Source organism: Hemiscyllium ocellatum, chromosome 28 (assembly GCF_020745735.1).
Source record: "Hemiscyllium ocellatum isolate sHemOce1 chromosome 28, sHemOce1.pat.X.cur, whole genome shotgun sequence".
NCBI classification, from domain to species: domain Eukaryota; kingdom Metazoa; phylum Chordata; class Chondrichthyes; order Orectolobiformes; family Hemiscylliidae; genus Hemiscyllium; species Hemiscyllium ocellatum.
Genome location: NC_083428.1, coordinates 12324444 through 12612801, shown reverse-complemented (window position 1 = coordinate 12612801; position 288358 = coordinate 12324444). Strand labels below are relative to the sequence as shown.

General features: G+C 40.6%; 4 protein-coding genes across 4 annotated transcripts; 2 read left to right on the top strand and 2 right to left on the bottom strand.

The window, feature by feature from the left end:
• Positions 1-27330: 27330 nt before the first annotated feature.
• Positions 27331-73417, bottom strand: LOC132829208 (proprotein convertase subtilisin/kexin type 4-like). Its single transcript, XM_060846577.1, has 15 exons — positions 73250-73417; positions 71618-71722; positions 70052-70144; positions 65646-65774; positions 62490-62566; positions 55420-55505; positions 53015-53187; positions 51629-51841; positions 49912-50012; positions 47870-47973; positions 46014-46131; positions 43165-43344; positions 37075-37199; positions 33953-34072; positions 27331-27875 (listed from the first exon to the last, which is right to left on the bottom strand). Exons 1-15 carry the CDS (start codon positions 73415-73417, stop codon positions 27331-27333), a joined length of 2337 nt encoding a protein of 778 aa, XP_060702560.1.
• A 7258-nt stretch (positions 73418-80675) lies between these two features.
• On the top strand, positions 80676-103145 carry reep6 (receptor accessory protein 6). Its single transcript, XM_060846101.1, has 5 exons — positions 80676-80905; positions 87853-87946; positions 90785-90923; positions 91150-91318; positions 101685-103145. The coding sequence occupies exons 1-5, from the start codon at positions 80791-80793 to the stop codon at positions 101720-101722; spliced, it is 555 nt and encodes a 184-aa protein (XP_060702084.1). The 5' UTR covers positions 80676-80790; the 3' UTR covers positions 101723-103145.
• A 32144-nt stretch (positions 103146-135289) lies between these two features.
• c28h19orf25 (chromosome 28 C19orf25 homolog) lies at positions 135290-150412 on the top strand. Its single transcript, XM_060846424.1, has 3 exons — positions 135290-135379; positions 138092-138243; positions 149589-150412. Exons 2-3 carry the CDS (start codon positions 138108-138110, stop codon positions 149807-149809), a joined length of 357 nt encoding a protein of 118 aa, XP_060702407.1. The 5' UTR covers positions 135290-135379; positions 138092-138107; the 3' UTR covers positions 149810-150412.
• Positions 150413-171004: 20592 nt separating this feature from the next.
• On the bottom strand, positions 171005-287687 carry apc2 (APC regulator of WNT signaling pathway 2). The gene is made up of 15 exons (XM_060846576.1): positions 287547-287687; positions 268226-268316; positions 259967-260162; positions 258722-258830; positions 253819-253932; positions 235414-235491; positions 196409-196489; positions 194584-194962; positions 193042-193137; positions 189340-189479; positions 185633-185710; positions 182198-182314; positions 179341-179555; positions 172834-176753; positions 171005-172803 (listed from the first exon to the last, which is right to left on the bottom strand). The coding sequence occupies exons 1-15, from the start codon at positions 287685-287687 to the stop codon at positions 171005-171007; spliced, it is 7554 nt and encodes a 2517-aa protein (XP_060702559.1).
• Between the last annotated feature and the right edge of the window lie 671 nt (positions 287688-288358).

The window sequence follows — 288358 nt, the reverse complement described above, 5'->3', positions numbered from 1 at the left end:
TCAAATTCTGCCCTTATGCAATGAGTTCTATTGAAACATGTGCTAACAAATAAGCACCTGTCAGTGCTCCTCTCCCTAGCTTCACTGATTTAGCACAGACTCTAGTTTAAATCTTCATGATCCATCAGGCTCAATTTTCCCTTGAAAATTGTATTCACCAAGCCTATAACCCACTGACATTAAAAAGTGTCTCTTTATATTAGATTACCTACAGTATGTAAACAGGCCATTCGGCCCAACAATTCCACAGCGATTCTCCAGAGAGTAACCCATCCAAACTCATTCCCCTATCCTATATTTACCCGACGTAAGGGGCCTAGCACTATGGGCAATTTAGCATGGCCAATTCTCCTGACCTGCACATCTTTGGATTATAGGAGGTAATCAGAGCACCTGGAGGAAACCCACAGAGTATGTGCAAACTCCACCCAGAGACAGACACCCACCCAAGACTGGGATCAAACCTGGGTCCCTGGCGCTGTGAGGCAGCAGTACTAACCACTATGCCACCCCAGTATTAATCAGTATCAAATGAATGCTGCTCACCCTTTCGCTCATGTACATTTAAACCGGAGTTTATACAGTGATATTTAAACACACACAAGCCCCTAAAGAATAATTAGTTGGCTAAAATCACTGAAATGAACAAAGGTTTCAGGTTTTTTTCCCATTTGATAGAACATACAAAATCCAACTTATTGGGATGATGGAATGGAACGGGATGGGGGAGGTCTAACATCAACCAGCTGTTGCCCTGGATGTCTACAAATGTGTTCTAACTCTAGGTTAGAAATTGGCCCCACCTTTGCCAACTGACACTGTCTAATGACTTTCGGGGGGGGGGGGGGGGGGGGGGGGGGGAGGAAAGAGAGAAAAGAGGAGAACTATCATTTTCAGTATATTTTTCTCTACTTTTACTCAACTAAGTCAGCTGACCTTCATTCAGCCTGTGGCTGCTTGCTGTACATAAAGCAGTCCACTTAGTATAAAGCCTTTGACTGTAACAGTTTGTCCGACAAGTAGCCATGAGATGTCACTTAAGTCTGACTCACTATAACTACTTCTGATTTTTGAACTGTTTACAGAGTTAAAATTGTGCCAATCATTTTCAGCCACTGTTGGTTTTATTTCAGGAGTCCCAGAATCTAAAGAATTTTGAGTGTCTACCTCTTTACTTATTGAATACCAAAAAGTCCAATGAGACAATGCTTGTTTTAAGCAACATAACAATGTGCACACCAGAACGTAGAAAATGAAAAATAAAAGAATGCATTTGTAAGAATGATTTATTTTAAAACTGCAAACAGCATTCATTTGCTCAGGTTTCAATTAGTCCAGCTCAAGTTGTGTACTGGATGTGAGAGAGAGAGAGATTTACAGTTGGAATATCTTTCAAGCAAGCTACTGCTAAGATCTTTCCCTAAGTTATGAAGGCAATCTTACATGGGGAGAAAAAGATTAACCAACTTTATTAGTTATGGTTCACACTATTATTTTAAGATGGAATCTGTTGCAATGTGATCGTTTCCCAGGAGACTCGCTGGAGAGGGTCCAATTTTCAGTGCAGTCTGTTTGTAGTTTCCTGTCGGAAAGCTTTACACAGGCGATGATATCCATCTACAAGTATTAAATGGGGGCGAGAGCGCCAGCGAGTCCAATCGCTGCGGTTTTCAAATGCTTTTCTAAAAAAAAAATGGAGCAGTGTCAGGTACAGGAGCCAAGGTGCAATGTTTAACACTAAACTAGAAAGTGAGTAGTGTCATGTTAGCAGCTGAATCCTCTACCTCAAGTGAAATACTATTAAATAATAAATTGTATTTGCAGAGTGTACATTTAACCTAAATAAATACTTCACAAGAGCAATTAAAATTTAAAATGTAAAAAAAAGGGAGGGAAACGAGGTAGGTTTGGGCCTTAAAAGAGAGAGTGGGAGTGTAAGTGCTCCACAATTCAAGACCCAGTGGGCCTGTTTAGTCCATAATCCTACCTGTTCCAGATAACCATTCACTCCCTACTCATCAAGAATATTTAAAACAATGTGGATTCAAGATTTTACTTTTGGGAGGAAGAAAATTCCAAAAAGAACAAAACAAACATTTTTCCTCATCTGTCTTAAATGGGCAATCCCTTATTTTGAAAGGGAGAACTCCAGTTCTATATTCTCCCACAAGAAATAGCATCCTTTCTACATTCACCATTGTAAGATTCTGAGAGATGTTGACATTTTTTGACCAAGTCGCATCTTCTAAACTCCAGCAGACAAAGTCTACTATTTCCAACCTTGCTTCAAAGGGCAACTCATTCATTCTAGGTACTCATCTAGTAAATCTTCTCGGAACTGTTTCCAACAGGTTTAGGTCCTTCTGTAAAATATGGAGACCAAAACAGCACACCATACTCTAGCTGTGGTCTCACCAATGCCCCATAACTGGATCATAACCTCCAGACTTCTGAACATTTTAAGATTCAGAGTTTTGGGCCTAGATGGTTTAACAAGCAGGTTAATTCCTATACTGAAAGTAGTTGGAAAAATAATTCTGCACTAATAAAGTATTGGGTGGGGTCAACCTTCTGGTCTTCACTAGAGTAGCTATAGCAACCTTTTTATTACCCCCCACCCCATGGATTTCTGTAACTCTTCCTGCAAAATTAAAGCAGCAACACAGTAGCTGCAAGATCCAAAAAAACTCTAACAAGCCAGCACAATACCACATGACCAACAGCCAAGAAAGAGTTCAAGTAGCAACATTCTTGACGAGGGATATGTACAAAAGTTTCTTTAATTGCTTGTTTTCGGTTTGTCTGTTAAATTAACCTGCCTGAGCTAAAAGTTGAACCTACTCTAATTACTAGTCCATTAAGAACATAGTAACTCATAATTGAAGCCACCACAAAAATATGACAATGACCCAAGAATTAAAAACAAAGCTTAAAGAAATTCTCCATCTAACTGATTGACGCTACTACTATAGCAAGGTGTAATGTTTTGGCTGTTAATTATATCTTTACGAGGTGGTGTGTACAATGTGGAAGGAATGGAGTTTGAGCACAAGGGATAGTAATTCAGGCTTCGCAGTTGTGTGTTCTAATTTTGTCAATGAAATGACTAAGAGGTTGTTGCTTAGTTTCTGAATTACTGTGCTGAGGTACCTCTAGATGCAACTATTTTGCGTCTGACCCAGATTTGACAGCAGATCTGTTATTCTCCATAGTTAATGTCTACTTCCTCTTGCATTTACTGTTGTTCAGTGAAACTGGAGTCTGATCCTAATTTCTATTATACTCTTGGGGCCAAATAGTTTTCTCCAAAAGGAAATAAAACTTTTGCACACTTCTATTATCAGCATTCAGGTGGAAGGTGATCCGTATGGGTCTTCTGCAAAATTTCTAACAGTTCAGATTTAAATCATCTCTTCACAGATTCGGACCACAATATTTCTTACCAATTGTCCATTTTTGGTTGCTTCCGTTAGTCTGTACTTTATCCAGTGCCCATTGTGATTAAACTAAAAGTTTTGTTTTATGTCTAATTAAGATTGATTTTTTTTTTTAAGTAGTACTTTTTAAAAGATGAGTAAAGTCAGAATTACTAAATCTGTGAAAGGTTCCCTTTTCTTCATTTCAAGGAGCTGACAGACATTTTAAAATGCCATTGTTCATTTACACTTAGTGAAAGTTGGCTAGCTTCCTCACTTTTTACTGATGGTAAAATTGAATACTTGCTGTTTATTGGCCAGTCACTAAAATGTTAACCATGTTTTTATGTAGAAAGTGGCAAGCTGCCAACCATTGAACTAAAGACCCCCAGTAATTTAAATCTGGCAATATATTGGAGTTGAAAATAGTCTGTTAACAGATAAAATAACTTCATTTTTACTACCCAAAATTAGCTTAGTTTCAAAAATTGACATACATCCATAATGTGAAGTTTCATAATATATTATTAGAGAACTTTGATTCTAAAGTGGAGATCGTAATGCACCTGGATTAGTGATTCAGAACGCCAGGCTAACATTGTGGCCCTGTTGACATTGTAAAATCCTCCTTACCACATCCTGGAGATTGTGTCAAAATTGGGAGAGCTGTCCCAATAATCAAGCAACAGTGTGACGTGGTCTATAAAGAATGATTCCACATATGACTATGCTCTGTACACTACAACTGCCACTGGAAGTGTCCTATCCCTAAAGCAGGACAGACCAATTAGAGGTGTTGAACATTGGTATGGTCAGGAAGAGTTACCCTGAGAGTCTTCAACACCAACTTCAAACCCTCTGAAAACCCAGCTTCAATTAGTGTGAAAAAGAAAATCTCTTTACTACCAACCAAAAAGATCCGTCGCAGGTGAGAAATCAGTACTTCCCTATGTTGAACGCCATTGGAGGAGGGACTGATAGTTGCAACGACAGAACATGCTGAGTGGACGACTTCAAATGCAAAGAGTACCATGTCTGCCCAAACACAAAATAAGGATGTAGCTGATAGACCAGGTGGATAGTGAGGGAGCTTTATAAGAGGAAAGAATCCACTTGACTTTGCTGTCACCAATCTACCTGTCACAGATTCATCCATCCATGAAATACTGGGGGGGGGGGGGGGCGTGAGACCTCTGCACAGAATTTTTGTGGAGACAAAATTTCATCTCCACATTCAGGATATTATGTTGTGTAGCAATGTCACATTGCTAAATGGGACAAACTTCAAACAGATCCAGCAACTCAACCGACATCCAAGAGATTCTGGTGGGTTGACAGCAGAACTGTACTTAACCACAAGTTATAACTAAAAATGACCCAACATATCTACTCTCGCATTATCATGAAGCCAGGAATCAACTCCAATTCAAATAAATAGTGCAGGACGCATGCCTGGAGAAGAAGGAAAGTAGTGTCAACTTGAAGCTGCTACAAAAGGAATGGTTGTATGCCCAAGAGTGGAATAAGCAAGAGAGAGAAAGGAGTTAGCAATCCTGCAATCAAGAGATCAGAACTAAGCTCTGCAGTCCTGCCACATAGTCATGAATGGCAATGCACAATTAAACTACTAGGACAGAGGCTCCACAAATGTCCCCATCCTCAAGCTGGGGAGCCTTACACACCACAGCAAACAACAAGACTGAAATATTTGCATCAATCTTCAGCCAGAAGTGCTACACAGATAATCCAACTCAGGGGTTCCCAATACAAATGTCAGTCTTCAACGAATTTATTGCAGTACACCTAATAAAAAAATGGCTAAAGACACTGGATATTTCAAATGTGATGGGCCCTCACATTCCAGTAATAGTCATGAAGGTTTATGCTCCAGAATATGCAGTGTCCCTAACCATATTATTCCAGTATGGCTATTACATTGGCATCTACTTGATAAATGTGAGAAAATGTCCAGGTACGTCTGGAGCACAAAAATAAAAAGCAGGAAAATTTCAACCCAGCCAACCACCCTGCAGTCTACTCTAGATAAATGCAACAGAATGGGTTATTAATAGCGTTGTTATAAAGCAGCACTTGCAAAGGAATAAAATGCGAACAGGCCGTTTGGGCACCATCCAGACTATACAGGGCCTGACCTCATTACAGGCTAAGCTCCACATCAGAGCCAAGAAATTGCACAAGTAATTGCCCTTGACACTAGGCAGTATTAGACATTTTTTTAAAAAGTGTGGGATGGGAATGTCACTGGCTGGCCAACACATTAGGGCAACTAGGGATGGGCAGAGAAGGTGAGTGGTTAACTGTCTTCTTCAGCTACTGCAGTCCACCTGCTGCGGGTTGACCCACTATGCCATTAGGGAAGGAATTCCTGGATTTTGATTTGGTTACAGCAAAGAAAGACCAATGTTAAGTAGACTAGAGAACGTGAAAGTGGTGATGGTCACGAGCATCTGTTCTTGTCCTTCCAGATCAAAGTGGTCATAGATTTGGAAGATGCTGTCTGAGGATCTTTAATAAATTGAATGGTGGCAAGGAGTCGTCATCTGGAATCAACAGGAATTGGGGGAAAATTCTTTGCTGGTTGGAGTCATACCTAGCATGCAAAAGAAAGATGGTTGTGGATATTGGCGATCAAACATCTCAATCCCAGGTCATGAATGTAGGAGTTCCTCAGAGGTATCCTCAGCCCAAACATCATCAGCAGCTTCATCAATGCCTTACCCTCCATCAAAAAAGATCAGAAGTGGAGACGTTTTCTGTTGCTCAACCACCAGTCAGCATCATCTGTACTCCTCAGATACCTAAGCCATCCACAAACATATGCTGCAAGACTTTGACAACAGGATTGGCCACAATCAGTAATAGGTAACATTCATGCCACATAAGTATTAGGTAATGACCATTTCCAGAAGCAAATAATCTAACCATAGTCTCTTGACATTCAATGGCATTACTGGTGAACTTCTACTATCAAATTCCTGGCAGTTAACACTGACCAGTCTTCGTGGCTACAATAGAACATAGAAGAATATAGCACACAACAGGCCCTTCAGCCCTCAATGTTGCGCTGACCTGTGAACTATTCTAAGCTCATCTCCCTACACTATCCCATCATCCATGTGCTCATCCAAGGATGGTTTAAATCTCCCTAATATGGCTGTGTTAACTACACTGGCACTTAGGGCATTCTACACCCTTACCGCTCCGAGTAACAAAAACCTGCCTTTGACATCTGTCAGAAATCTATCACCTCTCAATTTGTAGCTATGCCCCCTCGTACAAACTGACGTCATCATCCTAGGAAAAAGACTTTCACTGTCTATCCTATCTAATCCTTGGATCATCTTGTATGTTTTTATCAAATCCCCTCTTCGCCTACTTCTTTCCAATGAGAACAGACCCAAGTCTCTCAGCCTTTCCTCATAAGACCTTCCCTCCAGACCAGGCAACTTCCTGGTAAATCTCCTCTGCACCTTTTTCAATGCTTCCACATCCTTCCTGAAATATGGCAACCAGAACTGTACACAATATTCAAAGCATGGCTGCACTAGTGTTTTGTATAGTTGCAACATGACATTGCAGCTCTGGAACTCAATCCCTCTACAAATGAGACCTAAAGTACGAATGAGTATTTTCCATCAACCATCACTCTCTGCCTTCTTTCAGAAAGCCAGTTTCTAATCCAAACTGCTAAATCAATTCCATGCCTCTGCATTTTCTCCAACAGCCTACCACGTGGAACCTTATCAAGGGCTTCACTGAAGTCCATGTATACCATGTCAACTGCCCTACCCTCATCTACATGCCTCGTCAGCTTCTCAAAAAACTCAATGGAGATTTGAGACACACGACCTGCCCTTGACAAAATCATGTTGACTATCTGAAATCAAATTGTTGCTTGCTAGATGATTATAAATCTTATCTCTTATAATCCTTTCCAAAACCTTTCCTACAACAGAAATAAGGCTCACTGATCTATAATTACCTGGGATATCTCTACTGCCCTTCTTGAACAAGGACACAACATTTGTAATCCTCCAGTTCTCTAGGACTGAACCTGTACACAATGATGACTTAAATATTAAAGCCAAAGGCTCTGCTATCTCCTCCCTAGCTTCCCAGAGAATCTGCTGATAAATCCCATCCGGTCCAGGGACTGGTCTTTCACTCCTAGAATTGATAACACCTCATTGTAGCTAACCTTGATCCTTTCTAGTCTAATAGGTCCTATCTCATTCTTCTCCTCTACAATACCCTCCTTTTCCCAAGTAAAAACCAACGAGAAACATTTGTTTAGCACCTCTCCAATCTCCACAGGGTCCACATTCAACTTCCCACTTTTGTCTTTGACTGGCTCTATTCCTACCCTAGTCAACCTTTTATTCCTCACATACCTACAGAAAGCTTTAGGATTCTCCTTTATTCTATTTGCTAAAGACTGCTCATGTCCTCTCTTTGCTCTTTACTCTCTCTAAAATCCTTCCTAGCTGATTTGTAACTCTCCATCACCTCATCTGAACAGTCTTCTCATCAACGCAAGCTTCCTTCTTCCACTTAACAGGAGATGCAATTTCTGTTGTAAACCACGGTTCCCTTACCTTATCACTTCCTCCCTGCCTGACAGGGACATACCTATCAAGGACACGCAATATCTGTTCCTTAAACCAGCTCCACATTTCTATTGTCTGCATCCCCTGCATTTTGCTACCAGATTCTATGCATCCTAATTGCATTATAATTGCCCTTGCCCCATCAATAACTCTTGACCTGTGGCATGTACCTGTCCCTTTCCATCACTTAAACTAAATGTAACTGAATATGGTCACTCTCTCCAAAGTGCTCACCTACAACTAAAATTAAACACCTGGCCTGGTTCATTACCAAGCACCAGATCCAGTGTGGTCTCCCCCCTTGTCGGCCCTTTGATATACTGTGTCAGGAAACCCTCCTGTACACATCGGACAAAAAAAAACTGATCCATCCAACGTACTGGAGTTATAGCATTTCCAGTCAGTCAATGTTGGGGAAGTTAAAGTCCCCCATAATGACCACCCAATCTTCTCCTCCTTGGAACTCTGCAGAGGCCTATATAAAAAAAAACTTGACACAGTGTGACCTCTCCTCTCCGGTTTCTAACCTCAGCAGATGCACCCTAGTCAAAAGTTCTTTCAGCCACCGGTATACTATCTTTGACTAACAAGGCCACACCTCCATCTCTTTTACCACCTTGCCTGCTATTAAGGAAAGATCTAAACCCTGGAACTTGCAAAGTCTATTCCTTACCCTGCTCTATCCATGTCTCCAAAATTACCACAACATCGAAGTCCCAGGTACCTATCCATGCTGCAAGCTCACCTACCTTATTTCGGATACTTCTGGTGTTGAGGTAGACACCAGCTTGCTGTCTGCCAGCACATTCCTGTGACCATGAAATCCTGTCCATGTCCTCCCTACTCTGATCCTCCTGTGCACTGGAGTTACAGCACAGGTTCCCATCCCCTGTTGAGCTAGTTTAAACCCACTCGAATAGCACCAGGAAGTTTCCCACCAGGACATTAGTACTCCTCTGGTTCAAGTGAAGATTGTCCTGTTTGTATTGGTCCCACCTTCCCCAGAATGAGCCCCAATTATTCAAGTACCTGAAACCCTCCCTCCTGCACCATCCTTGCAGCCATGTGTTCAGCTGATATCTCTCCTTATTCCTTGCCTCACTATCACATGGCATGGGTAACAAACCAGAGATAACAACTCTTTTAGCTCTCAGCTTCCACCCTAGTTCCCTGAAATCCCTATCTCTTTCTACCTATGTTGCTGGTACCTACGTGGACCACGACCTGGGGCTGGTCACCCTCTCCCTTCAGGACCCCAAAGATACGATCCCAGACATCACAGACCCTGGCAACTGGGAGTCAACACCAACAGAGTCTCATTTGCTCCCAACAAACCTTCTATTGAACCATGTAACTATCGAGTCCCCAAATGACTAACACTCCTCTTTTCCCTCCTTCCCTTCTGTGCAACAGGGACAGGCTCTGTGCCAGAGACTTGGGCTCACTGCATAACCTTGGTAAGTCGTCTCCCCCCCACCCCCCAAACAGTATCCAAAACTATATACATGTTTTTCAGGGGAACGACCACAGGGGATCCTTCCACTGACCTTTTTCCTCCTTCGAACCAAGCTCTCTACGTGCTTAGGAGGCATTGCTTCCCTGTAACTCATCTATCACAGCCTCTGCCTCCAAATTGATTTGAAGTTCATCCAGCTCCTGCTCCAGTTCCCTAACACTATCTTGGAGGAGAGAGACTAGGGTGTACTTTCTGCAGATGTACTTGGATGGGACACTAATGGCATCCCTCACCTCAAACATCATGCAGGAGCAGCATTCCTCTCCCTGCACTGCCATCCCAGTTAGTCCCCTTATTAGATAAGCTTCACTTTTTAAAGTTTCTGATTTGTCCCTGCTCTTCAAGGTTAAGGAGGTTTTTGGGTGGGAGGCTCTACAAAAGGTAGGGTCTCAGATTTAGAAAACACTCACTTATATAGTTGGACGGGAAAAAAAAAATCCCTCCTTTCCCAGAAACCCCTGCTCTGATGTCAAATATAAAAACTCAAATCAGTGACTCACTGCTCCCAACAGGCTCCTGGTCTATGCTCCTGTACTTACAGCTGCTGCTGAAAAACAAAAATTAGCTAGGAGTTCTACAGAGTAATTCACCAACTGTCTCCCAAATGTCCATCCATCATCTACAAAGATACAAATCAGGAGTATCCCATCACACTCCCCACTTGCATGCATAAGTGCAGCTCCAACACTACTCAAGAAGCTTGACACCAAGGCAAAAGCAACTTGTTTGATCTTCAACCTTCACTCTTCACTGTTGAAACAATGGTGGTGTGGGTACCATCTACAAGATACATTACAGTAGCTCATCAAGGCTTCCAATAGCAGAATCCGAATCTGGGACTTCTACGATTTAGAAGGGTGGATGTAGCAGAACACCAGTACCTGCAAATTCTGTCCAAGCCACATACCATTCTGTTTTGAAACTATGTTGCTGTTCCTTCACTGTTGCTTGGTCAGTATCCTGGAATTCCCTTCCTAACAGCACAACAGGTAAATCCACATCAATTTTACAGCAGTTCAAAAAGACAGCTGACTGACTGGATTTCAGTTTTAGTTCTTTGCAGCTGTAACATTGCTTTAAGAAAAAGAAACAAACAATAAAGTGAGTTCAACACAGCATTTTAGAAGAAGGAGTTGCTTCTCCTAGCTAAAAATGGCCAGCAAGACATTTTGGAGAATAATTGCTTAGGAGTTTTTAAGACCGAGCACAAAACGAAGTTCATGCAGACAGAGGGAAGGCCATAACGGTAGAGATGTGGTTAGTAGCAGTGTCAAAGCTGTCAGAATGATGGGAAAAGTCCCGAGGTGCTTTGAGGTTTGTGGGAAGAGTTGTCCAGGAGTGAGCTGTAGAGATCCAAGACGATGACATCCTACAAAAAAATCTGTCGAAGACTCGTATCTATCAATATAGCATTTACCACCCTTTCAAATTCGTCCGAAGAAAGTGCTGGATACCTCAAGATCACAGCCTTGTGGGCGGCACGGTGGCACAGTGGTTAGCACTGCTGCCTCACAGCGCCTGTAGACCCGGGTTCAATTCCCGACTCAGGCGACTGACTGTGTGGAGTTTGCACGTTCTCCCCGTGTCTGCGTGGGTTTCCTCCGGGTGCTCCGGTTTCCTCCCACAGTCCAAAGATGTGCAGGTCAGGTGAATTGGCCATGCTAAATTGCCCGTAGTGTTAGGTAAGGGGTAAATGTAGGGGTATGGGTGGGTTGCGCTTCGGCGGGTCGGTGTGGACTTGTTGGGCCGAAGGGCCTGTTTCCACACTAAGTCTAAAAAAAAATCCCACTAATGACACACATGCATGTGCAGATTTCATTTCACAGAAAATGCAGTATGATTAAACAAAGCTACTTTTGCAGTCTGAACACAATTGAGAAAACAAATCCGTACCTATAGTAGAGACAAAACAACATATTTTTTAAATGACAGCTGGAGAGGAGTACAGCCAAAGATGCATCACACAGAAATTCTAGTACATCAATATCTCCTCCCAGTGGAGGAGATCAATTCTCCAAAAATTGCATAATTTTTAAACATATTACAAACACTTATGTGCCACTATAGAGACAAAAGTGCCAAATTATAACAACCCACAGGGCAAAATGGGGTTGGTCAGAGTTCAAAGGTAGAGTAAAAATTGACTGAGGCACAACTTGGACGTCCAATTAAAACCTCTCTTTTACTGAACTGCTCAGATTGCTACTGGGGATAAAGGTTGCTGTCAGTTGGAGCGTATAGCTTTCTTTGTTTTGTTCTGTAAAAATCAGCAGATTCTACCTATAAAATAGAAATCTTCATCATAAAGCTACTATAGACTTCAAACACGTGCAATATTCAGCTGCCCTTGGGCAATAGGGCCTCATTTGAAAAAAAATGCTTGCATTTATATAGTAACTTTCATTAACACAGGACATAAAGAGGAACTTTGCAACCAAATGATTACTTTAAAAATAGAAGGCAGGATTGACTTTATAATGGCATACCCTACAGCCAGCTAAATGCTCAGAGGGATTTAATAGGTTCAGGGCTAGACCTTTGCCTCTGATGGGGGAGTGGAAGTCCCAGCTCTGAAAGTTGCAAGATGATCAACTAGCAAACAGTTCTGCTCCCAGGAGCACCACAGGTAATAGTGACCACTGTTGAGACTGCACGTAGTTCTCAACAATGGGAAGTCAAGTTAGCCTCAACAATCGAGAAGAAATTTTTAAAAAAGGGCAGTGAGGGCTAAGGGTCTGCAGAGAGCAGTAAATTAAAAAAAGGGAAACCTAGAGGCATTGGTGGGGGGGGGAGCGGGGAGGGTGGAGAAAGGAGGGGATGTCATATTTTTGATGGGTGCCCTCAGAAATTCCTCCATTCCACCTATAGAATTGCAGAGAGCTTTGGACAGCTTGGTGGGTCCATAGCATTACACCCAAATCTACACCTCCATCCACCAAACTCCATCTGGGTGGAACACAAAATTCTGCCAGTTGTTTCTTTTGTCATGTAGAAAAGATGGTCAAAAATTTGCAGACAGCAAGCTCCCACATACAGCAATGTGGCAGTGACTAGATACTCTTGCGATGAAAACAAGATACTGCAAATGCAGGAATTTACATGGAGAAAGTAATGAAGACTTCATTAGGGATCATATCTTGGGGACAGTCCATATCACTGTAGAGGTGGACATATGAGAATGTATGAAGGTGGATAAATCTCCAGGTCCTGACCAGATATATCCAAGAGCACTAAGAGGCTAGAGAGAAAATTGCAGGGTCCTGGCTGATATGTTTACATCATTAGCCACAGGTGAGGTCCCAGAAGATTAATGTCATGCTCTTATTCAAGGAGGGCCACAAAAAAAAAATCTGGAATTATAGACCAATAAGCCTAACATCTGCGGTAGGTAGGTTACTTGAGAAAATTCTGAGAGATAAGACATACATTCATTTGTAAAGACAGGGTTTGATTATGAATAGTCAGCATAGCTTTGAGAGAGATCATAACTCACAAATTTGTTAAGAGTTCTTTGATGAAGTGACCAGGAAGGTTGATGAGGGCAGGGAGGTAGACCTAGTCTACATAGATTTCATTAAGGACTTTGATAAGGTTCCACATAGTAAGATGCTCTGGAAGGTTAGATCGCATGGCATCCAGGGGGAGCTGCCAAATTGGATACACAATTGGCTTGATAGCAGGAAGCAGAGGGTAATAGTGGAAGGATGCTTATCGGACTGAGGCCTGTGACTAGTGGTGTGCCTCAGGGGTCCATGCTGAGCCCATTGCTGTTTGTTATCTATATCAATGATTTGGTTGAGAATGTACGAGGTACGATTACGAAGTTTGCAAATGACACTAAAATAGGCAATATTGTGGACAGTGAGCCAGAAAGTACACCATACCTTGATCAGCTGAGGAAGTGGGCTGAGAAGTGACAAATGGAGTTTAATATATATTAAAAAAAGTGTGAGGTCTTGCATTTTGCAAAGTCAAATCAAGGCAGGAGTTTCATGAAGAATGGTAGGGTCTTTTAAAAAAAAAAAGAGTATTAGAACAGAGGGACCTTGGAGTTAAGGTACACAGTTCTCTGAAAGTGGAGTCACAGGTAGACAGTGCAGTGAAGGCAGCTTTGGGCACACTGGCCTTCGTCAGGGCATTGAGTATAGAAGTCTAGAAGTTATATTGCAATTGTGCAGGATGTAGGTAAGGCCACACTTAGAGTATTGTGTTCAGTTGTGATCACTTTGCTATGGGAATGATACTAAATTGGAACAAGTGCATAGAGAAATTTACAAGGACATTGCCAGGACTCAACAGTCTGAGTTATGACAGGTTGGACAAGTTAGGATGTTTTTCTTTAGACAGAGGGATCTTAGATGTGTAGAAGATCATGAGAGGCATGGATAGGGTAAATGCACTCATTCTTTTCTCCCCCACCCCTCTCCCCCAAGAATTGGGGAATAAAAAGACAACAGATTAAGGTTAGAGGGGAAGGAATAAAAGGGAACCTGAAGAGTAACTTTTGTTGTTTTTATTTTTACACAGTGGTATGCATATGGAATGAGCTGCCAGCGGGCGTGGTTGAGTCGAGTACATCAAACAACATTTGGACAAATACATGGATAGAAAAAAAAGGTTTAGAAGAATATGGGCCAAGTGCAGGGAAATGGGGTTAGTGTGGATGGATTGGCATGGACCAGTTTGGGCCAAAGGGCCTGTCTCTATGCTGTAGGACTCAGTCTTGGGACATTACTAGCTAGTAAATTACTGCCAGTCTCTACTCATCCTTGAGAAGGTGAGCTGCTTTCTTGAACAACTGCAGTCCTTTAACAGTAGGTAGACCCATAATACTGTTAGGGAGGCAATTACAAGATTTTTTCCAGCAACACTGAAGGAACAGTGATGTATTTCCCAGTCAGGATGGAGAATTGCTTGTAGGGGAAATTGCAGGTGCTGGCATTCCCATGTATCTGCTACTCTTGTCCTTCTAGATGGAATTGTTGTAGGTTGGAAAAAAGGTGCTGTCTGAGAATCTTTGAATTTCTGCAGTATATCTTGCAGACAACACACTGCATGGACTGGTAGGACAGAAGGGTCTATTTCTATGCTGTACAACTGTGATGCTACTGGTGGTGGAAGGAGTGAATATTTTTGTGCATGTGGTGCCAGTCAAGCAGGCTACTTTATACTGGATGGTGTCAAGCTACTCTAGTGTTGGTGGAGGTACACACCGCATCTAAACAAGGAGGTAGCAGTCAATCATACTCCTGACTGGTGCTTTGTAGATGGTGGACAGGGTTTGGGGAGTCATGTGGTGAGTTATTCACTGCAGTCTAGTCTCTGACCTGCTCTTATAGCCAGTCCAGTTATTGATAATGGGGATTCAGCGACAGTTATACCAATTAATGTCAAGCAGCAATGGTTAGATCATCCTATTGTAGACGGTCATTGGAACCACACAAAATGCCAGGCAATTTTACTTGCCATTTTTCAATCCAAGTCTGGATACTGTCCAAGTCTTGTTCTAGCGGAATCAAAAAAAGAGTAATCCAGAGCAACTCACCATGTCTAGCAGTATCTGCAGAGAGAAAAACAAAGTTTAGAATCTAGTATAAGTCTTCAGAATGTTGTTTGATGAATAAACATTGACTAAACAAACAGGAATAAACTGCCACTTCTTACAAGTAGTGCTGTGGGTCCTTTGCAACCCAAGAGGGCAAATAGGTATTTGGCTTACTGCTTCATTTGAAAGATAGCACCTCAGACCATGCAGCACTTCCTCAGTTCTACAATGAAGTGGTAGCCTAGATTTTTATGCTCAAATCTCAGGAGCAGAATTTGAATCCATTAATCTTCACTACCAAATTGAGGCACAGGTGTTACTATAAATTTGAGCAATGAACTTAAAACTGCAATAACATGAATTCTCCTAAAAGAATAAATAATGCAGTATAGAATTATACTATGTACCAAAGTGCACTAAAGCAAATTAATGACAATAAATGAAAGTCGAAGGAAAACATTGGAGATTAAGAGCTTATGAGGGATGACAAGACAAGGAAAGATAGAGGTGTGAATCCAAACTGAGAAACAATGTCACAGAACAAAGCTTTAGGAATGTATAGTTATTTTTTAAACCTAATCACCAAATTGGATTTATGGGACACCATTGGACCTGAGAGTATAACTTACAGGCAGCCGTTCGAACAATTTAGTAGCTTCATTCTCCATTCATTGACTCACTGCTGAGACTACAGAATAAGGAATTTGTTGCCAACTAAATTAAAAAGATGTTTTTATAGCATAGTGATAGATGTTATAGAATCCACTGAGACCTAAATCTGCTGCACATTCTAATGTTCTCCTCATCCCCAGTTATATCAACCACTGAATCTCACCTTGGAGACCTTCCAACTGCTGAGCAGGGAGTAGAAGCACATGAAAAACTAATTAGACCAGAATTCTAAAAGCACAGCCTAAAATGATTTCAATTCCCTTTCTTAATCTTTTATAATAGCTATGCTACAATCATCCCTCAGTTGTATAGAAAGATGATAATCTTAAATTACGTAGCTGCCCTCAATTGTTTTAATCATGTAATAGGGCAAGGATTAATCTCACACTCTTCCTTTCTTAAATAAATGGCGAGCTGAAAAACAGAGCACTGAGCAGATTGGACACGATCATCCAGTCAACAGCTGGTGCACAGGCCTGAGATTCACCTTACAGCACCAAATGAATCGTCTGAAAATGCATTTACCAGCCATGATGAATAACCTAACCTCACTGGCCCGAAACCACAGATTGTGTATTAAAGCAAGCCTGAAAGGCCAATTTTACTGAAGAGTGCAACATCATACAGCGTGCTTAAATTGAGATTCAGTCTGAAATTTCAATGTGCTGCTTCTGTATCAAAATATGGAAGATAAAATTTGCTCATTACACTAAGCAAGCTTCCTAACGAGAAATGTTTATTAAAAATAGATGCAATGTGAAGAAAATGAGGTGCTAGGTAAAAGCCAAGAGAATATCATGTGCTCGGTGTTAGTACAATCAGTCCATGATCCTTCAGTGGAGACAAGTCATAGGATGCTCATTAATTGCTGATAATTTTAATTGCCCTATATGAACTCTGCAGGGACCAAAATCAGATTTCAAACTTGGGCAAAAGACTCATTGGAACGTAAGCATTGCACATGACTTGAAATATCTTAAAAGCGGAGATAGATTAGATTACTTAGTGTGGAACAGACCTTACAGCCCAACAAGTCCACACCGACCCGCCGAAGTGCAACTCACCCAGACCCATTCCCCTACATTTACCCCTTCACCTAACACGATGGGCAATTTAGTGTGGCCAATTCACCTAATCTGCACATATTTGGACTTTGGGAGGAAACCCACGCAGACACAGGGAGAATGTGCAAACTCCACACAAACAGTTGCTGGAGGCAGGAAGTGAACCCGGGTCTCTGGCGCTGAGAGGCAGCAGTGCTGGCCACTGTGCCATCCAAAATAGAAGAGAAGTTGGGCGATGAGGTGCAGATATGCACCAGGGAAAGTGACCTTAGTGATGGTGCAAATGCCTCAAAAATTCATCCCTAGATCAAAGTGCGAATAATAAAAAAAAGTTGCAAGCAGACATTTTAATCTCAAGTTGTTGACCAAGTCAGAGATGGAGCCAGTATGGAGTTGAGGAGTAGAGTTTGGAGAGGGTTTTAGTCTTCCTGATATTTAAGAGGAGAAAATTTCAGCTCATCTAATACTGGATGCCATGTACTTAGTCAGAGGCTTAACAAACAGAAGAGTTTAGAAAGGTGGTAGTGTGAGAAAGAGGTGAGTGCCAAATTCATACATTGTTTCTTGTCAAAATATTGCAATGTAGCCAAACACCAGTTAAAACTTAATCTCAGCTGATAGAATGGCTTCCATGCCATTGCCTTAAATAACTTGATTAAAAGTAGCTGTCCCAACGCAATGAAAATGGTTACCAGATAACAACACAACTCAACAATTTCATAATGAAGAGCTGTCATAACAGAAGTGTTCCTTTAATTTTGAACATGCACACTCGAGGCAAGGTGATGCTGGGGAGCAGGACATGTTTTCTGCTTTAGGTTTTGGTCATAAAACATATTTAAGTCCAGGTATAGCACAGCAAAACAATGCAGTTTCACTTCGTTCAAAATCTTTGGAATCTTGGTCCTCCCCACATTTCTCTTCAGTGAAGCTTGAATAAATACTCCTTTAAAATAAAAACTCCTTGGACAATAATACCAACAATAGCTGGCTTAGTGGGAGGGCAAGTATCCTCAATTAGGAGGACAAAAGAACAATGAGTATCTAAGACATGCATATGCTAAATATGTCACGATCGTTTCACAACACCTGAGAACGTTGAGACTTCTTCAGAATGCCCAAAACAGGTGCTCCAAGACACATGCAGACTATTGACAACATTTGATAACCTCAACGCATCCAATGTCATTATTAAATGTCAACACATGGAAAGCAGATGCCCAATTGTGACCAAAATAGCAATCCATCAAAAAAAAAAGTGGTTCAACACCCTGCAGTGAACAAAAGCAGCTACTGAGAGGAAGCGACAAGAGAGGAGGCAGCTGCTCATGTCAAATTATTTGACATGACCTCAATCAGCTAAAAACTGACATCTTCACTGTGGGAGAATTTGCAAGGCTAAGACGAAGCTCAAAAGCCACCTGTGAATGCTCAGTCAAATACAGACCTCTCAGCTGCATCAACTAAGCACAAAAAATTCTCAATGACTGTATTCTGTCTTATTGGAAATCTGTGAGAATGAGAGAATAAAAGTCAGCTTTCATTCAAAGAAAAAAAAAAGACCCTTGTCCCATCAGTTTGGGTAATCTCAAACTGTTGTTATCTACTGACTGAACCCATTGTATCCAAACTGGTCATCAGAAGCTAGGAATTGGAAAAAGCATTATTATTATTAGATTCTGGAGGTGAATTGGATAAAGGAATAGACCATTCCATCCCCTGAGGATTGCTCCATGATTCAATAATATTGGACTCGGTACTTAATTCCACTTCCCTGCTGGTCTCCTGCCCCCTATAATTCTGGACTCCATTGATGATCAGAAACCCAACTAAGTCTTAAAAATAATAGTGATCCAGCCTTCATAGTTCTGTGGAAGGATAACAAATCTTCAGAACACACTTTGCATTCATTTTAGATGGAGGGATATTTCCAAACTGTCCCTGTAGTCTGGATTCCCCCAAGTTATTATAATAGGCAACAGCCAAACTATTATTAAACTGCATGATTTAGTGGGCATTTATACACTCCAAAAATTAGTGACTTTAAAATTATAAAACTACACTTGTGATGTTTCATCAAACATCTCATTCATGACATAATTCTTATTCCCAATTAAAATCAATCATGAACAAATAAAAAAGGAATAAAAAGGAAAATAATTTTTTTTGTTTAAACCCCCACGAGAGGGGGCATCCCTGTAGATCTAGTCTATGAGGCCCCTCAGGATCTTTGGTTTCTAAAAAAAAAAGTCACTTCTCAATCTTCTGAACTGCAAAAGAGAATAGCCTCAACCCTTCCTAAAACACACAGTCAACTCAGCAAATCCTTAGAAGGCCAAGCTGCACATGCTTTCAAAAGTCAGTGTTGCTATTCAACTTTGGGCTTCCATACATTTCCCCTGGCAGTATAATCCTGAGAATTATTTGTTTTCACTGCCATCACCAGTGCAAAAACCAAGCATCCCCATATAATACTTTGCATCTGATTAATGTAATGTTTTAAATAAACTTCCTGTGCACTAATTCCTCAAAACATAGAATGTGCACGCTGTGATGTTATTCCTCCCACTGATTCTTGATATCAATATTCTCTACCCAGGCACAGAACATCTCCCTTTATCCCTTGCAAAGTCAGATTGACAGCCAGATGCATGTCTGCATTAGAAAATTATTGGTGTCATTGAGGAAGACTATATATAGTCCAATGGTGGAAGATGGAATCAAATCAAGATCCCCAGAGGTGAAGAGACAATACAACCTGCATTATTCAGCCCTAAAGCATTTGTTACACTTCCTTTTGCTCATTTAGAGCTCATGGAGGATTTTCATTGGGAGTATGAATTGTCACAAATGAGATGAGAGGAGATGTGATGTTTCATTAAACAGAAACATTTTTAGAAATAAAAACAATGTCACTGATAAACTGCATTATTTAATTGGCATTTAATAACAGTGTATAAATCTAAAAACCATAAAAATGAGTAACAGCCAATGTATTTTGTGATAGTTTGTCATATAAAAGCCAATATTTAAAACTAGCATATTTTGATTATACAGTACAATAAATTAATTTCATTCAGACTATTGAATCTGCACTTGATCACACTCGATGTTTCTCAAACTCATTCTGTTTTCTACCTGTAACCTTCCATCCCCTTACTAATAAAGAACCTGTTAAATATACTCAATGACAGCCTTCGCTGCCTTCGGGTGACAGCAAGCTCTACAGATTCCTCATTTCATTATAAAGAATCATCCTTTCATTCTGAGGCCACGCTGTAGCATCCTAATCTCTCAGGCTAATGAGAAAATTTTCATGTCCACGCTAGCCAGGCCTCTCAGCATTCTGCAAGTTTGAGGTTCACTCTCGTTCTTCTAAACTGCATAGAGTACAGACGTAGTGTTCAACCACTCCTTGTAATGACAAGAATTTCATTTCTGGGAGCATCCTTGTAAATCTCCTCTGGACCCCTTCCAAGGCCAGAACATCCTCAGATGTAGGACCCAAAACTGCCCACAATGTCCCAAATGCAGTCTGATCACAGCCTTATACAACCTCAGCAAAGAGCCCTGCTTTGGTATTCTAGTCCTTTCTAAATTAATGCTAAAATTGCATTTGGGTTCCTGACTGCCAACTCAACCTGCATGTTAACCTTAACAGAATCCTAAACCTAGGACCCCTAAGTTCCTTTGTGCTTCAGATTTCTAAAGCCTTTCCCTATTTAGGGGATATCTACACTTCTATACTACTTCCCAAAGTGCATGACCTCACTTCTAACATTGTATTCTACTTAGGATTAGGCTTTATTGTCATATGATTCAAGTATAGGGATACAGGCGGAGTGAAAAGTGAACAAAGTCATCATAAGTACCAAAAAAAAAGTGTAGGTACAAAATTTTAGGTATAATTAGAAAAATAAAAGAAACAAAGTTAGAAGTTCGGCATTATAGTCCTTCTACGACAGAGAAAGGAGGGGAGAAAAGCAAACAAGTCCACACTGGGTTTCAACTCAGGCCCGCATGGGAGTCACTACTTTGAAGACCACTGAGTCACCCTGCTGGCTTAACTCACCACCAATGGAAGGAAAGGAGAAGGGGAAAAAAAAGGAGGGAAATAAAAAGGGGGAAGAGAAGGAACAGAGCAGGGAAGTAACAGCTCAGAAGTTCATGCACCATCTTAAAAGATCTGCCACTTCTTTGCCCACTCAGCCTGTCCAAGTCTCTCTGCAGATACCTCACTTCAATAACTGTCTCTTCCTACCAACCACCACCCTCCCCAATCTTTGCATCATCTACAAACAAAGCAACAATGCCCACACCATTATTTCATCCACGTTGTCTGTGTGTAGTGGTTACCATCCTGAAAAAAAAAAGATCCCTTTATCCCCATTCTGCTTTCTGCCAGTCAGCCAATCCTTCTACCCACACCAGTAAGTTAACCCCACCCCCTCCAACATTTTGGGTTCCTATTTAGCAACCTTCTGTATGTCACCTCACCAAAGGCCTTCTGAAAAGTATAAAAATCAATCATGATCACTGGCTGTGTATAACTTGCTCATGATCTTCTCAAAAGAATTCTAACTGATTTGTCAAGCAGGACCTTCCCTAGACAAAGTGGTGCTCGATCAACTATGCACTTCCAAGTACTCCCCCCAATCTCTTCCTTAAGGAGCTCAAATCTTACCAAATGACAGAGCTCAGGCTAACCTGCCTGTAGCTTCCAGTCTTCTCCCTGCCTCCCTTCTTAAACAAGGGTGTTAGATTAGCAATTTCTCTGAATTAGTGAAAGGTCACCAGCAATGCCTCCACTACCTCCTCAGCTATCTCCATCAGAACTCTGGGGTGTAGTCCTCCTTCAGACCTCGCAGCTTTATTAGCACTTTCTTAGGTGATAGCCACTACGCTCACCCATGTCCCCGACTCTCGAAATTCTAGTATGCTGACAGTGTCTTCCACTGTGAAGAATAATTCCATTCCTTCACCACTTTTGTTCCCATTATCAGCATTGTTCTCCAAAGGTCCAATGTCCATTCTTGCCTCAATTTTTATACATCTTAAAAACTCTTGTAATCCTTTATATTACTGGAGAGCTTATCCTCATTTTACCATTTTCAGTTTTATTACTTCGGTTATCCTCTATCGGTGTTGAAAGGCCTCTGGTTTCCCACTCATTTTTAATTTTTCCTTTTATGTTGTCCCTGACTTCTCCTGTTAGTCATGATGCCTTGTCCTCCCTTCAGTATATTTCTTCCTCCTCAGGATGAACTTCTGTTTCAAGTCTCTCAAATCACCCTCAAAATCCTGCCTTTGCTACTCCACTGTCTTCACTGCTCTGTTCCCCTTCTGGGCAGCTCCTTCTTTTACTCAAATTGTAATTCCATTACATCAGACTCCAGTTTCTTCTGCTCAAACTGAAGAGAGAATTCTATCATATTGAGATCACTGCTCCTTCATCTCAAGTTCCCTAATCAAATCAGCCTCCTAACATCTCCAAATCCAGAATTGTCCATCCCATTATGGGCTCTACCAGAAGCTGCTCCAAAAAAACAAAAAAAATTGACATTCTACAACTTCCTTTTCTGGAGACCTGTTACCAATATAATTTTCCCAGTCCAGCTGCATTTGAAGTCCCCATGATTTTAAGAGTGCCTTTCTATCTCCTGATTTATTTTCTGACCCATATCCTAACTGTTGTTGGGAGAACACAGTGCGCAATTCCCATCAGGGGTTTTCCCCTTTCACATTTCCTCAACTCTCCACCTTCCAACTATATCTCATTGCTTGCTGGCAATTTCATTTCATTTAAGAAAGCAACCCTGCCCTCTGTCATTTTGATAGAACATGTAACGTTGGATATTTCATTCTCAGCACTGATCCTATTGCTGCAATGCCCATATATTATCATAGCCACCAATTTCAACCTGCACTATAAAAACTCATAAATGCACACATTATATGAAACAAGTACAAAAGCCTCAATCCTTTAGTGGCTAAAACCATCCCACCCCCCCATGAATTTAAAATCATGCTCCCCTAGTCTTGAAATTCCCCCTTGAAAGACACTAATTATTAACCCTATCTATACCCCTCATGATTTTTGTAAACTTCTAGAAGATCACACCTCCATTTCCTATGCTCCAGTGAAAAAAAGTCCCAGCCTTTCTTTATAACTCAAACCTTCCATACCTGGTAACATCCTGGTAAATCACTCAACTCTTCAACTTAAAAAAATAGGATATTAAGTGGGTGACCAGAACTGAACACCGTACTCCTTGCTCTCCTGAAAAACCTTAACATAACTTCCCTACTTTTATACTCAATGCATTGAGCAATTAAGGCCAGCATGTCAGATCCCTTTTTAAACCACCCCGTGTGATGCAAATTTCAAAGAATTATCTACCTGAACCCATAGATCCTTCTGTTCTACAACATTGCTATAACAGGTGTAGGACTTGGACAATTAATGGAGGACCTTGGGCAAAATGCAATAACTCTCATTCATCTAGATTGGACTCCATCTGCTATTTTTCAGCCCATTGACCCATTTGATCAAGATCCCTTTGTAATCTTAGAAAATCTTCCCCACTGTCTACACCAGTTTTGGTGTCACCTGCAAAAATCACTAACCATGCCCTCGTTCAAATCATCTATATAAAATGACAAGCAAAAGAGGACCCAGAACCGATCCCTGTGGAACATGGTTTTTCAGACTGAAGGCTCGCCACCAACTATCAGCACAGGATGCATCTTATGATTCCCAGCTAGCTTTTACACTCACTCTGCCTATTACCAGAATTGTTTTTGGGTGCAGAATGAAAAGCACGCACAGTTGGGAACACTTAATAGTCAAAGGGTAGATATATCACTGTCCAGCACAGTGCTGTCTCAACATTGATTGCAACTATAGCATATACTGTGCCTGCTGGTATATTCACTTCAGGCAAATGCAAGTGCATGAAAATCAAAAGAGAAGCAGTGTTTATGTGGATCAAGGGATACTATGAACACATAGAAGTGCTGACACAGTCCATATGATTCCAGGTCAGAGAGTCAGATATGTAGCCCTTTCAGAATCCAGGAATTTGGCCACAGTCCATCCTGCAGGTTAAGCGCCACCAATCCAGGAATTTATTAGTAGGTTGATTGGATGCTGGGCTGGACTCTGCTTTGCTTCATCAGGACTGTCCTGCCACAGGGTCAGGTCAGTCAGACTTAAGGGATAGCTGACTAATGGTTAAAGGCGTTATCAAGAGAGTTATGTAAAGCTTCATTAATTCAGAGCAATTTTAGTTGTAAAACATCAAAAGCAAACAGAAGACAAAGTTCGAGGAACAGGGGTTCACACAGATCATAGTTACTTTGATCTCTGCAAGGGAAAGATATAGGCCATTTGAAGACACCTGAATTTATGAAGTTTTGCGCTCGGAGATTGGGGGAGGGGGGGCGCGGAAGATTAGAGATGAGCACATTTATTGCGCTATGAAAAGACTAACCAGAAGGCAGGTAGTTTTAGGTGATAGGGGTTGGTGCAACAGTAACACAAAGGTAACATGCAGGATTTGGACAGGAGGGAGGACAAAAAAAAGTTGGAACCTTACCATTTTTGGGTTAGAACTCAATCATGCAATAGCTGCACAAAAACAACTGATACTGAGCAAGCTGAGTGGAGTAGTAACTTATTCTCCTCATGGGCAAAAAAAAAACACTTAGAATTGGAAGGCCTGCTAGGGCCAGTTACTTATTATGCCACTATTTAAGGAATGCCACCTATGGCTTCAATCTCTAATCAGAAGAACATTCATGATACAAGTATGCCTACACATACACCCAAAGGACAACTGGATAACATTACAAACCTCAGAGCTCCTTGTTTTGACAATAACGATGACATCCTTAGGAGGTTTTCATGCCATGCAGCAAGGGCACGACATGAAGTTTCATTGCGATAGACATGAGGGCTAAGGAGTTCCTTCAATAACTAAACTTTTGACATTCCCCACAGGGGGGAAAAAAAAAAATCACTGAAACCTCATGTTCAGAGGAGATGTCCAAATACCTGATGTCAGGAATCTGCAGTCAGACAGTAGCTTGAGAGAGAAACTTCTGTCAGCCTTGGCATCTAAGGGGACAGCCAACTTCTCACATGTGATTTAACCAGGAGTTTGCAGAGGAGCTAAGGTGGGGGGAAAGAGGGGTGATCTTCCTCCCCATTAGGTAGCAGCTGGCATCACCCTGCCTCAGTCCCTGACCATCTACAATATTTGTAGCTGGACCAGTGAGGTACAGCATAAATCCAGCAGAGAGTGCCCTGGACATGCATCTCCATGGCAGTAACCAATTTATCCATGGAGCCAAACAGGAACACCAGGACCAAACATACAGTATTGGTAGTAATGGAGGAATCATTCAATCCAGTTTACCAAGTGTCTCTAACAAATTCATCTGCAGATCCTATGGCCGTTTACGCATTTTAACAAAGTTATTAATGGAATCATCTTCTACCTGAACTGGAGCAGATAGGAGTCCAGATGTCAGGATATTCTGAGTGCCAGTGATCTGCAGCATTTCTTTCTCAATCAACAATGATGTGTCAGCGATATGACGACCAGATTATGTTCCTGTGTCTATGTCTGGAAAGAGAAGCTTTTGAGAGGAATCTGAACTGGTGGAAGGTGCAGATGAAAGCCTTAGTAGTTCTTCCTGAAGGTTCAGTTACTTCTTCCTCATTAGGATATGGTGTACCAGGCCCTTGTACTAGACTCTTTAGAGGTAGACTAGGTGCTATTAATGACTGCATAAAAAGAGATATCGTGCATTAAGTTAGCATTGACAATAATTTACAAAAAATTAAATGTAGCATAGTTCAAATGAGATTTACCTGGTTAGTTGATCTTTGAAGCTCCCCATTTCTCAATAGGTGTGCGCCTCACCAGCTAATTACAGAATTTCTCCACATGGAGTCAAGAGCTCTCCTCAACCAATGCCCTAGTTTTGGTCCAACTGAGGGCCGGTTTGTCCTGCAATGAGACAGAAGTGAGGAACTGAGCATGGTGAAAGTGGATGGAAGAACAATTAGGGGAGAATAAATGAGCAGGACAGAGTGTGGTGGTCCAGGGAATATAGGAAGTTCAGAAGACAGAGGGTTTAGTTTGGAGGATGACAGTGAAAATCGTAGCTCATGAGCCTTGGCAAGAGGCATCGGTATTCGTGAAGTTAGATTGAGGTGGGTTTCCTAGAGGGAGCATTAGCAGAGAAAAGATGGTGACACCTACCTTTCTGGAACTCAAAAGATCTTTTTCTCTGCAATGCGGTGCATCCTATTTCAACCAGGATGCAGCACTGCTCACTGGGTCCAGGCAGGCAGTCAGCTGAAAAGGGATGGATGTTCTTACCACCTCATCCATCAAATCAACGTCCTGAAAAAAGGGGGCTGCAAGCTTTCCTTTCTGAATCACAAATGACTTCATCAACAGTATCTGAAGTGGTGTGCTTTAAAACATAGCAATGGCCTGAACACCAGAAGGTCCTAGCAAAAGCAAGCACTTCCACTGCTCCTGCTATGTGATTGCACAAAGAAGCTGAAAAGCCAGTTACATTGCTTCATTAACTAAGAGTGGAAGACTGCACAGGAGTGTCAGTCCAAGCACCGAAAATTTCATTTGACAAAACAAAATCAATCGGCTGAAAATAGGGGGAAAAAAAATCAAATCTTCTCCAAGAAGTATTTTAAAAAAAAAGGAAAGACAGAAACAGTTAAGAAAATTCTGCCGAGACTGATTTGACTCATAGTCAATGGTGGTTTTCTTCCAAAATGGTATTGGACAGGAGATACCTTTGATAGTGACAACAGGAAACATTTGGGCAGAGGATTTATCACCAGCTGTCTTTTGCTCAGTTAGATTACAAACCAAACAAACCTCAAGTGGAGAGATTTGAAGTTCCACCGATTTTCTCCCACCCCAAAGTCAAAGGCATTTATTTAAATTGTTTGCTTATCAGAATATTATAAGTTAATCTATTAGATAAATCTTCAATAGAGATTTATAATTATTCCAGACTAAAGTATTTAGGAATAATTGTGAAGGTAGTTAAATGTGTCATGAAGTTCAGTTTTGTCTTTTTAACTGAATTATAAAAGTTTTACCAAACTATGAACAGGAACAACAGATTTTGAATAGTCTGTCGGATTAAAACCTCAAAACACCTATTAGATAATAAAATCCATGAACATTTGAACAAGTTTGAATTGTCTACATCAAAATGTGCTCCTTTAATTACTGCAGAATTAGGTTTAAGTATGCAGAAGTCAGACAGCAAACAAGTTGCTTTTCCAAGTGTATTCCTAGATTTATTGACACCTTTGACAAGTGACACTTGATTAAATTTAGCACTTGAGGAATTTTGGAAATTACATTCAACTAGGCCAATGACAAAATGAATCAAGTGGTTTTCTTCAGACTGCTGAAATAAAGACTGCTGGATTTTCATTTTAATGATCCTGTCGTTGATCAAATCGTGTGATAAAGTATGTGGACTCTGTCTCACTGCTTCCAGTTCCCTCATCTGAAGTATCACGCTGTACATGCAGTTGGGTTGTTTCAGAGGCTCCAGCGACAGAGGTGGTTACCATTACTGTCTGCCTTCTACTTAAGCGGAGTATCAACCATGACAACGATGTTACAACACAGATCAGAGCAATAGGTGCACCAATAAGGATTGCAACCACAACAATTTTGTGAAGCCCATCCATTTGATCATTCCTTTCACTCATACCAAAATGTCTTGGATAAATAGGAAGTGAACAAGACTGTTGCTTTTCATCATAATTAGAAAATGGAGGGCATGTCAGACAGTTATTTACAGAATAGCCATCACAGGAATAGCAAGATGGATGGCAAGGAGCACAGGTAGCCACTGTGAAATTTCTGCGACCACCACTCATTGTTTTATTTAAAATTCTTGAAACATTGTAATAGTGTGGAGGACAGGTGATGAGGCAAAGACGTCCGAAGATGACAAAGTTACCTTGGCATTCTGTAGGGGAGAAGAATCCATGAGAAATTAAGTTGAAGCTTTTCAAAAGTTAACATTTAAAATATACTTCAAATAAACATGTTTGAGTTAGAAGTTTAATAAACTCCCATTTTCAAATTATGCAGGACAGCATTTGATAGTTTACTGAACAACTACTGTGAATGTGCAAGTATTTCTATGATCAAATATGGTTTTGCATAATTTGATTTAGAATATATTTCAAGTAATATTTGTTAACAGCAAGTCAGTAATCATAAATCTGATGTTTTCAGCTGTTACAATTCCCCTTCTTTACTCTTAAACTCCTAAAGATAAATGCCTACATACTTGGCAAAAATTAAACAGAAGCTTGTTATTTAATTTTTAAAAAATTACTTTTTTTAAAATTTGAATGTCACATTACTCAACCATGGACAACCTTTATTGTATGAACATGACAAAAATAAATCAGTAACAAAACAGAACTGTAGATACTGGAAATTTGCTATAAACAAATGGGAGAAACTCAGCAGGTCAGCAGCATCTGTGAAGAGGAAAACCGTGAACATGGAGTCCCTGAAAAATAAATTATTGGACTTTGTTAATTCTGTTCTCTCTCCACTGATGTTGCTAGACCAACTGAGTTTCTCCAGCTATTTCTGTTCATGTTAGTATCTTGACTATATTCACATATGCATTTTAAGCAAGAGGCTGTGGATTAAAAACATTAGCAGGAACTATGACAATTTCCTTCCTAGCATTAGGTCAGTCACATTTGTCATGTTGCACACTGCCTCATAATGGAGACCCTTAATATTAAACTACCTAGTTGCATTTGGCTTAAAAGTGATTAAACCCACAAACTGAAGGATGTGGCATATATTAAATGAAGTAACTGGAGCTTATTACAATTTCCATCTCAAGTGCAAGACATTTCTGTAAACTTCATCCAGATTAATTGCAATTCTATCATCCAGGATAGAAGCTAAAAGAGGGTGGGGAAATTCAAGTCTGCCCTTCTATGCAAGAAGAAAAAAAATTGTTTATGACTACGTGAAAAATAAGCCAGTAAAACCAAGTGCTGATTTTGTTCAGAACCAATTGAATCGGAGTTCAAGAAGAATACATCTAAATTGATTAACGTGACATTTTTTAAAAATGTCAATTATAGGAGCAGTTCACCATAAGAACATTCGTTAATTTACTTATTGCTAACTGAATATAAATCATGAGCTTATTTCTGTATCGCTGATTAAAGTGATCCTTCTGAAAGGATGAGAAAAGCATAGAATCATTTGCTAGCCTCCAAGTATCGGTTTATAAAACTGGTCACATGACATCCAACAATAGTTCATTACAATGATACACAGGATAGTGAGATCATCTTGAAGAGACAGTCTCAAATGGTTTGAAAGAATGAAGTGATGTCATCGAAAAAATTTTCAAAATTCTTATACGGGCCCAATAGGATAGATGCAGGAAAGTTTCCCCTGGCTTTGGGGATAGGAGGGGTCTAAAATCAGAAATAATTCTTAGTCAGAGTTGGCCCACCCATATTCTAAGACAATGAGGAAGTTTTTCAGAAGGTTGAGTGTCTTTGGCATTCTTTACCCCAGAAGACTGGATTCAGTCATTGAGTATATCAAGAACTCTGTCTGATTTGAATGAAGAACTTGAGGAATATTGGATAGTGTGGGAAAATTGTGTTAAAAGTAGAAAACCAGTCTTCAGAGTTGAATGACAGATAGAAGGGTTTAAAAAGTGTGCTCCCAATTTCTATGGGCCATGCTTCCTATGTATTAGGCAGTAAATGTAAACTCAAATCATTTTAAAAAATAGAAGCTAATTAAATGTAAAAGCAATTGGCCACAAAATATTTAATGCACACCTGAAATTACTAACAGGTACCAATGCTAACTGTACAATTCTGTTATTAATCCTAGGTGACTCCTCTGCAATATAAATACTGCTAAATGTAGTACTGCAATTAACACTGAGCTAGTGGTTCAAGGCAGACACTTCATATCAATTTATCAACTAATGGCATTAAAAAATCTGTAATGTTATATCATGAGATCTCTGCAAATTAGCTCATTGTAAGTGTTGATTGCTGTATCCTCCACGGATTAAGAAAAATCAGGACCAAATGTTCCATTCTAAAATGGAGGTCAACTGGAAAAATCTTGACTAACATTTTAAATAGCAGTAGCAATCTTGAACCAGCAAAATCAAAGTATTAGAGTGAAGAACAGAGGCAACCAGAAATGACAAAATCTCATTTTTCAAAAAAAGAGAGAATGACTGAAACATTGTTAAGTTATTAATAGATTTAACTGAAGTCATCAGTCCTTAAATGTTTTAATAACAGTACAGAGAAAGTCTTATGAAAACCTTTTAATTTAAGCCAGTGCTTAAAAATCAAAAAGGTGTGCACTGAGCAACATTTTAACTACTCATTCTCCATTTTGCCACTTACTGCTGCAACCATGTAGGAAACTACAACATGGAAACAATTATCCATACTGGGAGAAACCAGATCATTATATGCATTGGATGAACAAAGTAAGAGGCTTACAAAAATGTTATTTCAAATTGGCCAGGTGGATGCATGCAGTGAACAGGAAGTTCCTTCAATTTCACAGCAACACAAGATTTGCTAGCTCATTGTACGCAAATCATCCTGGCCATCAATAGTTTAAATGCACAATAAACCAAATGTCTTTCAACGTCTTTCCAACATGTTTTATTCCTGTTATAAATATTTGAAGATTAATGACTATTCTATAATGTGCAAAGGGTAGGGTGCGTTAACAATGAAGAGAAAAGCAAAAAACAAAAATCAGCTAGTTATAACTGTCTGCATGGTTTCTTCCAATAGAAAAATATTTATCATTTCTCATCCTTTGCCATACTAATCAACTCAAATGGCCTGAGTGGTGCAGTGAGAAGAATTCCTTCTAGCCATGTATTTTTCTTTCTAGGAAAAGATATGTATGTCCATTTTGAAAATCCATGTGGTGATATCATAGTGGGTTCATATTTACACTTGGATGAGATTTCAATATCCCATTTCACAGATGAGGCAAAGTTCATTCTAAGGGATGTATTACTTCATATGACAGAAGATTAGTCTCACATAATGCCTATTTATTGGATTTTTCTTTGCTGTGCACTAGATTCACTTGGTTAAAGTTATATACACCATTAGTTTTCTGCAACTTTTAAGATCAACTATATTTGGATGACATGCACACCAGAGGAGAAAACCTGAATGGGTGTAGATTCATTGCTTCAGTAGAAGGAGGCTCATCTCTCCAAATCATTCAAAAATATTCTAAAATTGAACAAAGTCAAGCATTTATTTTTAAATTCATGGAGACTGACATTCTGGGATTTTTTTCCCAGAAATTGCAGATGTAGCTATCAAGCCTGTTGGAGCAGAATCGGCTTTGAAAAAACAAAAAGGTAAAAACAATGACTGCAGATGCTGGAAACCAGATTCTGGATTAGTGGTGCTGGAAGAGCACAGCAGTTCAGGCAGCATCCGAGGAGCAGTAAAATTGACGTTTCGGGCAAAAGCCCTTCATCAGGAATAAATGCAGAGAGCCTGAAGGGTGGAGAGATAAGCTAGAGGAGTGTGGGGTGGAGAGAAACTAGCATAGAGTACAATCGGTGAGTGGGGGAGGATGGAGTGGATAGGTGGAAAAAATAGGCAGGTAGTTCAAGTCATGGGGACAGTGCTGAGCTGGAATTTTGGAACTAGGGTGAGTTGGGGGAGCACCAGGGGTGTTCTGTCCTTGTTATGGTTGGAGGGGTGGGGTCTGAGGGTGGAGGTGCAGGATGTGGACAAGATGCATTGGAGGGCATCTTTAACTACGTGGGAAGGGAAATTGCGGTCTCTAAAGAAGGTCATCTAGTGTGTTCTGTGGTGGAACTGGTTCTCCTGGGAGCAGATACGGCAGAGGTGGAGTTGGGAATATGGGATGGCATTTTTGCCAGAGGTAGGGTGGGAAGAGGTGTAATCCAGGTAGCTGTGGGAGTCGGTGGGTTTGTAAAAAAAAGTCAATGTCATAGTCGGTCATCATTAATGAAGATGGAGGGGTCCAGGTAGGGAGGGAGGTGTCAGAGATGGTCCAGGTAAATTTAAAAGGTCAGGGTGGAATGTGTTGGTGAAGTTAGTGAATTGCTCAACCTCCTCGCGGGAGCACGAGGTGGCGCCAATGCAGTCGAGGAAGAGATGGGGAGTGGTGCCGGTGTAATTACGGAAGATCAACTGTTCTACGTAGCCAACCAAGAGACAGGCATAGCTGGGGCCCATGTGTGTGCCCATGGCTTCCCCTTTGGTCTGAAGGAAGTGGGAGAATTTGAAGGAGAAATTGTTAAGGGTGAGGACCAGTTCGGCCAAATGAATGAGTGTCAGTGGAAGGGTACTGTTGGGGACATCGGGAGAGGAAAAAACGGAGGGCTTGGAGGCCATGGTCATGGTGGATGGAGATGTAGAGGGATTGGATATCCATGGTGAAGATGAGGCTTTGGGGGCTAGGGAAACAGAAGTCTTGGAGGAGGTGGAGGGCGTGGGTGGTGTCTCGAACGTATATGAGGAGTTCCTGGAATGGGGGGGTGGAAGAGATAGGACAGTGTCGAGGTAGGTAGAAATGAGTTCAGTGGGGCAGGAGCATGCTGAGACAAATGGGTCAGCCAGGGTGGTCAGGCTTGTGGATCTTGGGAAGGAGGTAGAACCAGGCAGTGCGGGGTTCCCGAACTATGAGGTTTGAAGCGGTGGGTGGGAGATCTCTGGAGGATGATTGTTTGGTGATTGGGGGGGGGGGGGGGGGGTCGTCATAGTCGAGGGGGTGGTAGGAAGAGGTGTCCTCGAGTTGGCGTTTGGCTTCAGCAGTGTTGAGGTCAGTGCGCCAGATTACACTACGCCCCCTTTATCTGCCGGCATGATAGTGAGGTTGGGATTGGAGGACTGCACGTTGTGAGGGTGAGAGGTTGGAGTGGGGGAGGGGGTAGACAGGTTGAGGTGGTTAATGTCCCAGCGGCAGTTGGAAAAGAAGAGGTCAAGGGCAGATAATAGGCCGGTGCGGGGTGTCTAGGTGAAGATGCAGAGTGTTGAAGGTGGGCAAAGGGGTCCTCGGAAGGCGGAGGGGAGTCCCGATTGTGAAAGCAAGCTCAGAGGCAGAGGCAGCGGAAGAAGTGTTCGACGTCACGGCGTGTACTCCACCCTCCTCCCTGACCTATCTTCTTCAACCCCTCCCCCACTCACCCATTGTACCCTATGTTACCTTCTCCCCACCCCCACCCTCTTATCTCTCCACCTTTATTCCAGATGAAGGGCTTTTGCCCAAAACGTCAATTTTACTGCTCCTCAGATGCTGCCTGAACTGCTGTGCTCTTCCAGCACCACCAATCCAGAATTTGAGAAAACAAAGCCAGAATGATTTGCCTTTTGACAGGTCTAGTTAGTAGTTACTTGTTTTAGGCATTTAAATATCGCTACACAAATCAGGACTGATCAAGAATGCTTCACTATAGCATATTAGGAAAAGCTGTGACTTTCTGATTAAGCTTTTTATCTTCACTCAAGAATAGCCAAAACAAATTGTAAATATAATTTGTACTGGTTTATATTAGTTTAATAAATTGCTGTATTGATAACCAAATTCAATATTCTTCTTCCACTTCTGAATGAGAACAAGTGTTCCAGTTAGCTAGAATACAGTAAATAAGAATCTCTCTCTAACCTTGTATTGTATTGACTAAGTCATAGAATAAGTGGACAGTGAATCGAAAGGGAAGTAGTGGTGGGCAAAACTCAGTTTAATTTTTAAGAATCAAAAAATTTAAACTCATTTTGATTTAAATCAACCAGAAGAATGATTAACAGCAGGAAAAATAAAATCAAGATTTTTTTTTGGGTTAGTCTACGTGCAATTAAAAAATGGTCCAAATAATGACAAAAAAAAACGATGACCTTGTACAGTATTACCTTTGTTTTTCTCTCCTGGGGTAATGTTTCAATACATGGTGATGAATTCATCAAATACTGCTTTACCCAAGAATCACAAGACTCAACTTTGAATTACATATTTTACCTTCACAGACCCCATCTTCATTCCAGTTGATGCAGTGGCTTATCACGGTATCCTTGATGTGTCTTGTCATCATGTTTTCGTCAGTACCATACAAGAGCAACTTAAAATAGGACAGAACACCTATGGAAGATCAATTGAAAGGAATATGCTGAGTTTTCTTAGCCAGAGACAGACACAGAAAATGATTTGAATACACCACCAAGATAACTAAAATACAATGTTTTCAATTTTGGCTATAATTCAATACAGAATAAAAACATGGCCCAAAAGTATCAAAAACTTTCAATACAACAGATGGGTACAGCTACAAAATCACTTTTTATAGTCTGTTGTTATATAGGCAGATTTGAAGTGGAGTTTGTTTTGGCACAAAAAAAATAAATTGAGAGATACAGGTTACAGGTAACATGGACACCTTTTTATTCAGTGTCAGATGAAAATGTTGATTTTTAAACTATTTTATTTACTATTCCACTATCTTAAAAGGAAATTTTTAACTAATTATTCAATGTATTTGCATAGCAAGACTTATGAGAATATTAGCAGAAAAGCACTATTGCATCATTAGAAGTCTTAATTGAAAAGATGTCATTTCTTAAATCACCACAAAAAGTACGTACTGAGAAATAGATATATACATTTTCAAAAAAGAAAGATCAGATAAGAAAGGATCAGCAAAAAAAAAAATCCAGTCATTTTAAGCACTCAAACACTACTGCCTCTTAAATTATAGAAAGTCTGGTATTCCAGCATGCTACAAAGCAGTGCAGCACTGACTTTTTAGGCAAGACTATAAATGGAGATTCCATTTACCTGTCTAGGTTTTTCTTTCATTTTAGGTTAAAGTGCAGGGTGCTACAAGAAATTAAATGTTATGATTCAAAATCTTGGTCCAAAAAGACAAATTGCAATGTAAATGAAAACATTTTTGAAGGATGGAGGATGTCACAAAGCTAGTCATTTTTTTTAAACCCTAAAAGCTGTTCCGTGGCTCAAGGATACTCTGTTCTTGATTTTCAGGAGAGGGGTAATAAATAAGGCCAAGTTCGGATCAGACTGGTTTGACATGTAAAGGATTTGAGGAGGCCTTATGTTTATATGTAAAAAGATGAGACTTCAGGCCAAAGTGGTCATGTTTCCAAAGTGACTTGTAGAATGAAAGGAGTGGTCAGCTCTCTAGCTGAGCAGTTTAGATTAGATTTGATTCCCTACAGTGTGGAAACAGCCTTTCGGCCCAAGTTCACACCAACCTTCTGAAGAGTAACCTACCCAGACCCATTCCCCTTTGACTAACGAAACTAACACTATGGGCAATTTAGCATGGTCAATTCACCTGATCTGCACATCTTCGGATTGTGGGAGGAAACCAGAACAGACGTGGGGAGAATGTGCAAACTCCACACGTACAAATGCCAGAGGCTGGAATCAGACCCAGGTCTGTGCTGCGATGAGGCAACAGTGCTAACCACGGAGCCACTGTGCCATTACTTCAGTCTAAAACTAGTTGGGAGTTCAACAGTAAGCTGTGTGGAAACTCTCTCTTCTGCCCTAACTTCAAATCTGTAAACATTGGACTCTTTTTTGTATTGTTTTAAGGACTTTGCTTATTGGGGCTGTTGCGTTTATTTGAAACAGCATACTTAAGCCTAGTTTGGATAGTCCGAGTTCTGTAGGGGGATCTTTATTCTGTTCTTAGTGTTTCATTGTGTAAATTTTATGAATAAGGTTTTTGTCGGTTTTAAACCTGGTAGTCAACCTCGCTAACTTAAACAGGGTTATTTTCACTGTACACTTACCAGAACAACTTGCAAAAAAGTTATGGTCTGGGCTGCCTGCTTAAGAATGTTTTGAATAGTTCATAAAAAGGAACAGTTTGTTTTTTTAGAATTACTTACCCAAGAGCAGGAAGTATATAGTAGTGTAACACAAGGGACCATGTGGACTCTTCCAGTGCCACTGTGGTCAGTGTGTTCGAGATCAGGTCTTTTACTTATAGGCTTGGCACTGTGTCAAAGCAATAAGTGGGAAGAGTCCATAAGAATAATTCAGATTAATGTGGAGACTAGAGTGGGGAACCAGTAAGTTTTCAAAGTGCCAACCTGCTTCCTTCAAGCAAATTGGAATAACGAAACCACATTTTCAAAAGTTGGTGACTCGTGAAAATTCAAAAGAAAAATCAAGAACGTTAGTGCTTCATGAGCAAACAAAAAAAACTTCAAAAAAATCTTTATGACAATTTGGAGGAGCTTGAAGGATCGTGCAAAGTGGATTTTTCACTGAAAACCCTGAAATTATTTACTTAAAAGATAATTGAAAGCTCACAGTGGCATAAGTTTTTTTTTAAAAAAAGAAAGCTTTCTAGAATCCTGGCAATAACCATTTCTTTTGGTTGCAGATTCCTGCTGAGGCTGTTTTGAATAGTGTCTAGCTTGGGAAAAAAGAAAAGTTATTTTTTCCTGACTTAGTTGAAGGAAAACCCAAGAGTAAGTCGTATAGCTGATCTCTATTGCGGAGAAGAAAACCCTCCAGTTCAGGGTGAAACTTGTTCTTCTGAAAGATGATTATGGAGCATCTCAAAATTGTCTGACACAGCTTGTTCAGAAACAGAGACAACTACCTATGATTAATGGCTTGGTCAAACACACCAGAGCAACATCCTTCAGATATTCTATGCTTTATCCATTTGCCTTCAAAAAAAAAAAGCCATTGGCCAAAATGTTCCTTTGTTCCCTCAGAAAGCCAAAGCTTTTCAGAATTATTTTTAAACCCCCCCCCCCGCCCACCCAAGAATTGCTTTGGGGAATATTTAGAAGGAGTAATGCTTTATGCTTTTACATTACTGACAATGTATGTTAACCAATTCCTGCATTTTCATTGAAGTTTTGGTAATAAACTCAACAGTATAGTATTTTAAAAACTTTACTAGATTTTGTATTTTTAAAACTCAACATAGACATAGACAAGGTATAAAATTGATCATCTCTGTAGCCAGAAGCAATGTTTTTATTTTACATGGTGACGTGTGCAGTTGTGGGACTGGAGGGAATGTAATCTTCCACCCTTAAATCTTAATTGTAAATTTAGTTGTAAAGAATTCCAACACACCTCGTTTCTAAACATACCAGTGTTTGTGGAACTTCCTTTATTCTCAATCTGAAGTGTCCAAATTCCTTTTGGGTCTTCATCCCAGCAGTGTACGCTCATGAAGGTCCAGTCTCTATACCCATGGCTTGATGTGTCATATGGTCTTTTTAAAAAAAAGTGTTCAAGTTAGATTGGTGAAAATATTTTCACCAATTAAATATTTGTACCATACAAAATGCTGAAACCATTTTTTTTTCACTGGCCTAATAAGTCGAGGTCCGAGATAACACAAAAGGACATTGGTTCAAATCCTATTGGCAATTAATAGGATTTAAATTCAAATAATGAATTTGAAATCAAAAGCTAGTTTTAATGGTCACTATGACAGACTATCAATTATTGTAATAAAGGGTTCACCAATAAACTTACAGGCAGGAATTCTGCCATCATGTCTAGCCTACATACAGCTTGTGACAATGCTCTAACTTAAGACTATTTTGTCTGGAATTTTCTTTTTTGCAGAGGCTGTAAAGGCAGAGGTACTGAACTGGCTACTGGACATGGCCTAAGTAAACAACTCGGATCTTTAGATATTTTTTAAATAAAAAAAAAGTTGGAAAACGTAAACTAGATTGAATGGGAGTAGCCAGTTCTCACAGACCAGATGGTCTAGTTTTTGTTAGCTTTAGCAGTCAGAAGCTGCTTGGAGTTAAAGGAGAGTTGGAAGTTGCAGTGACTGATTGAGCTGCTACTTTCTCTGAAAATCTCTCCAATGTTGTTTCCTCCTAAAATTGGAGAATTGCATGCCAGTACCCATGTCAGAATTTACCTTTCTGCCCAGAGGTGTGTTTATGGGATGTTACTATAATGAACAGTTAATTAGTAATAGGTACTGTATCTAATCATTCACTTACGTTTTCCAAAAGTTATTCTAAATTCCTCTTTTATTTGGATGTTAACTAGTGTTTAAATAAATTGTGCTTTATTTAATGTCAAGTAGCTTGATGAGTTGCATCATATCTGGAACATGCATTTCACATCTACTTTTAAAATAAAAAAGGTATGGGTGTAGTATATATCTTAATATTTTGAGGGGGATCTGGTCTGGCCCAGAACAGACTTCAGACCACAGCAATGGGTTAATTCTAACTGCCCTCTGGAAAAGGTCAAGAAAACCTAAGAACAGGCAACAATTCTGGCCTTGGCAAAGACACCTAAACCTAATTAAATAAAAAACAAAAACCTATCTTGTTCTGAACAAAGATATACTAGGACTGTATGAATCCAAAATAGCCACAGAAGAGTGGATAAAAACAATTTTACAGATTACTTTCCAAACTAAATTTTGCTTTTAACAAAGCAGAAATAAAGTTATTCCAGGATTAATATTATTCATTTCTGAAGGCCTCCCAGTTAGGATCAGATTCTACTGAATTGAACTCAGAATAAGTCTTACATTTATAACTACATAAACTGTAGTAACAGCTTGATATATGCAGTTGAAAAATATTTAATTGTAGTTTTACAAAAAGAATTCCAATCACCAGTCGATTTCCAGTAACACAACCAAAAGAAAAAAAAGGGAGGGATTTGGGTCAAATGTATTTGTAGCACGTAGATTGTTTAGGAGTAAAATCTTCACAATTTCCATTGTTCTTTATAAATGGAAGGTGATAAAAAAAATAAAGATGCAAATAAATTGTGAAGGAAATGAGAATTAACATTTTAAAAATTTAGTTATAAAAATCATCCAGAACATTTGACATTTTAGTTCTCACTCCCTACCAGTTAAATTTCATTCGATACTTGTGTAAAATGCAAGGTACAGCCGTTAATCAAAACAATAGAAAAGAATGTCCACCCTGACAAACAATATCGGCAATTCTATAATAGCAGGGAAAAATCATTGGGGAATGACCTCCCCTATCCTGTAAAAAAAATTGGAATGGCATTGTGAAACAATTTTCTTTGGCTATGGGAGCAGTATGGCAGAACATTTCTCCAGCAATGGTGAAATATGGTAAAAAGAACAGGAAACTTACACACTTCACGTGTTTTGCAAGGACAAAAATTATACAGAAAAAAAAACTTCACATTCATAGGCAAGATATCCTACTTACACTATTGTTATCAAAATGAAAAAAATATTTATCTACTCTACTCTCCGATGTAGATAATCTGAACTTCAATTTAGAACCAAGCACAAAAACGACACGTCTGCACCATTATTGAACCTGAGAGAAAGGTTTGGTGAAGTGAGTGCCTTACTTTGTAATCTCGAATACATGTCTGTTAAAATTTGTACATGGAATGAGCTAGGCATTTTGATGCCCATTCCTAATTTCTTCAAGGTGGTGGTGGTGGTGGCGGCAGCGATCTGCCATTTTGAACTGCTACAGATCTTGGGGATAAATATATTCAGGTACTGTTGTTAGGAGGGGTAAGGCAGGATCATGAGCCCTCAGTCATGCATTGAATGGACTAGCCAAATTCCAAACATTTAGTCCTTCAGGTTTCCTCAATTAAAATAATCTTTGTGCATACTCTAGTATTTAGCTGCTACTAAAGTAGCAATGAGCTTGAGGATTGGGAGAAACCTTTGAAACCAAAAAAGGTTGACAAAAAAAAGTAAACTAAGAATTATAACTAATAAAAGTCCTTATCGGTTTTTAAGTACAAAGAATAGCAAAGGTAAACATTGACCTCATAAGAGGCCAAGCCAGGGAATATGGAAATGACAGATTATAGTCAGAGTCAGATGTACAGCACAGAAACAGACCCTTCGGCCCAACTCTTCCATGCTGACCAAATATCCCAACCCAATCGGATCCCATCTGCCAGCTCCTGGCCCCATTTCCTTCGAAACCCTTCCTATTCATAACCATCCAAATGCCTTTTAAATGTTGCAATAGCACAAGTCTCCATCACTTCCTCTTGCAGCCCATTCCCCACACCCAGCACCCTTTGTGTGAAAAAGTTGCCCCTTAGGTCTCATATCTTTCCCCTCTCACCCTAAACCTATGCCCTCTAGTCTGGATTCCGATCTCAGGGAGAAGACCTGTCTATTTACACTATCCATGCTCCTCATGATTTTATAAACCTTTAAAGGTCAGCCTCTGATGCTCCAGGGAAAACAACCTGTTCAGCCTCTCCCTATAGCTCAAATCCTCCAACCCTGGCAACATCCTTGTAAATCTTTTCTGAACTGAAAACGTGTTGCTGGAAAAGCACAGCAGGTCAGGCAGCATCCAAGGAACAGGAAATTCGACAGGAATCTGATGAAGGGCTTTTGCCCGAAACGTCGAATTTCCTGCTCCTTGGATGCTGCCTGACCTGCTGCACTTTTCCAGCAACACATTTTCAGCTCCGATCTCCAGACCTCACTTTCTCCTCGGAAATCTTTTCTCAACCCTTTCAAGTTTCAGAACATCTTTCTGATAGGAAGGAGACCAGAACTACACACAATACTCCAAGAGTGGTCTAATCAATGTCCTGTACAGCAGCAACATTACCTCCCAACTCCTGTACTCCATACTCTTACCAATAAAGGAAAGCATACTAAATGCCTTCTTCATTATCTTATCAACCTGTGACTCCACTTTCAAGGAGCTATGAACCTGCACTCCAAAGTCCCTTTGTTCAACCCTAACCCTCCCCAGGCTCTTACCATTAAGTGTATAAGTCCTGCTAAGATTTGCTTTCCCAAAATGCAGCACCTCACATTTATCTGAATTAAACTTCATCTGCCACTTCAGCCCATTAGCTCATCTGATCAAGATCCTGTTGTAATCAGAGGTAACCTTCTTTGCTGTCCACTACACCTCCAATGTTGGTGTCATCTGCAAACATACTAACTACACCTCTTAAGCTCACATCCAAATCATTTCTATAAAATGACGAAAAGTAGTGGTCCCAGCATCAACCCTTGTAGCACTCTACTGGTCATAGGCCTCCAGTCTGAAAAACAATCCTCCACCACCACCCGGTCTTCTACATTTGAGCCAGTTCTGTATCCAAGTGGCTAGTTCTCCCAGTGTTCCAGGAGATCTAACCTTGCTAACCAGTCTCCCATGGAGGAGCCTTGTCAAACGCTTTACTGAAGTCCATATAGGTTATGTCTACTGCTGTGCCCTCAATCCTCTTTGTAGTAACAAAAAACTCAATCAAGTTTGAGACACATGATTTCCCACACACAAACCAATGTTAATATCCCTATTCAGTCCTTGCCTTTCCAAATACATGTACATCCAGGATGCCCTCCAACCACTTGCCCACCACTGATGTCAGGCTCACTGGTCTATAGTTCCCTGGCTTGTCCTTACCACCTTAAATAGTCATACCACAGTAGCCAACCTCCAGTCTTCCGGCACCTCACTTGTGTTTCATTGATAATACCAATATCTCAGCAAGAGACCCAGTAAACCACTTTCCTAGGTTCCCACAAGAATTCTTGGGTAACCCGATCAGGTCATGGGGATTTATCCACTTTTGTGCATTCCAAGACATCCAGCACTTCCTCCTCTGTATTATGAACATTTTTCAAGACGTCATCATCTATTTCCCACATTCTATATCTTCCATGTCCTTTTCCACAGTAAACACTGATGCAAAATACTCACGTAGTATCACCCCCCATCTCCTGCAGCTCCACATAAAGGCCGCCTTACTGATCTTTGAGGGGCCCTATACTCTCCCTAGTTACCTTTTTGCCCTTAAATATATCTAAAAACTCTAGATTCTCCTTACCCCTATTTGCCAAAAGCTACCTGATGCCCCTTTTTGTCCTCCTGATTCCCCTCAAGTATACTGCTCCTGCCTTTATACACTAAGGATTTACTTGATCTATCTTGTCTATACCCGACATAAGCTTCCTTCTTTTTCTTAACCAAACCCTCAATTTCTATACCTACCAGCCTTTCCTTTCACCCTAACAGGAATACATCGTCTCTGCACTCTCCGTATCTAATTTCTGAAGGCTTCCCATTTTCCAGCTGTCCTTTACCTGCAAACATCTGCCCGCAAATCAGCTTTTGAATGTTCTTGCCTAATAGCATCAAAATTGGTCTTTATTTTTAAGTCTTCACTTTAGAAGTGAAGTAGCAGCACAAAAGAGAAACCAAAGAGCTAATGAGGGCAATGAACTTAATAATAGAATTAAAGAATTAATTCTATGTTGACAAATCCCCTGGACCCTAAGATGTACACTATAGGATTCTAAAAAGGAGGGAAGCTGCAAAGGTGCATTCATCGCGATCATCCAAAATTCCCTAGATCCTAAAATAGCTAGAGGGAAAAAAAAAATGTATTAGATGACAGAAAATTAACAGTTTTTCAAGAAAAGATAGCAAGAGAAGGCAGGAAACTGCAGGTCAGTTCACATGACAGTCATCTGGAAAATAGAATAATAAAAGAGATCGAACAAGGCACTTAAAACCATAAAGTCATCAGGTAGAGTCAGCAGTGCGACAAATTTAACAGCACAACTGACAAGATAGATGTAAAAGGGGAAATTACAGTATATACTGGATATAGCATAATGGAATTCCAAAGGCATTGAAAAAAAGGTCCACAAAAAAAAAGTTACAGAAGGATTGTCTTAGGGGAAGACATTGGAATGGACAAAAGATTGGCTAACAGACAGGACAAAGACTAGGTATAAAAACAGGCATTTTCAGTGGCAGACTAACTAATGAGCTTCAGCAAGAATCAACATTGGCTGCTCAGCTAATTGCTGCCCACACTGATGAAAGCTCCAAAAAGTAAAAGCATCCAAGTTTGCTTCCAATACAGTGCTAGCTGGGATAATAAAAAAGGTGAAAGAGACTCTAGGGAAAAATGGAGATTACAAAGGTTAGGTAAGAACATACATTTGGGGTCTTAGATTGGCTATAACCATATTGAACAGGAAAACAGACTTCTTGTGAGATATCACCTGCTCTCTTTCTTAGTAAAACTGTCATGTGTCAGATATGGTGTACCATTAAGCTGTGTTACAGGTTGGAGGTGGGGGAATGCCAGGGATGAGGTTCAAAGTTAACCAATAGTTCACTAAGAGACTAGCGGCTATTCTGGATCACTTTTTCCTTATCTCTACATTAGTAGACAAATATCCACAATGGTTTTCATACCTTACATCAACCAACTTGGAATATGTCCCACTGGGACTAGTAAGTGCAATTCTCAGATCACCTCTTCGAGTGTAGCTTAGTGACAATCTAACCACCACGTGTTCAAGAGATCGGATGTATTTTTTAGTTTGAGAACAAGGATCAACATATTTCTTGATGACAAGCTTGTCAGAAATAACTCTGAAAGAACAATTTTAAAATCATATGCTCTAAAATATTTGAACTTAAGGAATACAAGACTTTAAAATTCACAATGATTATGGCTTACAGTTAACATGGCTTTAAGTGAAGTATTATTCTAACATTATAAATGGGTGAGGACAATAGAGTCTCCCTTACAAAGGAAGGCATAATATGGACAAACAAATTTCAGCCAGAAACTCTTGGCAACTTCAACTAAAGAATTGTTTTCTGAAGCTTGGAGGACAAACCTCTATCAGTCCCATTTTCTCTTTAGAGATTACATGTGAAGAAAATCGCTTTAAATGAAGCAAATCTGGTTATCATTGCAAATCAATTTGGAAAAGAAACTACACAAGATTAGAATCTCTTTTGGCATAGGTGCCTAGTTCTTTGAAATTTGCATCACAGATAGACAGGATGGTTAAGGTGTCATTTAGCATGATTGCTCAGACCTTTGAGTATAGGAGTTGAGATGTCATGTTGAGGTTGTACAGGAGGCCTCTTCCAGAGTACTGTGTACAATTCTGGTCACCCTATTAGAGGAAGGATATTATTAAACTGGAGAGGATTCAGAAAAGATATACCAGAATGTTGTTGAAAGTGGAGGGTTTGAGATACATTAAAGATTAGAAAGGCTGCAACCTTTATCATTGGAGTGTTGGGAGGTTGAGAGGTGACCTTTGAGGTCTATAAAATCATGAGGAACATAGATAAGGTTAAATGGTAGGTGTCTTTTCCCTAGGTGACATGTTTTAAAAAAAAGGGAGAGGAGAAAGATTTACGGTTCAGGTGTGAAATGAGCTGCCAAAGAAAATAGGGAATGCAGATACAGTTACAAGTGTTTAAAAGACATTTGGATAACTACATAAATAGGAAAGGTTTAGAGGTATTATAGGCTACGTGTAGACAAATGGGGCTAGTTTAATTTGGAAATATACTCAGCGTTAATTAGCTAGACCGAGGGGTCTGTTTCCATGCTGTATTACTGATTCTATAATATCCATTAGAATTTGGCAATGGTCATAGTGTCAGTTTTTTTCCCCCCAGGAAGTGAAATATATTTCAAGAGGATCAGAGCAAATATGACAAACATACATGGTCATGGGGCATGGTGCCTGGAAATTGTTTCTAACAAGCCAATTTCAAAATGTTGGAGGCAAAACAAAAAATCTCACTCTATGCAACTTAGAGGAATTAAATTTAACCTTACGAGCATCAGAAGCCAGTTTAAAAGCTACTCCAGATTGCTGCACATGTGGATTGTTTAATGTTTCACAGAAAAATTTCAAATGGAGTTGTGCATACATTATATAAAAAACACAGATGACCAAGAATGTGTTACATATAGCACTAAGGCTAGTGAGAATACTACAAGGCTGCAGTAATGGTTAAAAGCTTAAAAAGAGAAAAAAGTACTAAAATCAGTTTAAAAAGATCAACCAGATTGTATTGCAGCATTGTACCATGCTCTAGCCAAAGATGGTTATATTACATTTGAATATAATAGCTAACTCATTGAATTTTGAGGGACTGTCGCTTCAGCAACGCCAAACGATCTGGAATATCAATAACATAAAAGGACATAGCAAAGATACAAAGCTTTCCACAGCATTACTAGGTTTGATCTGTACACAGGTTTAAGAGATCAAAATTTGCAAGACTGTTAGGGCTTTAAACACACTCCCAGCCAGCTCCATTTTCATATAATATGCACAATCTTCAACCTTTTGCCTGATAGCAGATTAACCAGTCATTTGGCCAATGGTTGTCTGAGAAACGATGATACAGAATGACTGTGAACCTATATAACTGCATAAATTGCAGCTGAAATTATTCATTGAAATGTTTCAAAAGACTAAATGCTACATTGATGAAAGTTATTTTTCTGTGAAGACATCATTCCAGCCTTCTTGTACACTTTCCTAATTTTTGGATCCAATTGGCACCATTAGACAATTTTTGTTATCAATATTAAATGTAGATTCCAAAGCTACAAATAAGAGAAATTATCCCAAATGCAAGATAACAACATGTCACCTGCAATTACTCAAATGGTGAAAATGCAGAAGTGTTTAAAAAGGACAAGAAAGACTTCCAGTTCAATGCAAGTTGTTTTTCGGTGAAATCATCATTCAAGCTGCCTTGTTCACTACTTTTAAATTTTGGGAGCCAATTGCTGCTATTAGACAATACACATTCAATATTAGTAACAAAGGAAATTGCCTAATACACCAATTGGCTCCCAGAATTAGGGGGAAAAAAAAAAGTGCATAAAGCAGCTTGAATGAGGCCTTCAAAAGAAAAAAAAACTTACATTGAATTGATAGTGTAACCTTGAATCAGTATAACTGACTAAATTAGAAGCAGAAATTGGAAGCCAACTAGAGCAGAGTATAAACATTAAATTTCAGTCCATTTCTGCCTTCTATGTATAACAAAGGGATGGTCGATGTTCAGTCTAATCTTATGTTTAATATCATCCTCGGCATGCAAAGTAACAATTGGAGTTAGTCATAAATTATTTCAAGGTGAAAATAGTATAACAGATTTCTGAGTCGTGAATGAATTCCTAATAAAAAGGAACTACACAGAATTGTAAGACATTCAAAGCCATCTGTAATTTCAATATAGTATACAAAAATTCCAATCTGTATTCACATGCTTACTGTGGGGATTTACTAATGTCTATGGAGCATTCTCTCTGTGGGTTCACTGTTAACCACTTTGTTGCCAAATCCACCAACAATCCAGCATCCAATAGTCCGTACCCATAGTGATGGCTCACTGAAAATAATTAATGACAATTTACAATATCAGTTAGAGAGAGAGAGAGTGTCAAATTGCGATTTTGGAAAGTTTGATAACAGTGCAAAAAAAAAACAAAAACAAAGTTTTATCCAATCCATTTATCGATATAAATCAAAATCAATAGCTTTAATGTTAAAGCCATTACTTTCCAAAAGCACTTTAGTTAGGTCATGGGCTAAGTTAGATCAAAGTTGTGTAATCTGTCACTTTACATCTAAAGCAAAGAGCCAAATCCAATCTTCGAATTAATTTTCAAACATTGTCAGTTGCAAGGTTTCAGAGTCTCATTCTTCTTATCCATATTGAAGATCTGATCATGGATGCTCAACACAAAATGATTACATGTTGAATACTGTACCACAATAAATAAAGCTAAGGTTCAATTAGACTATACCATGCCACTGGTAAGGTAATTAGGTTTGAGGAAGATCATTTATGATCAACTTAAGAGTCAAATTTAAGGTTTATAGATTGCCCTATGAACCTTTGTGCAACCAGGGTCTCAAACTTCAATTAAATGAAGGATGGCAACTCATTTCAAATTTTATGGAAGAGTCATTTGGTATTCTGATGGGCTTAGTTTTACAAACAAAATTGCCAAGAAATTAGCTTCGTTCCATTGTTTTAGTATGGAGATCCAAACAAGATGCTTTACCTGAAATTTAAGCCTCCACCCAAAATGCAAAACAATTGTAGTCAGTATGCTGAAGTACTAAACAGCCTATTGAGACAGTTAGATGGAATCTATCAAAACATTGACTAAATGCAGATTAAACCATAATCTTAATTAATGAGTGCAAGGCAGTTAGAAGCAGGCACCTGGAGGATTATTCGAGTTGATGATCCCTGTTTAGTAGGTATGGTCAAGCTCACTAAGAACATTGGATGATATCTTCGTGGGTAGTACTCATTCTGATGTCCTCAAACAGTGACCAGCATGGCAAAACCAAACATGGCATTAATGTGGATTTCAAGCATTACTTAAAACAGATACACAAATTCTTACTAGTTTGCTGCTGGACCTCTATATATTAAAAAAAAGAGCTTCTGGATAGATTGGGAATCATTCAGGACAATTTTATCAATGCAGGGTAACATTTATTCGTGAAATTCAGGAACTGCAACCAATAGGCGTAAATGCTGTGCTTTCTACTGAGGACAAAATAAAAAAGGTTGGTCATTATCTCCTTGGTTTGGGTAAGTGTTCAGATAGCACACCACCAACTGCTTCAGGAGAGCAAACTCTGGGATAGCATCCTTCTCTACCATTCCCCCCATGCAAGTAGATGACATCCCTCCTGCACCTGGACTTCACTTATTATTGCCTAGTGCTTGGAGCCATTCTAACTGGCACACTGCACACAAGAGGTTATACCTCAGTGAGGATGAGGGGGAATACACATTTACTGTGTCAAACAAAACTCCAAAATCAAAATTGGAGGGCTAAGCTTGGTTTAGTTTTTCCAGACAAAATGAGAGTTATGGTCATCAGCATCAAGGGCTAAAACAGTGCTGAAGCCAGACTCTCAAATGGACATATTCGAATAGTACTGCTTTAGATAAGTTTCTTTAAGGCCTTTGAAGAGTACATGCTTCAAAAGAAAAAACCTGTCGGTGCTAAAATCTTTAAAAGCCATTGTTTTGTTTAAATTAAGGTATGACTTATCAAAGACCGTCAGTTTTGTAAAACATGCCATTTAAACAAGTTCCTTACCTTTGCGGCCCACACCATTCTTCGTCCAGTCGCCTGCTTTCAAATGCAAAGGTTTAGATGCTCTCACCACAAGGTGCTGCATATCACGCCAGGTCAGTGTAGGACTACAAACACAAACCATATATTGTTCTTTTGTTGGAAGTATTGAAACACATTAATAACATGAATCATTATGGAGTTCTTTTAACATAGAAAAAAAAGTGTGCCAGTGCTTTTGAGACAAAGATGAAAACCAAATTATGATATTGGGATAACTAAAAACATGTCAAAATGTAAATGTAAAGGCAAGTGGGATTGAAAGCAGAGATATATACAGAATGAATTCTAAAACATGGGGCTTAGGTGCTTGAAGATACAGCCATAAAGGGAGACAATAAGGAACACTGTTGAACTATAAGCCAGAGTTGGAAAAAAAGTTCAGAGATATTGGCTGCACAAAAGTATGTTTGGACAAGAGGTATTATGGAATTTTTAAGCACAAAAATAAAAAGTGAAATTGAAAATGGTTATGGAAAGAACATAATGTTGTCAGCAAGGCTGGCAATAGGCACTTCTATGCAGTAGGACAGTGGTAAGAGAAGATTTATATGGGCTGAAGTGAAGAGCATGGAGGATCAGAGACCAGCCAGGAATTCACTGGAATAGTCAAGGGTGGTAGTAATTTTTAAAAACAAACTGGAAGATTTTAACAGGTGGGCTGAAATAGGCAATGCTAGATATCGAAATAAGCTGCACATATGATGCAGAAGACTTGTTTTGGAGTTCAGCTTATAGATGAATGACCTTGTTCAACTCAAGGTAGGACCTGGAGTAGGAAAGTAGTGGGTTCAGTGCATGAGTTGAGGCAAGAGTCTTGAGTGTAGTGCTGGAAAAGCACAGCAGGTCAGGCAGCATCAGAGGAGGAGTGTCGACAATTGGGGCATAAACCCCTTTATCAGGGAGACGTGGCTGAAGAGCTTCAGGTCAGAGGAGGAGAAGATGACCTGGGGGTACAGAGACATGAGAACTTCAAGGTAGGCATCCTTAGAAACAGCTTTGCAGTAGAATTGAAATCAACTAGGAGAGAAAAAAGTAGTGAGGACTGAGACAAGGACAGTGGTTTTAAAATTTTTCATAAATTCTTAACTGCAGGTCACTTTCTATACCCATATGTCAGAGTTGCTGGTGTAACACTATGGTTATGGAAAGTGACCTCCAGTTAAGCATTTATGAAAATTAAAAAAATCGGTCCTTGCCTCAGTCCTCACTTTCTCCTAGTGGATTTCAATTACTCATACTTGGCAGCATTGGTGGAGGAGAAGGAGATGGAAATTGACTGGGAAAGATTGTAGAGCTGTGGGAGAGACCCAAATTTTGCCACTGAAATGTATTGTTTTCAAAGAGAAAACGTGGTTGAAAATGGAGATTAAGCCTGCACGGAAGAGGAATCAAGCGATTTTGATAATAGTAGAAATTAAGTATCTCGGTGACTATGGAGGCTAGAAAGGAAAGGAAACAAAAAAAAAAAGAAGTGGGTAAAAATCAGCAGTGTAGTGAGATCAAGGAAGAAAGAGTTGGTAAAGAATGGTAGATAGCATGAAAACAGAAACTAGAGAATATTGTGGAATCAGATTGGAGTTGGTGGGATGGGGACAAATCAGAGAACAGCAATCTTAAATAGAGACAGAACTAGAGCTTTTCACACCTTGGAAGAGTCAGAGGTTATAATAAATTGTTGATAATTGGTCATCTTTGTGCATGCCTAAAATTCAGTTATGAATCAGATGCTCAGGTAAGAAAAATAGAACTGCAAACAAGTTAAAATTGGATCATTTTCCTACACATGCATCAAGAAGTCAGCTACTCAAAACTGAAGAGTTAAAAAATGTTTAATATCTGAACTGAATTTCTGTATATATCAAGTGTGTTGCTAATATTTCAGCAATAATTGCTATGTTGCTTGGAAATAGTATCTTAAATACAAAAATCCATTCCAATGAAATATACCCTCATTCAATATGCTTACCCACCAAGAACATTTTACTGCACTTAAACAGAATTACTTTGCTTCCAGAGCAAGGGCTATGATCCCAGCAGCAAGTGGTGCAGATGCTGATGTTCCAGTGTGTTTCTCTGTACATCGTAAGCGAAGATCAGTTGTTACCTGAGAAGGGGTTGAAGCAAAAGAGATTACGAACACTTGACTAATTTTTCTCCAAACCACGAAAGCTGACTTTTTTTTTTAAAAAGGGTCTCTCGTACATCAGCTATTGCTGAAATGACCCATTTGTACAAATTAAAACCCTACATTTGACTACATATGGTTATGAATCCTACTGTATGATTTTCATATGCCTTCTTTAGGCAGAACTGAAAACTCAAAATGCAAATACTTGAGATTTTCCATCCTGCCCATTAGTCAGCAGGCATAAGCTAAATCTTCTGCTGAAGTCTAATCACTACTACAGCCACTGGCACATAAGATTGATCTGCACTTTCCTTCCATTCCTCCTCCCTTCTCACCTTCTTAACCCCTGCCCCACCCCACTAGTTTAAAATCCCAGCTCCTCAGAATAAAATCACCTCCCCACTTAAAGGAAGCGGTTCAGAAGATTTACTTTTGAAAAGGGTGGTTGCTTAGTATTAGCTTCAATGAGGAAATATTACACCAGCTAGGCTTATACCTAGAGAAGTTAAGAGCAAGAATCAATTTGATTGAAATAAACCTCAAAAGCATCTTAAGTTGTGATGTAGACAGAATGTTTCCTTTTAAATCAAGAGAATCAGAAACCAGGGGGTCGCTATTTAAAAACAAGGAATCGCCTAATAAGACAAGGATAATTTTTTGCGTCGTCAAGTCTTTAGAACGCTCTGCTTCTATCCACTTTGAGGGCAGAGTCTTTGAATATTTTTAAAAGGAAGTATCAGGTGGAAAGATTATTGGGGTAGGTGGGAATGTGGAGTGAGGTTACAAATGGATCAGCCATGACCGTATTAAAATAAGAGCAGGTGCAAGGTGCCAAATGGTCTACTCACTCATTCTCCTAACCTACAAGCTTACATGTCCAATATTTCAGAGCATTTCCAATTACTGATACAAAAGTGACGCATAAAAAAAATCAAAACTACCTAAATAGTGAGACAGAGCCAAAAGATAAAAATTACTTCAAAAAATACCATGACTAATGGCCAAACATCATAATAGCTTGTGAAGAAAGGAGGCTAAGATTGCTATCACCTCACCAAACAGTGGGCAAAAAGTTAGGGTAGAGTATATTAAACAAGAAACAGAAACCAGATATCAAGCCACCTTAAAACACATCCACTTAATTTGAAAAAAAATGCAAAAGATGCAAAAGACTAACCTACTCATGAGATGACTGTCAATTATTTAACCACATTAAAAAGTATGCTGCACACCTGGACTTTTACCTGCCATATAGAACTAATTGCAGCAGTTTGCCTTTCAAATGGCTTGAGAAACCTGGCAGTTGAAGGAAAGCATGAGAGCAGATCATCAGCTAAGTGCCTTGAGGAAGTCCCAGCATCTCAGCCTGTCCAGCAACATTCCCTATTCAGTCTGCTCTTAGCATCAATATCAGTTTCCCAGGCTGACTGTTGGGCGAGAAGGAATGGAGACAGTAAAGTTCAAAGTATGACTGCTAATTTAACAGTAGCAACGTCTGGTATCCCCATTACTTAGTTACTATAAACCCCATACCCTTCCACCAACAAATGAGCGCCAGCAATTTTGTCTTTCAACACAAAAAAAATTCTTACAATCTGTTTTTCCAATCTGGTTCCACTGCTGTAAGTGGTGGTTAGCGTTGAAGAGCAGGCCTCGCTGTACCATGGAACATTCCCTAGTTGAGTTGTGCTGCCTACAGACAGTGTGTAGATGCTGTTGGTATAGCCATCGCAGTTACAATCATCATATTGGAAGCCTCCATTACCAGATGCCCAAACGAAAATGGAACCAAGACCACCTCGACCCTAAGAAAGAACAGATTAGTTGGCTAAAATGTATTGGAGGGGCTTCAAACTTTAAACCTTGAATCCATTATAAAAAGAAAAACTAGATAATTATAAAATAGAAAAATCCAGATAAAAAAGGATAGACAAGTGAAACAATTCATAAAATGATCAACAGGGTACAGCAAATGATGGAGGAGCTGTAGTCACCGGTTGGAGATTATAACTAGAAAGAGAGCTCAATAGATTCCACAGACATTTAAAAAGACCAGCTGGGCCACAATTCTGAGATTCCTATCACCCAAAAATTTTCACTAATGCAGGATAAGAAAGTTGGAGGGTGGGGGTGGGGGTGGGGAAAGAAAGAGGGAGGGAAGGAAGGAAGAGAAGTCTTCACTATAGTCTGTTCAAGGATCTAAGGAAAAAGCTGTCCACCAATATTTTCCCTTAGGGTTGGTTATCTTTAGCCTAATGGAGTCAGAGCTTTCATTTAAGGATGTTGGATGTACACTACAGATTCTGAGGTAGGCAGGCCAAAACAGAAAGTGGAGCATCACCCAACTGTAGGCTCAGGTTAAAAAGGGTTATAACTATTTTAGGGCTGTGAATGGGAGAAGTTTTTTCAAAGGCTGATGAGTGTTCAGAATTCTATCCAAGAATAGAGATGTTGAGGCCTGATGCAGATAGGAAAGAAAAGTGGATACAAGTTCAAGCGTGACCATATGCCTTACCCTTGCTTTTTTTTTCACATGGAAGCATTATGCTATCCTTGTATCTTACACAACAGTTGACTGAAGGCAACTAGAGTGCTCAGAGTCAGCAGCATAACAACATTTACTTTATTCGACGTAGCAAATAAACAGAACCCTATATTACATGGGTTTCATTCCTAGGTGACCTGGCAATTCTAAAGTCACTAAAACAAGCATTTACAGTAAAAAAAAATCAATACATTGCTGAGTGAGATGTTCTAAAGTGTTAAAAATTTTGTAAAAAGGAGAGGTTTTGTTACATTAAAGAGGAGTAGTATTAAAAAGGTAATTGAAATGACACTTTTGTATAAAAACATTTCTCAATTGTTGGCATTGCTTTAGGTTTAGAACATACATTGTATTGTACACACAATTTCATGTTCTATAGACTAGCACGAACATTGCAAAATAAAAATGGCTCGAACAATTTTCATGTTCTTACTTTTGTAATACCCCTGAGGAATGCCTGACTTGCCAATACTGCTGGTCCTTCCACAGTCTGCCCATTGTCCTCTGGGCCCCAGCTAGCACTATAGATGTGAATGTGTTGAGGGTTGAGGCTGAGCGAGCGGGCTTCCACTACATCAGTAATCTCACCATCAAGCATTCTTACTCCTGCAGACAAAAAAAACAAGTTATAGAACAGATCCTACAAAACACCACAGAACCATAATTTGTAAAAGTACGAACGTAAAATAGTTCTAAAGTCCGAATCTTAATGACCAAAAAAGGTTAGATAGCTGTCTAAATATTAAGAACGAAGTCATATACATGTTAGATATCATGCAAATGTGGACAAGATTGTTAATATTCTCCATGTTTAAGCTCAGAATCACAAATGTATGGCACAGAGATGATCATTCATCCCATTAGGTCTGCACCAACTCTGAATGAGCATTATTCAGTACTATTCTTATGCACAATCCCTATAACAGAATATTGTTCCCATTTAAAAATCATCTACTTCCCTCTTGAATGGCTACTCTCCAATATCTTTACAACTAAAGTTTCTCATTCATTAATCTGTTGTCAAACTATTTCTGCACTTTAATATGTTTACATACTTCATAAAGTATCGTGTGCACAACTATGCACAATATTCCAACATGGTCAAATAAGTGTACTGTATAAATTCAGCATATCTGCCTTGTTCTTGTACTCTATGCCGCTATTAATAAAACCTATGATACCATACAAATTTAACTGCTTGTTTTTCGCTTTGCTGTTAGTGACTTATGCACAAACATACATAGGACTAGAGGAACCTGGGTACTTTAAACATTTGATTTTAGACTGGCTCTCCATGTTCTTTCTTCCAAAAAGGAAGACTTCTCTGCATTGAATTTCACCTATCATCTATTTGGCCACCACAGCAACTTGTCTTTGTTCTTGTCATGTTAAGCTGAACATGTAGGCCAATATAAACATATTTGTCAAGAACAGGTATAGAAATAGTGCACCACTCTCCTTGGGATTGCAAAAAGAAAAATTACGTGCCCAAGGCATTTCTAGGTCGAAAAGAAGGGAAACAAATCCTATTCTGATTTTGTACAAATCAGTAACATTAAGGGTAAAGAGGAAAATTCAGTAGCTGTTCAGTACAAAAAGGTTTTTAAAAAATTTATTATTTTCTACACAGGCTACATCTTTCACAAGTTTGTCCTTATTAAAGATGGGTAGTTTATTGTATTCAAATGTAGAACTTAACATGAGCTTACTGGCCTGCATGATAGCAAACAATGTGAATAGAACACTTAACTGATCACCTAGCAACATACTGCTAATATATTCCTTTCATGCCCCATTGACTCCTGCAGGGTCTTTGCATTGCAATGAAGTCAACACAGATGAGGGAATGAAAAGGCAGTCTTTTCCCATTTTTCAGCTGAAGGTTGGGAAAGCAACAGCATGATGATGAGACAAACACTGCCTACTGTTTAGGATCTGTTTCACAAAATCTATCACAAACCCAGTTTTACAAGAGACCATAAATATAAAAAAGTTAATTCATACAAAGGTCACAGTTCTTTTAAAAAAAAAACCATGGCATGGATTTTGCATTAGTGGCAAAGCAACAGAGTGTACTGCTGATCTTGAAGAAAACTACTCAAAAATCCAGTGTTAGCCATTGGGAATCTCTAGTATCAGTAATACTCATACAGCATCATTAAGTTTGTCAAGTAGTTAACCACACTAAAAGAATTCAGACAGCAAAACAGATTGTATAGTTTATTTTAATAAAAACAAAAAAATTAGACATGCAAAGTTGAAATATAAAAATGGAATGGTTTCTTAAATCTATGAGATTTCATAGAATGAGAAATTTGACATTTTTACAAATCAGTTTTTCTGGACAAGAAAGGGTATTCAACTTTAGTGACAAATAATAAAAACACATTTGACAAGGGTAATTTGATTTCAAGAACAGAATTACAAACCTGAAAATTCAGTGATTGACTGCCTAGCAGACTTAATGATATTACTGTCATCAATTCATTAAATAAACGGATTTTCTCATGAGCACCATGGCAGTGCATTCAGAGGACCAGGAAATCACTGACAGCCAACTTCTAAATTTTCACTTTTAATTGCATGTGTGAATGACAGATGCACTGTTGGGCTTTGCAGCATAACAGTGAATGTTGATAATTTGCCATCAAACCACAAAATCCAGACTGTTCAAATATTAAAGCTATTGCTATTCAAGAACTACCTTTTTTTAAAATTAAGAAACATAATTGTTCATCCTCAGATCTATTTGTTCCTCAACCTATTGATCCAAAGTTAGTATAAAAAATATCCTCACAGGAAAACTTGCCATTCTTAATATGAACAATTATACTTTACCACCAATTTTGGCATTGTATGCTACACCAACACCACATAGATCATTGGCCACAGCAGCCACTTCACCTGCACACCGTGTTCCGTGCCTGTTAAATACAAGACAGTTTATTGGGGAAAAAAAACAGAACTCGGGAGCATAACAAACCTAAACAGAATCGAGAACTTACTGAGTGAAGCATCCACCAAGCAATTAGCCTAATATTTTAGCAGAAGTTTAAATTTATCTACTTAAAATAAATCAGTTTATAACAGCTCAAAATAGCTTCACAGGAACAGCAGGAAGAGACATGCACATTTGCTTGTGAAGATCACAATTTTTCATTTTAGAAGTTAAGTGGCACTCTAGTGAAACCAGAAACAATTTAAAAAGTGTGCACAAGTTCAGAAATTTCCAAACAATAACAGAAGAAAAAGTTGCATAGAACTATGGCATACTCCAAACAAGTCAATATTTTTAGTTTAAAATGGCAAAGAGCAGCAACAAAATCATTACAGGTCTCATACCTTGAGAGAGTTCCAGCAGCAAAAATACATCCCGCTAGAGTGTCATGTTTAAGCATGGCTTGAATTTTCAGATTTTTAATATAAACTGAACATTAAAAAACTGCAAAGACAAGCCCCCAAGAGTTACCAGACTTCTGTAGATTGAAATCGAAGAGTGGTTTCAAGACGGAATAAAAAACTTCCAGACTGGTCCAAACCACAAGAAAAAAAGGTCAAAGTTGAAAGGGCCACTAAAAAGGAAGTCTCCCGACTGTCTCAAACTGAAGGTGCAAAATGACAACACATGATTGGAATCAACATACACCATTCTTGATGTATATAACAACACAACCGATGGAATAGGACTAGGAAGCCATATTTCTTTCTAAACATCAAGTATTTGCTGCTGGGATCTTCATCTTCTGAAATCAATCTGCCCTCAAACGTGCTACAACACTGAGGGAGGGAGGGAGGACTAGAACCCAGTCCTCGTAGCTCAGCCATTAGTACTGCACCACTAGAAACGGTTCTGCAAAGTTCTATCCAAAGCTAAGTCATCCAGCTTGTCAAGATAATAAATCAATAACACCTAGAAAGGGAGACATCCGAACAGAAGATCCAAACAGCAGACTCTCTCCCACTAAGTTCACCTGGGTTCCAACCTGGGAATTTGACAAAGAATCTTGCAACTTATGGAGAATATTTTGCTTTAGTTAAAATGAAGGTCTTGTAAAACATGAACTCCCTCTCAGAGGTTACAGGCATACCACAAGAGAGACACATTATTAGAGCCGTAAGAGTATTTTATCTTAACCCATATCTAACCTTGAGGTAGAGCATGCACAAAACATTACTGGGGTACAGGGGAGGGAATAACTAACCTTCATTGTTAAACATGCAATTGCTTGCCATTGAAATTATTCAATTGGAAGGTTCCTTCATTTAAAAGAATACACACCTTTTACATAAATAATACTGCACAAGTAGTAATGGGGGTACATCCAATATCTGCAGCAAGGATGACAAAACCATAGACTAGGATCCATGTGGAATTACAAAAAAGTTCTCTGCATCTGAACAGAAGATTATTCAAACATTTTAAAAGATCTGGTATCTAAAACACAAGTACTCTGACCTTCATGAACAGAGGACAAAAAAAAATCCACATAGTAGGAATACAGGCCATGTACCATAGCACAACAGATTATTTTGCCATTTATTTAGAAATCTTCTGTATCTTTTGGACATTTTAGAAATACAACTTGAGGTTTTATAGTCTCCTTATGCCATCTGGTGGATGTACTTTGCAGAGCAGCATTGAAAATACACCATTAAAAACATCAAATCTCGTGCTCTACAATGTATTAGTACCATATATCGCCCCCTTGACCACGACCCCACCTCCCACCACCAAACCATCATCTCCCAGACCATCCATAACCTCATCACCTCAGGGGATCTCCCATCCACCGCCTCCAACCTCAGTCCCACAACCCCGCACCGCCCGTTTCTAACTCCTGCCCAAAATCCACAAACCTGACTGCCCCGGCCGACCCATTGTCTCAGCCTGCTCCTGCCCCACCGAACTCATCTCCGTGTACCTCGACACGGTTCTGTCCCCTTTAGTCCAAGAACTCTCCTCCTACGTTCGGGACACCACCCACGCCCTCCACCTCCTCCAGGATTTTCGCTTCCCCGGTCCCCAACGCCTTATTTTCACGATGGACATCCAGTCCCTGTACACCTCCATCCCCCATCATGAAGGACTCAAAGCCCTCTGCTTCTTCCTTTCCCGCCGCACCAACCAGTACCTTTCCACTGACACCCTCCTTCGACTGACTGAACTGGTCCTCACCCTGAATAACTTCTCTTTTCAATCCTCCCACTTCCTCCAAACTAAAGGAGTTGCCATGGGCACCCACATGGGCCCCAGCTATGCCTGTCTCTTCGTAGGATATGTGGAACAGTCCATCTTCCGCAACTACACTGGCACCACCCACCACCTTTTCCTCCGCTACATCGATGACTGTTTCGGCGCTGCCTCGTGCTCCCACGAGGAGGTTGAACAGTTCATCCACTTTACTAACACCTTCCATCCTGACCTCAAATTCACCTGGACTGTCTCAGACTCCTCCCTCCCCTTCCTAGACCTTTCCATCTCTATCTCGGGCGACCGACTCAACACAGACATCTACTATAAACCGAATGACTCCCACAGCTACCTGGACTACACCTCCTCCCACCCTGCCCCCTGTAAAAGCTCCATCCCATATTCCCAATTCCTTCGTCTCCGCCGCATCTGCTCCCAGGAGGACCAGTTCCAACACCGCACAGCCCAGATGCCCTCCTTCTTCAAGGACCGCAGATTCCCCCCAGATGTGATCGACGATGCCCTCCACCGCATCTCCTCCACTTCCCGCTCCTCCGCCCTTGAGCCCCGCTCCTCCAACCGCCACCAAGACAGAACCCCACTGGTTCTCACCTACCACCCCACCAACCTCCGTATACAACATATCATCTGCCGTCATTTCCACCACCTCCAAACGGACCCCACCACCAGGGATATATTTCCCTCCCCTCCCCTATCAGCGTTCCCTCGTCAGGTCCACACCCCCCACCAACCCAACCTCCACTCCCGGCACCTTCCCCTGCAACCGCAGGAAATGTAAAACTTGCGCCCACACCTCCTCCCTCACTTCCCTCCAAGGGATCCTTCCATATCCGCCACAAGTTCACCTGTACCTCCACATACATCTATTGCATCCGCTGCACCCGATGTGGCCTCCTCTATATTGGGGAGACGGGCCGCTTACTTGCAGAACGCTTCAGAGAACACCTCTGGGACGCCCGGACCAAACAACTCTCCCTCCCACTCCACCGAGGACATGCAGGTCCTTGGACTCCTCCACCGGCAGGACATAACACGACGGCTGGAGGAGGAGCGCCTCATCTTCTGCCTGGGAACCCTCCAACCACAAGGGATGAACTCAGATTTCTCCAGTTTCCTCATTTCCCTTTCCCCAACCTTGTCTCAGTCGGTTCCCTCAACTCAGCACCGCCCTCCTAACCTGCAATCTTCTTCCTGACCTCTCCGCCCCCACCCCACTCCGGCCTATCACCCTCACCTTGACCTCCTTCCACCTATCACATCTCCATCGCCCCTCCCCCCCCACCTTTTATCTTAGCCTGCCTGGCACACTCTCCTCATTCCTGATGAAGGGCTTATGCCCGAAACGTTGAATTTCCTGTTCCTTGGATGCTGCCTAACCTGCTGTGCTTTAACCAGCAACACATTTTCAGCATTAGTACCATATACACTAGTGTGGCTTGCCATTGCTCCTCAGTGTATCCTCTACAACTATTTTGCAGCAGACATTCTAAATATGAAAGTTAACCTTAATATTTGGCTTCTGCCCCTTCAGTTGTTTTTGATTTTTAAAATCAAAATTAAATCAGACACCATAAACTTGCATCCTCTAGTCCAATACCTGTGCAATGTGGAGGCTGCACTGCATCGCTGGAAATGTTATATTTAAAGACATTGAGAAAATGACTGCTATTCAGGGGGACACAAAAACAGCATCACTTGAGCAGCCTCTTCAGTTATCCCCAAAAACTCAATACTCATTCACCTTGACTGGTGTTCATGGGGAGACATTACTCAACTGGTCACATTTTCTGTGATGAGTTTTTCCAAAGTTAAACTAAAATGGTTTATTTTCCAGATATCTCAAGTGTAATTAAGGTTTTTCTCCTTTTCAACTGTTTATCTAATAAGTGGAACATACCACAGTTAGATGTTGCATTTAAATACACAGATTAGTGTTATGCCCTGTTAGGGTTGTCCATGACTAAGCAGAACAAAATGACCAATAGCTACTGATGGCATTAACAGCAGAACATGGCTGACCATAGTTAGACAGCCTGGGAAAATATTTGATTAATGTAGCCTTCAGTATAAGAACAATGGTAGCTCTGTAGACCCAAGGTAACAGAAGAGAGAATATGCAGCTGTAGTTATTTAAGACATATAGAAGAACATTTCACACCAATTTAATTAGCAAGCCTCTCAAATTATTTAATCAAATCTGTTACAATACTAATAGTAGGTTTAGTTAAAATCCTTCAAATAAATCAGATATATAGATTCTGATGTAGTAGATTTACCTATATGTAAAAATGTAAAAGTCACTAACTGTATTACGGGAAAAGATTCAAATAAAATAAGTTTGTCAGTATAAAGCAGCCCCCATATCATTAGAGAGAAACAAATCATAGGTGTAGGAGCTAGCAGACATAACGTGTTCATTCAACTCATCCCAATAAGACATCCTGAGATAAAGATAGGGTTCCCAGTAAATATGGTAAGAAAGTGCTCATAACTTTAAGCTAAAAAGAATTCTAACTTTAGGTGTGACAGGAAAACTTTGGGCAGCACGGTGGCTCAGTGGCTAGCCCTGCTGCCTCACAGCACCAGGGACCTGTGTTTGATTCCAGCCTCAGGCAGCTGTGGAGTTTGCACATTTTCCTTGTGTCTGCATGGGTTTCCTTCAGGTAATCCAGTTTCCTCCCATAATTCAAAGAAGAGCAGGTTAGGTGAATTGGCTATGCTAAATTGTCCAGAGTGTTCAGGGATGTGTAGGCTAGGTGCGTTAGTCAGGGGGAAACAGTAGTAGGGTAGGGGGAATGAGTCTGGGTGGGATAATCTTCAGGGGGTCAGTGTGGACTGTTGGGCCAAAATGGGCCATTTCCACACCATAGAGATTCTATGATAAACTTTGTTGGAATGGATATACTCTTTTGTATTCCCTGTATGGAGGAATTTTAAAAAAAAAGGTCCTTACGTAATAGGCAATTAGCAGTTAACATGATGCAGGTGGCAAATGTCTAGGCAGGAATATACTTGAATACACAGTATCCATTATGAAAAACCCCAAGAAAAAGGAGATAAAAAAAAAAGAGTCTGGTAAACATCATGAAACCATGAGGACCAGGGAGTTGACCACAAGTCTGTCATCTCTCGCCATTTAATGAAAATGACTGGTTTAATTGAAAGAGTATGTAATTAATAGGTTGGTTCGTAAAGGTTAAAAAGGAGGGATGAAACAAAATGTATGTTTTCTGTTGTTCGGTGAAGACCTCTTCAGATTTTCAAAGGGGTTTTTCCCCCACTGAATTTCAAACTCTGATGCTGGAAGTGAACTCCTGGGTGTCAAGTGAATCATTTGGTCATTCCATTGCAACATGCCCAATTAACTACTCCTATTTTAAAACCAAACAGAAAGTTTATTAAAATGGACGCAATGTATCTTCAGCATGAGCTTCACATAGACCCAAGTAAGGATGAGCATTCAGTCATCCAGGGATCTTCACATCCCTTTAAAAATGAATTAACAAAACTTCAAAAACAGCTTGTCTGATGAAGCCTGAATTTCTCCAAAATGTGTACCACCAATTTTCCACTCTATTATTATTGTCCCTATGGATTGGAATAAGGTCAGCTAGAATGTGAACTCCCTCTTTGGAGCTATTGGCCTGGTCAAAATCAAGAAACCCGTACACAGGAGTGTCAGAGGTTCTGTATACTCTAGGAGTCAGCTGCGAAATGGCCAGATCAGTGTCATGTACTATGCATATAATCAATACTGGCCTTCATGAAGTTATTTCAGATTCTCTCAGCCAAACCAGACTGGATCAACCTACAGCCATAAACACAACCATAGAAAGTGGAAATCAATCTACACCACTCACTTGTTTAGAGAAAAGGACTCTGAACTTATGGAGTTAAAAAGGAAAAAGTGAGGACTGCAGATGCTGGCGATCAGAGCTGAAAATGTGTTGCTGGAAAAGCGCAGCAGGTCAGGCAGCATCCAAGGAGAAATCAACGTTTCGGACATGAGCCCTTCTTCAGGAATCCTTCTCCTTCTCCTTGGATGCTGCCTGCCGAGTTAAAAAGGAAGCCAGTGTTGCTCACTTTAAGTGAACAAAAAAAAACAGGAAGTGGCTTTGCAGACAGTTCTACCAGAAAAACATCAAGTTGTGTAGGTTATGCTAGCAGCTAAGACACTAACAGCAATAACTTGAAAATGGATGATCCTAACAGAGGGGTTCTTTCAACCTGCTCCAACTTTAGGTTCACCCAAGAGCCAAGCTTCTAGGAATTAAACTACAGAAAACAGTTAGGATTTTGTAAAGGAACAACTTCATTTAAAATTAGAGGCCTACCACCAAAGAGAATAAAAGAGAGACAGCCAATCCATCGTAATAGTTGAAAAGGTGTTTGCGCATGGGTAAATATAGACATACGCAAATTCAGGGTCGGGGATAGAGGATAGGGATAAGTAATCTGTACCATACACGGGCGCATATAGTCCACTACAATAACAAGCATAAAATATCAGAACTTTAACATTGAAAGCTTTACAACTGCAACAGGCCTGCCTAACTGGTGATTTAAATTCACTTTGAATTGCTGTATATCTGTATTTGATAGCTCTCTAAAAAGGTAATCATTTTATATAATGCAGTCTATTAGATAGTGTGTATTTAGTGCTAATTCAGCTAGAAACCTAGTGTAAAGAACTCACCGATTTTCATCGTTAAAGTTATATCTGGGTTGGGGGTCAGGATCATCATCATTTATATCAAAGCTTGCATTAGGGTCCTACAAAAAAAAAAGAAGAAAATTTCTAATCTTAAAGATTGCAGAAAATCTGCAGAGTTTTGTTTAATGTTTTGCGAAACTAACATCATAGTAACTATGAACTGAACACTGACCCCTCAATATCACAATTGAAATCAGTTACATATTTAGCAAACACATGAACTTCCATCAGGAGTAGACCGTAGGAGATTTTCTCCCCCTAATATTTAATAACCAAGGACTCAAATGATAATTGCAGTGCTCCTATAAAAAAAAAGAGTAAACAAGGAGCCTGCTTGGTCTTCAGATAACTTGCAACAGATTGTCTAGGATCCACCACAGCTATAAAAACCTGAAGAAACAACCGCACCGAAGAGATACTTAACCATCTGCCTTTGATATTAATTTAAAATATTCTGCCAAGATATGCATATGTACAGTATGAAAGCTGTTGACAGCCAAAAGATTTCAGTGAGTAGTGAGAACCTCAAAAACACTGTTGCTGAGGCATTCACAGAGGCTTTCAAAAGGTAATTTGGATAATTGCCTGAAAGATAGAATAATTGAAGGACTACAGAGAAGACAAGATAATGGGACTACTAGAGTGCTCTTACAAAAACACCCAGCAAATACTGGATGGGCCAAACAGACTCCTCTGTATGGTTCATTCCTTCCAGCAGTATTCTAACTAAAACTCAAGATGATATCCATACTGATCTCCAACATTTGTTTCTTACATAAAGAAAAGTTACACTATATTAGAAGGTTAGGGGAAGTGAGGATCACAGATTCTGGAGATCAGAGTTGAGAGCGTGTAGTGCAGGAAAAGCACAGCCAGGCAGCATCTGAGGACTAGGAGAGTTGACATTTTGGACATTAACCCTTCATCAGGGATCACAATTACACAACTCAATAGAAATACCTACTTGAAATATACATGCTGAACGGGTGCTCTAAAATAATTTCTCAGACTTAAGCCTTGTATTTTTTACTGCCCCTACCAAGCCAGCACTCTCCCATCCTTTCCTCCTTCAGGTACTTATCCAGTTTCACCATTATTAATGTCAACCACACCTTCACCTTGTAGACGATTAATATTATAACTAGGATTATAAACTCAGGCATGTTGTTTGTTCATGGGATATGGAGCATCAGTGATGAGACCAACATTTATTCCCCAGAAAGTATTAAGAGCCACCCAGATTGTTGTAGGTCTGGAGTCACAGTAGACTAGATCAGGGATGAACTCAACAATCGACAATGTTTACCTAGAGTCAAAGTTGTACAGCCTGGAAACAGACCTTCGGTCCAACTCGTCTATGCTGACCAAATATCCTAACCTAATCTAGTGCCATTTGGCAGTACTTGGCCCATATCCCTCTATTAGTCCTGCTCTTGAATTTTAAAAAAAATTTAGAATAAAATTTCACCACAGATTCACAGAATTGTGCTGGTGAAGAAGGAGGCCATTCAGCCTATCACTACACCATTTTGGTTACCCTTCCCTTTTCCCCATCTCCCTGCACACTATTTCTATCCAAATAATCATCCAGTGTCCATCTTGAATGCCTTAGTTGAACCTGCTCCTACCACTTTTCCAGGCAGTGTATTCCGTTAGCGAGTTGAGAAGATTTGTAGCTCAGGTTGAAATTTTTAGATGTAGGTTTGCTCGCTGACATTTTGTCACCATACTAGGTGGCACCAAACTGGACGGCACGGTGGCTCAGTGATTAGCACTGCAGACTCAGCACCAGGGTCCCAGGTTTGATCCCAGCCTCGGGTGACTGTCTGTGCGGAGTTTGCACATTCTCCCCGTGTCTGCATGGGTTTCCTCTGGTGCTCTGGTTTCCTCCCACAGTCCAAAGATGTGCAGGTCAGGTAAATTGGCCATGCTAAATTGCCCATAGTGTTAGGTGCATTAGTCAAGGGGAAATGGGTCTGAGTGGGTTGCTCTTCGGAGGGTCGATGTGGACTGGTTGGGCCGAACGGCCTATTTCCACACTGTAGGTAAGCTAAATATTGAAGTATTACACTTATTTTCTAATGAATCCTCCAAAAACCATTTTCAGGCCATGGTCAAATGCAGGGTTTTTTTTTTGCATGTGTTTGAAGCATTAATACTGCATGTACTGTAAAAGTTCCAGAAGGAGATGGAAGGATATTAAAACTATTTCATATAGTTTTCTAGTTAATGGAAAGCTTTAGAACTTTACTTCTACTGATTTAGAAGGCTTATATGTAATTATATTCAATTATTTTTCATAGAAGTTAATCAGCTTTCAACATGACAACTGCAAACTTGAGTCACAAAATTGTATGTTTAAGTCGGACCTTAAAAAATCGGGCACATATTGCAAGCAGGCATTTCAGCACAGGACAACAACGCTGATGGATCAAGAATCTTTCAGGTATGGTATTTAATATGTTTGCCCATCTACCTGCTTAAAATTAAGCATTTAACTTTGTGAACATAAATTACCTCATAGCATTATTCAATTTAAAAAAAAGACAAAAGGGGTTCTCTTTACACCTAAGCCAATATTTTAGATTTGATTACTTTGTGTGGAAATAGGCGCTTCAGCCTAACAAGTCCACACCGACCCTCCCAGACCCATTTCCCTACACTTAGCCCCCTCACTTAACACTACGGACAACTTAGCATGGCCAATTCACCTAACCTGCACATCTTTGGACTGGGAGGAAACCAGAGCACCACGCAGACACTGAGAATGTGCAAACTCCACACAGACAGTTGCCCGAGGCGGTAATTGAACCTGGGTCTCTGGAGCTGTGAGGCAGCAGTGCTAACCACTGCGCCATCACGCTGCCCCTTTATCAGTTTATTTTTCTCATTCGTTTCTGTCTGAGCACTTCCCTGGATATTTATCTACGAACATTTAAGTTCACTGCCTACGAAGCACCTGGGCCATCCTAAGTATAGAGCACCTAGTAAAATGTATAGCAAAGATTTTCTTGTGTGTAAACCTAAGACAAGTGCATTTCATGAAACAGTTGGTCATTTCCCCTTACTTTATTGTTGCTGTTCATAAATGGCATAAAGACCGAAACGGTTTTACATGGCACTTCAATTAGAACTTACATAATTTTTGGCCAAGTCTGGATGGTTCTTCTCTATTCCATCATCCAGGATGGATACCACAATCCCTTCACCGGTGTAACCCCGCTTCCAGGCGGACAGAACGTTTAGGTCATTAGGGATCGCATTGTTCTAAATAAACATAAGTTTGAGATGCAAGCTTGAAAATAAGTAACTAATATTACTGTGATTCCCTGGAACAAGTACATATACTTTACAACAAGTTCCCAAAAAAGTATGAACATTTTAACCAAAAGGCACAAAAGAAACAATTCACCACAATAGTAGAAGTTATCTGCCAGAAGTCAAAAATGAGAGACATTGGATTTATTTAAACTCAAGTATTAAATTTTTGAAGCATTGATCACTCATTCTACAAATTGCAAAACAAAATTACTGTCAGGATTGACTATTTTCACAAAAAGTGGAGCAGAGGGGAGCAAGGTTCATATTTACATTTGTTATGCAAGTCAGATGACGGTGTCACCAAATCAGGGTGACCACATAATAACGAAGGAGCCTGATTGGAGAGGACTGCTATATATTTCAGATGAAATATCAAAGAGAGGCTCCAACTGCCTGTTGGCATCAATTCAAGAGCAGGGGAGTTGACCCAGTGTGAAAACAATGAATGCTGGAGATCACAGCAGGTCAGGCAGCCTCGATGGAGACAGCAAGCTAATGTTTCAATTCTAGAGGACTCTTCATCACATCAGTAATTTGCTCCTACAGTCATCCCAGTGAATTGGCCAATATTTATCCATAGGAAAGAAAAACCTGATTATCTGGCTATTATCACTGCAGTTTGTTGGAACTTGGTGTTCACAAATGGACTGCTACTTTTCCTCAAAAATAAAAGCACCTCATGAGCTGCTTTTGAGATATTTGTACAACTGACACTCATGGAAAGCCCATATACTATAAATACAAACTGTTCTTCCAAATTTCATGCTCATTAGAATGCTGCTTTAACCATGCCACACAATTTTCTGCCTTCTTCAACCAAGTGTGTATTGTATTATTTTAGGTCTCTTCAGGTCAAAGAAAAACAAGCATACATTTAAATACAAGTAAATGTGACTGAACAAAAATGTATTTTGAACCTAATTACAAAAAGGTTACTCAGATTAAAAGAAACCATAGTGTTTAATTCCAAATGCATTCCAGCAGATGATCTAATTTTCAGTAATTTTACAAATCTAGTATTTTAATACCATATACTACCAAATTCACATTGAGTCAACATAGTTCCATAAAGCCCTGCAGCCAAGGCAGGCAGGCAGGCTTAAACAAAAGGCAGCCACTTTATAACTGATTGAACCGAGTTGATAAACCTGCACAGGCACCGATGGTGTTGGTTTAAAATGAAATTAAAGATTAGATTTTAAAATGACTTTTGACATTGTCGAGAAGTCAGAGTGTGACCCTGGAAAAGCACAGCCAGTTAGGCAGCATCCGAGGAGCAGGAGAATCAACATTTCAAGCACAAGACCTTCGTGATGAAGGGCTTATGCTCAATGTTGATTCTCCTGCTCCTCGGATGCTTCCTGACTGGTTGTGTTTTTCCAGAGTCACACTCTCGACTGATCTCCAGCATCTGCAGTCCTCACCGTCTCCAACATTGTAGGAAAGTCCATTATTTACATCTTTGGAGTTACCATCGACCAAAAACCTCAACTGGAATCACCACAAACAGTGGCAACAAGAGAAGCTCAAAGAGGCTACGAATATTACAGAAAGTAAATCATTCCTGACTCTCCAAAACCTGTCCACCTATATCTACAAGACACAAGTGAGGAAGATGATGGAATACTCCCTGCTTGCAGTGGATGGGAGCAGTTCCAACAACAGTTTGGGGCAGCACAGTGGCTCAGTATTAGCCCTGCTGCCTCACAGCACCAGGGACCTGGGTTAGATTCCTGCCTCAGTTAGTGTGTGTGGAGTTTGCACATGTTCCCCATGTCTGCATGGGTTTCCTCTGGGTGCTCTGGTTTCCTCCCACAATCCAAAGATGTGAAGGTCAGGTAAATTAACCATGCTAAATTGCCAAGTCAGGATAAATATAAGGTAGGGGAATAGATCTGGGTGTGTTACTCTTCAGAGGTTCGATGTGGACTTGTTGGGCTGAAGGGCTTGTTTCCAAATTGCCGGGAATCTAACCTAAATCAAGGCAGCATCCAGGTTGACAGACACTATATCCACAAGCATCCACTCCTCCAACACCTACACTCAAGAGCAGAGTATATGATCTACAAAATGCACTGTGGAAATTCATGGAGGATCTTCAGCAAGCCTCTACCAAACTCAAGGACAAGGGCAGCAGATAGATGGGAACAGCACCAGTAAATCTCTGCCCAGGCCACACCAGTTCCTGACTTGGAAATATATCCCTGTTCCTTCAGTGTTGCTGGGTCAAAGTCCTGGAACACCCTTCCTAAAAAGGGAAGGGTGGGTGAACCTGCAGCCCATGGACTACATTGGCTAAAGGAGGCACTTCATTCAAGGGCAACTAGAAAGCAGTAATAAATATTGGCCAGCCAGTGATGTCTGCACCCTATAAGTGAATAAAGAAACTAAATTTCTTGCAACTTATATTTTGCAGTTCACAGGACCCAAAAATGAAAAACTGAATTTGTAAGCACTTGGTCAACATTTTCAAAGCTAGACAAGTTATATAGACAGAAAATGAGGTATGCAGCATAGAAACAGACCCTTCAGTCCAACTTGTCCATGCCAACTAATATCCTCAATAAATCTCATTTGCCAGCATTTGGCCCATTTCCCTCTAAACTCTTCCTATTCATATACCTATCCAGATGCCTTTTAGGTATTGTAATTATATCAGCTTCCACTACTTCTTGGCAGTTCATTCCATATACTTATTACCCACTGCGTGAAAAAGTTGCCCCTTAGCTCCCTTCAAATCTTCCCCCTCTCACCCGAAATCCATGCCCTCTAGTTTTAGATTCCCCTGCCCCAAGATCTTTACCTTATCCATACCCCTCATGATTTTATAAACCGGAGGTCACCCGTCAGCCTGACTCCAGGGGAAAAAGGCCCCCCATCTATTCAGCTTCTCCCTATAGCTCAAACCCTCCAATCCTGGCATCATCCTTGTAAGTCTTTTCTGCATCCTTTCAAGTTTTACAACATATTTGCTATAGAAGGGAGAACAGAATTGCACACAATATTCTAATGGTGGTCTAGCCAATGCAGTGTATAGCCACAGCATGACCTCCCAACTCCTATACTCAAACCAATAAAAAAAGGAAAGCATACCAAACACCTTCACTATCCTATCTATCGGTGACTCCACTTTCAAGAAAACTATAAACTTGCACTCAGAAGTCTCGGTTCAGCCACACTCCCCAGGACCTTACCTCTAAGTCACACCCAGATATGCTTTCCAAAATGCAACACTCACATTTATCAGAAATAGACTCCATCTGCCATTCCTCAGCCCAATCATCCATTCAATCAAGATCCCATTGTACTCCAGTAACCTTCTCACTGTTAACTACATCATCAATTTTGGTATCATTTGCAAACTTACTAACCATAACCCCTATGTTTACATCCAAGTAATTTTGTATATAAAAAAAGTGACAAAAAGCAATGGACCCAGCACGGATCCTTGTGACACATCACTAGTCACAGGCCTCCAGTTTGAAAGGCACCCCTCCATCACCACCTTCGAGCCAGTTCTGTATTGCCACAATAATTTAATCCGTCAACACAGGTATATGGCATAGCAATGCAGTGTGTACTATTAGACAGGATTCCTGTAAAGAACTGTCAGTACTTCATTTCCAATTTAAAACTAACCAAGACAGAATTAATGCGAACTGTTAGGAGCTGTGGTGTTGCAGAGCAAGAATCAATTATTGCTTTAATGATTGGTCTTTTCTGCATGAGAAAATCCCTAAACTACTTAAATTGATACACTAGCTCAGACTTTAGAACTACCAAGAGTAAACTTCGATGTTTATTGTGGCCTTGTGAAAGATAAAGTCTGAGAGCATGAAAGAAAGCCAAGGCTAAAAGAATTCATTGTAATAAAGAGACCTGGGACAGGTATTAGTACAGGTACAGCAAAGACTGGTAACAGTTGTAAAAAATTGTGTCTTGCTAACTTTGTAGCAGTTACATATGTTGACTTGAGCACTCAAAAACAGAGAAAGTCAGACTCCCACAATGCACAACAGTAAAGGATAAAATTGGATTTTTGAAAGTGCCTGTACTAAAAAATAATAACTGCTAACATAATTCAAAATTTGTTTTTCCTAAAACCCTGGGGAAAAAAAATTTCACATTACTTTACAAATCTTTTTCAAAATGGAGTATTGTCAAAGCTCACTACATCACTTTCCACCAGTCTGCCTCTACCCCTGCAAAGTACTCAAACTTACCAAATACCACTGCTTATGGTATAGAGGATCTGAAGGAACAGAAAATGCTCGCTTCTGTCGACTTTTCACTACTTGCTGTTCCAGCCACTTCACCTTAAATAATAAGATAGCCATGTTACTCTTCACATCAGACACTGAGGTCAAATTCAGAAATCAGAACTAAAAATATTAACAAATACCTCAATAATCATTGTTAGCAAAGTGAGGCATGACTTCATCCTGCCAAACTTCAAAGTTTAGACATACAAATGTCATAAATCATACTTCAAAATTGCAAATCTCATTTTACTCAAATCCACATCCATCTTCCAAGAACTTCGTTTCAATTTCACAAATTAAGATTTTTACTTTGCCACACTACCAATAAGTCATTATCACAAATGACACAGATGCAACAGAAATAAACTCTAATTCACAGGACATTGGCAATAAATGCTGATCTATGGTGGTGTTGGGCTGCATTCTTGAAATGCTGTAATCGATGCAGTGTAGTTACCAAGGGAAATTCAGGTTTTGACCCAACCTCAGTAAAGGAATGGTGATATAGTCCTAAGTAAGGATAATACATTGCCTGGAGAGAAACTTGCCTGTGGTTGTGTTAACAAAAGGGAGCCTGGACAAGTCGCTGCAGTGCATCTTGAGACAATATACACTGCCAGGTAAGGAGGAAGTGTATGATGAAGATGACAGATGGAGTGCCTGTTTTGTCCTGGAAGGTATCAAGCTTGATAGGGTATTATTTTAGCTGCACTCACCCCAGAAAGTGGAAATATATTGAATTATACTCCTAACTTTTGCCTTCCAGATGGTGGACACCCTTTAAGGAGTACTCAAATTAGCTATACCTCCAAGATAAGTTGTTCAGCACGGATATCATATGTTGATATGCGCACCATTTCCAAAAACAAGCCAGGACAAAATCAAACCTAGCCAATCACTGCTCCAGTCTACTCCAAATAATCAGCAAAGTGGATGGACAGTGCAATCAAGAAGCAATAAGAATAACTGGCTCACTAATATTTGGGTTCAACCAGGGCAAATTTGACTCTTAATCTCATTACAGCTTGGTCCAAAATGGGGAGCAAAAACAAAAAAATCCAAACTCCAAAAAAGAAAAGCAGATGTGAAATTGAGTGGCCTTGATCAAATGTTCCTTCTAAGCTATGTGGCCACTCAAAGTACACAGGCCAGCTTACCAATGCAATTCCTGGCATGGACTTGCAGTTATAGCATCTACAAAACCACACTGCAGAAATTTACCAAGGTTCCTTTAAAAGCACCTTCCATACACACAACTATACCACAAGAATAAAAGCAACAGATACAGGAGGAATACCATCACCACCTGCAAGTCCCCATCCAGACTTGGAAATATATCACCACTCTTTCATTCATTGGGTCAAAATACTTGACTTCCTTTCTTAACAGCACCAACACCCTTACACCCAAAAGGACTGCAGCAGCTCAAGTTGGTGGTTCACCACCATTTCCCCCAGGGTAATAATCTCCTCATCCAATGAGGAAATAATAAAAACTAGTTTGAAAAGGCAACTTAGTGAAATTTACCTTGGGTTCCTTTTCCAGTCGCCTATGTCGCATCTGGTGTGGATTGATGGATCGTTTTGACACTCGCTTGTGTTTAAAATAGTAATAGCGCCCATCGTCAAAAACCTTTATTAAAAAAAAACCAACAAGTCAAATAGCTAAATCCAGCATTTACTGTTGTAGTGAAACTATTTTTCAGAAATCTCCCTACTCTGAAAAAGGAAGGGATTGGGGGGGGGGGGGGGGGGGGGGGGAGTGGAAAGAGACAGAAGGCAAGCAGAAATTGAGAGACTTAAGAGGCATCATTAGTTATTCTGCAAGTCATTAACATGGTCCAAAACAGTTTGGGAGAACTTAACATTAACATTGGATTTTAAATTTTAAAAACAAAAAAAGTGAAGGATTAATACATGTAGCAAGTATATAATCTGCATAATGTACACTTAATAGCCGCATTAAATAAATTCTCAGACTTTGGTCAATATAATGGCAAGGTCCAAATACTTTTCATATATATTTTAAATAGCTCCAAAATCAACCCAAGTTTTTTTTTGAAAGCTATGCAGCTAATGTCATTGTATAACAGACAACACTTAATTTTGCAACAACATTCTACAGAACAAGCAGTTAATACATTTGGCAGCAGAAAATGGAGTGTGGGTCAGACCCATTATCTTCATAATGAGGTCTGCTCCATTAAATCTAAGCCACTAAAAAAAATTACAAAACCTCCTATTAACATCTTACACTAAAACACCAGCCTCAGTTATATTCCATATTTTGACTCACATTTAACTCAGTTGAGTGCTACTGTAAAAGCAGGCTTATACATTTTTTATTAGCACTTCTAGTACAAGCATGGACTGGGTTTTAAAAAATGTTCCTAACGGTGATACTAACATTAAATACCAACCTACGCAGAGGCAAAGCAATTGATGCAGTTGCAAAATTTCAAACTATTACTTCAAGCTCCACATATCTTCCCACAAAACAACATGGCATTTATTCTACGTATTGGGACAAAGACATTAAAAGAAAAAATTGCAAATACAGCATAGTGAATTATCACAAGTCTCTCAGTCATTTCCATTTGCTCTCATCAGCAACAATACCTCCTCTTGTTAGAGCTCCCCTAAGACTCAAAATGATTAAATGGATCGCCACATTTCTTGACGTACTCCTGTTCTAAAACAAATTTTGCAGCTGCTTTAACTTTGGAATTGAAGCACTAGTTTTCAAAAGTTAGGTATTGGCATGTTTGCCTTTCTATCAGGTATCAATCCCCTCTCACGCTGGTGTTACACCACTTCAATCCGAACCCAAGTATGCAAAGGGATGGAACAAAAAAAAAATCAGTGTGCATTTTGTTTGGGCACAGTACAAAAAATACTAGAGGAATAGACACTCTTCTAAAAAGCCTAATATCCTGATCAGCGTTTAATCTTGCCCTGAACGTATTGAGAGAGAGAAAAAAAAGGAAATCCCAGAGGATCTGGTGATCACATTGTCTACAGGAGCTTGCTGCGAGTAAATTGGTTGCATAGTTCGGCATTATAACAACATAAGGAAAGCGGTTTTTGGACATCCTGCGGCAGTAGAAACTACTGTACACAAACGCCAGCCTTTCAGTGGCATAACCAGCATGAGCCATACCCGTCCTAAGTTGATGAATCCGTGCTTGCGAGCTATCCTTCTGGCTTCCCCTGCCCCACCAGAGATGTAGACAGCCCAGGTGTTGGTGTACCACTGCTTACTGCTATTAAACTCACTAACAATACTTGTAAAGAGAACAGCCAGCAAGAGCCGGCGGATACAGCTCATAACGATGCGATAGATCTTCAAGCAGCCTCAAACTAAGTCATTTTATAGGCAAGTCAGTTCCAACGTTGCAAGACCAAGAAGAGACTTGGTGCAAGTCATTAAGGAATTTTGTTTTAAAGCTCCAGTACAATGCCGTGGGAGGGACAGGGGGCAATAATTGGCTACGGTTTCCAAAATGTCACACGCACGCCATTAAATCACGGATGTCAAGTTGCGGTAATTGTTATTGTTCAAGTCGGTGAGCGGCGCTCACGGAAACAGCCGAATGTTTCCGACCGTGGCCGAAGCGACTCCGGCCTCCCCACCCCCACCTCGCTCGAGGTGTTTTCAGCGGGTGGAGGGAGGAGGAGCAGGGGACGTCAGCTCATGATTGGCCCACTCCGGCGCGACGGTTGGTGTTGGGTGATGTCGCCACCAGATGCGCTCGCGCTCTAACGGCCGTTGGTTGGTGGCTGACGCAGTCGACAGGTGCGCTCGAGCCTAACGGCTGGCTGAACACCTGAGGGGTTGGAATACTAACAAGTTGGAGAATGGAGGACTTGTATTTGTTTGTATGATCTTGCTCCTCTTCAAATAGATATAAAATCCATATGACCTTCTAAAGTAGGCTGCTTCCCTGCCCACCATCCACAGCAGACGTTAATGTGTGCCACCTTCAAGGAGTATTGCAGTAACTTGCCGAGAAACCCATTAACAGCCAAGTTCCACATCCCACACCTCTACCACCTAGAAGGACAATGGCAATATGTGTAAAAGCAACATACTGCAAATGCTGGCAATCTGAAGCAAACACGTCGAAAACTGGAGAAATTCAGCAGGTCTGGCAGCATCTGTGTAGAAAGGAAGAGTTAATGTTTTCAAGTTTGATATGACTTCTTAAACTTAGAAAGTTCTGCAGTGAATGTGTAGGAGCACCACAACCAACTACAAATTCCTCTCCAAGCCACACACTGTCCTGATGGCAAATTATATTGCTGCCACTGGATCAGAATCCTGAAACTTCCAGCAATACAGCATCGTGGGTGTACCTGCAGGATTTGGTGCAAGGTGGGAACTCACCACCACCTTCTCAAGGGCATTAAGGGAAGGTAAATTAAATTCTGGCTTTGTCAATGACACTCATGCTATGAAGCATTTTTTTAGAAAGGGCTTAAAAGGCTTTTCTTACTCTTGAAATTCTGTTACTCTCTGGCTTGAAGTTACATTTGTATGGTAAACTGCATAAAGAAACAATGGCTTTTGCTACAAAAAGCTTGCCCTACCTCAGAGTCATAGAGGTGTAGAGCAGGGAAAAAGACCCTTTGATCCAACTCGACCAGATATCCTAACCTAATCTAATCCCACTTGCTAGCACTTGGCCATTATCCCTCTAAACCCTTCCAAATCATATACCCATCAGATGCCTTTTAAATGCTGTAATTGTACCAGCCTCACCACTTCCTGTGACAGTTCATTTGATACACGCACCACCCTCTGTATGAAAACGTTGCCTGTTAGGTCCTTTTTATATCCTTCACCGTAAACCTATCCCCTCTAATTCTGGACTCCCCACCCCAGGGAAAAGACCTTGTCTTTTTATCCTATCCATGCCCCTCATGATTTTATAAACCTCTATAAGGTCACCCCTCAGGCTCCAACGCTCTAGGGAAATCAAGCACAGCTGATTCAGCCTCTCCATAAAGCTCAAATCCTCCAACCCTGGCAATGTCCTTGTAAATCTTTTCTGAACCCTTTCAAATTTCACAACATCCCTCCAACAGGAAGAAGACCAGAATTGTACCCAAAATTCCAAAAGTGTTCAATGTTCTGTATAGCCACAACATGACCTCCCAACTCCTATGCTCAATGCTCTGACTAATTTTGATAAGGGATAGCATTACTGCTGTACTTAGGGAGGATAATTCCTGGGAATATATCCAGGGAAGTTATTTGTGTGGAACTGAGAAATAAGAAAAGGATGATCACCTGATTGGGCTTGTATTATAGACCCCCTAATAGTCAGCAGGAAATTGAGAAACAATTTTGTAAGGAGATTTCAGTTATCTGTTCGAATAATAGAGTGGTTATGATAGGGGATTTTAACTTTCCAAACACAGACAGGGACTGGCATAGTGTTAAGGGTTGAGTTGGAGAAGAATTTGGTAAGTGTGTACAAGAAACTTTTCTGATTCTCGTCTTGCATGTGAAAACATATTTCATGGGCTTCATTCCAAATTTTGCCTGTGATGTCACAATTTTATGTTATCAACGAAATTAGAAAATTCAGAGAAAGCACCCAATGACTTACAACAATTGACAAACTGTGTGGGCAGAATAAGAGTTGATAAACCTATAGTCATCAAACTGTGATGTAGATCTGCTGAAAACGCAAGGGATGAAATTGAAAGAAATATTAATTATTTAGTAGATTTGACTCTAAAGTCATCAAGTCATACAGCATGGAAACAGACCATTACAAAATAACAATTTACAAAATTAACAGGTTTAAAAACAGAAAGTGCTGAACCTATTCAGCAAGTCAGGCAGTATCTGAGGACAGAGAAATAGCTAATATTTTAGGTTGATAATTTTCCATCAAAGGGAATAAGAATGTTACATTTCTCTTAAACATGAGAAGACATAGTGATTAAACTTTGGAATTCTCTAATTAGACCACACCTTGCATCTTGTGTCTAATAAAGAAAAGTCAAAGATACAGGGAAATAAAATGAAAGAAGTGTTGTGTCTGTCAGATCGGAAAATAAGTTACAATTCAATTTTAAAACAAGAGAAGGATGTAGAACATAGAAAATTACAGCACAGTGCAGGCCCTTCAGCCCTCAATCTTACACCTACCTGAGAAACCAATCTGAAGCCCATCAAACCTATATAATTCCATTTTCATCTGTATGATTATCCAACGTTGATTTAAATGCCCTTAAAGTCAGTGAGTCTATTACTGTTGTAGGCAGTGCATTCCATGCCCCTACTACTCTCTGAGTAAAGAAATTACCTCTGACATTGGTCCTATATCTATAACTCTTCAATTTAAAGCTATGCCCCCTTGTTCTAGCAATCTCCATCCAAGGAAAAAGAGTCTCACTGTTCACCCTGTCTAACACTCTGATTATCTTACATGTCTCAATTAAGTCACCTCTCAACTTTCTTCTCTCCAATGAAAACAGCCTCAGGTCCCTCAGCCTTTCCTCATAAGACCTTTCCTCCATACCAAGCAACATCCTAGTAAATCTCCTCTGAACCCTGTCCACAGCTTCCACATCCTTCCTATAATGTGGTGACCAGAACTGTACGCAATAGTCTACGTGCGGCTGCACCTGAGTTTTGTACAGCTGCAGCATGACCTCATGGCTCCGAAATTCAGTCCCTTTACTAATAAAAGCTAACACACCGAATGCCTTCTTAACAAACCTATCAACCTGGGTGGCAGCTTTCAGGAATCTACGAACGTGGACACTGAGATCTCTCTGCTCATCAACACTGGCAAAAATCTTACCATTAGCCCAGTACTCTGCATTTCTGTTGCTCCCTCCAAAATGAATCACCTCACTTCCGTACTAAACTCCATTTGTCACCTGTTAGCCTAGCTCTGCAGCTTATCTGTGTCCCTCTGTAACCTACAACACCTTCTGCACTATCCAGAACTCTACCGACTTTAGTGTCATCCGCAAATTTACTAACCCATCCTTCTGTGCCCTCATCCAGGTTGTTTATAAAAATGACAAACAGCAATGGAACCAAAACAGATCCTTGCAGTACACCACTCGTAACTGAACTCCAGGATGAATATTTCCCATCAACCACCACCTTCTGTCTTCTTTCATCCAGCTAATGTTTGATCCAAACCACAAAATCATCCTCAATCCTATGACTCTGTATTTTGTGAAAAGCAGTACTTTTCCAACAACACACTCTTGAATCCGATTTCCAGCATCTGCAGTCCTCATTTTCTCCACCTTTCTCAAAAAACTCAATAACATTTGTGAGGCACAACCTACCCTTCACAAAACCATGATGACTATTCCTAATCAACTTATTCCTGTCTGGATGATTATAAATCCTAAGCCTTATAACCTTTTCCAATGCTTTACCCACAACCAAAGGAAGACTCATTGGTCTATAATTACCAGGGTTGTCTCTCCTCCCCTTCTTGAACAAGGAACAATATTTGCTAGCCTCCGGTCTTCTATTCCTGTAGACAATGACGACATAAAGATCAAAGCCAAAGGCTCAGCAATCTCCACCCTGGCTTCTCTTAGAATCTCCGGATAAATCCCATCCAGCCCAGGGGACATCTATTTTTACACTTTCCAGAATTGCTAACACCTTCTCGTTGTGAACCTCAATCCTATCTAGTCTAAAAGCCTCTATCTCAGTATTCTCCTGAACAACATTGCCTTTTACTCGTGCGAATATGACTGAAAAATATTCATTTAGTGCTTGCCCTCCCTCCTCTGACTCCACGCACAACTTCCAACTACTACCCTTGATTGGTCCTAATCTTAGGCTCGTCATTCCTTTATACCTGATATACCTATAGAAAGCCTTAGGGTTTTCCTTGATCCTATCCAAAGAAGGGACTCATTAGAATGCAAACAGTCACCACACTGCATTAATGTTGTCACACAGCACTTCTTTGAGGTATTGCCTTGCCTTATTGATACTTTATAACTAAATAACTGAGAAAGAATAATTATTAAGAAATTGCATATCACTAGAGAGGCTTTAGGCCAGCCTATGTCAATCAATCAGTTCTGAAAACTGCTCATATTTTAAAGCTATGACAAATTCTAATGCAGTATTCTAAAACAGTAATATTTTAAATCAAACAATCCTCAACAAGGACAATTAAAATAGACTGAGGTAAATGTAACTTTTCCTAATAAATTACCAAGAATTAAATGTTGGTTTCTGTTACTATACCACATATAAGGAAATCGCCAAATATTTAATTGTTAAGTACAAATTAGATTCATGCTTTATTGAAATTGCAGCAGTTTAAATTTTACAGATTTTACCTTGCTTGAATTTGTATTGTTTTCTTATTAAATTTTTACTTCAAATTGTAACCATGTGCTCGTTTTATATCCTGGTTGTGGCTCTCACTTTAGTTATTTCTGCACAGAAGTCATTGTAAACGATGGTGAAAAGAGAAAAGTGCATCGAATAACAACGTTGACATGTTCAATTGGTTTTTGCCCAAATCCGTTTTAGATTTTGCAGATATTTTAGTCATAAATATTTTGGTCATATTAAGACAAACCAAGAAATGTATTATTTATTTTGAAACAGCAATTTAGTGTTCTATGTTTTGTACTCTATTTTTCTAAACCCAACTTGTTTCCATTAAATGCAGGAAATACATAAATGTACTGACATATTATTTCTTTTTAGATGTTAAATGTCTTTCTGGCATTTGCTGATTCTATCTATTTGCATTTTTGTCAGCAGTAATGAATGAGGGAAATATTTAATTATAATTATGATCAGAAAAGAACAGTAATTTGGATAATTGCTTTCAAAGATCTTAGACAATCTTCTCTTTATAAATTATTCAACTCATTTCAACTCTTAAGAATAAGCTACAACGCTCAGAAAATTTCTTGAATATTTGAAAATTACACAATAAAAAGAGAAAAAGCAAATATTTTAATTCTAAACCAAAAACAGGAAATATTGGAAACACAAGCAAGACATAGAGCCATAGAGATGTAAGCACAGAAACAGACTCTTTGGTCCAACTCGTCCATGCTGACCAGATATCCTAAATTAATCTAGTCCCATTTGCCAGCACTTGACACATGTCCCTTTATACCAATTCTATTCATATACCCATCCAAATGCCTTTTAAATGTTATAATTGTACCAGTGTCCACCACTTCCTCCGGTAGCTCATTCCATACATGCACCACCCTTGGTGTGAAAAAGTTGTCTGTTACGTTTTCCCCTCACCCTAAACCTATGCCTCCTAGTTGTGGACTCCCCCCCCCCCCAACCCCGCCAGGGACAAGACCTTGTCCATTTATCTTATCCATACCCCTCATGATTTTATAAACCTTTCGAAAAGGTCATCCCTCAGCCTCCGATGCTCCAAGAGAAACAACCACAGAGTATTCAGCCTCTTTCTATAGCTCAACACTCCCTCCCCAAAGCTAGCAACAGCCTTGTAAATGTTTTCTGAACCCTTTCGAGTTTCACAACATTCCTTCCTATGGTAGGGAGACCAGAATTGCACACAATATTCCAAAAGTGGCCAAACAAATGTTCTGTACAACCACAACATGATCTTCTAACTGCGATATTCAATGCTCTGACCAATGAAGGAAAACAAACACCTTCTTCACTATCCTACATACCTGAGATCCACTTTCAAGGAACTGTGAACCTGCACTCCAAGGTTACTTTCAGCAACACTCCCCAGGACCTTATCCATAAGTGTACAAGTTCTGCCCTGATTTGTCTTTCCAAAAATGCAGCACCTCACATTCATCTAAATTAAACTCTATCTGCCACTCTTTGTCCCATTGGCCCATCTGATCAAGATGCTGTTATACTGTGAGGTAACCTTCTTCGCTGTCCACTACATCTCCAATTTTGGTGTTATCTTTTGTGGAGAGATATATGGGTAGTGGATCAGTTTTGGCTTTCTGTCATAAAGAACTCAATACTTTTACCAAAATAGCTACCTACTACGTTGCCTACAAACACTGGTAATCCTGATTTTCTAATCATTTGCATTTCTAAATAAACGATTATATTTACTACACACAATTATACCATTTGGCCCAACTTGTCCATTCCAGATTTTACACTCTACACAAACCACCTCTACTGTTCTTCATAAAATTCCATATGCCCGGATACCTTATTCTCTCATGTGCTCAACTTGAGTCTCCATAAATTTTACACAGTGCAGAATTGCAAATGTTACTTCCTTGTTTAAGAATGCGCATAAGAATAAGATAGCAACTATTGATCATTCGGTTTAAGGTTACTGGTGAGAGAAAAAAAATCAATAATGCAGAATCCAATTAACAGTGTCCCAGAGAAATGCAAGTTGATTAAGGAAATCCAGCATGGAATTATGAAGGGCAAATTATGTCCAACTAATTAGACTAAGTGTTTTGATGAAGTAACAGAGAGAGTTGAAGAAGACGTGGAATATCAACAGTAGTTTCAATTGGGCAACTGGTGTGTCAATCACAGAATTATGCCGGAAACGTAGTTCTAACAAACGCATCACGTAGTCATTAAGCGGATTGGAAGAAAGGTTTGAGAGTCAGCAGATTGCAAGATTAGTAGGAGATCTACAATAAACGGAACGTGTTGGTGCTCAGTAGTTGTGTTCTGTTATTTTTGTTAATATTCGTTACAAAATGCCGTCTTTGCGAGAACGTTTTGAGAATTTCCTGAACGAAAAGAATTTCATCACCAACATATTGGGGAAAATTGAGGAGAAGACTGGAGTGCGTAAATACAATCTAGCCACAGGTAAAATGTACAAGCTTGCTAGCAGCCATTGCATTGCATTGTTGAATGTCAAGATGTGTTGGCTTGTATCGCAATTTAGCTTTTTTTAAAAAAAAAGCTTGGACGCTGGTTATCCAGAAATAAAAACAAATTGCTGGAAAAACTCTGTGGAGAGAAATCCGGTTTAACGTTTCGGGTCCAGTGACCCCTCGCGTCACCCATCTGTTGCATGTTGATAAAAGTTGTAGTTGCTTTTTGGCAAAGTTAGAAGATATTGGATACAACTCGGTGAAACCGACAGAGTGGAAATTGCAGGGGTCACTTAAATACGTGTTTTCCCCTATAGGTGTTTGTCAAGCAGTTTTGTTTGCAAAACTGAGCTGTAATGACTTAAATTGCATTGTTTGTGCGTGGTCTTGGAGCTGAACGGCATGTGATTTGTGTCAAAGGACAACTTCAAATTGAAAGACTTAAAGGTTATTCTATGCGTATACTGACTGAATTGATTTTTTTTTTTAAAACCTGTTTAAAATTGGTTGGAAACTTTACTTTAGTAAGTGGGAACCACAATTGAAACAACTTTTGCTTAATTGTGGCACATATAGGAAATTTCAGAACTTCGTTATCTGAAAGATTATTTTGAAGTAGTAGGGCATGTATTATGCAGACTAGAATGCTGGGGGATATGTGATGTACTGGGAATGTTCCTGGACTATTAATCCAAATTCAGGCTAATCCTCTGGTGCAACACAGGTTCAATTCAAATTCAATTAGTAAAAGCTGGAATTGAAAACTAGTCTTAATAATGCTGCCATCGATTGTTGACTGTTCTCTTTTTTAAAAAAAAAGTGGCTTCATTCATTGACCACATTTGTGCATGTGTAACTCATGTGACAGGAAAGTGGTTGACTTTGGAATAACCCAAAAAGCCATTCAGTTCAAAGGCACTTGGGGATAGGCAACAGACTTTGACTTTTGCCAGTAAAGCACATGTAAAACAATAAATTAAAACACTAATGACACTTCCTTTTTTGAAAAGGTAAAGCAACAATGCCAGAATACAGAATTCAGTGTATCTGGGAAAGATTGAATGCGAGGGGCTTCTTTTTCCTCTAGAAAGGAGAAAGCTGAGAGGTGACCTAGTAAAGGTTTTGATGCAAAGAATCATCATAAGTTTATTTTAGAATTCTTTTATAGACAGTGTTCAGAAATTGGAATGTAATAGTGCAGGAAATTTTGAGGTAAACAATAACTGATGCATTTGAAAAAGAAACTAGATGGACCTACATGCTAAAGAGCTTATGCTATTAGAACTAAATTTAAAAAAAACTGAAGGAGGCGGCAGATATGTACAAGCACTGTGAACCAGATGGGTCAATGACCTGTTCCTTTTCTGTACTGCATTATTATGCATAATATAATGTTTTGAGGCCACATTTAGTTCTGATCCAACATCCAAGTTTCCCTGCTATATGCAAAAGATTTTAAAGACAAGATGTTTCCTAAGTATTTCGTTGCTTCCAAAATTCTGTTCAGATCCCATGCCTTTCTAGATCTATCTGCACCTTCAAGATGCTCCTTTTTAAAACTTATTTCCTGATTTATATTGTTTTCTTGTCAATCTGAAAAATTTCAATTTGAGTTCTGAAGTATGAGCTTTATATCTCTGATACCAAAAGACATTTGTTGAAAGTAAGAATCCTCTTTTATACTTGCAAAACAGTGTATTCACATGTTTTAGACATCAACAAATGTGCTTTTTTTTTTGTTTGACACTACGTTTTCAGTATGTGTACAGGAACTTTATTAATTTGTTTGTTTGTGAAATTGTTTATTTGCACATGGTGGAAATATCTTTGCATTTCCAAATATCTTTAGACTTGGGCAGGAAAAAGCAGGCAAGGGTTTTTCACCAACCATGAAGAATGTAACAACCTGAGGAATTGCTGAGGACCAGAGGACTTTGATGTGGGTGTTCACCAGTCCCTTCAGGTTGCAGTGCAAGTACATAAAGTGGTTAAGAAGGCATATGGATATTTGGCTCTAACTGTATTTTAAAAAGTTGATTAGACCACAGCTAGAGTATAGTGTGTAGTTCTGGAATCCACATTATAGGTGAAATATGATATCATTAGGGAAGGTGTAGAAGAGATTTACCAGAATATTGAACAAAAAAGATGAAAGAACTGTGAATGCTTGTAAGCAGAAACAGGGACAGAGTGCTGGAAAAGCTCAAGCCTGGTAGCACCTGTGGAGAGCAGTCAGTCAACATTTCAGGTGCGGCAACGGTTCAGATCCGATTTTCCACATGAAAGAAAATCTTACCTTGGTGACAAAAGCATTAATGTGGTAATTCCCTTACACATCATATACAACTTTGTACAATTTAACTCTGGAAAGAACCACAATCCATTACTGGATCCTCCCAGTTTGGATAATGGTTCAGCTACTTGCTGTCATTGAACTGAACAGCTGACAAAAACACAATTATTGAAGATGCTGGAAATCTGAAACAGGAACTATGTGCTGGCAAAATACAACACAAGGCCTGGTAACAGAGAAGAGTTAGTGTTTTAAGTTCAGTGACCATTCATCAAAACAAATGAACAGAATAGCAACTGTGCTGAAAACATTCCTTTGAGCATTTTAACTTATCACATGTACATAGCATGTAACTAAGAAGAGCAAAATGTAATGCAAGTTCATAAATTGTAACTTGTATTGCCAGTCGACCTCGATACTAAATTCCTGTCTTTTTAACTTAATCTTTGTAAGAGTTACCAATAAAAATATTGTAGTGTGCTTGTGTTGTATTGCTGAAGGTCTTACCAAACCAACTACTTCTGTTTAAAACTTGCATTATAACAAACCTTGTGCTATTTGATTTCTAGTGCCCAAAGGCAATTGCATTTGGCAAATAACAAGGAAAAGAAATTCAAATAAGCAATATTTCCATAATGTTTCCAAGGTGTAGCTCCATTGCAACTGTTAATTCTGTACTAACTTCATTTTATCCATTTTTATAGCAAAATTAATGCTTCACAAGGAACAATTGCCTTTTGTTTGCCCATCTGGATAAATTGTCTGTGATTATATCACTGAGGTCAATTGAAAACAGCCTGTAGCCAGGGCAGTTTAAACTTTGATCTCAGTGTCTGCAAGGTATTGATCCTGCATATATTAAAGCAGCTCTTCATATGGCCATTTTGGTGCCAGCAATTTCTTGCATTTTATATCAATATTTAATCCATACATAGGTTTCCATATCTTGATGTGTTCCAGGGTAGGAGAAGGAATTTGGAGGTAAGTTTGCAGATGACACCAAAATTGGAGGTATAGTGAACAGTGAAGAAGATTACCTCAGCACTACATGATCTTTAATCAAATGGGTCAAGGAGTGGCAGATGGAGTTCAATTTAGATATGGCATTTTGGAAAGGCAAATCGGGGCAGGACTTGTACACTTAACGGCCTGGGGAGTGCTGTTGAATAGAGACCTTGGAGTGCCTTGAAAGTGGAGTCACAGGCTAGTGAAGAAGGTGTATTAGTCAGTGCATTGAGTATAGTTGGGAGGTTATGTTGTGGTTATAAAGGACATTGGTTAGACCACTATTGGAACGCTGTGCAAAGCTGGTCTCACTGCTATAAAAAGGATGCTGTAACTCTTGAAAGAGTTCAGAAAAGACTTAAAAGGATGTTGCCAGGGTTGGAGCTGTAAGGGAGAGGCTGAATACATTGGGGCTACTTTCCCTGGAGCCTCCGAGGCTGAGAGGTGACCTTTCATAGAAGTTCCTAAAATGATGAGGGGCATGGAAAGGGTGAATAATCAAGGTCTTTTTCCAGGAGTAGGGGAGTCCAGAACTGGAGGGCATCTTTAGGATAAGAGGGGAAAGATGTGAAGGGGCAATGTTTTCACGCAGAGGGTGGAGCATGTATGGAATGAGCTGCCCGAGGAAGTGGTGGAGGCTGGTACAATTGCAGCATTTAAAAGGCATCTGGATGGGTATATGATGAGGAAGGGTTGAGAGGGATATGGTCCAAGTGTTGGCAAGTGGGACTAGATTATTTTAGGATATTTGGTCAGCATGGATGAGTTGGACTGAGGAGACCTGTTTCTGTGCTGTACAACTCTGATTTTATTTCACTTGCTCAATATGTAGCTCAAATTACAAAAATAAAATTCTAATCTGGGATCATGAAGGAAATCCAGTAACTTAAATTCTAGGATAAAACACCTGTGTGCTTTTGCCACGCTTGTGCATATTGGCAATATGCTGTGGAGTATTGTCACCCAAAACAAAGGGAGTGAAAAAGAATGATGTCTACTCGTTAATGCCCATCCTGTTCAAGCTGAGTGTCTTGGCTGCCATCACTTTCACAGTGAGTCTTGCACTTTAGCGTGGGAGAGGAGGTGTAAGGTGCTACTGTGAAAAATCAATTTTGACACACTAGTCCATTGTCAGAGCTATATATCAGAGCCCAATAGACAGGACCTGGGGCTGGGGACTGCTGTGCTCAGGTTAAGGGATGGAGTTGGTGGCTTGGATCAGGAATAGCTCTGGGAACCATGATTTCCTTTCCTGCTCCAGCGTGTTGCAACATAATTGTAGCACTTTTTTTAGTCAAAAGTTTCCAGGTCCAACCCCCACTCCAGTATTTGAACTAACAAGCCAGTGCAATACTTAAGAATTCTGCGTAGTCCAAAAGTGTACTTTTTTTTCATGTGTGAGACAAGAGTGTGATCTGCTGCCTTGGTTGATCTGACAAATCCCATGTCACTTATTTGATGAAGAACAGGAGAATAGTCCATGAAGTCTTGACCAATATTTATTTATCCCACAGTTAACATCAAAACAGATCATCTGGCTTTGCTACATTGTTTGAGGTACCCTTTGCATTAATTAGCTGCTGCATTTCCTACATTTATGACTGACTGCTCTTTTAAAAAGTAATTAATTGGCTGTGAAACACAAATGTCAGGTAACCATGAAATGCTGCAAATCACTTTCAAAGATCTAACAGCTCCCTGGATTGGAGAATTCCAGTTGTTCAGTACTCTCTCAGAAATTTATTTGCATCTCTGTTTTAAATAAGTAACCTCTTATTCTATAACCTTAACTGTTCCCCTAAAAATTCTTTATCCATTATAGTGACCTGCTGACTATTTCATGCTTTTTCTGTTTGTATAAATCTATTGTCAGGTTAATCAAGAACAACCTGTCAGTTTGGCTTTACCAAAGCTTCAAGGATGCAGATATTTTGCTTGCTTGGTTAACACTTTTTTTTTTGCTAGGTGTTCATTCAAGTAAACATTCTGTATTCCAATTTGAGCAGAATAAAAGTAACTTTCCAGAAACAAACTAATTCAGCTATTTAAATTTTAACTGTTAAACTTTGGTGCAGTCTTGATGCCTGAAGGGCCTCTTCTGTACTATATTGCTGTAGGGCCTAAATATTGTGAGACTGATAGTAGCACTTAGCTCTTTGTATTGGATTAATGTGTTGGCTAGCTACAATCTGATTTACCTTTACATTCTTATACCTGTATGTAGGTACTTGTACCTGAGATGGCTCCTTTTGTGGTGACATTATAAACTTTTCACAAAACTCTTGTGCTTTTGTCAGTAATGAGAACTGTGTGCTCTTCCAACATCTGGTCACAACCATATACATTCATTGTTGTACACATGACAATAAAAATCAAATCCTAATAGATTCTGATGGTTGATTATGTTATGCTGCACTTCTAAGCCAGGTGATACTTGAACCCTGGACCTTCAGGCCCAGGAATAGGGGCAGTCAATGTGCCACAAGAACACTATTTTAAATGCAGTCGAATCCAAAAAGAAAACTAGTTGACGAGCTCTGGGAAAATTAGTGGCATCACTTATCCTTCACTTTGTAACAATATTTGGCCCCTCAAATTTGCTCCACCATTTTCAACAAGATCATGGCTGATCTGCCCAAAGCTTCTACTCTTTTGTGCCAGCTTATAGCTTTCAACCTCAATGTTCCAAAGACCTTTCTATGTCCTCCTTAAATAACTTCAATGATCTAACCTCCATAACTGAGTTTTTTTTTCTGGAAGAAGAAAGTCTCTCTTATCCCAGTTTAAATGAGTGCCCTCTTACTGTCAAAATATGTCCCTTTTGTTTTTGAGATTTCCTACCAAGTGAACATCCAGTCTGTCAGAAAGTGTGAAATATTCAGTAGGTCACTGTGATGGCACTTTAAACATTCTTTATCCAGAGAGTAGTGAATAGTTAGGGTTATAGAATAAGTGAGAATCATATACATTTCAATAAGTGCCCAGCCATTCTTGACAAGTCAGCTTCTTTCTTGAAACAGGCCTAATGAATCTCTTTTTCTTTTTAACTGCGTCCCATGCCAGTATATTTTTACTTTAAAATATGGGGACAAAAACTGCCCACAGTACTCCAGAGCAGACCTACTAACACGTTATACAGTTCTCGCGCAACTTCCCTATTTTCAAACTCTGACCCCTGACAATGTGGTCAGAGAGGATCTTCAAATTTCTGTTCTAATGAAATCACTGTCTGAGAAGCTTTTTTTTATTTAAAAATACTCCTAGACACAGCAGCTGCATACCATGAATAGTAAAATTTACAATGAATGTATATGCTTGTGACCAGATATTGGAAGAGCGCACAGTTCTCATTACTGACAGTGTATGAATGCTATAATAGCCTAAATAAGTGAAATAAATTGGGACTAACTGAATTATTAGAATGTGTGAAACTAAAATCTGGCTTTCAAGAAAACAGTACTTTTTTGTTTTATTTTTGAAATCTTTTCAACAGATCTTTTCTATAACGATACATTTTGTTCTTTGATTTAGCACTGGGTGAGAATGTAACCTTTTGTCCTCTTAAAACTATTGTTGTGCACAAGGCAAGCATAATTAAAAGCTTTCAGTAGTCGTGAGCTCATTTTGTTACTTTCTTCCAGGTTCAATAACCTTCCTTGGTCTCTATCTTGTGTTTGGCTATGGAGCATCCCTATTGTGCAATTTGATTGGTTTTGCATACCCAGCTTACTTTTCGTAAGTATGATCTTCAAGTTCTGTAAAAATGTCATTGTTTTGACTTCATCTAAATCAACAGCTTTCCTTCCATTTTTCCTATTAATTTCCAACTCCACTTTCTGTCTTTGTCCTTAAATGTTGCTGCTATTTAAAAGCATTGCTTATTATGTTTGTAAGCTACAAAAGCACTAATTATTACCTCCGGTAAAGAAAAGCATGTTGTCAAACACTTTGCATTGCAAATAGAAAAAGTGGCTCTGGCCCGCAATGCAAAACATGGTCCTTTTGCTCAAAGAGAATTTTGTGAAGTTACAAAGTTCAGTAATGATGATAAAAGCCTGATCCTGACTAAAATGCTCTGCACCAAAATGGGAGGTGTCAAAACTTATTTCCTAAAGCTGAGTTGAAGGATTTTTTTATTGCTGTCCACTCTCTCAAGTTTATACATCAACGCGTTAAATATCACTTATGTGAACCAAACTTATGGTCAGATATTGAATCATTTTAAAATGTAATCCTGATGCCTAATTTATATCTAATTGATTTCTCAATGATATCTTAAAAGAAAATACATGCTGGAAGCTATTTTATTTGGGTTTCTGTGGATGACAAAGTGCCTTCAAAATTCACAAATTGCACCATCTTCCTTTCTTTAACTGAAATGGTTATTTTTGTATGTAATTTTTCCTATCCTTTCTTCTGTGGACATAGCAGTGACTAGCTGTGGGCATCTGCTCCAGACTGTTCAGTGAGCCAAATTCATTCTTCCTACCATTTTATTCTCCGTTTGCTTTGGGGTATGTAATTATTTCACTCTGCCTTATGTCTACGTTCCATTGCTCATGATGCACTGATGTTTAATTTATACTCTGCTAGAGTTCTTGAAAGAAAATTAGCATCAACTGAATTGCTCAGCAATATGTAAACTCTAAACTCACCATTCTAGTCCACAAACACTTCATGAAATTTATTGAGATTTTAAAAATCATTTTGGTTTATATCTGTGGTGCTATTGTTTTATATGATCTCGCATCAACATTCCAACCCTCTTGTTTAGCAGCCCTACAGGCTAAAACACTACTTGCATTGTTCATTTGTTCCTGTTTATCCAGAGCAACCTTGATGCTGTTTCTAAAGTGGCAACGAGGAGGTCAGAATTGACAAAATTCATCAGTAATTGGAGTCTGATTTTTATCAAAATACTATTGCCAGCTTCCTTGTTTTTAAAATGCTTACATTGGTACTTTGAATTTTCAATAAAAGCATGAAAATTACAGACAAAAGGTGTATCACTGACAAATGAAATTTAGATTCCCTTGTATAATTGGTCTGTTTTTTTTCTAATCCGATTTATAGTTGCAGGATTGTGTTTTATTTTGTGTAACAGAAGTACCTTCTCTCCAAAGGTGGCTTTCAAAGATTTGATTAATTTGTTCAAGACAACCATTTGGCAAGCTGCAATTAAAGTCCTTTAACATTGGGCAAATACTGCCCATTGGTCAAATGGAAAAAGGATTACAAATCTTTTTTGAATCTGCCATTAATGGAATACCCAGTTTTATGGCAAGTTTCTCATCTATCTAGGATTAACATCTTATTATTTTTATAATGAAAAGCTTTTGTGATGAAGTATCTCAGTTTATGCTTATTGATGGGTGGAATTGAAATACTTGGGCTGAACTGTAAAGTAGTACTCCATTCTACTTCAGTAGAGGGGGGGAAAAAAGCTTGTCTAATGCTTTTAAAACAAAATTCTTTTAAATGTGACAACCACCTGCCTATACCTCAGCCTCTGCGCAATGCTTGCATTCTTTGAGATCAATGATGCAGCCTTTCAATATTACAAATTAGGGTTGTGCGACTACTTTTATTTTATGATTTTTAAGGAGACAGTTGCTTGTATAGTAATGGATAAAGGTGCGAGAAATTTAAGAAAAGTTGGATGTAACATATATTCTAGAGTAAAAGCTGATCTCATGTAAAAGTTGACCCCCTGTTTTTGACCAGGATATCTGGAATTTTCCAGATACCTCATGTAAAAGTCAATGCTTGTTCTTCACAGATGAACATTTGAGTGAAGGTATTATCCTATTTTTAAAAAAAAATGTTATGATGAAATTTTTTTTCCATGCCCCAATGTATACTCATATTCAATTCACACCAATATGGCACAAAAGTTTAAAATGCATCAGGCCAGAGTCAGGTGACAACTTAGTGCTTCGGCAGAACTAAAATTGCACAAAAACTGCCTGTTGACCTATGGAAATGTAATATCTTATCAGTTTGTAATCAGAGACTACAAGTGATCATTTTTGTTTCTATTGTCCTCAACCAGTAATTACTGTAATCCGTTTGTGCTTTGTTTTATTCACTCATTTAGAGATCAGTTGGGCTTCTGCTAATGAAATTGTATTTTGGACTGTAGCATGAAATTCAGCCCCTCAAAAGTAGTGGCCATGTAATAGTCGACCCATAAATTTTTTTAAAAAGCAAAACAATTTGCCTTTTATAGTTGTATATATGGTAAATTTAAATTTCTAAACTTTTGAGGCCAACTAGACCTTAATACAGTGTTTGTAAAACTCATTTTTTTTCTTATTTTAGTTCATATTCTCCTCTACATTAACTAGTTAAACTAAATTTCCAAGCTCTGTTTAAAACCTGCATTTCTATTTAATCACTTTTTTTCTCTGCTGACAGACACTATGGTAACTGATATGACACTTAGTTTTACCATTTATGACACTTGCATTTCAAGAGTACAGAACTGCATGTCAACTTTTAAATGGCTTGGTATTGTATTGATTTGAACCTTTCTTCAAAGGCAGTTTTTAAAAGTTTTTTTCTTTCTTCCAGGATCAAAGCTATTGAGAGTACAGATAAAGAGGATGACACAAAATGGTTGACCTACTGGGTAGTTTATGGATTATTTAGCATTGCTGAATTTTTCTCAGACATCTTCCTTTATTGGTTCCCTTTTTATTATGTTGGAAAGGTAAGTAACAGATCAGATGACCTCTTATTTGCTGCCAAGTTTTAAAGTATATTAACCATTTTCACCAGGTTTATCGTGCAATAGCAATCTAAGCTTTTTGGCACTAATTCCAAATATCCACGTTTTATGGAAATCACTGTTTTGCATGCTGTAAAGAATTTATTTTGTAGACTATGCTATCTGGTGGCTAATATTTTGGGAATTTTTTTTATTTTTGTTTCATCAGTGTGTTTTTCTGTTGTGGTGCATGGCACCAGTCGCATGGAATGGTTCTCGAATGATCTATAATCGAATTATCCGTCCTCTATTCCTCAAACATCATGCCACTGTGGATAGTGTTGTCAGTAACCTCAGTGGGAAAGCTCTGGATGCAGCAGAAAACCTGACAAGGGAGGGTGAGTAGAATATAACTGGAGAATGGAGCCCTAGTGTAATGATACTCTACTGTGTTCCAGGACAGATAAAGTGGACAGTTGGTCAAAGGAAAAAGAGTAGAACTGAAGTTGTCCCAACTTAAGTAAGGACCTTTTACTAAATCAGCTTTGCTATGATTGTGATGAATTCTTTATGCTGTGCGTGGCCTTCATTCCCAGATATCAATAAAGTTTTTTTTGATAATTTCACAAACTGCCAGTGCCTCCTGGAATATTTTCAAAGTTTATTTGAAACGTCTAAATTGCTCGTATCTCAGAATAATGCAGTCATTCTCCATTTAGATTAAACCTTTTTTTAAATGCTTCCTGCCAAAGTGAACAACCTCATTTTAATACACAGTACTGCATTTGTCAAACTTCATTTTTTTTTCCCTTGACCAAATGTAGATTCCTCTGCATCCTTGTCATAGTCTCCAATATTTCCAGCTTACGTTTGTGTCACCTCTAAATTTAACCACCAAGCTTTTGATCCCCCTCTTCTCAGTAATTTTTGTCAAATGTGAAAAACATGTCAGTGCCCCACAATAAACATGCAGTACACCTTTTAAGGGATATGAATATTATGTCTTCACATAATCTATAGTGAGAGATGAATGGTCTGAAGATCTGTCTCCATTTGACTAAGTCCTCTTGCAGCACGATGTGTTGAGGGAAGTGTGCTACAGTACATTGAAATTGCTGAACTTGAGCAGAGACCTGAGTTCCCATGAGTGCAATGTGCATTTGTAAATGTTGAGAGCTAAAGTAAATTTCGTTTAAATTCTTCAGTGCTATGTAATCTATGTTTCTGGTTCATACCACCTTGAAAGTGGAGTCAAAGCTAGACAGACAGGGTAGTAAAGAAGGCATTTGGTACAGTTGCCTTTTATTGACCAGTGCCTTGAGTACAGGAGTTGGGATGTCATGTTGCAGCTGTACAGGATATTTGTTAGACCCTTTTTGGAATACTGTGTTCATTTCTGGTCTCCCTGCTATAGAAAAGATCTTAAAATTTGAAAGAGTGCAGAAAAGATTTACAGGAATATTGCTGGGGTTGGAGGGTTTGAGCTATAAATAGGCTGAATAGTCTGGAATTATTTTCCCTTTGTAGGCTGAGATGACCTCTTCATAAGGTTTGTAAAATCATGAACGGCATGAATAAGGTGAATAGCCAAGGTTTCTTTGCCAAGTTAGAGGAGTCCAAAACCAGAGGGCATAGGTTTCAGATGAGAAGGGAAATATTTAAATGGACCTAAGGGGTAACCTTTTCACGCAGAGGGTGGTGTGTGTATGTAATGAGCTGCCAGAGGAAGCGGTGGAGGCTGGTACAACTAACAGCATTGAAAAGGCAGGTGGGTATATGAATAGGAAGGGTTTAGAGGAATAATAGCCAAATGCTGGCAAGTGGGACTGGACTATTTTAGGATATAGAGTTGGACCAAAGGATCTGTTTCTGTGTTGTAGAACTCTGACACTGTTAGAGTTAATATTTATCTTGCCTCATCGCTGCAAATCATCAGAACCCTACTGCCAATCTGAAAAAGATGCACACATGCATACTGTTTTGTCAGCTGGCTAATCTTTTCTCTTATGTTATCCTTGCAACATTGGCTCCTACTTTGTACAATAACATTTCACATGTACCTTTGTCAAATGTCTGAATGTACATGTAAGTACATAATTGGGCATGTTAATTTGAGTGTGCCAATATATTAGTTACACATGATTAATCAAGGGAACTTGCAGATGATGGTGTTCCCATCTATCTGCTTCCCTTGTTCTTGGTGGTGGAGATTACATGTTTGGAAGGTGCTGCCAAAGGAGCATAGGTGACTTGCCATAACATCTTTTGTATAAGAAGCAGTACTACACTTGGTGATGCATTTCACCATTGAGTCAAGGGTAGAGGGAGTGAACTTTTGAAAGTACTGGATGGGGTGCTGCTCAAGACAACTTTGTTCTGGATGGTGTTATGCTTCTTGAGTGTTGCTGGAGTTGCGTTCATTTAGACCAGTGGAGAATATCCCATCACACTCCTCATCTGCAGATTGTAGATGGTTCAAAGACTTTGGAGAGGTTAGGATGTTATTTTCTGTAGATATCTCTGCCTCTGAACTGCTGTTGGTGCACCACATTTACGTAGCTGGTTTGGTTTAGTTTCTGGTTGTTAGTAATCTCAAGGATGTTAGTGGGGGATTCAGGGACAGTAACTCCATTTGAATGTCAATGGGGAATGGTTGGATTATTGTTTTGTAATGGTCCCTGTATGTATGATGTGAATGTCACTTGCAATTTCAGTCCAAGCCTGGACCTTCCCCCAGGTCTTGCTCATATGTGGACACAGTGCTGCAGTATCTGAGTCATGAATGATACTGAACTTTGTGCAATTGTCAGTGAACATTCTCAGTTCTAATTGTGTGACTGAGGAAAGGTTATTGATGAATCAGCAGAGAATGGTTGGTCGATAACACTACCACATTCAGAGATGTCCTGGGATTGATATGTATGACCTTCAATAACTCCACCATCTCTGCTAAGTCCAACTCCAACCAGTGGACATTCGTCCTCTTTGTATGGATCCCAGCTTTGCTCAGACACTTGTCAAATGCTGCCTTGATGGCTCTGACCCTAATTGTTCAGTTGGTATACTATTCAACCAGCAGTACCCTGTACTATAATTGACTCAAAATAAGATTTTATTTTGCTATATTACACAAAAATATCCTATTTGATTCTGTTCCTAACCCATTACTCCTTTTAAAAAGCACTAGGAAGTCATTTGAGACCATTTAATGCTCCCAACCATGTCTGTCTAGGCCAAGATTGGCTAATTCAATTCAAATGAATTGCTAGTCTGTAAGAAGTGCTATATTTGATGATGTATTTTGCCATTGAATCATTATTGTCGTGTTGATAGCATGCATTGGAGTTGAAGTTTGCTGAAACAAATTTTCTGTAAAATAAGGAAGTCTGTTTATATCTGAATGTGATGCTAGTTTATATTTTTGTAGTATCTCTGGTTTGTGTTGAATTGCATAAAAGATTATCTTTGTTTATTTCTAGATTTTAAAGGATTAATGCTTTTTAAAACCATTAGGAAGAAAATTAGTAATCTGATTGGCATCAAATTGAGTCTGTGGTATGGTTCAAAATCTTTTTTAAATGCTGCGATCACTCAAAACTGGGTTTGCATATCATAAGTATTTAAAATGGCTCAAATATTGCAAAACCAGATGATGACATCAAATATTCTTCTCCCTCCATCCCCACTACTACTTAACATTTTGATTATCAATATTATTATATTAATAGTTTATTGTAAGTTAACCATTTGGCTTGGTCCATAAACTTGTGGGTTTGGGATGCATTCTAGTAATTGCACAACTTCTGACTAGACTAAACACAAACATGAAAGTGACAAATTTTAAATGGAGAATAACTGGGGGGCGGGGCGTGTGCAGAATAAAGAATTAATCAGTTTACTTTTAAATAAACTAGTTTCACTTTACATTTATGGAGTGGTCTAGACCACCAAGCCAGCACATCCAAAAAGGTAATAAGGAGACAGCCTAGAAAATAACTTTTTTTAAAATTATATTATTAAAAGCAACTGTAAGGTGCTGTGTTCCAGATGTAATTTGATTGATCTGCCACAAGGCTTTAAGCAAAACATGCTTTGATCTTGCAACACAGTTAAAATGCAAATGAAAAGAAGAACTGGCATAACTTTATTGAAATAAGTAAGCTATTATGATTTAACCACTCCAACTATGCTAATACAGGCAGCATCCCATAAACACAAGGTGGTTTTTAGCAAAATAATTTTATTCTCACATGCTGTCTTCTTTCTCAAACAGCTAGAGCTCTCTGTGTGCTGCTGGTTTCAAGCTGAAATCATCTCACTAACTGTAATAAAATCTAGAAGTCTTTCTGGGTTGAGAGGCTTGACCCCATCTGTTCATGCTGCTATTGTCTTTTTAAGAAAATAGCAGCTAGTGAGAATTCCAGAGATGTTAACCAACTGCTTGTCTGAAGGAGAAATTTCAGTACCACTGGCAAAGCTCATGCAATAGGACAGAACACTTCTCTCTTTAAAGACCGTACTGTCACACCACCTATATTTTTTTAATAAAGAACCATCAACATATAAAGATCACTTCACTTTCGGAGCTTTAGTCTCATGCTATTAGTACTCTCTGTATAGATTGTTTACATGTTTAGAGTTAGTACATTCAATAATACAGGAAGAAAGTGAGGACTGCACATGCTGGAGATCAGAGTTGAGAGTGTAGTGCTGGAAAAGCACAGCCGGTCAGGCAACAGGAGAATTGACATTTCAGGCATATTCCTTTCATCAGGAATGAGGCTTGGGGATAGGGATGGGGATGGGGCAAGGTAGCTGAGGGTGCAATAGGTAGATGAAGGTGGGTGAGAAGGTGATGGGTCCAAGAGGATAGATGGGAAAGACACCCTTCCTGATGAAGGGCTTATGCCCAAAACTTCGAATCTCCTGCTCCTCGGAAGCTGCCTGGAATGCTGTGCTTTTCCAGCACTTCACTCTCTTGACACGTTCAATAATACACATTTCAGTCTATTCCAGTCATTTCTTCCATCACCTAACACCTCATCCTTCATTTGTCAAACTTGTGACAATGCATCAGCAATTACTTTCTCTTGACCCATCACGTGTTATTTTTAAATGTAACCACTAACAATGAACTGCATCTAATTGGTCTGGTATTTTTATCCACAAATTTCAGCCCCTTAACTTTTTAAAGTTGTGATCAGTGTACACAATTGTCTCTGACGTTACTGGCAACATGAATGTTGAACTGTTGCAACACCAAGCTCCAGGTCTTTCTCTGGAATATATCTTTTGATCAACTTTCTGGAAACCGTTCCAGCCCCACTGCATTGCCATCTCTCTGCAACAGAAACCGGTCAGAACATATCTGAAAGGCACAGTACTATCATATATGTAATAGGCTGAAAGTTTCTATGACAGTTGGTGGACAGATTGCTTCCAGTTCCATGTAAAAGCTACACTGAAACAACTTCTAAAAGTTATTGAGAACTTGTCTGTGCGCATAGATGCACTTCTCATTTTCAATGACGTAACTAATTGATTCCATGTAGTTGGAGGGTCCCAAGTCGAAAGATGAGGCGTTCTTCCTCCAGGTATCCGATGGTAAGGGTTTGGCAATGGAGAAGGCCCAAGACCTGCATGTCCTTGGCAGATGGAAATTAGTGTACAGCTAGAGGATGGTGGGTTTGTTTTGATGAGTGCGTCATGGAGATGTTCTCTGAAGTATTCCGCAAAGACCTCCAACCACATGGGATCAATGTAGATTTCACAGATGTCCTCATTCCCTATTACTGTCCCCACCCCCAACCACCACCACCACCACCTTTTATCCTAGATCCGACTTGTCCTATCTGTCAATCTTCCATCCCACCTATCCAGTCCACCCTCCACTCCAACCTATTGCCTTCACCCCCCCCCCACACATCTTCCTCTAAATATGGCATTTCCAGCTGATTTCTGTTGTCAGCTTGACTGCGTTTATTTACACAGGATTAATAAATTTCAGTTCAGTTGCTTCCTTTCAACTGTTGAAGCTGTAACTGTGCTAAATTATGCTTTCAGCTGTAGTGAAAATTAGTTTTTTAAAACAGATTTTTCCAAACGTTTAACAGATCATACTGTCACTGTGGTGTTTATTGTACTGAATGGGCTTGGGGGGCAGGGGGAGGAGGAGGAAGGATGCTGGGCTGTGCCTGAGGTTTTGAAAGGCAAATTTCAAAAAAAAGTTTCCCTGATAGAGACTACTTCACAATACTAGAAACATTATAAAAAGCTGTCCTTAACCCATGTCTATTGCAGAGTTGGCCAGGTAAGGATTTTCTAGTGTGGGTCTGTGACTGGGACGAGCCAGCACCCTTAAAGTATTCCCAGTTGAAATGGGATTGGGAATCTATATTCACCTGCCACTTTGAAAAAGCTCCTGAGTCATCCAAGCTTGGCAAGAATCCAAACCAAGATAGGTTTCAGAAATTTACTTCAGGTAAAATCAATAACTCAACATGGGCAGTGTTAATTTGTATTTATCCAATGTTTGAATGTTTATTTGCTGTGCTAAATGCAGTGATCTGAAATTTAATTCAGGCAGCTTTTTATAATTTTGTATCTTCTTTATTTTGTTTTTTGCTTTAGTCTTACAGACATTATGTAGCAGCAAGAAGTTCGTAAGGACAGATGCAGGACCTAAACCATTACCTAATGTGTCTGTATGTAACAAAACAGGCCAGGCTTCTGTTAGACCAGACAGTGATACTTTCTTGAATTATCATGACATTTTTTTTCTAATTGGATCACAATGATTATATCTGCTCCAGCATTATTGAGAAATATGGTATATGTTTGAGGTTTTTTCTCTTCTGCAATACCTCATTTAAGATGGTCTGACAGAACATGACTCTTGCCACTTTTAAAGTTTTAAGGATCAAAATAGCATCCTGAAAGTCAAAATTGTGATGGTAGAGAATAAGATCAATTACTTTCCTCATTTTGGGTCACAGCACTGTTACTTAGCATATAAATTCAAATAATTGATTCTTCAACAATACTTACTACAACAAAGATGAATTTCATTTGAATATCCTAAAGTTAATCACAAAAACACATGACGACTAGTCTCCTACTCTTCCTTTTTGGTTTTCCATCAAATGTCATGATGATCCAAATTCCCCTTTAGCTGACAACCTGCTATCCTTTTTTTGTAATTTTTGTTAGTTTCCATCAGCTCTCGTCCCTGTATTTTATAGCTTACATTTTATGATCACTTTAAATGCTATTTTCAGCTATATCACAATTTATAAATCTTTGTAATATGTTGCTCATCTAGAAGTAATGCATTTTTCTTATAATTGAAAGATCGATAGTAATAACTTAGTGAAAACTAAATTAATACACTAAGAGTCTTGCTTCTATCTCTGTCCTTTTGTCCATTTTAACCTTGAGTGCCAAACATCCAGAGTATGAAAAAGATACAAGTGGGGCAGCAGAGTTGGCTTTTAGAAAGAACAACTCTCTTATAAGATGATTGCTCTGTCTGTCAGATGACACTTTTTAGTTTTTAACAAAAATACAGTTGGTGCTTGCTAAAAGAATTGGGTTTCCAGTCACTGCATCCAGTTTTTGTTCCTGTGGCTTTTTTTTTAGTTATACAAAAAAGCGGTTTTTATTAAACAAAAGTTTCTCGTGTTCTCAAGTCAGCACTAGCATTCTGAATGCAGCACAAGTAGGAAAATGTGCAAATCTACCTATTGCTAATTAGCAATGGTGTTTTGCAATGTACAGATAAATGGAATGCCACCATCTTTTCATTTTAAAAGGAACCTAATATCACCTGAGGCAATTACCTTCTGATGAAAGTTAGGTGAGAAATGTTCTTGATTATTGACACAAACGATTCTGCGACTTGGTAATAAATTTTATAAATACTTATTTGGCAGCAAATTTTCACATTCATTCCAACTTTCTTTTCAAAATAATAAGAAAGAAAATTGGTAAGTCTTTTTTTTCCAAATACAAAGCATTGTTGCTTCACTTGGTGTCCAAACGTTTGGAGCTGATGTCCTAGATGGTTCTCTACTGGGACATTGTTTATTCTGTAATATCAAGCTTCCTTTTTCTAGGCTCATGTTTACACTTCCTGACCCCTGTGATCCACTCCACACTGTCATCACTATCCCAAATCCTCTTTTCTGTAATGTATTGCTGAAAATGTGATTAGCCAACTACTACTTTTGATGAATTTCACCTGCATAAATTTATTTGTAAGTGAAAATAAACTGCAGTGAGGTACTAAAAGTAGAATGTTAAACTTTAGAATATGAAGTTGTATAAATATTTAATTAAGTGGATTCTGATCAGGTTTCTGCACATTGCATCAAATGTGATATTGATGTTTGTTTGCATCAAAGACTACCAGGACTTTTGGAACCACAAGATTTCTTCAAATAATGTAGTTATGATTGGATGTTTAAACTAGATTGCTTGATCTGAAGATGCCTCAATTAGTTAAAGATAATCACTTAATATCTCAGTGGACAAAGTCTAAAGTATTCACCACAAAATACCCATTGTTCAAATGGTACTTAGTAAAAATTTCATGGCAACCAACTAACTTATTTGCAGCAAATATGGTGACTTGCTTTGAAACCAATTCTTTCATGAATGATGTTGCCCTTTAACACAAGATGCATTATGTTTTATAATTTTGTTGATAAGTTGATGTTTAATTGAATTGTTTTTTTTTAAAATGAGCTCCAACCTGTGCTGCTGATTGAGGCTTATACAGCCAATTCATTCATAAATGACCAGGTTTCAAACTTCACTTGCCTTTACCTTATTAACTTTGTCCTCTAAGTACCCTACTTAAGCTTCACTCCCCAATTTTCTGCAGAATTGATCTGAGAGGAGAGGCTTTATCCATGTTCCTAACAACAAATTTGTGTAGTTTTATGTCTTGTGTTTGTGTATATGTTTCTGGTTTTTTTAAAAGCTGCTTTATTCCTACATTTTCAGACACTATTTTTGCATTTGACTTGACACACCCTTTTTGGTGTAACTTTAAATATGACACATACTCATTATACAGTTTAATATCTGTGGTAGGCAGGATCCACAACAAATGAGAATTAGAGCAGCATGGAATTGAATTTTAGATTTTACTATAATCTGTTATAAATTTAAAAGAATAGTAACTGATAGTAATTATTAACCACAACCCCCCTCCATAAAATGTCAAATTACACATGGATGAACAGAAAATCTAGGAAAAAGAAAAGCAAACAAATAATTTTGAGCAACAGCATTCCAGTTTTTGTATCCCTAACATCTTACTTTGCAATATGTTTTCCATCGTTTTTATGAAGAAAAACAGCTGAAATAGTATAGGTCATTAATCAGTAGAGCTAGTACAATACTTGATCAGCTTCTTGGTAGAAATGGGACGTGTATGTATCCTGTTCTGTAACTTTTTGTTTTTCCTTTTTGCTGCTCAATGCCTTTAGAGTGAGCTGTCAGTAGATTGATAACAGCATACCCTTACGGGTAAGTTGAACCTGGTATACCAGGTAATCCAATATTCTATCTGAGCTGAGCATTTAATTTGACGGTTTTTTCAAAAAGAAGCATCAAATCCCATCCCTCTCCGTCCCCATTCTTCCCTGACCACCACCTCCCCTGCAATCTGTGTTCAAATGTGTTATTGTTACATTTTACTTGCTAGAATATACAAACACTCACTTTAGGCTAATGCTAATCCAGTCATCCAAACAAAACTTTTGAATTATGCTTATTGTGGTAAATATTGACATTGCAGGTCATTAATCTGATACTGTCTTTAATTTTACTTGTCTATTTTCATTTTTGATTGAAGCTCCACAGCCTGGTGTTTCCTGTGTGTTAGATACACACATTTTTGAGTGCAAACAAATCAAAACTGAAAAGTTTGGAGTTTTGGGTGTGATTGACTTACAAGTGCCAGTACAGCGCAGTTTTATTTTAATATCCATACATCTGTCAAATCATGACTCAGCTCTCCAATGTGAGTTTCAGTCAATTGCACATGTTCAAGGAGATCTCTGAACATTTGCAACCAGATTTCAGCCAAAAATTTTAAAAGATCATTCTCATGGTCTTAGTTTTGAACAGAGACCTATTCACATTTTTGTTTTGGTTTCCTTTGGTATTCTTTTATTAATTGTGTATAATTTAATGCACTTGAAAATTAAAAAGCTTTTGAATAGGTGTTACTCTCTTTTAAATGATTTTAAGAAATGGACTGGGTTTTAATTTTCTGAGGCTTTACTTGTTTGTAATGTTTTAAGCTGGTCTCTTTAAAGTTTTTTTTTTATATTCTAAGGCAAGTAGTAATCCATTGCTTATGATCAAGGAGGAGCCTTGAGGTCGGTCTTTTGCCTCTTGGAAGTTTTAAGTTTTTGCTGGATGTGGACAACCTGTTATGTGTTCTCTACCTGACATAGTTTTGTTTTCTTCAGAGTGTAGCATTTCTTTGTTTCATAAATTGTTTTGGCTATTTTTAATACCTCCATTTCAACTTGAAGCAAATTTCAACTGGTGCTTAAACTTCAGTCTAATATTTTTAACGTGATATCAAGATTGGAAAGCAGGAAAAAAATTTTGTTTGGTGATCAGTAATCAGAAAAAGTATTTTATTTTAGCATTCAAAAAATTCAGTGCCCTACCTTTTGTTTTCCTTACCTAACTTTCACCGGTATAATGGTCCCTTTTTATACTAATTAATCTTCTTTATTTCAGCAATGAAAATGCATCTTGAAAAAGACAAGAATAATTGACGACTACAGAGTGAACAGGCAGTCTGCAAGATCAAGATACTGATCAACAGAAGAGAGTTGCTGATATTGATTGAAAAGCAACAATTTACTTAAAGTCACTGGTTAATCAGCATCTGATAAAAGATTGGACATTAGTCTTCCACGTGGCATCCTCCATTGAAATCAGAAATGATTTTTTTTCCTCTTTCTCAGATGCTGATCCTCTTTCTTTCTCTGTCACATTTTTCATTTCTAATTTGGATCCAGCCAGTTTTTTAGGTTATGTAAGTGATGTGCAGCAAGACCTTTATTGAACTGTCTGAAAAAAAAAATCAGTTTTGTAACAACTGTGTGTTCTGGTCATTCCCATTTAGATTGCACATGATCCTGTACTTTCATTCCAATCTTTTTACAGTTTTTTTTATCGCGTGGAGAGGACACAGAACATTATAGCGCAGTGCAGGCCCACCAGCCCTTGATGTTGCACTGACCTGTGAAACCAATCTGAAGCCCATCTAACCTACACTATTCCATTTTCATCCATGTCTATCCAATGACCATTTTAAATGCTCTTAACGTTGGTGAGTCTACCACTGTTGCAGGCAGTAGTTCCACATCCCTACTACTGAGTAAAGAACCTACCTCTAACAACTGTCATCATAGAATCCCTAGTGTGGAAACAGACCCTTCAGCCCAACAAGTCCACACTGACCCTCCAAAGAGTAACCCACCTCCACTCATTCCCCTACCCTCTATTTACTCCTACTAATGCATCTAACCTACACATCCCTGAACACTATAGGCAATTTAGCATGGCCAATTCACTTAACCTGCACATCTTTGGGTGCTCCAGTTTCCTCCCACAATCCAGAGGAAACCCACCCTGACATGGGGCGAACGTGCAAACTCCACACAGTTGCCTGATGTTGGAATTGAACCTGGATCCCTGGCACTTAGGCAGCAGTGCTAACCACTGAGCCACCATGCTGTCCTGTGTCTAGCATCACTCAAATTTAAATTTATGGCGCCTCTTGCTAGCCATCACTATCCAAGGAAAAAGGCTCTCACTGTCCACCCTCTCAGATCATCTTGTATGTCTCTAAAGTCACCTCTCAACTGTTATCTCTAATGAAAACAGCCTCCAGTCCCTTGGCCTTTCCTTATAAGACTGTACCTCCATACCAGACAACATCCTGGTAAATTTCCTCTGCACCCTTTCCAGTGCTTCCGCATCCTTCCTTTTAATGTGGCAACCAGAACTGTACGCAAAACCTCAGCTGCAGCTGTAACATGATCTTGGGGCTCTGAAACTCAATCCCTCTATCAATTAAAAACTAACAAAGTTTGGGAGAAGATTTGTAGCTCGCGTGCTCGTTGCGGTTCTGTTGACCGAGCTGGGAATTTGTGTTGCAGACATTTCGTCCCTTATCTAGGTGACATCCTCAGTGCTTGGGAGCCTCCTGTGAAGCGCTTCAGTGATGTTTCCTCCGGCATTTAGTGATTTGTATCTGCCGCTTCCGGTTGTCACTTCCAGCTGTCCGCTGCAGTGGCCGGTATATTGGGTCCAAATAGTGTTGTCCCAATCAAACTCATGTTGCTTGTCATGTTCCAGCCAGGGAATTCCTAGAGGCATGGCACTCATCCACAGATTCAATCAATAAGCACATCAACTTTGACCCAATATACCAGCCACTGCAGCGGACAGCTGGAACTGACAACCGGAAGCGGCAGATACAAATTGCTAAATACTGGAGGAAACATCACCGAAGCGCTTCACAGGAGGCTCCCAAGCACTGAGGATGTCACCTAGACAGGGGATGAAACGTCTGCAACACAAATTCCTAGCTCGGCGAACAGAACCACAACAAATAAAAGCTAACATACCGTACACCGCCTTAACCCTATGAACCTGTGTGGCAACTTTCAGGGATCTGTCTGCTCCTCCACACTACCAATAATCTTACCATTAGCCCACTACTCCCTTTGTGTTACTCCTTCCAAAGTGAATCACTTCACCGTTTTCCACTTTAAACTCCATTTGCCATCTCTCAGCCCTGCTCTGCGGCTTATCTATGTCCTTCTGTAACCTGGAACATCCTGCCGCACTATCTACAACTTCACTGACCTTTTGTCATCTGCAAATTTACCAACCCATCCTTTTACGCCTTCATCCAAGTCTTTTATAAAAATGGCAAACAGCAGTGGACCCAAAACACATCCTAGTAACTGAACTCCAGGATGAGCATTTTCCCATCGACTTCCACCCTCTGTCTTTCAACTAGCCAATTTCTCATCTAAACCACGCAATCACCCTCAATCCCATGCCTCTGTGTTTTGTGCAATAGCCTACCATGGGGAGCCTTATCAAATGCTTTACTGAAATCCATATACACCTCATCATCAACTTTACCCTCATCCATAAATATATACAAGTACATACAGAAAACAGCAAGCAGGTTAGAGGAAATCCACAGATTGAATATTGAAGCAGCTTGGTTTTCAAAAGTTAATGCTCACGATTCAGAATATGTAATCGTTGGGTTAAAATTCAACATGATTACAAAAATTCTCTGTAGAATTAGCTGGCAAAATAGCACGTTTGTCCAATTATATATTTGATTAATTTGACCAGAGATAAGTTATTAAAGATTGAAAAGGTCATTTCTTGTTATTTGAATGGTGGCTAGATTTGTAACAAGATCCTTCTAACATATTTGAAAAGGCGAGGTAATTGGACAATAGGCACTCGACATTGGAATCTTAGAGTCATAGAGGTGTACAGCACAGAAACGGGCCCTTCGGTCCAGGTTGGCCAGATATCTCAACCCAATCTAGTCCTACCTGCCAGCAGCTGGCCCGTATCCCTCGAAACCCCACCTATTCACATATACACCCAGATGCCTTTTAAATATTGCAATTGTGCAAGCCTCCACCACTTCCTCTGGCAGTTTATTGCAGATACGTACCACCCTCTGCGTGAAAAAAATTGCCCCTTAGGTCTGTTTTATATCTTTTCCCTCTCTCACCCTAAACCTATGTCCTTTAGTTCTGGACTCCCCCAACCCATACCCCTCATGATTTTGTAAACCTCTATAAGGTCACCCCTCAGCCTCTGACGCTCCAGGGAAAACAGCCTAGCCTATTCAGCCTCTCCCTCTAGCTCAAATCCTCCAACTCTGGTAACATCCTTGTAATTTTTTTCTGAACCCTTTCAAGTTTCACAACATCTTTCCAATAGGAAGGAGACCAGAATTGCATGCAATAGTCCAACAGTGGCCTAATTCTTTATAAGGCACGTTTAGAATCCCTACTTTGTGGAAACAGGCCCTTCAGCCCAACAAGTCTATGCCGACCCTCCAAAGGATAACCCAACCAGCTCTATTCCCCTACATTTATCCCTGACTAATGCACCTATTCTACACATTCCTGGGCAATTTACCTAACCTATACCTCTTTGGATTGTGGAAGGAAACCAGAGCACATCCACGCAGACATGGGGAGAATGTGCAAACTCCGCAGTCAACCAAGGCTGGAATTGAACTCAGATCCCCGGTGCTGTGAGGTAGCAGTGCTAACCACTGTGCTACCCCTTCTATTTTCTCCTGTTGAAAAGCAGCATTTTGTAGTTCCAACATTGCAATTTTCTCCTCCTCCTCGTTTTTTTTCTCTCTCAAGCATGGCTGAAACAAACCGGGTGAGACTATATTACAAAAATCAGTGCTTTTCAAGCTTGAGAAGTTCTAATGAAATATTAAACCTTATTATTTTCCCAGACTGACCATGAGCTAGATGCCTCAAATATCTTGTTAGTATTTAAATTATTGCTAAAAAAAGTGCTAGTTTGTCAGATTTTAAACAAATACAGAACAGGCATTTATCAGAAATGGACACGATGTCTCATTTTTCATCTCCAAGTGTTAGTTGAATAGCAACATTGTTACATCAATGTTTCTTGCCAACAGGACAGTACAGGCCAAACAGTACTCAACAGGGAGCAGCCACTGGATTAAATGAACTCCAAGTTCCCAAAGGTTTGAATTTGTGGGCAATGTTACCACCAAGTGGAGTACAGCATATGCAAAGTTGGAGTGTTGTTTTCATTCAACAAAGGATCATGGTTATAAAATTAATATAAATAGCGATGGGCAGTAAATAGTATCAAAGCATATCCTTTAAGTTCAGACAAGATTGCTAAATGTAATTGTGTACAAGTATGCACAAAATTAAATATTTTTTAAATTACTCTTTGAAAATCTATGTTTGAAATCTGTAGTCAGCAAACAGTAAAGATTTATGAGAAACAATTTGATTTTAAAGAATTCTAAGTGAAGTTTTGCAGAAAGTTTAATTTATTGCTATATATTGGCTCAAATTTAAAAAGTATCAGAATCTGCTTTTGACTTAAATGAGCAATTTCTCATTTTAAATTTGTATTTTCTGACTGGAAATTTCAGGTAATTGTATTTAAAGTGGACTTTTCAGAAAATTCAGGTCTTCTATCTTACTTAGCAAATTTTATACACTGGATAGTCATTGTTTTTGTATGATGTGCTCCAGTTATGTCTCCTAGACATACCTTGCTTCTTCTGGCCTTGAGGCATGTGTGATTTTATTGATGTTTTTTCTTCTTCACATTGACAACTGGAATTGCACTGAGTCAGCTTTCCATCTCTGGTTTAAGACTTTCAACAAAATTTTATCTCGTTATTATTCAAACTTGCATTCTCGTCTTGAGTTATGACTTTGTTTGTTTGTATGTATTTATTGTGCTGTTTAGAAGGAATACAGATTCCTATTGGGACCAAAATTGGGCATTCAGTTATTCAAATTGCCTTGGTAGGGGGAAAAGCAACTATTTAATTCTTTAAATACAATGACTTAGTTGGACTTGAGTGAGCCTGAATACCAATTACATCATGGCTGTTTTCTGGTGTGGATGGAATAATTGTGTAGAGATAATGTTGAATAAAAGCAACAAATGGTCCCAGTTGTCCATGGACTGATGTGAACTGTGTTGAGCAAACTAAGATTGAGTAACTCTTTCCAGAGTTGTTTTTTTTGTAAACTACAAGGATTCAATATGAGTCATTAATTTGAATTTTCTTTAGGAAACTTTGTACATCCCTACTAAAGTTTTTTTTTGAGTTTGTTCTCAGCAATTTCATGTTCCAATGATTTGAAGTGTGTGCCAGGTGAGCATTCTGTTTGAAGGTGAAAGTTCAGACGTTTGGGATGGAACCCACTGCAGTATGCCATCAGGTTGCAAATGTAGTTTCTGTAATTTTCATGTTTTAAAAGTTGGGTATTTCTAAGGTCTTAATAAATATGATTAACTTCAGAAGGAGTGGAGAAGCAACTATGATAAACATTGGAGAAGTTGGAAATGTCACAATTTAACATTTCTTTGTGAGTATTAATCTTGACTCAATAGAAAGAAAGGTTGATCTCAGTGAGCAAAAAAAAACAGAAATAAACTAAACATCAGGTTTTTAAAAGTGCAATTCACTGAGGAGTTTTCAACCTCAAATTAGTAATTGTGGGTTTCAAACAGCTAAACAGATAGACATCCTCACTTTAGCGGACAGTGTATAACTTGTTCCTCTCCAAAGGATGATGCTTTATTGATTGCAGGGTCAGTAGGTTTTAATAAATTGTTTACTGTGATTACACAATGTTTTGCAGAACAATGAATGTGTTAGATGCACTACTTGTTACTTAAGCTCAATAAAAATATTGAATCAATTTTTATGTAGTGTTTTTTTGAATGAAGATTGATCTTAGATTTATTCATTAAATAACTTTTTTGATCATTTGAACTTTTTGTCTGAAAATAGTTTGGAGGAGAAATGGAAAATGAAATAGAAAAGCCTGTATACTTCAGCACTTTTAACTGCACACTTTGATTTAACTTGACCATTGTTTCACTTGTGATGGTGAGCTCCAATCTTGTGTTGCCAATGCCCGAGTCTTCATGCAACATGCCCCTACATAAAACCTACAACAAAATCTCAGTTCTGACAACACAAATCCTTCTGTGATGTCATCAGATTCCTACTGTAGCTTAGAAACATATGACCAGGTACTGCTCATGATGTGTAACATTGTGGAGCTAAACAGAACAGATACTAAATGACCAACAATGTCAATGACTGCGACCAAATTCATTTTCACTCTAATAGTTTTGACCACCCTGTATATTCTGTTCTTATATGGAACAGCCTTGTTTCCCTTTATCAACACAATTATTTTTCTGTATCCAGCCTACTTCTCGTAAGTATGTGATGGTTTCTAAATCAATATCAGAAAAGTTTTCTCCAAGATGCTTACAATTCTTTTGGTTTTGCATTCTTGCCTATTTTTAAAATTAGGCTTGCCTTTTCTTTTTAGGGTCATCATTCTGTCTTGTTTCCCAACTTCTCCCCAAGCATGCTGCTTTTTGGAGATTGTGTTGTGATCATCCAGCAGCTTAATCATGACTGTTAAGTTGATGTTCAATTGCAACACTGTCATAAAGCAACTTTTGAAACCAATTCACTCAATACGCACATTCCATTGTGCTCTGATCTAAATCCTCTGGTTGCCCCAATCACAAAGATAGTAAAAAGAGCTGAATTAATGCCACAGAGTGAAATTTTGCAGAAGAATAGGGCAGCAGGTCAGGCAGCATCCAAAGAGCAGGAGAATAGGGCAGGCCGAACATGCTAACTGAAGTTGCAGTGAAAGTGGAAATACAGCATAGGCTAAAAGTTAACAAAGGGAGTGTACTAGACCAATATTAGATTAAAATATAAAGGATAACCCCACCCTGAACGGACCAGGATACATGTGAGCATACTGAAGGAAGTGGAAATAGAAATTGGAAGACTAGATCCTCCCCAATTAGCCTCTAGATGTAGGAATGATACCAGAATATTGGAGAATGGCAAATATTTACACCCTTTATCAGAGAAGGGTGTAAAAGTATGCACATCAATGTCAGAGCAAAGCTGCAGTGGTGAGGAAGCTTGATCAAGCAATAGCCTGGAATAACATTAACAGCTACTTTAGATTAAGAGAAATTGGAATGGATTTGTTGTGGGGGAAAATAGTGTTTAACCAATTTGCTCGAGTTCCAAAGTAAGGAGGCATGATTAGGGCAATCCAATTGAGACACACATGGACTTAAAAAGCATCTTGGCAGACCTATCGGCAGAGTTGAAGACTGTGTATCCATCTTATTATTGACTCTTACACTACCATGTTTGATGTGTGACAGAAAACCAAACAGTAATTGTAAAAAGTCCTGCAGTCAGCATAAACAATGGAGTTCCCTTAGACTAACCAGTCTGTAATTCCAAAAGCTGAATCTCTTGAATGCCACACGCTCCCCACATTCAGTTCTGGAAAAAGTCATATTGGACATAACACTAGCTCTGTTTCTCCCCGTTGTTACTGCCCTGCCCTGTTTCTCCAGCATTCTGTGTTTGTTTCACACCATCAACACTTGTGTTCCCAGACTATGGTTTCTTTCCAAATTAACTTGTACCTTCAATTCCTCTTCCACCTACATTCACCATGAATCACAAAAGAAGATGTAAAACATCAATGGTTATTAAGGAAAGAATTCTAATAGTGCAAGATGTATTTGGTTAACATTTTAGACCTTTGTTAATGAGTTAAGTTAATCATAAATGCTACCTAAAAGTTAATGATACAGCTAACACTGTTGAATTGAGCAAGTTAATAGGTAATTGTTAAATACCCCATAAGCATGCACAGAACATCAGTCTTTAACTATTGACATCTTGTCTGTCAAGTGAAAAATGAGATTTTAATTTTGTTTTTCCACTTCTAAGCAAAACAGAAAACATCAATAGGCATTTTAGGTTTGTTGGTAAGATTGGTACACTCATGGAAGTTAAATATATCAAAGCAGCTTTGACCAATACTGTTAGTGAATAATTTAATTTATATTTGTCAATTGTGCTTGACATGTTCAGATGAATTGTGAATCTGGACCTGCAAACAAGCCAGGAGAAAGTGAGGACTACAGATGCCAGAGAGTCAGAATCAAAAAGGGTGGTGCTGGAAAAGCACAGCAGGTCAGGGCGGCATTGGAGCAGCAGGTGAGCCAATGTTTCAGGCATAAGCCCTTCATCAGGAATGTTCCTAAAGAAGGGCTTATGCCAGAAACATCGACTCTCCTGCTCCTCAGATGCTGCCTGACCTGCTGTGCATTTCCAGCCGCACCCTTTTCGATTCCGCAAAGAAGCCAAATTGTTTTCAACTTAATAGGTTTAATTTGCCCTTCTATCCTTAACCCAGACACTTTTCTCTATATAAAATATGAAAACTTCTCTATTCCTGAAGCAGCTTTTTTATTCAAATAGCGATCCAGTTATAAAACAATCTAGACTTTGGAATTTGTGCAAACTTTTGTACAATGCACTATTTGCTATTTACTCAAATATAAAGGCCAGTTAATAAGATAAATTTAATCTAGAACAATATGAAAGCTGCCCTTGGTATACAAGGGCAGCAGAGTAAGAAGTATAGATTCAGGAAGAACTATCGTACAAGGCAGTTGGAACAGATGGTTAATTTAAGACCTAATTCAATAATTACACACAATCTCAAGCAATTTGCATGGTGTGCCACAGAAGATAACAGAAACCAATTACACTGTCCATAATGGGCTTTGCTTGAAAATACTTAGTTGGGTACATAGGTATTTTTACTAGGGGTGGTTTAGTTTTTACGGAAAAAAAGTCACTGTTACTTTAATGGGAAGCTCACAGAGTTGTGTGTGATAATATCTCTAGATGGTTGGGAAAAAAAACAGGTTGCTGGAAATATTTAAGAAATAAGTTAGCCCAGTGTACATGAGAACCATGTGGGATTATCCAACATAACCTGCATCTCTTTTTCTCCAAGATCTCAGCGCATGAAGTCTTGAGTAGACATGAGGCCATACGTTAGATCCAGAAAGTAAAAATCAAGTGTTGTTTAAAATAAAAAGCAATTTAGGGACCCTGTATACAGAGCGTTGAAGTCTAATGGGTACAAAAGTAGTTAAAAAATAAAGGCAATAGTGTGTTCCTCTTTAAAATCTAAATGGATGATACATGAAGGGGGAGGGAGTTGTTGAGTATGGAACACCTGGGTTAGAGATGTGTTCTCAATAGTTCAAAGAACTGCACCTTAGGTCTCCTATGTAACACTCTTTTCGTCAAAATGTTACCAAATCTCCAAGGGTTAAATTGAGGTCAGATTATATTTACTACGATTGCAATGTCTTGATAGGAGGCATTTAAAAAATTAAGGGTTATCCCCTTTAGGACAGCTGATTTTTTTTCCCTGAGGGTTACGCAATTTTGGAACTCTGCCTCGGAAGACAGTGGCAGAGACGTGAATCATTATTTTTAACAGTGAGAGAGATAGATGGATGGATGGTTATTAGGTGAGGTTATTGTGAGTAGCTGGGATTGTGGGAATTCAATGTAACAAATCAAAAGCAAACTTGCTGTGCAGGCTCAAGGCGTCGAATGGCCTACTCCTCCTCTAAGCCGATATATCTCTTTGAAATATAAAGGTAAAAAGGTGATTTCATGAAGCATTTAGTTTTTAGATTTTTGTTTTCCAATGCTGGATTAAGTTTTAAGGGGAATGATAATAAAATCAGAGCCAATCCAATCTAGAGGGAAGTTGTAGGCAATAATTCTTCAAGAAAAGGATGTTCAGCATGTAAAATTCACTCCTACATAGAAGAAAGATTCTGTTGTTTTGCAAGACATGACTAAAAAATGATATGGAGTCAAGATAAAGATCACCTGTGGTCTTGCAGAACAATAGTACAGGTGCAGGGGCCTAAAAAGACTTCCACTTGTTCCTTTGAGAACTGAGCAGACTCCAATGTTAAGTCAGCTTTCGTTGAGGGGAGGCAATGTGAAGAGAAAACTTGACACTCCATCAGACATAAACAGGACGTTCTCACTTTTGGTTAGAGCAAAACCAAGAACCATGAGGTAAGGGTATGAAGGCTAATTATATTGCCTTGATTAGAATACACCAACTTATGACAGTCACCAATAAATTTAAAAAGGAATTCATGCAAAACTGTGGTCCATGGTGAAGCTGTTAAAAAATTGTATTAATTTTATCTTGGGTTATAAATTTGTTCCTTGCGCTTTCAAAGGCAGAGAAGATAGGTCAAAATATTGAAGAATCTTGGTCAGATAGCATTAAAAAATGTTTTCAAATGTTGAGTAGTTAATGTCAGAATATATTGCCTGAGACCATGGGGAAGGCAGTTTCAATTTGCACATTTGAAAGGGAATTAGACTATTCTCCCAAAAGGAATACTGTTCAGGATTGTGGGGAGAAGGTGTAGGAATAGTGCAAAGTGAATTCAGTGGACAACCAAGACTTTGAGAGTGATTAAAAATTCCAAAATATTTTTCTACTCATAAACAATACAATTGAAAACTGTTCTATTATAATCCTTAATATATTGTTATCTTAGACATGCATTTCAGTGTGTGGTATCTACTGTGTTACTGATCCATAGCAGTCTGGAAGTTCCTAGATTTAATTTCTGGTCTGCACTGAGGTAGGAGTGGGCTGTTTGTTTGGGGCATTAAGCTTGTTCTGCCATATATTGAGATTATGGCTGACCTGCAAACTACCTAACTTTGGTCCGTATCTCTTAACACTTACAGTCACAAAAATCTATCCATGTCAAATTTAAACCTGGTGATTGTTTTTCAAATGACACTTGATAAACAATGATCCAAGTTTCTGCAAACTTTGCATATAGGATTGTTTCTTAATTGCATTGCCCTAGACTAAAACTCCTCAACTGGTAGAAATAGGTTTTCTTCTATCTACTCCATTTCCCATGATATCATGAAAACTTTGAATGAACCATGTCTTAAGTTGGTGTATTTTAATTGAGGCAATACAATTAGCCTTATACCCCTAACACATGGGGTAGGGGGGTTGCACGGCATGGAATGCAACCAGACTTTGCACTTCTGACTGATATCTAGAAGAAACCATCATGGCCAAACAATTCCTACAATTCATCAAGCTCATTAAAAATCGTGCATTTCCATGTTTGGTCCTGATGGGTTGATGGCACCTGCTGAATCATGGCCAAGTTGGAAGCAACATCCTCAGGATATCACCAAAGAAGAAAGGGAGAGATTTTTAAGAAAGAAGATAAATTGGTTAGTGTTCAGACTAATAATGTTCTGATGCAATCAAGTAGGAGTGACATGACTGTCCTTAATCTTTGGCTTTCTAGAATTCTAGCTATCGAAAGTGACAATAAAGAGGATAAATTGAAGTGGCTTATGTACTGGGTGATATATGGAGTATTTTCAATATTTGAATGTACAGCTGGCCTCCTTCTGTATCTGTTACCAGACTATCATAAAGTGAAGGTACGAAACTGATTTTATCTCTGCCCTCCTATGATCATCAGTTAAATCTAGCTTATTTAGATCAGCCCATACCCATAAAAAGTAGTACATTTATATAATTTCAGTAGTTGTGGGTATGTTCACTGAGCTGGGAAGTTGATTTGCAGACATTTCATTCCCAGTCTAGGTGACATCTTTGTTGCTGTTGAGCCTCCTATAAAGCATTGCTGTACTTGGGCTTCTGGATTTTATTTGGATCCGTTTCTGCTGCTTCCAGTTCCGGCTATTTGACTGTTGCAATGAACAACCAGAAGCGGCAGAAATGAAGCCAAATAAATTCCAGAAGAGACAGTACAGCAGCAGCTTTCAAAAACAATGAAGATGTCACCTAGACAAGGGCTGAAATGTCTGCAAATCAACTGCCCATCTCAGCGAACATATCCAAAACAGGCACTCAAACTGCAAATCCTTCTGCGAACCTTGATGTCCAATTTCTCTTTAATATTGAATGTATATTAGAAAATATGAGCTGAATAGATGTGCTTTTCTTTCTCCTATTTTGCTGTTATAACTTGAACAAAAGCCAAAAAAAAGTGTACTTCTGAAGTCGGTATGCAGGCACCATGAACTTTATTTCTTACATGCCCTGGAACTGGCACGTGCGGTGTTTAAAACCACTGCCTTAAGAAGCCATCAAACGTAAGAAACGTTGGGAGCTTCCTATCACTGAGGCAGCAAAATCAAAGCCAACAATGTCCAGGAACCATGGATAAGCCCTCTTTATTTCTTCAAATGTTGATCATGAACTGATGTTCTGACCACATCATATGGCTTCAAGGTGTGTAGGGGTGAGGGAAACCATTTTAGACTCTCTGACCAAACTTGCAGTTACTAGTGGGGCAGAAGGAAACTATGCTGTATAGTTGCCTCAATATTGTTGGTGTACCACTTATTACATTGCCAAAACATAAATTATTATAATTATACAGGGAAAGCAAAATACGACAAGTCACTGCTGGGAAAACTCAGATTCAATCTGGCTGAATTAGACTGGAACCCAAGAACAAGAAGCCATTGTTTAAGCAATTGCATTAAACTATTCCCAAAAGCTTGCTCCATAAGTAATAATTTTTTTTTATTCTTCAGAGTATCTTTCTGATGTGGTGCATGGCACCAATCAATTGGAATGGTTCTCATATGATTTACATGAATTTCATCCGTCCCTTCTTTTACAAGCATAAACCCATGATGGATGAACTTGATGAGAAAATTACAGAGGTTATTGATAATGTGAAGATGGAAGGTAAAGCCGATATTGAAGTAAATATCAGAAGATGAACAAAAGGTGGAACAGAACAGTGAGAAAGGTTTAAGTTTGCATGTAACCCTGAACCAGTGACACCCTGAAAGATTTGGAAACTTTGAAATGCAGAAGGAGGAAAAGCAAAAAGTTCCAATCATCCACTAAGTCCATATAAGAAAGTACATACAGTTGGTTCTGATATATTGCGATAGTTCCGTTCTCATGCAAATTCGTGTTGTAAGATAGTCATGTAATAGCTGTGCTACATAAACTAATGGGGCCAAATCGGATTATAACCAATACAGGTAAGGACATTTTGAGTTCTACAAATAACAGTCTAATCAAATAACAGTCAATCATGTTAAAGCCAATTGGCATTGGAAAAATGTGTGTTATAGCAGAACCAACTGTACTAACTATAATCAAATGTGTTTATGAACTGGTATAGGCAGTATTTGAACTCTGTTCTCATGAAACAACTGAATAAGAAAATCAGGACCTTGCTCACAATTTAGAAACAGTTGCAGGTTACAGAGAGGCCGAAGGAAGGTATGCTATATAATTGCCTCAATATTGTTGGTATATCACTTATTTCATTGCCAAAACTTAAATTATTATAATTATACAGGAAAGGCATCTTACAAGGTGTCACTGCTAATTTAACCTCAGCTTGATATGCAGATCCAGTAATTTCCATAAAGCTATTGCTTGTGTCCATTTGACACCCATTCCCTGAAGTGTCAATAGGTTACAGAAATCCCTATGTGTACTTGGACACTGCACGCACACTCTCTCAAGGCAAGTGGCCGTGCACAAGGACACAGAAATGAGGTAGGCAGGCACACTGACTCCTCTGGGCAACATCTAGCCTGTACTGTCAAGTCCAGTAGAATAGCCACCTGGAGATCTTCCAAATTGCTAGACTACAGCCCCCATCCCCCATCCACCAGGATAGTGAAGATCAGGAGCCCAAGGATAATAACTAAAAACGTGAGGAGTAGCTCCTTCAAACAATTGAATAGAGGCACAGACCACCAATATATCATATAAATTTAGACCATAACTCATCTAGACTGCAAAAGATGCATGCGGTCTAGGACTCTGAGAAGTAACTTGTGGATATGTTATACACTATTGCTCAGAGAAACATTCATTACTCCAGTCTCCAACAGTACAAAGATGGCTAAACCTCCTCAAACATGTTTATTTCACTAATAATATTTAAAATCTGTGTAACTAGCGATTAGAAATCTAAAATGAAATAATTTTTTAAATTAAAACTAAAAATGGAATCATATATTTGGCAATGACCATTTTATTGATTTATGATTGAATTGTTAGCTTTTGAGTTCCCTAGTGGGTATAGTAACAATCATAATCAAAGTCAATTGCAACAGCAAAGTCATGTGATTGTATGACTTACCATGTCATGCAGTCTGATTGCATTAACTCAACCAGGAATCTTTCAATTAAGCTTTTTATGTTTTGGATGTAGGTTATTGTTAAAGACTTAACAAATTACATTCTCTCCAAAAAAGAAGTGATTGAAACTGCAGTGAGGAGCTGCTCACTACTACATTGTCTAAGCCTTTAATTTCTGTCAATGGCAAGCTGTGACCTTTAATTTGACACAAGAAGGAGCCTTTCAAACTCATAGAGTCATACAACACGGGAACAGATCTTTCGGTCAACCAATCTATGCCAACCATGTTGCCAAATTAAACTAGTCCCACCTGCCTGTGCTTGGCCCATATCCCTCCAAACATTTCTTATTTATGAACATATCCAAATGTCTTTTAAACGTTGTGACTGTATCCACATCCACCGCTTCCTCTGGAAGTTCATTCCACACACAAACCACTCTGCGTAAAACAATTGCCCCTATTGTCTTTTATAAATCTTTCTCTTCTCACCTTAAAAATATGCCCCCAGTCTTGAAATCTCCAACCCTAGGAAAAAGATACTTGCCATTCACCTCTATAAGGTCACCCCACAAACTCTTAATCTCATTGAGCGTTTTATTCCTTTGCTTCTTTTGCTTTCTTTTTTCCTTTTTCTGTTTCCACTTTAGCACACACATTTTATTTTATGTATCTATTTTATCTTTCCCTTCATTCTCTCCATCTTTTCCTTTTCCATTACTTTTCAGCATCAGCTTTCCAAAGTGTGAGTCAATACTGGGTGTGAGAGTGGTGTAAGACCAATATGTCAAGAATCATTTAAACTGCAAGCTAGTTTGGATAAATGAATATCTACAGCTTGGTTTGGCTTATCAAGTGACTTGAAATTATTCGGCACATAAATAGAAGAGAAGGCACAATTGCGGACCTTTCCAATGATCCACCTGGTTTCTGCTAGAGAAAAAATAGTTGAACATGTAGAGGAACACCTTTAGCTGCTATAAATAGCCAGTTATGTCAAATCTCTACAGGTCCCTGTAGTTTTCAATCAAAGTAACACTGAGGTGCCGATTGGAACATGAAAGAACCACAACAGCCTTCAGGGCCAACCCCTATACAACTGTAATACAAAGCGTAGCTTAGCATTCTGATAAATAGGTAAGGATTAAATGTTCAGACCATTTGGGGTGCTCTACAACTTGCTGGATCAAAGGCCTTGTGATATTTAAGCACGTAACTGTTATGACATGGGGTAAACCCTCCTGCTTAATTTGAATCAACAACACAGAAAAGATTTATCCCGTGCAGTAACCTGTGAAAATTCGAGAGATCAAGAACTATTTAAAGTAAAAATTAATAACTTTATTTCTTAAAGTATAACAGAGAATAATTAACTGACAACTATTTACAACTCCTTCCTCTAACCTATCTTTTACCTTCCCCTTCTATAATACTAGTCTGATAAAACTCCTGATTAAAATTTACAAAACAAAACTTCTTGTCTCAAAACCAGACAGCTTTCAGTTCTTTTCTGTATTCCTGTCTTATTTTCTTCTTGGGGTTTCTGCCTCACTGCTTACTGATTGATGAAGGTACCTTTAAGTGAGCTGTTTTCTCCGATAGTTTCTGCATGCTGGCTTGGCAGTTCTCCTCTCAATTATCCAATCCTCCCCAGTCTTAAACCCCCAGAGCATCAGATTGTGTCATTGGCTTTTAAGATTGTCACTATACTAAATTCAAACTTGATTGAGATTTAGTATTTTCGGAGGATAATTTAAACTGATTGGCCGAATTCAAATTTGTTTTTGTCTCATAGCAACTCAGTCAGTGCTATCTGTTCTGAACCAAATGTTACATTGTAAATTCTCCAGCACTTGGTGTGCTTGCCAAGTCCTTCACTCTCTTAAAGGTACAATACACTTCTACACCTTCATCTAACATTACCAGGTCCACAAATATTCTGTAATTAATTACTTTAAGACTATTGCCACATAAATTCACAAGCCAATTTGTGCATAGCGAGATCACACAAGCAGTAAAAGAGATAAATCACTAGTTAATCTGTTGGGTAGGAATGGTGGGTAAATAATTTTAGTGTGGAGACCAGAATAATTGTTTTTCCTTGAATTATGCTATGGGATCATTACATTCACTACAGCAACTACCACCTCAGTTAAACATATAATCCAAAGTGCACTATTGTAGAATGGCACAGGCTGGAGGCTGGACGCTGGACTGGTACCATTCAGGGCAGTTAGATGATGTCATGACAAGTGAGTTTCCAGATAAAAGATTAAGGTCACTAACCTCAGTGCAATGGACTTCATCTATTGTATTCAGTCTGTGTGTGCGTGTGTGTTTGAGAGAGAGAGAGAGAGTTGTAACACTAAGTCAATCAGCACACAGTGCATGTGATGTATATGCACAAACTAAGTGTAAGTCTGAGATACCATTTCAATGTAACAGGTTAGTGTTGCTAATAAATTTCAGGACATCTGTATCAAAACACAGGAATTGTCTAGGAAATTGAAAATTCCAATGGGCAATTCCCTCCGAGATAACCTCTTAATGACAGAATTCAGGAGGTTCCATTTCCATTAAGTTACTGCTTACCCAAGAAAAGTTAGAGAATTCAAAGCCTTGCCTATCTCCTGGGTAACTAATAAGTTGACCTCCTCCAATTTATACTCACTCACTAACCACAAACACACACACACCCCTCCCAAATACTCCTTTCCAAGACCCCTGACCATTTGCTGAGAGAGAGGGGGAGAAAAACAGGGGTTTAAAGATTAAGGGCTCATCTGCAAAGTTAGCTGGGCAATAAAATTCACTTCAGCCCATATGGATCTGGTCCAGGAACCCGAGCTGTGGCTCCTATTCCTGTGACTACCCATGAGATGTCTTGAAAGACACAGATTAAGTGCTGATGTTTCATAAGTTTGATGATAGATTCCTGACAAATCACACTTGAAGATTGGGAAATTGGTTAATCATAAAAAAAACTCCTATCGAACCAAACCTGTGCAGATATCAGCAGCTTCAGGAAAGGAAGGGCGAGGTTCAAAGAAGAAGAATGAATGCTTCCCCTAGGTAGCTATAGAGAACAGTAACATGGCTCGAGTTCAAAAGGCTAATTTAATGTTATGTAGACATGGGTTGAAATACCACCAGCAACTGGAGAATGTGAATTGACAGAACTATCATAATGATGATGATTTAACTATCTGATTGTTGTAAAAAAAATCTAGTTCATTAATTCCATTTTGTAACCTGCTGGTCTGTTCTATATTTGACATCAGCAACATGCATGACTTTAAACGGTCTCCCGAAATGGCCTAGCAAGCCACTTAGTTATGAACAATAAATGCCAGCCTTGCCAGCAACATTCTCATTCCCTTGAGTGAATAAAGGAAAGTTGAGAGTTGATGAGGACAGCAGCAAGTCTCAATTGCTGATCCAAGACAGGGTGGATGATGCAGGTTTCCTCTTGGGACACCCTAGCTAATTCTATTCTTTCTTACAGTTTTCCCAACACCGGAACCAGAACCAGACATAGCCACAACCTCAAGGCGTAAAAGTAAGTTCAGGTTAAATGACGGGCATTAATTAGAACACAAAGTTCAATTATAGAGTGATAGTATCATACAGCATGGAAACAGACCCCGCAGACCAAATAGTCCACACCAACTATGTTCGCAAACTCAACCCATCCCACTTGCCTACATTTGGCCCATATCCCTCCAAGCCTTTCCTATTCACGCACTTATCCAAATGTCTTTTAAATGTTGTAACTGTACCTGCATCCATCATTTCCTCTGGCACTTGATTCCACATGAACCACTCTCTGTGTAAAATGATTGCCCCTCATGCCCTTTATAAATTTTACTCCTCTCACCTTACAAATATGCCCCCTAGTTTTGATCTCCCTCTCCCTAGGAAAATGACCCTTCTTGTTCACCTTATCTATATCCTTCATGATTTATACATCTCAATAATGTCAACCCTAAACCTCCTGCGCTCCAGTGAAAAAGTCCCAGTCTATCCAGCATCTCCTTTTAATTCAAACCTTCCTGTCCCAGTAACATCCTGGTAGATCTTTTAGAACCCTCTCCAATTTAATAATATCCTTCCTATGACAGGGCGACCAGAACTGCACACAGTACTCCAGAAGAGGCTTCATCAACATCCTGTACAACATGATATCTCAACTTCTGTATTCAAAGGGCTGAGTAATGAAAGTAAGTGTGCTAAACACCTTCTTAATCATCCTGTCTACTATGATGCAAATTTCAAAGAATAAAGTACCTGAATCCCTCGGTCTCTGTTCTACAGCCCTCAATTGTATAAGTCCGGCCCTTATTTGTTTTACCAAAATGCAAAACCTCACATTTATCCAAATCAAACTCCATCTGCCTCTCTTCAGCCCATTGACCCAATCGATAAAGATCTTCAAAGTTTGTGCGAAGATTTGTAGCTCAGGTGCTCGTTGTTGTGGTTCTGTTCGCAGAACTGGGAATTTGTGTTGCAGACATTTCATCCCCTGTCTAGGTGACATCCTCAGTGCTTGGGAGCCTCCTGTGAAGCGCTTCTGTGATCTTTCCTCCGGCATTTGTAGTGGTTTGAATCTGCCGCTTCCGGTTGTCAGTTCCAACTGTCCATTGCAGTGGCTGGTATATTGGGTCCAGGTCGATGTGCTTGTTGATTGAATCAGTGGATGAGTGCCATGCCTCTAGGAATTCCCTGGCTGTTCTCTGTTTGGCTTATCCTATAATAGCAGCGTTGCCCCGGTCAAACTCATGTTGCTTGTCATCTGCGTGTGTGGCTACTAAGGATAGCTGGTCATGTCGTTTCGTGGGAGCACACAAACCAACAGCCACTCTCAGACAACAACTCACCAGGACAAAGGACCCAATCCCCAGCATGAGCAAAACCAATGTAGTATACAAAATCCCATGCAAGGACTGCACAAAACACTACATAGGACAAACAGGAAGACAGCTAATGATCCGCATCCATGAACACCAACTAGCCACGAAATGACATGACCAGCTATCCTTAGTAGCCACACACGCAGATGACAAGCAACATGAGTTTGACTGGGACAACACTACTATTATAGGACAAGCCAAACAGAGAACAGCCAGAGAATTCCAAGAGGCATGGCATTCATCCACAGATTCAATCAATAAGCACATCAACCTGGACCCAATATACCAACCACTGCAGCGGACAGCTGGAACTGACAACAGGAAGCGGCAGATTCAAACCACTACAAATGCCGGAGGAAAGATCACAGAAGCGCTTCATAAGAGGCTCCCAAGCACTGAGGATGATAAAGATCTCTTTGTAATCTTAGATAATTTTCTTCACTGTCCACTACAACACCATTTTTGGTGTCATTTGCAAATTTATTAACCATGCCTCTTATATTCTCATCCACGTCATTTATATAAATGACAAACAAAAGTGGACCCACTACTGATCTCTCTGGAACACCACTGGTCCCAGGCCTCAAGTCTGAAAAACCACCCTTCTCCACCACCCTCTGTCTCCTTCTATCAAGCCAATTTTGTATCCAATCAGCAAGGTCACCCTGAATCAACTTTGACAAGATTCCACATGGTAAACTAATTAGTGCAGGCTTTACTGAACAATGTGTACTGCTCTGTCTTCATCAATCGTTTTGATTACTTCCTCAAAAACGTCAGTCAAGTCTGTGAGACAAAGCTATCTCATTTCATGCCTTTGCCCTTCTGACTTCTCTTTTAAGAATACCATGGCATTCTATACTCTTCAAGAGATTCATTTGATCCCAGTTGTCTATATTTAATATGATTCTTTCTTATTTTTCACCAGAACCTCAATATCTTTGTTCATCCAATCTTCCCAACTCTTACCAGCCTTGCCCTTCACTCTAACAGGAACATAATGCCTCTGAACTCTCGTTATCTCACCATTGAAAGCCTCCCACTTGTCAGTCATCCCTTTACCTGCAAAATGTCTACTTCAATTGACATTTGAAAGTTTTTGTCTCATACCATTAAAATTTGCCTTACTCCAATTAAGGACTTCAACTTTATGGAAGGCTCATCCTTTTCCAAAACTATTTTAAAACTGATATGATTATTAGTCCCAAAGTGTTTCCCTGCTAACACTTCAGTCACTTGTCCTGCCTTATTTCCTAAGAGAAGGTCAAGTTTCATTCCTTCTCTAGTAGGTACATTTACATACTGATGAAGAAAATTTTGCTAAACACATTTAACAAATTTTTTCTGACTATCCAAATCTTTATCACTATGGTAGTCCTAGTCCATGGTTAGAAAGAAATCCCCTTCTATTACAACTTTATTATTCATACATTTATCTGAGATCTTGCTATATATTTGCTCCACAATTTCCCTCTGAATATTGAGGGCCATTAAGGTGATCTTTCCTTTCTTATTTCTAATTTTTACCCGTATAGTTTCAGTGAATGATGTCTCAGAAATATCCTCTCTACTTACAGTAGTAGTCATGATGTGGAGATGCCGGTGTTGGACTGGGGTGTACAAAGTTAAAAATCACACAACACCAGGTTATAGTCCAACAGGCTTAATTGGAAGCACTACTTTCAGAGGAGCGACGGTCCAAAAGCTAGTGCTTCCAATTGAACCTGTTGGAATATAATCTGGTGTTGTGTGATTTTTAACTTTGTACAGTAGTAATGTTTTCCTTAATCAAAAATGCCACTCCCCTTCCTGTTGTGTCTCCCTTTTTTTTATCTATCCCTCCTATAGCATCTACATCCCAAAACATTGAGTTGTCAATCTTGTCCTCCTCTCAGTCAAGTTTCTGTAATAGTTATGATGTCCCATGTTTCCATATATATCCCGAGTTCATCAGCCTTACTTGTAAAACTCCCTGCATTGAAATAAATACAGTTTAATTCTTCAGAATTACAGCATTACCTGATTTGCTCTTGTCTGCCTTTTCTAATGAACTTGTCCTTTTCTGATTCAGAACCATTCCTTTCTGTGTTTCTACTTTTACTGCTGCTTAGTAATCTCCCCCTTACTAGTTTAAAATCTCCGAAATAGAATGAGCAAATCTCTCTACCCGGATGTTGGTCCCTTTCCAGTTCAGGTGAAACCCATCCCTTTGAACAGGACTTTCCTGTCCCAGAAGAGATCCCAATGATCCAAACATTTGAATCCTTGCACCATCTCTTTAGCTACTGATTTATCTGCCCTATCTTTTTATTCCTACTCATGTGGCACCTGGAGAAAACCAAACTACTGCTTTTTCATCTTTTATCTAACCTCTTATATTCATTCTGCACAGCCTAACCCTTTCCCTAATTATGTCACTCCTATTAATGTGGAGAACAACTTCTGGTTTCTCACTTTCCCCGGAGATAGTATGCTGCAATCGTTTTGAGACATCCTTCATCCTGGCACCAGGAAGGCAACAATACTCTTCTAGATTCATGCTGTTGGCCACAGAATCTCCTGTCAGTGCCCCAACAGGAGAGTCCCCTACAACAATTATTCTTTTACATCTTTACAAACCCCACTTAACCTAAGATTCATTCTTAGCGCCCATGATCTGACTGCTACTTCTATTTTTTTCTCCAAGAGACTGTCCCAGAACGGAATATCTATTTGAGGGAAGAATAGTTACACGCGACCTTTTGAACTACCTTTTTACCTTTTCTGTTGTCACCCATCTATCTGACCCTGCTGTGTAACCACCTCTCTGAATCTACTAACCATCACACTCTGCATCTCTTGAATGTCCACAGTGACACTAAACCTAAAAAGACGAAGCTCTTAAAAGCACTTCATATATTAAAAATACTACCTTCCCTTACCCACAGATTTTAATCATAAGCATGCAAACAATTTTAAAAAAATAAACATATAAACTTTTTTTGAAAAATCAAACATTTAGCTGAAACTATCATCAACTGAAAAAAGACCTCATCGTCAAATCCAGCTTTCAAACCTCCACATAAACAAGAAAAGTCTGTCCAGAGCCATTGAACAAACATGTGGATGGGCCTTTCCCATAAACTCCATGCGTAAAACAATCTCACATTCTTTGCAATTTTTAAAACATTTTCATGTATTTCTTTAACTATAGAAGTTTCAAACAAGTGAAAAAAAAAACTCTCTAGATCAACACTTGACAAACACTTGGAGGTTTCTCCCACAAACACTGTGGGAAAAAAATTCTCCTCCTTTGCATTTCTTTTCTGTACCTTATTTTTTAGACTAATAAAGTTTCAAAAACTGATAAAAATAAAACTTTTCTGTTTCTGCAATATAATAACCATAAGAAATCCACAAGAAAAACCTGTAACTCAGGAGCAGCTGCAAGATCCAAGCTACTCTTGTTTCACCTTTTTTTGGGGGGGAGGGGTACGTTTAGTATCATGTCGACTCCAGCACTGAGTTTTATTGAAACAGGGATCAGTGTGTTAACTATGAGCTTATATACATATGATAGCAGATATTAGAATATAATATCTTCCTTGTAATAATCAGTAAGTGGACATGCCTATAACATTTCTCAATCTTCAAAGCCTGGGTATCATGGATAATGGGCAGACCCATTGCCCATCACAGAATTATGCTAAGCTGGTACATTTTCACTCTTTGAATAATATACTTTTATTTATCAAGCTACGAATGATTTAAAACTCACTGATGTTACTATATAATATTTTTGAATGCAATCTATCCATTTGCCAACCTGCTAAAATTGAGAGCATGCTAAGGAGGAATACTACTTTGTCACTTGGTGGGGAAGCATGTTGCAGAGAATGATCCTAAAGCAAACAATTTCCAATTTCCAGTCGAAAATGTGTTGCTGGTTAAAGCACAGCAGGTTAGGCAGCATCCAAGGAATAGGAAATTCGACGTTTCGGGCATAAGCCCTTCATCAGGAATGAGGAGAGTCTGCCAAGCAGGCTGAGATAAAAGGTAGGGAGGAGGGACTTGGGGGAGGGGCGATGGAGATGTGATAGGTGGAAGGAGGTCAAGGTGAGGGTGATAGGCCGGAGTGGGGTGGGGGCGGAGAGGTTAGGAAGAAGATTGCAGGTTAGGAGGGCGGTGCTGAGTTGAAGGAACAGACTGAGACAAGGTGGGGGGAGGGGAAATGAGGAAACTGGAGAAATCTGAGTTCATCCCTTGTGGTTGGAGGGTTCCCAGGCGGAAGATGAGGCGCTCCACCTCCAGCCGTCGTGTTGTTATGTTCTGCCGGTGGAGGAGTCCAAGGACCTGCATGTCCTCGGTGGAGTGGGAGGGAGAGTTAAAGTGTTGAGCCACGGGGTGGTTGGGTTGGTTGGTCCGGGCGTCGCTGAGGTGTTCTCTGAAGCGTTCCGCAAGTAAGCAGCCTGTCTCCCCAATGTAGAGGAGGCCACATCGGGTGCAGCGGATGCAATAGATGATGTGTGTGGAGGTACAGGTGAACTTGTGGCGGATATGGAAGGATCCCTTGGGGCCTTGGAGGGAAATGAGGGAGGAGGTGTGGGCGCAAGTTTTACATTTCCTGCGGTTGCAGGGGAAGGTGCCGGGAGTGGAGGTTGGGTTGGTGGGGGGTGTGGACCTGACGAGGGAGTCACGAAGGGAGTGGATTTTGCGGAACGCTGATAGGGGAGGGGAGGGAAATATATCCCTGGTGGTGGGGTCCGTTTGGAGGTGGCGGAAATGACGGCGGATGATACGTTGTATACGGAGGTTGGTGGGGTGGTAGGTGAGAACCAGTGGGGTTCTGTCTTGGTGGCGGTTGGAGGAGCGGGGCTCAAGGGCGGAGGAGCGGGAAGTGGAGGAGATGCGGTGGAGGGCATCGTCGATCACGTTTGGGGGGAATCTGTGGTCCTTGAAGAAAGAGGCCATCTGGGCTGTGCGGTGTTGGAACTGGTCCTCCTGGGAGCAGATGCGGCGGAGACGAAGGAATTGGGAATATGGGATGGAGTTTTTATAGGGGGCAGGGTGGGAGGAGGTGTAGTCCAGATAGCTGTGGGAGTCAGTCGGTTTATAGTAGATGTCTGTGTTGAGTCGGTCGCCTGTGATAGAAATGGAAAGGTCTAGGAAGGGGAGGGAGGAGTCTGAGACAGTCCAGGTGAATTTGAGGTCGGGATGGAAGGTGTTAGTAAAGTTGATGAACTGTTCAACCTCCTCGTGGGAGCACAAGACAGCGCTGATACAGTCATCGATGTAGCGGAGGAAAAGGTGGGGGGTGGTGCCAGTGTAGTTGCGGAAGATGGACTGTTCCACATATCCTACGAAGAGACAGGCATAGCTGGGGCCCATGCGGATGCCCATGGCAACTCCTTTAGTTTGGAGGAAGTGGGAGGATTGAAAAGAGAAGTTATTCAGGGTGAGGACCAGTTCAGTCAGTCGAAGGAGGGTGTCAGTGGAAGGGTACTGGTTGGTGCGGCGGGAAAGGAAGAAGCGGAGGGCTTTGAGTCCTTCGTGATGGGGGATGGAGGTGTACAGGGACTGGATGTCCATCGTGAAAATAAGGCGTTGGAGACCGGGGAAGCGAAGATCCTGGAGGAGGTGGAGGGCGTGGGTGGTGTCCCGAACGTAGGTGAGGAGTTCTTGGACTAAAGGGGACAGAACCGTGTCGAGGTACGCGGAGATGAGTTCGGTGGGGCAGGAGCAGGCTGAGACAATGGGTCGGCCGGGGCATTCAGGTTTGTGGATTTTGGGCAGGAGGTAGAAAGGGGCGGTGCGGGGTTGTGGGACTATGAGGTTGGAGGCAGTGGATGGGAGATCCCCTGAGGTGATGAGGTTATGGATGGTCTGGGAGATGATGGTTTGGTGGTGGGAGGTGGGGTCGTGGTCTAGGGGGCGATAAGAGGAGGTGTCCGCGAGCTGGCGTTTGGCCTCAGCGGTATAAAGGTCGGTGCGCCAAACTACTACCGCGCCTCCCTTGTCTGCCGGTTTGATGGTGAGGTTGGGATTGGAGCGGAGGGAGTGGAGGGCTGCACGTTCTGAGGGTGAGAGGTTGGAGTGGGTGAGAGGGGTGGACAGGTTGAGTCGGTTAATGTCGCGGCGGCAGTTGGCTATAAATAGATCGAGGGCGGGTAAGAGGCCAGCACGGGGTGTCCAGGTGGATGGGGTGCGTTGGAGGTGGGAGAAGGGGTCGTCAGAGGGTGGGCGGGAGTCTTGGTTGTGAAAGTAGGCATGGAGGCGAAGGCAGCGGAAGAATTGTTCAATATCTCGCCGCGTGTTGAACTCATTGATTCGAGGGCGTAGGGGAATGAAGGTGAGGCCTCTGCTGAGGACTGATCTTTCATCCTCAGAGAGGGGGAGGTCTGGAGGGATGGTGAAGATCTGCCAAGGCTGGGAGCTAGGACCTGGTGTGGGACTGGAGCTGGGGGTGGGGTTAGGGGTGGGGACAGAGATCGATGTAGGGGCGGGGTTAGACGTGGTGACGTTGCTCGGTGTGGGGGCGGGGTCAAGCGTGGGGGCAGGGTCATGTGTCGTGACGGAAATAAGCGTGGGGGCGGGGTTACGTGTGGTGGCGAAAGTCAGCGTGGGGGCGGGGTTATGCGTGGTGACGAAGGTTTGTGTGAGGGCGGGGTTACGTGTAGTGACGTAAGACGGCGTGGGGGCGGAGAAACCTGAGGCGTTGTGGTCCTGCAGGTTAGTGATGTCAGTGGGGGCGGAAGTGGCTGCGGCGACGGCAACCGAAGGGGCGGAAATGGTTGTGGCGACGAAAGAGCCGGAGTCACTCCCGGTAGCCGCGGGGGTCGCGAGTCCGTCGGCGATCTTCCTGGCGATCGTGAAAGCGGTTGTCTGTGCGGTGATCGCCGGGGCGGTTTTTTGGGCGCGATCGCGGAGGCTCCGAGGTCGGTGGGGGCAGAAGTGACGTCACGGTCGGCAGCGGCCGTTGGTGCCGCAGGTGCTGTAGCGGCCACATGTGTAATGGCGTCCGACAGGCCGATAGAAGATTCTGGAACAGTTGAGGAACCACGAGTGTGACGGTAAGTACATGAAAGTTTTCGGTACTTACTGTCTTTAATTTCTGATATGGCTAGGAAGAACTGTTTGTTTAGTGTGTGGATTCTTCTGTAGATGAAGAACAGCAGGGGTCCTTTGCAAGTTTGTGAGAGTGTTGTCCTGAGCTGGGGTAGGGCTGATTGCAGGGAATGTAGGTAGCGACGCATGGCTGCAAGGGTGGAGCAGAGGATCCGGAGGGAGGTCTGATGCTGGAGGCTTCGGATTTGTTTTCGGTACTTACTGTCTTTAATTTCTGATATGGCTAGGAAGAACTGTTTGTTTAGTGTGTGGATTCTTCTGTAGATGAAGAATTTCGGTACTTACTGTCTTTACCTCCAGTTTCCAGTCCTCAACTAAAAGTCCCTAATAAACAACATCACATCTAATATCACTTCTGACTCAGTCACTCTTCCTCAACTTAATAACTTACTCCAATTACTCCTGTATCAACAATGAATGTTACTCTATTGATACTTCTTAATTCAAATGATTACACTTCTTTAAAATAAAACGAAGAACTGCGGATGTTGGAAATCTGTAACAAAAGCAGAAATTGACCAAGAAACTCAGGAGGTCTGGCAGCATCTTTGGAGGGGAAGGAGAGTTAACATTTCAAGTCCAGTGGCCCTCCAGTTCTGAAGAAGTGTTTCTCCAACAATTTCTGTGTTTGATTAAATTTCTTTGTAGTTTCCACTTTCCTTTCTTTGAATTTTATTTCATTCTATCTAAGACAGGTGGCACAGTGGCTCAGTGGTCAGCCATAGTGCCAGGGTCCTGGGTTCAATTCCACTTGCAGGCAACTGTCTGTATTGAGTTTGCACATTCTCCCTGTGTCTGTGTGGGTTTCCTCCTACAGGCCAAAGATATGCAGGTTAGGCTGATTGGCCACACTAAGTTGCCATAGTATTCAGGCTCAGTGGATTAACCATGGAAAATGCAGGGTTATAGGGATGCTGTTCAGAGGTCGGTGTGGACTCGATGGGCTAAATGTCCTGCTTCCCCACTATAGGGATTCTAAGGTTTCATCCCATGAACACTGAGACTTTGCTGCAATGAATAAGTCTGCTACCTTTCAACAGAAATATTTCATTTTTTTATGACAAATCCTGCAAATGCCTAAACTAATTGTTTATGATTTAGTTGCCTGCCCTAGCCTCAAAACCATTTTGTTGAAGCTTTTCACTGTTTACTTGTCGGAACAATTTGCAAGAAATACTAATGTAAGGGGTAAGGAACATCTGTACTGAATGTGAGGAGGGTGCTAATTGGCTGGCAAGTGGATTGATAGAGGCAGTGTTGTATGAAGAATCCACTTGCCAATTAATCAGCATTCCCCTTTCATATGGTATAAATGTTGTTTTCCCTTTACATTCATATTTCTTGCGGGTCGTCCTGACGAGTACAAGATGAAAAGCTTCAACAAAATGGGCCTTTCTTCAGTAATGCTCAGACTCTGTAATTGGAAATGATTATTGACTGGATAAGACTGAAATGCCTTGTTCAGACATGTTATTGAAGTGCCCCTTTCATTGTTGACCTTTTATATTTCAGTGATCAAAAAAAACGTGAATTCAATCTTCAAAAGATCAAAGAAAAAGTGAGAATCCCACAGTGAATGGGTCAACTCTAAGACTACATATGCCCCAAACTCTCTGCAATAAAATACACAGTGGCAACGTGGACGAAGTTGATTGGTGAAGCTTGTGGGCATCCTTAAACAGATCGTCATGGAAGCAATATATTTTTAGAACAGGCTTTTCGCTGACAGGAATTTTATACACAATTTGATTCTTCATGATCTGAAATAAATGATATTCTTTCTATAATCGCTATCATTAAAATTAGTAAGTGTAATGATATAGAAGTAAAGATCAGAAATTAAAAACATTAATCTTTCCCAGTTGTTCAGCTGCTTTGTGCATTAGATTAGATTAGACTTACAGTGTGGAAACAGGCCCTTCGGCCCAACAAGTCCACACCGACCCGCCGAAGCGAAACCCACCCATACCCCTACATTTACCCCTTACCTAACACTACGGGCAATTTAGCATGGCCAATTCACCTGACCTGCACATCTTTGGACTGTGGGAGGAAACCGGAGCACCCAGAGGAAACCCACGCAGACACGGGGAGAATGTGCAAACTCCACACAGTCAGTCACCTGAGTCGGGAATTGAACCCGGGTCTCAGGTGCTGTGAGGCAGCAGTGCTAACCACTGTGCCACCGTGCCGCCCACGGTGTTTCCTGTGGCACTGAGTAATGGACAACAGGAGTAATGGACAACAGGAGGGTGGCACAGTGGTTAGCACTGCTGCCTCACAGCACCAGAGACCCGGGTTCAATTCCCGCTTCAGGCAACTGACTGTGTGGAGTTTGCATGTTTTCCCCGTGTCTGCGTGGGTCCCCTCCGGGTGCTCCGGTTTCCTCCCATAGTCCAAAGATGTATGGGTCAGATGAATTGGCCATGCTAAATTGCCTGTAGTGTTAGGTAAGGGGTAAATGTAGGGGTATGTGTGGGTTGTGCTTCAGTGGGTCGATGCGGACTTGTTGGGCCAAATGGCGTGTTTCCACACTGTAAGTAATCTAATCTAAGGAAGAGGTGATGTGCCAGAAATTAAACTTATTGAATGGTATCAATTGCAAAATGGTCTGGAAAATTTCTTTCTGAGCAAGACCATTCCATGATTCTATGCAGTTCATCACAGTCATAATATGACATACACTATTAACCTCAGTGTCTATAATTAAAGCCATGCTGGAAGTGTACTTCTGTGGATGTTGAATGAGGGTAGGACTTTGCTCAGTTATGAGTCCCACAAAAGTCAAACCATATGCTAAGACTTGCTATCTCTGCCAGCATCTCATGGTTACTTGTTTGAAGTGCTATACACTGGCCAGTGCTCTTTGAACAGGTCACAAGCAAGACCACTCTGAAAAAAGTTTAAGAGGAAGAAAAATTAATTTATACATTTCAGAATTGCAATGTTGTACATCTACCAGCAGAGGCCATCAGAGTATTTACATAACCTGCTCAGAGCTGCTAAGGGCAGTTTCACAGCATCTACATTGTCGCAGTTTCGGGATAGAAGGAATTTAGGAATGCCGTACAGAGATTAGCCTCCTTTTCCTCTTCACCAAAATGGCACAGTTTCCCCAGGGAAACAAAAACCTCCAGCTGAGACAAGGGAGAGAATTTGAATCAAACTCACTGCTGGGAAAAACCCAATGATTCAATTGAGATTTACACAAGATTCAACTGGGGAAATCGATAGACAGCAAAATCACACAGGATGTGAAACCAACATTCAACGTGATTCAGTCAGTTTCCCAATGTTGGGTTCTGTTAAAGTTGCCCGATTCGCACTTTATCTGGTTGGAAAGGCTGCTGACTGAATTGGGATTGATCTGCAATCCCCACAGGGGAGAGAAAAAAGGAAATGGACAGGGTGGTCTTACTGAAGTGTACAAGATAAATCTGGCAGGTCTGTGCTATTCACAAGGTTAACTGTTTTTTTATTCATCGAGTGAAAAGTCATAGTCAACACATGATCTGTGTTTGATTACAAGGCTGCAGTGTTGGGCCTTTCTTCCTCTGGCTCCAGCTAGATTGCACACAACTGTTGTTCTATCTGGATGTAATTTTGTTCGCTTAGCTGGAAGGTTTGTTTTCAAATGTTTCGTCATCATACTAGGTAACATCATCAGTGAAGCACTGGTGGTATGGCCCATGATTTATTTATGTGTTTAGGTTTCCTTGGGTTGGTGATGTCATTTCCTGTTCTTTTTCCTCAGAGGGTGGTAAATGGGATCCAAGTCAGTATGTTTGTTGATAGAGTTCTGTTTGGAATGCCATGCTTCTAGGAATTCTCATGCGTGTCTGTGTTTGGCTTGACCAAGGATGGATGTGTTGACCCAGTCAAATTGATATCTGTATGTAAAGATACTAATGAGAGTGGGTTGTGTCTTTTTGTGGCTAGTTGATAGTCATGTATTTTGGTGGCTAGTTTTCTGCCTGTTTGTTACAATTATTTCAAGGTATTTTGTAAATGACATTAGTTTTGCTTGTTGTCTGTATAGGGTCTTTCAAGTTAATTAGCTGTGAGCCAGCAGTGCTAACCACTGAGTCATCTTGCCACCCTGTCCTGGTTCTCAGATTAGATTTGCCAAATTGGGAGAAACCAGTGCCTTTATGGAAGTATTGTAGCATTTCCAGAAGAGGAGGTGGAAAAAAAATTCAATTCAAGTACATTTAAGAAGAAGTTAGATAATCAGATGAGGAATAGAAGATCATCCTGATGGAGTAAGACAAGGAAGAGACTTGATGGGACCATTAATGGTCTTGGCCAACTGGCCTATTTTGGTGCATCTATGTCATTCTATGAATTCTTACATTTCCTTAGACTTGCATTTCCTACATTATCCTGACACTCTGACTTCATGACCAACAGGACCAAACAGCCCTGTAAATTGCCCAATGATTTTGAAGCTTTTTTTACACTATTGAGCCCTGGATTGGTACCTTTAAGAATATGAACATTAAATTAATCATTGGAACAGAACTACATGAAGCAACTGCATTGCAGTGGTGGAAAGAAGGTGAATGAAGGACATTGCAGCCTGTCAGGCTGCCATTTATAACAGAGAGAGTGGACGTTGAATCGGTATTAATAAGTGTGCAGAGAACACCGTGAAGAATGTTGGCTTATGTTGAATCTTAGGTGAACAAATTTCAAAACCAGTTTATAATCAGATAGTGTTTTTCAGATAATAACCATTGTAACGTAGCTTACTGGAGATGAGAAGGCAAGAGCAGGAAATGGGAAATGTACTAACTCTCGTGTCATTCCTATCTCCATAAGTTCCAACCCCTGTAACTCTCTACCCTGTAACAATGTTTTTGCAACTAAGAAAACCCACAAAAACTGGTGAATGAAACATAGTGGTCCAATGGCTCTTGAATACTTCATAATGATGGTCCAGTCTAATCAGTGAATTATTTCATTTTTTTTCTTTTTTTCCCTCTGGATGTGACCTCTTGTGCATTTCCACTTCCTGCCCTTCAACTAACGCCCAAACATTGGTAGCTGTGCTAAGGCACTCTAGACTATGATTGCTTGATATTTCCTCCCAAACAATATTGCCTCCCTGTTTGTCTCTAACCTTTTAATATCGGGGGGGGGGGGGGGGGGGACATTCACCGAGTGGTTGTATTGCTCGACGATTAATCCAGAGACCCAGATAATGTTCTAATGATGACTATGATGGTCAAGAAAACCCTGTCTGGTTCACTAATGCCCTTTAGGGAAGGAAACTGCCATCCTTACCTGGTCCGGCCTATATATGATTCCAGAACCATAAGCAGTGTGCCTCTAAGCAGTTAAAGGTGGTCAATAATTGCTGGCCAAGACAGCGACACTCATCCCCTAAACAAATAAATAAAACTATCAAGTCTATGTCTCTGACAAAGCTTTTGGTCACCTGTCCTAATGTCTCTTCTTTTTACTGGGTTACATTTTATCTGATTACACTCTTGTCATGAACTTTAAATGTTTATGACAACATGTGCCATGTAAATGTAAATTGATGTTATGTCCTACCAATCAGAAAGGTTGTTCAGTAGAAAAAGAATTTGTAATGTGTTTTTCTGCGCAATTCTTATGCAACATATAAATATACTTACATTTATTGTCTTAGTAGTAAAAGTTTGTTTATCAGCTTTAAAAGAACTAACCTTCCAATTTGTATATGCAATTAGCATTATCAATTTTGGTAGCTTGGTAAACTTTTAAGACAATCCTTCAAAACACTGGATGGACATGAATGTGATTGTGCATCAGGAGTTTAGGAAGGTCTGTGGCAGCAAGTAAGCAGCTGGTGAAAACATTACCTGCTCTCGAACATGGTTTTCACAGTTTTCACAATGCTTTCCATAAATAATATTGAAATTAGCTCTTCCAAATTAAGATAAATGTTCATTTGAAGTGCTCATTCACAATGTTTAGTGGATAAAACTGCATGTTGTGTGTAAAAGTTTTGAAAAAAACTCGATTTAACAAATTTGGATATCTGCAAAATGGTTCTAGTTAAATTTCTAAGAATAATAAAGCACTATTATGTTTTAGGATAGATATAAGAATGACTTTATTGAAATTATTATGCACAATAGTGAGCTGCTGAACCTGAGGAAATAGCCATGGGAGATGCACGATTTATAACAAATAATTTAAAGTCAATTTGACTTGGAAACGTAATCAATTTATGAAACAAGACTGGGTTCCAAGTCTGGCTTTGATAGCACTATACTGAGTGACTAGTCTTTCTCATTGATAAAGTATCACAGAATGATTTCAGTACAAAAGGAAGCCCATTCAGCCTATTGTGCCTATTCCTGATGAAGGGTTTTTGCCCGAGACGTCGATTTTACTGATCCTCGGATGCTACCTGAACTGCTGTGCTTTATCCAGCACCACTCTAATCTAGACTGTACGGACCAAACCCAGCTAGTCCCAGTGTTCAGCACCAGAGCGGTCTCAGTGGGTAGCGTCTTTGTCTATTTGGTCATGAAATTATAGGTTCAAGATTCATTCCCAGAACCTGAGCCTAAAAATCAAAGCTGTCACTCCAGTGCATATTGGACTGTTAGAGGTGACGTCTCTGGAATGACCATGAAAGTGAGGCCCTGTCTGCTTTTGGGCAGATGTTAAAAATTGCACAGCACTTCTTACTGAGCAGGGAAATTTCCCCAGACGACCTGTCCCGACGTTTTTCCGTCGATCATTACTGGATTGCTGTTCAGTGGGATCTTGCTGTGTATGAATTGTTCCTGTGTCTCCCACTTCACACCTATTTTGAAGAAGGAGCTTCATTGGGTTCCAAATACTTTGGGGTGTGATGTCAGTGCAGCACCTTCTCCTTGTTACTTATAGTCCACAGACCGAGCTTTCTTCCAGGAATCTGAGTTAATAATATTGATGAAGTGGAGTTGCCGCTGTTGGACTGGTCAGAAGTCACAATACACCAGGTTATAGTCCAACAGGCTTATTTGAAATCACAAGCTTTTGGAGTGCTGTTCCTTTTTCAGAAGAAGACTTCACCTGACGAAGGAGCAGCACTCAGAAAACGTGTGATTTCAGATAAACCTGTTGGACTATAACCTGGTGAACTGTGACTTCTGACATTAAAAATAATGATGTAGTCCTTGGCAATGTGTAAATGTTTGTAGGGCCAAACCCACACAAATAAGCTTTGAAAATCGTATTTCTAGCTGACTCGGTCCTCAGAGCAGTGGGAAACAAATTAAATCAATAATAAATGCTGTGTCAATAATTATAATTGTTCATTCTGGGGTCTCATAAATTGGGTCACTAACTTTGAGTATTTTGGGTTGTACAATGATATTGATTGCAGGGTGCAGACTTGCTTTAAGGGGTGTGGCCGGGGTGGTTTGATTGACGTGGCTCCGGCGGCGCCGCCATTGGGGAGGAAGGGAACGGCTTCACGGTCACTCCGGTAAACCCGACACCCCGGGGCCTTCCCGGTAAACCCGGCATCAGGGTCTCGCCGACAATTCCCTCCGGTAGGGTCCTGCCCGGTTTACTCCGATTGTGGTTCATGAAAGATGAGCGGCTCGAGGCCCGGGGCCAACCTCAACCTCACCCCCCCCCCCAATCATCCCAACCCCCCCCCAGCATCACACCCTTCCCACACTATCCCAAACCCCCACCATCACCCCCCCCCACACCATCCCACCCCCCCACCATCACCCCAACACCCCCCACTATCACCCCAACTGCCACCACCATCACTCCAACCCCCCACCATCATCCCAACCCCCCCCAAATTCACCCCCGACCCCCCACCATCAGCCCACACCTCCTACAATTACCCCCAACCCACACCATCACCCCACTATCATCCCAACCCCCCCATCACCCCAATGCCCCATATCACCCCCAATGCACCACATCATCCCCAACCCCCCACATCACTCCCAACCCCCACCAGCACTGCACCCCCCACCATCACCCCCAGCCCCCAATCCCCCACCATCACCCCCAATCCCCCACCATCACCCCCAATCCCCCACCATCACCCCCAATCCCCCACCATCACCCCCAATCCCCCACCATCACCCCCAATCCCCCACCATCACCCCAATTCCCCGCCATCATCCCCAACCCCCCACCATCACACCCAACACCCCCAACCCCCCACAGCACCCCAACCCCCCACAGCACCCCAACACCCCACCATCACCACCAACACCCCACCATCACCCCTAACCCCCCACATCACCCCCAACCCACCACATCATCTCGACCCCCCACCATCACACCCAACCCTCCCAAATAACCCCCCACCATCACCCCAACACCCCCCATCACCCCAACCCCCCACCATCACCACCAACCCCCCACCATCACCCCTAACCCCCCCACATCACCCCCAACCCACCACATCATCTCGACCCCCACCATCACACCCAACCCTCCCAAATCACCCCCCCACTTCACCCCCAACTCCCTACCATCACCCACCATCACCCCCACCCCACACCATCTACCCCAACCCCCTACCATCACCCCAACCCCCTATCATCACCCCAACCCGCCACTATCTTCCCCCACCACCAGCCCCCTCCCCCACCATCTCCCCCAATCACCATCGGGCCCCTCCCCCACACCAGCATCTCCCCCACCCCTCCCACCATCTCCCCCAACCACCATCAGCCCCTCCCTCACCATCTCCCCTCATCCGCCATTATCTCCCCCCATTCCACCATCTTCTTCATAATTTTTCCCCGGAACACCCCATCATCCTCACCCCATCATCTTGCTCCCCAATCCCCCCCATCTTCTCGCTCCCCAATCCCCCCCCATCTTCTCACCCCCCCACAACCCCCCACCCTTCATCTTCTCTTCTTCCATCCCCATTTTCTCACTCCTCGTCTATCATCTTCAACCCCCCCAATCTTCTCCCCCTCACCCATTTTCTCCCTCCATCTGCTCTGCCCTCTTATTTTCTCCATCTTCATTGTCTCCCCTCCTTCCCACCCCCGGAACCTCTCACCCTCCATTGCCTCCTCTCTCCTGAAATACAAAGGACACTTGTTCATATAGAGAGTTGTCATGTCCGGACTGCGCTACCTGATCTGTTTTCTCGGTAACTTTCACAAGGCTGTGTTATTGAAGGGGACTACTCTGCAGATCTCTGAAAGAAAAGCTGGGATGTGGGGCGTTTAAAGGGCCGACACTGGTTCAATTTCAGCATGTTGGAGTGCTGCTGCACAATTATGCCCCACTGAGCTACAGGGAGAGGTTGAACAGGCTGGGGCTGTTTTCCCTGGAGCGTCGGAGGCTGAGGGGTGACCTTATAGAGGTTGACAAAATTATGAGGGGCATGGATAAGATAAATAGGCAAAGTCTTTTCCCTGGGGTCAGGGGGTCCAGAACTAGAGGGCATAGGTTTAGGGTGAGAGGGAAAAGATATAAAAGAGACATAAGGGGCAACTTTTTCACGCAGAGGGTGGTACATGTATGGAATGAGCTGCCAGAGGATGTGGTGTAGGCTGGGACAATTGCAACATTTAAGAGGCATTTGGATGGGTATATGAATAGGAAGGGTTTGAAGGGATATGGGCCGGGTGCTGGCAGGTGAGACGAGATTGGGTTGGGATATGTGGTCGGCATGGACGGGTTGGACCGAAGGGTCTGTTTCCATGCTATACATCTCTATGACTGTTCAAAAGTGTAGCGCATCTTCTATCATCAAAATCTTGCCAGGTCACTCAATTCCTGAATACACCATGTGTTATTTTTGTTGAATTGTAGCAATAAATTGCTTCCTGTGATGACAACACAGGCTTTCTTTCAGGCATCTGTTATTTAAAAATAATGATGCAGTCCATGGCACTGTGTCAATATTTGTAGGGCCTAACCCACACAAGGAAAATTTGAAACCCTTATTTCAAGATGACTGTTCTTAGACCTGTGGGAAACAAATTAACAGACATGATAACTGCTAGATTAATAATTATAATTGTTAATTCTGGTATCTCATAAATTGGGTCACTAACTTGAGTATTTTGTTGTCAGATTGAACAATTCAACAAGAAATGTTCCTATTCGGTGGAGGTTTTATTGTGTAACGTGTATGAGAATTGGGTGTGGGTGAAGGCACTCATTCAGCGGTATTGTAATGAACAACGCACTGTGTATTGTGTAGTTTTAAAAAGGTGTTACAATAGCTGATTGGTGGGTGTATATTTCTTTTTGAACACGATTCACAGAAACAGAGGTAGTAGTATGTCAGCAAAAAACAAGAAGCGTGTCATTCTGCCAACTCGTCCCGAGCCTCCCACTATCGAGCAGATTCTGGAGGATGTTAGAAGTGCCAGACCATCTGATCCAGTATTCGCTTTATTAGCTGAAGGCTCTGAGGGTATTGTATTTTATTCCTGTAAATTTATAAATTATTTTATTCTTTCTTGTTTCTGATTTTATTTATTTATTTTTTAAATCATCTGCTGTCTTGTATGAATGTTTTTTTATCCTGATTAATTAACAAAGTTGGTTATGAGAAAGAAATCTGCAGTTATAACTTTAAATGGCGTGCTCCGTTGCTACACTGAAGCATGAGTATGAGACAAGGTTGGGGCTGAGTGTCCTGAAATTTTGTCATGATTGGTTAGCCCAGCAACTAATACTGAGGCAGAAGATCCTGTGCTGAAAATCCATCCCAGAGACCTGTGTACAATATCTAGGCTGACACGCTTGGCTTTAGGGTGTAGGTTTGCTATCCAGACGTTTCATTACCTGGCTAGGTAACATCATCAGTGGCGACCTCCAAGTGAAGCGAAGCTGTTGTCTCCTGCTTTCTATTTATATCTTTCTCCTGGATGGGGTTCCTGGGGTTTATGGTGATGTCATTTCCTGTTTGTTTTCTGAGGGGTTGATAGATGGCATCTAGATCTATGTGTTTGTTTATGGCGTTGTGGTTGGAGTGCCAGGCCTCTAGGAATTCTCTGGCATGTCTTTGCTTAGCCTGTCCCAGGATAGATGTGTTGTCCTAGTCAAAATGGTGGTTTTTTTCATCCGTGTGTAGGGCTTCGAGGGAGGGGGTCGTGTCTTTTTGTGGCTAGCTGGTGATCGTGTATCCTGGTGGCTAACTTTCTTCCTGTTTGTCCCACGTAGTGTTTGTGGCAGTCCTTGCATGGAATTTTGTAGATGACGTTGGTTTTGTCCACGAGTTGCACTGGGTCTTTTAAGTTTGTTAGTTTGAAGGAATGCTGCCTTTTTGGAGTTCCTACCTTTTGAAAGGTAGGACATTATACTAAGGTTCCATTTGCTCTTGGGTGTATGTAAAAAATACCTTGACACTATTTCAGATGCGTAGAGGGAAGTTCTCTTGGATATCTTAACAAGTACCAATTCCTTAACTTACATTTAAAACAGAATGACCAATCATTATAGTATTGCTGTTTGAGGGGGTCTTATTGTATTCTGGATTAGTGGTGCTGGAAGAGCACAGCAGTTCAGGCAGCATCCTACTGCTCCGGCTCCTCAGATGCTGCCTGAACTGCTGTGCTCTTCCAGCACCACTAATCCAGAATCTGGTTTCTAGCATCTGCAGTCATTGTTTTTACCTAGCGGGTCTTATTCTACGCAAATTGGCTGCCAAGTTTACTTGTATTTGAACTATACCTGTACTTCAAAATTGTTTCCATCAATTGTAAAGCAGTTTGGTTGACCTAAGATTGTGAACTGCATTCTGTAAATGAAAATTCGTTCTTTAATGTTGGAAAGTACAGTGGGAGCATATACTTACTTTCTCCCAAGGTTAAAAAATTGAAATGGCCATGAACTGTTTGGCATATCCTGAACATGAATTTAAACAGTCTCATGTTATTCATGCTACAGCACCCAGGAGGCAGATCACTTTTTTAACCAATAAATCATATATTTTAGGCAAAAGTCAACATGGATTTGACACTTGGCAATATAGCTGCTCCCTCCCCACCTCATGCAACTTGATTATAAGTTACAAAATGGTTTCTTTGGTGTTCACCAGACACTTAAACGCAACATTCCCTCTATTTTCTTTCTGAACTGCAAAGGTGATTTACTGAACTACATTGCTGCATGCATCTATTTATTCAAAGGAACTGACTTGTGTGTGACCTTTGTGAGGTCTTGCAAGTTGGACAGCTTTAGAGGGAGCATTTAACATAAGAGCAGGAGTACATAATGACGAATGATGTAAATGTATTAGCAACAAACATGGAAGAGAAACAACCTGTGATTGGAGGAGCAGTTAGGTAAGAACACAAGAGCATGAGAACAAGGAGCATGAATAGGCAATTCAGCCTCTCAAGCCTGCTCAACCATTTAATGCAGACATGTCTAATTTCATCTTGGCCTCAACTCCACTTTTCTCCCTGTTCTGCATAACCCTTTAATAAAACAAGGAACTCCAGAAGCTGGAGATCTGAAGCAAAAACAGAAATTGCTGGAGAAACTCAGCAACTCTGGCAGTATGTCTGAATGGAAAAAAGCAAATTACTGCGGATGCTGGAATCTGAAACCAAAAGAGAAAATGCTGGAAAATCTCAGCAGGTCTGGCAGCATCTGTAAGGAGAGAAAAGAGCTGACGTTTCAAGTCTAACTGACCCTTTGTCAAAGGTTTGACAAAGGGTCAGTTAGACTCGAAACGTCAGCTCTTTCCTCTCCTTACAGATGCTGCTAGACCTGCTGAGATTTTCCAGCATTTTCTCTTTTGATGTCTGATGGAAAGCTGACTTAATGTTTTGAGTTTGGTGACTCTTCATCAGAACTGAACAATTGAATTGCTTATTAAAAAGTATCTGTCTATTCCTCAATTTATTCAGTGTCCTGGAATCTGCCACACTCTAGGGTAGTGAATTACACAGATTCATGACCCTTTGAGAGAAGTAATTCCTCCTCATCTCTGTTATAATCTGCTGTCCCTTATCCTAAAGCTATTCTAGATTGCCTCTCTAGGATAAAATCGGCTATATGTCATCCAGATTATATAAAGCTGCGCTCGTCGAATAGGTTTAACTATTATAATAGTTTTTTTGTTACAATGTGCTGTCACTACTGTAAAAATTATTTTCCTGTCAGATACAGAATATGAAACTACAAATTTCTTACTAGCTTAACACCTGAATGTAAAGTCTTCTGTCTCAAGGAAAATGACCTGCTACTGGGGAATTTCCACTTCAGTTCATTTAGTTTGATTTGCAATAGTATAATGTGAAATCAAATAATAAAACTACTGTGTTCATGCTAGTGGCAGACATGAGTATCAACATTGCTGGGCAAGTAATAGAAAATATTGTACATTGTGTGGAAGTCAGGTGAATTAGGAAGGTGCATGTTAGTTTCTGGCTCCCAACTTGGAATAATTAGTATTAAATTACTTTGTTGTATTTTTAATGTAAGTGCAACAGGTGTTTTGCGATTTTAGAGGAGATATGTAGATCAGGTTGTAAGTTTGCTCACTGAGCTGGTAGATTTGTTCTTAGCATTTTGTCACCATGCTAGGTAACATCATCAGTGAGCCTCCAATGAAGCACTCGTGTTCTATCCTGCTTGCTACTTAAGTGTCTTGGTCTGTTGTGGTGTTATTTATGTGTCTTGGTCTGTTGTGGTGGTGCTAATCTTTATATGAATAGAATGTGCACATCTAAAAATATATAAACATCATAAGTCATTTTATATTTTCTGTGCTGACATGAAATCTTCCCATAATGACATCTTTATAGAGATGAAGAGTTTTTCGTGTTTTTTTCAATCCAACTTGATTCCTTCATGTTGTTGTTCTATGAATTAGCACCAATAGTTTTGTATCCCTTTCAATTAGAACTGAGCACAGTAATATTATGATCAGTGCATTATAGAGCATTAATATAACATTAATAGAAGTCTGGCTACATTGCTGGACATTTTTAAATAGCAGCACTGCATTGTCCAAATAGTAGTGACATTTACAGTTATTTTCTGCCTCTGATTCAGCTAGTGTGAATTTTCCTCTCCTCACTTCGTTCTTTGACTGTATGTGTTCCATCCATGTGCAACATCTTGGATTTCTCAGTACTAAACAATACCAATCTATATAATTGATTCAAACCTCCTTGCTAGACGTTGGTTGCTTTAACTTGTAACAGTTCTGTCCATTTTATGGCTATCTACAAATATAAAACAAGTGTCTTGTTTTAAGACACTTTCGTCATAAAATTTCTGTATCATTGAAAGGAGAGACTAACTATGACTGTCCCAATTTTGTTTAGAAAGTTGAAATTTAGGATTAACTTCTAATGTTTATAGATGATCCAGTTTTGACTCAACTTCCTCTTTATTTTGGTGTTTTGTACTCTGGCTTTGTGATCTTAAAATTTGAAGCTAACGAGGCAAGAAAGGGACCAAAGCTAACTGTTACTTTGCTGTCTGTTGAGATGAATGTTAAAATAGTCTTCCCACGCGTTGCATTTTCCATTTTGAGAAAAATTCTCCTGTATCCCAAGGCCTTTCTGTCATTAACAATCAGCAGCACCTTAGCCCACTTAGCAATCTAGGTATACAATTGAACAAGTCCATGCACCGAAGAACGATAGCAACATAAAAACAGGAGGATACCACTTAACCCCTTGTGCATGTTCTACCATTTAATAAAATCATGACAAATCTTATTGAACATTGATTGTTATTTACAGAGGAAGTTCAAAATTTCTTACATCTTTTGTGTGTAGAAGTATTTTTTAATTTCTTGAAAGAGATCTAATTTATGAATTTTGCATCATAATCCTATAGTTTCCAACTAGCTATACCAGTTTTTTTTCTCTCTCAATCTGCACTGTCTGTTATCCTTAACAGCTTAAAAACTTTGTTCAAATCACTCAATCTAAATTCTATGGGTGACAATTCCAGTTTGTATAAGTTGAGCCTTGAGGTTCAGGTATCCATCTAGTAAATCTATGCTACAGACCATTCTCCTTAAGGTGTGGTGCCCAGAGCTGCTCTCAATACTGCAGGTATTGCTTGTATATTCTAGCCACGGCCTTTATCGTCCTCCAGATCTAATGGCCAGTATTCCATTAACCTTTTTGATTCTTGTCTCTTTTTCTGATCATGACATGCTAATAATTTATGTGCCTGAACTTATGTGGATCTTTGATTCCCTACTTTTTCCAGCTTTCTTCCATTTATAAAGTATCGTTTTATGTCAGTTTCTGGGCCTAAAATAGAGGATTTCACATTCAACTACATTGAAATGCATTTGCCACAATTTTCTCCACTCACGTTATCAGTCATATCTTCTTTCCACCAGTGGTAGGGAAATTATTGGAGAAGGTTGCTAGGGTAGTATTTACTCACGTTTAAGAAAATAGACAGCATGACTTTATGCAGGGAAGGTCATGTGTCTCAAACTTGATTGAGTTTTTTTTAAGGAAGTAAGAAAAATAATTCAAGGTATGGCAGTAGATGTTGTCTAATGGACTTTAGCAAGTCCTTTGACAAAGTCTCTCATAGGCTCATACAAAGGGTGATTGCATGGGATCCGTGGTGATGTATACAGAACTGGCTTAGTCATAGAGTGCAGAGAGTAGTGGTGGAAGGTGATGTTTCAGATTGGTGATTTGTAACTAATGGTGTAGTGCAGGTATCCGTACTGGGACCATTGTTTGTAATATAAAAAATAAATGATTTGAAGGAGAATGTAGGTGGCCTGATTAGTAAATTTTTAGAAGACGTAAAGATTGGGGAGCTGGTAATAATGAGGATTGCCAGAGGATACAGCAGGATGTAGATAAGATAGAGACTTGGGTGAAGAAATGGAAGGCAGAGTTTAATCTGGACAAATACAAGATGATGCACTTTGGGAGATCTAATGCAGGACTTTTTAATAGCACCAATGTAAACAGAGATCTATATGTACAGGTCCATTGTTCCCTGAAAGTGGCAACACAGATGGATAAGTTGGTTAAGGAGCTAAGGCATTCTTGCCTTCATTGGTCTGGGCGTAGAATATTAAAAGTGGCAAGCCATGTTGCAGTTGTATTGAACTTTATGCTACATTTGGAATATTGTGCACAATTCAGGTCACAACACTATCAAAAAGATGTTTAGCTTTGGAGAGGTACAGAAATGGTTTATCAGGATGTTGCTTGGTTTGGTGGGTGTCATAAATATATAGGCAAAGAATAGAGGGATGTGGACAGCGTGGAACCAGAGGGTTTCTTAGTTTAGAAAGCATGATGTGTTGGCGAAGTCTTAGTGGGCCAAAGGGCCTATTCATGTGCTGTTCTGTTATTTGTAATGTTATGCTCTGTCTACAATGCTAACAATGGTACCTACCCCTTTGTTATTGACAAATCTTATAAATTGTTTTCTATTCTACCAACTAAGTTGTAAATAAATGTTTGAATAATTAAAGGGTCATCACAGATTATTAGAAGACACCACCAGTCACATTCTACCATTAGAGTACTTGACATCATCTCTATTCTATCTTCTATCACTTAGGCAATTTCTGAACCAGATCAATGATCTGCCTTAAATTCTATGATCTTCAAATTGAGTTAACAACCTCTGGAAGTCGATTTAAATAGTATTGGCAGACATTCCCCTCATCTTTCAAGAAATATTCCATCAAGTTTTATTGGCCTGGACCTGTCCTTCATAAATCCATGCAGCTGTTTTCTCATCAACTGACAAATTTCAGTCACCGTATCCTTGATTATAGATATTAACAATTTCCCCACAACAGATGTTAAAATGACTGTTCGGTAACTTCATGTAGCAGAATGGCATGAGCAATTTTGCATTCTAATCATAGAAATGTTCAGCATGGAATCAGACCCTTCGGTCCAACTTGTCCATACCAGCCAGATATCTTAACCTAATCTAGTGCCATTTACCAGCACTTGGCCCATACCCCTCTAAATCCTTCCAATTCACATACCCATCCAGATGTCTTTTAAATGAGGCAATTATACCAGCCCCCACCACTTCCTCTGGCAGTTCATTCCTCTGCCTGAAAACTTGTCCCTTAGGTCCATATTATATCTTTCCCCACTCACCCTAAACCTATGCCCTCTATGTCTGGACTTTCCCACTATTTATCCTATCCATGCCCCTCATGATTTTATAAACCTCTATAAGGTCACCCCTCTGCTTCCGGCAAAAACAGTCCCAGTCTATTCAGCCTCTATTCAGTCTATTCAGGTCAAATTTTTCAATCCAGGCAACATCCTTGTAAATCTTTTCTGAACCCTTTCAAGTTTCACAACATCCTTCCAATAGGAAGGAGGCTAGAATTTCATGCAATATTCCAACAGTGGCCTAACCAATGTCCTATACAGCCGCAAAATGACCTCCCAACTCCTGTACTCAATACTCTGACCAATGAAGGAAAGCATACCAAACACCGCCTTCACTATCTTATCTAACTACGACTCTACTTTCAAGGAACTATGAACCTGCACTCCAAGGTCTCTTTGTTCAGCAACACTCCCTAGGACCTTACCACTAAGTGTCTAAGTCCTCCTCTGATTTGCTATTCCAAAATGCAACACCTTGTATTTATCTAAATTAAAATCCATCTGCCACTTCTCAGCCCATTGGCCCACCTGATCAAGATCACGTTGTACTCTGAGGTAACCTTCACTGCCCACCACACATGCAATTTTGGTGTCATCTGCAAACTTACTAACTATAACTCTTATACTCACATTCAAATCATTTGTATAAATGACGAAAAGTAGTGGACCCAGCACCGATCCTTGTGGCACTCCACTGGTCACAGGCCTCCAGTCTGAAAAACAGTGGGCGGCACGATGGCACAGTGGTTAGCACTGCTGTCTCACAGCGCCTGAGACCCAGGTTCAATTCCCGACTCAGGCGACTGACTGTGTGGAGTTTGCACGTTCTCCCTGTGTCTGCGTGGGTTTCCTCCGGGTGCTCCTGTTTCCTCCCACAGTCCAAAGATGTGCGGGTCAGGTGAATTGGCCATGCTAAATTGCCCGTAGTGTTAGGTAAGGGGTAAATGTAGGGGTATGGGTGGGTTGCGCTTCGGCGGGTCAGTGTGGACTTGTTGGGCCGAAGGGCCTGTTTCCACACTGTAAGTAATCTAATCTAATCTAATCTAAACCCTCCACCACCACTCTCTGTCTTCTACCTTTGAGCCAGTTCTGTATCCAAATGGCTAGTTCTCCCTGTATTCCATAAGGTCTAACTTTGCTAACCAGTCTCCTATGGGGAGCCTTGTCGAATGCATTACTGAAGTCCACACAGATCATGTCCACCACTCTGCCCTCATCAGTGCTCTTTGATACTTCTTCAAAAAACTGAATCAAGTTAGCAAGACATGATTTCCCTTGCACAAAGCCATGCTAACTATCCCTAATCAGTCCTTGCCTCTCTGTCTGTCAGGATGCCCTCCAACAACTTGCACATCACCAACATCAGGCTCACCAGTCTAAAGTTCCCTGTTTGTCCTTACCACCTTTCTTTAATAGCAGTACCACATTGGCCAACTTCCACTCTTCCGGCACCACACCTGTGATTAACGATGATACAAATATCTCAGCAATGACTTCCTCAGCTTCCCACAGAGTTGGAGGGTACGCCTGATCAGGTCCTGGGGATTTATCTACTTTTATGAATTTCAAGACATCCACCTTACCATTAAGTGTGTAAGTCCTGCTATGATTTGCTATTCAGGTCAGGTCCTAGGGATTTAATGTGGACTTTTTTCAAGATGTCACCATCTATTTTCCCACATTCTTTATTTTCCATGTCCTTCCCACAGTAAACACTGATGCAAAATACTTGTTTAATATTTCCCCCATTTCCTGTGGCTCCACACATAGGCTGCCTTGCTGAACTTTGAGGGGCCCTATTGTCTCCCTAGTTACCCTTTTGTCCTTGATGTATTTATAAAAAAACCCTTTGGATTATCCTTCACCCTATTTGCCAAAGCTATATCATGTCCTCTTTTTGTCCTCCTGATTTCCCTCTTAAGTATACTCCTACTGCCTTTATACTCTTCTAAGGATTCCCTCGAACGATCTTATCTATACCTGACACGTTTCCTCCTTTTTCATAACCAAAATCTCAATTTCTGTAGTCATCCAGCATTTCCTGCGTCTACCAGCCTTTCCTTTCACTCTAACAGGAATATACTGTTTTTGGACTGTCATTATCTCATTCTTGAAGGCTTCCCATTTTCCAGCCGTCCCTCTATCTGCAAACATTGGCTCTCAGTTAGCTTTTGAAAGTTCTTGTCTAGTACTGTCAAAATTAGCCTTCCTCCAATTTAGAACTTCAACTTTTAGATGCAGTCTATCCTTTTCCATCACTACTTTAAAACTAATGGACTGACACCTCAGTCACCTGCCCTGCCTTGTTTCCCAAGAGTAGGTCAAGTTTCACACTTTGTCTAGTAGGTACATCCAAATACTGAATCAGAAAATTTTCTTGTACACACTTATAACAAATTCCTTTCCATCTAAACTCTTAACACTATGGCAATCCCAATCAATGTTTGGAAAGTTAAAATCTCCTGCCATAACTACCCTATTATTCTTACACATAACTGAAATCTCCTTCCAAGTTTGTTTCACAATTTCCTGCTGACTTATTGGGGGGTCCATAATACAATCCCAGTAAGGTGATCATCCCTTTATTTCTCATTTACACCCCAGTAACTCCCCTGGATATATCCCCAGGACTATCCTCCCTAAGTTCAATAGTAATGCTATCCCTCATCAAAAATGCCACTCCCCCTCCTCTGTTGTTGCCCCCCTTTCTATCCTTCCTGTAGCATTTGTATCCTGGAACATTAAGCTGCCAGTCCTGCCCATCCTTGAGCCATGTTTCTGTAATTGCTATGCTATGCCAGTTCCATGTTCCGAATCATGCCCTGAGTTCACCTACTTTCCGTGTTAGGCCTTCTGAATTGAAGTAAATGCAGCTTAATTTATCAGTCCTACATTGTTTTCTGCTTTGTCCCTGTCTGCCTTGACTGTTTGACTTGCTCTTCTTCCCAACTGTGTCAATGTCAAATTCATCTCTTTTCTCACTATCTCCCGGGTCCCCACCCCCACCTTACTAGTTTAAATCTTATGGTGCAGCTCTAACAAATCTCCCTGCCAGTATATTACTCCCCTTCCAATTCAGCTGCAATCCATCCTCCTTGTACAGGTCACTTCTACCCCAGAAGAAATTGGATTCCCTACAGCGTGCAAACAGGCCCTTCAGCCCAACAAGTCCACACCAACCCTCCGAAGAGTAACCCATCCAGACTCATTTCCCTATATTTACTCCTGACTACTGCACTTAACACAATGGGCAATTTAGCATGGCCAGTTCACCTGACCCGCACATCTTTTGGAATGTGGGAGGAAACCGGAGCACCCAGAGGAAACCCACATAGACACAGGGAGAATGTGCAAACTCCGCACAGACAGTCTTCCAATGATTCAAAAATGTGAACCCTTCTCGTATGCTGCTCAGTCACGCATTCATCTGCTCTATCCTCCTATTCCTACCCTCATTAGCTCGTAGCACTAGGAGTAATCCAGATATTGCTACCCTCAAGGACCTCCTTTTTTAAATTCCTGCCTAACTTTCTATCTTTCCCTTCAAAATCTCATCCTTTTCCCTTCCTATGTCGTTGGTTCCAATTTGTACAATGGCCTCCTGCTGGTCCCTCTCCCCTTTGAGAACATTCTGCACCCTCTCTGAGACATCCTTGATCCTGGCACCAGGGAAGCATTCTGATTTTTCGCTGTTGGCCACAGAAACGTCTGTCTGTGCCTCTGACTAGATAGTCCCCAACACAATCAATTGTTTGGAACCTCATTACTTTAGAGCCTGTCTCAATACCAGAAACTTGGCTGCTCGTGCAATATTCCCCTGAGAATCCATCACCCACTATATTTTCCATAACAGCATAGTTGTTTGAAATGGGGATAGCCACAGAAGACTCCTGTATTACCTACCCACCTCTCCTACCTTTCCTAGAGTTAACCCATCTATCTCATTATATCAGCGGCTTTTCTCCCATCCTATGACTGCCCTCAATCACACCCCCTTGCTCAGGTAAATTCCTCGTTGCCTCTAACTGTCACTCCTACCGATCCATTTGATCTGATAGGATTTGCAACCAATTGAAGCCATAAGTTTACTGATGGAGCGGAAATTTAGAAACCATATGTATTTGGAGGTTAGGATCATTGAGTAATTGAATCAAGTTTTTGTGAAGTAGACTTTTAAAAAATCTTTCATGGGATGTTAGTATCAAAGGCAAGGCCAGTTTTTTGTCATCCCGAATTGCCTATGAACTGAGTGGCCAGCTGTGCTATTTCAGGGGGCAATAAAGAGTGACCATTTTACAATGAGCCTGGAACCGCATGTAAGGCCAGACCTGATTAGGATGGAAGATTTTCTTTCCAGAAGGCAATTGGTGAACCAGATTTGCTTTTGTATAAAGTGATAATTGCCCTGGTCACTATTAATGATGGTGTAACTGAGACTAGATTTTAGTTCCAGATTTAGTCATTGCATTTAAATTCCACCAGTTAACATGCTGGGATTTGAACCCATGAGGTTCCCAGAGCATTAGCTGAAGTCTCTGGATTATTAATCTGATGATGTATCTATTGTGCTACTTTTCCCTATGAAAGTTACAAAATGCAACTTATTAGACCAAGTGCTTGTTTTAATCATAAAACAACTTTCTTCATTAACATTTATTTTCAGAACTTCTGATTCCAGTGAGAGCAGAAGTGTCACTGCCAGATGTGGAAACGCAGTACCAGCAAAGCAAAGCCTATGTTGAACTGAATAAACGTTTACAAGTTGAACTTAAAGAATTGGCATTGCGATCTGAAGAGTTGAAGAAAGCAGGGGAACAACTTGATCTAAGTACTTCTGAAATTAAAGATAAGCATTTTCAAAACCAAGCAAATGATAAAGAATAGATTCTAATTAGGACTGGATTCTGGCTCATGGAAATTAAGAAATCGGCCACTTCGACTGGACCCTGTATGCAGTTTAAGTATGATTTTTCCCTGTGGTTTTGTGAAACAGATGAAGGGGTGGCTTTGCATATTTCAGAGATACTGACTCAAAGTGGTTATAAGGGATTTGTGGAACACCAAGACCAAGTCGCTGGACATCTGGTGATAAAAGAAGTAACCAATGTTATCCAGCAAAGTAAAGTCACCATCATCATCTTGTCACAAAGTTCCCTGGGCAGTGGCTGGTGTCGCAGAGTCTCTGAATGGAACTTGCAGCATTCAATTGAGAAGGGAAACAAGGTTCTTCCAGTCTACTTTAATATAAAAACAGAACAAATTCCACCAGTTTTTAGACACATTAATGGACTTCATTACGACTCCAACTTTTTTACTAAAAGATTACTGGATAGCTTGAAATCAGGAAAGAAATCAACATGTAAATATGTTAATCAAATGAAAGATTGTTTAGAACAAGGCAAAGAAGCATCATTGGAGTAGGTTAGAAGCATCAATGATCATTACCTATGATTTTCATCTGTGGTGAATAAATTGCATTGTTTCAAATTTGTTACTTTCGATTTCATTGAGTGAATTTTTGACAGACTGAACAACGGGAACAGAATCAGATTAAGATTACTGGTATTAATTTTACACCTACACTAAACATTTCCTCAAGTATCAATGGAATTTTCTGTCAGCAGATTCCATATCCCTTTTCAATTAAGGTTTATCTTTAATATTTCTAGTATGAGAGTATAGCCCAGAGGTTGTAACAATCTTTTCATATGTAAACTGTGATCTCATCATCACACATATATTTCTGATGTTCTGAAAGGCATGTTCAACACCTTAATGTCCAGTGCTTTAATGTGATAAGGCTGAATCTAAATAAGCAACAGAAACAATTTGCATTTCTAAAGCACCTTTAGATCGTGTCCTAAAGTGGTTCATGGATAAATAATAAGAAGAAGCTAGATACTGTTGAAGAAGTTGATAAGATGAGCAATCAGTTGTTTCAAATAATTGGAATTAAGGAGGAGTGGGAGTTAGGAAGACGAACAGACTTAGGGGTGGAATCCCAGATCAGGGAACCTTGCCTGTTATGTGAATGGGATGGAATGCATGAAAAGAGGGGGCAGAGATGATGGCCTAGTGGCAGCACTCACAAGGTGAGTGGTCCAGAGACTCAGATAATATCCTGGGATGTTGGGTTCAAACCCAATCATGGCAGATGGTGAAATTTGAATCCATTAAGCCTAATGATAACCAATGTTGTGTTTAAAAAAAAATTGTCAGTTGCCCTAATGTCCTTTAGTGAAATAAATTAACTGGGTTGGCCTACATGTAACCCTAAACCTGCAGAAATGTTGACTCTTAACTGCTCTGTACTCTCTAGCAAGTCACTCAGTTGTATCAACTGCTGCAGAGTTTGAAAAAATATATGAAAATGGATGGAAGACCTTGGCACTGCAAATACCAAGAAGAAACACTCCTGCTGACCCTGCCAAATACTCCTTACTATCATTTGAGGGCTAGTGTCAAAATTGAGTGAACTGAAGCCCCGGCATCTCAAGCAACAGCCTAATATTGTCTTGGAATCATAGCATGCGAGCAATGACCCAGACAAGGCTATCATTATTCCTCGGTATGTTCTATCGCACTGGCAGGACATACCCAACAGAGGTGGTACAGTGGTATACAGGAGGGTGGTTGCTCTGTAAATCTTCAACATTGACTTCAGTCCCCATGATATCTTGTGACATCAGGCCAAACATGGGCAAGGAAGTACTTGTGCCATGGGGGCAGAAGGTCTGGATGAGAGACTTCTATGTACAGGGAGTTAATTAACAGTACTACTGGTCAGGTCCTAAACAACGTAGCTGCTAACTGAGTCTGCAGAAGGTAGTTGGGGCGAGTCAGCTGGACTTTGTTACTTTCTAGTATGAGAATAACTTGGTCGTCCAAGTGCAGATGGATCTGTCCATGACCGTAATCAGTAAGAGTGTCCACTGCACAGTCCTTGTGGAGAAGCAGTCTTATCTCCACATTGGAGATATCATCCATCATGTGATGTGGCACTGTCACCATGCTAAATGGGATAAACTTCAAACAAATTTAACAGCTTCAGACTGGCCACCTGTGAAGCATCTTGAGCTATCAGTATCAGCAAATAGAGGTTATAAACAATGTGGCTCAATCTGAGACTTGGTTCTTACGGGCAAGAATATGGATTTTATGATGGGGTCTAAACATGGCTTTGATCTCTTTCTGTTGCTTATCTAGAGGAAATTGCAATGATTGGATGCAAGTCAGAAATGTAGTCTGACAAAACTAAGATGATTAGGCAGTTAGGGCAAAAGTTGGAGAGAGAGAGTCAAATGTCTAACGCACTCATGAAAGTCCTGTTTTCTTAATCATTCTTGGGATGTAGGTGTGCTGGCAAGGTCAGCATTTGTTGTCAGCTTGCCACCTTCACAAGAGCAATTGGGAATGGACAACAAATGCTGACCTTGGCAGCACACCTACATCCCAAGAATGATTAAGAAAACAGGACTTTCAAGAGTGCTATTCTCCCTGGAGTGTTGGAGGCTGACGGGTGACCTTGTAGAGGTTTATAAAATCGTGAGGGGCATGAATCAGATGAATAGCGAAGGTCTTTTTCCCAGGGAAGCGGAGTCCAAAACTAGAAGGGATAGTTTTAAGGTGAGAGGGGAAAGATTTAAAAGACATCTACAGGGCAATTTTTTTCATGCAGACAATGGTGTACATATGGAATGAACTGTCAGTGGAATTGGTGAAGGCTGGTACAATTACAACATTTAAAAGTCACCTGGATGGGTGCATGAATAGTAAGGGTTTAGAGGTATTCGGACCAAATGCTGGCAAATGGGACTAGATTAATTTAGGATAGCTGATTGGTATAAATGAGTTGGACCAAATGGTCTGTTTCCTTGCTATACATCTCTGTAATCCATAATGGGGCTATTTTCTTTGAAGAAACGATACAGAGGAGATTTAAAGAGATGCACAAAATAATGGGGGCGGAGGGTTACAGGACAATTTGAAAGAGAAATATTTTTCCGAATGGTCAAATTGAGAACCAGATGATGCTGATTTAAGGTGCTTAGCAAAAGAAGCAATGGTGCAGCAATGACAAACCTATTCACACAGATCTAGAATGCTCTACCTAAGGGCCTTGTGAAGGTTGATTCAATAACGATTTTCAAAAGGGACTTGGAATATTATCTGAAAAGCAGATATTTGTAGAGTACCAGGAAAAGACAGGAGAACGGCACTTGGTGCAAAACTCTTGAAGAGCACTGGCACAAACATGATGGGCTGAAAGTCATCTCTTAAACCTCTGATTCTGGTTGCTCATGTACTTTCTGTATTCCTAGGCTCACCCTACCCTTGGTGATTGAGCTTTCAGCCACTTTACCTGTATTTTTTCATGACTTCCTGTTAAAAATCCCTCTTTCTGTGCCACCAAATAAAAAATAACTCAAAATGATTTTTTTTTGCACCTTCTCTCCTACACTGGTTTTAGTTCCTTGTCTTTTTTCATCCTGATCAAGTACTTTGCGAAGTTTTATTATGTAACAAATGTTACATAAATACAGGTTGTTTAGATTGGGACAAATGTTGCAGGTAATAAATTTGGAATAGTAACCCAGTCTCATTAATAGTGACGAGTTGGCTACTTCAGTAATGTCCTTCAGGGAAGAAAATATCTCGTATGACCTATGTGTGACTCCAAATGCACAACAACATGATTGACTTTTAACTACATTTTGAAATGGCCTAGCAAGCCAGTCTGCTCAAGGGCAATCAGGGGATGGTAAAAATAGTGGCCATTCAGTGACACCCACATCCATTAGACCATAAGAAATAGCGACAAGAATAGATCATTCAGCCCTCTTAAGTCTGCTGTAACATTTCTCGCATCCACTTTCGTGCCTTATCTCCATAACCTTTGATTCCCCTACTGATCAAGAATCTATCTTAGCCTTAAATATACAGAAGGACTCTCTGTGATAAGGAGTTCCAAATAATTCACAACCTCTGAGAGAAGAAATTCCTCCTCATCCCACTCTTAAATTGGTGCCCCTTTATTCTGAGACTGACCTCTGGTCTTAGACTCTCCTATGAGGGGAAACATCCTCTCAGCATTTACCTTGTCAAAACCTTTAAGAATCCTAGACATCTTAATGTGATCACCTCTCATTCTTCTAAACGCTAATGAGTAGAGTCCCAACCTGTTAACTTTTGCTGATAAGACAATCCCTCTGTCATGGGGATCATCCTAGTGAACCTTTTCTGAATGCCTCCAATGAAATTATATCCTTTCTGAAAATAAGGGACCAAAACTCTCACGGTATTCCAGGTGTGGTCTCACCAACACCTTGCACATTTGCACTAATTCTTCCTTACACTAATATTCCACCCCCCTTGAAATGAAGACCAGGATTCCATTCACCCTCCTAATTACCTGTTGTACCTGTGTGCTAACTTCCTGTGTTTCATGCACAGATAATCCCAAGTCCATTTATGTTGCAGTTTACTGGAGTTTTTCTTCATTTAAATAATACTTTTTTTTACTCCTAAAATTAATCATTTTACACTTTTCCACATTATATTCCATTTGCCAACTTTTTGCCCACTTACTTAACCTATCATTATCTCTTTATAAACCATCTGTATCCCTTTCACATCTCGTCTTTCAGCCTATTTTTGTGTTGACTAAAAAGCGTTCATTTCCTTACTCCAAGTCATTATGCTATATTGTAAACAGTTGTGGTACCAGCAGTGTACTCCTGTGGAACCCCACCAGTTACAAACACCAATCTGAAAAGGAAGCCATTCTAGGATAAAGAAAATGTAACTATTCAATGATCACAGGTTTTGTTTTCTTGTTTAATAATGGAGGAGAAAACACACAAGTGCACAATAATTCAACATTACATTTTCTCATGGTAATGACACAAGAGTTACACATATATCAAGAATTTAGTGAGAAAATGTGCATTATTTACATCATTTTTTTCTTTCAGTTATCTTCAAACTTACTGTTTAAAAAATTCAATATTTTGTTTAAATAGATCAAAAACAACAGCCTTAACATTTCAAATGAGGCAAAATAATGTACTTTACAGTGAAACACTGTGTAAAGGATTCTGGGAAGCACCAACTCCAACACAAACAGAAATTTATTGAAACCGTCCATTACAGAATATTAATTATTCTTTTCCATTGTTGAAATTGCAGATATTATAAACAGTTCAGTAAATGGAAATATTATACACTGCCTATATGATTTGATTATTACACTGGACAAATCTATCAAAATGAGCATTAAATTAAACCCTCCTCCAAGGTCTGAAATGTTCAAGTCTCATTAAGACCAACTTGGGCAGTTCTGGATAGGAACGTAAAAGATATGTGTAGTCCTTTAAAAGGCAAAATGTTATATTTTAATCTTTTGTGTATATGCAGTAAAGTTTAAGAAATGGAAGATAATCCATCCATCAGGAAACTTGGTAAGTTTCTTCAGAAAAGGTACAGTGACTTCTTAAAATTAGTGTCCAGCATGTGTTGAATAATGATATCGCATTTGAGTTTGGACAGCTGGAGTAAACTGGACCAGATTACGAAGCAATGATGCAGTTACCATTTCAAAATCATGCATTCCTGCTCTTTTTTAACATTTCTGCTACAGAACTATGTATCCACATTTATAATGAAGCTAATGGTACGCCTCCAGTGGAAGTCAAGTGTAATTACATAAAATCATAGAATTTACATTAGAAAAGGAGGCCATTCATCCCATTGTGTTTGTACCACTTCCTGAAGGAGATATCCAGCTAGTCCCATTTTCCAACCCTACCTTGACAAGTTTATGTTGGCAGTTACTGTTATAAAAGTTGATGCATTAATTATGTATAATGAAGCACACTGAGAAAAAAATGTAACTTTCAAGTACAATTAAAAAAATTAATACTTTCAAAGGGAATTAGGATAAGAACAGGCCAGGTGAGGCAAAGTTAGAGGGCAGCTTATAATTGGACCAGGGCATGCATATTTCTTCAGGCCCCATTTTAAACCCCTACATTCTTCCTTTATTTATTTCCCAAAATTCAAATATTCTGAATTATAATGGAAACTGTACATGTAAATATTTCACACTGTAGTTACACCCTCCTATCAATGGTAGTGCTACAATGGGACCTCTGGCTAAAGCTGCAACCTCAGAAATGCCTACATAACCAGTTTATAATGGAAATATTTAGTACAAAGTTCACACAGTCATAAGGTGGTTAATATATCAATTACACTTGATTTTGTACTTACATCTAAAAATGAAACAAATGCTGGATCATTTGTTACTTCTTAGTATTTACAATCACAGTATTTAATACTAGGAATCTCAATGCAGAAAGAAAAATGATATACACCACTTAGCCACCTTTGCAATTAAAAGTATCCATGAAAGTATCTAGTTTCCTTGTCTTTTGCTTGTAACAACTTTTCTTCCTTTTCATAAACAAGTAAAAATGGCTTGACTTTTACAATTTTAGTCTGTGTCATTTTGAAAGTTTGCATTTACAGGATTGTGCATTATAAAGAGACACCAGAACTTCTATTACTGTTATTGAGGAATCCTTCATCCCTTGCTTGAGGCATGGTGACCTTCAGATTGAACTACCACGAATAGTCTTTCTCTCTCTAATAAGAGACCGGCGCTATGGGACTATGGTGACTTTACCTGTACGTTTTGTTGAGGAATCTATGTTGGGAAGTTTGAAAGATATTTTCAGAAATAATGGAATTCCTATCTCAGCTACTATATCGCAAGTAACTATAATAGCAATTAATACATACATTGAACCATAGAATGCAGTACAGAAAAGGCCACTTAGCTCATTGAGCCTATACTGCATTAAATTCTAGCTCAATGTCACCTTATTCACATGATATTGTACTTCGTCTGTGATCCTAGATATTATGAATTCCATTTTACAAATTAACACTTTGACATGGCAGTTGGCATAGGAGCAGTTCTGTGAGGAATTTGTATGCAGAAACTTGCATACATTGCAATTTCAATACACATTATTCCAGTGTAGGCTTAGCTTTATTGTTAATTTCCTGATACAAGCTCCCATCATACAAGATTTGGGGGAGGAAACATTAATTTGCAAAATATTGTAAAAGAAAATAAGCTTGCATTTATACAGTGTCTTTCACAAACTCAGAATGTTCCAAAGCTCTTTACAGAAAATGTGTATGAGGGGATAGGGAAAAAGCAGGTTGGAGTGGTCAGGAACAAGGGCAGGGGGTGGCTGTCAGAATCCATACCCCGAGATGAGGGCAATTGGAGCACCCCTCTACTCTCCAAACATGACAAGCAGGTCACCCCAGTTTCTCAGTTGGGAAACTAGCTACTTTTCTCACCTCCTGTGGAGGCATATAATCAGAAAAGAGGCTATTTGAGGCCCCTACCTGGCCAATCATTAACCACTAAAGGTTCTTAATTGCCGATAAGTTAAAGTTGCTCATGGACCTCCTCACCCAGCAGTTAATTGTAGAGTTGGTGAGAAAGGGGTTAGTTTCTGTACAAGGGCAATTTGCACAACTATTTTCCCTTCTGTCCATCTGTCTCGCTACCTGAGAGGAAATTAGCATGTATATTTGGTATGAGTCAGCTGACAGATTAAAGAAAAATTGCACACTGTCATAATTGCATATTTTTGCATTGCTAAATGGCAAAGAATTTGTGACAATCAGTCACAAACTGAAGCACAGAATTCTATGCAACATTGTAATCCAAAATTGTTTCAATATAGTTTTAAAATTTTTTAATAATTAGACCACTGAACTATTGTGAACAGTCTTTGGCCTCTCACCTAAGGATTGGAATCAGTTGCGAGAAGGTTCATTAGGGCTGATAACTAGGTATAGGGTATTGTCTAATGAGGAGAGGTTGAGTAGATTGGGCCTGTACTCTCTGGAATATGGAAGAATCAGAGGAAGCTTTACTGAAATATACGAGATTCTTGGAGGACTTGACAGGGTATATATTGGTCGGTTGTTTCCCCTTATGGGAGAGTCTAGGACCAGACACATGATCTTGCACATTTAAGACAGTGATGAGGGGGAATTTCTTCTCTCAAAGGGTAGTGAATCTGTGGAATTCTTTAACACAGAGGGCTGAGAGGCTGGGTGATTGAATATATTCAAGGCCAAGATAGATTTTTCATTAGCAAGTGAATCAAGAGTTATGGGGAAAAGGCAGGAAAGTAACGTTGAGGATAATCACGTCAGCCATGACCATTTGGAATGACAGAGCAGACTCGATGGACTCAATCTTCTACTTCTGTTCCTACATCTTATAGTCTTAAGTATGTACTGAAGTTCACTATTAGTAATTTTAACTGCTCCTGTTAAGATACAATAGCCATTTCTAATGAGGTCTCAATTGCAAACTTATCTTTCAGTTCCTGCTGAAATTGTCAGGTGTTTTGACACATTATATCACCTTATGCAATCCAATATTTTTATTTCAACACAAATCTTCTCAAAATTAAATAATATCAAGAAATGAGCTCCCCGATGACCTGATAGATACTATCACTGATTGATATTGTACTGGGCTGATCAGACAAGGGCATTATAGAGCTCAATCCTTGGTTAAGCAATCTCAGCTATAATACAAGAGTTGGGTGATATAACTGAGCATGGACAACCTTTGGTGGAGGGACATTAAGAGTATGGTAGGGTGATGGCATAATCTTTCATCATTTACATTCAATACTGGAAAGTGCATGCGAGTGACAGGTGACAACTACATGTGAAGTTGATTGTGATGCCTCCATAGCTGAATAGTCTATCTACATTCATTGTTGTAACTTACAAATGAAAAATTACAGTTCAAAGAAGTATGAGACACACGGAACAGCAGTATTCTTACAATGGTCAGTAAGTTAAACAAGGATAGATGGGTAGAATGCATGGCAGGGCAGAGTGTTAAAATAATAGTTTCATTAAAAATGGAAATATTGCCTTTATTTTTAAATAGCCACCCAGATAATATGCTACAGTGCAGATCAGCAGAAGACTTACTTTCCCAATTGATAACCTGAGCAGAGTGGATAGCCATTGAATTGTTATTACAATGTGACTGATAAATGAATCATTTTTAGGTGCAAGTGAAACTGAGAACAAAGGTGCAAGTTATTAATATGCTGCTCCATAAGCATCACGTAAACAAATCCAGAAAGGAGCATGTTTAATAAATGAACAAGCCAATCGAAGAACAAACTGCAGAATACATCAACCAAGGCTGGAATAAGTAAGGCAGAAGACAAGGTAAGTCAATTTATATGAAACTTTACACCTTTCAGGTTCTGAGTGCAGTCTTATCAAAGGGAAAGCAAAGGACAGACACTGAACCTCAATTCCCTAGCCCTCCCTTAAAAGGACAATTACATTAGCTCTTTAGGGAGTGTAATAATATTTCAACATAAGTAACAGAGTTAAAGAGATTTAAATTACTTTCTCTTTACTTTGACTGCACCTTCCTTTAGGAAATGTATTTTTCATTCTGCATATCTCATGAAGTTGAATTGCTTATAACCATAAGAAGGCGTTTTGAAGTCAATGCAATAGAGAAAACATTTGTTGCAGAATCTTCTACAAAATACATTATTAAACATTGACTAGTTTGCAACTTTCTTCTATTACTCAGAGGGTTAATGAATGAACTGAGCAAACATTATTATACATGGAATATATGGTCTACTCAGTAATAACCACTGAACAAAACTATTAAATGCCAGAAAGGATTTGAAGATAAAAACAAGAAAACTCAAAGGGGTGATGGATGGAAAGCCAGTTTGGATTGGCAAAAATTGGAGTGATATATTAACAGAAATTTGTGATGACAAAGTTGTGCTTGAGTTAAATGCTATGTCAGATGCAGATTATAGGTAAGTAGGAACGACACTGGAAAGATTTCATCTGTGAAAGATGCTCATTTCAGTAGCAGTGGTTAAGTAGCTAAGGTAGAACTTAGCACAGATGGTTAGTAAGTAAAGCAGATGGTAGGTTATATACCTTCTTCCTAGCAATGGACACTTTTAGTACCATTGAATTGAACAAGGCATTGTCAATTGTACATCATTGATCATGTCTGACTTCCCCATGGCAACTATTGATTGTGTCCTTGCACAAGTGAAGCGTCCTGTTTAGCAAGACTGAGTCCATATTTATCCATTATTATCAACAGAGATTGATAATAACATTGTGAGATTATGTCCTTCAACTGTATGAAAGATCAATTCCAACTTCCTGTCTAAATATCCATGACTACAACAGACTTAATATGGAATAATTCAAGTAATTCTCCCTCTTCATTCAATCTTAGTGATTATAGGAATTATTTTCAAGAAAAAATTCCTTCCACCTATTGTACAGGACGAATTTATAAGAACACTGTGTCAGTTTTGATGGCTACACATTAACTCTAGGAATGAAGGAGCTTTGTAGCTTCCACATTGAATACCACAAGAATTTAAAATAGGAAGCACGGCTTCCTCCTATCTGGATTTTCTTAGTGCTTACAGACATGTTAACCCACGTCTTAGTCTCATTAAACCCTGCCAAATCTAGAGTTTTGCAGGAAACAGTTTTATTTAACTCTGGTTGCCAAAATAATACTTAAAGATCTTTTCTTTAAATGAACATCAATACATTTGAGGTTGCAAAAAGGAGACAAGAAATCGAAGCTTTTCATCTTGCACTCCTTAGAACCAGGAAATAGGACATACACTTCAAAAATGCTTGAGAAGTCAGCGTTTATCATTGTCAATAAGATGCAACAACAATAGTTAACTGTAAATCTTAATTCTCAGACCAGGCAAGTAGAGTCTGATTAGATGTTACCAATTGGGTGCAATAAAAAATCGGCTCTCTCCATGACTCCTTTTTGATATGAAAAAGATGCAATTTATGTGCAAATTCCATGTGCCTATACAAAATGGGATCTTCTGTATTTTATATATATATATATATATATATAATATGGCTTTTAGGGCATGCAAATGTATCATACTGCAAGCCCAACTAATGAGCTGAAGTTGTTTTCAGTATAGCTCTTGGCACAGGCTGATTATTTATAAGGTATTTCCAATTTTTCTTAACAAACCCATCTCTACACAAATACACACAAAAAGCCTTTTTCATTTAAAAAAATCATTAAAAATAGGCATCATGGAGACAGCCAATTGTTGCTGCAAATCCATGGCAATATGTAAGCCAATCAGAATCTACCTGCCTGGTCTGAGAATTATGATTGAGAGTTAAATGTTCTTGCTGCATTGTCATACCAAAGATGGCCCAACCAATCAGCACCCTCTTCTCATGCTGCAATAAAATGGTGTCCCTTTTTTTAAGTCATAGACTGTCTATAGTGTGGAAATAGGCCATTCAGCCCACTGAGTCGACACCAACTTCTGAAGAACATCCCACCCAGACCCATTCCCTACTTTATTCCTGTAACCCTGCATTCCCCATGACTCACCCACCTAACCTATACATCTCTGGACATTTTGGGCAATTTAGCATAGTTAATCCACTTAGCCTGCACATCTTTGGACTGTGGGAGGCAAACCAGAGCACCCGGAGGAAACCCACACAGACACGGGGAGAATGTGCCAACTCCACACAGACAGTCGCCCGAGGGTGGGTCAAAACTGGGTCCCTGGTGCTGTGAAGTAGCAGTGTTAACCACTGAGCCAGTGTGCCACACTCTATCTTCGTTCTGATGAATTCAAGTTGAAAAGCTTCAATTTTGTGTCTCATTTTAGCAATGTTTAAGTTCTGTACTATCAAGAAATTACTTAGTTTTTAAATAAAAACCGAAAGAACTGTGGCTGCTGGAAATCAGAACTTCAATTCTGAAGAAGAGTCGCTGAACCCAAAACATTAACTCTGATTTCTCTCCACAGATGCGGCACGGTGGCACAGCGGTTAGCACTGCTGCCTCATAACGCCAGAGACCCAGGTTCAGTTCCTGTCTCAGGCAACTCTCTATGTTGAGTTTGCACATTTTCCCCGTGTCTGCATGGCTTTCCTCCAGGTGCTCCGGTTTCCTCCCACAATCCAAAAAAATGTGCAGGTTAGCTGAATTGGTCATGCTAAATTACCCGTAGTGTTAGGTGAAGGGGTAAATGTAGGGGAATGGGTCTGGGTGGGCTGCGCTTTCGCGGGTCGGTGTGGACTTGTTGGGCCAAAGGACCTGTCTCCACACTGTAAGTAATTTAATCTAAGATGCTGCCAGATCTGGTGAGCCATTCCAGCAATTTCTGTTCTTGTTTCTTCAGTTTTTAATTTGTTATTCAATATGTTTCTCTTGTTCTATTTTTCAGTTTACAGTTAAAAATAAATTAATCCTTTTCAGATATAGATAAAATAGGTAATGTATTAAAATGATATCTTAAGACTCAGTGTTAAGATGCATATTGCCTTGTCTGATGGACAAGGAGAAGTGAATTGAGTTTTACTGTTGTCCTTCTGTGTTTGTAACAAAAATCTTTAATTTTTTTCTCCTTTTCTTTCCCTTTTTGAAATAGGTGATTGTGTCTCTCCCTGAATTTTGTTTGGGTATCTAATTTTAAAATGACCCACAGCAAATTCTTCTGCATTAAAGCAATGTAGGGTCTATTAACTCATTCAAAAGCCCAGGGGGAGGTTATCGTGATACACAAAAACATACGAAAGGAAAGAAGGAAAAGTTAAAATTATGAATTACTTATAAATCAAAGATATTGACATGAATTCACCTGAATTAGGATCCAATAAGACAATATCCACTGAGGTCTTTCAGCTGGCTGGTCATCAGGATTCAGTTTTCATTGAATTTAGGTAGAGTTAGTTGAAAGTACAGTAAACGTAATCTTGGAGACAGGGAATTTGTTCATTCCTCTGGCAAAGTTTAGGTTTCTTTCCAGAAATTCTACTTCAAGAAAGTTTGAGTTTATGGGGCAGGCTGTAGCTTAACCTGAAGCTACCTTGCTTATTTCTATCCCAATAATGAAAAGCACACTCAGGAAAGACGCCACAGCTATATTGTTAAAGCTATTCAAAAACATGCAGGAGTTTCAGTCACGGGTCTGGGGTTCTGGCTGAATCACTTTAGTTAACAAGATGCCTTTACAAGACTAATTGAAGGATATTAGCTCCATCTCAAGCATAATGAGTTTTGATGGCTTTTTTTCAAACGAAACATTATCTAGGATTCCTTTGCATGTGTTCGACTGAAAAGTCAATGTAATGCAAGGCTGTGACATTCCAGGAGTATTTTGCATTGCATTTGTCAACACAATGCTTATAGAACACATTCTGTGGTTTCTAATAGCCATTTTATGACCAGCAAGTGTGCAGTTAAAAAAATTAAAAACAGTATAGTTTAGATAAAATTTAGAATCTCTCTCTTCATGCCTTCTGGCAGTGATATCCAAAGCACAGAAGGATGGGAAACAACGATCATACCAGCAATATGTTTGCCTAAATGCTGGCAGGAAGGGGACAGACAAAAGTTAACTTATTTGTCAGTTTAGCAAGTTAGTTAACCCAGAGCCAAATTTATTTATGACATGTTTAGCAAAAATAAATGTTTAAAGTCTGTTAATAATTTGAGTTGAATATTTTTTAATGAGACAAACATTTAAAATACATGACTGTGTTATAAATATATACACCACATTTTTCTGATGTGCAAAAGTGCCAATTTGCACATTATTTCAATAAAACATAAAAATCCTTAAGTGAGGCAGTGATAAAATGGCATCGTGTGTTGGCCTGAGGTTTCATTAGCTCAGTGTTGCCCTCATTAGCCCACAGGCACTGCCTTCAATCTGTCTGCACCACAGTTAAATATATTTTCTGCCGAACTCCAGTGCGTGCTATACCAAAGAAAAACACACATACTACTTAAACAGCACATAATTACAGAAGTGTCAGTCATGCCTATATTGAATACGAGATTTTGTCTTTTAAAACCTTGGTTAAAAATAACCAACAGTGAATACACTTAAGAATTTCAACTCCATTGCCATAGAAACCAACTACAGGAGTAGGACAGGCCTAGGGTTTCCACAATATCTATGGAGGCCACGTTTTAAATGGCTTAGAAGGCTTAATTTAAGCATTAGCAGTCAAAGATCAAGCATACATCAATATGCTGTTATTGGTTTTTGCTTTTAAAAATGTATTGTTTAATAAACTTTTGACATCCAGCCTTTTTTTTACCAGAAGCAGAAATACAAGCTTACAATTGCAATTATTTAAAATTCTACTTGATCCCCTGTAGTGCTGTGTATGGGCAAGTTAGAAACAATTGCAGTATTCTTTTGAAATAGAGTTTGGGAGCAGTGGATAATTAGACCATGTCCAATAGACATAATTCAGTTGATAAAGGAATTTGTCCATATATATATATATAAAACAGGTCGATAATTTTATTTACAGTTCAATAGACATACGTGAACAGAGAGGGAGAATAAAGTTTGTTAGAATTAGCAATTCCTCTGCAGTAAGGATGATGACACAAATGAGGCAAATTTGAAGTGCTATAGCTCCCTCAACCCAAAACTGTTACTGTTGAAAGGATGTAAATACATAGGTAATTTCTATTATAACTGTGGGGCAAGAAATTTAAAATTAATAATCTGACAACTTAAGTGTGACAAAAATTTAACCACAGGAAATACAGTTTTGTAAACAGAGAGGTCGTACAGATTTAAAAAGAAACGTTAAAGATAACAGTCAAAAGAAAAAATTACTTGACTCCTAAGCATCCCCTCATTAAGCAATAGTAAGTACATAGAACTCCACTGTGATGCCCTTCAGACAGAATGGCCTTCAATATTTATGGTCCAGGAAGAGTAATCACTTAGTTAAGGATTCAGAGTGTAACTGCAGAATCATATTCCAGGAGAAGTCAGTGGCAAGTATCAGCAGAAGCAATATTAGGTATAAGTATCCTCTTGATCAAAACATCTTACTGTAACAGGACCATTACTGAAAGGAGATAGGACACTTAAATATCAGAAAAGATCTGCCCATTTGCTCCTTTCTTGCTTACAACACATCACATCTTCTTACCTTCTCACCATTTTCCTCAATCCCTCTCATTTCCACAAGATCACAAAATAGCTTTGGACAAAAAGACCCTCTGGTACATTTGTCATCATTCCAAAATAGACATCCAACTGTTTTTCAAACAATCCTTTAAATACATGGAGCAGCTCCTTAAACTTACTTAAAAACTTAGCTTTGTGAAGTCATCATGTTAGATCAAGAAAGGTATAACATGCAATTTTGTTTTTGGAAAAAATTATACTCAACATCAATGAAACAGTGATTAATTTTAATCCTTTTCGCTGCTCTCAATGTAAGCCTGAAATAAAACACTGCTCATGAAATAAAACATGGAATAAGTTTTACAACTCTTATTTCAGAGGAGTAATTTATCTGTGAAATTTCTTCTGCAATACAATTTGTTTTTTTTTACAGTATACTTTTCTCCCTATAAAAAGTTTTCACTTTGTGATTACATTGAAGGATTTCTACTTGAGTATGACATGGACTAAGGAACATCTAAAGATTTCCGTGAAATGCTATGAAATTAGCAAGCTTATTGAGTTGGGTAGCTTATTTATTCCAGGCGATTGAACTCTGATGCACAAGGTCTGATAAAGATTGCATTTTTTGTGCTGATGTACAATTGTTGCCCTTCCTTTAATTTAAGTTTATTGGAAGTAAATTGTTTTACCCACTGATGAACACAGTTAATTGGTTTATGAATAAGTAGCTACATAAAGCTGCTTTCCCAAGACTAGGTATCACTAGCAGGCAATGAGTAGCTTTGAAAGGACAGCATCCCTCTGGTTCTGCAGTACAGTCTTACATAGGGGGTTGCATTTTCTAACATCCCTTCAGGCATATTTCTGGTATAAGGTGGTGAATGTCCTGACCATGACTTTCAATACAATATGGTTTAATGGTAAGATGCCCACTAGGCCACCCACCCTTTAGCCCATTGGTACACTTAAGCAGTCAATTATCTTATTTTATCTTCATGTGTAAACTTTATCCTTACTTTAAGTCTTTACATATATTTATTACATATATATTTGTTAATCTAATATCTTTATCACTTTTACCTAAGCAACTCCCATTAATAGGTGTGTAATAAAGTAACATTGTGTGTAATAAACTGACATTGAGCAACTGTCTCCACAATGCACAAGGTTTATTTGAAAACACTGGCTTTCAGAGTACTGCTCCTTCATCAGGTGCTAGTTGGACTATAATCTGGCGTCATGTGATTTTTGACATTGTCCAATCCAGTCCAACAGTGGCACCTCCACATCACGATGCACTAGGCACTGAAAGGTGGCTGTTTTTTCACCAGTTTTAATACAAGGGCTAAAAGGAGCAGGGTTCTTTTCAGGAAGGATGTCCTGTGTGCATCCTGGGCATCCTCCCAACAATTTTGTTCTCCTATGTATTCCCACTTCAGCTTCAAAAACCCACCAGCTCTCATATTTTTCCTTAGTCTCAATGTCAAAATGACAGACCTAACTCTCTCTGGAGTCTTCGTCCTCTTAGCCCCAGAGACTGTCTGCAACCACATCTGGAGCTGCTGGACATTTTGATTGGCCGATCAGCTTCTCTTGCTGATGGTTGGAAGTCCCACTCTCACCTCTACCATGAATGTGTTGTTAGAACTACATTATGTATATTGTTAAGAAGTTAATCTATCTTTGAAATAAATATAAAGTGTCTTACCAAATGGCTCCCAAAAGACACATGACTTCACTTGTGCTGACTCAACTGCAGCCAAAGTAAACACTCAGGCAGTGTTATCTTAAGAATCGATCAGAAAGGGTTATTAAATAATTCAATGATTCCAGAATGATACCTTGAACCTTAAAAATGTAAAGACTCAGTTTCTGTAATGTTGAACAGAAAACAGGAGAAAAGGCATGACAAGGAATTTCAGTATAAGTGACTTTGCTTTGTTAAACAATGATTCATCAAAGTTAACATCTGCAGCCAGTTTTTTTTTATTGTGATAAAAGCTGGCTGAGGACAGCCATTAAGAGGAGAAACATCTGATCCCCATTAGAGAGACATCTTGAAAATCCAACTGCTTCTCAATGAGTGACAGAGAAAGACATTCAGGGCAAGATTAAAACTTGCTAAAGGACTGCTGTACTCAGCCAGTCTAGCAAGAGCTACAATCTACAGTGTCATAAAATTGAAACAAAGGATTATTCACTCACTTCCAGAACCAGTTCTGCTTATTGAATCCATCTAGGAGAACAACCTCTGAATCTTCAACAGTGGAGAGCATCACAGCTGCAGAATCTGATATGAAGTTTCAATGCTTTCCCCTAAAATGCATTGATAGGAAAGGTTTAGAAGGATTTGGACCAAGTGCAGGAGAATGGGGTTAGCGTGGATGGACATTTTGGTTGGCATGGAACAGTTTGAGCTGAAGGGCATGTCTCCAAGCTGTAGGATTCTATGACCTCAGAAAGAGGATCTTCAAGCAAGTTAGACCTGCAATGGTGCTGGATATTGATCTTATTTTCATCTTCATGTATAAACTTTATCCTTACTTTAAGTTTTTATATACATTTGTTGCATATATATTTGTTAATCTAATATCTTTATAATTTTTACCTAAGCAACTCTCATTAGTAGGTGTGTAATAAACTAACATTTTAATCTTGCTTGCAATGTAAACCTTTACTGCTGGTTATTTTTTAAATTGAATCATTCAAAGGGGCTACATATGAGCTTATACAAACTCTTATTTCATGGACCACGCTGAGGAAATACCCTACTATGTGGTTGTGACACTTTGCTGAGGTTGTCTGCAGTATATTCCTGTTGTGTGGTGGCTGTTTTTAAAATTGGCTATTGGTGACTGGCCTTTTTGTGAGAGAACAGTGAGTAGTATATATCCCTCCCTTCCCTCCCATCTCTGTGAAGTTCAGTCCCATGGCCAAGATACAAGTCTAAAGCCTTCAAGTAGCACACAAGCTTAAGTAGAATACAATTTCATCCTAATGCTTGGGAAACAATAAAGGATGAAGTGGAAGGCTGCTTTTACATTGTTGACATCAAACAGATTAAAAGTATGGGGCTTTGAGGGGAGGGTGCAGGTGTTATGATCAACATTGCATCCAATCTCATCTTGTCCCTGTTAGGTTAAAAAGATGCAGAGTGTCTCTTAAAGAAGTATTAAAGAAGCCAAATAAAATATGCATTTACATAACACCTTAAATTGTCTCACACACAGAAAATTACTTTGAAGTGCAGTGATTCATGTAATGGCAAATACAACAACCAATTTGCATTTGGCGAGGGGTGAACATCTAGTTTTGCGTTTTTGGCACAATTTGAGTAGCATTGCAGGAGAACCTCCTGTTCTGTTTCACATGGTCTTCATACCATTCACCCAGCTCCAGCAGACAGAGGGAGACTGCTAGCAACTGTGCAACACTTCAGTTGATATCACTGTTAGATAAAGGCATCATCAATAGCAAACTAAGTACCAATCTGGTCTCAATGTCATTTGTGGACCTAAGTCTCTTATGATAAAAGATTACACTGTAATAATAATTATTATATAAATTCTCAAATAAAATATCAACTTGCTCATTATGTTCCTTTTGTAACTTTCCTTCCAACTTATGGTAGATCTTTCTCAATCACTGACTTGTTTTGCCATTGCAGCTCTTGCCAAAGCCCTATCGTTACTTTAGAAACATTTAATATCTTTTGCTATGCGAGCATTTCTTTTTGGCACAAAGCATTAGAACTGACTGATTCCAGATCAAGTGTAGGTCAGATTGAATACAAAGTGCTTCATGTTACTCCCGAACAATTTTAACCCCAAACTAAGCATTGTGGTATTTCAGTTTCTTGTAACAACCATCCTCTTGGGCTCTTTGAATGACAATGTCACTTCTTGTGATATTTATTCTAAATGCAGGTATATATATTGTAAACCATCATAGCTGTCAGCGTAAGGATATTCCTTCTCATAGAATTGTTAAAATCTAAATCCCAGATCGGAAAGGACAACACAGAAATTTGAAAGGTTTTTAGCTCAGGTTGAGGTTCTGGCTGTAGGTTTGCTCGCTGAGCTGGAAGGTTCTGTTTCAGACATTTCGTCACCATACTAGGTAACATCATCAGTGAGCCTCTGGATGAAGCACTGGAGGTATGGCCTACTTTTTATTTATGTGTTTAAGTTGCCTTGGGTTCCTCAACACAATCTATTCCCTATTAGATTAGATTAGACTTACAGTGTGGAAACAGGCCCTTCGGCCCAACAAGTCCACACCGACCCGCCGAAGCGCAACCCACCCATACCCCTTACCTAACACTACGGGCAATTTAACGTGGCCAATTCACCTGACCCGCACATCTTTGTGACTGTGGGAGGAAACCGGAGCACCCGGAGGAAACCCACGCAGACACGGGGAGAACGTGCAAACTCCACACAGTCAGTCGCCTGAGTCGGGAATTGAACCCGGGTCTACAGGCGCTGTGAGGCAGCAGTGCTAACCACTGTGCCACCGTGCCGCCCGGTTGTGCCACCGTGCCGCCCGGTCTCACACAGTTTATTCTCACACAGTTCAAGGGTTACCACTGTGCATATCTCCCTGAACCACTGAGTTATATAAGTGCATTTTTAGATGATAACAATTCTGAAAATTAAACTTCAGTATTTATCGCTTCTAATAGTGTTAAAAACGCAGCCAACAGCATTGCTAGCACAATGTCAGAACTAGCAAAAAATCTAATCTATTAAGAACTTCTCCAAAAAGATGTAAATTTTTAAAAATGTAACATCAAACAAAAACGGAAGTTTTACCTACAACATTTTGAATTACAAATCCTAAAGATGAAATTTGTATTAAGAAACTGAAGCAAGTTTGATTAGAACATGACACTACCCTTTCAAAACCCTTTTTTTATTGTAAGCTCCCATCTAACACATAAATTCCTTCTCCTCAATTACTTTAAATCTATCTTTAGGCTACGTCTGAGGCATGTAGGATGTGAGCCCAGACCTTCAGGGACCCAGAGGTAGAGACATTACCACTACAACACAAGATACCCCTTAATCTTAAATTTGACTTGTAACCTAGGAATGAATTATGAGTGAAGTGCTTTAGTCTGCCTGCTTGCTTTTATCTTTAGTGTTATTCAGAAAGCACTGTTTTGTAAAACAAAAGGCCAGTGTTTGACCTCCAGTGGAAAACAAAATTACACCGTCTGCTCTCCCTCTTTCCATTTAAACTGTGTGACTGTGCATACTAATGGGACATATTAGTGAGCAAGATGGGGAACATTAATACATTACTCAATATTCCAGTGATTGTAGTACACATAATTGAATGCCTTGATTCAGTTTACATGGCCTAACTTCATTATTATTGGACCAAGTGTCTAAACTGAGAAACAAGCCTATTATTATCACACATTATAGCTGTTTTTCTAAGTTGAGATATTCATTGAAATGGCAACCATTGCTGAATTAATAATCAATTTTATAAATATCAGCTTAGATCCAGTCGAATCTTAGCACAAACTTAACTGTCTCAGCATCTCTGATTTGCCAGATGCATTAACCAGCCAAATACTTTTTGTTCAACTAAAACCTGCCAAACAACTGACCAAACAGAAACCAAACACTAATGTTACCATTAGTCACTCACGTCTCATTGGAATAATCCTGTATTTATATGTGTGAATTGTCTATGGCTCTGTATCACCATTTGTTATGGTCAGCTCATACATATAAACATGTCGTGCATTAACATTGTTGATATTAAGTGTCTTTGCAGGAAGTACCTCACCTTATTGTGTCTTAATTAAAAAGATAGTCTCATAATCAGATGGATGGTAGTAGAACTAAATTAACTGACGCATGCATTTTGTACCCCAATTAAGACTGTGACTGAGGCACATTTATGAATGAACACATCTTCTATAGATTGTATCACTCAAATGAAAACTGCAAAGCAATAAAGTACTTAAGGTCAAGTAGTCTACTGATCAAGTTGACTTTCAGCTTTGCACTTTTCCCACTGTCTTCTCATTAATAATAGGTGCTCGTATCTGGGGCGGTTGGAGAGATCCACTGTCTGATCTTATTGTCTTGGGGCTAGGTATGTAGTTGAAAGGGGTCACTCGAGCTGCTCTGCTTGGAGAACCATGTCTACTTGAATTGAAATGCATATGTCCTGGGACAGTCGTATAGTTTTCAGTCTCAGCTGAAATGGTCATATTGTTCCTCATCTGCATTATCGTTTCAGGTTCCTGTTCATTGTCTGAATAGACCCCATATGCTGTCTCGGTATTTTTCCCTATAAATGATCTGCTCATGGCGTTCCTTGGAATAGCCTGTGCAATGTGAGGAATTAGGTCAAGTGTAGGCGATGTGCTTGAATTTGTTTTTGTGATGGGGAAGTCTTCAGTTTGCACAAAAGCATCACTGGTTTTAGTTTCCACAGTCCCCACTTTGTTCAACTGCTGTTCAGACTCTGATTTATTTACCAATGCCATTGCTGAAGGTGGAAGAGAGTTGCTAAGAAAATAGGGAATGTCTTCATCTTTGATTCTTCTCCACGTTCCTTTTAAACTTGGCTGATTCTTTTTCATCTGTTGTTCTTTTTGGTTTGCAAGCTGTTGTTTAGTTCGAGGCTCTTCTTCACTTTTTGTCTTGTCACTAGATTCTGATGAAGCTGAGCGAATGGAGGATGGGCTTCCTGCCTGCTGTAATACATTTATATGCGGAGAGGATGAATAGCGTTTAAAATTATCCTGTTTCCAGGCGGCACTGTTTTTCACCGGGAGCCTTGAGGGGCTCTCTGAACTTGGCCTTCTTGAAAGCTTCTCGGTTCGGAGTTCATCCTCGTTGCACATGGCTTTTCGTTGACTTATATTCAGGTTGGATGCTGTTTTACCAACTCTTAACTCTTGGCATTGAGAAGAACGTATGAAGGCCTTCTGAAAATCTGACTTGCTTCTTCTTGGTGACACAGACTGAGACAGTGATGAGACTGATTCAGACGAAGAAGCTTCAGATTTCTGCCTCATGAGAAGGCTTGAGGACTCTTTGATAAAGGTCAGCTGTCGCACAAAGCTGGACTTATCAGATTCACTGCCACTTGATTTTGTTGATGACATTCTTACCAGGTCCAGTCTGTTTGGTGGCATAACCTTCTTAGAACCTTGACTCTTATTCGGTCCAAAAGATTCATTCCTTTGAAAAGAGGGCATCTTCTTTGCGGGAGTTACCTGTTTATTTGGTGTCTGAATGTTTGGTGGTTGGGCTGGGGATTTGCGAGACTGTTTCCCTGAGACTGGAGATTTGATATTTGGAGTAGATGGCGTAGAACCTGCTTGAGGTCTTGATTTCTGATTGTTGATACTGGGTTTTGTTGCATGCGGCATCCCTTGCCTAATAGACTGCACAGATGGTGTAGCATTCTTTGGGGTCTGTCTAGATGGTGTGGAATTCCTTGAAGGACCTCTTGCCATTCTTGCTGGTGGAGTCACACTTCTTTTTGGTAAGCTACTGTCAACCTTTTCTGTCATATTTCCAGGCCTGTGCAAGCTTCGAGACCTAAATGTCTGGTTGGAATTTTTGGAAGCTGCAGTATTTTTAGGTGCTGCTTTCTTTGAAGCAGGACTAGCAATTGCGGACTTCTTCCACATGTCAGGCATGTAGATCACAGTCCTTCCTCGAAAGACCACAGGTAAGCTCACAGCCCGAGATGGCGGTTTAGGTGCATTGGAAAATTTATTGGCAACAGAAGCTTTACTTCCAGCTGCCTTATTATTTTCATTCAGTTTCCTTCCTTCTTTAGAAGCACCTTCTGCACCCTCAACACTGCGTGTTTGTTCTTTCAGATTCTTTTTCTTATCTTTCCGCTCCAGAGTGAAATGCAGTGTCGATCCAATGGACAATCCTGACACAAATGATAAAATGGAATCAGATTCAGAGGAGGGTTCTCTCGAAAGGCAGGCTGCAGCCTGGTGCAAGCTGGTGACTATTGAGTTGGCACCTTCCTGAATAGCTTTCCACTCTATACTTTCCAGATCAGGAGACGTTAAATCTGACAGTGAGCTATAAACATCTTGGCTTGCATCCTTCCTGTGGTCCGCATCATAAGCCAGGTTCCTCCCAGTGTTGTTTTGCACATTACCCTTCATGTTTTGCTTTGTAGACCTCTCAGACTTTCGCTTTGAAGAATGTTTCCTCTTCTTTGGCATTGCTGAGCTGATGCATTTCTGTAAAAGATCATCTTCTGAATCATAGCTCAACGAACTGGGTGAACTATCCCGTCTTGCTGATAGAGATGAGCATCCATTATTAAAAGATTTTGAAGCCGTAGAGATTTGAGACTTTTTCCGTGATTTTACAAATGCTTTCCGTGTTTTCACTTGGGTGTCCTCTAATTCTATGTCGCTCAGTGAACTTAATGAAGAACTAAGGGAAAAGCAAAGAGGACTTTCATTGGTTATATTTTGTTCAGTTTTACTAGCCAAACTGGCGGTTCGGAGCTTTGTGGTCGCTTTATGGCTCTGATCTGGTTCATCTTTCACTGCTCCATTTTGGTTGATGATTTTTTCCTCATAGTCATTTTTTACTTCAGTTTTCTGTTTCACTGTATCTTTTGCAACAGTAAGCATATCTAGAGAGTCATTTTCGTAAAAGCAATAAACAGCTTCCTCAGTAGGTGTAGTGTGTCGCATAGATTGGAATGCATAGCTTCCATGAATATATTCGGCACAAGGAACATCCATTCTTTGCTGTCCTTCTTCTGACCTCTTACAATCGCTTTTCTTTGTGTCCAACTCCAGCACATGTCTTGATGTAGTTTGATCCTTCCTTAAGCTTTTTGCAATCCCACCTGGTTGGAAAACATGGCTATTCTGGCCTTGGTATGACTGTGATGGCAGAGAATTCTGATTCCTTTTCAAAACTTCCCTCTGGTTGAGATTAAGCAAATGCGATTGAGCACCCAGCTTTGAATTATTTACATTCAAGTTGTATTTATTTCCCTGCTCGAGACTTCTATCGTGCATCCTTACAGCTATAGGCACCTCTAAGTCATCAGCATTTTGCCCTTCTGCAGGGAGTAACTCTCTCCTCTCAATCACTTCAGCCTTATTGTTCATCAATTTGGGTGATTCTTTCTGAGGATATTCTAAGGTCTCATCGCTGAGTGAGGCTGAACTGGAAAAATTCACCGGGGTTCCATCAACAGAATCAGAGTATGAGGAATCTTCTTTAAAAGTGTCATTTTTTGAGGTGCTGTGCCCAGATGTCTCTACCTGAGAGTGTGCTGGCAGTAGCATGTAAACAGGCAGCTGAAGAGGCTTTTTAGATTGCAGTACCTGAGTGGGCAAACCAGATATAGCAGAGGTTTTCACTTTCCTGAATTTGGTTGGCATTGCGGAATTGATGCATTCTTTCAGGATCTCGATGTCATCGTCAGAGTTTTCCAGGATACTATCAAGCTTATCAACTTTTTCCATTCCATCTCCATTCCGTTCCTCTCTGATGTCTTCTCCTTGTGCACGGCAATTAAAGCAACTCTTCTCTTGTAGCAGTGGCATTAACTTTAACTCAATATCCTTCTGAATATATGGCTCATGAAGGGTGAGGGCACTCAGACTTGAAGCGCATGAAAAGTTTTCATTGGGTTTCTCTAAGGTGAAATACAGCATAGTGTCAATATCTGGAGGGAGATGAAACCGTTCCTTAAAATCATTGATATCCATGTGTTTTTTCATATCACCATCCCAATGGTTATTGCCTTGACTGGCATCTTTTTCTAGCTGGTCAAGCAACGGTGTTTTACTTCTGCTCGGGGGCATGGTCTGACCAGGGCTGTCAGGCAAGTCACTGGGACTGATGGTACCACTTATCATTTCACTGCAAGGGTCGCTTTGAATGGAACTTACAATTGATGGGCTTTCAAAACTTCCAAGTGAACTGACTGAACTGCATCTGCTTAAGACTAATGGGGTTTCTTGCAAGTAGTTTTCTGATGGACTTGATGGACTGGAGTCCATATTCCTCGAAGGTAACTTTTTCCTTATCAGAAACTTTTCATGCTTTGGGCAAGGTATTTCTATAGGTTGCGATGCACTGCTAAATGAATGGTCTCTGGACTTGATCTGTATTTCCTCTGAGGCAAAGGACTCATCAGTTATTGTCTTCTCAACAGGCAGTGGTGATTCTTTTTCTACACCAATGATTTCCAGAGAAGAGTCACTATCAACCTCATTTTCACTACCAATTTGGACATCCGATATATTTTCCGCAGACGAGAGGGATGACAGTGAGCTACATCTTGAGAAGCAAATAGGGGTGTCTTCCACACAGTAGGTTTGTAAAGTTTCCTGGTCATTGGAAATCGGAGTGGAAGTAGATGTGCTAGAGGGACCTTGGTTTACATTTCTGCTGCTCTGTGAATATCCAGAATGGACCCATGCTTGCTTTCTGCCACTCAAACTCTGAGGCGTCAGAGAATGTCCTGGACTCGGACTCTGACTGCTTCCTGTTGTGACTGATGTCACGTGGATCTTTTCGTAAAAAGGTGAAAATCGTTTCTTACTTATTTCATCAGGTTTTCTTATACCCCAAGCTTCATTCAATGTAGATTTAGATTCCCTGGAACTCAATTGTCCATCGGAATCTTTTCCATCTAGCTGATTTTTCTCCCCACTCTTTAAGTCCAAATTGGTCGGCCTTTTCTGATACATAGGATGCTCACCTTTTTGGTCTGTAACTGAGGATTCCTTCACTGGATTAGTGTCACATTCGCCGGTGTTGTTAACACCATCTAGACTATCACTTGACAAGTTTGTGTAGTCTGTTCGTGCACCCAAAAGGGTATGAACTTTGCTACGATATTCACGTTTGCCTGAAGTAGCAACATCAGTAAGATTACAGGGCGATGAAGACTTTGTCCTGGTTTCATTCAAGTCATCTAACGCACACTGCCAGTCGATGCATTGATCTTCAGAACTAAGACTGAAACTGTCTTCCGAGGATGTGTGCATGTTAGACATATCTTCCACTATTTTGTCAATTCTGGCTACAGTTGTAGAGATTTGATTTACCAACCTCTCAGCTGCGACAGACACATTATCAGTGGCAGGGTTGAATTTTTGAAGATTTCCGTCAAGATCTTTATCTGATTCTGAGCATCTTCCACTACTGCGACACCTGGACATGCCTTGTCCTTGTAGAAAGGAAGAGTTCAGGTACATGGAGAGCACACTTAAGCCTCCAGTTTCTAATCCAGTCGATATATTTGGACCTTCATCATCATCAAAGCAGCCAGAGTCCGAAGCATAATCTTTAGCTAGGTTTTCAATGTGCCTGAGGGGTTTGTTGATATTTGGATGCTTGGGGCTCAGTTTTTCAATGCCGTCAAATGTCTCTGTTAAATGTTTAGCATCCAGTTCAGCCTCCAGGGCTTTCTGCTTCCTCATGTATAGAGAAGGCATGCAGGAACCTGGGGACACCATGCTGGTGTCTTTGTATTTGGCTGGCCGGTTGGTCAAAAGGTTCCTCAGGGCAGCTGCACTCCCCATTGCTATCATCTTGTGTTTGGAATGAATCAGGTTCCTCAACATGCTAATGGCCCCCAGGTCCCACAGTAGTTCCTGATCCTTTGAGCTGCGAGCTGAGAGATTCCACAAGGTTCCGCAAGCATTGCTGACAATAGTCAAACTATGGGACTTCAGATGTTGCAACAAGGTCTGTAGGCAATTGTAGTCACGGAGAATTTGCCTAAAAGAGAAACGAGGCCATTAAGCAAAAAAGGCACTTATTATTTTAAATAAAGGAGGAGAAAGATCCAAAATTGAGCATTTTCCAAGGGTAGATTTGAAATTACAGGAATAGTTGATATTATTTAAATAATGTGTATTAATCATATATATATTCATGATTTGAAATTAATGAAATATCGTACGATGTATAACTTGGATTGAAGTACATGAAATTCACAGGGCTATTATATAGTCATCCAATTCTTAAGAAATTGCATCAATATCCTCATTGTTCTGCTCCAGTTAGAATTTAACCACATACATATCATCCTCATAACTATTCCATGTTAATAGTAACAAAATACTTGACTGGATAAAGATCACTGAACTGAAAGGTTAACTCCATTTCTGTCTCCACAGATGCTGCCAAATCTGCATAGTATTTCCAGAATTTTGTTTTTATTTCAAACTTCTGTCTGACTTCAGTTAGCCCAGATGGTTGTGAAAATCCATCAAACATGGTACAATTGCAGCATTTAAAAGGCATCTGGATGGGTGTATGAATAGGAAGGATTTGGAGGGATATGGACCGGGTGCTGGCAGGTGGGACTAGATTGGGTTGGGATATCTGGTTGGCATGGAAGGGCTGGACTGAAGGGTCTGTTTCCATGTTGTACATCTCTATGACTCTATATACCTTTTCCCAAAGAGGTAAATGTATTGAATAATGTTATATTTTACTAAAAAACATGCTCCTTTCACACTGGCATTAGGAATAGAGTGATTGCAACTAATGAAACATGAATGTTAAACCAACTCACTATTTCTACAACTGTCACTATGTCTTTTCCAACTTCAGGATGTCCTTCAGCCAAGTAAGTAATTTTGAAGTAGTCACTAATTCAGTGGAGGAAGTGCAGCAGCTAATTTGCCCACAGCAAGCTCCCATGAGCAGAAATATTAGCAGGACCAGTTTATTTACCTCTTTGTTAATAAGACGTTGAGAGATAAATAATGGCCAGGTCACCGGAAAGAACATAAGAAATAGTAAGTCATTCAGGCTTTTGTGTCTGCTGCACTATTCAATGAGATCATGACTAGGCTTTTACTTCAACACTTTTCTCTTCCACCATCCTCATACCTCTTGATATTTTCAATGTGTAGAAGTTTATCAATCTCAGTCTTAACAATTAAGCCTACTTTGGGGCAGAGAATTCCAAAGATTCACCACCTGCTTCCTCATGTTGCAAACCTAAAAGGATTTCCCTTTATTTTGAGACTATGTCCATTGGTCCCAGACTTCCAGCCAGAGTAAATATCCTTCATGCTTCCACCTTATCACTCCCTGTGGGAGTTTGAGTATGTTTGAATCAGATCATCTCTGGTGCTTCTAAACTCCAGAGAATATAAGCCCAATCTATTTAAATGTTTTTCAGAGAAAGAGGAAACATCTTCCCTGCAAAGTCCCTAAGAATCTTATATGTTTTAATGAGGTCGCCTCTCATTTTTCTAAACTGCAAATGAGTACAGGCCCATCCTACTCAACCTCACCCTTAAGTCCCTCCATACCTGGTATCAGCCGAGTGAACCTTCTCCAGACGGCCTCCAGTGCTAATAGATAAGGGGGACCAAAACTGTTCATGGTATTCTAGCTGTGACCTGACTGGTGTTGTGTACAGTTTTAGCAAAACTTCCTACTTATATACTCCATTCCCTTTATTGCCCTCCCTTCATTGCAAGTATATCTTTCCTTGGATAATGAGACCAAAGCTTCAGGCAGCACTGCAACTGTGGGCTTACTGAGGCTCTATATAATCGCAGTAAGGCATCTTTGTTTCTGCACTCAATTCTTCTTGTGTTACCGACCAGCATGGTAGTTGTTTTCTTAAGTGCTTGCTGTGCCTGCGCATCTACTACCAATAACTCATGAACAAGAACACCTTGAAATTCAACAATTCCCAGCTTCTCACTGTTTAAGAATACACTGTATTCTGTTTTTTTTAATCAAGGTGGATAACCTCACGTTTCTCCACATCGTATTTCACTGGCCAAATTTTTGCTTACCCTCACCAATTTCCGCATCTTTGACACATCCTCCTCCCAACTCATACGTTTTGAGTTGTTTGCAAACTTAAAAATATTACAGTTAAGTCCCACATCCAAATCTTTGACATAAATTGTGAATAACTGCAGACCCAAGTACTGATCCTTATACTATCCCAATGCCATCCTTAAAATGTCCCATTTATTTCTACTGTTTGCTTTCTGTTCCTTAACCAATTCTCAATCCAAATCAGTATTCTCCCTCTAAACTCATGTGCTCAAATTTTGTTTCCCAAGAACTTCCCTTGCATTCTTCAAAATAGTATTTGAAATCTTTCACTTTCACCTGACAAGGAAAAGAAGCCTTGGTTTAATATAACATCAGAAAGGTGGCACCTCTGACAGTGCAGCACTCTCTTAGTACTGCAGTTGAACGTCAGCCTTGGTTTTAAGCTGGTCTTGAACCTATGATCCTCTGACTCATAGGTGAGAGGGCTGCCAACATACTAAGACAATCTGTTGCAGCATAGCATACTTTTAAAAGAAGCTTTTAATTGCTGTACCTGTACTCTTCATTTGTTGCAATGAGACTGGAAACATTTCGCAGGATTCCTCCTCCGCTCTCAATGATGGCGAGTGAATTACTCTGACACTTGTAGGTCAGGGTTCCCACAAGGAAGACCAGTGCCCCTTCAACAGAGCAGATGGCCACCTTGTTCTCTGTGCTGTGTGCTGACAGATTCCAAAGTGCACTCAGCAGGCTTTTCAGTGTCGACTCCTTGAGACGAACATGAAAATGCAAAACATCAAGATGAGTCCAGATGACAGCGGACATTGAATTCTCTTTAGCACATCCAACTGAAAAGACAGAATGACTGCAATCTCTTTATCACATCAATCAACAAGCTCTTGAATGAATCTAAGGTTCTTCTGGAGTTCAGACCTACTGAGTTTCTCCAGCACTTTCTGTTTTTGTTTCAAACTTCCAGAACTTGGCTGCTCAAATTGTAAATGAAAGGACAATCAACTTAGGGGCGGAATGGTGGTACAGTGGTTAGCACTGCTGCCTCGCAGCGCCAGAGACCTGGGTTCAATTCCCACCTCAGGCGACTGACTGTGTGGAGTTTGCACGTTCTCCCCGTGTCTGTGTGGGTTTCCTCCCACAGTCCAAAGATGTGCGGGCCAGATGAATTGGCCACGCTAAATTGCCCGTAGTGTTAGGTTAGGGGTATGGTGGGTAGGTGTGGACTTGTTGGACCAAAGGGCCTGTTTCCACACTGTAAGTAATCTAATCTATACTTTGCTGCTCCCAGATTGTCAAACACGTTCAACATTAAATAATATAATTAGAGCATTACAACAAATTATATTTATATAGCATCTTCAACATAATAAACCATCCCATGAGGATTCCTAGGACCAATACAGAGCAAGTGTGACACTGAGCCTCATGGGTTGCTATTAGGGCAGTTGGCCAAAACCTTAGTCCAAGAAATAGGATTTTAAGCAGCATCTTTCAGGTGGAAAGCAAAGTAGGGTATAGAGAGGTTTCTGGAAGCAATTTTAGGGGTAAGGTCCAAGCCAGCTGAGACATCACCAACAGAGTGATCAAAGTCAGGATCCTCAAGAGGGCAAAACTGGATGAACATAAAGATCTTGGAGGATTGCAAATTTAAACATCACACAACACCAGGTTATAGTCCAACAGGTTTAATTGGAAGCACTAGCTTTCGGAGCACTGCTGCTTCATCAGGTGGTTGTGGACAAGGAGCAGTGCTTCCAAATAAATCTGTTGGACTCTAACCTGGTGTTGTGTGATTTTTAACTTTGTACACCCCAGTCCAACACCGGCGTCTCCAAATCTTGGAGGATTGTGAAACTAAATGAGATTACACAGACAGGGGAGGATGAGACCTGAGTGGGATTTGAAAACACGGACAAATATTTTAAAAACAGTGTCTGGCCAGGAACTAAAGGCACCCAAGGAGCAATATTTTTAACGCAGACGGTGGAGTGTGTATGGAATGAGCTGCTAGGGAATGTGATGGAGGCAGGTATTATTACAACATTTAAAAAGCATGTGGAGGGGTACATGTATAGGAAGATTTTAGAGGGATATGGGCAAATGCTGACAAATGGGACTAAAATGATTTAGGATATCTGGTAGGCATGGATGAGTTGAACCAAAGGGTCTGTTTCTGTGCTGTATGCCTCTATAATGTGAGCCAGTGGGTGCAAGGACAATGGGTAAGTGGCAGTTGGTGCAATTCATGACATGAGCAGTAACTTTCCAGATTTTGAGAAGATTTGTAGCTCAGCTTGAGGTTCTGGATGCAAGTTTGCTCGCTGAGCTGGAAGGTTCATTTTCAGACATTTTGTCACCATAACTAGGTAACATTTTCAGTGAGCCTCTGGGTGAAGCACTGCTGATGATTCTTGCTTTCTATTTATATGTTTGGGTTTCTTTGGGTTGGTGATGTCATTTCCTGTGGTGATGTCATTTCCTGTTCTTTTTCTCAAGGGGTGCTTTACAGGGTCCAAGTCAATGTGTTTATTGATACAGTTCCAGTTGGAATGCAATGCTTCTAGGAATTCTCGTGTGGTCTCTGTTTGGCTTGTCCTAGGATGGATGTGTTGTCCCAGTTGAAGTGGTGCCCTTCCTCATCTGTATGTAAGGATACTAGTGAGAAAGGGCCATGTCATTTTGTAGTGTTTGTTACATTCCTTGCAAGGTAGTTTTTAAATGACATTAGTTTAGCTTGTTGTCTGTATAGGATATTTCAAGTTCATTAGCTGCTGTTTTAGTGTGTTGGTGGGTTTGTGGGCTACCATGATGCCAAGGAGTCTGAGTAGTCTGGCAGTCATTTTCAAAATGTTCTAAGTTAGCACAAGTTAATGGATTTTGTGTAAAAGCATGGACAAAATGCATGGTTTTTAAAGCTGAATGGTATGCTTCTATTGAAACAATAGAAGCCCAAGAAAGGTATTACATAGAACTCTACAGCACCGTTCCGGTCCATTCAGTCCCTGTTACTGTTTGTGCTGCACAAAAGCCTCCCCCTTTCACTTCACCCGATCAAATATATCAAAACACTTTTAACCGAGATGAGAGAATGCTATATCCAACATTAAAGTCAGATTGGATTGTGTCTTTCATTTATGGGGACAATGTTATTGATGGATTGTCAACCAGTCCCATTCTTTATGCTCCTCTCATATTGACTACATTTTTTGAAATTATTCTTCTTTTAAATTTTGGATAAGCACATGGATGATGAGGGATAGTGTAGGGGGTAAGCTTAAATGAGTTCACAGGTCGGTGCAATATTGAGGGCCGAAGGGTTTGTTCTGCGCTGTATTGTTTTATGTTCTAAATCTTGGGTTAACCATGAATTATGATTCAGTTAGTCAAGAACGGACCTTCTTAGCCTTCAAAGCACATTGCATCAATGCGCTTACACTTCTGACTTCCCGTAGAATCCTCTTGCTGTTGACATCAGCTCTCCATGAAAGATTCCTCAGAATGCTAGCCACAACCTAGAACAATAGAAGCATATTAACAACTGAACCAAGAGAGCAAACCAGTCCTTAACTCGGCCTGGAAGTTGCTGGTTGGAAAAAGTGGCACACAATGGTACATTGACATTCATGTTTACTTCAGTCGCAACCTGATTTCCAGCCCAAGGATGAATACCAGTCTCATTCTCCTAGTCTTTTCCCATTAAGGCAACCAATGCACTACATCAAGGCTCCTTGGGAAACACATTCCAAACTCACAATCTCTACCAATTAGAAGGATATGAAGTGTGGATGGATGGGAGTACAAGTTCACCTCCAAGCCACACACCATCGTGACCTCACTGTAGCTGGGTCAAAATCCTGGCACTCCCGTCCTCATAGCAATAGTGAGTGTCCCTACACCAAAAGGACTGCAGAGCTTCAAAAAGGAAGCTCACCACCACCTTCTGCAGGGGCAGTTAGGGTTGCCAGTGATGCCCACATCTGATGAATGAATGAAGAAAGACAATTATATCCAGTTTGACAACTACATTATTAGACGTACGCACATTATTACTTTATTTCCACATCTTTACATGCTCAGACATTTATTAATGTGATGCGTTTCAAAAACTGCGTTTGAATGTAAATAATGGTGACACAATGAATATCTCCCATGCTTACAAGATTAACTTTTGCCATTACTGAAATGATTCAGTGGTTGGAATCCACCAAGTGAACTTCTGAGTCTTGGTGGCAACAGGAAAGAAATGAGCGACCCCTGAATTTTGTGTCACCAACCAGTGTTGACGGTTCCCTGACTCTGATCTGCCCCTGGGCCATTTTCCCAGACACTGGTGGAGGTTAGAGAGCATAGACAGGCAGCTAACACATTTGTGGTTGTATGTCAGAGGCTGACTGGAATATTCCAGGTCCCTACAGATATTGTGGAACAGTCAAAGTTGTTGAGTCTTCTACTATTTTTGTTTTCAGGCAGCAACACATCTGTTCTAGGCATGTATTTTATTTCTCTGTTTCTTTTCTTGCCCCATTACCATTCTTTTGGCTCTGTAAGATCAATTCTTCAGTTATTCAACCCTTCCTGTATTACACCATATCAGGAACATTTGTCCCCTTGTCTCACCCATCCCTCGCTCAGAACCACTTACATTTTTAACTTTTTCAGTCTGATTAAAGGCTGTTGATCTGAAGTGCCAACTCTTTCTTTCTCCATGCATGCCATACAACTTGCTAAACATTTCCTGCATTTTCTGTTTTTATTTCAGGTTACCAGCAACCCACTATTCTGCTTTGCAAATTGAAGTAAAGGATTTCTTTCACTTTAAGGTTGGCGCCTCTGATTGGGGAAACCACAGATTAGTATTTATTTCTCAAATTGAAAATTGTTTAATATGTTAACAAGGGATGCTATTAGGTAATTAGGTAGACAGGGCAGTTAAGAAAGCATTCTGAATGATTGCCTCCATTGCTCAGACTATTAAATATAGAAGTTGGGCGCTATTTTAAGGACATTGGTGAGGTCTCTTTTGGAATACTGTTAATAGTTTAGGTTGCCCTGCTATAGGAAGGATATTATTAAATTGGAGAGCATTCAGAAAAGATTTCCCAGGATGTTGTCAGGACTGTAGGGCTTATATGAATAGGAAGGGTTTGGAGGGATATGGGCCGGGTGCTGGCAGGTGGGACTAAATTGAGTTGGGATATCTGGTCGGCATGGACGGGTTGGACCGAAGGGTCTGTTTCCATGCTGTAAATCTCTATGACTCTATGACAGACTGGATTGACTGGGACCTTTTTTCACTGGAGAGTAGGAGATCAAGGGGTGACCTTGTAGAAATTTATAAAAATCATGAGGTCATAGATAACGTGAATACTAAAGGTCTTTTCTCTCGATGGGTGTATTCAAAACTAGGGGGCATTTCTAAGGCAAGAGAAGAAAAATTTAAAAGGGACCTGAGGGGCAATCTTTTCACAAAGAGAGTTGTTCGTATGTGGAATGAACCTCCAGAGGAAGTGGTAGATGCAAGTACAATTACAACTTTTAAAAGACGTTTGAACAGGAATATGAATAGGAAAGGTTTAGAGGGATATGGGCCAAACACAGGCAAGTGGGGCTAGTTTAGTTTGGGAAACTTGGTCAGCATGGACAATTTGGAGTAAAGGGTCTGTTTATGTGCTGTATGACTCTATGACTCTAATGCATTGAGTTATTTTGGAATGATGATATTCCATCAAACTTTTACAAAGCAATGTGAGCTTGCCTTCAACATGATATTTTACCTAATGCAGCAATGCTCATGTTATTCCTCTTTACAGAAGAAACTGGATGTGGATATTGTGATATTGAAGAATCCAATAGATGTCAATACAACTGTCATACATTAACATTACATTCTTAAGGCATGTAAGTGTCTTGACTAACCTTAAACTATTAGATTACACAGAGTGCATGCTTCTAGTAGAATACTATGCTTCAAAATAAGATGTAATATGAGAAATTTATGCACACAGATCATATGCTATGTTATAGTGACATGTCTCATAAAGGTACACTGACACACCGACCATGAGACAAAATACGACATCCCACATTTTCCAAGGATTAAGATTTATGCAATGCAGATAAATATGCCTTACAGAAACACAGAGATGTCAATTTGATTATTATACAAACAGATAAACAGAGTGCAGAAGATTAACATTTCAAACTTAAATGTAGTACTTTGAAGGTTTGACAACTTGCCCCAATCTGCCGAATTTGCATCTGCAGAACTGTGTGTTATACTCTGTTTCATTGTTTGACAACCTATTTGACTTGCTGCTGATTGTTGTACACGATCATAATCATCAAAATGTTCTTCAATTAGTTTTCCAAATATCTGCCAGCAAGATTACTGGAGTCTTTTACAGATGATCACTGCTGCTGCCATAGTGTGAGTTTGACTCAAAAAGACTGCTTTACCCAATGCAGCAACACTTTTGGCACACTCCAGAATATATGAATTTGGACATTGATATCATGGTATTGAAGAATCCAACCATTATTTACAGTTAATACAGCTAAGCATTATATAAAATCATTACATTCTCCAGCTATGTAAGTCTCTGGCTAAACATTAAGCCAATAGATTGCACAGAACAACGTACTTCCATTAGAATGCTAGGCTTCATGTGATTCAAGGTAAGATGATGTATGAAATCTTTATACGTTTTGGTCACATGCTATGATACAGTGATGATATCATAAGCATGTCTCATAAAGGTATACTGACACACTGAATGTGAAATGTAGCACAACACAAAATATCTGAACGAAATGCTTTATAATTCACCAACCTGATGGATGTCTTCACTTTCAGACTCTAACTGGGCTACAATACTTTGCATGCAGCCTTTTCTGGAGCACAGGGTAGCCTGTAAGAAGAAAACGAGTGCAGAAAGCTGAACAACCAAGCACATTTCAATTACTGAATAATTTAATTCTCTCCCCTCTAGATATTTCTGATCAAAACAAGGTTTCACACCTGTGATCAGTTGACTTATGGGATATGGTGGTTCTGAAGAGAAGCCGAAAAAAAAGATTCACCACAGAAACATCTTAATTTGGCCGACTTATAATTGGATTGGCTTTGTCATAAGAATTAGGTGGGCTGACTTAGATGAGCTGAGCCAAGATTCAGGGCATTATAACTGGAGTCCATACCCTGATCTTGGAAGTGAGAGAGGATATGCAGCCAGGATTTCCATTCTGGTGATATCAATTGGACCCTGTTGAAAACTTCAACAGCTGTGATATTGCCTAAGGCTTAATAACCTCTCAAATCATTCACATGAGCAATGACCATTCTGAAGTTCTGGGTGGTGCCACAATCCACGGAACAATATCTTAACAAGTATCAGCTTCACAAGATAAGTTGAAAGGAAAGGACAAGGGATTTATGGATAAATAGAGCAGTCACTCCTGTCAGGGACACCCATTGCCCTTGACCAGTTTGTTGCTAGTGACCTATCAGTATCTTTCAGAGAAGGCTGTCCTTCGACTAGAAGATTGGGTTTCTTAATGGATGAGTCACAGATTAAGTTATCAATTATTTACAGTGCACAGACATCAATTAATAAACTTAAAAGATTGATTAACATATGTTGTCAAAATGTAAATGAATTTCATCTACTTTTCAGCAACTAACAACAAAATAAATCTGAAAATAAATTGTATCAATGAAATTGATTTTATGTCACAGCAGCTTCTCATTAACACTTCCTTTTATATTAATCACGTCTTGGTGTGAACATTGTAATTAGGTAAAAATTAACTGAGAGACTGAGTATATTGGGAACTCCCACTGGACAACACTAAGTAAATGATAACTTTCCCTCTACACTTTCCCCCATCACATATTAACTCCTGAAATTCAATAGTTATAGATAAATTATGTTATTGTATTGATTTTCAGTAACTGTGAACTTTCTGAATTCACAGATAGAATATTACAAATACTTATATATGTCTTAACAGGAGAGGTTAGGCAATATGCACCAAATTTGTACCTTTTAAAAAGTGGAAACAATTTGTCACCAGTGTAACTATCAATCATACATTAATAATTTGTTCTTGTCAGGGGTTAAGGCTGTTAACATGAAGGATGATAGTATTATATTTCAAGAGGATATAGACAGGTTGCTGGAATGGTGAACACATGGCAGGTGAGGTTCGGTTCCTCATTGTAGTGATCTTAGCCCAACCCCCTTTAGCTGCTTCGTCAATGACCTTCCTTCTGTCATCAAATCTGAAGTGGAAACGTTCACTGATGATTGTACAGTGTTCAATAGCATTCATGTCTGCTCAGATACTCAACAGTCATGTGTTTTTGAACCAAGACTGAGGTTTGGGTTGATAAGAGACAATTAACGTTTGCAAAACACAAGCACCAGACAGCACAGAATCTAATCATTGTCCCTTAACATTCAGTAACACTAACATCACTGAATCCCCCACAATGTTACCACTGACCATAAACTGAACTGGACTGGCAATTTAAATACTGTCATTCAAGAGCAGGTAAAAGGCTAGGAATTTTGAAGTGACTAACTCAGTCAAAAGCCTATCTATCATCTACAAGGCACAAGTCAAGAGTGTAATGGAATACTCCCCACTTGCCTAGATAACTGCAGTTCCAACAACTCTAAAGACGTTTGACACCATCTAGTACAAAGTGGCCCAACTGATTGGCACTACATCCATCATTTCTAACATTCACTCCCTTTGGTACTGATGCACAGAAGCAGCAATGTGTAACATTTACAAGACGCAATGAAGTAACTCACCAAGATTCTTCCACTAGCACCTTCCAAACCCACAAGGTCCACCATCTAGAAGGACAATGGCAGCATTGGAGTACCACCACCACAGGTCCCCTCCAAGTTACACACTATCCTTGGAATTATGTCAGTGTTCCTTCACTGTCACAGGGCCATAATCGTGGAACTCCCTTCCTAACACAGAATTGTGGGTGTCCTTTACCCCAACAACTGCAACAGGTCAAGAAGGTTGATCACCAACATCTTCTGGAGGGAAAGTCCAGAACTAGGGGTCCCAGTCTAAGAATAAGGGGTAAGCCAATAGGCCTGAGATGAGGAAGAATTTCTTCACTCAGAAAGTTGTGAACCTGTGAAATTCCTTCTCACGGAATGCTGTTGGGACCAGTCATTAGATATATTCAAGGGAGAGCTGGAAATGGTCCTTGTGGCTAAAGGAATCGAGGATGGAGAGAAGGCAGGAATGGGATACCAAAATTGCATGATCAATGAGGATCATATGGAATGGTGATGCAAGCTCAAAGGACCGAATGGCCTACTCCTGCGCCAATTTTCTATGAATTTTTGAATTAGGGATGGCCAATAAATACTGGACTAGCTAATGACGCCACATCCCAGGAAAAGAAAAATTGTTTTAAAAATAGGAACAAGATGATTCCATTTAGTAGGAAGAACTGACAAAGGTGATGCAAGCTGAATAATGATGCAATGTTAAAATGAATACCAAACACTTCTTGGGGATTTAAGCTGAATCAATAAAGGACCAGCAGGAATATGAAAGAGATTTTTTTCTTAAATGTCCAAGCAGCTGGGATTCAGCATGCCTGATAGTATGTTGGCTACACTATCAATTGGGTCCTTGAAAATGAAACTAGACAGAGACTAGACAGAGGGAAAAAAGGTGCATGGACAGGAAGAAAGAACATAAATTTGTGGTTCGCTCTTTGCAAGAGTGATACAAATTGGATGGCCAACATGGTCTCTTTCTGTGCTGGACACCTCTACCATGCCATCTAAGTTGTTGAAAGTTGTCCCTGACTATGTAGTCACAATACATGCCTCCAATATTGAACTTCTACATAAACATTGTGGCACAGAACCACAAGGATCATGAGGATATCTACAGCCATAAATACACGGTTGGATCAACCCAACATTCTAACTTTTCAACATGCAAAAACAAATTGCTGGAGAAACTCATCAAGTCTGGCAGAATCTGTGGAGAGAGAAACAGAGTTAATATTTTGAGTCCTGGAATCCTTCTTCAGGCTACATGCTAACTGTCCACCCATGATCCTTAGTAAGTGTTCTTTTGCCAAGAACAAAGGCTATCCTATGGATTAGATTAGATTAGATTAGATTACTTACAGTGTGGAAACAGGCCCTTCGGCCCAACAAGTCCACACCGACCCGCCGAAGCGCAACCCACCCATACCCCTACATTTACCCCTTACCTAACACTACGGACAATTTAGCGTGGCCAATTCACCTGACCCGCACATCTTTGGACTGTGGGAGGAAACCGGAGCGCCCGGAGGAAACCCACGCAGACACGGGGAGAACGTGCAAACTCCACACAGTCAGTCACCTGAGGCGGGAATTGAACCCAGGTCCCTGGCGCTGTGAGGCAGCAGTGCTAACCACTGTGCCACCGTGCGGCCCAATGGATCATTCTGTTTTTCTCTTGACCAGGAATTTGTGAACATGAGTGAACTATGGTTACTCACTTTGTTGACGACGTCTCCAAAGGTGAGGTTAGTTAACGCCATGCCTGCGTAACGGCGCAGGGCTGAATTCAGGGGATCATTGGTCGGGCCGTACATGTCACAATCAACCTGAAGCAGCTCAGCAACTGCCTGCAAACCTCCTGCATTGAACGTGGGAAGAGAATAAATGCTGTGAGCCCCTCCAAAAATCAAAATAGAAAATGTTTCAAATGCCAAACAGGCCAGGCAACATAGAATCCCTAAAACGCGGAAACAGGCCATTCAGCTCATTATGTCAGCACCAACCCTCCAAACAGCATCCCACCCAATCCCAGCCCCTTTACCATATCCCCGTAACTCTGCATTTCTCATGGCTAATCGACCTAGCTTGCACATCCTGAGACACTACCCATCCAATCCACTTAGGCTGCACATCTTTGGACTGTGTGAGGAAACCAGAGCACCCGGTGGAAACCCATGCAAACAGGGAGGACATACAAATTCCATACATATCTGAAGCTGGACTCAAACCTGTGTTTCTAGCATTGTTAGGCAGCAGTGCTAACCACTGAGCCACCGTAACATACATGGAGAGGGTATGAGAAGTTGAGTGAATTTTTCGGGTCAATCACTTCTCATCAGAACCGAGAAAAGGTGAGAGGGTTGAACATGATGGGTGCGGGTTCAGGGGCACACACTGGCTATTCAGAATCCGGTTCCTCAGCCAAAAGTGCGACTGGTGCATTTCCCAAGTTCTTAGTGAGACTTACACACCTGCCTGGGAGAAGGTCCCGTTTTTGGGAGATGCAATCGAAGTAGTCAAGAACTCCGACAATCCAGGCAACACCAGAGCTCAGTAGTAGATGCTCCCAGAGATTCTAGGTAGGCCCAGGAAGAAGACCCCATGGATTCCAAATTCCATGAGTTCTGGAAGTTCTGGCAGTAGGGGGCATCTTTTAGCACCTCAGCGAACACAGCAAGTGTGGTGGGGATCTGGGTTTCATGCATGTGTGGGCCAGAGGGAAGAAGGGTGTGATGGTCTCATGGAATGCCCCTTTTGGGCAAAGGACACACTCCAATAATGGTAATGCCCCCTGCCTTCCTGCTGTTTCAAATACTGTATCTTGAAAAAGGAAAACGGATTGCCAATTCCTACCCGGCTATATTTTGCATGGGCAACATGACATTTGGATCAACTGACCCTTAATCATTTACTTACCACTTTGGCACCTGCCCAGCCTCTATTTGAGGGTGAGATTGGGGTAAGTGGTTATAAGCCATTCCACCCAAAACAAACTCAGCAGGGGGCACATCTTACCAAGTGTAGAGGAGTAACAAGTGATATCTCGCAGAGTTAGTTATATTCCAGCAGATGAAATTATTCCATACCCTGCTGGAATTACAACTTTTCAAAGTAAGAATGATTCTATTCTACAGTCTGAGACATCAGTGGCAATGAATACAATCAAATGAATTGGAATTGAATTTTGCATTCAAGTCTCCAAATGTTAACTAAGGATTCAAATTTCTTCATCAATTCCTCTTGACATAACAAATTTGTTTGTAATGGAGTCATAGAGATGTACAGCATGGAAACAGACCCTTCAGTCCAACTTGACCATATCGACCAGATATCCCAACCCAATCTAATCCCACCTGCCAGCACAAGCCCATATCCCTCCAAACCCATCCTATTCATATACCCATCCAAATGCCTCTTAAATGTTGCAATTGTACCAGCCTCCACCTCTTCCTCTGACAGCTCATTTCATCTGTAAACTTCGCCCAACAGTTCCTCCAAGATCAGTTGCGAATTTCACTGTTTGTTAATTTTCCCAGATGAATTAAAATTTGCCATTGAAATCTAGAAGACTCCTAATTACACTCCAGAAGCAATTATTTCAAAGGATTCACATCTAAAATCCATCAAAAAGCAGCAGAATAATCCTGATTGATGATTCACTGAGGAAACACTCTTTAATTAGATGTGCAGAACTAATAAGTTTCTGATTCCAAGACATACTTACACTTACAGGCCTTTTTGGCAGTACTTCTCAAGATTAAAATCAGTAATTTGGCTTTCCTCTTATGATAAAACATTTCATCTCCAGGGAAGTGTGGTGGAAGCTGATTGAATAAATAAATCTTTATAGAGAGCTACATGGGTACTTGAGGATGAGGAACTTAAGAAACCAAGAACAACAAGTGGAAATGTAAAACTAAGCATGACTGGTCTTTCTCAGAGCCAGCAGTAGTATAACAGTCCAATGGCCTCATTCTGTAAGCTATGACCCGACAAAGTACCAGATTTGGTCGTTGAATTGAAAAGAGACTTTTGCTGGCTGGCAAATTTGAGTGCTTATTTGTGTTTCAAATCAAACCTATAACTATGTTGATTCTGTTTTTTGTTATTAAATATACGATTTCTCTCATGAAAAAGCTGTTGGAGATTTATACTTGTCCTAAACAGCCCCTCTGAAGTTGAACAGAAAAGTATCTAAACATGTTAGCTTCCATTTCAGTTGAGTAAATCCAATGTCAATCATATTGTTATAGCAAAACCTGTTTAGCTATTTGTTCTCCACTTCCTGTGTAATCCTTCCACTGCTCCACCACAACCACCACATGGCTTGTGATCACCATACTAGTCTAATCCAAAATTCTCATCCTGTCCCTCTACCTCACTGCATTTCTTATGACCTTCTCAAAACCTACATTGCTTACATTGTCTTTTCAATTTCTTTCTTAGTGTCCATCACTCCTCACAACACCTTACATGAAGCATTCTGCCATTTTCTGCTATATTAAGACACAATGTAACTACAATCTGTAATTGCCACTAATAACATGGTTCTGGTTTGTAGAACTCTGGTCTATTGACAAGACTCTAGTCCAGTATATTGTGCTGTTCTGTGGACTTCTTAATAGGGATATGGATGACTGAGCCTCCAATTTGCATAGCTGTAAATTCAGGTCTTTTACATCTCATCTTCCCTTCTTAAGTGTTTGTTCTTTGAAATAGAACATAGAACATAGAAAAATACAGTGCAGTACAGGCCCTTTGGCCCTTGATGTTGCGCTGATCCAAGCCCACCTAACCTACACTAGCCCACTATCCTCCATCTGTCTATCCAATGCCTGTTTAAATGCCCATACAGAGGGAGAGTCCACCACTGCTACTGGCAGGGCATTCCATGAACTCACGACTCACTGAGTAAAGTATCTACCCCTAACATCTGTCCTATACCTACCACCCCTTAATTTAAAGCTATGCCCCCTCATAATAGCTGACTCCATACGTGGAAAAAGGTTTTCATGGTCAACCCTATCTAAATCCCTAATCATCTTGTACACCTCTATCAAGTCACCCCTAAACCTTCTTTTCTCCAATGAAAACAGCCCCAAGTGCCTCAGCCTTTCCTCATACGATCTTCCTACCATACCAGGCAACATCCTAGCAAACCTCCTCTGCACCTGTTCCAGTGCCTCCACATCCTTCCTATAGTATGGCAACCAAAACTGCACACAATACTCCAGATGCGGCCGCACCAGAGTCTTATACAACTGCAACATGAACACCAGAGTCTTATACTCAGAAACATTGAACCAGAAATTCTCCAGAAAATCCAATCTCTAATTCGTTACAACTAGCTAAAACTGAGAATTAATGGGAACTTAAAAAGAAAGCCCAAATAACATGTATGAACAACAGTTACAACTTGCCAAGTTCATTCATGGCACGTCGGTATTCTTCATCGAAGGACAGTTTCATTATCGCACACATTGCTTGGCAAATCTGGGGCTCAATAGGCAGTGGCACTGCAAGTAAAAGAAGAGCAGAAGCACTTAGGTTCAACATTTAACAATGGCCAGTTACAGCTTCTGTCTCTAACCATCTCTTTTATCTCCTTTTTTTTAAATTTATTCATCCTTCGAGTGGTAATAATTAACTAGGAGAAAGTGAGGACTGCAGATGCTGGAGACCAGAGTCAAAAGTATGGCGCTGGAAAAGGACAGCCGCTCAGGCAGGATCTGAGCAGCAGGAGAGTCAATGCTTCAAGCATAAGCTCTTCATCCTGTTGAAGAGCTTATGCTCAAAATGTCAACTCTCCTGCTCCTCAGATGCTGTCTGACCAGCTGTGCTTTTCCAACAGCACACTTTTTGACAATAGTTAATCCTTAGCTCAGCCAAGTGATTATTGAGATGGGCTAGATTGTAACAGACTGTGGACCTTCAGCAAGCAACATAGATAACATTGACAGGAAGCTGGAGGAGGGAAAAAGGCAGACAACTTTATGCTGGTAGGGTTAAAGGAAGTAGGCTTGGAGGAGACTTATGTCAAGCTTAAGCACTGGCATTGATCAGAATTAGGTACACTATCATGACTAAACAGGTTGAGTGTCAACTCCAAATCCTTCCAATATGCCATTGGTAGATGGTCAATGCTGGACAGTCTCCAAGTCACTCAGAACCCCAGGTGTGATAGCTGTAGCACAAAAGCCTTTCTGCATTAAACAACTCCACGCCTGGGTTCTTGCTACAGGCCATACTCTGTAACAAACATCATTTTTGCTTCCAGGAAACAAAAGAAGACAGATAAGATCATCTGCTTCTCTGCTTTGAATTCCATAAAAGCTGGAATCTTCTTATTGGTAAAACTTAATACAACACTGAAAAGTTCCTTCCACCCCTAGGTCAGTGTGGTGCAAGCTGACACGTTTACAATGTATAACGTACATCCAGCATAATTCGCCTCACTTCAAGCATGAGGCCAATCAGTAAGTGAGAGTTTGTTTTGATTTATTTTTGTCATGTATATCGAGATACAGTGAAAAGTATTGTTTTGTGTGCTATTGAGACAGATCATACCTTATATAAGTACGTAGGGTAATAGAACAGAATGCAGAATAAAGCTATAGAGGAGCTGCAGAGAAAGATCAACTCTAATATATGAGCGGTCTGATCATAAGTCTGAAAACAGTGGGGAAGAAGCTGTTCCTGAATCTGTTTGTGCGTGTATACAAGCTTTTATGTCTCCTGCCTGATGGAAGCGGATGGAAGAGATTATAACTGGGTGGGAGGGCTCTTTGATTATGTTTCTGCCTCTCTTGGAAGTATTGCTGTGGAGGAGCTAAAATTCTCCTGAGACCAACCAAAAAGAAACACAAATAAAATTTCCAGCTGAAATCAATGAATAACACACAGGGTTTAAACTAGCCCAGGGGCCAAAAGGTCAATTGTAATATCCATGAAGTGTCACTTACAGTTGTTAGATTCAAATCCATTGCTTTGTCTGTTTGTGTCCAACCATTCCCAGCAAGTTTCGCAGTACAAGCGCACTTGTTCCAGCACATGCAGGACACGCATTTCTCTCTTGGCCTGCCCTTCATCGGGCTGGGAGTATATGATGTTGTGCAGTGCCGCGCTGGCACGGGCTCGGGCTTCCTTGCTGTTGCTGGAGTTCCTGCTCGGTCCTGAGTCCCTCTCACTATCATGCAGGAGCTGAATGAGCAGCGGCAGGCAACCAGACTTACGCATGGCAACACAGCTGTCTTGGGAGCTGGACATAGCGAGCAATGTCCTTGACATATCCTCCTTGTCACGGGTTGCTAGCATGGACAGCAGCCAGAAAACCATCTCCACCTGCAGATATAGAAATTCAGGAAGGCTTTTCTCTGTCTTTTTTTTTCAAATATTATTCTGTTTTTATCCCATCCCAATTTTATGGTACTTTGCACCAATTCTTAAAATATTTCCATCCATCTGATTTTTCCCACTGTATTGAAGGGTGTCCTTCAAACTTGAGGGCGTTAAAATTTGCCCAAAGAGAAAGGGAAAATGTTGGAAACACTCAGCAGGTCAGGCAGTATCTGCAGAGAGAGGATGAGCTAACATTTCAGGTTGGTGATCCTCCATCTGCCTGCTCAATGCACACGGGGAGACAAGACGACAGGTGCATTATTGGATCTCTGTATCCGGAGATCTGAAGGGGTCAGTTAGCTCAGGCGGCTAGATGACTGGCCTGAGGCTCCAGCTGATATCAAGAGCGTGGGTTCGATTCCTACACTAGCATAGGGTTACTGTTATTGTCCCACCTTCCCAAACTTCTCCCTCAGCTGAGGTATGGTGGTGTTCAGGTTAAATTCACTACTGGTCCCCTCTTTAATGAGGAAAGCAGCCCTCTGGAACCATGGCAACTTTATACACTATAATAGCCATAGCCCCAGATAACTATGGAGCTTCACTCCCAATAGAGACAGAGCAAGACAACTGGTGGTGGGGTTAACCTGAAGGGTCACCACACCTGAAGCAAGGAGTGAGGTTGAGAAGGAGAATCCTTCATGGTAATGTCTTGTTCATAGGAGTCAGTTAACTCAATTGGCTGGTGAATGAATGATGCCAACAAGATGGGTTCAATTCTCACATCAGTTTTATACAGGGCAGTTCTGAGGAAGGGTCACTCACAGCCCTTTTGAGTATCGGAGCTGGGAAGTTATGTTGAGGTTGCACAAGACATTGGTGAGGCCATTTCTGGAGTACTGTGTCCAGTTCTGGTTGCCCAGTTATAGAAGGATATTATTAAGCTGAAGAGTGTTCAGAACAGATTTACCAGGATGTTGCCAGGTATGGAAAGTTTGAGTTATAAAGAAAGGCTGGGTATGCTGGAACTTTTTTCACTGGAGCATAGGAGGTTGAGAGGTACTCAAAATAATGAGGAACTTCCTGAGGAAGTGATGGATGTGGGTTCAATTATTATGTTTAAAAGACATTTGGATAAATACATGAATAGGAACAGTTTGGAGGGACATGGGCCAGGAGCAGGCTGGTGGGTCTAGTTTACTTTGGGATGATGTTTGGCATGAACTGCGAGGAGGGAAGGCTCTGTTTCTGTACTCTATAACTCTATGACCCAAAATGCTCATTCTGTTTTCTCTCCACAGATGCTGCCAGATCTGCTGAGCTTTTGCAGCAATTTCTGTTTTTGTTATATAGGGCTACTTTGAATGTGGATGGTAATCTATATCTTCATACCTTATGTCAAAATTTTTTAAATCTTCTTTCAAACTTTTCTTAAATTATTACACTTACCTTACTGCCCAAGTTGTTCAGTCCTTGAGGTAAATTATTCATTGTGCTCTCTGTGCCTTGATCATTTGATTTTCCACAACACTGCATACAAAGCAAATGGTTGTCTTGTTAGAAAGAAATGTGACAGAGACATTGTTTACTTAGGTTCATAACATGGAGCAGAGTTAATTCTACTCATTTACTTTTTGGTGAATGTCATGATCACTGAAGGGCAGATGACCAAGTCCCACCTTTCTGGAAACATTTGACTTTTTGCTGTTTAGGGTGTGATCCCTCACCTTTCCAGAAGGCAGAATGAAACGAAAATATTAGGAAAATTGGCCCTGAACAGGGCATTGCACCCTTCCTGACCCCTCATCAATTAAGTGCTGGGCGAGAAGGTGCAATGAAAATTTTCTCAGCTCACCAATGATTCATGTTTTTGAGTGGTCAATTAATGACCATTTAAGGGCCTCAATTCACTTCCTTCCTGATTAGCTGCTTCCATAGTGGGTGGGAAGGGTATATATTTTCCTGACTAAGAAAACGATCCAATCTCCCTGCCAGGATAGATGGGAGAAGACTCAAATTGCAGCAATGTGGGGCACTTGGAAACATGATGAGAAATAAGATGGTGGCCTTGGTGCTTCTTTTGAATGTCTCTGTCTCTGCGATCTTCACCCCATGAGAAGACTGGATTGCCTGAAGGACATTAATGACCAGAAATTGTTGCCTCAGATTGACCAGCAGGATCTGGAGACCCATGTCACCAGAGTTGAGGACTGAATAGCCAGACTCACCTCCTCATTTGCCTGTCAATGAGCTGGTACAGTTGGGCCATCAGATGAGTGTTATCTTAAGAGTGAGGGTGGAGTGTTAGTTGTCAAGTAACACACTTGCCCCACACTTAGAAAGAATATGGGAGAATCTCAGTATTAGTTTCCTTAAATTGACAAGACTCCTGTTGAACCCTGAAGTGTTATATACTCTGTAAGTTTGAAGAGATCAGCAGTATTGTTTAGTTAAGGCTCAATGCACCAGGGATTACACTAAACAGTCAATCATATTATCTTGCTTGTCCAATAGGCAATAAATCCCATCTCACCATTAATTATGGAATAGTAGCCATGGCATCCTTGGATGCACTCTTTACTCAAAGTCACAAGTGTCTGAGAGCCATTCCAGGACTAAGCACAAAAGCAAGGCTGACATTTGTGACAATACTATAACTTTATTTGACATGCATTTCGTCCTAGTTTTTTTGAAGAGAAGTTTTGAGCCATAGATACTGAGCTGTCTCCTCCAAGTTAATAAAGTAAACAGCTTGTGATGCCTTGGGTTTTTTTTAATGGTTGGAACAATAGAAACAGCATGAATGGATGGAGTCAGACTCCCACAGAACCAGGGCTTTAGGTTAGCTTTCATGTTGGTTGGGATTTTGAACTGGGGTGTGGAAGCTGCCATTTCTCTCTCTCTCTCTACAAGAGTTTTCTCTTGCTGTTCTTTTCTTCTGTACTGGAGAAACCTCATAAGTGAGACAATCTGTGTTTATGGGATGTTACTATCTTAGAAATGTTGCTGTTCAGAAGTTAAATAATCTATTATTCTGTTAAGTTTTCCATTCGGGTTAAAGTTATACCAATTCCATTTTCTTTTGTTTGTATTTTAACTGTAGGGTAAGAATAAAGTGTGTTTTGCTTTAGTCAGAGTAACGTAACCAATTAAATTACATCTGGAACATAGTACCTTACACTTGCCTTTAAATAAGAAATGGTTAAGCTCTAGGCTATCTTCTTGATTTATCTGAAGGGGACTTGGTTTTTTCCATAACACATTCCAATGCAGTCCTGAGGGAGTGTGCACTACTTATTTAATGGCTTGGCCATAGAGGCCAGGTTAAAGAGCATATTTAAGATGTAACAGAGAAGTTACCGATTATTAAGAGAATCAAGGTTTGTGTGGAGAAGGCAGGAGGATGGAACTGAGAAACAGAGAAGCTTAATGTGCTGAACAGCCTAATTCTGCTCCTATATCTTACAGTCTTTTGGCCTAATTTCTCATCCAAAAAATTGTGCCTCTCTGTCCCAGCTGCCTGTTCAAGTGTGTGCAAAAGATACTTTGGCACAATCTTGAAGAAGAATAGTGGCATTATTCTTGATATCCTCTTCAATAGTTACTGCTCAATCAACATCACAACAAATTTTCTGGTAATTATTCATAGTCCATTTTGCAGGATCTTGCTCTCTGCATATCGTCTCTCATGTTTCCCACATTACAATAGCAACGTCTAAGTCATGATGTGATGGTGCCAGTGACGGACTGGGTGGAGAAAGTCAGCAGTCACACAATACCAGGTTATAGTTCGACAGGTTTATTTAAAATCACAAATTTTCGGAGCGTTACTTCTTCATCATGTGATGAAAGCTCGTGATTTCAAATAAATCTGGTGGACTATAACCTGGTGTCATGTAACATCTGACTCAAGTGGCATGGTTCCCAATAGTGGAACAAAGGAAATGGGAGACACATAAGAGGTCAAGATTGAAAGAACATAGAGTTGTCGAAGGGAATATTCACTTGTTGCTAATGTTATATTGAAAGACCATGGTAGTGTAAGCTTATAAAATTCATGAATTCTGAAGTTTTGCCTATTGGATCCATTCAAGATGCTAGTTGAAGCTTTAGTTTACCGATCTCAGCAGGGTACTTTAGAGAGGAGTGTCAAGTAGAGCCATAGTTTTTCTCTGCAAGAGAGGTAAAAATATTAGCCTACTAAGTTGTTTCAGGCCTCTTACCCATCAATGTGCAACGTGTTGTAAAAGTACACTGCAGGAGCTGGGGAGCACATCTGTTCCTATGTCAGTGAAAGAAACATGCAGACTGTTTGACTTGAACTTTCTATACATTCTGCAGCTCTGAGGAGTTGTTATCTGAGACACAGAGGCAACAACCTCTGCTAGAAACCCACACTTTGTCTTGAATTGCTTTACTTAATAGGACTCCCATGGATCTATTTTGAAAATAAGTTCTCAAGTTAGATATGTTCTTCCATAGATCAATTTAATAATGGGAAAACTGCTACATAGGCTCAAGGATGTCCCCCTCTGACAGATTAAATATACAGTCCATTCCTTGGATATTCGAACTACAAAGACGTAAAGACACACAGCCAGAGCAGCAAAATCAGTCACAGAGATCCCCTAACCTTGAAAAGGATCAAGATAAACACAGGAACAGACAATTTAGGCAATAAAATGTACACATTCAGATGAAGAGCAAAAGAACATCATGATTCACTTGATGACCATTCTTTCCAGATGACATTAATTGTTAATGTAATACATTGAAAGTCAAAAGTTAATAAAAAAAATTTTTAGGACAGAAGAAAATGTTACTTAAATTCTGATCATTCATATGTGTCTGATTTAGATAAATTAAATGCTATTAAATTTGCTCCTATGGTGATATTTCATGTGTAAAAACTGACTGTAATTTCAATATAACAATACCTAATTCATAATGTAGGAACATACAGGATTTAAAAATACAACTGTAGAATTCTTACAGCACAACACGAGGTCATTCTGCCCATCATGTCTGTGGCAATACTCTGCAATGGCAACTCAGCTACTCCCACTCACTGGCCTTTTCCACATAATCCTGCACATTATATTCCCAGCAGTTAATTCTCCAATTCTCTTTTGAAGACTTTGATTGAATCAGCCTTCACTGCAGTCTCCTGCAGATCCTAATCTTTCATGGTGTGAAAATTATTTCTTCCTTCTGTTGTAGTTGTTTCTTTTGCCAGTCGCCTTAAATTGGTGTACCTTTGTTCTCAGTTGGTCCATAACTGTTAATAGCTTCTCGCTATCTACTCTGCCCGAACCCAAAATGATCTGTCAAGTCTCCTCTTAATTTTCTCTTCTCCAAGTTGTACTGCCACAGATTCTCCAATCTATTGATGTAAATGAAGTTTCTCAACTCTGGAACTTTTTCTCCATCCTATCTAATGTCTTCACTTTCTGCCTAAAGTGTCGATGACATTAATACAAAGAAAAGGCAGGCATCCAACTCCTGGTAAACGCTCTCTATACCCTCCTGTAGCCTGACAAACCATTCACCAGTACTCTCCAGTTCCTGTCACTCAGTCAATTTCATTTCCTTAAACATTGCTAAAAGGAGACTAGAAGTTGAAGCTCTTCGTATTGCAATTATCAAAATGAAGATGCAAGAAATAGATTTGAAAAAAAGAGACATCATTTGTAGCAGAATGGAGATGCAGCCTGAAAAGCTAACTGTCAATCTTAAATCTCAGACCATGCATGTAGATTCTGAATGAACAGGGTGTTGCCATGGAGATGCTATAATGTGCATAAAAATTGGCCTACACAAAACAGGGTCCTGTGTTTTTACATATGTAGTTTCTAGCACAGTCAAATGCATCACTCTATGAACTTGGCTGAAGATCTTTAATTAGCACAGATAATTTAATAAATGATTACCAATAGCAGAACCACATCTAATGTGTACATGTACTTGTCTGAGGCTTGCAAGTATGGGCTGACTGAGCTTGAATGGCCTACTGCCCACTGGAATAGCTAATGGGACATATTGTTTGATATGGTCTACCAGTCATTAGTATGTACAACCTCTCTTCCTGGCATCACACCAGCACTGAAACTCATATACCACATATTCATTTGTGTGATACGTGAGACATCTTAATGGCTAGATGGCAGCGTCCTGTTAGTGCAGAAAACCAGTTGTAGGTTTACTGCATTGTAGCAGCATAAGACAGCTGACTTCACCTTTTATTTAATATTGCACATGCTGGAAGCTGCATACATAATTACTTAAGATAAAGGCAAAAGGAATTTGCATATACATTTTAACTTTATTACAAAAATAATAAGACAAAATGTATCGATTTCTAGTCTCCTTATAGTTATATTTAAGTTTCATTATAATGCTTTTATTCCTCCAGAACTCAAACATTGTTTGCATGCCTGTTATGTGGCACTTTATAAAATGCTTTTTGAAAGTCCATGTGTATACAATGATCTGCATGACCTTCACCAACTGTCAGTGTCACCTCATGAAAGAAATGTAAGCAATTTTGTTTTACATGATTTGTTTTTAAGACATTTGTGCTGGCTAACCTTTCCGAATCCATATTTGTCCAAGTGACAGTTAAATTTGTCACAAATTATCAATTGTTTAAAATTCATTTATAGGCTGTGAGCATCACTGGCTGGGCCAGCATTTACTGCCCATCCCACCCTGCCCTTGAGAAGGTGGCGCTGAGTTGCCTTACTGAACCACTGAAGTCTACATGCAAGTTGACTCATAATGCCATTAGGGAGGTAAGTTCCAGGATTTTGACCCAGCGACAGTGGAGGAATAGTGACATATTTCCAAATCAGGATGGTGAGTGACTTTGATGGAAACTTGTAGGTGGTGGTGTTCCCACGTATCTGCTGCCCTTGTCCTTCTAGATGGAAGTGGTCACTATTTGGAAAGTCTAAGAAGCTTTAATTATTTTTTGCACTGCATCTTGTAAGATAGTGAGCATGGGTGGTAGAGGGAATGATGTTTGTGGTTGTGGTGCCAATGCTTTATCCTGTATGGTGTTAAGCCTCCTAAGCATTGTCAGAGCTGCATTCTCCAGGAAAGTGAGGAGTATTCCATCATTGTCCTGACTTGTGTCTTAATGGACAGGCTTTGGGAGTCAGGAGTTAAGTTACTCACTCAGGATTTCTCACCACTAACCTACTCTTGTAGCCACTGAATATAAATGGCTGGCCCAGTTCACAACCCCCAGTGGGAAATTCAGTGATGGTAGAACCATTGAATGTCATAAGTGCAATGGTTAGATTATTTCTTAATGGAGATGGTCATTGCCTGACATTTTTGTGGTGCAAATGAAACACAAACCTTCTATCTAAGGAGAATTGAATGTATTCTGGTTAGTGCTTCTGTAATTTTCACCTTTGTTTCCCTTAGTATCCTTGAATGCATCTTATCCACTTCTGGTGGCTTGTCAACTTTAAGTATACTTAACCCATCTAAAACTTTTAAATTAATTTTTAGCCCATTTAATATTTCAACGACTTCATCTTTCGATATGATTTGGACAGGATCTTTCTTACAAAGTTCTTATTTAGTGTCTTCATGCAATAATACATTTTCTCATCCCTATTTGTTCCTTTTTAATACCCTTTTATTATTTATATCCCAATAGAAGACCTTGGATTCCTCTCTATGTTAGTTTCCACTATCTTCTCTTTGCTACTCTCTCTTTGCATTTCTTGCTTTATTTCACTTCCCCTCTGAACATTCTATAGTCACTCTGATTCTCAGTTGTGCTACCCACCCAACGTTGGTCATATGCAGTTTTTTTTTCTGTTCTTTCTTATTCTCTATCAATTTTGCCATTCAGGGAGTTCCTGCTTTGATTGCCTTACCTAGTCCCCTCACGAAAACTTAGCTCAAAAGTATATCTGAGCTACAGGGAGAGGCTGAACAGGCTGGGGCTGTTTTCCCTGGCGCGTCAGAGGCTGAGGGGTGACCTTATAAAGGTTTACAAAATTATGAGGGGCATGGATAGGATAAATAGACAAAGTCTTTTCCCTGGGGTCAGGGAGTCCAGAACTAGAGGGTATAGGTTTAGGGTGAGTAGTGAAAGATATAAAAGAGACCTAAGGGGCAACTTTTTCATGTAGAGGGTGGTACGTGTATGGAATGAGCTACTAGAGGAAGTGGTGGAGGTACAATTGCAACATTTAAGAGGCATTTGGATGGGTATATGAATAGGAAAGGTTTGGACGGATATGGGCCGGGTGCTGGCAGGTGGGACTAGATTGGATTAGGATATCTGGTTGGCATGGATGGGTTGGACCATGCTGTACATCTCTATGACTCTATCCAAATTGTCTCCCCTTTGAAGGAAGTTCATTATCCTGGTAACAGTTTTGCCCTGCAATCTTTGATCCCAATTTACCTTGTCTCAACCCTATTGAAGTTGGCCTTCCCCCATTATGCTTTTTTACCCAGATTGCACCTTGCCCTTTTCTATTGCTAATCTAAACCTGGATAGCGTGATTATAACCCCTAAAGGTTCCCCTACTGATACTTGATCTGCAAGTATGATGCACAACCCTGACACACCCCTGAATTTCTTTTTATACTAACTATCTACCCAGGTTCTTCCCAAATCTACTGGCATTAGAATTCTTATTTTAGCATTCGCCTCAATTTTGAATAAATTGGAGTTAGATTTGCTGCCATATTACAGAGGCCTAACATTGTGACATTAATACCTCTACTTATTTAATTTGTCAAAATGCACTAAAATCAGCAATACTGGACTCATATATTCAATTGATGAAAAATTAAGCCTCTATTGTTTTACAAAACTCGGGTGATGGAAGTGATGTAGACTAGGACTTGAAGAGGATATCTTTGTGATTATAATGCAAATGAAAATTAGCAGAGTTTACAGTGTGGAACTCAGAAATATGCTTTTTCCTTTCTTTTCTAAAGACATTCTGTTATCTGTTTCTGGTATCAACGAGAACAATAAAGACATTGGTTGGAGAAATGGTGATGAAGTAATTTGAAATTATAACCAAGAGTTTCTCTGCTCAGTGGCTTGATGGCATGTGGAATGTTTAGCTGCAGGGAATGATTGGGGGAGCAACCAGTGTATCTTTTAAAAGGCAATTGGATAAATAATGTATCTAGCTTTGCAACAACAGTAGATGCCTCTAGAGATCTTGGTACAAATTCTTACCGAATTTAATTATTACATTTTTCTGTTTCTATATTTAGAAATATATTATCTCAAACAAAGTATATCTTTATTTCAAATGAATTATAATTGTATTACATTGTAAGAGAGGATGCGTGTACAAATGTAAGGGTTTTGCAACTTGATGTTTTTCACCCATCTCAGTCCTTGAATTCATAAGATGTAGGCATTGCTGGCAAAACAAAAATTGATCATCCATCGCTAATTGCCCTCAGGCAATGGGTTATGAGTAATGTTCTTGAGCTGCTGTAGTCCTTGTGTTGTGCATACCCTCCCCAGAAATATTGGGGAGGAAGTTCCAGGATTTTGACCCAATGTGGAAGAACAGTGATGTAGTTACAAAGCAGGATTCGATGCAGATGCTGCCCTTGTTCAGCCAATGTAGCAGTTACAGGTTTGAAAAGATGCTGACAAAGGGATTTGTGATTTGCTGCAATGCACCTTTTGGATGTTGCATATAGCTGCCTCTTTGTGCTAGTGCTGGTGGGAATACAGTAAATGGTTAATATGGTGGATGGGATATAGATCAAGCAGGCTGGTTTGGCTTGAAGGGCATTGAGTGTCTTGTGTGTTGTTGGAGCTACACTCATCCAGGTAAATGGCAGGCATTCTGTCATACCTGAATTTAGATGTTAGACAGGCTTCACGTAGTCAGGAGCTCAGTGTTAGGTGCATTAGTCAGGGGGAGATGGGTTAATCTTTGGAGGGTCGGTGAGGATTTATTTGACCAAAGGGCCTGTTTCCACACTATAGGTAATCTAATCTAATCAATTCATTCAGCAATGGGAATGTCAAGGAAGTTGGTTAGATTCTCTTTTGTTGCTATGGTTATCACCTGAAACTTGTACATCATAAATGCTATTTGCCCTTTAACAGATCAAGTATGAAAGATGTTGGCATAGAATTACATAGGATATATGACACAGGATCATGTCATATAGCCCAGCCAGTCTTCGCTGAGATCTATACTTCACTTGAACATCCTCAATTCTTTCCTGATTGAATTTTACCCTTGTAACCACCAAGTCCCTTCTCCTTCATAGGTTTGTCTAGCTTATCCTTAAATGCATGCATATCACAGCAGCTTCCCATAATACTGAGTTCCACATTCTTACGATTCTTTGGATGAAGAGCTTCTGAATTCCTACTTGTATTGTTTGGTGACTGTCTTGCTGCATTGTGATCATGTACCACGTCATTATAATGAACGGTTGTGAATGAAATTGAACACTAATGCAATTATTAGCAAGCATTTCCACTTCTAAAATTACTTAGAAGGAAAGATATTCATGGAGCAGCTGAAAACCGTGCAGCCAATGATGATATCCTCAGGAACCCTAGCAACAAAGCCCTGGGTCTCAGATGCCTAGCCTTCAATGTGCACGGCAATGGCTCCAACCAGTGGTGACTTTGCCCTCATTCTCACAGGCTTCAATCCTATTTGTGGGCTCCTTGATACTGCATTCAGTCAGATGCTGCCTTGAGGCAGTCACTATGACATCTCTTGACGGTTCCAATCTACATTCTTCCCACCTACAACTTTTCCATGCTCATGAAATCCAAGATTTAATATTTCAGGAATAGAATAATTCATGTTTAAAACATCTTCACCAGGAGCAACTAATGATTTCTCCCAATAGTTTTGATCTTGTAAACTGTCTGGTTTGTGTCCTCCGGATCTGGACAGTTGCATAAGTTGTGTCATCAGTGCTTCACTTACTGGTGCTAAAAGAGTATCTCTATATTCTCAGGTTCTGCAGGATAGAAACAATCGCTATTCAGGCAATGTTTTGAGTAAGAGAAGAGCCAATCTTTGTTCTTACTGCACTGACTGCTATCAAGTGTCTTTGCCATAAGCCTCAACTCTCCTGCTTTTTTTTGTGTACACAGCCACAAAAGTGGGTCTCCTGTTAAAGCAGAAGCCTCCAACCATACAGCTAAATCAAACTCCTAATGAGGAGATTTATTCTCCTGTTAAGCACAGGCACATGTGAAAATGCTTCTTTTAGGTCAAAGCAGCAAGACGGTATAATCAGGTATGAACTACAGTTCTTCTGATTAATTCTGGACTTAATTTTCCACTCAGCAAAATAGAATCTATCTGGCCTTTCCAATGCAGAGTTCCTTTGATATCATCAACAAAGATGCCATATCATGACACCACAAATTCAACAGACTGCCTTCCAACAAGACATCGTAGGCAACATTTCATTTGATGTTCATTAAAGCAAAGCTGAATTCACATTGCATTAGCTGCTCCACTGCAATGCAGAAAATGCTCTGTTTCCACCAGACTCCAACAAATGAATCCCATCAATTCTGAACATCAGAACAATGAGCTGCAGAACATTTGAATGACGGTTATATCTTTATTATTTGTGTTTTTTAAAATCAATCAGCTCATTATGTGAACTCAAAGGGCTATATGGTTTTTATTTAAAACATCATTTTACTTAATAAAGAAATAAACCTTTGAGTTTGCGTCTTAGCGTGAAAATTACTGGAGGATTTTCTTCAGAGGCGTTCCTGTCTCATCACTCCCCCAGGACAGAAATTGATGCAATTTGTGTAATTGGTATTTATCCAACAGTACAGAGCAGTTCAATGTTTATTGAGCTGAGGGGCTGGGGGATGGTTTAGGGTTGGTTAATTACTGTTACCATGTTAATACGAGTCTTTCTGTGATCATCAATGAAGTGACTGTCAGGCAGCATACATAGGAAATGTCTCTCATTTCAATAATTTATGAATTGCCAGGTGGTTTTAGTGACATATTTCATAGGCCTTTTCAAAAGATTATCAGTAATGAAGAGCTACATTCTTTCTTACATGGGGCATAAAATTTAACAACATCCAAACATATTTGGTGTCGGATGGGATTAGTGCATTTAATAGGAATGTAGTGCTTGGAAATTCTATTGGTGAAAGCACATCTGACACATTGTGTCAATTTTGTTTGCTGTGTACTTAAGAAAAAATATAATTGATTTGGAAGCAGTTCAAGGAATGAAGGGTTTATACTATGAGGAAAGGTTAGACAGTTTGGGCCCATATCCATTTGAGTTAAAATGAAAGGTGACATTGTTGAAATATATAAGATTTGATCTTGAGAAGACTTGACAGGTTGGATGCTGAAAGAATGTTTCCTCTTATGAAAAAGACTAGGACCAGGGGACATTGTTTAAAAATAAGGCCCATTTAAAATGGAAACTAGGAAAAATATTTTTTCTCTCTGAGAGTCATTAGTCTCTTCCCCAAAACCATGGAGGAAGGTTCATTGAATATTTTTCAGGCTGAATTAGATAGTTTCTTGCTTGTTGATATGGGAGCCAAAAGGTATAAGATGCAGGCAGGAAAGTGCAGTTGAGTCCACAACCAAATCAGCCATGCTCTTATCAGAAGGCACAGCAATCTTGGCGGGCTGAATGGCCCACTCCTGTTCCTAATTCTTATGTTTGTATGCATGCCAATATGTTAATAAATTAGGTGTCAAAACGCATGTAGAAACACACGGATCTGGGGATAAAGGTGCTCAAACCATTAAAAGCAGCATCTTGGTTTAATAAAGCCATTGTTTAAAAAATGAAAAACTGGGAATCATTCTCGCCAATTTAAACTTGTATAGAACAATTAGTCAGACCACTTGTGTTTTTGTTTTTGCCGCTGTTTACCTATTATTTACTTATCTATGCTACTTAACTCTGTGATCCGCCTACGTTGCTCGCAAGACAAAGCTTTTCACTGTGCCTCAGTACATGTGACAATAAATTCAATTTAATTCAATTCAGTTTAGAGCTTTGTGTGGAGTCTGGTCTTCACATTATAAAAAATGTATATAGAGACACTGAAGAAGGTGGAAACAATTATGAACTAAAATTATATCATAACCAGGAGGGTATATTTATCAGAAGGATTGATCGGCCTGAGTGTTTTGTCTCAATAAGAGAGGTGAGGGGTGATCTGATACAGCGCTTCAAGATTATTGAGAGAGTGTAATAGTGTAAATGTAGAGAAGATAGTTCCACTGGGTGAGGTTAGAAATAAGAGTTGTAAGTATAGTCAATACTAAATCCAATGTGGATTTCAGGACAATCATCTTTATTCAGAGGGTGACAGGAATGTGGTGCTCACTATGACACGGAGTAGCTGAACATACAAGTTAGGGACTGGAATAGGAGATTCCATCCCTTGAGTTTAGTCCCCTATTCAATGAAATCCTGATCACTCCACACTCCCAACTACCCCCAATAATCATTCACCTTCTGCCTTATCTACCTCTGCCTTGACCATAGGCAAGGGCTCTGCTTCCGAAATCCTTGGAGGAAGAGTTCCAAAAACACACAACTCTCAGCAAGAAAATATTTCTTCCCATCTCTGTCTTAAATTGACAACCACTTATTATTAAACATTGACCTCTAGCTCACATCCTCTTTGTATGCACCCTGCCAAGACCTCTCAGGAGACTGTGTGCTTCAAGCAGGTCACCTCGTAGGCTTGACCATCCAATGGAAAAACAAGCCTAGCCTGTCTAACTTTTCCTCAGAAGCTAGCCTGCCCATTCCAGGTAATATTCCGGGAAAGCTTGTCTGAACCTGCTTGCAACATATTTACATCTTTCCTTCAGTACAGTGACTAGTGCTCCAGCTATGCTCTGTATAACTGAAGCATAACCACTGTGTTGTATTTAATTACCCTCACAATGAGTGATATTATTAGTTTTCCTAACGACTCGCTCTCATGTATACTAACTTTTTGCAATTCATGCACTAGGGATTCCCACCCCCCCCCACCACACCTTCATCCTTCTGCATTCAGAGTTTCTCAGCCTCTCACATTTAGCTAATATGTTTCTGTTTTCATTTTCCCTACCAAAATGTACAATTTCACATTTTCCCACATTGTCTCCCGTTTGCCAGATCGTTGCACACTCACTTAAATCCTTTTGTAGTCTCCTTTTGTGCCCTTCACAGCTTAATTTCCCACCTATGGTTTGAGTCTTCAGCAAATTTCGCAATTATACCCCAGTCCCTTCATTCAAGTCATTGAATAAATTTTTGAGGTCCTGTAGCAATGCTTGTGGCACACCATTTATACATCTTGCCAAGTGAAAAATTGTCCATTTATATCTTCTTAACGTTTCCTGTCAGCTCACTAGCACAAATACAGGTAAGAGGAAGCTAGATGAAAACTGATGCAAGAACATAATAGAAGGATATGTTAAAAGCACTGGACAAGTGGGGTTAAAGGAGTTTTATAGAGCATAAAGATCAGTAAGGGCCGGTTGGTTGAATTTTTTTTTCATTCATCAGATGTGGGTATCGCTGGCTGGGCTAGCATTTATTGTCCATCCCTAGTTGCCCTTGAGAAGGTGGTGGTGAGCTAGCTTCTTGAATCTCTGTAGTCCACATGCTATAGGTTGACCCACAATTCCCTTAGAGAGGAAATTCCAGGATTTGATCCTACAACAGTGAAGGAACTGTGATATATTTCCAAGTCAGGATGGTGAGTGGCTTGGAGGGATACTTTCAGATGGTGGTATTCCCAATGACCTACCATTAGTAACCACTATTGAGCTTTGGTGATGTCTGGGTTGTTGGAACTTGTGGCCAAATCTGAGCAGACAGCAGCTGAGTGACGGCTGTCCATTTCTGCCCGGATATAGCCACCCACAGACCTTACGGCTATGGGGTAGGTGTGTCATGTATCTGCTGTCCTTGTCTTTCTTGGTGAAAGTGGTCATGGGTTGGGAAAATGCTGTCTAAGGACCTTGTATGATTTTCTGCAGTACATCTTGTGGATTGTACACATTGCTGCTACTGAGCATCAACAGAGGAGTGAATAAAATGTGTGTGGATGTGGAGCCAATCTGGATGTGAAGCCACGTGGTCTGTTTCTGTGCTGTACAGATTACTTTGTAACTTTATAAGGGTAGCTTTAATTAAGGGCATACCAATATCACAAATATAGATAGAATCCATTTCAACAAGGTTCATACAGATCAGGTCACAGAGTATGTTTGGTGGCACGGTGGCTCAGTGGTTGGCACTGCTGCCTCACAGCACCAGGGTCCCAGGTTCAATTCCAGCCTAGGGTGACTGTCTGTGTGGAGTTTGCATGTGTTTCATCCGGGTGCTCTGGTTTCCTCCCACAGAACAAAGATATGTAGGTCATGCTAAATTGGCCATAGTGTTAGGTGCATTAGTCAGAGGGAAATGGGTCTGGGTGGGTTACTCTTCGGAGGGTCGGTGTGGACTTCTTGGGCCAAAGGGCCTGTTCCTTCACTGTAGGGAATCTAATCTAAAGCAAATAATGCTGATTAATTAATAATCAGCATTAAATAATGCTGATTATTTATATTGCTGATTATATAGAACTTACAAGGCAAAAACAGGACAATTGACCACAAAGTCCGTTACACTCAACACAAGCCTCTTCTCATCTTACTTCAGCAAATCATATTCCCAAGGTCCTTTTACTTCCTTCTATCCCATATATTTATCTAGCAGCCATAGATTGTGTCCTATGCCCAGTCCACCATCAATACCACATTGCCCAATAAACATAAGAACAGGCCAGCCTATGCCCACATCTTCTAGAGGTGAATCTTCAACACCTTTGACAAGACTAGCCTGCTCTGGTCAGGTTAACCAATATCAATGTGAATAGTGAATGGGAAGAAGAGCACAATAGTAATCATAGTCAATTCCCTTTCATCCATGTTTGGTTCCTGGATCAATAGAACCCCAACAAGGACCATAATGTGTTTTTTTTTTAAAGAATTACACATGGGAACAAGAGCCAGTATAACATGCACCCATTGGATGTGTTTTCAGTGGAAGGTGTATGCAAATTAGGGCAAGTGCCCAATCACATCTCCCAAGCACAATCCCATAACAAGAAAAGTCGGCAGAAAGAAAATTGACAGCCCTCCCACAATATGTAAATAAATAGTTAAGGGTCAATTGAACTTGTTTAAAGCTCAGTTAACCCCAATATTAACCTGTCCATATCTCAGCATCAGTGAGGATATGATTGATATGGACAAAGGGACACTATCTGTGGAGATTGCCATTGCCAGTTAGACACAGCGCCCACTCTAACAGTATCACCTTTTCCTTCCTATTCATACATATTTTAAAACCCATTCCGTTCCCCCTCTGCTACCCGCTGTCTGAAGGTGGCAAAGCTCTTCCTGTGCACTATTCCTTATGCAACTAGGACTGGAGTTCAGTCAGGCCTGCTTTGAGGGCCTGCCTGCAATACCATCAGTGACCACTGTTGAGCTTTGGTGCTCTTTGAGTTGTTGGAACTTGTGGCCAAATCTGAGCAGACAGCAGCTCAGGGTGAAGCTTCCTACCACTGAGTGACGGCTGTCCTATTCTGCCCGGATACAGCCACCCACAGACTTTATGGCTGTGGGGTAGGTTTGTTGTGTGTCTGCTGGCTCTCTGCCTACTTTACCAAATTGTCGAAGCTTTCTGTAGTTTCTTTTTGGTTTCCTAAACACTATTTGCTTCATCCACTCCATGTGTAGCAAGTTTGACAGTTCTCTGGGTAAAGCAGAGTCTGGAGAGCTACCTCATCAAGACCCACTGGCCTTAGGTCTGGTTTTGTGGCTCAGAATGTCGTCAGCATGAATCTGAAGTTTTTATTTTTCCCCTTCCAGGTTGTTAAAAAGTCCCACTTATATAAGTTGCCCTCGCACACATTTCATTCCATAATGGTTCTCCAACAGGGGCCATGGAATTTGTCGACTATCTATAAAACCCATAGAAGGGAGAGCTCTGTTATCACTGGGAAGTTCACACCTCCACTAACAGTGAGTAAAGTCTGCTTGCATTCAACTGCAGTTTTTAAACATAAAAGCATCAATGGTCATTTTTCAATGAAACTTTCAAGGGCCACTTTCATTATCAACCAGTTCTGAAAATGGGTCACTGACTCAAAATGTTAACTCTATTTCTCTCTTCACAAATACTGCCAGACCTGCTGAATTTCTCCAGCAATTTGTTTTAGATTTCCAGCATCCACAGTTCTTTGTTTTATGTTGTCTCATTTGTCAACCTGGTCCTGGAGCTTACAGCTGTGGATGAATTATTGGGAACAAAAGCAGAGGTTGCCAGAAAAGCTCAGCAGGCTTGGCAGGATTGTGAAGAAACTTCAAACTTAACATCTCAGGGCCGGCGACCCTTCCTCAGAGAACTCTGAGGAAGGGTCACCAGACCCGAAACATTAACTTTGATTTCTCTTCATAAATACTGCCAGACCTGCTGAGCTTTTCCGGCAACTTCTGCTTTTATTTCTGATTTACAGCATCTGCAGTTCTTTGGATTTTTAAACAAATCATTGGGGGTTGGAATTCTCCATTGAGTCACCAAAGTACACTTGTGAATACAGCTCACAGCAGAAAGTTCTTTCCTTTTTTACTTACGATTTCTACATTTGTTCAGAGTTGCTGTATTCAAAAAGCTTTATTCCAGTTACATTAAATTCCAGAATAAACAAACAGTTTGCCTTCCAGAAAATACACATTGTTACATATTAACATTGTTAATGCACAGTAAACCATGTCACTCATTTAACAATTACTGAAACATTATTTTTTGCTGTTGTTGAAAACGCATTTTCTCTTCTCATTTTTCAAAGCATTCTTTGAACGTGGGCCCTGCAGACAAGGCCACATTCCTTAATATAATGCAACTTTGTAGGTCACTTCAGGACCTTGGATAGAGGTCTGACTGGACATTAAAGGGTGTTTTTGAAAACTGTGGGATTTAAAGGACAATCCAACAGCTCCATGGTCTTTTTAACCACCACAGTGGGAACTGAATCTCCTCACCTCTGGACTAATCATCCAGGAATCTGAATGCTACCCCCTACTGTGCATGGATCCATCTGCTGCTACATGACCTAGTGAAGCATTTTGGGGACAGTTTCTCACCAACCCTGTTGTATTATTTACTATAACGGAGGAAGCCTTGAATTTAAATTAGAATCTGTATCAAGACAATTGAAGAGGGTTGGAATAGTTAACAGAACCACCCTGGCAAAGTGACAATTCCGCTTCATACATACATTGGTGAAGCTGAGGTTGTTCTCTTTAGAGAAGGTAAGGTTCAGAACAGACTGAATAGATATGCTCAAAACCATGAGAATTTGGACAGAGCAGATAGAGAGGTAAACAGATAGCCTTGACAGGAGGGTTAAGAAGAAGGGTAACTGCTTTAAGGTAAAAGTTAACAACAGTCTTTGTGAGGAATACTTCTTAATACAGTGAATGATTAGGATCCAGAATGCACTGGCCAACAGAGTGATGGAGGCAGATTCAAATATGACTTTCAAAGGGGTACTGAATAATTACCTGAAGATAAACTGTTTGCAGGATGATGAAAGGAAAGTGAGCTGAATAGCTCTGATCAAATGCTGGCACAGAAACAATGGGCTAAACACCCTCATTTTGTGCTTTAACCAATCCACAGTTTAACATTTCTATGATTTTAGGCTATCAAACTTTAATGCAACATGACTTAACCAAAGATTCTTTCTTGGAACTATTTAGGAAGTGATAAAGAATATAGAAACAATGTAAACACATTGGGGAGTGTGCAGAAGTGATTTACAAGAATTATTTACTATTGAGAAACTTCAGCCGTGAGGATAGATTGAAGAGGTTGGGACTGCTCTTCTTAGAGATAAGAAGGCTCAGGGGAAATTTGATAAAGATTTTCAAACCATGGGGGGGCTGGATAGACAGCTGACAGGGAGAAGCTGTTCTCACTTGTAAAAGAAACAAGAAAGAGAGAGCATAACTTTATAGTAATGCACAAAAGAAACAAGGGTGGTGGGAGAAAAAACTTTCATTCAACTGATAGTCAGGGTATGGAATGCACTGCCTAGAAGCATAGTGGAGGCAGGTTCAATTGAGGCATTTAAGAGGGCATTGGATGATTAGTACTATGCAAGGCTATGGCGGGAAAGCGGGATATTGGCACTAGGTAATGACGCTTGTTTGAAGAGCAAGGTCAGGGCATGATGGGCTGAATGACCTCCTCCTCCACCAATCAATGATTCTTTGACTATGGGGCTCCTTCCCATGGTTTTTCAATGTCCTGATTGGCAAAAGACAGCATATAAGGTAGCCATGAGCCGCAGAGGTCAGAAGGACCCTAGATACCTTCTCATACGTGTGAGACCGGCTACCTTCAGCCAGCTTGTGCCAAGAACACCACAATGGGGCACAATGAGCCACTGTCTGGAAAATCAGGCACAGTTCTTTCTCCCAATTGCTAATCAGAGGCTTCTATGCAGATTTGTGACTTGCACACGGCTAGGGCTTGCTGTAAACTCACCTCACAGACGCAGGGCTGGTCAGCCACACTTGCAACCCTGTCCATTTTAAATTAGCTCATCTGACGTGCATTCAGTGGGGTGGGTGCCTGATAATCTCCTGATCAATGGGGGCTAGAGTAACTGCATTTCTATATAATCAGCCTTGAAGGTGCCATGCAACTGTGGAACAAAGAAAACCTGGCTTTATATTGGTTAACTGGTGATGAGCGACAAATTCAAAATTCCCACCAGGGACTATTGAGAAAACAAGTGACTCCATGAGGGATGAGCCTGTCTGATGAGTTTAACACCCAAGTCCCTTTGTGAGGACAGGGGGAATATAGACTTAATTTGCTGCATGGAGCTTTGCCTATCTCAAACCATATTAAGGAGGATTCCAGTACAAGTGGGTTGAATCTGAGCTCTCCAAGAACACATGTCAGAGATTAAAAGGCAAATAATGTAACACAGGGATGAAGACCTGCTCAAAACTGTCCATTGCAACTCTTAATGGAGTCTGGACAAGGCGGAGAATATCAATGCACACAGAGGAAGCAGGGGTCCATTTAATTATGAAACGTATAATGTCAGCACAATAGAGTATAATTATAATGAGGCTGCCTGCCTTCAAAAATCACACAACACTGGGTTCTAGTCCAACAGGTTTATTTGAAACTGCAAGATTTTGGAGCACTGCTCCTTCCTCAGGCAGCTATTGAGAGAATAGAACAAAATAGAACAACTGGTAAAATGGAGTGGAGGTGCTGTTGTTGGACTGGGGTGGACAAAGTCAAAAATCACACAACACTGGGTTACAGTCCAACAGGTTTATTTGAAACCGCAAGCTTTTGGAGACTCTGCTCCTTCCTCAGGCAGCTAGTAAGATAGAATACATTGGACACAGAATTTATAGTAAAAGATCAAAGGGTCATATGTGAATGCATTGAGCAAACCTAGATGCTATTAATTCTTTAATCAGAATGGAGGTGCAGATTTCGATTGATTGATATATAAATCCATGCCCAAACTTACCTTCATATTTTACACAATATTTACACTGGTTTTATTTCCAAAGTAGGAATTTAGAAACTCTATAGACAATCAGTTAATGTAGCATTTTATAAATTCCTACTTTGGAAATAAAACCAGTCTGGGTCCAGGGATGAGACACAAACAGACTTGAAACATGGCCTCACACCTAAAATGCATTGTCTGACCTAAGATGTTATCTTTATTGTATAAAACATGAAGTTATCTTCGGGCAGGGATTTACATATTAATCAATCGAAACCTGCACCTCCATTCTAACTGATTAAAGACTTAATAGCCATCTTGGTTAGTTCAATACATTCACATAAGTTGTATTACCATTTGATCTTTTACTATAACTTCTTCGTCCGATGTATTCTATCTCACTGGCTGCCTGAGGAAGGACTGGGTCTCCAAAAGCTTGTGGTTTCAAATAAATCTGTTGGACTGGAACCCGGTGTGGTGTGATATTTGATTTTATCCATCCCAGTCCAATACCAGCACCTTCCACTTCATTTTAGCAGTTGTTCTATTTTTAACTCAAGCTGAGTGGTTTTCCTAGGCATAGGAAAATTCAGCAGGTTGATGGAGGCAAGATATAAGGAAAGGACTTGCATTTTAGGCATCTCTTGTGCAGTGGTAACCTCTGGTCCCGGAGATCTGGCTTCAAGCCCCACCTGCTGCAGAGGTGTGTAATAACATTTCTAAACTGGTTGTTTTTTTAAATTAAACAAGTACTTGCATTTATATAATGCCTCGCATGACCAACATAATTCTCTAAGCTCCTTATGGCCAATGAAGTACTTTTTGAAATGCAGTCACAGTTTTAACATAAAAATTGCAGCAGCCAGTGTGCACTCACAATGTCGCACATACAATATTGTGCTAAAAAAAATCCAATCATCTGTTCTTTATGATGTTGACTGAAGGATTACTCAGTAAAAGTGGGATTACTCTCCCGAATCTCTTTGAAAAAGTGTCATGGAATCTTTTATATTCAACCAGTAGGCAGATGGGATCTCAGATCATCACTGCTTCTGAAAAACAGCGCCTCCTACAGGGAAGCTTCCTCCCATTCCCACATTGAATTGTCAGCATTAAGTTTTGCTCTAAAATCTTGGAGGTGGGTTTGCATCTGAAACCTTCTGATCTGGAGGGAAGAATGCTACCAACTGAACTCTAACCAGCATACAAGTGGAATGCATCAGGTAAGATGCTTTGAAAGCCCAGATTGTGGGCCAGGAACCTTGCCTCCTGGTCCCACATAATATTCATGCAACTCCTCATGGCCAACATGTTTCTTGCCTTCTGCCTTGTCCAATGTGTGTAGCATATCCATATACTAAAGGGAGAATGGTGGAACAGTGTTGGTGCAGAACTGAATCATCGAGGAGAAAGTGAGGACTGCAGATGCTGGAGATCAGAGCTGAAAATGTGTTGCTGGAAAAGTGCATCCAAGGAACAGGAGAATCGACGTTTCGGGCATAAGCCCTTCTTCCAGCAACACATTTTCAGTTACTGAATCATACCAATCAGAAAGGATGCCAAGTCCACTTTCCAGTCTGTGATGATGTACCTGATCACAGCTAAGTTTCTTATAATCTGTCTCCACATCCTGAGATGGTAAAGGTGGGAGGGATGAAAATAATTAAGCCTGAAGTTTGTGCTGCTGATCAGAGGAGTAGAGACTGAGTGAGAAAGGGATTATGCTTATCTGGGATGGACCCATGATTAAACATACTACAGATACTCAGTATCTCATCTCAAAAGATTAGTCCTTTGTGCAAAAGATTAGACAAAGGAAAGAGAGAAGACTAGTTGAATGGGAATTTAGGTGAACAGTTCTCCTTATAGTGACCTTCAATCTCTGCTCTGGCAAGTTGCTATTTGCCTGGAAGGTGTTTCAAATTCATAGCAGGATGGTGGGCATACCCTTGTCAGCATGTACACCTGCCATTGTGGAGAGAGACCTATGGTTTACCTGCCTTCCCCCTCCAGGAGTATATTCAAGAGCAATGGAGGGGCAAGCAGAAAGCAAACAGCTTTAGTCATGAGAATGAAACAGAACAAAGGACGATTATTTTTAAAGAAGGATTTTATAATTTTTAAAAATGGCATTTGAAGTAGCATTTAAAACCAAGACATTCAAAATATCATTTGAAGTAAAGAGATTAAAATAGGCGCTGTTGATAAAAAGGACACTTTTTTATAACAAAAGAGCATTATAAAAATCTGGAGTTGGATCAGATGTGATTTGAATTTTTGCAGTGTGCAAGTCAAAAATTGTTTTTCATTATGTAAGAGAAATTGTGCAATGACGTTATAAAATACATTGCTTCCTCCCCTAAGATGGTGCTAGCATGTAAAGTACAAGAGCATGCTGTAGTTTCAAGGTTTTCTGCACAATAGATTGAGAATGAAAGGCCGGAAAACAGGATAAAAACAGAATGTGAAAACAGACAGAATTATGCAGCACAGTTATGGTCTGCATCCTGAATTCAGTTGAATAGGGACAAATGGAAATTGATCTGGCACAGTGACTGAGTCCACATACAGGCCGAGCCTGTGTGTCTCTGCTGTCTGGTATCTTGGCAATTTTATTGTCAGAAAGAGGAGAGAAGAATGAAAGAGAGCTGGGAAGAGGAAAAAAATGTCACGACTGCAAAATTCTTTCAATATGAACAGCAAAGACACTCATGCTCCTCTTCATCTATCATGCCATGAACCCTTTGCATTTGACAAGATCTTAAAGAAAAATAACATTATGCAAGACAGTGTTTCCTCAGGGTCTAGCTAATATTATAGGGGGCTTTCAAAGCAAAGCTTACTGATAACAACAATTGTTGACAGCAGTGGTATTTAGGAGGAAGATTGAACCGTGTACAGCTTCCAAGAAAAGGCATCTGGATCTGTTGATGCCTTAACAAAGGAAAATGTAAAAATCAAAAAAGCAGTCACAGACAAGCAGAAAAGCCAGCAGACCCAGTAAGACACTGCTTGTTAGCATGCGGCTAAAGCTTTATGTTTGGCACACCCTAGGGGGCTGTACAATTTGAAATTCCTACCTGGCTCCTTTCATGGGAGCACGGGATGGATTCCGACATCCCCTGTCCTAGTTTTCAGCACCATGTGACCCTGTTCCCGTTCCTCCGAGCTTCAGGTCGAACAATTCCCACCGAGCCTTAAAAGTCCGTCTACTGGATCAACAGCATGTTCCATCCAGACACTCAACACTAACCTTCTGACAATAAAGAGAAACAACAGACTGGTCCTGTCAAGATTGAGAATAGCTGAACCCTCCCTAGCCTCACAGGGAAGACGTGAGGAACCCATGCAAAACGCGACACACACAAAGGAGAGACAGGGTAGAAATTTTCACTGACTCCTTTTCACTCGCTCCACAGCACAGTCCCTCAGCTTGCACACAATTCTGGCACAACCCTTAAGATGACAGCTGAAGAAGAGAGGGAGGAAGAGAGAGAGAGAGAGAGAGAGAGAGGGGGAGAGAAATCATCCACTGCCTGACTGCTACATCCCTGATGTCATCTCCAACACCCAATCACAAAGCAAGCAGTTAATCTTTTCATAACTACCTTTTCTTTTCACCCTGGCAACACAGGGCAAAAAGGCAAAGGCCTGCAAATTGCAATGGCCTAAAAGGTATATTCTTCAGTATTTCAATACAGTATTCATTAGGCAGAACTGTAACATGAATGCAATGGTCCCTTTTGGACTGATGACTCTTTAATTCTGTAAAACATATCTGTGCACTTTCCATCATGGAATCACACCTGGTACCAGCCTGCAATTCTGTTTGGTAAAATATTCAGTGTCTGAAATTTGCATTGAGGGGAGCCAGAGCTATTTATTGCCTTGTGAAGGGAGGAGGGAAGGCAAAATGTAGTTCAAGCATAATATTAGATTTAGAAACAACACTAAATATTTCCATTGTCTTCCTTTGCAATTTGTACAACTGATTTTCTATTCTGTTACATCTGAGAGGAACATTTCTTTGTCACTGCTTTGTACAGTGGTTTCCCCATGAAGGAGGATCAGAGAAAGCAGGCAGAAATTCCAACACTTGCAATAAATGCTTTGAATAATTTATTTCTCTGTGTCTCCCTTTTCCTCCTTTGGTTTTGGGATAGTGGTCCAGGGGGAGCAGTTACATTCCATTGCAATAATAACGTAACCACTGTTCACACATCAGTTTTGACAGCGAGTAGTAGCAGATTATTCAATCACAAAAGGCATCACAGCCAGTAACACTGACTTCCCAGGACCTGGATGATTAATTTTCTCCCAACTCATGGGGAAAGAAGTCAATAGAGCAGAGGAACATTTGGATGCACCGGGCTGGGAATGTATATAATCATATACAGTATCCGGTCAAATCCCAGTGGCTCATGAAATAACAGGGTAGATTTTCCTGTCCTCTGCCCCTAAGACATGTTAATTTTTTTGGATGCAAGCTACAAGAGAAAGGGGCATAGACCATTTCAGCTGAATCTCTGCCCCTTGTAAATTGTACCAGGACGTTAGGGTTGTGAGAAAGAGGGGAATTGAAATGCTGGGATTTCACTCATGGTGTACGTGGCCTTTAGGTGGGGTGGGGTCCCATAACCCCGAATCCTAGTTTAAAAATAAGGGAGTGCCCCATTTGAGGGATAAGGAAACATTATTTTTCTCTCAAAGTTTTGTGAGTTTTGGTAATCACATCCTCAAAACGAGGTGGATGTAAAATCTTTCATTTTGTTTAAGGTAGAGGTAGAAAAGAATCTTGATTACCAAAGAGCTGAAAGATTGTTGAGGATGTGCAGGAATGAATTGAGGTTAAAATCAGATCAGCCACAATCTTACTGAGTGGTGGAGGAGGCTTGAAGGGCTGAGTGGCCTACTCTTGTTCCTTGTTCTTATGTTCCTGATCTCCTATTTTCCTGGAGGAATGCAGACATGTTAAAATCAAAGTTCTGGAAGTGTCTTGGGAAACAAATTGAAGACCTGTGTTGCACTGCTCCCCATCCCCCTGCAATTAGGAACTTAAGATACCAGAAGCATCAAAACCCATAAGCCCAATAAACTATGGTAGAGTTGAGTCAATCTCGTTTGTTCCACCAACTGTAGGCAATGCCAGGGAGAGGCAACAAATCAAACAACATTAATAATCAAAGGCCTGCAGAGCACTGTGGCTCTAGCTACAACAAATGGACTGCAGCAGTTATAGCATCATAGAGATGTACAGCATGGAAACAGATCCTTCGGTCCAACCCGTCCATGCCGACCAGATATCCCAACCAATCTATTCCCACCTGCCAACACCTGGCCCATATCCCTTCAAACCCTTCCTATTAATGTACCCATCCAAATGCCTCTTAAATGTTGCAACTGTACCAGCCTCCACCACTTCCTCTGGCAGCTCATTCCATCCACGTACCACCCTCTGAGTGAATAGGTTGACGCTTAGGTCTCTTTTATATCTTTCCCCCCCTCACCCTAAATCTATGCCCTCTAGTTCTGGACTCCCCCACCCCAGGGAAAAGACTTTGTCTATTTATCCTATCCATGCCCCTCATTATTTTGTAAACCTCTATAAGGTTCACCCCTCAACCTCCGACGCTCCAGGGAAAACATCCCCAGCCTGTTCAGCCTCTCCCTGTAACTCAAATCCTCCAACCCCAGCAACATCCTTGTAAACCTTTACTGAACATTTCAAGTTTCACAACATCTTTCCGATAGGCAGGAGACCAGAATTGCATGCAGTAATCCAACAGTGGCCTAACCAATTCACAAAGACAGCTGACCTCTAACCCCTAGGATGGGCAATAAATGTTGGTCCATCCAGTGATGCCCACATCCCATGAATGAACTAACAAAAAAAATAGGAATAGTGTACTTTAGTTGCAAGATTAATAAAATCTTATTGGACGATAGAAAGAAAGACTTACATTTATTTAGCACAGTACATGAGCTTAGGACAATATAAGTAGTTTTGAAATGCAATGGAGAAAGTGTGGCAGCTAATTTATCACACCACAAGCTTCTCCAGAACATCTGTGTGACAATGATCAAATAAGTTTTGGTTGAAGGGTAGATACTTGAGTTTAAGACAAGGGATGGTCTCATTGAAGCATGCCATATTTTTGAAGAGGCTTGACAGGGTGGATAGTGAGAGATTGTCAGGGAATCTGAAATGTGGGGCCATAGTCTCAGGATAAGGGGCCAATCATTTGGGACTGGGATGAGGAGAGATAGCTTCACTCAAAAGGTTGCAAATCCTCAGCATTCTCTACCCTTGAGATTTGTGGATACTTCATTGTTGAATACATTTAAATTGGAATCTTTGAGATCTCAGTGATGAAAGAGATATGGGGACGAAGTGGGAACCTGGAGTTAAAACCCAAGATTAAACACGATTGCATTGATTGGTGGAGCAGATCCAATGCCTCTTGCACCTATTTCTGATGTTCTTCTTACTAAGATACCAGGTAGAACTGCCCTTCTCTTCAAAATAGTGCCATAGGAACTTTTACTTCCAACTAAGAGAGCATCTCATCTTTGGCAAGGTACCGGAACATCAGACTAGGTTTTGTGATCAAGTCTTTGAATTGGGATTTAAGTTTAAAAACAGCTGTACCAGAGGCATAAATAGAATCGCTGTGCCATAGATACCACATGCATTGTCTTCAACTAAGGTCGTCTAATGCAGTAGAGACCAGGGTGGAGTCTGAGACCTTTATGACTGACAGGATAGACATCAATCTACCAAACTTAACGAACCTGGTGAATTATTTTGAAGGAGTTGACAAATCACAGGTGATCAACAATAGAGCTGTATAAAATGCTGAGAGGTTTTGAAAGGCGAAGAGGGGACAAACTGATGAGTGGGTGTCGTAAACATAGACAATTGGCAACAGAACAAATCCAGAAATAAGAAATAATTCTACAGTTGGTTATCCTCAACACAGTCAAATTCAAGTGAAACCCTGAAAGACATGTGAAGAACTGGAGAGGCATGGTGGCGCAGTGGTTAGCACCACTGCCTCAGAGTACCAGGGACCTGGATTTGGTTCCACCCTCAGGTGACTGTGTGGAATTTGAATGGGTTCCCTCTGAGTGCAATGGTATCCTCCCATTTAGCATCATGGCATCACATTCAGCAATTTAGCTTGTTTCTCTGTTGAAACTGAAATGCAATGTGCTGAGTTATCAATAACAGTTTCCAGAACAGACAACAGATTGGGTTAACACTGGCTGTACAGAGACCAAAACAGAACAATTGGTCTAAGGACTGCTAACCCCTCAGTGTGGCTGAGATCCTGATAACCTGCTGACTCACAGCAAGAGTGACACCAAAGGAACCACAATGACATCTTCACATGTCTACACAAACTACTCTGTCATGTAGGAACCCTCAATCTTCACTCCCTGAGGGAATGTGAAACTAGCTGAGTCATTGTGGAGAGCCAGTTATTGGCTGAATTTGCTGGTCATTAGTGACACTAGGTTCATCTGATCACGACAGTACAGAAAGAGGCCATTCAGCCCATTGAGACTACAGTGATACTCTGAAGAGCATCTTATCCAGATGCAGCTCCCTACCCTTTCCCTGTAATCCTGCATTTCCCATGGCTAATCCACATAGCCTGCACATCCCTGGACACTACAGACAATTTAGCATGGCCAATCCAGCTAACCTGCACACCTTTGGACTGTGGAGGAAACCAGAGCATGCCCATGCAAACACATAATGTGCAAATTCCACACAGCCTGAGAGAGGAATCGAACCCAGGTCCCTGCTAACCACTGAGCCACCATGCTGCCACTGAGTCATGTCTGGGTTGAAGTCCACTACCCACATCCTTTTCTGCTCTCTTCTCAAAGACATATTCAACCCACACAACCATGATCTCCTCCACAGGTAGGAAAAGCAGGGATGTCCTGAATTCGTACCAGAACCACACACTGTTAGCAACAGATGATTGCCATTCGCCATTCAGCCAAATGAGGTAACCCATCCCCCTCCCCCATAAGGAGTCCAAGTTGTCATGGCAACATCCACTTTCACATGCCCGTTCCAGCCTGGAATTCTGGATTGTGATGATGGAGACTCCAATATCTTTCATCATCTGGTTGACCAGGAATCTCTCGTATTCATACAGCCCACCGCTATTGTAGTTATTATGAAATCTATTTGTTTGGATATATTATGACACACCTCCAGGGCAAGTTGGAATTGGACCCAGGTTTCTTATCCCAGAGATATGGTTATTATCACTGCACCATGTGGTTCCCCATCACTGGTATGTGCCGGGAGAATTTGCGAGTTGATGCTCGATGTATTTGGCCACATGATGATTGCACTTTCCTTGGCCAACAGGTTATAGAGTGGGACTTAAACCCATGAGTTCAAGCTCAGAGGTAGAGACACTACCAAGTGCACCAAAAGAGTCCTCCTACATGGAATTACTTGAAAAACATATAAGTTTGAAATTATCAGTCCTAAAATTATAGTGGTCAATATTTTTGTGGTTAAAGGGAAATAAATAGTGTTTACAGTTTGCCACTTAGTACCTGTTACAGCTCATCATAAACTCTTTACAGATTTCTAAACATCAGGCAGCCGCTATTCAGTCTTTCAAGCCTTTTCCTCCATTAATTGAGATCTTAGCTGGTCTGTATCCATTTGCCTGTCTTGGCTCCATATCATTTCAAAATTGTCATTACCAAAGAATCGATGAGGATCAGCCATGATCTGAATAAAATGGTGGAATAGACTCGGGGGCAGAATGGCCTACTCCTGTTGCTATGCTTCTAAGTTCCTATTAGGGATGGGAAACAAATGCCAATTTCACAAGGTTCCTGAGCCCTCCTCCGCCTTTGAAGTCATCAGCAGAGGAGCATTAAACTCAAGTTAGGATGTGAGAGGAAGGGTCTGATTACTTCTATTATTCATTGTGGAGATGGTTCACTGATAAGGTCAGCACATACTGCACATCCCTAATGCCCAAGAGCAAGTCGTGGTGAACCATTCTCTCGAATGTAACTCAAGGGTTGGCTCAGCTGTTTCAGAGTCTATCACATTACTGTATGTCTGCAGTTACATACAGGGCAAGGATTCCTCCAATAAGCTACATTAATTAGCCTGATAGGTTTTGACAACAATCCATTGTTACCTGGTTACCATTGCTGTTACAAGGGTTTCTATTCCACATTTTATCTCTTTATTGAATAAGTTTAAATTTTAAAGCTACCATGATGGAATTTGAGCTCATGCCACTTAGACCATTAGTCCATTAGTCCATTGCTGTAGCCACAGTGTTATTGTACCGATGCTTGAAGTAGCCATGCATAGTGCAGCAAAACCACGTGAATTGATTCAATGACACATAGTCAAAAGTGAGAATTATGATTTCTCCTTGTTACTAATAAGGGGAGGCAATGACCTCATGATGTTATTGCTGCACTGTTAATCCAGGCACCCAGGTAATGTTCTGGAGACCCAGGTTTGAATCCTGAAATGGTGGAATTTGAATTCAATAAAATAAATCTATAATTTGGAGTCTAATGATGATTGTGAATCCATTGCCGGTTATCAGGAATAAAAACCCATCTGTTTCACTAATGTCCTTTAGGGAAGGAAACTGCTGTCCTCACCTGGTCTGACCTACAGCAATGTGGTTGACACTTAACTACCCTCTGGGCAATTAGGGCTGGGCAATAAATGCTAGCTCAGCCAGTGATGCTCATCCTATAAATGCACATTTTAAAAAATGCAGATATTTAATAGGCAGCAGTAGATTGGTAGCTGTTTGAAAGGAGCTTAACAATACAGATGTAGTCATGATGTGAACGGACTGAGGTGGACAAAGTCAGAAGTCACATGACACCAGGTTATAGTCCAATGGGTTTCTTTGAAATCACAAGCTCTCGCAGTACTTGTGCACCTGAGGAAGGAGCAGTACCATCCTGTCAATGTCATAATGCAGCCTGCAACAGCCCTCAATACTATCAATGGTACCTCCAACCTTTGTGTCAATGGCAAATTTACTAAACCACCCCTCAACCTCCTCATCCAAGTCATTTATAAAAACTAGAAAGAGCACAGGCCCAAGATCAGAGCCCTGCGGGACACCACTCACCACTGACCTCCAGGCAGAATACATCTACAACCACTCTCTGCCTTCTGTCAGCCAACCAATTCTGAATCCAGAGAGCCAAATCTCCCTGTATCCCATACCACCTGACTTTATGAATGAGCCTACCGTGGGAACCTTATCGAATGTCTTGCTGAAGTCCATATACACCACATCCACTGCTCGACCTTCTTCGACCTGTCTTGTCACCTCCTCAAAGAACTCAATAAGATTGGTGAGGCATGACCTGCCCCTCACAAAGCCATGCTGACTGCCTTTAATCATGCTATACTTTTCTAAATAGTCATAAGTCCTATCCTTCAAAACCTTTCTGAAGCAGACACAGGACTGACTGGTCTGTAATTGCCAAGGATTTCCCTATTACCCTTCTTGAAACGAGGAACAATATTTGCCTCCCTCCAATCCTCTGGCAGTATGAGGAAACAAAGATCTTCGCCAATGGATTAGCAACCTCCTTTCTTGCTTCCCAGAGGAACCTAGTATAAAACTGGTCTGACCCTGAGGACTTATCAATCTTAATGTTTGCCAAAATTTCCAGCACATCAATTCATCAATCTTGATCTGTTGAAGCCTATTTCCCAGATCCTCAAAGTTCTCATTTATAATAAGGTCCTTTCCTTAGTGAAAACCATAGCAAAAAACCTCATTTCGGGCTTTCCCTATCTGCTCAGACTCCACACAGAAGTTCCCTACGCTATCTCTGACCGGCTGTATCTTCTCCCTGATCATTCTCTTATTCCACACGTATGAGTAAAATGCCTTTGGGTTTTCCCTAATCCTTCCTGCCAAGCCTTTTTTGTGCCCCCTCTTGGCTCTCCTCAGTCCATTCTTAAGCTCCTTTCTAGTAAGCCTATATTCCTCTAAAGCTGTGCTAGATCCTTGCTTCCTCCACCTTACGTAAGTTGCCTTCTTCCTTTTGAAGAGAAGCTCCTCTGTTCTTGTCATCCAAGGCTCCTTAATCTTACCCCTTGTTGCCTGGCTCAGAGGAACAAATTTATGTATCATTCACAATAACTGTGTCTTAAACAGTCTCCCACATGTCTATTGTGCCCTTTCTATGGAACAATTACTCCCAATCTCTACTTCCCAACTCCTGTCTGATAGCGTCATGATTTCCTTTTCCCCAATTAAATATTTTTGCATGGTAACTGCTCCTTTCCCTCTCCATAGCTATGGTAAATGTGAGGCAATTATGGTCACTGTCACCAAAGTGTTCTCCCACCGTGAGATCTGACACCTGTCCTGGCTCATTACTGAGCACCAAATCAAAAATGGCTTCTCCCCTCATCGGCCTATCTACATACTGAGTAAGGAAACACACCTGAACACACCTGGCAAAAATGACTCCATCCAAATCATCTGCACTAAGGAGGTTCCAGTCAATATTGGGAAAATTAAAGTCACCCATAACAAAAACCCTGCTACATTTGCATTTTTCCAAAATCTGCCAGCCTATGAGTTCTTCAATCTCCCTACTGATATTAGGGAGGTCTGTAGTAAACCCCCAATAAGGTGGCCATTCCTTTGCTGTTCCTAACTTCCACCCATACTGACTCAGTAGACAAACCTTCCTTGACAACCTTCATTTCTGTAGCTGTGATGCACTCTCTGATTAGCAATGCTACACCCCCTCCTCTTTGGCCACCCTTCCAGTTCTTTATAAACATTCTAAACCCTGGAACATCTAGCAACCATTCCTGCCCGTGTGAAACCCACGTCTCCGTTATGGCCACAACATCACAGTCCCAAATACTGATCCATGCTCTAAGTTTATCACTCTAATTTCTGACACTCTTTGCGTTAAAGCAGACACACTTTAACTGACCCCTTTGTTTCATCACATGAAAAACCTTCCCAATAGATTCACTACATCCTGTCACTGTCCTATCTACAACTAACCCCCTCTCAGATGTGTAGCTCTGGTTCCCAGCCCCTTGCCACACTAGTTTAAACCCTCCCGAACCACAAGAGGAAATCTCCCACCCAGGGCATTTGTGCCCCTCCAGTTTAGGTGCAACCCATCCTCCATGTACAGGTCCCACCTTCCCCAGAAGGCATCCCAATGGTCTAAGTATCTGAAGCCCTTCCTCCTGCACCAGCTTCGCAGCCACATGTTAAGCTGCACTCACTGACTGTTCCTCACCTCACTAATTCGTGGCACTGGTAGCAAACCTGAGATCACTACTCTACTCGTCCTGCTCTTCAGCTTCTAACCTAGCTGTCTGTAGTCACTTTTCAGATCCTCAATCCCTTTCCTGGTTATATCATTGGTGCTAATATGACCTCAATTTCTGGCTGCTCACCCTTCCCCTTCAGAATCCTGTAAACCCGATTGACGACACCCTGGACCCTGGCACTGGGGAGGCAACATACCTCTGAGGAGTCCCATTCCTGACCACAAAACCTCCTGTCAATCCGTCTAACTATTGAGTCCCGTACCACTGATGCTTTTGTATTCTGCCCCCCTTCCCTTCTGAGCACAGCGCCAGGCTCATTGTCAGAGAACAGACAGCTATGGCTTTCCCCAGGTAGGCCATCCCCACCAGCAGTATCCAAAATGGTATACTTATTGCTGAGGGGAACGGCCACAAGGGATCCTTGCTCTGACTGTTGGTTCCTTTCCTCCCCATGACTGTAACCCAGCTGTCCTTATCCTGTGTCTGAGGAGTCTCCACCTCCCTGTACATCCTCTCAATTTCCCCCTCAGCCTCCCGAATGATCCACAGTTCATCCAGCTCCAGCTCCAGTTCCCTAACTCGGTTTTCGAGGAGCTGGAGTTGGGTGCACTTTCCACTTTCCTCTGCAGAGACATGTACAGAGCTGGCCTGAAAAATGGTAGATGGAGTTCAATCTGGATAAATGTGAAGTGATGCATTTTGGAAGGTCAAAATTGAATGCTGAATATAGGATTAAAGACAGGATTCTTGGCAGTGTGGAGGAACAGGGGGGGATCCTGTTGTTTAAGTGCGTAGATCGCTCAAAGTCGCCACCCAAGTGAATAGGGTTGTTAAGAAAGCATTTAGTGTTTTGGCTTTCATTAACAGGGGGATCGGGTTTAAGGGCCATGAGGTTTTGCTGCAGCTCTACAAAACCCTGGTGAGACCACACTTGGAATATTGTGTCCAGTTCTGGTCACCCTATTATTGGAAACATATGGAGGCTTTGGAGAGGGTGCAAAGAAGCTGCCTGAACTGGAGGGCTTGTCTTACGAAGAGAGGTTGACTGAAATCAGACTTTTCCCTCTCGAGAGAAGGAGGAAGAGAGGTGACCTGATCGAGGCATACAAGATAATGAGAGGCATGGATAGAGTCGATAGTCAGAGACGTTTCCCTAGGGCAGATTGACTGGCACGAGGGGTCATAGTTTTAAGTGTTAGGGGGAAGGTATAAAGGAGAAGTCAGAGGTAGGTTCTTTACATAGAGAGTTGTGAATGCATGGAATGCGTTGCCAGCGGTGGTGGTGGAAGCAGAGTCATTAGGGACATTTAAGCGACTGCTGGACATGCACATGGACAGCAGTGAATTGAGGGGTGCGTAGGTTAGGTTATTTTATTTTAGATTAGGAATAATCCTTGGCACAATATAGTGGGCTGGAGGGCCTGTTCTGTGCTGTGCTTTTCAATGTTCCTTGCTGGACTATAACTTGGTGTCATGCGACTTGTGACTTAGTACAGATGTCATGTATGAAATCATACCTGTGTTTACCTTCGAAGCCAGTAATGTTATTTCTTTGAAAGATTGCAATTGCCTGGTTGTATTTGACCTGGTATTTTGTGCTGTTTTGTGTCAAAATAATCTTTATTACTGACACTAAAACCAGAAAATATTATTTATGTAGTGATGAAATGAAATTTCAACAGCTGCTCCAAATAACTTGTCAGCTGTAAAGATCGTCAAGTTGCGATAGCGCTTCTTTGAAAGCACAAACAAATCACTCTCATTCATAATTTCATGACTCAGAAATAGTTTCTGTTTCATTTTATCCCAGAATTTTTCACATGCTTCTCACATTTAATTTTCCCACACCATTCCGTAATCAAAATGATGGTATGAAATCCTACTTGTAAAATTCTGATTTTCTTGATCACATCCACTGTCCATCGTGCCTTCAATTCCCTAAACCCTGACCTCTAGAATTTCCTCCCTATCTCTTTCCACCTTGGTCATTGTGATATAAAGTTTGGACCTTTAATTTTCAATTCTGTCACCTGATTTAATAGCAGGGACTTTCATGGACTGCAGTTATTTGAAAAAGGGACAATAACTCTGGTATAGAATGATGCACAGGTTGACCACATTTCATGAGACCACCATGAACTCGACATAAATTAGCCTGAGGTGAAATTGGCACAGACAGCCTCACCCAGGGCATCTCATAACTTCAAAGCATTATCTGGGCCGACATGATACCAATTGTTAAAGGTCACTTGAGAACGTAACTTTTAAATGTTCTGCGATTTACATAGGAAAGAATTGAAACCAACATGTTCATTCTAAAAGATGAGAGACTTAACAAACAATCCAGGTCTTTTTCAATAAATAATTTCAGTTACATCACACTGTAAACTTTTGCTATAAATTCTGTGTCTTACGATCTTATACTCCACAACCACCTGATGAAGGAGCAGCGCTCCAAAAGCTAGTGCTTCCAAATAAATCTGTTGGATTATAACCTGATGTTGTGTGATTTTTAACTTTGAGGTGAAATTAATATCTTTCCCCAAGCCAATAAAACCAGTCAAACCCTCCCGGAGAGGTGTGGAAAGGTCCTAATAACCTGACTGATTGCAACTTCATGAGAATTTTCACATGTTGGACATGAAAGGGAGACTGCAGATAGAATACACAACAGGTTGCAACTCAAGGTTTTTTTTGGAAATAGGTGAAGGAGATTGAAATTGATTGCCAAATGAAACATGATGAAGAAGGCTCTCTCTCACTGTGTCTCTCAAGGAGAAAAGTCAGTGACAAGATTGAATAAAAAGAGACATGGACTCATACAGTACAGAAACAGATCCGTCAGTTCATGCTGAACATAATCCCAAACAACCTAGTCCCTACCTGTTCCTGGCCCACATCCCTCCAAAGTCAGAAGTCGCATAACACCAGGTTATAGTCCAACAGGTTTACTTCAGCAAGTTGACTTCACCTGACGAAGGGGCAGTGCTCCAAAAGCTTGAGATTTCAAATAGACCTGTTGGGCTATAACCTGGTGTTGTGTGACTTCTGACGTTGTCCACTCCTGTCCAACACTGACACTTCCACATCATATACCTCTAAATCTTTGCTATCCAAATGTCTTTGAAAGTTGTAATGGTACCCATATCCACCATGTCCTCAGGACGTTAATTCCACAGATGAATCAACCTCTATGTAAAATATTTGCCCCTTATATCTTTTTTAAATCACTCTCCTCTCACCTTACAAATGTGCCACCTTATCTTGAAATTTCCCATTAACTCTGTCTGGACCCCTCATTATTTTAGAAACTTCTCAAGTCACCTCTCAACCTCCTACTCTGCAGTGAAAAAATTCACAGCCTATCCAGCCTTTCTTTATTTCTCAAACCTTCTGTACCTGGCAACATCCTGGTAAATCTTTTCTGAACCCTCCCCAGTTTAATAATTTCCTTCCTATTTCTGGGTGACCAGAACTGGACACAGTATTCCAGAAGAGGCCTCACCAATGTCGTTTTGAGTTCTTGATAAGACCAACATGCTGTACTGCTGACAGTCAGAAAAATCAACCGCAGTCTGTGTGCGTGTTGTGCGCATGTGTGGTGTGTACATTTATGTTGTGAGTGCACAGTGCATGTGTATACATGTGCGTGTGTGTGCACTTGTGTGAGTATATGTGTGAGAGAGAGTTTATGAGTGTGTGTGTATACTCAAAGGATGTACGCTTGACATTGCTTATTAGCATGTAATAAAATTGATCTTCTTAAGTTCAATGTAAGCTTGCAATTGGCTCCTTACTACAACAGTAAAAAATCTGGAAGAAGATATAACCATGAACCTCAGTTGCAGCCCATTAGTGAGGTTGAAGGAAGGTGAGTTGATACACCCATCCTCACCAGGGCACTCCTTTCGAAAGCCCTTCACAAACTGAAGGTGACAACCCTCTTTATGGAGTGGGTCAGGAATAGAGGATGAGGTCACATGGTCACTACAACTGGCACTAAGGCCCAGGCAGCAAAATCTGGTCTCCGGAGTGTGGATTTGGGTATTAATCTGGATTGTCCCTTTCAAGTCATTAATCAAATACCATCCAGGTACTGTGCACACAACTGCTTATAAGTTAGCAAGGATGAAATAACTAGCTTTCTTTTTTCCTGTTATGTTGCCTTTGTGCCAGTGACAAACTGCAGTGTCTGAAGTAGCTACACTACATTAGCTACAGGACTTTGAAATATATCCATCAGATCGCCCATGATTCTGATGCAAGGACGATGACATGAAATGTTAACTCTGTCTTCTTATTCACAGTACATAAGAGATTACTAGGATAACAATTTGAGCTTGCTTCTCCATGCAGTGTCCAATACAGTAATTTGTAGGGCCAGAGGGAAGAATTTGGTAAGATGTTCATATGAAATGTTCTTCAAGACAGCACAATATTTTGTTTGACTATTGATAACTAAATAACACATTTTTAAAAAATAATAATGATAGTGGGTTACAAACCACTCTGCCATGCATGTTATAGTATGGAGCTCCAACTCTCTTCCTATGATATGGCTGGCCAGAAATCTCTCCCATTCTTAACGTCTGGCTTTGAGTGTTGGATAGAATTGAAGGTTGATAGTCAACCTGTTTGTTCATGCTATAAATGTTAATTCTTTGTCCTACTGTGCGGACCTCTGAGATACTTGTGTGGCAGCAGATTCCAGAAGTGAAAGCCAATATGTTGCTATGCCAATCAACTTAGAGGGAACGTTGGTCATGAATAGATTCGCCTTGACCATCGAATCTTGGATTAGGACTCAGCCTTCTGACTCAGAAGCAGTCACACTGCTACAGAAGCTTCCTATATTATTAGAAATTAGACATAATTTAAGAAATGTCTCACAATTAGCATGTTGGGAAACCTCAGGTCTACAACATAAATGGAAATGGAGAAGCATAGTCTTCAACCAACAGCCAATGCCTGTGTGGAGTTTTCACATTCTCCCCTTGTCTGCGTGGGTTTCCTCCGGGTGCTCCAGTTTCCTCTCACAATCCAAGGATGTGCAGGTTAGGTGAACTAGATTAGATTAGATTACTTACAGTGTGGAAACAAGTCCTTTGGCCCAACGAATCCACACCAACCTTCCGAAGCGCAACTCACTCAGACCCATTCCCCCACATTAACACTATGGGCAATTTAACATGGCTAATTCACCTAACCTGCACATCTTTGGACTGTGGGAGGAAACCGGAGCACCTGGAGGAAACCCACGCAGACACGGGGAGAATGTGCAAACTTCACACAGGCATTGGCCATGCCCACAGTGTCCAGAGATGTATAGGTTAGGTGCATTAGTCAGGGATAAATGTAGTGTATGGGAACTGGCCTGTGTGTGTTACTCTTTGGAGGGTTGGCGTGGATTTATTGGGCCGAAGGACCTGGTTGCACACTGTAGGGATTCTAATTCTAATCCACAGAGTTTGTTGGCTGCCATTTTGCACCTGACAGGAGATGACACGTCCATGAAAATTTCAGGAAAATTCATTTCAAGGTTAAAAAAATTATGGAAAAATAGTGAAGAGTGTGGATGAACTGAGGTATCTCAGAATTCAAATACACCTTCCCTAGAAATCCAAATGCAGATAGCTAAAGCCATTTTAGAAAGGCCAATAACAGTATGCCCTTCATAAATGGGGCACATTGTACTGTGAAAACATGATTAATGTACCTTCAGGTTAGGATGTGCTATGTGGAATTTCTTCCCACAGATGCTGCCAGAGCTGCTGAATTTTGTCAGCAATTCCTGTTAACATTTCAGATCTCCAGGATCCTGCAGTATTATTTATATTAATATGGAATGTGGAACACCTCAGTATCAGAAGGACATTATAGCCATAGGAAGTGCACAGAGTATTTTTACCAAAATTGTGCCAAGGATGGGAAACTGTCTTCATTGAGGAAACAGTTGAAACATAAGCCTCAATTTTGAAATTCTCATCCTTATTTCCAAATCCCAAACTGGCCATACCCCTCCTTATCACTGTTTTACTGCCTCCCATGATCTCTCTGCATTGTTTCAACTCTGGCCTCACTAGCATCCCCAACTTAATGGCCTGGACAATCCCAGCTAGAGTAACACTGAAAAAGCTCAACACCATCCAGGTCAAAGCAATCCACTTGATTAATACTCCAGCTGCCACCTTAAACATTCACTCCCTCCACCAGCAATGCATAGTGGCAGCAGTGTGTAACATCTACAGAAAGTACTCATTAAGACTCCACATTGTGTCTGTGCCTTCAGCTGCTTAAGCCCAAAGCTTAAGGGCAGCAAGGTGGCTCAATGGGATCTGGGTTCGATTCTAGCCTCAGGCGACTGTGTGGAGTTTGTACATTCTCCCTGTGTCTGCATGGGTTTCCTCCCATAGTCCAAAGATGTTCAGGTTAGGTGAATTGATCATACTAAATTGCCCATACTGTTGAGGGGTGTATAGGTTAGGTGCATGAGTCAAAGAAATCTGGATGGGTTACTCTTTGGAGGGTCAGTGTGGACTTGTTGGGCCAAATGGTCTGTTTCACACTGTCAGGATTCTATCATTATATAAAAGCTCTGGAATTCTTTCTTTGCTTCTGTGAATTTCTCTCCTCCTTTTATGGACTTTCTTCAAAACCTACCTGGCTTAAGGTCACCTCTCCCGATACCTCCTTACGTGGCTCAGTGTCAAACTGTATTTGGTGCTGGCTCTATGAAGCAGCTGGAATTTTTCATTTTAAATCATGGTAAAGCCACTATAGAAATTTAAGTTGTTGTAGCACTTATTGGGTTTAGCGATCTATTATTGACACTAGAACATAAATGGAGATTTAATGAAGAATTTCAATAGTTTGCATTGGAGAAAATATTTCCTCTGATTAGTAGATCTGTATCTTTGCAAATTTGTTAAAAAGTCCCAAATTTATTAGTCCAGCTGTCCTTAATAACGGTGCAAAAATCATCAATTTTGATTTTAAAAAATTACTTTAGGGTATCAAAGACATGACCAAGAAACTTATGTTAGAACGTCTACATGTTGGGAAAGCAGTAGACAAAAAGTGCATGTGGAATATTTATGTTCTAGATGTAAAACAGTGCACACAATTGTAACCCAACAAAAACATTTACATAAATTCAGCTATTATGTGGTGGATCCCCGGGTTACAGGGAACAAATATAATGTTCCTTCAGATTCCCATCTCATAAAAGCCTTCAGCATAAGTCGTCTAAAAAGGACAACAGAGCTAAAAATATTATGCCACAGGGTGGGAAAGTACTTTTACAACTCTCACAAAGTATAGTCTAATGAACAATGTGGTCAGTGAATTAAATTCTCAAATTCAATCTCCAGTTTCGGTCTGTGGGACATAAAACATTCCAGTTGTGTATCTGAGGTAGGTAGAGTTTTAATTGAATTAAAAAGTCTTGTTATTTATGTGCAACTTTTAGCTTTTACATATTACTTTGTGATAAGCCATATAAACTGTCGCAATGTCTTTGAATCTGACCTCTGTCTCTTTCTGATGCGCTTTCTGCTGGAACTGAAGAATTTCCTTTTCAATTTGTTGGATCCGGTTCATTCGCATCTGTCAGGGAAAAAAAAGCATAAATCAAAGAGCTTGTTTATTCAGTGAACCAGAGGTCATAGACCAGAGAGTTAGTCATTATTAGCTTCAGTTAGAATTGGCACATCAGCTGCAAAGAGATGCAATAGCCAGAGCTAAGACTCATTATGTATTGTCATCCAGTAATCGCTGCTTCTGAACATTCAACTGCATTGGGAAATGCTGGCTACAAAATAACATTATGGATAACAGTGAAGCCATATAAATACTGTGGTTACAAGAACAGGTCAGAGACTAGGAATTCTGTGGTACACCATTTCCTTCCTGACTTCCCAAACCCAATCTACCATCTACAAGGCTCAAGTCAGGAGTGTTTTGGAATACTTCCCACTTGACATGATAATTGATAGTTCAAATAACATTCAAGATGCGCAACACCAACTGGGTCAAAGCAGTCCACTTGATCAATTCTCCAATCGCCACCTTAGGCATTTACAATGCACAGTGACAACACTGTGTACCATCTATAGAAATTGCTGCTGTAACTCATAAGGGCTCCACCGCTCTCCCAGAAGGACGAGGGAAGCATTTGTGGTCACCTCCACACCTCCAAGCTCCCCTCTGAGCTGCACACCATTTGAATTAAAACTCTGTTGCTATTCCTTCACTTTTGTTAGGTCTAAAAACCTGCAACTCTTAACAGAACTTTATGCACCTGGGCTGCGGTGGTCCATCTTCTGAAGGGCAATCAAGGATGAGCAACAAATGCTGATCTGGATAGAGACTCTACATCAGGCGACATGGTGGATCAGTTGTTAACACTGCAGCCTCACAGTACCAGGGAACCGGGTTTGATTCCAGCCTTGGGCAACTGTCTGTGTGGAGTTTGCACATTCTCCCTATATCTGCATGGGTTTGCTTTGGTTTCCTCCCACAATTCAAAGATGTGCAGGTTAGGTGGATTGGCCATGCTAAATTGCCTGTAATGTTCAGTGCATTAGTCAGGGGAAATTAGAGAAATAAGGGAATTTGTCAGGGTGGGTTACTCTTTGGAGGGTCGGTATGGACTTGCTGGGCTGAAGGGCCCGTTTCCACACTGTAGGGATTCTAAGTCTTAAAGTACTCAAATACCAGGTATGAATTTTAAAAGACAGTACAAGTAAGAGCCTTTCATACCATCACTATTCCCAGTCATGATTTGGAGGTGGCGGTGTTGGACTGGGGTGTGCAAAATTAAAAATCACAACACCAGATTGGACTATAACCTGGTGTTGTGTAATTTTTAACTTTGTATTCCCAGAGGGAAAGTATTACCAATCCCTATCACTTCCCCACCACCCCAATAAATCACTGTTTAAGTGATTGGAATTAGTTTACTTTGTACTTTGGAACTATTCCCACTCACACGACTCACACAGAGTCCCTCACTAGGGATTCTATTAACTTACTGCACTTTGCTGGAGAAATCACTTTCAGTTTTGGGAGACTTCTTAAATACATTTGTTTGCTTGTTGGTTTCTTTTATTCATTCATGGGATGTGGGCATCACTGGCTGGGCCAGCATTTATTGCCCGTCCCTAATTGCTCAGAGGGCAGTTACAGTCAACCACATTGCTGTGGGCCTGGAGTCACGTGTAGGCCAGATGAGGTAAGGATGGCAGTTTCCTCCCCTAAAGGACATTAGTGAACCAGATGGGTTTTTCCAACAATTGACAATGGTTTCATGGTCATTATTAGACTCCTAATACGAGATTTTTTTTTTGATTTCAAATTCCATCTTCTGCTATGGTGGGATTCATACACAAATTCCCCAGAACATTACCTGGGTCTCTGGATTTAGGGACCAGTGATAGTTCTGTGAAATATACCATTGACTTACCTGAAAAGTGTCTTTATCTTTCCAAACTGATACAAATTGAGTTCAGGATTTTGAAGTTGCTCTCAACAATGTAAATTAATTATACAAGTATTGGGCAGCAATGTTTGCAGTTTCAATAATAAACTAAGGCTGAAGAGTCAACTACCATTTTCCTGAGCAGGATGAAAGCTGACAATTTGCTAAAAGTGGACTTTTCTGTGGGCAACAGCTGCTGTGTGACATTGTAAACCCACAGCAACTAATCACCAGAAGGAAACAACCAGTAAGACTGGTGACTGAAACATACTGGTCTGGCTTGTCTTGTGTAACTCAGATTGGAGCTCCAATACAAACAGTATGTTCATTTTCAAGTATTTCTCTTCATTTTATTGTTTTCTTTTCCTCTGAGCATCCATCCATTTCACAAAAGTGTTACGGCACAGAAGGCGGCCATTTGCCTCTCGCATTGATTGTCTATGATTTCCCAACTGACCAATGCCATGAACACTGCTCAACACCAAGAGTACAGATTTGAGACCTTGTTTAGTTTTATGTTAGCAGACACAAAAGCTACTGCTGTGAGTTAGCAACAGTTTCAGATCTGCGATATTTCAAATGGAACTTTCCTATGATTAGGTAAAGAATTTCTATCAAATGAATTATTACTTAGCACTTGGTGAAAAACCTCTTCATTGTTTTAATATAATTCTTTTGTGATTGCATTGTATATCTGCAGTTCAGATTCATTCTAATTTTAGCACTGGCCTGAATTTCCATCATTGCTTGGTAAACCTCACTAAAACTTCTACATCGAGTGAGTGTCCAGCTGTCTGCTATACTCACAATCTCAGTTGGTCCTGTGGTTTCTTTAGATATCTTAGTTACACCAGTTAGACATTGACTTTATCGAACTCAGGCAAGATCTATGATGAACTCAGCAGGTCTGGCAGTATCTGTGGAGAGAAAACAGAGTTAATGTTTAGAGTCCAGGGACCCTTCTTCAGAACTGAAGTTCTTAAGTTCCAGAACTGAAGAATGGTCACTGGACCCCAAATGTTAACTCTGTTTTCTCTCCACAGATGCTGCCAGACCTGCTGAGTTTCTCCAAAAAATTTTGCTTCTGCTTGTTGCAGATCTCCAGCATCCGCTCTTCTTTAATTCCTTGAATGTTCAATCTTACTTTTCATTTGAGCACTGTCTAATGGATCATTCAGTTGAGAGCTATAAACCAGACCTACAGGCAATAAAGAAGGCAGAATCCAAAGGCTGAGTATTTGATGGAAGGTGGGATGGGCAGGAACATGAGCTCACTTGGAAAACTGCATTCCCAGTGGGTATTCATGGGTCCCAATACTGCCAGAATTTTAAGAGGGCAAATGAAGGTGGGGGAGTTGGGGGAAACAGCTCATCTCCAATTAACATCTCATTATACTCCTCAAGGTGCTTGCCAGGGAGGACCATCACGTGATTCGACAGTTAGAAGCTGCAACATCCAACAGCCCAGTGCATATGAGTGCACAGGTTCAATGTGGGGAGCTGCAAAAGGAACCGGGAATATTTTAATACCCAGAATTTCACTGTGAGATGGGGTGCAATGATGTTTGGCAGGAGGGTTAGCTAGATCTCTGAGTTCAGAGGGTTCTGGCCCTCTGAACTCCTGCAAATTTCTCATGTGGAGGGTAGTGCTTCCTGCTTCAATTGGTAGAATGTAGAACATAGAACATAGAACAATACAGAGCAGAACAGGCCCTTCAGCCCTCGATGTTGCACTGACCTGTGAACTATTCTCAGCTTGTCTCCCACACTATCCCAAAATCATCCATGTACTTCTCTAAGGATTGTTTAAATCTCCCTAATGTGGCTGAGTTAACTACATTAGCAGATTGAATATTCCAAGCCCTTACCACTCTCTGCATAAAGAACCTGCCTCTGATATCTGTCTTAAATCTATCACCCCTCAATTCGTAGTTATGGCCTCTCGTACAAGCTGACGTCATCATCCTAGGAAAAAGGCTTTCACTGTCTACCCTATGTAATCCTCTGAGCATCTTGTATGTCTCTATCAAATCCCCTTTTAGCCTTCTTCTTGCCAATGAGAACAGGTTCAAGTCTCTCAGCCTTTCCTCATAAGACCTTCCATCCAGACCAGGCAACATCCTGGTAAATCTCCTCTGCACTTTTTCCAATGCTTCCACAGCCTTCCTGAAATATGGAGACCAGAACTGTACACAATATTCCAAGTGTGGCCGCACCAGCGTTTTATATAGTTGCAGCATGATATTACGGCTCTGGAACTCAGTCCTTCTACCAATGAAACCTAACACACCGTATGCCTTCTTCACAGCACTATCCACCTGGGTGGCAACTTTCAGGAATCTATGTACATGGACGCCAAGATCCCTCTGCACATCCACACTACCAAGAATCTTTCCATTGACACAGTACTCTGCCTTCCTGTTATTCTTCCCAAAGTGCATCACCTCACATTTAGTTGCATTGAACTCCATTTGCCACCTCTCAGCCCAATTCTGCAGTTTATCCAAGTCCCCCTGCAACCTGCAAGATTCTTTCACAATGTCCATAACTCCACTGACCTTAGTATTTTCTGCAAATTTACTAATCCATCCACCTACGCCTGCTTCTAAGTCATTTATAAAAATGTCAAACAGCAGTGGTCCCAAAACAGACCCTTGTGGCACGCCACTAGTAACTGGACTCCAGGCTGAGTATTTGCCATCAACCACCACTCGCTGTCTCCTTTCAGAAAGTCAGTTTCTAACCCAAACTGCTAAATCACCCTCAATTCCATGCCTCTGCATTTTCTCCAACAGCCTACCATGTGGAACCTTATCAAAGGCTTTATTTAAGTCCATGTATACCACATCAACTGCCCTACCCTCTTCTGCATGCTTGGTCACCTTCTCAAAAAACTCAATGAGGTTTGTGAGACACGACCTGCCCTTGATGAAACCATGGTGACTATCTGAAATCAACTTGATCTTTGCTAGATGATTATAAATCTTATCTCTTAGAATCCTTTCCAAAACCTTTCCTACACAAGAAGTAAGGCTCACTGGTCTATAATTACCTGGGTTATCTCTACTGCCCTTCTTGAACAATGGCACAACATTGGCAATCCTCCAGTCCTCTGGTACCAAACCAGTGACTCTGCTATCTCCTCCCTAGCTTCCCAGAGAAACCTCAGATAAATCCCAACCTGCCCAGGGGATTTGTCTACTTTCACTCCTTTTAGAATTGATAACACCTGTTCGTAACTAACCTCGATCCTTTCTAGTCTAATATCTCGTACCTCATTCTTCTCCTCAATAATATTCTCATTTTCCTGATTACCTCCGAATGAGAAATATTTGTTTAGCACCTCTCCGATCTCCACAGGGTCCACACTCAACTTCCCACTTCTGTCTTTGACTGGCCCTATTCTTACCCTAATCATCCTTTTATTCCTCACATACCTATAGAAAGCTTTAGGGTTCTCCTTTATTCCATTTGCTAAAGATTGCTCGTGTCCTCTTTTTGTTCTTCTTAACTCTCTCTTTAAATCCTTCCTAGCTGATCTGTAAATCTTCATCGCCTCATCTGAACCATCTTGCTTCATCAACACATAAGCCTCCTTCTTCGTAACAGGAGATGCAATTTTTGTTGTAAACCACGGTTCCCTTACCTTATCATTTCCTCCCTGCCTGACAGGGACATACCTATCAAGGACACACAATATCTGTTCCTTAAACCAGCTCCACATTCCCATGGTTTGCATGCCCTGCATTTTGCTACCCCATTCTATGCATCCTAATTTTTGCCTAATCGCATCATAATTGCCCTTGCCCCATCAATAACTCTTGACCTGTGGCATGTACCTGTCCCTTTCCATCGCTAAACTAAACGTAACTGAATTATGGTCACTCTCTCCAAAATGCTCACCTACAACTAAATCAAACACCTGGTTTGGTTCATTACCAAGCACCAGATCCAGTGTGGCCTCCCCTCTTGTCGGCCCTTCGACATACTGTGTCAGGAAACATTGGACAAAATAGGTATCTCCTGTCCCTTCACAGAGCCTAGTGCCTAGCCTCTGGTCCAGTCAGGTTATTAACAGACACAGCAGAGGGTTGGGACTCAGAGTATATACAGGCAATAAGTTCCCAACCCCAATTTGAAGATCAACCCCAGAGCCTGGATTTCTGTCCCCGATCGCTGTGCAAATCTTCCCTTTAAAAATGGTTACTTGGACATCAAGTCTTCAGTCTGGAATGGGGCTTGGGCTGAATTAGGAATTGGGACTAGTGGCCCAGGAGAACTGAGAAGGCTACCAAGTGTAGAACCAGAAGATCTGCCTCAGGTTTCCTGCACAGTGTTTAAAGTTAAAAAGTAAAGAATAAATAAAAAACAACTCACCAGCACACATCTCTCTCCCCTTCAAGTACCTCATCCATGCTAACCTATGCCATCTCATGACCCACCCAAAACCCATGGCTCTCATGTCCCCACCAAATTGGAAATCCATGTGCAGGCCTCAAAGCTATCAACTTTTGCACAATGCCTTCTGCTTTCCTTTAGTTCCCCAATCTATCGAAACAGGTTTACAGACTGTTCCCTTTAGTCCAAAAAATGTTTCATCATTTGTAGTTGGCCTGGTCATGCACCATGACAACGGGGACAATAAGCTCAATAATCCTGTGTCGCAGTTCCACTTCAACCAATGGCTGAGAGGGTAGTGGAGTCTAATGACTATGTTACAGTCAGTAAGTTTTCATTATCAGCTACAAGTCCTTTCTAAGATGTGTTAGTCATTACCTTTCTATGCTCTATGGTTTCAGGAACTTTCTTATTTCCTTTCATGAGATATAAACACTGCTGGTCAGCAGAGCCACCAGAAATTGCCCTTGAAAAAATGAACTGCTGCAGTTCATGTGGTGCAGGTAAAGCTACAGGGCCATAAGGAAGGGTATTCCAGCAAAGTATTTAGTTCCAAGTGTTGTTCAGAGGGGAATTTGTAAGTTTAGATTAGATTTTTATTAGATTCCCTACAGTGTGGAAACAGGTCCACACAGACCCTCCGAAGAGCAACCCACCCAGACCCATTCCGCTACATTCATCCCTGACTAATGCACCTAACACGACGGGCAATTTAACATGACCAATTCACCTAACCTGCACATCTTTGGACTGTGGGAGGAAACCAGAGCACCTGGAGGAAACCCACGCAGACACAGAGAGAACGTGCAAACTCCACACAGACAGTTGTCCAAGGTGGGAATTGAACCCAGGTCTCTCTGCTGTGAGGCAGCAGTGCTAACAATCGAGTCACTGCGTCGCCCCCAAGTGTTGGTGTTCTCATGTGTATGTTGCCCCTGTCCTTTTTGGTGGTAAGATGTTGCAAGTTAGGGAGGTGCTGTTGAACGAGCCTTCATGACTTGCTGCAGTGCATCTTGTAGATGATACACATTGCTATGTATTGATGGTGGAAGAGATGCTGGTCAAGAAGCCTGCTTTGTCCTGGACAGTGTTCAGCTTCTTGAGTGTTACAGTTGCACTCAGCTAAGCATTTGTATAAACAATTTGGATGAGAATATAGAAGGCATGGTTAGTAAGTTTGCAGATGACAACAAAATTGGTAGTGCATGGACAGTGAAGAAGATTATCTCAGAGTACAAAGGGATCTTGATCAACTGGGCCAGTGGGCTGAGGAGTGGCAGGTGCAGTTTAATTCAGATAAATAAGAAGTATTGCATTTTGATAAGACAAACCAGGGGTGGGGCAGGGCTTTCCTAATTGATGGTAGGGCACTGGGGAGTGTTGTCGAACAGAGAGATGTAGGGGTGAAAGTACATAGTTAATTGAAAGTGGTGTCACAGGTAGACAGGGTGGTGAAGAAGGTGGTTGGCATGTTTGCCTTCATCAGGCAGAACACTGAGTACAGGAGTTGAGACATGATGTTTCAGGTTATCGGTTTGCTTGCTGAGCTGGTAGGTTTGATTTCAGCTGTTTTGTCACCATGTTAGGTAACATGATCAGTGAGCCTCTGGTGGATCGTTGGTGTTCTGTCCCGCTTGCTATTTATGTGTCTTGGTTTGTTGTAGTGGGCAATAAACCGGAAATGATATCACCCACCACAACAATCCAACACACACAAATAGCAAGCGGGACAGAACACCAGTGCTTCACCGGAGGCTCACCGATGATGTTACCTAGCATGGTGATGAAACACCTGAGAACAAACCTACCAGTTCAGCGAGCAAACCAGCAATCTGACCCACAACCTGAGCTACAAATCTTCTCCATAACATTTCAGCTGCCCATTACATTAGTGAAACCAGATTTAGAGTGCTGTGTACATTTCTGGTTGCCCTGCTGTAGGAAGAGTGTTATTAAACTGGGAAGTGTGCAAACAAAATTTACAGGGATGTTATCGAGACTGGAAGGTATGATTTATAGAGTCATAGAAACAGCACGGAGACAGTCCCTTCGGTCCAACCCGTCCATGGCAACCAGATATCTCAACCCAATCTAGTCCCACCTGCCAGCACCTGCCCCATTTCCCTCCAAACCCTTCCTATTCATATACCCATCCAGATGCCTTTTAAATGTTGCAATTGTACCAGCCTCCACTACTTCCTCTGGCAGCTCATTTCATACATGTACCACCCTCTGCGTGAAAAAGTTGCCCTTTAGGTCTCTTTTATATCTTTCCTCTCTCACCCTAAACCTATGCCCTCTAATTCTGGATTCCCCCACCCCAGGGGAAAGACTTTGTTTACTTACCCAATCCATACTCCGCATAACTTTGTAAACCTCTATAAGGAGAGGCGGGATAGGCCTTTTTCCATGGAGCGTAGAGGATGAGAGTTTTATAAAACCATGAGGGGCCTAGATATGGTGATGAGCCATATCTTTTTCCCAGGATAGGGGCATTCAAAACTGGAGGGCATAGTTTTAAGGTGAGAGAAGAAAGATTTAAGTGGGATCTGAGTGGCAAATATTTCACAGAGAGGGTAGTGCATATGTGGAAAGAGCTGCCTGAGGAAGTGGTATAGAGGTGGGTACAACTACCATGTTTAAAAGACATTGGGACCAGTACATGGATAGGGGAATGGGCCAAATGAGGGTAAATGGGACTATTTCAGTTTAGGAAACCCGGTCAGCATGGACAAGTTGGACTAAAGGACCTGTTCATGTGTTATGTGACTCTATGAGTGCAGTGTATTCCAACACACCCATGACTTCTGCTTTGTAGGTGGAGAAGTGTGAGCAGTCAGAAGGTTAATTACTTGTCTCAGAATTCCAAGCCCTTTACCTACGTTCATAGCTGCAGCCTTTATAAGGCTTAAACAAGTTCAGCTTCTGCCCAATGGTGACACTCAAGGATGTTGATAGTAAGGGATTCAGAGGTGGTATTGCCATTAAACATCTGGGGAGATGATTAGATTTTATTTAATTGGAGATTGTTATTGCTCGGACCGCGTGTATATAATCTGTCACCTATCAAGTTGTAAACTCATAAAAACTGCTTCAGTATCTGAGCATTTGTAAGTTATGCTGAATATTGTGCAAACATCAGCAAATATTTCCAGATCTAACAGAGGGTGGTGTGTGTATGGAATGAGCTGCCAGAGGAAGTGGGTGGAGGCTGGTACAATTATAACATTTAAAAGGCATCTGGATGGGTATATGAATAGGAAGGGTTCAAATGCTGGCAAATGGGACGAGAATAATTTAGGATATCTGGGGTCAGCATTGACGAGTTGGACTAAAGGGTCTGTTTCCATGTTGTACATCTCTATGACTCTAATGATGGAAGGGAAGTTAAAAATCACACAACACCAGGTTATAGTCCTACAGGTTTAATTGGAAGCACACTAGCTTTTGGAGCGATACTCCTTCATCAGATGACAATCACCTTATGAAGGAGCGTCCCTCCGAAAGCTAGTGTCTTGGGACTGAGTTGACTGGCTTCCAACAACAACAATCATCTTTCTTCGTGCATGGTATGACTCAATCTCCACTGATTTCCATTGACTTCAGTTTTGCTAGAACTCCTTAATGACACACTCGGTCAAATGCTGCCTCAATGTCAAGAACAGTCACTCACACTTCACCTCTGGAGTTCATCTCTTTTGTCCATCTTTGGACCAAGGGTGTAATAAGGTCAGAAGCTGACTGGCCCTAATGGAACCAAAATTGATCATCAGTAAGCACACAATTGCCACTTGATAGCACTGTGAACAATCCCTTTACTCATTGTGTGGATAATAAAGAGGAGCTGATGATGCGTTAATTGGCCAATTTGGATTTGTCCTGCTTTTTGTTAATTTTTCACATTACTGGATTGATCTGGGTGTTGTAGCTGTATTAGAACAGTTCAGCTCAGGGTTCAGTTTGTTCTGGAACACAAGTCTTCAGTATTATTGTTGGGATGTTGTCAGGGCCCACAACTTGTGCAGCATTTAGTGCTTTTAGTAATTTCTTGATATCATGTGGAGTGAATCAAACTGGTGTGATGCCAGGGCCTTAGGAAGAGGTGGAGTTGGATCATCCATTTGATTTTTTTTAGCTGAAAAAGATCGTAAATGGTTCCGACTTGTACTGATGTGCTGGACTCCCAAGCAATGAATATCACAAGCACTGTGAGGTGGTCTCTCTTAGCAATATTGTTATAGACAAACAACTGAGATCAGTTGACTTGTAAGGATAACATCCAGCAGGGTTTTTCCTCTTGTTGGCTTCCTGACATGCTGGGATTTACAAATGTGACATTACTGATTTATCCACTTCAGTCAGTAACAATGCCACTGAACTACTGGATTCAATAATTATAATTGTCACTCTGTTACAAAAGAAATTAACAATATCTGGTTTTATGTCCCAGGAAGCACTGTGTTATTAAAGTTCCAGATAGATCCTTTCTCACATTTTCCAATAGTGCAAGAGATGTTACAAATCCCTTAGTCCGACTTGAAGAACAAGGAACTAGCATGAGGTCTGGTTAAATCAACCTTTAATACCCCGATTATCAGTAACTAGTCTTTGTCTCATTGTCATTTTTGGGATGGTGTGAGTGAACAACAAGTGCAGTTGCATTATGTGACAATCAAAGTAATTGTAATGTCTGATTCACAAAGCAGGGACAAAAATTACCTAAGTATTACCTAATTACCCAAAACTGCTGCCTCACAGCGCCAGAGACCCGGGTTTAATTCCCGACTCAGGTGACTGTGTGGAGTTTGCACATTCTCCCCGTGTCTGCGTGGGTTTCCTCTGGGTGCTCCGGTTTCCTCCCACAGTCCAAAAAAATGTGCAGGTTAGGTGAATTGGCCATGCTAAATTGCCCGTAGTGTTAGGTGAAGGGGTAAAGGTAGGGGTACTGGTGGGTTGCGCTTCAGCGGGTCGGTGTGGACTTGATGGGCCGAAGGGCCTGTCTCCACACTGTAAATAATCTAATCTAATCTACCTAAATTACTGATAATAAAATAAGTTATTATGGGCAAGGAGTTTAATAACATTAGTTTCTTTTCATTCTTATTGAGACATTGAAAGCTGACTAATGATTAAGCAACCTGGCACAGCTTATGTTAACATTTGGAAGGTGCTCACTTAATGGACCACACCAGTCGAAACTGTATGAAGCCCCTTGTATTTGTGCAATCTGACTGATTATTCTCAACAAGATATTGTCCTAGACTATCATGGTTTGATTCTTGAGACAAAAGCTGCCATTATAGCATTGAATCATAGAAATGTATTGCATAGGAGACCATTCAGCCCATCCTATCCGTGTTGTATCCAACCTAATCCCAATTTCCAGTTCATAGTTTTGGTCTGTAGCCATGTACATTTTAAATGATATGAAGGTGTCTGCTTTTCCAACATTTGACGATTCCACTAATTTCCCTTCAAAATTCCTCTTACCTCTTACTTAATCCCACTCCTGCAATAATAATGCATCTAGTATATGCCACTGAGTTACTCAAGCTTACTGCATTGATATAGTAACTCAAGCGAACACCTTAAAGAACAAGCAATGATATGCCATCTTGGATTATCTTGCCTATTGTAGTTGCCTATTGTTGGCATTATGGCCCAAGAATATTTGAACATGTTAGAGGTGGAGATGGAGATAGAGAATGTCATGAGTTAATTAGAATATTTTCAGTTGAATAATTTGATGTCTCCCTAGACCCCATCAGTCATGTTCATGCATCAAAAAACCAAGATCCAAACATTTAGAATGGACTTGACCAATGAATTTAATTTAAATTTAACAGTCTAAGTGTAAGTAAAAATTATACACTTGGATTAAATTTTCACTTTGTGCCTAGAAGCTCCTCTGTTGGGGGAATCAGCATTTGCCAATCTCTATAAGGTCATATAGTGCCTGTAGCTAATGCCCTGTCAAATGCAATCAGTTTGTAAAAGTGAACATACAGTGGAGCACCAATTTAAAACACCAACGATAAACCCACACACACCCTTAAGGCCAATTCTTGACCTTACATCAGATTTCATCTCAACCGATTCTAGCAGAGCTTTAACTGACAGAAATGGACATTTTTTGACTCATTTGAGTCACTGTCAAATATAGATGATCGTTTTTCTCCAAGTTACAAAGGTAGGCACAGTCTGCAGGAAAAATACCATCTAATCAAAATGTCATTGTATGAAGAACCAATTCAAAACATTCATCTATTAGTAGGCAGGGAGGCAATGACCTAGTGGTATTATTCATGGACTGTTAATCCAGAAACCCAAGTCCTGTTGTGGGGACCTGGGTTTGAATCCTGCCATGGCAAATGATGGAATTTCAATTCATTAAAAAATATCTGCAATTAAGAATGTACTACCAGCTATGAAACCATTGTCAATTGTTGCAAAAACCTACCTGGCTCACTTACTGTGCTTCAGGGATAGAAATCTGCCATCCTCACCTGGTCTGGTCTACATGTGACTCCAGACCCACACCAATGTGGTTTATTCTCAACTGCCCTCAGAAATGGACCCCGCAGTTGTATTAATTGCTACAAAAACTCAACAAAGAAATGAAACTGGACCACCCAGCATCCATCTAGGAGCCATAAAAGACAACAGCAGAGACAGCCGTGTCGACCCTGCAAAGTCTCCTTACTAACATCTGTAGGATAGTATCAAAACTGGGACACTTTCTCACAGACTAGTCAACAGCCTGACACAGTCATTCCACGGAATCATACTTGACAACATCCCAGATGTCACCATCCCTAGATATGTCCCACTGGCAGGGCAGATCCTGTAGAGATGGAGGCAAAGTGGTATATAGTCATTATGGAGTTGCCTGGGATTTATTCAACTTTGGACCCCCATTAAGTCTGCTGACTTCGAGTTAAACATTGTCAAGGAAACCTGTTGGTGATCACCATGTACTGTCCTCCCTCAACTGATGAATCTGTATTGCTCCATGTTGAACAACACTTGAAGGAAGCACTGAGGTTGGCAAAATGTACTGTGGGTGGGGGAATTTCGATGTCCACCATCAAGAGTGGCTCAGCAACAGTACTGGATTAGTGGTGCTGGAAGAGCACAGCAATTCAGGCAGCATCCAAAGTGCAGCGAAATCGACGTTTCGGGCAAAAGCCCTTCATCTGCCCTTCATCATGCTTTTGCACGAAACGTTGATTTCACTGCACTTTGGATGCTGCCTGAGCTGCTGTGCTCTTCCAGCACCACCAATCCAGAATCTGGTTTCCAGTATCTGCAGTCATTGTTTTCACCTTGGCAACAGTACTATTGATCGATCTGGTCGGGTTCTGAAGGACATAGCTTGTAGACTGGATCTGCAGTAGATGCTGAGGAAACCAACAAGAGGGAGAACATACTCGACCTCATCCTTGCCAATCTGCCTGCTGCAGATGCATCTGTCCATGAGAGTGTCAGAAAGAGCAACATTTGCAAAGTCCTTGTGGCGATAAATTCCCACCATTGAGAATAACCTCTATCGTGTTGTGTGGCACTATCGAATTGAATTGAACTGAATTTATTGTCATGTGTACCAAGGCATAGTGAAGAGCTTTGTCTTGCGAGCAATACAGGCAGATCACAGAGTAAAGTAGCATAGATCGTAAATAATAGATCAACAAAAATACAACATGTTAAGAGTTTGTGAGTCCATTCAGTATTCTAACAACAGTTGGGTAGACACTGTTGCAAAGTGTGTGTGTGTGTGTGTGTTTCTGTACCTTCTCCCTAATGGTAGAGGTTGTAGAAATGTATTGCCAGGGTGGGAAAGATCTTTAAGAATGCTGGCAGCTTTTCCTTCACAGCGGGCCTGATAGATGGATTCTATCAATGGGAGATTGACCTTTGTGATTGTCCAGGCCAAGTTCACCACTCTCTGTAAAATCTCCGATCTTGAATGGTACAGTTGCCATACCAGGTAGTGATACATCCATCACTATTCGCCATCATGCCAAATTTCCTCAGCTGCCTGAGGGAGAAAGACGTTGGGCCTTTGTAACCAATGCATCCATATGGACAGTCCAAGAAAGCTTGTTGCTGATGACCACTCCCAAGAGTTTGACACTCTCCACTCATTCCACCTCTGTGCTGTTAATGTGTAGGGGGGGCATGAAAGTCAATAATGAGTTCCTTGGTTTTGTTGGCAATGAAAGCTAGGTTGTTCTCACTGCACCATTTTCCAGGTCTTCCACCTCCTGTCTGTAGTCTGTTTCGTCGCTATCTGAGATTCGACCGGCTATGGTGCTGTCATCAGCGAACTTGTAAATGGCATTAGTCTGGTATTTGGCAACGCAGTCATAGGTATACAGTGAGTACAGTAGGGGGGCTGAGTACGCCCCCATATTGTCCCCAATCTTCACTGATTGCGGCCTGCGGGTCAGGAAACTGAGGATCCAGGTGCATGAAGTGGGGTTTAGTCTGACATCACTAAGTTTAGTAATCAATCTCAGGGGATAATAGTGTTGAAGGCTGAACTGTAGTCAATGACTAGGATTCTTACATAGCTGTTCTTAGTGTCAAGATGTTCTCGGGAGGAGTGGAGGGCAAGTGATAAAGCATCTGACGTGGATCTGTTGGTCCGATCTGTAAATTGGAGTGGGTCAAGAGCAGTGGGGAGGCTGGAGTTGATTATTGCCATGACCAGCCTTTTAAAGCACTTCATGACTACTGAAGCTAGGGCCACTTGGTGGTAGTTATTGAGACATGCTGCATGAGCTTTCTTAGGCACAGGGATGATGTTGGCCATCATGAAACAGGCAGGGAGAGTGGTCTGCTTCAGGGAGACGTTAGAGATGACCAAGAAGACCTCTGCCAGTTGATCTGCACACGCTCTGAGTGCATGGCCTGGTACTCCTTCTGGTCCCATTGCTTTCCTTGGATTCACACAAAGGAAAACTGATCTGATCTCCAATGCAGTGACTGTTGGGATAGGTTTGTCAGGACTTGTCAGAATAGGTGCTACCTCTCCACCGAAATTCTGCTCAAAGCGAGCATAGAAGGCATTGAGTGATCCGGGAGGGATGTGTCATCATCTGCTACCTTGCACTGTCTCTTTTTAGAACCTGTGATACCATTCAGTCCTTGCCATAATCGCCGGGTGTCTAAAAGGGTCTCTAGTTTGGATCAGTATTGGTCCTTGGCTGTCTTAATGGCTCTGTGAAGATCATACTTGGATTCCTTATATTTGAGTGGGTCTCCTGATCTGAAGGTCTCACGGCTGGTTTTTAGCAGGTTCTATATGTCCTGATTCACTCGGATTGACTTCCTCAGTATGCAGTCTTCCACACACTTTTGATAAAGTTTGTGATGGTGGTGGCGTGCTCACCCAAAGTACCCGCAGCCTGTTTGAATATGGCCCAATCAGCTGATTCCAGACAGCACTGGACCTGTATCCATGAGGGGGTCTCCTGCTTGAGCAGCAAACTAAATGGGATAAACTTTGAACAGATCAAGTAACTCAAAACTGGGCATCCACGAGGCATTGTGAGCCATCAACAGCAGCAGAATTGTACTCCAGCACAATCTGTAACGTCATGGCCCATCATATCCCCTACTGAACTATTATCATCAAACCAGGGAATAAACCTTGGTTCAATGGAGAATGCAGGAGGGCATGCCAGCAGCAGCATCAGGCATACCTGAAGATGTGAGATCAACCTGGTGCAGCTGCCAAACTTGTGTGTCAAGCAGCATAAGCAGCAAGTGATAGACCGAGACACATCAGTGCAAAAGATAAGGCTGACATCAAGTAGTCCTAGCAACACTGGAATCAATGGGCATCAGGGGTCAAACTGTCCGCTGGTCGGAGACATAGCTAGCAAAAAGGGAGATGGCTCTGGTTGTTGGAGGTTAGTCATCTCAGCTCCAGGACCTCTCCATTGGAGTTCCTCAGGGAAGTTACCTAGGTCTAACCATCCTTATCTGCTTCATCAATAACACTCCCTCCATCACAAGGTCAGAAGTGGTGATAATCACTAATGATTGGACAATGTTCAGCACCATTTACAATTCCTCAGATCCTGAAGCAGTCCATGTTCAAATGCAAAAAGATCTAGACAATATCCAGGCTTGGGCTGACAAATGGCAAGTCACATTTGCACCACACAAATACCAGGCAATGACCATCATGAATAAGAGACAATGTAATCACTGTTCCTTGACATTCAATGGTGTTACCATGATTGAATCCTCCACTATCAACATCCTGGGGGTTACCATTGACCAGATGTTCAGCTGAACTTGCCATATAAATACAGCCGCTTCAAGAATGTGTCAGAGGCTCACCTTCTGACTTTGCAAAGCCTGTCCACCATCTACAAGGCACAGTCAGGAGTGTGATGTAATACTCCCCACTTGCCTGGAAGGGTGAAGCTCCAATACAGTCAAGAGGCTTGATAATAACCAGGACAAAGCAGTCCACTTGATTGGTACCACATCCACAAGCATCTGCACTCTCCATCACTGATGCTCGGTAGCAGCAGTGTCTACTGTCTACAAGATGCACTCCAGATATTCTTTCCTGATGAAGGGCTTATGCCTGAAATGTTGACTCTCCTACTCCTCTGATGCTGCCTGACCTGCTGTGCTTCTCCAGCACCACACTCTCAACTCCAGATATTCACTAAGGCTCCTTAGACAGCATCTTCCAAACCCATGACCACAACCATCTTGAAGGACAAGGACAGCAGATACATGGGAACACCATCGTCTGCAAGTTCCTCTCCAAGTCACTCATCATCTTGACTTGGAAATATATCACCATTTCTTCTCTGTCACTGTGTCAGTCCTGGAATTCCCTCCCTAATGAGGAGTCAACCCATAGCACATGGACTGCAGTAGTTCAACGGGCAGCCCACCAACACCTTCTCAAGGGCATCTCAAGATGGGCAACAAAATGCTGACCAACCAACAACGTACACATCCCACAAGTGAATATAAAAGTCAAAGTCCCAGAAGGACATGGGCCTGCTATCTCATTAGCAAGAGACAACTGTGTCATTTAGCTTGAGGGTCACCACACTTTTGGTGAGGGGCAAAATCAAGAAGGCAGGGGCTTCGTGGTGACCTGAGCCAGATGGTAATGAAAGCTGTATCACTGGTATCACCCTGCAGCACAACCCAGCAGTCCAACCAACTGAGCTAACCATTGTACAGTCTTCTCAGACAGATATAAGCCAATTCTGTGACGCTCCAGAATTTGTCAAACATTTTCTGGTTAATGCTTTTTGCTAATTGCTGAGATATGAGAAATCAGACAAGCCCTGCAGATGTCCCTGATTTCCACATTCCTCGAATTTCTGGCTTCTAATTTTCATCACTCCACCATTAATGCCTGTTTCTCCAGTTACCAAAACACAATGGTTCCCCAAGACCAGGGGTTCTTGGTGGTGGTGGGTAGCCGCAGCAGAGGTGGTACCCGGACCCAAGGACTCCTGGCTGCAGTCTGCCTGAAGTGTGGACTTTTGGTGGGATTACCATTGCTATACCTGGAGTGGGAACTTCTTGAAGCCCGGGACACCTTGCAGAAGGCCTGCAGCTGTATTTGAAGACCCCTTGCACAGAAAATGAACTCTGTTCACGTAATTTAGTTTTATTACTCAAAATGTTGCAGGATTGTGGTAACAAAACACATTTTACTGTGTCTTTCTAGATGTATGTGACAATAAATAACTATAATAATGATCTCATTTCTACCTCTCTCCCCGCCTTTAATACCGTTTTACATTAAATGTTTTTGATAATGCTCTTGTGGACAGACTTGAGATGTTTTGCAACATGAAAGGCACCATGTAAATGTTATTTCTTTGACAGAACTAATATAGTGTAAGAAGAAGTGCAACCAAAATTGGCAAGTAGAATTAGTTAATTTCACACAGCAGATTTTGTGTAAAATTTGAGTAGGAATAGAACTATATCTATCTGAGCCTTTCCCAAAGGCAATTGAAGGATCAAATCTTGGTCAGAAAAGCAGGTATTGCTGATATTACCTGGACTCGTTCTGTCACATCTTCACTCGTCCCATACCTCTCCTCAATAATGGCTTTGATTTGATGAGCTTCGTACTGTAACTGCTGCCGAATCAAATCCATGTGCTTTGAAACCTTGGAGAGATAAACCCAGAGAAACTGAACAAGTACACCAATAATGACATTGTGATCCAAAAACACCGCTCAAAAGAAGCGCAGTTCCATGTAATTTTAAAAGACAGGGAAGACAAAAGCGAGAGTTCTGCAGAGAGACACTATTTCCTGTAGCAGGAGAGTCAGTGATCAAGGATACATATTGATGAAAGAACCAGAGGAGAGATAACACAGAGGAATTTTTAATAAAGTGATTAGTTTTGACCTGGAGTATATTCACCAAAAGAATGGTGGAAGCTGATTCAATAGTAGCCTTCGAAAGGGAGCTGGATCTATTCTTAAAAAGCTAGGGCCACAGGAAGTAAGTGGAACATTCTTTCATAGAGCACAAGATGGGAGACCAGAGGTGAGAGATGATTCTTTTTTTGTTTCTTGTCTGGTAAGGAATGTTAATACAAAAGCTCCTTTAATACTCATGGCCTATGTGCTGTAAGATACTTCGATTCTGTCATTTTATATTATTTCTGACAGAAATAATATAATTTAAGAAGAAGTACAAGAAAGATTGGCAAGTAGCGTTAGCTAATTTCACACAGCGGATTTTGTGTAAAGTTTGAGTAGGAATAGGACTATTCTATCTCAGCCTTTCCCAAAGGCAACTGAAGGATCAAATCTTGGCCAAAACAAACATGCATTGCTGATATTACCTGGACTTGTTCTGTCATATCTTCACTCGTCACATACCCATTAATCCAGTGACTAAAGTAATGTTCCGGGGATTCAAGTTCAAACCCCACCATGGCAAATTGTGGAATTTAAAGTGAAATTGTGGAATTTAGAATATGAGTTCCCTGATTGGGGCTGTTAATCTAGTCCAATTTGGGAGCCCTGGCTAACAGATATAAACAGGAGTGTCGGAGGATCTGTTCACTCTCAGAAATGGCTCTGAGAAAACTTGATCAGTATCAAGGACTTTCCACATGACCTGCTGATGGGATACCAGCCTCTGTGGAGTTATTTCAACGAGCAGCCAGAGAACACTGTCTCCCCCAACTCCCATTAAGGTGGAAGGAAGGAATCATTGTTGAGCTGCTCCTCCAATCACAGGTTGTTTCTCTTCCACTTTGCTGCTGATAGGTTTACTAATAAACGTATCATCTGCATGCAGCGTAAAGAACCAACATGTGATTGTAGGAGCAGCAAGCAGCTAGGCAAGAACTAGGAGCAAGAGTAGGCAATTTAGCCTTGCAAGCCTGTTCCCCCATTTAATATGAGCTTGGCCTCAACTCCACTTTCCTGCCCACTCTCCATACCCCTTTAACCCATTATTAATCAAACATCTGTCCATCTCCTCCTCAATTTTATTCAGTGTCCCAGAACCACTAGACTCTGGGCTAGTGAATTCTACAGATTCCCAATTCTTTGAGGGAAGTCATTCTTCCTCATCTCTGTTTTAAACCTGCCACATCTTACCATAAAATTATTATTACATACCTTGATTAGATCTCCTGTCATTGTTTTCATGGATAATGAGAATCCAGTAGATGCCGTATATCTGGACGTCCAGAGAGCATTCGCTAAGGTGCAGCACAAAAGATTGAGCGGTTTTGGCCTATACTCTCTGGAGTTTAGAAGAGATCTAATTGAGGTATGTAAGATGTAAGATTAGGGGAATTAGCCATGCCAAATTGTCTATAGTGTTCAGGGATGTGTAGATTAGGTGCATTAGTCAGGGGTAAATGTAGAATAATAGTGCAGGGGAATGGTCTGGGTGGGATACTCTTCAGAGGGTCGGTGTGGACTTGTTGGGCCAAATGGCCTATTTTCACACTGTAGGGATTCTATGAGTCTATGATGCTAAAGGGGACTGACAAAGTAGATGTAGAGAGGATGTTTCCTCATGGCGGGGAGGAGGGGGCAGCAATCTCAAATGGGAGGTTATAATTAAATGCTAAATCATGGCAGATTTAACACAGAGATTAATTCTTTTCTCAAATCCGGGACATTAAGTAAATTTAAGGAAGGGAGTGGCAAATTTTTAGTTAGTAATGGGTTGATGGGTTATGGAAAATGGGTAGAACATGGAGTTGAAGTCAAGATGAGATCAGCCATGATGGTATCAGAGGATAGAAAAGGCTCAAGGCGCTGAATTCCCCACTCCTGCTCCAAGTGTTTATGTTCTAAATTCTACCAAGTAGGTAGGTAAGTCCCAGCAGGGTGGGAGCCATTAGGAGAGCTGGGGGTTGGATGTAGAGGGCAGGGGGCTGGGACCTGGGTGCTGAGGGCTGATTAAAGTCAAGCAGTGGGCAGCTCAGGTCTGTGGGCTGTGGCCCAGGGCTGTTAAGGGGCAAGGGCAGGGGCAGGCAGAGGGACCATAAGGGGCTGGGGGTGGAGGGAGGTGGAGACAGGTAGGCTGCAAGAAGGCAGCGCAGGAGAAAGGTGGGTTTATGGGTGCTGAGAGGGTTGACAATGACCTAGCGGCCTTATCGCTAGTCTATTAATCCAGTGACCCAAATAATGTTCCAAGGATCCAGGTTCAAACTGTGCCATGGCAGATAGTTGAATTTGAATTCAATAAAGAATATCTGGAATTAAGAACCTACTGATGAACATGAAATCATTGTCGATTGTCGGAAAATCCCATCTGGCTCATTAATGTCCTTAAGGGAAGGAAATCTACTATCCTTACACAATGACCTACACGTAACTCCAGACCCACAGCAATGTGGTTGCTTCTCAACTGTCCTTTGAGTGATTAGGGATGGGCAATAAATGCTGGCCCAACCAGTGACACCCACGTCCTGTGAATGAATAAAAAAACAGAGAGAGAGAGAGAGACAGAGAGAAGTCGCAAACATAGGTCGGAGAGATGGGAAGGCTGCAAACAAGATTGGAGAGAGAGCAGAGGGAGCCAGATTAAATGGAGGGGAGAAAGAAAGAAGCTGCAAAAGGAAGAAAGAACAATATCAAACCCTTCGATAAAGGAACACCCAACCAACCAGGAACTAGAAAAATCTGAAATCACTGAGATGATGGTTTACTTGGAAGTGAACATGGTATCTTATAATAAGGCTGTATACATTCAGGAGCTACTCAATGGGGAAGATTGTAATTGATGCTATTGAAATGAATATCGTTTCAATGACTAATTTTATATCTAAACTAGAGCCCTGAGATTCAGCACAGAAGGTAGTAATTGACTGGTTAAAATATTCCAGCTTTTTGAAGGTAATGTAAATACATCAGCTGTGACCTCATCAGACTGTAGAAGATGTGTTCAAGGTAACGGCTCTTTGTATGTAGAGGTATGTGTCGCTTACTTTAAAAATCTTATTCTAACACTGTCCGTTGGCTTTTGCCAACTTAAACCTTGAGGTGTCTAAGAAATCAATGTCTTTCTTGTGAGTTATGGTTTTAAGTTTAACGGCAACAATAAATATTAAGGATACTGATAAATGCTTCTAATTCAGATTCTGCGTGTTCCAAATATGTCACACATCAATACAAATAAAAAACAACATTATGATATCAGCAATTAATGAGTTAGTAAGAATGGAAGCATCCCCCTGAGCACCAAAAGGTAGCCCACATGGGGAGGTCTTAGAGAAAAAAATATTTTGACCCTGGCTGTCCAACCACCCCAGATTTTCTGGGATTATCTGACTGACTAATTTAGTCAGTTGCCCTCAAGTCCCAGATCACACCTTCCCTGTGATGCAATTTTCCTGGAATTTTTCTGTGCTTGGTTAGCTATTAACCCCAGAAACTGCATCTTTGTTTCTTGGGGCTTACCAGCCAATGTCTGGGGGATGTATACAATTTGTGCCACCTCACCCTGCCGAAGTTTTCATACTCATCATCTACCCTCCCCTTCCTCATGGGTTTTTCAGATGCCCCTGCCTCTGTCCCTGCACAGAGCAAACCCTCCACTGCCCCCCACTTCTCCCCTTGCTCTTGTAGGTCTTATGGTGTCCCTTACTTAATTATTGAGCATTGGCCATCCTGCTCCCTGCTTGCACTCTCATCATACTAAAGCAATATATACTAGGAAAGCTATTTTGGAAAACCTTTGTCTCCTTGGATATTGACTTAGAAATGGGCAGAAAATTTAAAAATGAAAACAGCTGTTACAAATGAAAAGGAAAACTTTCAGTTACTTCACATCTTTTATGATCACAGAATGTTCCAAAGTGCACTAATACCCAAAGATGTTTTATTTGAAGTGTTGACTGTGTTGTGAGAAACTCAGCAACCAATTTGCACACAGTTCCCACCAACTGAAATATTAAACTTGCCAGTTAAACAAATATTTGAGCAGAATAAGTCTTGTCTATCTAAATCATTTACATCCACCTGAAAGGACAGACAGTTAACATCTCAGCTGGAAGACAACAACTCCAGCAGCATTGTAAACCCCCAGTACTGCGTCGTGTTGTCATCTCAGTCAATTTCACGTTAGTTTCTTTATCCACTTTGCATTGGTTTGTCAACTCAATATTAAAGGTTAACTTAATTGATCCCACACTCATTGTGTGTATTGTTCCAAAGCTACAGTGCTGATGCGCTGACTCCATTCCAGCACAACTCTGTGTGAGGACAGGACCAGTTACTCAAATTAAAATACAGCTATCACTTTGGCTGGATAGTTATATGTTTGAAAGCAATAATGCCTTCTTTGTGCCGAAATGGTCTTTCCACATTCTAACTTGTTCTTGTGTTGTGTTTATCAATATGCATTCTCAACTCAATTCTGAGAAATGGAATTGAACCAAGACTCCTAAACCATGTTTCTATCTCCATTGATACTCACAGTCTTGATTTGTGAGAGTTCATCTGCCTGTCTGCCAAGATTCTGGATCTGAGTACAATAAAAGGCTTTCTCTTTCTCTTCCTTTTCAATCTCAGAAAGGAGCAGAGCCCTGCACAGGAAAAAAATGAGATATCTTAGTGACAGCAATCCAGTAGCTATTTTCCATAGGGACATGAACGGTGTTGAAATGAGAAACATATTCCGAAACTCATCAGGACAAAATACAAGAATGGCAATTTTCAAGTGATATTTTCTTCCATTATATAAATTGTTGCAATCAGTGAAAATTTGTTTTTTTGTGTGACACAAAGAGCTTTAGCAACTCTCTTTTCAGAAATTTTCAAGTTCAAACCAGTTCTGCTGCCAGTTTTTAGCTCAGTGTGGGCTATCCGTCTGCATCAAGAAGCTTCTGTTAGCTGGCCATTGGTACGTGTTTCACCCAGCTGTTTTGGATTGCCTTCACTCCCTGCTGCCCCTGCAATGTGCCAATGGCCAGGTAATCTGATAAATTGCACCTCTGACATTGCAGCACTCCCTCACTGATGTACTGCAGTGTCAGCTCTCTGAAATGGTCTTGCAAGGTGTTCAATTCAAGGCCATTTTGGGAACTACAATCCTAAGTTGACCCTGGCAGAGTCACCCACGACATATGAAAAGAATAAAAACTATTGTGTTTGCATGGATTGCTATATTAAAGTAAATCTGGGGAGTTTGAAAACACAGATTTGAGCATTAAAAGTTTCAGTCAGTAGGCTTTACCTACAGTGGTCATGTGATTATTTGCAAAGGACCATGAATTCAGGAACACAGAAACTCAACCCTTGCTGACTTCCCCACACCCCATGTGTGTTCCACCAGTTCATGTTCCTCAATGAGCAAGCTGGATCAGTTACTAATTTTAAATCTGAGATTAATACATTTTGTTAAACAAAGAGATAGAGCCAAAGGCAGGTATATGGAGTTAGGCCAAAAATCAGCCATGATCTCATTGAATGGTGGAACGGCTCGAGGGACTAAATGGCCTACTCCTGTTACCATGTTTAAAATTTGTTCCCAAAGCCACATTTTCAAAGCAGTTCAAACAGCTTTTGTGCTGCCTAGAAATACAGTTAAAACTCAGCTGAGATCTTGTTGATGCCAAAGCAAAAAGGTCACAGGCGTCAACTCTCCCAAATTTCACAACTAATGACCCAAGTGACTACTGATGAATCCCTCCCTCTGCTCCAATGCTGTTCCATGATTTACCTTTCTTCCTTAAGTTCCTCTAGGTGCTCCACACTTCCACTTGCCACTGGCAAAGAATCTTGCTCCAGTACTATTCCACCAGGGTGCGTTTGTTTTCTCTCAGTTGGTGGCTCCAATGCATGCTGATCCAGTCCCGAGCACACCATGTTTGATTGCCATTTTATGTCACATAATTTGGCAACATCCGTATTCAACTCTACACAATTAAGGAGAAGAATATTTGACAGTGAATCTTCTGGCATTGATAAAACACAAGCTTATTTACAAATATGCCATTCAAACTCACAAGTCCAATTTTTCCAGTCAACCCATCTTTTCAATAATCTTCCTTTGTCCAACATTCCAAGTTAATAAACTTCTGGAATATAATCTACTTCAAAATTTCATTATTTTTTGCTACAAAAATTCCAACTGAGTTAATTTCATACAATCAGACTTCCAAACTTTAATATGAGTATTTGAATCTGCCATTCAATGCTAAAATCTACAATTCCCTTCACAGCTGCCCCTTTAAGTACAGACTGCATTCTATTCTACTATTTATCCCATTTATGTTATTTCTTTTCTGGAATATCAATTCAACTACCTTTCAGATTTATTGACCTTTCTGCATCACACATAGTCCCTCAGCTATGGGAGTTGCATGGAAAACACACTTCACTATTTACTCCCCTTTGTCATTTCTGGGAATAGAGAATATCTCACTTGGCTTTGAAGTGATGGCATGATCATTACTGTACCTGGGAAATGGTTCTTCTTGCTTCGCCTCCAAAAAATGGCCTGATTTAGTCAGATACCTTGACATCTGTGGACACATCATCACACCTATCGCCTTTGGTGTGTTTCTGACAATATTATACTGGTCGACATGCATTGACAACAGAACAATACCTCCAAATTTCCACCTCTATTTATTGGGATACACTTGCACAAGGGAATCTTATCCTACAAATTATTTAGCATAAATAAGCTAATCCAATTAGGGATTCTATTTCCATCAGGGTTCAGGAGAAACTGCAGAACTTCCATATCTGAGTTTGAGTAAGTTATTGTACATTGGGTTATTACAGCTGAGTCTTATTGTAGACTCACTTGACACACACAGGCATATTTTTGCTGGACTGATGTTGGTCTGTTTTCATGCATTCATGCGTGCTGTAGCCCAGTGCTATGGATTATGATGGTGGAGGTTCCATTTTGTTTCTATCATTGGATAGACCAGGAGTCACATTTGCTGCCTGCCATGACTGTGTGTTAGAAGGATTTGCAGGCTGGTCGTCAACATTGTTAGCTGTGTTATGAATGCACTTTCCTTGGCCTTCAGATCTTGGAATGGGACTCTGGAGCTTCTGGTTCAGAGGCAAGATGCTACCCACTGCACCATAAGACCCCATAAGTTACACTAGGTTATGGAATAATAAGAAAAGTTTCTCATCTTTGTGCTAGAGGCATTATGTCAAGCCTTAACACTTTCCAAAATAGCTGACTGTGCAGAGCATGCTCAGACCTGGGAACTATAGCTTCGACTGATGCTGAGTGGTTACTTTTACCCACTCAACTATACATTGCAGACAGGTTTATTAACTTTCTCAATACCTGACAATCTCCTGCCTTCCTCAAAATGTGATTGAGCATCAGAACCCAATGAGAAGAAAAGGATAAAAAGGTTTGCATTCAGACAGCACCTTTCATGACCAAAGAACATATCTCCATAAAGGATTTGTTACAGTCAATGAAGTCATTTTTAAGCTTAACCACTGTGGTAACGTAGGAAATGTGATGGCCAATTTGCACACAGCAAGCCCACAAACAATAGTGTGATAATAACTAAATCATGTCTTTCTACGATGTTGATTTAGGTGAAAAATATTTGTCAAAGAATGTGGTGCTGGGGAAGCACAGCCGGTCAGGCAGCATCTGAGGTGCAGGAGAGTTGACATTTTGAGCACAAGAATGATGCTCGTTTCTGATGAAGAGTTTATGCTTGAAACATCGATTCTCCTGCACCTCAGATGCTACCTGACTGACTGTGCTTTTCTAACACCACACTCTTTGACTCTAATATCCAGCATCTGCATTCCTCACCTTCTCCTAGTTGATTATAATCTCACTGCAAAGCCTCTTCCAATAATGCCCACCTTGAAGAAGTTCTCCTCCTTCCTCTACAAGGATCTTAGTGAGTCTGTCTCTCTCTCACTGCACCCCCAAGGTTGTTTCCTTTGCCCTGAAGTTCTTCAGCCACATCCTGAAGCCATTTTTCTAGCCTCATTCTTGATGAAGAGCTTATGCTTGAAATGTCAACTCTCCTGCTCCTCAGATCAGGCAGAGATTGATAAATTCTTGATCTTGCAAGGAATTAAGGACTATGGGGAGAGTGCGCATAAGTGGAATTGAAACACCCATCAGCCATGATTAAATGGCAGAGCAGATTTGATGGGCTGAATGGCCTTGCTTCCACTCCTATGTCTTATGTTCTTATGAATGCTGCCTGACCGGCTGTGCTTTTCCAGCACCACACGGTTTGACTCTGAATTCCAGGATCTGCAGTCTTTACTTTCTCCTAGTGAAAAATATTTGCCAGGACACAGGGGATCACTCCCCTGCTCTTCTTCAAAGTAATAATAGGAATATTTTACATCCAACCGAAAGGGTGGGCAGGACCTCTGTTTAACATCTGGTCCAAGAGACTCCAACAGCTCATCACTTTGTTTCTTACACTGAAGTGTGAGCCTTGATTTTTCTGCTAAAGCTATGGAGTGGGACAGGAACCCCCAAACATCTAATTCAGCAGCAACTGTGCACCTAACTGAGGCACTAGCTGGCAACAAATGAAAACTGTGATTTTTTTTTGCCTAAGAACATAAAGGAGGCATTGTTGAGGAGGAGCTGTAACCTTCAGGTCAGCATTAAATTATCCGGAGGAAATCACTAATGATGCATGGTATATTTGTGTCTGTAAGCCTGATGATGCACAAAATAAAATCAATCCTGACGAATAATTGAATTCCACACATGATTGAGTGTCCTTTGAACTTTGAAATTAACTCTGCCACATGTGAAAAAGTGCATTTTTAAAATATAGTAGTAAATCGCATTTGGTATTGCTCTTGAGAAATGAGGTGATAATGTGCTTTATGATAGGATAGGCATGTTATACTGTGTGATTCACATTTATGATTCACGTGGGTGATGTCTACCTCTGTGGTAGTAGCTTCGGGTTCAGGATCCACTTAATGGGCAAGGAATGCGCGTTCATAAAGTGGTCAATAAGTTGACAATCAGCTTGCAAATCTTTCCAGGATATGGCAGGTGATAAAAATTAGAGAGATTCCTCATCAGCCACATGATAGAAAGAAATTGGGTTTTCTATTTTCACTCTCCATAACTCCATGATAACAACATATATGTAAAGGTGGATATTGTCACATAATCCTAACTCCAGGGGAAGCCATTTCGCCATGTGGTTCAGATTGGTGTCAAGAGCACAAGGTTTAATCCCTGTTCTGCCTGGGCTGGATTCAGGAGCTGCTTCCTTGCCTTACCTGTGGTGGAGATCACAGTGCTGTGGGTCAGACCTGGCTTTGAAGAGGGGATGTATAAAGAAGAATGATTCCATGGTCAAGGTTAATTTGTGTTTTGGTGGGTTAACCCTCACAAGGTTGTGAGGCTGTAAGAAACTTCATCCTAAAATCAATTAAAGACTTGATGCTAAATGGGAGGAAAGCTGGTAGCTTGGCAACTGTAACTCCCCAGTAGTAGGTCCAAAGAAATCAGTCCAATGGCCTACTTTGCCTCTTCTAATATAAACCCCATGTTATTTGGAAATGCAACATCCCTGAATGAAGTTTTGCGATCACTGAGGCTTGGGTTCAGGGATCAGTAGAGGCGCCTGGTTGAACCTACCTGTATATCAGCATGGACTTTTCTCAGTTCCCATAAACTCCATATTAACAGTCCACATTATTGACGTCTCAATATATCAATAGTGTTTATAGGCACCAGATATTGCAAGACCAAAATTCACCAGTATAGTTAATCAGATTAGTTTAATTATTTATCAATAAGAAAAACACATCAACAAATCCATATTGATGTTACGTTCTGTGCATCATGAACCTAATTGACACAGACAATGTTACATAATCAAATATAAATATTTCTAATTACTCTGCTATGGCACACTGCCAGTGAAAGTGAGACTTGAACCCAGCCCTTCTAGCCCAAAGGTAGGGACACTACCATTGCACCACAGGAGCCATCATAACCAGATACACCACTTCCTGTAGTGAGCATATGCATGTTACAGCTTTAAGTTGCTACAGAAGGGTCAAGTTTCAGCATAGCAATTTACTTGACTTCGCCTGGATCAACAGCCACCCAGATCAGAAAACTGCAAGATCCATCCCATTTGGCCAACCTCAGTCAGAGCTGCTGCTAGGCTTGACCTCAGCATCCCCGGCTTATGAAAGCACAAAAAAAGGTCACTTTCCATACCTGATCGCCTCTCCTGAATTGGGTCTTCGCACTGGCACAGCATGTGAACAGGAGTGAGCTTGGTCACAACTGTCACATCTGTTTATCCCTCAACCCAGTGGTCAGATATGTCTGCTAAATCAGATTTCAAGCACACTTTGCTGACAGTAAAGTACCTTGGGGTATTCTTAAACCCATTAAGGTGCTATAGATATTTTTAAAACAACGCTGTGACTCACCTCCAGAGCAGATGGGACTTGAAGCTACATCTTTTGTTAGGGACACTCCCATTGCACTACAAGAGCCCTATCAATATATTACACAATAACAAATCTGAACTGTATCAGACCCTTCACAACCTTGCTGCTATATGTGGCCTTCAGGTGAGCCTCTGACCACACATCCATGCCATCACTATGATTTCCCATTTGCAGATCAGTAACTTCACCGAACTCTGCCCCTCTCTCAGCTCATGGTTACTGAAGCATGTTTTTTTTATGCTCAGATTTGATTCTTCCAACTCAATCCGAGCTCACCTGCCTCATTCTACTCATCATCATCGCCTAAAACCCTACTGCCTGTATCCTAACTCACACTAATTCAACCATCCAACTCTTTGTTCGGCTGATCTGAGCTTAAAAATGTGTTGCTGGAAAAGCGCTGTTCCAGCAACACATTTTTAAGCTCTGTTCTCCAGCATCTGCAGTCCTCGCTTTCTCCTGATCTGCACTGGCTTCTAATAAGCAAAGTCAATTTTCAAATGATCAACCTTGTTTGCAAATTTCCTCCAAAGTCTCACGCTTTCCAAATCTCATCCAGCCCCACAATCCTCTGACACATCTGCACTGCTTTAATGATGGGCTCTTGAGCAACTTCTCTGGCTCCACCATGACTTTATCGAGTGAAATCCTTAACTCCAAAATACCCTTTATAAACCTTTCTGCCTCCCTATCTCACTTCCCATTTTTTAAAATTCACCTTAAAACCTGCCTCATTGACCAAACTGTAGCTGATATCTCCTTCTGTGACTCAGTACATGATATATTAAGAAGGACAAGGGCATCAGATTATGGGGCTCTAATACTTGCAGGCTTCCCTCAAGCCGACATATCATCCTGACTTGGAACCATATCACCATTTGTTCAGTGTCACTGGTGAACTCCCACCTTCTTGGTTGTCTATCTACAATATATGCACTATAGTTGTTCAAGAAGACAGGTCACCACTGTCTTCTCAAGGGTAACCTAAGGATTGGCAATAAATTCTGACCCAACCAATGATACCCACATCCCACGTAGGTTGTTTTAAAGAAAATTTTAAAATATTCTTAAAGGATATTTAAAAATTTGATTTACAAACCTGTGTGAAACCCATTGAGACATTTTATTACATTGAACGTTCTATAGAACTACAAGCTGTTGTTGTCATAGAGTTGTAGAGTCATACAGCATGGAATTAGACCCTTTGGTCCAACCAGTCCATGCCTAACATAATCCCAAACTAAACTAGTCCCACCTGCTTGCTGTAGGCCCATATCCCTGCAAATCTTTTGTATTCATGTATCTATCCAAATATCTCTTAAACAATGTAACTGTACCCACATCCACCACTTCCTCAGGAAATTCATTCCATTCACAAACCACCCTCTTAATAAAAAAAATTGCCTTTTATGTCTTTTTAAAACCTCTCTCCTCTCACCTTAAAAATTTGCCCCTTAGTCTTGAAATTCCCCATCTTAGGGAAATGACAACTACCATCAATTCTATCTATATCTCTCATTATTATATAAACTTCCATCAGGTTACCTCTCAAGATCCTAAGCTCCAGTGAAAAAAATCCCAACCCATCCAGCCTTTCTTCATAAATCAAATCTTCCATACCCGACAACATCCTGGTATATCCCTTCTGAACCCTCTCCAGCTTAATAATATCTGCTTGATAATATCCTTTCCGTAACTGGGTGACCAGAACTGAATACAGTATTCCAGAAGAAGCCTCACCAATATCCTGTGCAACCTCAACAAAATGTCCCAACCCTTGTCACAATTAGATTTTTTTCTTTACACTAACTCCAACTGAGTAAAACCCCAAAATGTACTGGAAAATAATCAACTCCAAACTATAACCACTGGCATCTGGTGAGTAACTGTTTTTTTATTCATTCACGAGCTGTAGCTATTCCTGGGATTTATTGCCCATCCCTGATTGCCCTGTGACTTCTACAATCACCACAGTCTGTAGATGCACCCACAGCGATTAGGTTATCAGCCTAAACTAAAATATTGGTGCAATAGAGAGAGCAAAGATTTAATTGGTATACTCTGTTAGAAAATCCAATTGTAGTTGCACTCCTCAAAAGGTAAAGGAATTGATCAAAGCTTGCTTGATGAAAGCAAGTGCTGCATTGATCCCGGTAACATCCCTCACCGAGGGACTGGGGTGGGGCGGCAGGGATGTTGGACAGCTATGCAGGGAAGAAATCAATATAAGAAAAGATAAACTGTTGAGGCGGTAAAACTAAGAGCTGGGAAAAAAGGGTTTGGATAAAATCACAAGACAGGTAAAATGAGATAACTTTTAAAATCAGGTCTTGATTTAAATGCTCGTTATATTTAGGACAATAACACTAATGCTGTTTGCCGGATCATTGCCAGCTCGGGCAGAGTTGTATGCCCAGCGCACTTAGTGGAATTGCTGGAATTAAATCAAGGAGCAGACTTTTTCAAATCTCTGATGCAGCCCTGAAATGAGTCCTGTATCAGATTGTCAATGAGTGATTATAAGCTATCCTGCACTGTACTTGAAGCTGGACAGAAATTGCACCAAACGTTGGTTTTCTCTTGTTTTTAATATAGTCAGTCTTTGCCTTTATATGCTTTGCATTAAAGACTGACTTGCATTTATAAAGCATGATTCATGACCCCAAGACATCCCAAGTCACTGTACACAGCCAATGAAAAACTTTTTGTATTGATTGTTGTACTGTCAGAAACGTGCAGACAATTTTTATTGCATGCAAGTCCTAAAAGCAGCAAAGTGACAATGACCAGGATTTTAGGTGTGGTTGAGAGATAAAAATTGGCCAAGACATGGGAGAGAATTTGGGTAAAGAGTGTGATGCTAGAAAAGCACAGCAGGTCAGGAAGCATCTGAGGAACAGGAGAATCGACGTTTCGGGCAAAAGTCCTTCATCAGGAAAAGCCCTTTTCCTGCTCCTCGGATGCTGTCTGACCTGCTGTGCTTTTCCAGCACCACACTTTGGACTCTAATCTCCAGCATCTGCAGTCCTCACTTTTACCACAAAAGAGAACTTGTCTTCTTCAAAAAATGTGCCATGGAAACTTTTGTATGCATTTGCAAAGCAGAAGAGGATCTGGTATAACACTTCAACTGAAAGGCAGAACCCCCAGTAATGCTGCACTCCCTCTGTACTGCACTGGAGAATTAGTCTAGCTTTTGTGATCAAGTCCCTGAGCGGCGCTTGACCCACCCACAACCTTTTGGCTCTGAGCCACGGCTGACACCAAATGACCCTTGGGGGTGGATTTGGGCAAGTCGGAAACTAACTTTTTTTGATGTTTGTCCCATGCACTCAACTTGGAGAAAGGAATGTTGTTTGGTTCTTTTTAAATAGCAAACAAACGCAGAATGAAGGGGAAATTCAGCATGTCTGTGGAGAGAAACAGAGTTAACGTTTCAAGTCTGGAATGACTCTTCTTCAGAACAGAACATTTCTAACAGATAGATTTTCCATCATTACGTTGCATATGGAGGTTTCAATCCTACCTTTCAGCTGGTCCAGAATTTCGATCCTTCCAGTCGACGCTAAGTTGCAAGCTTCTTGCTCCAACTTGGTCTGGAGCTGCTTTAACATTTCCTGCAGTAGGTAATTGAGGGTAATCAGTACACCTATCATCCTGCTACAAAGGTACGACACACATAGGAAAACTAGACAGTCAGAAGAACCTTTCTGAAAAAGAAGCCTGTTGGTATCAAGACTGCTCAAGGGTATGACTTATAATTTTGTTTTCCTCTGCCAACTTTGCAAACACCAAGTACTCTTTCCATTCTGTTTGTTTATAACACCAGGCACTGGAACAGAGGCATTTACTGGAGGCAATGTGTATCAAGCTTGATTAGGAGATCTCCTCATCCTCACTGGTGAAAGCTGTGGCTGGTGAATGTCTGCTTTAGGTCACCTTCATCACCCTTAATACCATGCCCTCTGGCTCCGTACGGAATCAATGTCGCAATAGAGGATGTGCCCTTGCAATTGTAAATGTTCTCCCATCGATCCTGTGATCCTTTGCATTTTTTTCTCCCTCCATTCGCATTTAAATATGCCATACACCATTATAACTCCAACAAATCAATACTAAACACATCTTGTTCTGCAGAAGCAATGCGTGATGCTGTGCGAACTCTTGTTACCTTTCATGCTGACAGAATGAACAGGCCCTTGCTCTTAGCAGCATACAAAAGGAAGTGGCTGGGCTGAGTTCCTGTTTAATAACACTGCTGCTATGTAGGGATCAGCATTACAAGGCCTTTTACCTTCAAATGCCCTGCGCTCTCAACTTCAAACATTAAGCCAAACATTATTTAACGCAGTGATTGATTCTGTAATGCTAAGAGGAAAAATCGGAGACAGCATTAAAGCAGCCACAGGCTGGATTTTAACACCTTCCTGGGCTTCATTAGTTCCTCAGATCGTTGCAAAGTGCTCCAAAGAAGATGCTGCTCCAGTCGGTTATTAAAAAGCTGCTGCTGCATCTAACTCCCGTGTGAATTCCATCGCTTTGAAAGCGCTGGGCTGCCTGTATTGGCATTATCCAGGATAGGCAAAGTAACTGGTCTAATTCCACAGCATTGCCACTGTACATCCAACATTCACTCCCAACAGTAACCACTCTGGAAAGGATAGTTGCATGACATCAACTTCCAAACGTGTATGCACCAGCTGCATCCTGCCATTTTATGTTTTAATTGGAAGGGGAAATCACATCAAAGCACAGCTAAATGTGGAGTTTCCAGGTCGCTTCACATTTTGGCTTGCATGTAGTGTTCTGCAGATGGACTGTGTTCAGTGTGATTAAATCAGAGAATCAGGTCGCTTTAGGCTTGCCGCATCAGATCAAGATGCAGCTGCACACAGCCCTCTATCCTGTTCTGTTCTAACCACTACATTAAAAGCAGCAGCCAATGGATCTGCTGAGACTGGGGCTCAGCACCTCCCAAAAGCACCCAGAAAGGAAAGATTTAAAATGCAATTTCATAAGTCTGATGCAGTACATCAATAAAACACCAGAATCGATGCACCACACAGTGACATCAACTGTCAGTGAACACTTCTGAGAAAGCAACACCAGGACAGCAAAACTGATAGCTTCAAGAGAGAAGGTCATTCTGTCTGCTAGCTTCATGTCTCTCTGAAAGACCATTTAACTTATCCCACTCACTGTCTTTTCTCAATGTTTGGTTGCCTATAGGTGCTTATCCAATGACCTTTTGAAAACCATAATTGAATCACCCTCCATCACCCTTTTAGGCAGTGCATTCCAAATCCGCAACATTTTCTTTTCATTCATGGGCTACGGGCATCGCTGGCAAGGCCAAACTTTAAAGCTCAATCCCAGTAGTCTTGGTGGTGATGAGCTACAGGTCTTCGAGAATAGGGATAGCTACAATGCTGTTAGTAAGAGAGTTCCAGGATTCCAAACCAGGAATAGCTATATGTTGGAGGTTGACGTTGTGCGTGACTAGGAGGGGAAATTACAGTGTTCCTGAGCACGTGTTGCCCTTGTTCCTCTAGGCAGCAGAGGCTACAGATTTGGAAAGTAGTGTCAAAGAAGCGTTAGTGAGTTATTGCAGTGCATCTTGTAGATGGTACACACTGCTGCCACTATTCATTGGTGGTGAAGGGAATCAATGTTTGTTGGGCGTGGTTTCAATCAAGTGGTCTGCTTGGTCCTGGATGTTTCGTCAAACCTCTTGAGCATTATTGGAGCTGCACCTGACCAGGTAAGTGAGGTGTACTCTATCACACCCCTACTTTGTGCCTTGTAGATGGTGGACACCGACCTGTGAGACAAGAGTCTAGTTACTTGCCACAGAATTCCCAAGCTCTGGCCTTCTCCAGTACTTACTGTTTATATTTCTCCAGTGAGAGTTATTGTATTCATTTATGATTTGGAGATGCCGGTGTTAAACTGGGGTGTACAAAGTTAAAAATCACACAACACCAGGTTATAGTCCAACAGGTTTAATTGGAAGCACTAGCTTTCGGAGCGCTGCTCCTTCATCAGGTGGTTGTTCACATCACCTGATGAAGAGCGGGCACTCTGAAAGCTAGTGCTTCCAATTAAACCTGTTGGACTATAACCTGGTACTGTGTGATTTTTAACTTTGTATTTATTTAGTATTTTTGGAATGCTATTAGTGTCTTCTGCCATGAGGTCTGATGCAAGGCATTTCATCACAGAATCCCTACATTATGAAAACAGGCCATTTGGCCCATCGAGTCTACACCAACCCTCCGAGGAGTATCCCACACAGACCCACACCCCTGTATCTTATCCCTGTAACCTTGCATTTCCCATGGCTAATTCATTTAGCCTGCACATCCCTGGACACTATGGGCACTTTGGCATGACCACTACACCTAACCTGCCCATCTTTGGATTATGGGAGGAAACTGGAGCACCCGGAGGAAACTCACACAGACATGGGGAGAATGTGCAAACTCCACACACCCAGTTGCCCGAGGGTGGAATTGAACTTAGTTCTGTGGTGATGTGAGGCAGCAGTGCTAACCTATGAGCTACTGTACCACCCTTTTCTGCCATTTCCTGGTTTCCCAATATTTCCCAATATTATTTCCTCAATCACATTCCCTACGGAGCCTATGTTCAGTTTTGTCCCTCTCTTGCTTCCCTTTTGAACACCCCACTCAATGTGATAGCCTGTTGAGTTCAATAAGAGAGCAGAATTGGATGAGGTGGAAAGTCATTTTTTTCCCTTGAATACTCCCAGATGTTTAATGGACAGATTAGGTTAAAATTACCCACTGCTGTGTTAGCTTGGTTAATATTTTGTTGTGAGATCAAGGATGAATTGCTTGTATGATGGATAGCAGGCTTCTGTCATCAGAAACACTGTGTACATTTACCATTCAAATACTAAGTCAGTACCGCACAGCAAATTCTAAAATGTGCAAACTGCAGTTGCCAACATTCTGAATAGGGCTTGTCAATCAACACAAAATAAAGCTCTTTCTGTCAGTCAAGTAATCAATTGGGTGGCATTTATATACTGCCTTTAACATAAACATGTGCCATGGTGTCTCACACCAAGAAAACATAGAGAAACGGATGACAAGCTTCAGACAGCAAGACTATGAGGAGAGATCAAACGTTTAATAAAAGTTATGGCTTGTGCTTATGTTTTCCATAAATGCAGACAGAATTGAAGAGGTGGATACATTTCCACAACAAATGGCATAGAACAGGGCCAAGGTTACTGTAGAATCTAATGAAAACTCATTTATGAAATCAAATATTCCCATCCAAATCTCTTGTAGTATCGTTTGGGCTTTAGAGTTTATGAATATGAGAAAGTGAAGCAGGAGGAAGCCCTTCGGCCTGTGAAGCCTGCTCAGCCTTTTAACAGAATCACCGCTGATCCTCCAGCTCAACCTCACTTTCTTGCACGTCTCCAAATCTTCTAAGTTTTCCATTGCACATAAATGTACCACTCTCTGCCTTGGTTGTACATAATGATTGAACCACAGCTACCCGGGGTACAGATTTAAAAGAATCACAACCCTTTCGAAGGTTAGCTTCGTCCTAAATGGTTGACACTTTAGTGTGACATTATGACTCCTAGTTCTAGGCCACTCAGCCAGGGAAAGTTACCCTCCAGCATCTGTAATTAAAAATGCTGTACGTTTCAATTAAGATCACCTCACATTCTTTCAGATTTGAGGAAGTACATTTCCCGTCTGTTCAATCTCTCCTCAAAGGACAATCTTTTGATCAGAGGCAACAGTTTTGTGAACCTTTGTTGCACTCTCTCCAAGGCTGATAACTGTGCAATTAAAACACAAATGTGGGGGGTCCAAAACTTAAAACTGCAGCGTAGCTGGATCATGTTAATAAGAAACCACCAAAACCAAGATTTAACTAAAGGTTTATCTCTTTTGGGATCCACGAGACCCCCTGTGCTCTGAGTGCATTCACATTATAACAGCAAGCATTCACTCCCTTTGCCACCGATGCTCAGTAGCAGCAGTGTGTGCTATCTACAAGATGCACAGCAGAAATTCACCAAAGATCCTCCAACAACACCTTCCAACCCAATGATCACTTCCATCTAGAAGGACACAGGCAAGAGATGCATGGGAACACCAACATCTTCAAGCCCCTCCCCTAACCCCCCCCCCCCCCCCCCCCCCACCCCACCCACCCCCCAGCCTCCAAGTCACTCACCATCCAGACTTGGAAATATATGACTGTTCCTTCACTGTCACTGGGTCAAAATCCTAGAATTCCCTCCCTAAAGGCATCATGGGCCACCACATGTCAGGTGGACCGCAGTGGTTCAAGAAGGCAGCTCACCACCACCTTCTCAAGGGTGACAAGGGACAGGCAATAACTGCTGGCCACCCACATCCCTCAGATGAATTTTACAAAATGAACTAAATTAAAGTTCATGAGTATCAGCCCTTAGAAAAGGATGCAATCAAACTTTATGTATATGAGCTTGTTTAGTTGTTAACTGTTCAGTCCGTTTAAGGTTACAGTTCTAGGCTCATATGGAGCCCAACCCTCTTCAAATACCAGCCGCTCCAGCTCTCAAAACAGACCGATAGAGTGGGAGCAGGGGACAAAAACGGCTGCAACAGCATAGTCCTTTTTCTCCAACCCGCGCATCTCATGGGAAAGGCTCCTCTCTATAAATTTGCTATAAATTAGACCTGCCTGCTAAAGAAAAAATGTCACTGCAATAGATTTCCCTACAGCAGAAGGCAAGTTTCACCAAGTTCATAAATCATGTGTGTCAAGGGATAACCTCACAGAAATGGGGGTCCTAATACTGGCCAGCAGTAATTTTACACACATATTTCCCTAACCAGCAATCCTTATAGACTGTCAACATGACATGCCAATTTAAATGCCAACTCATATAGAGTTATTAATGCTTTCAAACTGTAGACCTGTGTGCCCTAAGAACTTGCAGTCCTTAAAGTTCACTTCACATACTACCTTTACAATATTTTTCTATTATTTTTACAATGGATTCGCTCATGGGGTAAAAGATTTCCAAGGGTTCCTATTGCAATTCTTAAATGGAAGGAGGCACAGACGTTTTTAACCATTTTATTGATTTTCATTATATTATTAATTACTGCTGTGCACTGACAGTCAGCCCTGCAGCTAACATCAACATCTACGGCAGGTTAACTTGACCATGGGAATTCCAGAAGATCAGTCCCAGCAGCTTTCTGGTAACACCTTCAAATGGCGATGCTGCACTACACAGTTCCTGACAGTGTCCTCTGTGCAGAGGCCAGTAAACTGAATGCTTTCAGTAAAATGGTTAACATGCTCAGTTTGAGCCAAAGAAGGGTCCATTTCCGCTTCTTATCTGTTGCACGGTTGGTTCATCATTTATGAAAGTGACACTTCGTGCGAGTAGAAGCATTATTTTCTGCTGATTCATGTTGGAGTGCTGCAGCCAAAGGCAGGGAAACCATTTATAATGGTTGGTTCATCTCAATGCAGTTTAATAAACAAAACACAATTTTGTTTCTGCATTGTTTTCTCTTTTTTGTATGCTTTCTCCTTCAACATTAACATTCGTGTGTGTATTGCAGTAATTTCCACGCCCATAAGAGTCCACTCTTTATTTTGAAAATGGTGTGCATGGTAGATTTACTCGAATAACAACTAGACTCAAGATCTGGATTTCAAGAAGTAATTACCCAAATGTAACTTCATATGTGCTTGCTTCGCAGAAGTGCTGCAAGGTTAGCAAAAGGTTATCAATCATTTACTAAGTCAGTGGGGCAGATTCAAGCAGAAAGTCACCCTGAAGGCATGAAATCCAACTCAAAGCAAGATAGTCAACAATATCTGCTGCTTTCTGTCATCCAAATCATCTCTCAATGATGTTACATTAATGTTAAACATTAATGTATCTCTTATCAATGGAAATTCAATGGTGGAAAAAGAATCCACAGAATCTTATGTTCAGATATGCTCTGCTGGGCCGACAATTGTTAGTAAAATTTCACAGGTGCTGTTCTGCAATCCCTATTTCTATTAGATTGGGAGCAAGATCAACTATCATGAGAATAAATCCAGCAGGATCCATTTCCGGAACTTTCTATAGACTGGGGCTTAGCATCCGATTCCAAGCTGGCTGAATGGATGCAAGTGCAGCTCACTAATATCTTCTCCATTCCAACTCCTCTCAAATCTGACTGGTTGCATGGTATGATTAAATCATTCTTTACCTCTACTGATTAAATGTTGTGAAATGTGGGGAAGAAAATGTTTGACAGCAAATAACTGATCCTTTCACATTCTTCTTTTAGCTGGTATCTTTCTTCCCTGTCTTCCTGAAAGCACTGGGGTAGACATTAAGGTGTGTCCATGTTTTAAGTATGAAGGAGCACCAGATGCGATCCCTGCCCTTGAACAGTGAGAGCTCCAATACTGAGCCTAGTTTGGTGAGTGAACAGGTGAGTTGTGTAGAGCAATTGGGGAATCAGCAGTGAGGGTGAGTTCTGAACAAGGGTGACTGGACATGAAACGTTGACTCTGCTTTCTCTCCACAGATGCGGCTGAGTTCCTCCAGTGCTTTCTGTTTGTGTTTAAGATCAGGCCATTTGCTGGTTTCCTAGATTGAGGCTTTAAGTCAACCTGGAGGTTAGGGAGACAAACAGAAAGCAAGCTGGCTGGAGTCAATTAGTGCCTGGGCAGGGGAATTAGTGACCATGTGAAGAATAAACATGAGGGGAATGGGGGCACAACCATTGCTCTTGGGGGAATGGGGGATAACACAACTGTTTGGGGGAGAAGCAATTGTTGATCAGAGACAATGGAGAGAAGACCAAAGAGATTGGTGGCTGATTAGTGAATAATCAACTATAACCGGAGAGGGAGACCAAGGGAATTAGTGGATGCAGCTTCATTATTTTAGAGTGAGGTTTTGAGGAGCACCTGCTTCATAATCCGTGCAGTATTTGGGGGAATGGGCAAAGTCTTCCTGCTTTGTCCTTTGTGCTTTGTCTCAATTTGCAAACACAGCACGTGACAAGTGAGGCATTAAGACATTGGATAAACCAAAGTGCAAGATGTCAAATTGACCTCTCGGCTGGTGGTATAAAATCCTTTCAAATAAGGGCAAGGAGCTTTTATCCAATATCTAGCCATCTGCCACATGCACCAAACAATAACAATTATTTTTTGGTCATTTACCCTATTGATGCCTGTGGGACATCACTGTGAGCAAACCTATTGCTGTGGTTGTGACGTTTTCTGGGACATTTTGCCTTGCTTTATCAATGTCAATCCTTTCTTATATGATGAGCCAACCAGATGCTTGTGGTTAAGTTAGCTCTTGTGCCTAATTAGCCACTATACTGATTCTTGTGGCACAGTGGTAGTGTTCCTACCTCTGAGTCTGGAGACTCAGGTTCACATCCCAGAGATGTATAATAATGTTGTTTGGGACATACCTACACTGTATGCTTTACATAACCAGCAAACATTGCCTGGAAAGTTTTACTATTTTAGTTAAATTTTGCTACCTTGGATAGTAAGTTGTCTTTAAAATCAGCTTGGCCCCTGGATTTAAGTGGTGTACCTTTCAAAAGAAATTCAGCAATGATGAATGAATAGCTTGTTTCATTAGGCCACCACGGTGTGTCTGTGGAGCAACCAGACACATTGGACAGGATCTCTGAGCTGAGAACAAGGGTGGGCTGAGTTATGATGGATGTTGGACTTAAATTGGACAAGCTAGTTGATGTAATAGTATGCAGCTCTACTGTTAGGTTGCAAACTGCAGTAATTCAAGACCAATTACAAATTAGCTTTGGGCAATAAATGTTAGCTCCTATCCCAAAGATGAACATTAAAGGACAAACACTGCTTCTCTAAATTCTCATTTGTTTTACCAATGCAATGCTTGGATGACTGGCAAATCAGAAGCACTGGCTGTCACAAACTTGGTTTGGCACATTACTGTGGAGGTGTCACTCTCAATTTGAGCATGAGTTGATAAGCAGATCAATTTCAAATCTGAACATTGCAAAATCAGAATCATTTCACCATAGGTAACCCACATCACTGAGACTCTGCTCAAGTGTGTGGCCCTAAGATGAGGGTGAATAATGTAAGAATGTTTCATAGTGCCACATTTACAACATAAAAACCTGCATCATTACATACACACATTTCCTGTTTCCATTTCAGTCCTTTGAAATATATGAAATGGCAGGAAACAGAAAACTGCTCTCCCCCCACCCCCCAAGGTAGCCATCAAAGTGAACAAAATAAACTTAAAGGGGAAAATGGGAGAAAACCAGTCAACACAAGCCAGTATTTCTGGTTAGTTCCCATAGCCCTGAGAATTAATCTCTTAACAGCACAGAATCCTGTGAACAGAGCAGTGAATCTTTGATCATTTAATGTTGTGTGCTGGAAAGAGTACAGGGATCCATGACAACGAACAGACATCAAAAAGCCTGAGCTGATAAATTCATCTTCAGTGTCCTGAAACTAAAAAGGAAAATTCCCACATAAACAAACAAAGCAGTGACTGAAATGTCGTAACAGAATAGTTGGAAAGTTCATTTGTTTCAATGATCGAAACCATTAGTGTTCCTCCACTGTTGCCTTACAATTACCCAACATGCAATGCTTGAGCAGAAATGTTGTCTGATTAGGTGTTAGGAAGGCAGAAACCATTGTTTTCAGTCTCTGCTACCAAACTGTTGCCTCAGTCTGGTTCCATCCCTTTCCCTGGCAATAGTTTGTGATTAAATCAGTTATATTTTCAATATTGGTGCCTCAGTTTACCCATAGATGAGCTCCCAACCACATACCTCACTAAGGGATGTGACCCACCAGTATTGGCAACCCTAATTTCAGCAACAACTTTGCATTAATCTATTACCTGCAAACAGTGAAATGTCCAGAGGCATTTCATAGGAATGTTATCAGACAAGGTTGACTCCACATCAGGGGAGGAGGTGACGCAGTGGTAACATCATTGCATTTTAATCTAGAATGCCAGGCTACTATTCCATCACGTAGACCTGAATTCCACCAGGGCAGATGGTGGAATTTGAATTCATTTAAAAGTGGGCCTAAGTAAACCACGATTGAACCCATTTGATTCGTGAATGACCTTTAGGGAATGTTACAGAGTGTGGTGGGTCCTTCAGTGCCCTCTGGGAAATGCTGGCCTACAGGATGTCCGCAGGCTTGTAAATAGATATAAAAGTAGAGATATTAAGACAAATGACCAACAGGATATAGTCAACATGTAATCTTTTAAAGGGCATCTCAAAGCAAGAAAGAGAGATGGAGAAAGGGCTATCCAGAAGTTGGGACCTACACAGCTTGAGGCATAGTCTGAAATGGAACCTGTATGTGTTGGCAGCTAAGCTATTTCCTGCCCAAAATGGTCGTAATAAAGTTATGTGATAGAACTCCTAAAGTGACAGTATACAAATGCACAATACTGGTGTCTTCTAGTTCTTAACCCCTCTGCCATTGGGAATAGTGTCCCCCCATCAAATGCACCTGGACCCCAAACCCAGTTAGGCTGCACGAGTTGTTTCTGTATCTCCTATTTAATCCTATGTAATATACTTACACAATTAAAATGTTTTGCATAGTGAGGGGGGGAATATTTTGGTGTCTTCAACATCAGGCATGTTGCATCAATACTAAGTCACCCCCAGATCACATGTTATACAGTTAAAATTGTACCACTATGTTACAGTAAGATTGGGGATAATGGATGTCAGGTGTCTAACTGACATTCCAAACAATCAGTTGGGAATCTTATGTCAATCCCTTCCACTCTTGAATTTACTGGAGGAACGTTTATCCGCCATGCTTGCTGGGAGCCTGACACTTGTCCTCTCCCACAATTCAGTGGGCCTGTCTGCCAAGCTCCCCACTGCAATGGGCTGCTTTGCATTCAGCTCAAGGATTTCAACATCCAATATGCCCCCAGAAAAGCCATTCCCACTAAGAGTGTAGCTTAGAGATGCCATTACAACTATATGGCGTTGATTCTGCACTAAACAAAGGGAGACTCTCTAAACAAAGAGACAGTGTAGTTTCACAGGATGGCTGATGTACTGTGTTCCACAAGTCTATCCCATGTCTTCTTGCAGAATCTTACTGAGTGAGAAATTCACATTGATGGTATTGGTAAAGGAAAGGTTGACAACTTCACTCTTCCATTTTAATGAAGACACTAAGCCATTTACACAAACTAGCCACAAACAGCAAGTCTGTCTGAAACCATTAGATAGGTACTAAGCAGTAAATAAATAAGCATTCATGTAGCAAGCTCAGGACATGATAAAGCATTTCGCAGGTGAGAAGTACATATGAGGTGGAGTCACTGTCATATTGTAAGAAATTTGGCAGCCACATGTATGACCAGACAGTTTCCAAAGACAGCAACAGATGAAAAGGAGCACTTCATCTTCTGGAAATTCAGTAAAAATTCTGTTTTCAAGGTGAGGCAGAAACTTCGCTTACAGGAGCACTGCTCCCTCTCCAGTGCAGTTAAAAACCTGGTCATCAGGTGGGAGGTACTCTCGGTGTTGCTGCATGTGGCACAGGTCTGACCCATTCCCAGAGCCTGCACCAGTGCAGTCACTTCATCTGGAGATCTAAGATGGACCCTGTCCACAGGGACACAAAGCTCTGGATAAGGGAGGTTAGGACATACCCAATGCCGTCCTCATTCTGCTGATACCTTTCTGTGTAGTTGCATCAAGTTGATGTAGACCCTTGGTATACAAAAATCAAGGATCATTACATACCGAGGTTCTACCTGTCCCAGGTGGAGCGAAGGATGGGCCTGGCCGCACTGCCACAGAATACTCCGAATTATTGGACTGTTCCATATCACCCATCCCTCAGAGGAAAGTTTGCATCCTTGACCACAAGTCCATCAGGAAGTGGTCAGCACACACAGTCCTTGAGACCCTGCGGGAAAAGAAGGGTGGATCCTATTGGGTGGTTCCCTGAGCAGACTGTCAAAGCTATTTGGCAGAATGCCCCATCGCCAGAACCTTCCAGCAAGCACCAAGACATCACTTGGATGGTGGTGAGAAGGGCACTCTCCACCACTGCACACTGCCCTCAAAGCACCCTGCAGGGGCTAGAGACCATCACACATATCCAGATGGAATGTGCTTTTGCAAAGCAAGTCGAGACAGAGTTGCACTGGATTTTGTTGAGGTTCATCCCAAGCAGCTCAGTGATGCAGGACTCTGTGCTCTACAGGTTGTTCCCTGGGACACACACTAAGACATACATCAACAGCGACTGGAGGACCATCAACTCAGTCAAAGATACTCTTTGATCTGCCCAAAACCTGTTGCCCTTCCAGAGCAAGGAGTTAACCTCAACAGAGTTTTGCAGGTTGACATATTCCAAGGTCCAGAACTACATGCTGAGGGATGCACTAAAGCCTGGGGCAGCTGCTGCCATTGTCTAGGGTCTTTTTGCCAAAGTATAACAAGATTCAGTTCAGCTGTCAGACCCTCTTGTTGTGTCAAATTGAACATAAAAGTTTCCTGCATCAGTAGAAAATGCCTGTTTTTTTACAAGCTCTGAGAGATGTTGAATTCCAATGTTTTGTTTATTTCTTTTCTCTGCAAAGATTGCACAGAACTATCTTTTTACAAATGATATTATGAATAAAGTACATTTTTGAAATAAAAAATGTCAGTGATGGATTTGCCAATTGGTTTGTGTTCAAAACTCTCAATGCTCCATGTGTGTGCTAGAGTTATTGTGCAGCTTTAAAATCAATTTGTTTATAAAGAGCCCACACAGCATGGTCACCTGAAATAACTAGAACTCAGATCTACAGATCATATTGTGTTGCAAACTCCTACACTTCTCAGTTATCCCCCTGGTATTCATGACTGAGTGGTTTACTTCTGCTCTTATGCCTTATGGTCCCTAATACCTTGTTTTAGGAGATAACCTGCTGTTTACATTTACGATTCTGCTGTTGCCATTTACACCTCCTTTAGATCCATTTTATCGGCTTTTACTTGTTCCATTATAACCTCATTTTTCAATGTACTTCACTTAATCTTCCCTGCCTGCACCCTCATAATCTTTCCACATTGTTCTTTACTCCCATTGCACCTTTCCCTGCACCTATGCTTGGTTAAAATCAATTGTTTCTTGAGCAATTTCCAGGTCAGACATCGGGTCACAGACCTGCAACATTTTGCTGAGTTGTGCCTGGAACGCACTGAGATTGAGAGTGGACTCTAAACCCATTGGACATAGAGCAGGACAATTTTACTGATGGTCCCAGTCAAATACACTAGAGGTGACTTTGGAGCCTTGGAGACAGGCAGGTAATATCAGAAGGTCTCTCTGAGCACCACTAAGCAGCCAGAAAAGAAGATCCCAAGCCCCATCTTGGGTAACTATTGGGAAGCCATCTCAATACACCCAACAGATGTTACACTTGACTAAGGTACTGGGAAAATGCAGGGGTGTTTGGTGGGCATTAATGAGCCAGTTGCTTGAATAACAGGCCACTTGCCTCCAGTAACAGGAGGCTGAACCATTGCCTGTCCCTGTCCAGGATACTGAGAGGCCTGAATAGAGTGCACATGGAGAAGATGTTTCCACTTGTAGGAGAGACTAGGACCCAAGGGCACAGCCTCAGAGTGAAGGCTTTAGACCTGAGATGAAGAGGAATTTCTTCAGCCAGAAGGTGGTGAACCTGTGGAACTCATTGCCACAGCCTGGTGTGGAGGCCAAGTCATTGAGTGTATTTGAGATCATGATAGGTAGGTTTTTGATTCATAAAGGGATCAAAGGTTATGAGGAGAAGGCAAGAGAATGAGGTTGAGAAACATAGCAGCCATGATTGAATGGTAGAGCCAACTCGATGGGCCAAACAGCCCAATTTTGCTTTTATATCTGATGGTATTGGCAGAAAAACTTCAGGCTTCTCTGTCATTACTATTTCACAAGCCTTCCTGCTTCCCAGTCTACCTATGAGGAATGGTAACATTCCAGCTAACAATTCTCTTCCCCTTACCAGAGATGCTGCCTAACCTTCAGAGTATTTCCACCATTATATTATATTAGCTTATATTAGTCCCTGATATGTACTTAGCCTTAATAAATCAAATGAAGAACTGGTCGGCAGGAGCCCTTATTCTCTGTAGTGTGACTTTTGGTGGCCATCCTGCACTATCGACCTTGGTTCTTCAACATGGGATCTCAATTCATAAAAGAGTTCTCCAATATGAAAAGGTAACATCAGACGACAGAAGTGAACTTATTCAGCAACAAACATGACTAGAAGCAGCGGTTTGCAGAAAACCTAATTTGCACTACCATGACTTCCTGGAATATATTACTGGAATCCAGATTGCTCTAGATATTAAATGGAAGATGGTTTTGAGAGTGAAATAACTCGACAGAGGCCAGTAACCCATCACCAAGTCAGTCTTTTCTACACATGCATTGTACTTGACACTGGTCCAGCTCCCTCACAGCCAGCTCTCAGAGTGAACTGAATCTCTCAGTGTCCTGTTTATATCTGTCAGCCAGGGCTCCCTGTTTGGACCAGGTTAACAGGTCCAATCAGGGAACTCAGGGAGATCCATCTGACTGACCTCATTCCAATCTCTAGAGAGACATTTTTTTAAAGGATGAATTCACAGAGCCACTGAAATATTAAAGTACTCTGAAGGCATTTTTTTTTCATCTCTCTTCAACTGAACAAATTAGAGTCAGAGAGGTCTGCAGCCCAAAAATAAATGCCCTTTGGCCCATTAGGTCTGTACTAGTCAAAAACCACCTAACTATTTTATTCTAATCCACCTTCCAGCAATTGGCACAAGTGGAAATGGATCTGGGTGGGTTACTCTTCGGAGGGTCAGTGTGGACTGGTTGGGCCGAAGGGCCTGTTTCCACACTGTAGGGAATCTAATCTAATCTAATCAAAGCCTTGTATCACATGTATAACATCTAAATACTTCTGAAATGTTATGACGGTTACCCTCTCTATCACCCTTACAGAGAGTGAGTTTAGATTCCCACGATGGTCTGGTTTGTGGGAATTAGTTGTTGGGTAATGTCTGCTCAAATCTGCTAATGTCAAGAAAGAGGTTCTGCACCCAAGGTGACCCCACAGGCATTACAGAGGGGTATCGCTTCAAGTATGGCAATATGTGAATGGGTGTTACTGAATATTACAGTCTCACAGCTAACAGTCCATGTTCTACTCCGTCTTTATTGAGCTGGCTGAGAGACAGATACATGCAGTGAGTGCCTCACAGTAGAAGTGACATGACTACAGTAAGCCTTTAGTGCAGGAGTAATGATGCTGATAGTGTGATGATAATTGGATAAATTTGAAACTAACTCAAAGTGTTGAAGTAATAACTATTGTCCAAGGTTACCTCCAGTCAGGAGGATCTGTCAAGTGCTCAAATAAAACAAATCATTTCTGATAACATTCAAAATTATGGGGCAGGAAGATGGCAGCTTTAATACTTTACATTAAAATGTCTCCCAGGTCAGTCTCAACTCTCATAGACATAGTGTAGGCCTGGCAAAAGGATATTAATGTTTCTGCATCAGAAGTCACTTAGCGTCAATGCAAGTTAATGGAATTGCTCAGCCAGTGTGTCCACTCTGTAACAGTGGAGAATGTAAAAGTAATGGTTCAATTAAGTAGCACTCCTGCTAGCACTGGTTTCCACCTCAGTGGCAAAGTGATATAAATCAGATGGTGATATTTCAGAGATCCACATCACACGCTGAGCTGCCTAATCTCTCTGGAGGTAGAAATAGCACTATCAGAAGATCTAAGTGCAGATGCTCCTCATTTGTTTGCAAGCTGTGCAGCATCACTCTCTCTCTCTCTCTCTATATCATTAGCTCATAGGGAGGTGGCTGGCACAGTAGAGACAGTGTAGCAACCACAAGAGAAAGCCACAAGATAGAGTCAATAGATGTGAAGCTGGCAAAGCACAGCAGGTCAGACAACATCTGAGGAGCATAAAAGTCAACGTTTCTGGCCGAAACACTTCATCAGGACTGGGAGGTCTATTGACATCCATTGACTCTGGCTTCCTGCATCTGCAGTCCTTCCTATCTCCCAGCCACAAGTTCGAACTGTCCTGATGGATTGTGTTTAAAATCGTGTCAGATATCTTTGGCTTTAGACGGCCACATTGAAGGGATGGTATAGAAAATTGAGAGGGTTTCATGTTTGCTGAGTATCCATTCTTTACTTTTAGAGTTTCCAACCCATTTGTGAGTGGGCGCATGTGAAAAAGAGTTATGTTGTGTCATGATAGTGATGAAATATGGATTATTTATTTTCAACTGCCTTTATCTGATTTTAGTACCTCACAGCTTCAAGGTTTAAATGAATGTTAAAAGGAAGAAACGTGAACCTAAACTGGCTGCAAAAATCATCTGATCACAGATTAATGTAAGTTCAGGAAAGCAATATGGAATAAGCTACAAAATTAGCATTTTTTTCTAAAAGCATTGAAAATCAGTCAACTGAGTCAGTTCTCCTTTGATGCTGCCTGACCTGCTGCACTTTTCCAGCAACACATTTTTAAGCTCTGATCCCCAGCATCTGCAGTCCTCACTTTCTCCCAACTGAGTCAGGTGTCAAGAAACTGACTTGGAGTCATAGAGTAAATAGTCCTTTCGGTCCAACGCATCCATCCCAACCAGATATTCGACATTAAGCTAGTCCCATTTTCAGCTTTTGGCTCAATTCTCTCTAAACCCTTCCTATTCATGTACCCATCCAGATGCCTTTTACATGTTATAATTGTACCATCCTCCAGTACTTCCTCTTGCAGCTCATTCCATTTACACACCATCTTTTGCGTGAAAATCTCCAATTTTAATTCACTCTTGCATGTTACGTTGCATATATTGGACATGAGAGGTTGCCTGCAGTAATTCAACATGGAAACATAATGGAGCTAGATTCAAGAATACATTAATGAACCACATTTCAGTAGCTCCTCAGCAGAGCACCAGGAAGAGAAGGATTTTAAAAGGATTTTAAGAAATGCTTTCTCACTCTATCTCTCTTTCTCACTCTGTTTCCAACTTTCAAAAGCTAGCACTGGTGATTAAACAAATCAGAGAAATGTCCATTCACTAAGAAATCAAGTATCCTACAAATTTAGCTCCTGTTGAGAAGGTAAGACCTCAACAAAAACTATGTTGAGAATGCAGCACTGGAAAAGCACACCAGACCAGGCAGCATCCAAAGAGAATCGATGTTTTGTCCATAAACCCTCCATCAACATTCCTGATGAAGGGCTTATGCCTGAAACATTGATTCTCTTGCTGCTCGGATGCCGCCTGACTTGCTGTGCTTTTCCAGCACCACACTCTCAACTCTGGTCTCCGGCATCTGCAGTCCTCACATTCTCCTAGTTGATTCCAACAAAACAACTATGGTTTCATGTTCAAGTATAAGAAGTTAAGGATTCTATTCTATGTGTTTTATTACTTTTCTTTGGGTCAGTAAGTAATAAACTTCCTCGTTCTTTACAAAACGGCATGGTGGCTCCGTGGCAGGTGGCACGGTGACTCAGCGGTTAGCACTGCTGCCTCACAGCAACAGGGACTTGGGTTCGATTCTAGCCTCGGGGAATTGTCTGTGTGGAGTTTGCACATTCTCCCTGTGTCTGCATGGGTTTCCTCTGGGTGCTCCGGTTTCCTCCCACAGTCCAAAAATGTGTAGGTTAGGTGAATTGGCCATGCTAAATTGTCTATAAGTGCTCAGGGATGTGTAGGTTAGATGCAATAGTCTGGGGTAAATGTAGACTAATAGAGTAGGGAAATGGGTCTGGGTAGGTTATTCTTTGGAGGGTCAGTATGGATTGTTGGGCCAAATGGCCTGTTTCCACACTAGGGGTTCTATGAAAACTAAAGATTTACAAGCATGTTGTCAGGGTTGGAACTATAGGGCGGAGCTGGAGCAATGGAGGCTGAAGGGTGACTGGACAGAAGTTTAAAAAATTATGAGGGGCATGAATAAACAAGATGTTTAACCCAGGGTAGGGGAGATTAAAACTACAGGGCATAGGTTTAAAGTGAGAGGTGAAAGATTTAAAATGAGCTTAAAGAGCAACTTTTTCATGCAGAGGGTGCTGCGTGTATGGAATGAACTGTCAGACGAAGTGGTGAAGGCTGGTAAAATTACTTAAAAGGCATCTAGATGGTCCACCAATAGGAAGAGTTGAGAAGTATATGGGTCAAATGCTGAAAAATGGGACTTGATTAATTTAGGATATCTGGTCAGGATGGATGAGTTGGACTGAAGTGTTTGTTTCTGTGTTGTACATCTCTATGGCTCAGTATTTTAAAGCTAGCTCCATCATTTTAATATCGCAATCTGTATTTTAATTAAATTGTGACATAACTGCATGCTAAGGAGAAACAAAACATTTGCTATCAATGTTTCATGCCCATTGACCTTATGAAGGATCAGTGGACTGGAAATGTTGACTCTTTTTTTTTCTACAGATCCTGCCAAAACTGTTGAGTTGCTCTAGCATTTTCTGTTTCTGTTTCAGATTTCCAGCATTTGTAGTTCTTTGCTTCATTAAAATACTTGGTGTGACTGATCAAGAGGATTAAAAAGAGGGGAGCTGATTCGTTCCTCTTCACTTGGTCATAACAATTGTCATCCCCAAAAGGGTCACTGTTCCCAAGAGATAACTGTGTATTTTGGCCTCCATCATTATTTTCTTTTATTTTGTACGGTGTAGGCATTGCTGGATTAGCCAGCAATTATTGCTCCAAGGGAAGTTAAGATATAGCTATGGGTCTGGAATTCTGTGTAGGTCAGACCATGTAAGGTCCAGCTGCCATAGGCAGGTAGCCAAGCCTATTGTCAATGAATGTGAGAAGCTGACTACTGCTTTTGGGGCCTAACTGCAGCATAACATCTTAAGGACAGGATTGAGATAACTGGAGGGAAAAAAATTAGTCAAATCTCATCAGCAGTTATAAATCTCCCACTTTTGCAGTTGCTTTTTTATTGCTCGCAACATGATGGATAACATTCATCCTTCCATCTCACCTGACTCATCCACTAATTCACATACACCTTGCACAAAGGTAAGAATTCATTCATAGAATTCCCACAGTGTGGGAAGAGGCCAATTGGCTCATCGAGTCGGCACTGATCTTCTGAAGAGGATCACTCTCAGAATCCGCCCCCATCCTAACCCCATTATCCTGGATTTACCACGGCTAACCCTTCTACCCTGGAAATCCCTTGACCTATGGACAAGTCAGCATGGCCAATCCACCTAGCCTGCACATCTTTGGATTGTAGGAAGAAACTAGAGCACTTGGAGGATACCCATGCAGACATGGGGAAAGCGTGCAAACTTCACACAGTCGCCCAAGGCTGGAATCGAACCGGAGTCCCTGGCTCTATGAGGCAGCAGTGTTAACCACTGTGCAACCATGCTGGGGTAATTGGAAATAATTTCTTAAATTCACAGGACTGTGACAAAGGAAACAACAATGGGAATCTTTGTTGATATGTAACAATTACTCAACTTTAGCTTGCATGTTACAATTGCCTCAGAGAATGACTACATTCACAGGCTTCCTCTATATAACCTAACAACAGGATCACTAACTGGGAACATTTGCAGGAATTACACAATTTGGTCCTTCACTTCTTCAATGCCAATGGTCTGGATAGATTTATATGGATTTGGCTCTGCTTTTCAATATGCAGCTATGTTAATCTTCAAGCAAATACATTCAGCTCAACCCAGGAACAATAACAGAATCCTCACCTTCATATCCAAGGTCTCTGTCTCAAGTTTCGATAGGTGGCAGGAGTTGTCCTCCAACTCTCGTCGTAGGTGAGAATTCTCCTTTCTAAGTGCCTCAACCTGTTTCACCAGATGATCGTAGGAAGATGTAGAGCCAGACATCCTGAGCTCTTCCAACACCTGCACAAGAAAAATATATCAATATTAACTTGTCCCAAAGTTACAATAAAAAACCCCAGTCAAAAAGCCCCAGTACCAATCCAGATCCAGAATTCATGGGACCTCCTACATTTCAAGAAGGTGAAGAAGGCACATCGGCACCTCTTCTTCCTCAGGACGCTAAGGAAATTCAGCACATCCATGAGGCCTCTCACCAACATTTACAGATGCACCATAGAAAGTATTCAACTGGGTGTATCATGGCTTGGTACTGCAATTGCTCTGTCAAGAACTGTAAGAAACTATAGACAGTTGTGAACACAGCCCAGACCATTATGCAAGCGAACCTCCCATCCATAGGCTCCATCTACACTTCTCGTTGCCTTAGCAAGGCAGCCAACATCAGAGACCCCTCCTACCCCAGCAACATTCTCTTCCAACCTCTTCCGTCTGGAAGAAGGTACAAAAGCTTAAACACAAGTGCCAACAGGTTCAAAAACAACTTATTCCCCACTGTTATTAGACTGCTGAATGGACCTCTCAAATTTCAAATCTAATGTTGATCTTGCTTTTGTGCATCTCCTGTGCAGCTGTAACATGCCTTGGTCTGTTTAAACACCCTATGATTTGTATGGTCTTTGTATGTTGTACTGCACGCAAAACAAAAATTTTCA

Coding starts and splice junctions, on each gene's coding strand:
- LOC132829208 (XM_060846577.1), bottom strand. CDS start 73,417: ATGAGCTGTATCCGCCGGCTCTTGCTGGCTGTTCTCTTTACAAGTATT. Junction 51,842..53,014: donor TCCTCAGGGGTATTACAAAA/GTAAGAACATGA, acceptor GTTCTTTCTTAG/GGTCGAGGTGGTCTTGGTTC. Junction 37,200..43,164: donor TCCAAGTTGGTTGATGTAAG/GTATGAAAACCA, acceptor TTTTTTAAAAAG/ACCATATGACACATCAAGCC.
- reep6 (XM_060846101.1), top strand. CDS start 80,791: ATGCCGTCTTTGCGAGAACGTTTTGAGAATTTCCTGAACGAAAAGAAT. Junction 80,906..87,852: donor TAAATACAATCTAGCCACAG/GTAAAATGTACA, acceptor ACTTTCTTCCAG/GTTCAATAACCTTCCTTGGT. Junction 87,947..90,784: donor GCATACCCAGCTTACTTTTC/GTAAGTATGATC, acceptor TCTTTCTTCCAG/GATCAAAGCTATTGAGAGTA.
- c28h19orf25 (XM_060846424.1), top strand. CDS start 138,108: ATGTCAGCAAAAAACAAGAAGCGTGTCATTCTGCCAACTCGTCCCGAG. Junction 138,244..149,588: donor ATTAGCTGAAGGCTCTGAGG/GTATTGTATTTT, acceptor ATTTATTTTCAG/AACTTCTGATTCCAGTGAGA.
- apc2 (XM_060846576.1), bottom strand. CDS start 287,687: ATGTCTGGCTCTACATCTTCCTACGATCATCTGGTGAAACAGGTTGAG. Junction 260,163..268,225: donor AATTCTGGACCAGCTGAAAG/GTAGGATTGAAA, acceptor TTAATTGTGTAG/AGTTGAATACGGATGTTGCC. Junction 176,754..179,340: donor GCAACAAATGAAGAGTACAG/GTACAGCAATTA, acceptor TTTCTCTTTTAG/GCAAATTCTCCGTGACTACA.